Source organism: Genypterus blacodes, unplaced genomic scaffold (assembly GCF_046128005.1).
Source record: "Genypterus blacodes isolate CSIRO-AG114 ecotype Tasmania unplaced genomic scaffold, CSIRO-AGI_Gbla_v1 ptg000076l_1, whole genome shotgun sequence".
In the NCBI taxonomy this organism is placed as follows: domain Eukaryota; kingdom Metazoa; phylum Chordata; class Actinopteri; order Ophidiiformes; family Ophidiidae; genus Genypterus; species Genypterus blacodes.
Genome location: NW_027466885.1, coordinates 618,934 through 900,974, shown reverse-complemented (window position 1 = coordinate 900,974; position 282,041 = coordinate 618,934). Strand labels below are relative to the sequence as shown.

Below are 282,041 nucleotides of genomic sequence, written 5' to 3'. Positions count from 1 at the left end.
CATCATCACCCACCTGGTTAGTAACACACAACGCCCCCCCTCAACTCCCCCAACTCCACCAGCAACTAGTCTATCCAGCACAGTAGGGTTCCAGACCCAGGGGTAGGGCCGCAGGACTGAGAGATGGAGCAGAGGGGAGATGGATGTGGAGCGCGAGGAGGGAGGGGAGTCTGTTTTGTTGGTGTTGATTAGAGAATCAGACCCTCTAATGATGCCAGGTGGCTGTGGGGGGGGCATTTGCTTCACTCTAGTCCGAGGCTGCAAGAGAGAGGGAAAAAAGAGAGAGAGAGAATGAATGAGAGAGGGAGAGAGACTGAGGGAATGAGAGAGAGAGAGAGAGAGAGAGAATGAACGAGAGAGGGAGAGAGAGAGAAGGAGAGAGAGAGAGTGAGAATGAACGAGAGAGGGAGAGAGACTAAGAGACTGAGTGAGTGAGTGAGTGTGTGAGAGAGAGAAGGAATGAGAGAAGGAGAGAGACTGAGGGACTGAGAGTGAGAGAGTGAGTGAGTGAGTGAGTGAGTGAGTGAGTGAGTGAGTGAGTGATCTAGATGTGATCTAAATCTGGCAGCAAAGAGAAAAATGCATTTTGATCATCTTCCTTTGCCATAAATCATCTGAGCTCCGGCTCTTTGATGTGGCTTCTCTCTTGACTTTGAACAGGACACGTGGAACACCAGCATTTTTTCCAAAGAGCGAGGAGAGCAGAGGAGAGGAAGAAACCAAAAATTCATAACTGCATTGTCACGCTGACAGTCGGTGATAATCCTCACTAAACTCCCGACATAAACGGAAACACGGCACAGAGAAGAATGCGCGCTAAGCTTTATTTGGGCTCTCATTGTTCCTCCTTGTCATCCTGTGGCTTCAGGCGAGGGGAGAGGAGAGAGGAGAGGAACGCTGTTTCCACAGGCAGGCGGCCAAATGCAAATATTGTGAAATAAACGATGCTAAAGCTCAACTGTGCCACTTCACACCTAAGCCTGTGTAGAATTAACACCGTTATCATAAACAAAACATTATGTTAGCATGGAAGTGGGCCGAGCGGCGACAGATGGTTAAGAGCATTAGGGAGATACCTGCCAAAGAGTGCCGCTCACCCCCAGTTTGGCTTATTAGGATTTGCAGACAAGCCGTGGCTCCAAATGCGCTTGTGGCATATGGCCCACTAAATATTGACTGATATTTTAATTACCCTTTGCATAATCTGGTAATTAATCACAAACACACTTTCACATATCGCTTGCGTCAGTATCGCTCTCTGTGGACTCTCGATATGAAATAATGTGTGTGATGCCTCTGCTGTATGTGGAGGCATAGACGCTGTGAATACATTTACATTTACCCACAATGAGTGCGTGGTGTTTGCATTCGTATCCTCGGTACACTATAAAGGGATTCCGTGGTAAAGGGAACACGGGTTGGAGATCTGTGGGCTCCGCACCGTAACTGGGATTTACAATCAAACACGAACACACCTGGCATTCTCTGCGAAAGAAGAGAGAGAGAGAGGGGGGGGGTAGAAAGAATCAGAAAGACAGAAGGGGAAGTTTGAGCTTCTTGCACTGAGTAGGAGACGAGTGTGTGGGTGGATTCACATGGTGTTACGCATCACACTCGTCATAGGCCAGAGGAGTTCAGGAGGAATTTGTGAGAGAATAACAAAACTGGGCTCAGCATCCAACAACTTAGCGTGGAACAGAGGGCGAAGGAGAGAGAGAGAGAGCGAGCGAGAAGGAGGACATGATGAAAAGCAGTGAGAACCACACACGCCGCCGTGCCAACAGTTTCTTCTTTCTCTTGTTGCTTTTGCAGGCTGAGCTGTCAGTGAGCCTATTCAACTTTTGAGCAACATTCAAACAACACCCAGCCTGCCGAAGGAACAAAAACCTGCTGTGTATATTGTTCTTCAGTGATTGCATGAAATTCCCCGATAATTGCTCTTGTTCCTCTAAAACGGGCCAAGTAGTGATATTGAGAACATCTGAGAGCATTCAGGGTGTGTGTGTGTGTGTGTGTGTGTGTGTGTGTGCGTGCGTGTTTGGAGGGCAGCCTGGAAAATGAGGCCGGGAAGTTTGACAGGTTGTATGGCTGATTTCACCCGTGTGTGTGTGTGTGTGTGTGTGTGTGTGTGTGTGTGTGTGTGTGTGTGTGTGTGTGTGTGTGTGTGTGTGTGTGTGTGTGTGTGTGTGTGTGTGTGTGTGTGTGTGGCGCTTCACAATGTGGAGTCACATGTAAGGGCTCACAATAAAAAGCTCTCAATTAACTACATGTGAAGTAAAGGTAATTGTGAGCTCTTACATCCTTTAAAGAGAGTCCATAAAGTGGCCACATGGGGGCCGTGCACACCAGACGTTAGGTTGTTATAAACGTCTCAATAAACCCTGTGGTTGCTGTGCTGATAAGAGCCGGTTGATAGCCAGGTCCATAGCTCTGTCATTCAGGAACAGCAGGGAAGTCTGACTGCCAGGATCAATGGTGATCATCATCCACCATCATCATCCTCATCATTAGTAAGCTGGTTAGAAAAGCACAGTCATGTTGTCTTGGTCATTGAGCTGCTGGAGGACTGTGTGTGTGACGGCATTCTGACAGAGTGGAGAGAAACACACTCTGTCTTATTTATGGCTTGTTTCTTGAATTCTATATTTGTCCATGTCCATACACAAAATTATGATTATATGTTCTATTTGAAATAGGACAAAAGAGAAACAGAACTAGGTTTCACTCATACTGACGTTGCAATGGTATAACAGATAACAAAATGAAAACAGGACGTATTACAAATTAGAAAGGTGTGATGACATTGTTACACTGCATACTGTAATCTAACGTGATCACTGTAATGCTGCACCGCCCTCTACTGGCTGTTCAGAGAAGTATTCAATCTGTCAGCACTTTTTTTACTGCATTTCTGTGGGATAGTGGAAAATCACATTACTGCTGTAATTTCCCCAAATTAACTGATTTTTAGGATTAAGAGAATAATAGTACTGCCAAATTAAACAAAAATTGAAAGCAAAATCCCTTAAATCAACTTAAAGTAAAAAAACTGTTGACAATTGTATACAGCTGGTAAACAAATACATGAACAAGAAACCATATTCACTTCAATGAATAAAAAGAAAAGACAACATTTGATAATATTTAACTTTCACTGTTTATTTCTTATAGTTCTTTATATCACAAAAAAGCCTTTAAAATGCAGACTAGGATCTGTATTTAAACTGTACACAGAGGCAAGGCACTATACAGCTTCAGTTTACAAAAAACAAACATATTTTTGTCACTCAGTTCTTCTTTGATGCGATACGAGACTGGAAACATCATTTTTATTCATTTATTATCATTTTAAACTCACTAAAACTTGGAAAACTATTTAAAAATACAGTGTCAACATAAATAATGTGTGATGCACAGATTACAGAAGAGAAGAGGCGACATCCTGTGTTAATGAAAATAAGCCATGATGATAATAATGCAATGTGGGCACATAATGGAAGCAGAAAGTACAGCCCAGTCTAATATGAAGTGTGCTGAACAGGTTGATAGGCCTGCTCACAACATGGCTTACTGTGAGAGCACGCCTGCATATACATATGGACATAGTGTACATTTACTAGAACATTTAAAGTACTCATATTAACAAACACAATTCCACTCAAAGGACCGTACACTTATAAGATGCTCCCAACCTTCTCATTCCTTCTACTGCTTCTTGTCCGTCCTCAGATTGAGCTCAGGAGAGGCTCGTCCCTCACGCCGTAGTGTCTGCTCAATCAATCTAGAAAAATCCCTTTGCTTTCTTCACATTCACCTGTTTCCAGCCAGGCAAACACCTGTACTCCTCTCTGGTCATCTCCAGGGCTTTCTGTAGGAACAACCATGTACACAATTTGGGAGGAAACCTCAGTATTGTACAATAATTAGGCAAGAGCTTTTGATTTAGCATTTAAAGAAACATTGGAATGAAAATCTTATCACCGAAATGTTTGCTCTCACCTCAAAGTCCTCCTCAGACAGGTAGACCTCCAGATGAAGAGGGTCTACACCTTCAGGCAACGGTCTAGCCAGTAAATCCACCAGAGGGTATGTGGTTTGACAAAACCTGGCCAACACGTCCTCCACCAGAATAATCTGATCATACACCTCTGCTTCCTAATAAAACACAGGCACAGAAGGTACGGTCAACACTCCTGTTCCTTGAAAAATACAGGGAAAGCGTAGTGAGATGTTTCCCATCCAGAGGGAGACGGTTGATCCAAAACTTACTACAGGAAGCTGAAAGGGTATACCAATATCTTAAGGTAACAAGAGCGACCTAATCTAAGTTCTGCTCCAGTTTAATATGGGTCCAAACACACCCTTTCAGTGATCTCAGCGATGTCCTCTCTGTGCTCCCAGTAGGGGAACATGTTGGTGAAGGTGAGAGGCTCCAGTCCGGCATGGATCAGATACGACCTGGGAGGTTTTCTCTCATTCTTCTCTGTGAACAAAAAGGCACAAAGGGTTTTTCATCGAGAGAACATTACATTTCATCAATAAACACTTAACGAAACCCACTAATCATCCGAATAAACACTTGACAATCCCACAGCACATACAGGAGAATCTTGTGGAATACCTCTACAGTACTGCAGCACCATCTCCATTGCACATTTCCTGTCAGAGTCCCAACGGATTCGGGCTGAGCCGGTGCTTTCACTGTCTTGAGGCCACCAGCCCTGCCAAAGGTAAACCTCATGGTGGTTATCGACCAGGAACAGAGCTTAAAGTAGGGGAGAGAAACAAGATGGTGGTCACAAGTAAACACGACTTTGTAAATCTTCAGAGACGCTTCCTGAGAGCTCCTTCTGAACGCTTCGGTCTGATTGTGTTACGTTTGCAAAGACTCTCTGCTTTTAATCTCTTAAGTACAAAGGAAAACGTTAAATGGTTACCTTTAAGTTCCTATATATTTACTTTACAGTGTGTGTGTGTGTGTGTGTGTATACCTGGCTGAGAAGCTGTATAGAGGTCCTCTTGAAGGAAGGGCATCGAGTTAACCTGCCCTGCGTCTCTGGCTAGGTAGAGGAACTCCACGGCTGCAAACTCACCTGAGCTGCTGCTCAGCTGGTACAGGTTTGGTGTGAAGTTAAACTTCCCTGGATCTGGAGGGGTTAAAGGTCAAAAACAAGACACATTACAAAATGGTGATGAACATGATGTTCCCTCATGGTGCTCACTTGGTTCACCCACCTTGTAGCATACAGTCGTACGCTTTCCTGTCTCTCCTCCCAAGTGCATCCCAAAATCCCGTCGGCTCTGCTCCCTCGTCACATTCTCGGATGGTCACCTTGCTGCTGCTGTGAAGGCCTATTTCAAGAGGACAACTGCAAAAGACAAAGATGTCTGGGTTGGAAGCTCTTCTTGGAACATCCATGCTGTAGAAAATGGAATGCTACTCAGGGCAAGCTGGACAGACTGCCTCATTGTTGGTCAGGAATGTAACATTTGCTTCAGCTGAATTCTTTAATACTTAGCAAACCTTTTCAACTCAAAACCAATACTTTTTTGGTGTTGAAATTAACGTGTCACTCACTGTTCTTTGATCTTGTTTGCAGTGGCTCGTCCCACCTCCTTTGTGTGGGCCTGAGACCTGCAGCCGTGCCACAGGTAGATAAGTGACTGGCTCGTACTGAGCAGCAGCATCGACACCCTGGATCGCAGGCTGCTGCAATGACAGGCTATCTCCAGCAGGTGGCCCTCCATCTCCATCTCCCCTCGCACACAATAGAGATGCCAGTCATCTGGAAAGAGAAGGATGCGAAGGGACGCATGCGTCAGACAGGAAGCATTTATCTCTATTGACTTTAATGGAAAGACAAATCTGGTCTCACTCACTCTCATTTGCCTCTTCCTCTCCTCTCTTCCCTGAGTGGATGACCATTCCTCCTTTGAAGCACTGCAGGAAACATGGAGGCTCCTTGCCCTGCTGGACCTGAACCTGTAGGAGCCGAGTAAACGGATAATGATCGATCGGCTTTCTGCACAGGAAAAACAAGAAGGCACGCACGCACACACACACACACACACACACTCCTATACCTGGGTACCACCTTCCTCATCCAGCTCCACTGTCATGAGTGCTGCTGTTCCTTTCTCGCTGACGGTGGAATTGCGGCCTTGCCAGAAGAAGTAGCAGCACCTGTCCTTCCCGGGCCCTGCTCTCTTCAGCTGCTCTGGATTCTGTCTTCTCCCAACTGATGGCAACAATTTCAAAGAGAACCATTCAAGGCCTATTAAAAGTAAAAGGCAACAACATAACCTGGCTCCTAGCAACCAATACTAACCTGCAATGCTGACCATGTACTTCCACTTCACTACATAGGTGTCGCCCTCGTGGAACTGTCCGATGCTCTGGTGTGGCAGGCGGCTGTAGTCGAACTCCAGGATGTGCCACACCTCCACCACCAGCGTGTTGATCTCGTAGCTACGCAGCTCGTCTCCTCCCACCCGACCGTATCCCCGTCCCACGTTGACCCCGTCCAGGACAGTGCAGGTGGGTGTCATTTTGTGGGGCAGCATCACGGAAGCGTTGTATGCGAGGGGTTGCTCCTGTGGGTGAAGAAGGTGAAGGGATGGAAAGTTGTAGGGGAGAGTGGGAAAATGGACACTTGTTGTGATACCCGGGCAATTTGACACTGACATTGTTTTTGTAAGTTATAGAAGTTAGCACGCCACAATTAAAGCTAAACATATATTTGACATCCCCCATATAGACCTGTGTTATGGTATAATGAGAGTCAATTCTTGTTTGGGTTTTATTACCTTATGATCATTGCTGTGGCTGTAGCCATTTTTGGTGGAACTGGGGTTTGTTCTTGACTCGCTCCAGTCCAAGAACTTCTCTTTAAACAGGGTGGTTTCATTGTGTTGAGTCAGTCTTCCAAACACTGCCCAATCAGGACGGCCCTGGCCTTTCCTACAGGTGAGGGGGACAAGTCAGGGACCGACAACAGTTTCAGTCCAGCTCTCCAGTTGCTGACATGCCCGTTTGTAATTGTGAACTCTAATGTAAACATTGGCTGCCGTGTGCAACTGTGTGTCTGTGCCCACATGTTCGTACTTAGGAATGAGAGGGTTGCACTCTCCAGGATCGAGCGGGTTGATGTCACAGTTTGTGTAATCAAAAGTGCCGTTCCACAGGTGCTTGGCCAATTGGAAGGCCACCTTCCTCTGTGCCAGAGTCACTTCCTTCCCATGCCATATGTACATCTCACTGCCAAAATCAAAAACCAAAACCTGGAAGGAAACCTCTGCGTTAAATGATAAGAATGCAGATTTTGATTAAAAAATTGCAACACTTTCAGCCAGTAGACGGGTAACTTAGGAGATCTGACCTCTTTGTGGTTGAGAAGGGAGCAACAAGGCATCTTCGCCCAATATTCATCATCTGGGACCAGCTTGTCTTCCATCAGGCGGTAAATACAGTTGGTCTCAACAATGGCACCCTCGTACAGCTCATCTTCATCTGGTGTTCCTGCCACTGAGAGGAAGTCACACGTTCTTAAGTCACACCAAGGGCTCTGCTAAAATCTCTGTCAGGTTGAAGGAATTGTATCGAGGTTTAATGTCAGGAAGACGGTAACCTTATATAAGTTGTTTGATCTTACATTGATAACTTGACTGCCCTCCCAGAATCTTCCAGAACTCGTTGGCTACATGGTTTGGAGTGTTGACGCCCTCCTCAATGACCTGGACAAAGTTAGCACGGCAACCTAAATCTCTCTTACTCTGGATGAAGTGGGCCAATTTTGCCGCCTACAAGAACCAAAGAGGAAAACACTATCAATGATAATTATGATATCGAGCAACAATAACAACACATTGATTGAACAGTTGAAAAGCGAAAAACTTCTAATCTATATAAGGGGAGGGCGCGAAAGAAATAGTTTGGGAACCACTGGTGTAAAGCATTCTCAAAGAAGACTGGCCTTGTTCTTCTCAATGATGTTGGCAAACTCTCCAGTCCAGATAAAGCAGTGGTGTGGAGTGATGAGCAGGAAACAATCACCGCTGTTCAAGGAGGACGCTCTGGGCTCCACCATTCTGGTCTGGACGTGCCGTCGGCCTGATGTAACACAGGCAGAGAAAAACCAAACATAGCTAGTCTTATTCGTGACAGTTCTGATGTCAGCATTCCGTTCATGATTTTAAGCTTAGGCTGTCACTTACAGTCAGATGGGGAAGTGGAAATACACCAAAATAAACCATCTCTCTCTCTCTCTCTCTCTCTCTCTCTCAGATACACCCTTTTGTGCCTGTTCATTTTACTGACCTTTGACCTGCAAGAGCATACGTTTCTTGTAAGGCACAGCGCTGTTGTTGGACATCTGCTTAGATACGTTGACGCTCCGAAGGTTGACGTTGCTGAAGTTCTCTTTGCTGGCGAGACCGGCCAGAGCCACGTCAGAGAATCCAGAGTTCTTACTCACTGCAGCGAAAAAGGACGGAGCCCAGAGAGAATGAGACAAACCTGAGAGAAATAATATGGAGAAGACTTCCAAAACGGCAATGAACCAAACTAATACCAGTTAATTATCCCTGCTTTAGCTGTTCATCCAACCTCACTCACTCTTTTCAGCCTTCATCCTTGTGCTCTCCAACAGGCCAATGTTGAGTCTCTGCTCGGTGTATTCATGCCTGATGTCCGTCCTGGCAGCTAATATCCTCAGAGGGTTCTTGGATGCCTGGACGTTACGCACCGGGCGCACCGCTCGCTTGTGCCGCACCATCTCTGAGGTAAGCCTAGGCAAGCGGGTCAGAGGTGAAGCACGAGAGGAGAACAGTGTAGCCTTAGTTCGAAAAGTAGCTTGAGCTTTGGAGAACTTACTTTGGCACCTGAGCACCGAAGATCGAATCAAAGTCATCATCTATCTCCACCGTCTTGGTGATGGTGGTGTGTTCCTCTACATGTCGGTAAAACTTGGAGAAGGTTTCATCTTCGAGGCTCATTACTTCCTTTACTTTCTCCTCTGTCACTGTGATGGTGGCTTCTGGCAGCCCAGACGCTGGAGGGTTTGTTAAAAATACACATTTAATTAGGTTTAGTATTTTATATAGGAAAATGTTTTTGAAACGAAAACTGAGCCAATTTGAAAGCATGAGTGTGTAGGCTGTGAAACAAAATGCCCCTGACCTTTGTTGAGCTTTCCAAGGAAGCACTCCAGTTTATCCAGCTTTTGGTCAGTCTCTAGGTTCAGGTCTGGTATGGTCCTGATCTCTGCAATCCAATTCATCACAGGCCGAACTTAACTATATGTACAATTTGTTACCAAAATGTGAATCTGGGTCAAGCAGAGGATATAAAAAACATTAGAGGTGTTCTAATGTGGTCAGAGATAAAAGCAGAATCCACAGAGTAAAACATAAATATGAGGAGAGAAGCTAGTGTGACAGAACTGACCTTCCTGAGGTTTGGAGATAGCTGGGCCGCTGTTCTTGGCTTTGAATGGAGCTGGAGCCTTGAGCACAGAGGGGGATGCCAGCCCTGACACACACACGCATACTTTCAAATGACTCAATAAGCACAACACACATTACCTTACATTGCATTAAGTGCAAATGCTCATAAAGGCTTTAAATGAAGACATGCCCTCTGACCTTTCTTCATCATGCGTGCAGCCACAGTGAACTGCATGGAGTCGTTGGAGGCTCCCTTGCCGTTGGTCTTCCAGGTCTCCTCTTTGGCTACTATCAGCTGTTTCCTTTCTTGGATGGACATGTGAGCGTCAGTCTGCTGCCATTCCATCTCGCCCTCAGTGACTTCCTGTGCAAAGACAGGCAGCACAACAGAAGGTTACAATGACAAATGAGGAAGAAAAGGAGGTGAAATTCATCCTCTGGTTCAGTGCATATTTGGTATGGGTCAGGTTCAAAATTTCAGACATTCAGAAGACATGGTCCACACCTTCTTCTTGATGCTCTGCTCCACCTCATACAACGTAGTGTGGCGTTCAACCACCGCCACCGTTGCCACATCCTGCTTATTGATCCTGTTCCTCCAGCTCTCTTCTCCTCTCTTCTTCAGCAAAGCCACTCTAAAGAGAAAGGCAGTGAGGTAAATAAGGCATGTGATGTAAGATAGACAGGCACTTTTTCTGAAATTAGAAGTTTATTTCATTGAGGGCGAGAAAATTATTCAAACTCTCAAAATCGTAATGGTGGGCCACACGTGGGACCACACACACACACCACACAAAGCTCACCTCTCTTTAATGGACATGTGCCTAGCAGTTACGTCCATCAGCTCATCCCCGTCTTTGTCAGGCCGAACCAGACTGGCAGTTTGTTTGCTGCAGTCCATGTGTGTGTCCAGAACTGCAGGCTGACGCTCACTCTTAGGCAAGCCAGACTCTTTGTTGGACAGAGTGGACCCCAACAGTTCTGTTAGACACACACAGAGCAGAGAATGAAAGATAAATATGGTTGATTTGATATAGGGTATTGGCAGTATAGATAGTCACCACACAGGCAAATCTCACATTAAGATCTGAAACATCTGAAAAAAGCTCTATATAATATTGCTTGCCAGAGATCTGCCTGGCTCCATCTCCTCTCCTTCTGGCCAGCAGCTCCTCCTCCCTTCTATCTCTTCCAGTGTAGGGCTGGGGCAGTGCAATCTGCCTGGCTGCTCCGTCTGGAGAGAGCAGCTTTCTCTTTACCCCTCCCAAATCACCTTCTTCTCCCCGAGGCATGTCTTTGTAAGGCTGGCTTTGCCGGTCTGCCTTTCGAACCCCCTGCGGACTCCAGGTTGGACCCAGTGCCGGCTGTGTCAAAGGGCTGGGGTTGCGAGGGGGGATAGACCAATCGGCGTTGGTAGGAGCAGGTTCAACCCGTGCTGCTTCCCTGGTCATGTGAGTGTTTCCTCTATGGCCAGGGTGGACTGAGCCTCCTGTTCTCCGAGTAGGAGAGCATGATGAGGAGGTGACGTACACAGCCTGGTGGCCTGCTCCGTTCTGAAGCTGTTTGAGAGAGAGAAAGAAAGTCCAGTGTGAAATCTTCTCTTCTACTTCAAAGAAATACAAGGCCTTTCATTCATACTGGCCCTGACCTCACACCTTGATGTATACAGAGTGAGAAGGCAACATAACAAAAAGGTGTCATATTTGTGTTGGATCACACGCTAGATGGGAAAACCCCTCTAAACAATATTTGGGAGTGAACGCAGCGTTGGAAATAGACACTGCTTAGACTTCTATAAATATAAGTGGATATTTATCATTCTAAAACTGATATTTTATGTTTTTCAAGAACTGTTTAGAAATAGATCTACTACTAGTGCTACTGCTATTCATCTGCTTATTCTGCATATGATCATGGTTCTTCCTCTACCTGTTCCATGTCCCCCAGTGTGATGGGCTGGGTCTGGTAGCGGCTGTTGCTCCTGCGTTGGTGTGCAGCTCCTCTGGTGCGGGTAGATCTGGTGAGAGGCTGAGCCAACTGATTGAATAGAGCCATCTTTTCTGCCAGGCTGAGGGTGAAACGGTCAGGTTCTTCCTGACATTGGCTCTGGTTTTGTTTTTGGTCATTGCCCTCAATTGGGAAGACCTGCTTCTTGTACTCCTTGGCGTCATGCATCTGCTGGGCTTCATGTGCCTGTTCACGGGCTATAATGCTCTCCTGTGACGATGCCTTCACCGTTTGTGGCACATGAGTAGGAATCCTGCAGAGTAGTCAGGGACAGAGTCAAACATACAGGTGAAAGAAAACACACAGGAAAACAAAAGGTGACTTTCAGATGATTAAGAAAAGGGAAATGAATCATGAGCACTTGTAAACCTACGTGGCAGCGATGACCACCTCTTCGGTTGTGACTGGCTGAGTCCTGGATCTGTCCTGCGTCCGTCTTAATCTCCTGTCTACTGCTGCATTCCGGGAGCGAGGTTTTGGAGCTACGCCATCAATGCTCCTCTCTAATTCCTACAGTGGAATGTCAAAGAAATCCAATAAAATGTTGTATATCATCCAGCTGACATTACAGGAGTAGTTATGAAGTGAGAACTGTTGAAAAATGGGCTTCACAAATTAAAATAAGGGTTTTTTGGATTGAACGTAAGGATGGGTTTTGATGAATTTGAATAGCTTAGCTATATTACATTAGCACTTAGCACTTCTTTACTAGATACTATGTACCACAGTGCTTTAAAGTAGCTGTAGTTAAGCCTCTTATTAAAAAAACCTACACTTGATCCAGGCATTTGGACGAACTCAGAGGCATTTATCTAATCTTCCCTTTCTCAAACCCGGGACTTACCCTGAAGAGAGAGCGCTTGGCTGCTACACTCAGCTTGGCACGTTCATCGAGCTTCTCTTCATCAGCTGCAGAGGGAGAGGGATTAAAAATATGACATTTCCTGGATGATGTCTTCTCTGGAGCAGAAGATTGTGAAAGAAGTTTAAAAGAACTATAAAAGTATAAGCAAGATATTTGAGTCATTCCGCTGCTACCCCGATATTTCCTCTATTTCTTTATGACTTCCTGTTTATGACACCACTTAATATAAGTCTACAACCATGATTGGAAACATATACTGTATGTATATGTACACTTCTTACCTTCAGAGGAAGCAAAGTCTGAACTCACACAGGACCTTCAGAAGTGGAGAAAGATGTGGAGTATCAGTAAAAGCTCAGACTCATGTAGAAATAGAAAAAGGATACGAATCAAGACCACTCACCCCTGCCTGCTTAGAATGTTCTGGGCCTGTTGCATGACAAATAAGTCCCCAGGAGACACTGCATGCGAGGGGAGAGATGACTGCCTGCTCATCTTGGGTGAGTTGGGTGGCCCTCCAGTAACTGAATGTCTTGCAGGTACCTTTGCTGACGGGGGCAATGTTACATCCATGGGTGAGGAAGAGGACGGCCGCTCAGGAGAAAAAGCCTGCTGCTGCTGCCGAGCCCTGCGCTGATTTTCTAGGTTCATCAACTGCTCCCGTTCAGGAAATGATTCCACCCTGAATTGGGCCAGCTCATCCCCAATCTGGGTATGGCTGTGCTGAGGAATGGAGGATCCAGTGCTTGGGCTAGGAGCAGAGGTGTAGGCACTTAGGAAGATGCTTTCTTGCCCCATCAGCTCCCCTCTGTTCCTCCTTGCTGAGCTATCTGTCTCCTTCTGGGGGCAAGTATAGCCCAAGGAATAGTCATTGTCTGGCTCCTGATCCAAGGAGATGCCATATCTTTCAGCCAGCTGACGCCGCCGCTCAGCCTTGTAGCGGGAAATGCGCTCAGCCCTGGATTCCAAGTCTGGGACAGTGGTGGTGGATCCCAAACTGTAGACAGGTTCTGTGTGGATGGAGGACTGCGATTCAGGCTGGCATCGATCAGTAGACTGCGGCTCTGGGGCAACCAGCTGCATTTCATTGCTTTCTAATCTCTCCATGCCATACCACTGGAATGTAACTAAAGGGCAGAGGGAGATCATAAGTCAGTCATTCCTATAGAAACGCAAATTGGACACAAACATGAATACATCATACCAGAAGACCAGTGACAATGGCCATGACTAAATCTGTAGACCATCCATCATGTATATGTATGCATCAACTTAAATTAACTGAATTTAAAATAATGATATTCAGGGCTTTGTAACTAAAAATCCATCAACACCAACAAACATCGGTCCAGTTGCCGTATAACTCTGACCACCACAAAGCTCACAGGGATCAGCGGCTCTTGTATATCTTGGTGTGTCCTCCTCCAGAAGCCGGTTGACCACCAGGTTAGAAAGTTGAGCTGTATGCACATCGCCCTGTATTCCCTCCAGCCGCCGAGAAATACGCTCCTTCCTACAAACCACCGAAGCAGAGTAGGTGACAACTTCAGATGTTATCCTCTTGAACACGATCATTTCACTACCACTAGCCCACAAATTCGATATAACCATCATAAGTCTCTCACCTGTTCATCTCCCAATCGTTTGCACTTGTACCAATTCCTTCAAATCGTTTCCTCAATTCAGAGACTGCAAGAACGACACATAAAAACACAAAACAACTGTTATGGATCAATAAACTGAAAAGACTTTACTGTCACTGTTGTACGTTTTAACCTTATTTTAGAATGCTGATGTGAATCCCCCCTGGTAGAGAAGCTGTTTTGCACAATTACAAAACAGAGGGCGTCCGTCCAAGGCTTCAAAAAATCCTGAGACACATCTGCAAGAAATCAAAAGTAAAACTCTTACTCACCTTTGGGGAGATTGGCAGGGAGACCCACATCTATATCCTTGGAGGCTTTGGCTGGATTGTCATTCTCATCAAATAAGAATTCTTTCTGGAAGCTGAAAGAAGCAGGAAAAATAACTACTTTAAAAAGGGGTAAGCAGGGTTTGATTAATCAGAAGCAATTTTAAGAGGCTCAATGAAAGTCATCTGGAATTTGTACATAATCAGAGGGACATCAAAATCATTGAAAGATATGCTGCTAGTGGCTTTATCGCTTTTTAACTTGTAATCGCAACTGTTTAACCTCACAAATCTTACCTCACAGCTCTCTTCTGTAACAATCTGGCATTGCCAAGTTTGACGGGGGTCTCACTCCCAAGTCCTATGGCCAGAAAAAGACAAACACATTGTATAGAATACTGTGTATATATTACTAGTTACTTCTGCTATTGTGTTCTGTTGAGTTTTCTAAAAGTGAGCTGTCTGAGCCTATCAACTTGCTTATCAGCACAGTCTCTCTTCTGATGGCAAGTTTGCCTTCTGACTCCAGAAGAATTGATAGAGTCAGATGAAGCATATGTCAGCCTTCATCAGCCCCCTCATCTTCAACCCCACGACCAAAACCAACCTACTCAATGACTCAAGTTGTAACCAAGGACTTAATGAGAGTCTTATGGTGTAAAACAGATGGGGAACCACAAATTAGGTGAGGTCACAGCCAACAGACAGACATTAGTAGCGGTAACAAAGCAAGCTGTCAATAAGCCAATTATGTTCTCAGCACAAATAACAATGGGCCTCATTCACCAACTTCAAACTCATCATCAAGTGCTCTGATTGGTCAGGCTAAAACCAAAACACATACAATTTTTTCAGACCACTTGAACCGTGAAGTCAGCCGGATGGTAATAAATTTTCCTCCAATATTTTATCCAATCAGAATCAAGAACACAGCTGTGAGGTGTAATATCTTTGCAGATCTACGCAGCAAAGGGCATTGATGGAAGCAACCTAGAAAACAGGTTGTGCATTGCGCATTGTGATGTCTGTTCGCATCTCAAGCTTATACAATGTCTTGAACAACTCTTAAATCAAGTTCAATTTCTTGGCTCTCATCACCTTCGACAATGAACATTAGGGGCCGATTTGTCTAAGATTCTTCCAAGTCCAATTTCTAAATTCTAACCGCCTAACAGTGGTGGACCTCATCAACAACAATGCTGAGTTGAACTACAGGGAGAAGGTCTAGCACCAGGCAGGGTGGTGCACCAACAACCTGGCTGTGAGAGCAAGTAACTGTGGAGGCCAGAAATAGCACCGTGCAAGACTAAGAGTCCCCTATCTGTGATGCGTTGCATGGCGCTGGAGGCTACAGCTGCAGGGCAAGGATATCTGGTTGGAAAACAGGTTAGATAGGAGGAGGGGGGGGGGGGTCTACAGTTTCCTGACTGCAAACTCCCAGGAGGTCAAGATTCAGTCAGCAACACAAACCAAGTACCTGTCCCAAGTACCTGTCCCCCCCACTCCCAGACGGAGCTTCTAATCTCAGGTCTGGCCCAAACCTCCCAGACCCAGGATGATTCTCTTACCTTGGCTGCAAAACATGGTGCGACTCTGGTAATTTGATATCCATGGACTCCGGTACATTTTGGCAACAAAAGCAAAAAAAAGGAAAATAGAGTCTAAGTATAAACAAAGCAGAGAGAATGGGGGTTGTGGGAGATGATAAAGACAAAAAAGCAGTTTGTCAATGCACTAGGACAAATGGAGGGGAAGAGGGAGAGAAGTGTGACAGAGACAGAGAGAGCGAGAGAGCGAGTGATGATCCACGTCCTCGCCGCAGTGCTGATAGAAGCAGAGGTGGTCTGGAGCCAACGGAGCAGTGCTTGCAGAGCTGCCCTTTCTTAGATCCACTATTCTATCTCTGGTTCCTAATCACGAGGCTAAACTGTGCCCACTTCAACATCCAGGGCTAAAAGCTGCTCAGCACAGGCTAAGCTCATTAGCCAGGGCAATTAGAAACCATCCCGACTACAGTACAAAGTGTCCCACATTCTGCAGGATGAGGCAGCACGAGGAAAGGAAAAAAGTGTTTGTGTGTGAGAGAGAAGAGAGTTACGAGCTCCCAAGAGACTGCTGCCCGCCCTTGGCTCACACTCCTGGGTGCGATGCCAAAGAAACCGGTGCAGAACATCAGAAAGGAGGGGAGGAAATGGAAATAAGATGAGCAGAGGAAGAGTAGGAAGCTACAATGACCCTCTCAGCCAGATGAGAAATTCCATCATCTCTCAGTGAGGACAAAAAAAAGAAAACATAGGCAGGGAGGGAGAGATACGGAAGTACAGAAGGCGGGGGTAGCAAAGGTGAGTTAAAGAAAGAGGAACAATATGAGAGAAGGAATTGAAGCTCAATTGAATTAAAACTGTGAGCTCTGTTGTGGCGGCTGACAAAGAATGCAACCATTATGCTCACTGTGTTATTCCTAGAAGAACTGAAAGAGGAGCGAGAGGAAGAGAAATGGGTTGATTGACAGTCTGCACTTCTTTTAACAAAGTCATAAAACGTCAGTATGTGGTTGTCCCTAGATTGATATTCTGTGTGAGGCATGGGGAAAAGGGCGTGTACAAACTCATTCCATCAATGCGATTATACTGAAATCGACGGGTACACAGACATACCACAGTCTATACATCCATGTGTTGATGACATGCTTATCAATCTACTGATTTTGGACTGCAGAGACTCTGGCACAGAACCCAAGCGCTGCCTTTTAGTATCTGCTCAAAGACCTGACCGCCATCTTATCTCCCAGCAGCACACACAGCAAAACATGTCACCGCCAAACACATTGACTCCAACACAAACCAGGCCCAGAGGATGGAAGCAATCACAAATGACGACGACTCAATGGCTGCAGAATGTAGCAGGAAAGATATTAGAACGACTGACAACACTGGGAATATGCTGTTTTACAAAGAAACAGACACATGGAGAAAAAGAGCAATACACACTCATCCCCCACTGATGCTGTATGAAAAGACAAGAGCATGAAACATGTGGAAGTGACAGCAGCCTTCTCTAAAATCTCTGGCTCCTCTGTCCACACTAACAGATTTATTCTCTCTGGAGGATGTTGGATGGACTGCCTAAATTGATTTCTTTGTCTTCAAATGTAGTGCTGATGAGACATTTATAAATAATTTATTTTTGCATGGTTTCACTCTGATGCCATGGTAACCAAGCCCACCCAAACCACAAAAATCAGACAACAGAAACTAACAAATCAAAACCACAAAGCGCACACAACAACTGCTCTCCATGTTCTCCAACTATGTGAGATGGAATTTCATTTCATCACCAACACTGAACCATGAGCAGCCACTGAGCATCTGCTTCCAATAGCTGTCAGCATCCTCCTCCTCCACCTCTTCCTCCTCCTCCAAGGGTTGCTGGGACAGGCAGTGGCCCCATCAGACCCATTTCAAGCCAGGAGCCCCAGCTCCCCTGATTGAGGCCCTCCCCAAAGATGATGTAACACCCAACAGGCTTATGTAACTAATCTCTGCTGGCAGTTTTCTCTTCTGAAATAATGAAGGTGAACACCCTGACAACAAAACACTGGACTGTAGCTCAGTGTGCACATTCACGCCCATCCCACCCTGACACACAGCAAAACTCAAAACTCGGATCATTCGGATAATAGAAGGTATTTATCAATATGACATGAAATTGATACATCAAAGCCAATTTTGTATTACAAATGCAATCTTCGGGGCTTCTCTTCCATCCTTCAGAGACATTGCACACACACGCTACCCGACCAGGGCCCAGAACATCAGGAAGGACCCCACCCACCCACCCACACCACGTTCTGTTCTCCCTGCTACCCTCTGGGATGAGGTTTTGCAGCATCAGGAGCAGAACACCCAGATACTGCAACAGCTTCTTACCTCAAACCATCAGACTCCTAAACTCAAAATGACTAAAAATACCCACCACACCGCACTGTCACCAGGACAAACACCCCCCTCACCTCCCAGCAACCCCTCCCCCTACTAAGACTTCAGGACCCTTTGAATGAGGTGCTTCAACAGCTGAACAATCGTGCTCGCACCCCTCCTTTACTAGTCTCGACCTACAAAGCAAAGAGGGAAAGACTGACGAAAGATAATAAAAGCTTGAAGGAAAGAAAGTGTCTCGCTCGGAATAAAAACACAGATAAGCCTAGAACATGGCTTTATCTGACGGAGACAACTCAAAGACCAGCAAGCATCCTAGACCGACCAGGAACTTGGTTATTATTTCAGAGTGAAAAATAAAAATCGCCTCTATAACTGAATAAACAGTCAGCAGGGACTGAAAGCAAAACCTTCCTCTGCCTAGCAGCTGTGTGTGTGTGTGTGTGTGTGTGTGTGTGTGTGTGTGTGTGTGTGTTTGTGTGTTTATTGTCACATTATTGTGAAGAAAGTTTCATAAGTAAATTATCAAGAGCATCAATGTAGCCAAAACACAGTCAAGTTACATTATTGTTGTTGTTCGCATTTGAAATGTGTAAATAACAAATCTTCATGTGAACAATCATTCTTTTAACTGTTCTAGATGAGGTGATGTAAAAAAGAGCAGATTGATTATTATTGGGCCTCTTCAACTTCAAAAAATACAATCATGAAAAACAATAATATATCTTCCATGACGCTCAAATCTACATAACATTATCATTAAATAACATGATCCCTTACAATAACCAAATAAGTCTTTAAAGGTTAAACGACAATCTCTCACAAAGTTTCAAGATGTAAGAAGAGCTGAAACAGTAGTGTAAGCATTAGAGGTATTAAATTACCGTTTACAGCTTTCAACCCTAACTTTCCTAAAGATTTTGACGTTTCTAGCTGAAATAAAGCGGAAAAAGGTAGGCCACAGAAATTGTAGAACAATGTTTATGTTGTGTTTTATGTTTATTTATATTAGGTTAATGAAAGTAGTTTTTTAAACTCGCGATTTATCACAAATTAAACTGGCATCCATTTGTTGAAGGTTGAAAGTTAAAGTATTTTCAGAACTCACATGAAAACAACAAAAGAGTCTGAATCAAACATCACAAAACCGTCAGGCTCAATATAACATTATTACCAAAAAGTTATCGTTTTACCGCGATTGCGTTGACAAACTTGAGTCAAGTCGCGTCAACTTTGCTTCTATAGTCCATTATCAGAGATAACGTCGCAGAGAGCTTTATTGGCCCACAGCATCAGGAACATTCCCGAGCCGCTGCTTAAACCGTCTTGTGCTCCAGCTGCACCAAAGAAACAACTCGACAAATGTTTCATTCCTTCTGTACAGTTAGGAAACTCGACCAATCTGTATTTAGATGCATGGACAATAGAAACTCACCGAACTTTCCTGTAAAGACACGTATTGAGAAGACGGGATGAGACAGACTGTCCGCAGAGACACACAGCAGCCACGGGACCGTGAACACGCTCTCACTGTAAAGGCTTTCACCTCTGTCTGACATGTCACACCCAATAACACAACAACATCCGACATTTATTTCAAAATAAAACTCGCGTCTCGTACTGACTACATACATTAATTAAATCATAAATAAAGATTAATATCTACAACTACGTCCGCAAAACGACAATGACATAAATTCTCCTCTGGCAATACTAGCAAGTTTGTTTTGTGATGTGTAGTCTATGATTATGAGTTATACATTATACCGTTGTTGCTGTACTTGAATCGATACATTAAGTGTGTGTTTTAATATAATCACATGAACCTATAGTTGCAGTATTTCAATACATTTATAAATTTTTTCACATTGATCTATTTCATGTTAATCGAAAACATAATAAAATAGAAATACTCAAGTCTAGTCTTCAGATTTGGTGGACATTATTTGTGGAACCAGGCTATTATAGTGAAATTAGCAATGAATACTTACTTTATACAACTGTTGTGTGGGAGTGTAAATGTGAGCACGAGTGAACAACACCCACACAGGGTTCTGTCATGCTTCAATTTTGAAGGTTATACTGAATTGGTGTTGCTCTAAACTCTGTGATCTAGCTTGATTCCTATCTTCTGCCTGAATCTAAAGGAGTAGTATCGCAATTTTTTAATTATTTCTCCTCTATTACGTGTCTCCTCTATTACATTACATCAGATTACCCTGAGCACACGGGGTATCTCTCTATGAAGTATTAGTAAATTGTAAATCATATATGTGATATGTTTAACACAGCAATAAAGCCAGTCGTCTATTGGCACACCACTTCTTCTTCTATACAGTGCATTTACTAATATCAAAGTCGAAATGATTCAGAATTATACCCAAATATTTGCAAGATAGATAGATAGATAGATAGATAGATAGATAGATATAAACTTTATTGATTCCAAACTGAGAAATTGTTCAAAGGGTTGAGTTCATCAGACATCAAAGTTTCTGTCCCTGCTTAATAATTTAAATCTTTTAAAATTAAAACTTATTTGACGAGACTGGTTGATTTAGATTGTACTAGTCTTGACTATTGGCTGCTTCCGTGCACAGTGGCAATACATCCAGTAGGGGGCAGTAATGTGAGATTTAGCACCCAGTCTGCCTGATAAACTGTGAATGAAGAAGACGGTCACCGAGGCAACACCAACATTGTCTGGAATTGCTGTACGTTTCCACTCAGGTAAATCAATCTATTTAACACTCTTATGGTCGGAGATTCAAGTGACTTGTATGGTGTTGAAAATAGCTGAGAAAGAGTTCAGTCATTACACAGGTTTCTGTTTTAGTTAGCTGAATATGGTTTTTCCGAACACTTGCTAATAATAGCGTTTGCTAAATAAACCAGCTAACGGGTGCAACAGGTAAGGATAGCTAAACAACATGTCAAGTGTAATTCACGCTGCAAATGATAACTTGTGTTTATAGTATGCAGCTAACGCGGTGGAGTCGTACAAAACAAAAAAAGTGGCGTCTGGTGTCATAAATACAGTAGACGACACAGGAGCCAACACTTAGGAAACATTACGCTGACTTAAATTGTGCAACCGAACGCTATGTTAAACTTCCGCGACGTTTATGCTAGCTTGTTATGGTCAGCTACCTTTAGTGGCCATTGTCTGATATTGTCAATCGTGTGCGTGCATGCGTGCATGCGTGCTTAAGTAAATTATATATTGCAGACGAAAAAACAGTTACTTCCTTCTGTTATGTAAAAGAAGACGGGCAATTATTTTCCGGTTCTTATCAAAACAAAATAACGAGAAAACCAAATAACGAAACGTTTTCCGTTTTTTGCATTTCCAATTTCCGCTTAACAACATAAAAAAACAAATGTTTGGGTGTTTTACATAATTGTATCGTTTTCGTTTCAAAACAAAAACGAATGGACTAAATGAGGTTATAACGTGGTGAGCAGGGAAATAATATGTATTTTTAAGTAAGTGTTGGTATTAGCTTTAAAAAAAAAACAATGTCATTGAATTTTATAATCATCTCAAGCAAGCTTTCATCGCTCCAGTGTGACCTACTTACTTATTAAATTGCAAAGCTCAGAGTTATAAATCCCCAATGATAATGTTGTTTTTCTTAATTTGTTCACTTTGTGTTCAGGAGATTTGGTCGCCATGGCAAGTCAGCGACCTCCATCCAGTATGGGTCGACCAATGAGCCGTAGTGGATCTCTGATTCCTGGAATTGGAAGACCGCCGACAGCCTTTCGACCTCCTCCTACAGCTATACGACTTGGGACCGGGGTAAAATAGATTCTGATCCAAACAGATGCTTGGGTTTAAAACATGTCATGTGTTGACAGTATAGCACTAGTAGTAATGCCATTTCTGCTTTTACCTTCAAGATGGTTCCTGGGACAAGTGGTCATCCTGGTACGAGGGGGGGTGTGTCCATTACCACGCCTGGAGTCCTGTCAGCACAGATCATAGTGGCTGACAGGCCTGTCACCCAGCAGGGACTAAGTGGGATGAAGACTGGCATGAAAGGTAAAACGGAAGTGACATCACCTTCTGAGGTGGATTTGTAGATTGCCAGTCCTGAATGACATCACTTTCTCTGTCTCTCTCTCTCTCTCTCTCACTAACAGGACCTCAGAGACAGATCCTGGATAAATCCTACTATGTGGGCCTTCTCAGGTAGCACACATCGCTATTAGCACTACTGCCTCTTAACTGTATAACCTTATTTTAAAGTTCATACATAACATAGCCTTGTTTTTTTGTTGTCAGGGGTAAAATCAACGAATTGACCACAGAGACCAGCAAACTACACAAAGAGATAGACAACTTCAACCAGGAGAACTCTGTCTATCTCTCCTATGAGAAGAGGTAAATGTCTTTTACTCATTTGTGCTGAAAACCCTAATCAAATGAATTGTTCTCATCTTTCTGCCAGTATTACATTACATTACATTTCACATCATTTGAAATGCTAACTTCAGCACGTGTGCATGAAGTTATTGATGTAGTTAGAGTACGATACCGGCAAAATCAGATGAAGTGTTATACATCCACAGGATCAATAGGATTCTGCTGTTTTCCAAGAGGCGAGTTTGCCACTAAGGCATGTTCGTTTGTTGTACTGTGTCCTTAGAGCTGAAGGCCTGGCTGGAAACATTAAGGGTCTACAAGGACAGCTTGCTGACTACAACATGGTAACCAGCTGTAAACTTCACATTCTATCTCTATCATATGTAGAAGGTCAGAAACAAAAGCCAAACAGTTAGTAAAATGCACCGGCTAGTGTTTTGACCTACAGGGTGTCTTCAGACAATGAATACACTGCAGAGAAGTATCACTTGCTGCTACAGCCTCATGTTACTGTAATGAACACATCCTGTATGTTGAAACATTCCTGCACTTTAGTAAAAGGCTTGATGAATAGATTGATGTGTACGCAACATCATTTTGATTCATTCTGTGGTAACTTCTTTATTTTTATGTGTAGCTGGTGGACAAACTCAACACCAACATAGAGGTGGAGGACATCAACTACTACAACACCGTGAGTATTACATACATTCACACTCTCTTATATATTTGCAATAGTAGACTTATACTGGTACTCTATCCTAAGACATTTTCTGAAAACACAATGAAAATGTCTTCCTTCTTTCAGTTAAAAGCCCAGAATGACAGGGAAGCAGAGGGCATTGATGGTATCTTCACTGAAAGAAGAGGGTAAGTGCTTCCGGGAAATGTATAGTGATTCATTTCTCATGCTGACAATGATAGTTGTGTTTTTATTAATTTATTTTTGTTTTTATCAGATGAAACTGAAGACTATCAGGCTAAGAAATCTGCAAAAACTGATATATTGACATTATAGATTCTTGACAAACTGGCAAATTGTCCAGGTTATACCAAACCTCTCAAATGTAACTATCTGACATTTTAATATATGAATCCTCAATGTATCCCTCCTCCTCCTCCTCCTCCTCCTCTTCCTCCTCCTCCTCCTCCTCTTCCGCTACTCGCCTGTTGTCTTGCTGGTAGGTGAATGTCTGTTCTACGTCCAAATCGTGGTTCAAGGTTCCCCTTGCGTTTGCATATACAGTTCGGTCCACTTCCTCTTCATCATCTTCTTCGCAAAGTTGTCGGTGGCGGTAGTTGGAGAAGAGCATGTACCAGGACGGCCCTTTGATGGCACACATAATGAGCATGGAGGTGCTCAGTGCAATGGCTGCAACACATGCAGTAAACTTCCATGTGTTGCCAAGCACTGGTGTCAGGTCTGTATGGGGGTGGGAGGAGTGTATCAGTATTTAATATTTCTTAATGATATCCCCATGTGTAAACATTTCATGGGGATATGTAAACATGCAGAAATGTAAGCGGAACATCTCATTCTGACTTGAGTGAGGTCATTGTTGTTGATGACATAAGTGAGGCGCATATACAGTTTGTGTTCCCAGTGCCGTATCTTCACTCAACTTAGAAGAGGAAGAATGTCTATAACTCCATCATATTGACAGCAGTATAATAGAAATAGTAATTAGGAACTCGTAGTAGGAAGTCTATCCATAACACGGCCATAAGCATTTGAGCATAAGAGCCTCCAATCATAACCTCCTTCACCTCGCCTATACTCGAGTTTGAGTTTCATTATTATGACGTTCTATAACCAACCACCCTCAAAATCTTCAGACGCTTCAATTTTAATCACATTATTATTATCGTACCCTGGGAACATTGTGCTGTAAGCCTTCCTCTTACCTTTGTTGATGGTGTTGTTCAGGTTTTGTGTCATGACCTTTGACACACTGCTGGAACCCAAAAGTTGCAGTGTCTTCGAAGGTCCCTGTGGTGGATCTGGTGTGGAGGAGGTTGATGGGGATCGGTAACAGATAGTTGTTGTATCGAGAAGATAATGTCCAACCAGACTTTTTGGGGACCCGCATGTGACATTTGGTCCCACTGTCAAGGCAGAGCAGAATAACACTTAGCTCAACCTAAGCTACTAACCTAACCTACTCTTTCTTAGAACATTTCTATCTGGATAGGCATGTCAGCTATTAAAAGGAAAATTATGTTAGAATGTAAAACTATAAAAGAAGAAGAAGAAAGATTACCAAAAGTTGTTCCTGATGTTTTCATCTTTCCAATGCTGTTCCACAACTGACAGGAACAATTCCAGGGGTTTTCCTGCAGGTCCACTAAGCTCAGATGTTCCAGAATATTAGCGGTTATGCCGTCTAAAACCTCCAGATCGTTTGACCTCAGGTTCAGGACCTTAGTGGACCAGATGGGGATCACGTTTAGGAATGACTCATTTCACACATCTTCAAGGTTTGCATTTAGTTAGTGGAAAATGGAAAATATCTATCTAAACTTAAGATCTTCTCCACTAACATGTAACATCACCTGCAGTTTATTTAGCCCTCTAAATTGTTGTGAATGGAGTGTTGCCAGCAGGTTGTGGGACAAGTCCAACTTCATCAGGACCTCCAGGCCAGAGAACGCCTCCGGGTCCAGCCTGTAAGATAGCAGAGGAGAAACATTGGCAGTAGTAGTGAAACCAGTAAAGAAACATTAAACATGACAATATGGCAATCACTCTTTTAATATTTTGAAATGTAGTTTAGTGGTTGTATAGGTGCTTTGATTGTTACACGTTTTTGTTATTTACCTGGTAATTTTGTTCCTGGAGAGCGATAGCACGGTGAGATGCGGTACAACAGAGAAATATTTAGCTCCGATAGTTGTAACAAGGTTCCGGTCCAGGTGGACTTCTGTCAGATTGTGATAGGTTGCTAGGGCGAGCTGGTCCACCTCATTCAGGGTGATCTGGTTTCCCTTTACTATCAGCTCAGTAGTACAGACATTGCAGTCACTATTGGGAATGACTTGCAAAGACTTGTTGGTCAAGTTCTTAACCTGGTGATGAATAGATGGACAAGACAGAGAAATGTCTATAAATGTCTTTGGAATCAGTTCAGTTGGTATGGCAACAAAATAAATCAGTACAATCTCAAGACACACAAGAAACACAAGATGAAAAGTCTAATTGTGTTTTCTAGAGAGTACAGATTCTTTTCCATGGTTAGTCTCTCTGGCATGGACTAGCACATGAAAGCATTTCAGTCATGCATCCTAGATAAACAAAATATTCAAGAAGTAGTAGTTTTCCTACCAGTTCATTGTCGTCCTCAGCCGTTGCATTGTGTCCCAGCATATCCACTGTTGCTGACACAGTGATCCATAGTATTATGTAACAATAGTGCCACTTTGCCATAATGCTAAACCAAAAGTGAACAAACGGGGGGAAAAATGAGTGTAATGCTTTATCTCCAGAATACAAACAGCTTGACTTTCAAAACGTACGATACAAAACCAAGTACTCTATTTTCACCCCGTTACAAATGAGTACACTTCAACTTCCACTTTGCCCAGAGCTCTGAAAGGAAGACGAGGAAAAAGAGGGAGGCAATTCACAGAGAGATTCCCTCTCCTCAAACGGCCAGGGGTGCAATAGGCAGTTACAGGAGGGAAAGGAAATAATACAGCAACAAATACAGCAAAATATGAAACCAACCTTCTGTTTCACTTCTGTGTTATTGAATTATTATTAACATTCTTACCTGTTCTTCACCTTCAAGCTGCCAGTACAGGAAAAGACCTTTGTTCCTAGTTGTAAAAAGCTTGCCTAGACTCTTACTAGCTAAACATTGATGATATGACAAGCAGTCCTTCTTCCTTCTTTCGCTTACAAATCACATGGGCCTCTAACTTAATACCTACCTCAACTCAGTAAAGGGTGCGGAACAATATATGGCAGAACATCATAATGTGTGTGTTTACTTTGTTTGTGCTCTGTAGGAGAGAGGAGGCCATCAATTTGATCCAGGAGGAGATCAAGAGGGAAAGGCAAGTTGCTGATGAAGCTGTTCAGGCAATGCCAGCCGACAAGCAAGAGAAATACTTCTCCTTGACTGCAGCCAATGAAGACTTGTTACAGGTATTACTGTAGTATTGCAGACTCAAGCATGTTAGCATGAGCACATCTGGTAGTAATTTACGCTGTGTGTTTCTTAACTGGCCCTGTGTTTTTCTGTCTTGGCCTTGTCTTCTTCTTCTGTCATCAGGAACTGTCTGTTCATCAGGAAGAGCTGGACATCCTGCTGACCAGAAAGGATGTCTACAAAGCAGTGAGTTCTGAACAAGTGTGTGTGAGAAGTTCCCTCTGCAACTCCCTCCTTTGTCTGTCTTGATATGTTCTCTTCTGTGCAGGAGATGGCCCACTGTCAGATAAAGCAGGAGGTAGTGAGGCTTCATGTCACCTTGTCATCGCTGGAGATGAAGCGTGATGCCATGGAGGCTGAAGACAAGAGCCTGGGTTCCCCTCAGGAGGAGAGGGAGAAACTATTTAGACAGGTTAGTGTCAGAGCTAAAAGCTGCCTAAATATTGAATTCAATTCAATTCATCTTCATTTATATGGCGCCAAACCACAACAAATGGTATCTCAAGGCACTTTACATACAGAGCATTTAAAGATTGTTGAGATGCCGTTCTGTTTCCCAGGTTAAGGAGGACAACCAAGAGATCGCCAGTATGGAGAGGCAGTAAGTGTTTATATCAGGGCTTTCTTCCACATGTAGCAACAACAACAACTCTGACCTGTCTGACCACCATGACATTCACTATACGAGCTGACACCTTCATGTTATTCGCGCACAGGCTTGTAGAGGCACGGGAGAGGACCAATCAGATCACAGAGGAGATCAGGCAGCTTGAGAACGACACAGAGGAAGCTCATGGTAGGTAACACTGAAGAACTGTGGCCTGTAATGATATACTAAACTTCATGATTCAACTCAAATGTACAGGTTACAAGCTGCTTGCTTACATTCACATTTATTGAACACCTACACTAATCTTTGTATTGGTGATGCCTATAATGTCTAAATTCAATAGGTGACATCATTGCTCTGTTAACAGTTGCTTGTTTTCCTCTGTGTTAAGGAGAGTCTCAGCAAAAATACAAGGAGCTGAAGAGGAAAGAAGAAGAGATTGGGCGTGAGTTACCACAGACACAGTACAATACAACAATATGATGTCATAGCTATGGGTATGTACAGTGTGATGTACCTAACATAGACAAGGGTCCTTAAATGATTGTAATGTAGTCTTTCTTTCTTTCTTTCATTCAGGCTTTCTTGAGTTCTTTGATGATTCCAGGACTCAGGAGGAAGAGAGGATGAAACAGACTGAGGAAACCATCGTCTCTCTCCTGGAACACTGCAGTAGAGTGAGGAGGGGAGGGGGGAAAGAAGGATGATGAGAAGGATGGAGATTTATAGATGGAAGAAGAAAGTAAAAATGTATATATTGTGTGTGTGTGTGTGTGTGTGTCTGTGTGTTGTTTAGAACATGTCACGGCTTCGTCAGGTTGACACAGTGTCGGCCAGTGAGCTGAGGAGCATGCAAGAAGTGCTGGTCACCAAGGAGACGGAGGTGATCCAGTCAGAGAGCACTGCTAGGGGACTGACAACTGGTCAGTAATTAGCACACACACACACACACACACACACACACACACACACACACACATACACACAGCAGATCTGCTAAGCAACCCGTTTTCATCGTTCTGTCTCCTCCCAGAGTCGCAGCGTCTGCAGCAGGACCTGGAGAAGGTGCAGCAGCTGGAGGGGAAGATCACCGGTGAGCTCAGCACCCTGAAGGAGCGCGTCATCGCCATGGAGACCGAGCTGCACAACTACAGAGACCTGGACACCCTGAAGCACGCAGCCGACCAGAGGAAGACGGTAAGAAAACACCTGGCATGTGATTTATATTTCAAACATGTAGAAAGAAGAATAGTTCCTGATCATGACCTTATAAAGGTTTGAAGCAAATATATAGAATTGGTTGAGCTATTTTGTTTAACTTTGTCTTTGTGCTTTCACTGCAGAGACTGCAGGAGGACCGAGTATCACTGACTCAGGGCCAGGATTCATTCAGACAGCTGTTAGAGGAAATGAACCAGAAATATGAAGCTCTGAAGATCAAACTACAAGAGAATGAAACACACACTCAAGTCAGTACATACTACACACACACGTCACAACAGAACACTCATACATGATATATGAGCATGATATATAACCAAGGAGTATTGTGAGTATGATTATTTTGATATGTGTGTGTCTGTGTGTGTTCTGTTTTTTTTTTAGTTGGCTAACTTGGAGAGGAAGTGGCAACACGTGGAGCAGAACAACTTTGTAATGAAAGAGTGTATCCTTCATCCCTCTAATTCACAATCAGTAGCTATGTTTACGAAAGCACTTCTCACATTTGTGTAACAGCAGCACTGATGGTGTCAGAGGTTTAGGGGGCAATATTGTTGTGGTGTGTTGTAACTCGTTTCCTCTAAAGTACAGTTTTAAGGCGAGCATGCAGGAAGTTGTCCCTGTGACAGTAAATCAATTGTTCTGTTGTGAACCTTAACTCCAATGTCCATGTTAGTCATCGCCTCAAAGTCCAAGGAGAGTGACTACGCCACGGTAGCAAAGAATGTCGCTCAGCTAATGGCCCAATACAACAAGACCCTCATCGAAGCTCTGCAGAACAACAGGAGCTGAAGCACACACTCACACACATTTAGATGTGATCAGCAATGTCTGCTGTTGACTTCCGTTATAATAATAATAATAATAAGACCAGAAGACTGAACAATCCTTAATCTCTACTGTAGGAAAGAGACATTTTAATTTAATTGCAAACCATTCATCTTTTTTTCTTTAGATGTATTTTTTATTGTTTTTGCAGGTTGGGACCATACTGAAAATAAACATTTCCCAGAATGCCTTTCACCAAACTTGTGCAGACCTTGTACTATTATTATTATCATTATTAGAGTCAATTTCAAGGTGTACATTTCTCAATATCAAGTTTCATGGTGATACATTTAGAACATATACCTTGCCTTGGACTCTGGCCCCCATCCTTATGCACTACAATCACAATAAATACATTTTTTATATTTGTGAACAAATCATTTGCCCACCAAAGAGTCGATTGTAATTTAAAGGCAGTGATGAAAGCAGTGACAGAACCGGGTCGACCAGAGCAAACCCACCTCCTTATGAAGCACTTCACATTTAGATATGGAGTCAAAATGCATGAAAACAAAACATCCATACAGTTTGATTTTCTTTAGTGTTAAATAAAACGTGTGCATTTAAAAACCTTACAACTAAATTTAGAAGAAAAAAAGAAATCGATATAGTTTACTTGAATTACTTTTTGATTCTTGTTTTAATATTTGAAAACTGCCTTGCACTAAATGTCGGACAAAACCATATGTACAAAACTAAGTAAATAAATCTTCAAAGTTATTAAGTGAATCATTTCCAACCCTCAGTGCAAGAAAAATTAAAATCAAACCGAAAGAAAGGGAGCAGAAGTCAAACTTGCAGTAAGTGTGCGAGACAGTGATCATCTTCATGGAAACATAAGTTTCTCAGGCACAAGTCCACTGAGCCCTTGGCAGTGTCCTGAAGTTTACGCTGTCATGCCACCTGAGGAGAACTAAGGACATCTCTGTGGAATTGGGAACTCCTCTTCGTCCTTTCTTCAGTCGGCATTGTCAAGTGCTTCTGAAACATGAGAGGCTGTGTACTTGAGGCGGAAGCCACCTGCAATACAAATTTCACAAGCATCCAAGCAAATAATCATCCACAGACACACACACATACAGTGTACATCAGTGTAAATCCACCAAAAAAGCCAAAACAGTAAAAGCAAGTCTAAGGCCCTTTGGTTCTTAACCCTCCCCAAGACTTTTTGTTGTTTGAGAAGCGCAACAGTTTAGCCCAGTGGTTCCCAAACTTTTTCTGCAGGGAACCCCCTTTTATAGATCAGAATATCTTTGCTGGTTCTGCTGAGGTAAATGATTTGTGTAATCATGTCAACAACACATGATGTTATGTGATGATGGCACAATGGTAAATGGAGAAGGTCTATGAAGCTTTGTGTAGCACTTTTAGTAGCCTGTTCACACTGCAAAATACTTCCACTGGAGGAGAACACAGACATTTACACACCTCTCAGTGCTGTAATGTTTTGCAAAGAGCACATTTGACAATTTTCTTGTCTGACAGTGGGTATTTGAGTTGGTAATGTTAGGGGCAGGAAATGTGGTCTCTGTGGTTCCTGTGTTGCTGAAGCTGTATTACCTTGCTGTGTGGAGTCTATGGAGGGCTGGTTGCAGTCCTGAGCATAGTGGCCACTGATGCCACAGTTATAACAGGACACAATGCCATTCTTCTTGTTGACTCCCCCGCTCCCTAGTGTGGCAGCAGACAGCAGCCCCAGGGAGTTTGGATACACGTGCTGGTAAACGCGCTGGCAAAACACAGCTGATGGTGCTGATGGTGCCATTTGATGCAAGCTGTAGTTTGCAGCCACAGCCTGAGTGCCCAGCATATGGGATGGCAAGTCTGCATGGCTGTGAGAGTGGGTGTGTAAGGGCCCATATGAGGGGGGGAGGCCAGGAGGGTGGAAGAAGGGAGGAAGGGTGGCAGCACCATTGGCCTGGTGAGGAGGCTGGGCCTGGCTGAAGTAACTGTTACTGCACAGACTGGAGAGCTGGAAGAAAGCTGGGGGAATGCTAAATACCTGTCTTGTTGCAGCTGATGCTGCCATCTGGTGGGCAGGGAAAAATATAGGGGCTTGGTTACCTGATTTACCACCAACACTGTTGTTGTTGTTGCTGCCTCTGTTGCCACAGTTGTTGTGACAGCCACAAGTCCCACAGCCCATTGGTTGCGGCTGCTTCTGCTGTTGTTGCTGTAGTGGTGTCGGCTGCAGGGGAGCCACTTGCTGCTGGTGCATTTGCTGAAGGCTAATGGGATTGCAAGGGGAAACCCCGACACTTCCACAGAAAGTACTGCTGTTACTATAGGACGTACAGTTGTTATGTGCTGTGCTATGAGTCAGCGCTGGGCTGGGGATAGGGGCAGGACCGGGAGTGTGAGTAGGCACAGCTGGAAGCACAGCTGCTTGTACATGGCCAGGACATGGAGGTATTACTCCAGTCGCAGCAGACACTCCAACACTAGGCATGGCAGAAGATGGAATAGGTGGGATGGTGTACAGAGAAGGCAGGCCAGATGATAAGGGCATACCGGGGTGTTTGGCAAGTGAGGTCTCCACCAGTGGCAAAGAGGAGGCCGGGTCTGAGCTGATACTGGCTTGGTCTTGGCAGGGGAGAGCCTGTTGACGAGCAGAGGGAAAGGTTGTGGGTCCTGGAGACATTGCACTGATGACTCTAATGGGGGCTGGGTGTGAAGGCGGGGCTGCAGGAGAAGCACCTGCTGAAGGTCCATCAGCTCCCCCTTGGGTTTGAGACAAAGCTGTTTTAAAACTCTGAATCAGGGGCTGGGAGACAGGACTTCCTGGAAGGGCCAGAGGTGGAAGTCCAAAGGTTGGGAGCAGTTCCCTCTTTTCTGGTTCTGCCACAATTCCAGGACCAGAAATTGTTGGAGGCACAAGGGACATCTGCATCATGAGTGTCCCTGATGAGGGCTTCCCATCAGATATGACACTTTGGCTTGGAGGAGGCACCAATGGAAGTGACGAGTCAACAACCCCATTGCGGAGCATGTATGGTATAGAATGCACGAAAGGGAGATGGTTAAAGTCAGCGTTGATCTCTGAACAGGGGGGTTCAACCTGGAGCTGTGGGCCGTTGGGAGCCAGAGGAAGGGCAGGGGATACATTCCCTGCCACAATTTGAGTCTGACGGCTGAAGAAGACGTCAGGGACTTGTTCTTTACTCGAGTCGTCAGAGTGGCTGTCAGTATCTACAAGAGAGAAAAGATGAGGTTAGATGACATTCAGTCAGTTTTCCATCATCATACATGTCTGTGGAGAGTAAGACAAGCAGCCACACAACATCAATCATATCATAGAATGGAGCTGTTCACATTGATATTTGAATGTGACCTGTGTGCGATACCAGTCTGACCTTTATTGTTGTCATCCTCACTATCCAGGCTCTGTGCTCCATGGTGCTGAGGGCTGGACGTAGAGCTCTCTGAGGACGATTCACCCATGGTGTCTGGACCAGAACAAACATCTACATTAACATGTGCGAGTCAAACACAGCACACGCTTTTTCCAATTAAAGGTGCAGATTTAGAAGATGGTAAACCAAAGCCAGCCGTGTCACTATGTGGAATGGGGATGACTTTACCATTCATCCAACAAATAAGGTTGTGAAAAAACAGCAAACTCCTTCCTCAGATTCTATGATGATGATATGATTTCACATCCTCCATACAACACCCACCTTTTCCCTGGGATGAAAGAGCAGAAACTAAACTGCCACTGGTAATATAAGCAGTTCCTTTCCCCTTCCCCTTTCCTTTGTCCCTGAGGGAAAAGCAGAAAGGGGACAGAAGAAGAGTAAATGTAAAGGTGGTGCATGATAGAAGTGGGTCATCACTTCAAAGACAAAGACAAAGACACTACTTCATCTTCGCCATCTGAAATTCATTTTATGTCATAGTTGATGTTTAGCAAGGCTGTATCAGTTTACAGATGATGATATTCTACAACAATAAACATCTGACACAGTCCAATACTTCTTGGTGACACACAGGGTCAACAAGACTTATTTTGCCTTCCTATGTTGCTCAAGAGTGTAATCCTCAGCCATAATATGTTTATTTTATGTTTCCCACGCCTACCTGTCTGTGGGAAGGACTCGGCTCTTGCCCTTGGCGCCTGGGTGGCCTCTCTTCTCTCTGTCGTGGTGCTGTGAAGACGACAATCGCAATGTTTCACTTTCATCCAAAACATTCAAAACAGCCTTAAATACTGTAACTAAATTTCTCTTCAGTGTAGTATTTTTTTGTATTTCTCATTAAAACAGTGCTTGTGTACCACATGACAAATAAAGGAATACAATCTACTTTTATTTTATTTTGGATCTTATCGGTTTTCAGTGATTGTTCCAGCTACTTTGTTTCTCTCACACACACATATTGATGCAAAGCCTTGGTACCATTTCAAACAAAACCATTTCCTCTGAAATAAGTTGAAACTGGCCAAAGTAATTGGCATCCACCATTCTCTATTTCATATTTACAAGAACTGACTCTTGATGATATTATTATATATATTTTATCTCAAATAATAAAACAAATAGCCTAATATGTTGTGACCCTTTTGAGGCAATCACTGCAATAAGGCGTTCTGTAGTTCTGAATGAGATTATTGACACTATTCTGTTGGAGGAGCTCTCTCTCTCTCTTCACCACATCTCCTCCCACCTGTTCAACTTCAACTTCCTGGTTGCTCCTCAGCGCAGAGCTCTTCTTCCTCCTCTCTGTCAGACCACTGAGCTCAGAGCAGCGCCACCCCCTGCAACAGTTTCCCTGAAAACCTTTGGCACTAGAGAAAGGTTTACTGATGACCGGAATGGAAAAGACATTTGGACAGTAATGAACAGTGATTGTTCTACTACCCTTTCTGCCCAAATACTATAACAATAGTGGCAAAATAAGAACGGATCAAACATCTAGTACTAGGTATGTTTCGGCTTAATTTAAAACAGCTGTACATTTCAACTGAATCAGCATAGACCCCAGAAAATGAAGATGAGAGTGAATATGAGCATAGGCACCAGTCAGACCTTTGGCAGTGAACATACCTTTGAGTTGGACTCCTTGCCCCATGTTTTTTCTTGTGTCCCTGACCATACGGCTCTAAATCTGACAGCAAAGAGACTTAATATAAGACTTAATAAAGAAGTGAAAGAATAGAAAAGATATGAAGATAAAGTTGAGCAAATGTATAAATACAACTACACATCAGATCAGATTTTCACGTCATCTGGACAGATTTTTCTCAACACAGGATTGTTTTCACTAGATGTATTCAGCTAATTAAGTAGTTTTAGCAAGAAATACACACTAGAATAGCAAATAACATACCAATAACTATTATGAGCAGTAGTTATTTGTGTGATTGGACTGTGAGACATACATAGCGGTAAAATATGAGGATTTGAAACAGTCAGTCTTTACAATGGCTTCCAACAATAAACCAGAGTTCTCTTGTGTTTACCATGTAGTTTAGGCTAGCGTCATAGCGCTGGTTAGTTAGCCCTTCCTTACTTTGTCTGCTGGGCCTCATTCACAGTCACATGGAAATGTTTCCATTTTCTTTACTCCTCTCTCACTACTATCATTAACAGCTAAACAGAATTCTTATGGGAAACATACTGTAGAATAATTACACTAGTACCACCTTCCTCCTGACTGGATACATCCGAGCAGTCTCCCTGGTAAATCTTTCCCAGCTGGCAGTTGCCTGTAAGGAGAGACACATTTAGTAATAAAGGTCAGGCTTTTAGACCATTTTAGACTCACAACTGCCCGAGTACAATACCATAGAAATTATTTTTTTGCATATTTGTCACACTTAACTGTTTCAGATATTCAGTATCAATTTAATAAAACTAAGTCAATCTTCGCGAACACAACATCAAGTTTTTAAATGATCATTCAATGTATCCGCTCTCACTGTGGCTCCGGAACCCCAGAGGCTTAGAAAAGGCTTTGTAACGTTTTCAAGGGTGATACATTTCACACACAATCAATCACAACATTATAGCCCTTCAATCTCTCATTAATACTTACATCCGCAGCAATTGTGTTTTGAAGAGTAGCTGGAGTCACAGTTGAAGAAGCTGCAGACCTTTCTGCTCTGTTTAAAAAATGGAGGGGCAGACAGGAACCTTTCCCTACAGGGGTAAAGGAAGATAGAGTAGGAGATGGAGAAGGGAAGAGAAGAGAAGATAAGAGATTAAAGGTTTTTCAGGAGGGGTAGGGCAGGAAAATCATTAATTTGTTCTGATCCATTTTCCATCATCAGAGCATTTTGCAAACCTGCTCCAACAAGTTTGACCATTGACAATGATATTGTATTGACTGTAGCAAAATAACACCAACAGTTAAATAACTCCATAGAATGACGATGACACAATGCATAAGCGCAGACATGAACCCCCATGCATGTACACAGGTGCGCACATTTAACTTTAGGAAGGACCTTAATGTATAAGGAAAAAAGGAAGAAACGTTTGGAAAACTTGGGAAACTTTGGGAAACTTTGACTTCTTTCTCACCCTGCTGACCAACTGATGCAGATATGGGGACAAGATCCTGCAGTGAACCCAGAACCTCGAAGACCTCTGCATCCGTTTGCTTTCATCTTTTTGTATGACCTTGACTCAAATTGTGGATCAAGAAACAACTAATTCTCCTTTTTCCTCAACATCACGAAGACAACTCTTCAACAAACTCAGGCCCAGGACTGAAATATTGGAGCAAAGCTCACCACAACTTTTACAAAAACAAACAATTTGGTCCATGGTTACACTGTCAATTTGGGAATATCAACCAAAAATTAAATAATTAAATAAAATATAATAAATAAAATTTGCCCCAAACCAGAAAATGATCCTTGTGTCCTGTAGATGCTGATTTTTAAATTTTTAGAGCTCTAGCTCTAAAATTGCCTGAGATATGGGCTTTTTTTTTAAAAAAAACGATTTGGTCCGTGGTTACACTGTCTTTCGGGAAAATTGGACCAAAAATAAAATTTGCCCCAAACTACCAGAAAACGATCCTTGTGTCCTGCAGATGCTGATTTTGCAAGTTTAAGAGCTCTAGCTGTAGAATTGCCCGAAACATAGGCTTTTCTGAAAAACTAACAATTTGGTCCATGGTTACACTGTCGTTCGGGAAAATTGGACCAAAAATAAAATTTGCCCCAAACTACCAGAAAATGATCCTTGTGTCCTGCAGATGCTGATTTTGCAATTTTTAGAGCTCTAGCTCTGAAATTGCCCGAGATATGGGTTTTTCAAATAACTAACAATTTAGTCCACGGTTACACTGTCGTTCGGGAAAATTGGACCAAAAATTTAATTTGCCCCAAACTACCAGAAAATGATCCTCGTGTCCTCTAGATGCTGATTTTGCAGTTTTTAGGGCTCTAGCTCTAAAATTGCCCGAGATATGGGTTTTTCAAAAATACTTACAATTTGGTCCATGGTTACACTGTCGTTCGGGGAAAATTGGACCAAAAATAAAATTTGCCCCAAACTGCCAGAAAATGATCCTTGTGTCCTGTAGCTGCTGATTTTGCAATTTTTAGAGCTCTAGCTCTAAAATTGCCCGAAATATGGGCTTTTTAAAAAAACAAACAATTTGGTCCATGGTTACACTGTCGTTCGGGAAAATTGGACCAAAAATAAAATTTGCCCCAAACTACCAGAAAATGATCCTTGTGTCCTGCAGATGCTGATTTTGCAATTTGTAGAGCTCTAGCTCTGAAATTGCCCAAGATATGGGCTTTTCTAAAGAAACGTACAATTTGGTCCATGGTTACACTGTCGCTGGGGAAAATTGGACCAAAAATAAAATTTGCCCCAAACTACCACATAATGATCCTCGTGTCCTACAGATGCTGATTTTGCAACTTTTAGAGCTCTAGCTCTAAAATTGCCTGAGATATGGGCTTTTTAAAAAAACAAAGAATTTGGTCCATGGTTACACTGTCATTCGGGAAAATTGGACCAAAAATTAAATTTGCTCCAAACTACCAGAAAATGATCCTTGTGTCCTCTAGATGCTGATTTTGCAGTTTTTAGGGCTCTAGCTCTAAAATTGCCCGAGATATGGGTTTTTCAAAAATACTTACAATTTGGTCCATGGTTACACTGTCGTTCGGGAAAATTGAACCAAAAAAAATAAATTTGCCCCAAACAACCAGAAAACGATCCTCGTGTCCTGCAGATGCTGATTTTGCAACTTTTTAGAGCTCTAGCTCAAAAATTGCCCGAGATATGGGCTTTTCAAAAAAAAACTAAGAATTTGGTCCATGGTTACACTGTCATTGAGGAAAATTGGACCAAAAATAAAATTTGCCCCAAACTACCAGAAAACGATCCTTGTGTCCTGCAGATGCTGATTTTGCAATTTTTAGAGCTCTAGCTCTGAAATTGCCCAAGATATGGGCTTTTCTAAAAAAACTTACAATTTGCTCCATGGTTACACTGTCGTTCGGGAAAATTGGACCAAAAATAAAATTTGCCCCAAACTACCAGAAAATGATCCTCGTGTCCTACAGATGCTGATTTTGCAATTTTTAGAGCTCTAGCTCTGAAATTACCTGAGATATGGGCTTTTCAAAAATACTTACAATTTGGTCCATGGTTACACTGTCGTTCGGGAAAATTGGACCAAAAATAAAATTTGCCCCAAACTACCAGAAAATTATCCTTGTGTCCTGTAGCTGCTGATTTTGCAATTTTTAGAGCTCTAGCTCTGAAATTGCCCAAGATATGGGCTTTTCTAAAAACCTTACAATTTGGTCCATGGTTACACTGTCGTTCGGGAAAATTGGACCAAAAATAAAATTTGCCCCAAACTACCAGAAAATGATCCTTGTGTCCTGTAGCTGCTGATTTTGCAATTTGTAGAGCTCTAGCTCTGAAATTGCCCAAGATATGGGCTTTTCTAAGAAACGTACAATTTGGTCCATGGTTACACTGTCGTTCGGGAAAATTGGACCAAAAATAAAATTTGCCCCAAACTACCACATAATGATCCTCGTGTCCTACAGATGCTGATTTTGCAACTTTTAGAGCTCTAGCTCTAAAATTGCCTGAGATATGGGCTTCTTAAAAAAACAAACAATTTGGTCCATGGTTACACTGCCATTCGGGAAAATTGGACCAAAAATTAAATTTGCCCCAAACTACCAGAAAATGATCCTTGTGTCCTCTAGATGCTGATTTTGCAGTTTTTAGGGCTCTAGCTCTAAAATTGCCCGAGATATGGGTTTTTCAAAAATACTTACAATTTGGTCCATGGTTACACTGTCGTTCGGGAAAATTGAACCAAAAAAAATAAATTTGCCCCAAACAACCAGAAAACGATCCTCGTGTCCTGCAGATGCTGATTTTGCAACTTTTTAGAGCTCTAGCTCAAAAATTGCCCGAGATATGGGCTTTTCAAAAAAAAACTAAGAATTTGGTCCATGGTTACACTGTCATTGAGGAAAATTGGACCAAAAATAAAATTTGCCCCAAACTACCAGAAAACGATCCTTGTGTCCTGCAGATGCTGATTTTGAAATTTTTAGAGCTCTAGCTCTGAAATTGCCCGAGATATGGGCTTTTCTAAAAAACTTACAATTTGCTCCATGGTTACACTGTCGTTCGGCAAAATTGCACCAAAAATAAAATTTGTTCCAAACTACCAGAAAATGATCCTTGTGTCCTGTAGATGCTGATTTTGCAATTTGTAGGGCTCTAGCTCTGAAATTGCCCGAGATATGGGTTTTTTTTTAAAACGTACATTTTGGTCCTTGGTTACACTGTCGTTCGGGAGAATTGGACCAAAAATAAAATTTGCCCCAAACTACCACATAATGATCCTCATGTCCTACAGATGCTGATTTTGCAACTTTTAGAGCTCTAGCGCTAAAATTGCCTGAGATATGGGCTTATTAAAAAAACAAAGAATTTGGTCCGTGGTTACACTGTCGTTCGGGAAAATTGGACCAAAAATAAAATTTGCCCCAAACTACCAGAAAACGATCCTCGTGTCCTGCAGATGCTGATTTTGCAACTTTTAGAGCTCTAGCTCTATTGCCCGAGATATGGGCTTTTCAAAAAAACTAACAATTTGGTCCATGGTTACACTGTCATTGAGGAAAATTGGGCCAAAAATAAAATTTGCCCCAAACTACCAGAAAATGATCCTCGTGTCCTGTAGCTGCTGATTTAGCAATTTTTAGAGCTCTAGCTCTAAAATTGCCCGAAATATGGGCTTTTTTAAAAAACTTACAATTTGCTCCATGGTTACACTGTCGTTCGGCAAAATTGCACCAAAAATAAAATTTGTTCCAAACTACCAGAAAATGATCCTTGTGTCCTGTAGATGCTGATTTTGCAATTTGTAGGGCTCTAGCTCTGAAATTGCCCGAGATATGGGTTTTTTTTAAAAACGTACAATTTGGTCCATGGTTACACTGTCGTTCGGGAAAATTGGACCAAAAATAAAATTTGCCCCAAACTACCACATAATGATCCTCATGTCCTACAGATGCTGATTTTGCAACTTTTAGAGCTCTAGCGCTAAAATTGCCTGAGATATGGGCTTATTAAAAAAACAAAGAATTTGGTCCGTGGTTACACTGTCGTTCGGGAAAATTGGACCAAAAATAAAATTTGCCCCAAACTACCAGAAAACGATCCTCGTGTCCTGCAGATGCTGATTTTGCAATTTTTAGAGCTCTAGCTCTATTGCCCGAGATATGGGCTTTTCAAAAAAACTAACAATTTGGTCCATGGTTACACTGTCATTGAGGAAAATTGGGCCAAAAATAAAATTTGCCCCAAACTACCAGAAAATGATCCTCGTGTCCTGTAGCTGCTGATTTAGCAATTTTTAGAGCTCTAGCTCTAAAATTGCCCGAAATATGGGCTTTTCTAAAAAAACTTACAATTTGGTCCATGGTTACACTGTCGTTCGGGAAAATTGGACCAAAAATAAAATTTGCCCCAAACTACCAGAAAATGATCCTCGTGTCCTACAGATGCTGATTTTGCAATTTTTAGAGCTCTAGCTCTGAAATTACCTGAGATATGGGCTTTTCAAAAATACTTACAATTTGGTCCATGGTTACACTGTCGTTCGGGAAAATTGGACCAAAAATAAAATTTGCCCCAAACTACCAGAAAATGATCCTCGTGTCCTACAGATGCTGATTTTGCAATTTTTAGAGCTCTAGCTCTGAAATTACCTGAGATATGGGTTTTTCAAAAATACTTACAATTTGGTCCATGGTTACACTGTCGTTCGGGAAAATTGGACCAAAAATAAAATTTGCCCCAAACTACCAGAAAATGATCCTTGTGTCCTGTAGATGCTGATTTTGCAACTTTTAGAGCTCTAGCTCTATTGCCCGAGATATGGGCTTTTCAAAAAAACTAACAATTTGGTCCATGGTTACACTGTCATTGAGGAAAATTGGGCCAAAAATAAAATTTGCCCCAAACTACCAGAAAATGATCCTCGTGTCCTGTAGCTGCTGATTTAGCAATTTTTAGAGCTCTAGCTCTAAAATTGCCCGAAATATGGGCTTTTTTAAAAAATTTACAATTTGCTCCATGGTTACACTGTCGTTCGGCAAAATTGCACCAAAAATAAAATTTGTTCCAAACTACCAGAAAATGATCCTTGTGTCCTGTAGATGCTGATTTTGCAATTTGTAGGGCTCTAGCTCTGAAATTGCCCGAGATATGGGTTTTTTTTAAAAACGTACAATTTGGTCCATGGTTACACTGTCGTTCGGGAAAATTGGACCAAAAATAAAATTTGCCCCAAACTACCACATAATGATCCTCATGTCCTACAGATGCTGATTTTGCAACTTTTAGAGCTCTAGCGCTAAAATTGCCTGAGATATGGGCTTATTAAAAAAACAAAGAATTTGGTCCGTGGTTACACTGTCGTTCGGGAAAATTGGACCAAAAATAAAATTTGCCCCAAACTACCAGAAAACGATCCTCGTGTCCTGCAGATGCTGATTTTGCAATTTTTAGAGCTCTAGCTCTATTGCCCGAGATATGGGCTTTTCAAAAAAACTAACAATTTGGTCCATGGTTACACTGTCATTGAGGAAAATTGGGCCAAAAATTAAATTTGCCCCAAACTACCAGAAAATGATCATTGTGTCCTACAGATGCTGATTTTGCAATTTTTAGAGCTCTAGCTCTGAAATTGCCCGAGATATGGGCTTTTCTAAAAAACTAAGAATTTTGTCCATGGTTACACTGTCGTTTGGGAAAATTGGACCAAAAATAAAATTTGCCCCAAACTACCAGAAAATGATCCTCGTGTCCTGTAGATGCTGATATTGCAATTTTTAGAGCTCTAGCTCTGAAATTACCTGAGATATGGGCTTTTCAAAAATACTTACAATTTGGTCCATGGTTACACTGTCGTTCGGGAAAATTGGACCAAAAATAAAATTTGCCCCAAACTAGCAGAAAATGATCCTCGTGTCCTACAGATGCTGATTTTGCAACTTTTAGAGCTCTAGCGCTAAAATTGCCTGAGATATGGGCTTTTTAAAAAAACAAAGAATTTGGTCCATGGTTACACTGTCGTTCGGGAAAATTGTACCAAAAATTAAATTTGCCCCAAACTACCAGAAAATGATCCTTGTGTCCTCTAGATGCTGATTTTGCAGTTTTTAGGGCTCTAGCTCTGAAATTGCCCGAGATATGGGTTTTTCAAAAAAACGAACAATTTAGTCCATGGTTACACTGTCGCTGGGGAAAATTGGACCAAAAATAAAATTTGCCGCAAACTACCAGAAAACGATCCTCGTGTCCTGCAGATGCTGATTTTGCAACTTTTAGAGCTCTAGCTCTATTGCCCGAGATATGGGCTTTTCAAAAAAACTAACAATTTGGTCCATGGTTACACTGTCATTTAGGAAAATTGGGCCAAAAATTAAATTTGCCCCAAACTACCAAAAAACGATCCTTGTGTCCTACAGATGCTGATTTTGCAATTTTTAGAGCTCTAGCTCTGAAATTGCCCGAGATATGGGCTTTTCTAAAAAACTAAGAATTTTGTCCATGGTTACACTGTCGTTTGGGAAAATTGGGCCAAAAATAAAATTTGCCCCAAACTACCAGAAAATGATCCTCGTGTCCTGTAGATGCTGATATTGCAATTTTTAGAGCTCTAGCTCTGAAATTACCTGAGCTATGGGCTTTTCAAAAATACTTACAATTTGGTCCATGGTTACACTGTCGTTCGGGAAAATTGGACCAAAAATAAAATTTGCCCCAAACTAGCAGAAAATGATCCTCGTGTCCTACAGATGCTGATTTTGCAACTTTTAGAGCTCTAGCGCTAAAATTGCCTGAGATATGGGCTTTTTAAAAAAACAAAGAATTTGGTCCATGGTTACACTGTCGTTCGGGAAAATTGTACCAAAAATTAAATTTGCCCCAAACTACCAGAAAATGATCCTTGTGTCCTCTAGATGCTGATTTTGCAGTTTTTAGGGCTCTAGCTCTAAAATTGCCCCAGATATGGGTTTTTCAAAAATACTTACAATTTGGTCCATGGTTACACTGTCGTTCGGGAAAATTGGACCAAAAATAAAATTTGCCCCAAACTACCAGAAAATGATCCTTGTGTCCTGTAGATGCTGATTTTGCAACTTTTAGAGCTCTAGCTCTATTGCCCGAGATATGGGCTTTTCAAAAAAACTAACAATTTGGTCCATGGTTACACTGTCATTGAGGAAAATTGGGCCAAAAATTAAATTTGCCCCAAACTACCAGAAAATGATCATTGTGTCCTACAGATGCTGATTTTGCAATTTTTAGAGCTCTAGCTCTGAAATTGCCCAAGATATGGGCTTTTCTAAAAAAACTTACAATTTGGTCCATGGTTACACTGTCTTTCGGGAAAATTGGACCAAAAATAAAATTTGCCCCAAACTACCAGAAAATGATCCTCGTGTCCTACAGATGCTGATTTTGCAATTTTTAGAGCTCTAGCTCTGAAATTACCTGAGATATGGGCTTTTCAAAAATACTTACAATTTGGTCCATGGTTACACTGTCGTTCGGGAAAATTGGACCAAAAATAAAATTTGCCCCAAACTACCAGAAAATGATCCTCGTGTCCTACAGATGCTGATTTTGCAATTTTTAGAGCTCTAGCTCTGAAATTGCCCAAGATATGGGCTTTTCTAAAAAACGTACAATTTGGTCCATGGTTACACTGTCGTTCGGGAAAATTGGACCAAAAATAAAATTTGCCCCAAACTACCAGAAAATGATCCTTGTGTCCTGTAGCTGCTGATTTAGCAATTTTTAGAGCTCTAGCTCTAAAATTGCCCGAAATATGGGCTTTTTTAAAAAACAAACAATTTGGTCCATGGTTACACTGTCGTTCGGGAAAATTGGACCAAAAATAAAATTTGCCCCAAACTACCAGAAAATGATCCTCATGTCCTACAGATGCAGATTTTGCAACTTTTAGAGCTCTAGCGCTAAAATTGCCTGAGATATGGGCTTTTTAAAAAAACAAAGAATTTGGTCCATGGTTACACTGTCGTTCGGGAAAATTGTACCAAAAATTAAATTTGCCCCAAACTACCAGAAAATGATCATTGTGTCCTACAGATGCTGATTTTGCAATTTTTAGAGCTCTAGCTCTGAAATTGCCCAAGATATGGGCTTTTCTAAAAAAACTTACAATTTGGTCCATGGTTACACTGTCGTTCGGGAAAATTGGACCAAAAATAAAATTTGCCCCAAACTGCCAGAAAATTATCCTTGTGTCCTGTAGCTGCTGATTTTGCAATTTTTAGAGCTCTAGCTCTGAAATTACCTGAGATATGGGCTTTTCAAAAATACTTACAATTTGGTCCATGGTTACACTGTCGTTCGGGAAAATTGGACCAAAAATAAAATTTGCCCCAAACTAGCAGAAAATGATCCTCGTGTCCTACAGATGCTGATTTTGCAACTTTTAGAACTCTAGCTCAAAAGTTGCCCGAGATATGGGCTTTTCAAAAAAACTAACAATTTGGTCCATGGTTGCACTGTCATTGAGGAAAATTGGGCCAAAAATTAAATTTGCCCCAAACTACCAGAAAGCGATCCTTGTGTCCTACAGATGCTGATTTTGCAACTTTAATTGCCCGAGATATTGGCTTTTTTCTAAAAAAAACAATTTGGTCCATGGTTACACTGTCGTTCGGGAAAATTGGACCAAAAAACTAACACCTCCCGTGTATGGTATATATGTGAATATACCAAGATAATCTACCAGTTTACTTTCTTAGTCCACACAGGGACTCGATCCAACGACCCTCCAGTTCCCAGCTGGGATGTCTACCCACTGAGCCACTGGGACACACATAGTTAACCATCCATTTTTGGAGTATTTTAACAAAGAATTCTAGAGCTCTAGCTCTGAAATCCACCAAGTACAGGGCTTTCAACAAAAATGATGCATTTATTACACTGACATTTTTGGAATTTAAACTGAATATTCAATTTGCCCCAAACTTACAGAAAATGATCCCTGTGTCATGTGAATGCATCAAGATATGCTGCCAGTCCACCTTCTCAGACACCACAGGGACTTGAACCAGTGACCCTCCAGTTCCCAGCTGTGATGTGTACCGCCTGAGCCACTGCGACACACAAAGTGAAACTTCCATTTGTGGAATATTGGAACAAAGAATTATAGAGCTCTAGCTCTGAAATCCACCAAGAACTGGGCTTTCATCAAAAATGATCTATTTATTACCCTGTCATTTTGGGAATTTCAACAAAAAATTCAATTTGCCCCAAACTACCACACAATGATCCTTGTGCCCTGTAGATGCTGCAATTTTTAGAGCTCTAGCTCTGAAATTGCCGGAGATATGGGCTTTTTAAAAAAAAAAAAAAACGATTTGGACCATGGTTACACTGTTGTTCGGGAAAATTGGACCAAAAATAAAATTTGCCCCAAACTAGCAGAAAATGATCCTTGTGTCCTGTAGATGCTGATTTCGCAATTTTTAGAGCTCTAGCTCTGAAATTGCCCGAGATATGGGCTTTTCAAAAATACTTACAATTTGGTCCATGGTTACACTGTCGCTCGGGGAAATTGGACCAAACATAAAGTTTGCCCCAAACTACCACATAATGATCCTGGTGTCCTACAGATGCTGATTTTGCAAGTTTTAGAGCTCTAGCTCTAAAATTGCCTGAGATATGGGCTTTTTAAAAAAACAAAGAATTTGGTCCATGGTTACACTGTCGTTCGGGAAAATTGGACCAAAAATTAAATTTGCCCCAAACTACCAGAAAATGATCCTCGTGTCCTCTAGATGCTGATTTTGCAGTTTTTAGGGCTCTAGCTCTGAAATTGCCCGAGATATGGGTTTTTCAAAAATACTTACAATTTGGTCCATGGTTACACTGTCGTTCGGGAAAATTGAACCAAAAAAAATAAATTTGCCCCAAACAACCAGAAAACGATCCTTGTGTCCTGCAGATGCTGATTTTGCAACTTTAATTGCCCGAGATATGGGCTTTTTTCTAAAAAAAACAATTTGGTCCATGGTTACACTGTCATTGAGGAAAATTGGACCAAAAATAAAATTTGCCCCAAACTACCAGAAAACGATCCTTGTGTCCTGTAGATGCTGATTTTGCAATTTTTAGGGCTCTAGCTCTGAAATTGCCCGAGATATGGGTTTTTCTAAAAAACGTACAATTTGGTCCATGGTTACACTGTCGTTCGGGAAAATTGGACCAAAAATAAAATTTGCCCCAAACTACCACATAATGATCCTCATGTCCTACAGATGCTGATTTTGCAACTTTTAGAGCTCTAGTGCTAAAATTGCCTGAGATATGGGCTTTTTAAAAAAACAAACTGTCGTTCGGGAAAATTGGACCAAAAATTAAATTTGCCCCAGACTACCAGAAAATGATCCTTGTGTCCTCTAGATGCTGATTTTGCAGTTTTTAGGGCTCTAGCTCTAAAATTGCCCGAGATATGGGTTTTTCAAAAATACTTACAATTTGGTCCATGGTTACACTGTCGTTCGGGAAAATTGGACCAAAAATGAAATTTGCCCCAAACTACCAGAAAATGATCCTTGTGTCCTGTAGATGCTGATTTTGCAATTTTTAGGGCTCTAGCTCTGAAATTGCCCGAGATATGGGTTTTTCAAAAAAACGAACAATTTAGTCCATGGTTACACTGTCGCTGGGGAAAATTGGACCAAAAATAAAATTTGCCGCAAACTACCAGAAAACGATCCTCGTGTCCTGCAGATGCTGATTTTGCAACTTTTAGAGCTCTAGCTCTATTGCCCGAGATATGGGCTTTTCAAAAAAACTAACAATTTGGTCCATGGTTACACTGTCATTTAGGAAAATTGGGCCAAAAATTAAATTTGCCCCAAACTACCAGAAAACGATCCTTGTGTCCTACAGATGCTGATTTTGCAATTTTTAGAGCTCTAGCTCTGAAATTGCCCGAGATATGGGCTTTTCTAAAAAACTAAGAATTTTGTCCATGGTTACACTGTCGTTCGGGAAAATTGGACCAAAAATAAAATTTGCCCCAAACTAGCAGAAAATGATCCTCGTGTCCTACAGATGCTGATTTTGCAACTTTTAGAGCTCTAGCTCAAAAGTTGCCCGAGATATGGGCTTTTCAAAAAAACTAACAATTTGGTCCATGGTTACACTGTCGTTCGGGAAAATTGGACCAAAAATTAAATTTGCCCCAAACTACCAGAAAACGATCCTTGTGTCCTGCAGATGCTGATTTTGCAACTTTAATTGCCTGAGATATGGGCTTTTTTCTAAAAAAAACAATTTGGTCCATGGTTACACTGTCGTTCGGGAAAATTGGACCAAAAAACTAACACCTCCCGTGTATGGTATATATGTGAATATACCAAGATAATCTGCCAGTTTACTTTCTTAGTCCACACAGGGACTCGATCCAACGACCCTCCAGTTCCCAGCTGGGATGTCTACCCACTGAGCCACTGGGACACACATAGTTAACCATCCATTTTTGGAGTATTTTAACAAAGAATTCTAGAGCTCTAGCTCTGAAATCCACCAAGTACAGGGCTTTCAACAAAAATGATGCATTTATTACACTGACATTTTTGGAATTTAAACTGAATATTCAATTTTGCCCCAAACTTACAGAAAATGATCCCTGTGTCATGTGAATGCTTTGTGAATACATCAAGATATGCTGCCAGTCCACCTTCTTAGACACCACAGGGACTTGAACCAGTGACCCTCCAGTTCCCAGCTGTGATGTGTACCGCCTGAGCCACTGCGACACACAAAGTGAAACTTCCATTTGTGGAATATTGGAACAAAGAATTATAGAGCTCTAGCTCTGAAATCCACCAAGAACTGGGCTTTCATCAAAAATGATCTATTTATTACCCTGTCATTTTGGGAATTTCAACAAAAAATTCAATTTGCCCCAAACTACCACACAATGATCCTTGTGCCCTGTAGATGCTGCAATTTTTAGAGCTCTAGCTCTAAAATTGCCCGAGATGTGGGCTTTTTATAAAAAAAAAATAATTTGGACCATGGTTACACTGTTGTTCGGGAAAATTGGACCAAAAATAAAATTTGCCCCAAACTAGCAGAAAGTGATCCTCGTGTCCTGTAGATGCTGATTTTGCAATTTTTAGAGCTCTAGCTCTGAAATTGCCCGAGATATGGGCTTTTCAAAAATACTTACAATTTGGTCCATGGTTACACTGTCGCTCGGGGAAATTGGACCAAAAATAATGTTTGCCCCAAACTACCAGAAAATGATCCTTGTGTCCTGCAGATGCTGATTTTGCAATTTTTAGAGCTCTAGCTCTAAAATTGCCCGAGATATGGGCTTTTCAAAAATACTTACAATTTGGTCCATGGTTACACTGTTTTTCGGGAAAATTGGACCAAAAATAAAATTTGCCCCAAACTACCAGAAAATGATCCTTGTGTCCTACAGTTGCTGATTTTGCTACTTTTAGAGCTCTAGCTCTAAAATTGCCCGAGATATGGGCTGCTTAAAAAAACAAAGAATTTGCTCCATGGTTACACTGTCGTTCGGGAAAATTGGACCAAATTGGACCAAAAATAAAATTTGCCCCAGACTACCAGAAAATGATCCTTGTGTCCTGCAGATGCTGATTTTGCAATTTTTAGAGCTCTAGCTCTAAAATTGCCCGAGATATGGGCTTTTCAAAAATACTTACAATTTGGTCCATGGTTACACTGTCGTTCGGGAAAATTGGACCAAAAATAAAATTTGCCCCAAACTAGCACACAATGATCCTCGTGTCCTGCAGATGCTGATTTTGCAACTTTTAGAGCTCTATCTGTAAAATTGCCCGAAAAATAGGCTTTTCAAAATAACTAACAATTTGGTCCATGGTTACACTGTTGTTGGGGAAAATTGGACCAAAAATAAAATTTGCCCCAAACTACCAGAAAAGGATCCTCATGTCCTGTAGATGCTGATTTTGAAATTTTTAGAGCTCTAGCTCTAAAATTTGCCAAGATATGGGCTTTCAACAAAAATGATTGATATGGTCCATGGTTACAGTCATTTTGGGAATTTCGACCAAGAATTCAATTTGCCCCAAACTTACAGAAAATTATCCCCGTGTCATGTAGATGTTGTGTTTGAAATTTTAGGGCTCTAGCTTTTAAATTTGCCAAGATATGGGTTTTCAACAAAAATTATCGATATGGTCCATGGTCACACTGTCATTTTGCGAATTTTGACAAAAAATTTAATTTGCCCTAAATTTACAGAATATGATCCTCTTGTCATGTAGATGCTGTGTTTGAAATCTTAAAGTTCTAAATCTTAAAATCACCAAGACATGCTGCTAGTCCACTTTCTTTATCCACACTTGAACCAGCAACTTTTCCCAGCTGAGACGTCTACAGACTGAGATACTGCCGCACCAATTGTTACACTGTCATTTTTGGAGAATTTGACCTAAAATTAAATTTGCCCTAAACTTAATTGGTGGTATATTTCTTTTAAAAAAAATTGGAACCATTTTCATTTACAAGTTGATCTGTATAGGCAGCTGTGACATTGACCAGCTTTTGCAAGATTACATATTGTATAAAAAATAAAGATAACGTTCAGAATCATATTCACACCATTAGATGAATATTTCTTCAGGCTTCTGTGATTATTACAATATTCCTCAGAGCAACCAATTGATTCTTATAAGTGAATGTAAATATACCTGAGGTTTCTCTCCATCTCCCTGCTCTCATACTGGTCCCCCTGATTCAGAAGCCTCAGGATGCCCTTTTCAAAAGACTCCGCACACTTAGCCTTAGGAAGCTGCAAAAAAGAAACATACACAAAACACCAAAACATTGAATGACAGACTGGTCTGCTAATTCTCACCTTATCCCTCTCTTCTAATATTCAGTATATGATTACCAATTATGGTAAACAAAGCACTGGCAAACTCAGCATGTGAAACCAGGAGTTTGAATTTCCAAATACTGGAAGTTTCAAGTTAAGAAATCTTAATATCAAAATTAGAAGAAAAAGAAAACAAAGCCATTAAAGGCAGGCATGGAAAGCATATGCTGTTGTGTTGGTTTTAGAAGCACACTTAAGGGACAAAAAATGCAAGGTAGGGACAGGTACACTAATCTCTATGTCTCAGTGCCTCAAACCAGGATCTGGACTTGGCTCTGCCAAGCAGACTGCCAGCACCTCAACAACCAAGCGCTCCAAACGCATAACAGCGATTCTCTCCAGTCTTCAGTGGCAGGATGGGAAAACCTGGGATCCAGCTCACAGACCTCCATCACGCTCCACCCAGAGCTCACATGAGACCCAGACGGGGCGTGTCGACAAGGCTGAGACATCATCTGGCTCAGACCAGAAATCAGTGACATGGTGAAATCTGACTGTGTCACATGGGTCTGTGAAAACATTGAGACAGTGTTGCCATCTGTGTCAAATATCTGAATGACAAGAAGAGGAGGAGAAGTGCACAGACCACTGGCAGGCTGCAGAGTGGTAATGGTCGTGGATGTGGAGGTCAAGGAGTTGGAGTTGGAGTTGGAGGAGGAGGAGGGTCAGAGACTTGTTTCAAGTTGCTGAATGTCCCCAAAATGGTTCTTGTTTCACAAATGTGATAATGCCGGTGGTCCCAAAATGATGTGAAAATGTATAGTTTTTGGTTAAATACCTAAAAATGTTGAACATTTTAACTGTATATTCAACTAAGTGATTTGAGCTGTTTCAGCAAGCCAATTCTGTTTCCCTTATTCTGCATTAACCTTTCCTATTCAAGGACCATGTAATGTCAAACAAAAAAACTATTTGATTTGGAGTCACTTCAGTTTATACCACGTTATCTTGAGCGGATGTTGTCTGATATCAATATCATAAGAGTGACTTAATTGGCATTAATTGAAGACATGTCCCTGTCTGTTTGACTGAGCGAAAAAAGTTTGTGGGTACCTTGAGCAGAAAGTTCTCCAGTTCCAGATGGGTTTTGGTCACACTACTGGAAGAGGAGTCTGACCATTTAACCTGAAACATCAAATTCAAATTCTTCATCACATTGACAAAAAACCAACACAGTGACACACAAAATCAGTCTGCTTAAGAGAGGACTTAGATGAACTGGATGGGTCATTTCAGGAGCTAAGAGTTTAAGAATGTGGTATATGCAAGTTTTTGTAATGTCTTAAGCCCCACCATCTACTCACAACCTTACAGAGAGAGCTGTCTCTCAAACAGAAAAATGTAACCAGCTGGGATGAGACCAAACAGTGTGTGTGTGGGATGTTCAGTAGCAAAACTAAAGGAATACCTAATTCATTTAGATTGAGCAGTTACAGTAATTCAATGTGTAGTATAGGTACCTACCTCAAAGTTGTATTCCTTGTCTATTCTGGTTCGAGAGATGCCTCTGAGCACAATCCCCTCTATATGCACGGCTGTAACAGCAGCGACAAACAACAAAGTTAATAAACCATTACCACCATACCATTATTTTCCGTTTTGTATTACGAATGGAGTTAGTATTAATTATTTGTTTCCTCAAGCTCCTCTCAAGTACTTCACATGCCACTTTGATCAACCAAATCTATGGCTCACTGACTCGTGGTTGAGAGTTTATTATAGTCTCCCCTAAGGACCAATCAAACCCTGTTCATGCAAATGTAATGTAAACATGAAAACAACAATTCAGGGTCAGAAACAGGAAACATTTAAATTGAAGTCTGATGAGATTCTGTATTGGGGGAAAAAGCTGATTATGGACATATCAAGTGCAGAATACTGGATGTGCCATACTGTGTCCAGTCACCTTCTCTCTGTGCACGGCGGCTGGAACGTCTGCTCTGACAAGGTGAATGGGGGGCTGAACATTCCCCCAAATCAAGCACTGTGGGTGGCAGATACTCCGCTTTTGGGCCTGTCAGCTGTTACAAACCAAACAGATACAGAGTCAGTTACTTGCGCACACTTTGTTGTGTTATGCCAATAAACTAAAAGTGCAGTGTTTTCTGATTTGCTCACAAAACAAAGGGATAGCAAAGGTTGTTAGACATCACAAGAATAGCATACAACCAAACTAATTTGGGCATATTGTTGTTATGCTGGGTTCTGTGCCGCTTTATTCTGGATTCTGCCCTTGTACGGGAATTGTGCAGGGGTACTGTTACATCTGTCCCAGTGACATCATGTCTGTCAGATCTTATTCATTGATATTCTACTCTGATTTCTGCTCCTGTCAATCCGCATTAAATCCTGTTCTTCACATCCTCGTCCAAGTCTGTATCTGCCTTTGGGTTTAACCAGTTCTCTGCTCCCGTAACAGAATGACCATCCGATTGGTTGTGGAAAGTACAATGGTCATCTAGGGATCGGAAGGTTCCTGGTTTGATTCCGGTATCCACTACAGGAGCATGTTAAAGTGTTGTTGAGCAAGACATTGAACCCCTAACTGCTGCTGATGGTTGTCCTTGCATGGCGTACCCCTGCCATCAGTGTATGAGTGTGTGTATGAATGGGTAATAAAAGCGCTATGTATTTATAGTCGATACAGTCCATACACACACAACACAATTCTTAGAAATAAGTTGAAACTGACAAAAGTAATTGGCATCCACCATTCTTTATTCCATATTTAATATAACTGACAATTGCTTTCGATTTTCAGTGTAACATACTATTTGAAATAAAACATGAAACTGGTCTGGACATAGCTTTTGAGACCCTCATATTTTGTTGCTCACCCTTTTGAGGCAATGACTCAAGCGCTTCCTCAACTGTGAATGGGACTTCTCTCTTCTCAACTGGTAGTTTGATCCACTCTCGGGGTCATAATCCTGCTGGAGGAGCCATGACCGGTAGGTTTTGCTTTAAAGCGCCTTGATAACATTCTGATTTCATTTCATTTTATCCTTCACATTCTGGACATTCTCCCTGAAGCATTGTGGTTTGTCAACATGCACTTCTTAGTGTTTCTCTTTCAATAATGGGCCACCTTTCCATGGGGCACACCTTCATTCAGGAAGCAATGAATGGTGCAGCCAGACACAGCTGAACCTTGATCTTCAAAGTCAGCTTGTATCTTTTCCTTGGTTCTTGTTGGAGGTTGGCTAAAATCACATGGACCTCACATTTCCTGATAGTATTTGCAATTGAGGTCAGATAAGAGTAACATAAAGCCATGATACCAAACAGCACAGCACTGTTCTCCATTCAAATATGTTGAATGTCTAATTATGATCGAAGACACCTTTGATATAAAAGAAATCTCCTTGAAATTTCACAGCAATCCAATTATGTATTATCACTTCTAAGGGCTGTCAATAATTGTGTCCAGACCATTTTCATTTGTTTTATATTATTTAACATGTCATGCTATGTAAATCCGAAGCAAGTTGTCATTTTTATTGAATAAAGAATGGTGGATGCCAATTACTTTTGTCAGTTTTAACTTATTTCAGATAAAATTGTGGCCAAACTATTATTATTTTAGTAACAGTGTTACCAATCGGTGGGCCGAGGACCAGTGGTTAGGGACCGCTGATCTAAAGGGTTTGCTTTGATTACGAAAGGATTGTGAATGCATTAACACGCTATGGCCACTTGCATGTAAAAAAAACAACATAATGTTGAGTCATGCATTGTCATGTGGAGTGGAACATGGCCAAGCGAGGCCTTTACAATTAAAGTTGTGGGTTGAAGGTTCTGCTACCTTCTGCAGGTTTCCGAATCAACAAAAACCAGGAACTATCAGAACCCTGTCAAGTACTGGAGTTTGTTAATCCAGGGTACCGCTGTGGTTCAGAGGCCACAGCCTGAAAAGGAGAATTTTATCAACTATATTCTAAACGTCCACAATAACAATGAATACAGTCGAAGGAACACACGCTGGAGAAATGCAGTACAGGTTCACATGGGTTCTTCCCTAGAGGAATGACAGACTCTGCGACGACCTACTTTTAGAATGCAATGACACAGAGCATAAATCTCTTTAGGAATTAGCTGATGCAGTGTACATTTGGAGAGAAACTTGAGGATACATTGATCGTGGCGCACATGTTTGAGAGCTACAAGTGAAGCTGCACTCCGTCAAACACCAGCTGCTGCACAGAGTAACACAGATCTGGAGTTATGGACTGTTGTGTGCTGTAACAGGCCGAGCTGTAACAGTCACAGTACCAGATTCCAATGTATACAATATATAACGGGACTAAGACGGTGGGGGCGTTATCATACACATCTGGATGTAGCTGGCATTACGTTTTGGAACCAACCACCCAAAGTTAGCCGGGTAGTTTACAAGGCTAATGTTGTTAGCATGAGCTGTCTGCTAGGGACGGAAGGGAAATGACGTTACTAGAGAGTAGCCATTACCTCAACACCTGACGTAACGTTATGCATTAATACTTACCAAAGGTCAAGAACTGACCAATAATATTAATATAGTGAATGGGGATTAAGACTCTAATTACCTCTTCAAACTCGCAGCTTCAATTTGGGAAAGTTTTCAATGAGCATTAAAGGGCATGAATGTGTAACCTAGGGTCAAAGGTCATTACGTTACCGTTGTCTTGGCGTTTATTCTTCGATGAGTTTGACGTCTTTCCTCTGCTATGGCGAGTTCTATTTTATCAAGCTGAAGTCGAACCATCTCTCGTTGGTGGAAATGAAATGCTGGGTGTAAAGAGGCCATGGTGAAGAGGAGCGCTAGCTGTTCTAAGGGTCCCGCCGCTGTTTCACTGGTATACATTCCGCAAGTCAGTTCTCTCCCGTACGCGTTCCCGTCCTGACACGGCGGAACGAACGGCTCCCGGAATGAAGGAAGAGAGAGGTCATAGTTCTGGTAAAACAAGGTGGGATCTACATGCCTCAGTATACGAAAGAGTATCCCGGCACATTCCCTACTGTCAGATCCGAGCAGGGACAGGCAGACTAGCAGTTTGGATCTTACTACGGGGTCGATCACCTCAGTCAGAACCCCCAGATCGCTCGGACTATTTGCCCGAAATTCGACGTCCCGAAAGACATGATAATCTTTTCTGGCCAGGTCCTCCAGATAAGATCCCAAAAAGCGCAGCTCCAGAGGTTGGCACATATGTAGAAGCCCGCACATGAACTCAATCCGTTTAGCGGGGTTTAGATGAAGGCCGAACCATTCAAATACTGTTTCCTTGTCCAGCTGAGGAGGGTCGATATGAGCTCTGGACGAAGCATTGAGTCTCTCCCTCTCCGAAGTGGGAGACACCGCTCTGGGACTCTGTTGCTTCTCTTGCTGTTCTAATGAATCGTCCTCGGCCGTTTCGCCGCCTCCTTCCTCGCCCATTTTCATCGGTAGCTTCATTTTCAGCATTATCGGCGCGACGTGAAATGATTCAAAACGCAAGAAAAGGAGTAATAGACATAGCTGACAAGTTGAGCTTTTTAGTAAAGCTGAACAGGACTCTATTAAATGTTAATCGACAAAGCCGCGGTAGCGCCGTGATATACCCTGGTTTGCCAGTCTTGTTCTTCCTCTTCGTCTACTCTAACTGTTTGACAGTCCAAAAAGGCACGGTCAGCGCACTGCTGCCATCTTTAGATTATAAATGGACTCGCTTAACCGTACAGATTCGGTTACCAATCGACAGAATGAATGGGTCTCACTAGCTTTCTGGTAGCTAAGGCTGCCCTCTAGTGGACGAAGAGGATCGTTGCAAACACAGTTGCATTGGTGTGGTCCAGCGGTCTCCAACCTTTTTGCCTCTGAGAGCGACTTCGACAAAATAAAAGTGTGTGTTTTTCCAGCTTTTCTATTCTGTCATCACAACATGGATTGCCTGCAGACCACTTATAAGACCAGACCAGGTATAAGTACCTCCAAATCAGACATTTTGTTTCTTACAATTTTCAGAATTTCCTCTAAAAAACAGTTAAGACAGTTATGCCTATGATGTTTGCAATGTGATTCATGTGGGTCTTTTATATGAAATTCATGGTACTTAACACACAGGAAAAACCGATGTAAAGATTGTTACCAAAACCAAGAAATAGTCACAGGTGCATTTGTTTGTGTGTTAATTAATGTAATTAATCATACTAATAATCATAATCATACCAAGTGATAAGGTATAACGTAAGAGGAAATAAACTAAATTAAATAAATAGACAAATGGAAAATGTGTGGGTTTTGAAGATGTGTTCCACTATACGGAAAGAATCTCGTAGGACATTGTCTGCTTGCATTTCCAAATGTTATGTATATTTTTAGGATAAGGGTTATCCTGAACTTACAAGTATACTGTTGTATTAATACAAAACTAAGAAAGGACATTTGGGTGTGCAGGTCTTAAAAGTCCTTTTGATACACCCAAATAGATGTGATGTTTGTCAGCGAGGGGCACTCCCGTGCTCCCACCAGCATCAGACCATAGAGGAAAAGAGAGAGAGAGAGAGAGAGAGAGAGAGAGAGAGCGAGAGTCCAGATGTCATGTCACATGCTGTGGTTTAGCCACAATTTATAAAGGCTAGTCAGACACTCCCACCACTCCCACTATAGCCAGAGTAAGGACTGTCACTACCCAGGCAGGAATTCATTCTTTTCTCCTTCTCCCCTCAAATGATATCTGTTATTCCCTACTCGCAGCTGAAACAGAAAGGTAAGGCATTACTCTATGCGCTGATGGATTTTATGTTGTTCATGTTGTTACTGTTAGTGTAGTTGTATGAGGTTGAAGTCATGTTAATTGATGTACCTGCAGTATCAAACTGAACAGTAGTAATGTTTCTCATGTGGAAATAGTTTCAGCACAAATTATAATATATAAGTTGTGCTTTAAGTATAACGTTCTTTCCTTAAAATGTAATTGCTGTTTGTCACTGGTTTGCTGGTTTGTCCGATGTTGTTTGTTGCCACATCACTGGCAGCATGTTCTCTATCTATACATGTATTCAGAACTTACACCAACTGTCTTTTTAGATTTATATGTGAGCATGTCAGGATGGTGGGCCGACCAGTGACCGGCAGTTTGGACAAAGAGAAGACAAGCTAAATATACACTCTAACTGCATACATCAAACTCAAACTGATTATAGGTCAGCAAGGTCCTCTGCCTTAAGAAAACACTCGTCGCTCTCTGTCTCCTACCACTAAACTTTTGCTCCTAGTTAGGTATTTGTCCACGAAACATGATGAGAAAGTGAACGATTGTCAGGATAACCAAAAAACAAGGACAACATTTTTGGGTTAGCACTTATATTTGTCATTTGGTTGTGTGTTTTTTATATGGACCATGAAAAAATGAACCAAACAAACTCAACTAAACTAAGTGAAAGAGGAGTCTTCATAAATCATATGAGATGGACAAAATCATTTGATGCCAGTCTCTATACCAACTAATTTGTTACAATGATCAAATATTCCCATACAACATCAGTTGGAAATGTTGTGTAGTTACATGAAGGCTCCTTATACAAGCTTCGGATTATGTGTGTGTTGACATCTAAGTAGTTGTTTCATCAATCAACCAAAGGCCTGAGCAATCCCGACAACATCTGCCTGTCATAGAATTTCCTTTGATGCTGATGCCAGTGGATGTGGTTAAAATGCTGCAGTGCTGGTTTGCCAAATATAGCAGGAGGTTTGGTGGGATTTAACTTCAGAACTCACCTCTCTACAACACTTCTGTAATAAAGAGGATGGCTTAAATTAAAGACTTGTGCATAGAAGGAAGCATTGACAGACGTGTTCAGAAAGTCTGGCCAGTTTTTGCAGGTTTGGAAACACTAAACTAGAAAATACTAAGTACAATCTTGAAACACTGGGAACTGTGACTGAGAAGTGTCCCTAGATTAGTGATGTCCCGTCTCACTAGTCTCTCAATGCTTGTTGGATAAATTCCACACCCAACCGGGAAAAGAGCTTGTGAAAGAAGTTTATTTTATGTTTGCTCGTGGCTCGTGCAGTGGTTTGCATAGTTTTTGACCTCTATCCAAATTAAAGGATAGACATTCAGTGTTCTGCCCCAGTCTCTGAGATGTATCCAAATGTCTACCAATGGTGTTGGGAGAATACTCCATGTGCCACAGGACTGTCTGTGTTTGTAGGTACTGTATTGTTTGCTTGCTGCGACATCATTGCCTTCAGTGTGCGTGTGTGTGTGTGTGTGTTTGTGAGAAAGGGTTCTGAGGGTATACTTAAATCATCTCTAAAGAGTAATACATGTAACACCAGCAAATTGATGTAGCCATGGGGCAGGACACTGTGCTACTTTTATCTATTATGGTTGTGAATTGCCTTAGCTGTGGGCTACGCCTATGTGCTATTTATTGTGTGTGATCAAATCCCGCTGATGAGATTTCACATCAACTGCAGCTAAATTAACTTTGAATCTATGTGTATGGTGGGTAGTCACGTAGTTAAAACGGCACAGTTTGTTTTGAGGGGGCAAAGTCCACTCGTGCCCATTTGTGGAAGCTGGGTTTGCTGACTGAGGAAGTTTAATTCAATGACAAACACAACTCTGAATAGGTGGAGAATGTTAGAGAGCTAGAAGCGACACAGGTCATCTGTTTAAAATATGTAAATATGGGGTTTTGTTGGGTTGAAATGCACAAATTGTCCAGTACAGAAAATACAGAAGCTGCTAGGATACATGGAACAAGACTGGCTTAAATAGAGGGCGGTTTTGGAGGCTATGTTGTAGTATTTGGGACATGTAGTCACCACAGTTTAGGCTCTATTTAAAGCCGTGTCTTTCAGAACGTATCCTGTGGCCAAGTTTCACTTTGCCCCAAGAACGCTGAACTGGAGTCCTTGCATTGAATCCAGATGGACTTGCCACATAAGACTCATGTTATTGAACCTGTACAGGGCTCACATTGTGCACCTGCCATATGTTTATTTGGTACAAACTGCTAAACTGAAGTTGTTATTGTCACTGGTCAGGCTTTGTGGTAGATGCATGTTTGCTTTGCAAAAAGAACACAGGAACAGTTCCCCGCCAAAAAACATGCTCCTAGTCGCATGGCACAACATGCAAAAGCCTCAATTAATCTGTTTTACAAGTGTAAGGGAGTAGGGGAGAGCAACTGTGGGAACAGCGGCGAATGAAAGACAGATGCGGTGATTTAACAGTCTGTGAAATTTCCCTCAAGCACCCCATCCACCACCACTACTGCACACAGACACACACACGCACACACTAGTCCCTGTCTCTGCAGCCAACTTCAATCGCCAGTTTCCAGGCTTTCCATCCATTGTGTTGGTTCTCAAAGATGAGGGTCTGATATTTCTTTATCTTGCACCTGATGGTTGTGCTAGAGAAAAGGTTAGGAGGAATATCCAGGTACAGTCTGTAAAGGTACACATGAACTAAGTGTTGTGTCAAGGGACAATTTCAACCTGACGGCACCAGGACAGGAGAGATCGGTGGGATCAGTTGTTCATGATGTCAAGGCAATTTGGTCACAAGTTGTCAAGATATCTAACTCTGGACTGAAGCCACCCTAAGAATGAAATGTAATGTTTCTGTAATGCACATATCTAATACCCTTTGTTTTGTTTTGTATCTTCAAATCAGTCTTGTTTTCAGGTAAGGGAAGATAGGAATGGACAGAGTCGACTCACTCTCCTACAGAGCCATGATGCTGTGGTCATTATGGAGTCTTGCAACAATAGTGCTGTTCATCCCGGTGGAGGTTGTAGGGGATGAAGATGGTCGAGCAGGTAGGAATGATACAGTTGTCAAGCGAACACAAGGACACACAAAATCGAAATCCATATTATTCTGTGTGTTCAACATGTTTTACTTTGATGTTTACTTCGGTGTGTGTGTGTGTGTGTGTGTGTGTGTGTGTGTGTGTGTGTGTGTGTGTGTGTGTGTGTGTGTGTGCGTGTGTGCGTGTGTGTGTGTGTGTGTATAGGCTGCAGCACGGCAGTAAATGACCTGGTATATATAGTTGATGGCTCTGGGAGTGTGGGCCTCTCAGACTTCGACAAAGCAAAGCAGTGGCTTATTAACATCACCAGCAGATTTGACATCAGTAGCCACTACACACAGGTACTACAAAATGCATCACACCATCAAACTTCACCTTATCTTATCTGTGCACAGTGGGTTATAAACTCCAGATTGTAATTTAATTATTTATTGGGAAACACTGCGAGCATTCTTCTTTATATAAAAAAATGCTTTAGATCAGTACGTTCATATTCCAAGCTGTAATGATCAATTCAGATCTGTTCATTTTTGTAATGCTGCTTTGCTACCTCAAAGAATTCAAGTCAACCCTTATATAGCATCAACGCTTCTACCCTACACCTTTACTAGTTTTACTCTAACTGCTAAACTAGGTGGCTGTAGTCCAGTACAGTGACACCCCTCGTCTGGAGATTCCTCTGGGGAAACACCAGGGTGGACCTGAACTCATCCAGGCCATCCAGGACATTGTCTACCTTGGAGGCAACACACAGGTTGGACATTTTTTTCTTAAACCCTTGAAATGCTATAACTTAGAGGTGATGAGTGATGAGTTTTAGGTCTCCTTTCTCTGCCTCTGCATGTATAAAAAGAAGGATGCACATGTAACCAGCTGCAAGTAAAGGGCACAGCAATTCAGCAGGAGCCTGGTTGTAGTTAATGTTTAGACAGAGAGAGATGATACAGGCTGCACCGAAGCCCAGGACATAGTTCTTTAGGGAAGGCCACCAGAATTGCCTCTTAATGAAAGACTCTGTTCTGTCCATCCCTGAATGCCAGGTAAATTTGAAGATGTGTGTCTCCTTCTAATTTGTTCATATAATGACCAATGACCAAAGACCAATCCACACACAAGATTCTTCACAGTATTTAGCTGTTTTCCAATTTGACGGAAGCTGTTTTCGTCTTCTAGACAGGCAGGGCCATTAAGTTTGCTGTGAACCATGTCTTCACCTCCTCCCGGCGAAGTAGCCAAGTGAAGAACTGCATCGCTGTCGTTATAACTGATGGCAAATCCCAAGATGATGTGGTATGATACACTGTCATGTTTCAATTCAGTTCTGCTTCGGTTCATTTGATGTTTGTGACAAATTGAATGTTTAATAATGAAGGTGACACACTTATTTTCACATGTAAACAACCAGCACAATATTTGTTGCTTAGGTTGATGCCAGTATGCAAGCGCAAGCCCAGGGCATCACAGTATTCGCAGTTGGAGTTGGCAGTGAGGTCACCCCCTTGGAGTTGGTATCTATCGCTAACAAACCATCATCCAGCTATGTCCTGTACGCTGAAGATTACACCACCATTGACCGTATCCGAGAGTCCATGGAGGAGAAGCTCTGTGAAGGTCAGAATGTCTAAATCTGTTGATTCATCGTTCATGGTTGATATTTTAGTTGTAACTTTCATTTTCAAGTGACTTTCTGTAAAGCACTTTTGTTTAAAGCGTTTCACACGTCCACACTACTGTGCCATGTTCTCACAACCTCCAATGGCCGTGGTTCTCTGCTGTATTTCAATCTACTTGTACCTCATATTGCCTATTTTACCTCAGGGTCTTCGAAAAAACTACAATAATAATAATTCAACCTTCCTTCCTTCTCTCTATCTCTCTCTAACACAGAAACAAATCTTTTATTATTATTTATTCATTTCGGAATGAACACTTTTTACTTCCAGAGTCCGTATGTCCGACTCGAATCCGAGTGGCATTTCATGATGAGAAAGGCTTTGAGCTGATGGTGGGTATGAAAATTGAGATGAAGGGCCTGAAGATTCCGGGTTCTCTGATGTCAACGGCAGCCTACGCTCTTACTGCCTCTACGGATATAACTGAGAACACAAGGTAGACTTTGGTCACAGAGCAAATGTGCATGTTCCTAAAATGCAAACAAAAGACTGTTAAGTTCTCAAATATCTGTCATTAATTCATTGCTTTATCTAATATGGACTTTTTAATTAATTATCTGTAAAATACAAATGTAAAATGTTTATATTGTGCATTTCTGATAATGTGACATGTTATACCAGGGAGATTTTCCCAGAAGGCCTCCCTCCATCCTATGTCTTTGTTGCTACCTTGCGCCTGAAGGGATCTGCCAGCAAACTGACCTTTGACCTTTGGAGAGTGCTATCTAAGGATAATAACATCCAGGTTGCAGTAACACTGAGTGGAAAGGACAAGACTGTCACCTTCACTTCCACCAGTAAAACAAACAAGAAGCAGAGTGTCATCTTCAGGACGGGCTTTCAGGTTGGGCTTCACTATTTAAAACATCAAAACAATTCTAATGTTCGACCAATCATATAATTTAGCGTCCATTATACTTACTGTATAGTTGTATACTCTCTCTCTCTCTCTCTCTCTCTCTCTCTCTCTCTCTCTCTCTCTCTCTCTCTCTCTCTCTCTCTCTCTCTCAGGCCCTCTTTGATGAACGCTGGCATCAGTTCAAACTCCTGGTGAGGCCTCGCCAAGTCTCCAGTTTCCTTGATGATCACCTCATCCAAGAAGTAATGTTGGAACCGGTGGAGCCTATTTATATCAGTGGAAAGACACAGGTGGCTAAGAGGCGAGGAACAGATATCAGCGTGCCTGTGAGTACAAATCACTCCTTTTAAAACACGTGCAACTTAGCAGCAATTAGAACGGGCTTCCATTGTTTTTTTACTCAGGTGGAGATTCAGAAACTGCGTCTGTACTGCGATCCTCATCAGAGCGAGAGGGAAACAGCCTGTGAGATCTTCTCTGTGGTAAGATCTCCACCATCATCGACCACATTGTGTTTATTCTGAATAATGCAACACTCATTTTCTCTTTTGTCCTATCTCTTATCGTTTACAGAATGATGAAAGGGTAAGTGCTGATTCTACCCAGTTTGCTATGATTCAAGAAAATGTAAATATAACTACAATATCAAAAATATCTTGATCGTAGAGTTGAAATAGTATGATTCTTGTTTGCAAAGATTGTCTCAGCACATCTTTAATGTCTATATTTATGTTACTGTGTTGCTGCAAATTTTGCTGCCATCGTCTACATTGTTTACATTTCCTCAGTGTCCTCTGAATCGAAGAGCCACATTGGTGGAAGACCAGACAGGACGACTAGACCTGCATGGCCCGTCAGCAGGCATGGTAACCAACCCACCCATTTGGATACTCTTTTTGGAAACGCGTTCTAATGATTTCTTTATGGATTGTTATGATGGAGTGTTTCTAATACTACAGGGATTTCGAGGGGAGAAGGGGAGAGGAGGACTGCCAGGACCTGAAGGTAAACCTGTAAGTACTGCTGTCTTATCCACACCATGTAGGAAACGCGTCTGGATACATAGCCTAAATTGCATCAAAAAGCTTAAATCAAAATAAACTACATATGCACTCAGAGACGATAATTATCACCAGGAATAGTCATATACAAATGTCTAATCCATAATATATGCCTTCAATACATCACCTTCACCTTTAACAGACAGAGAAACAAACTAGTGCCACTGATTGCAATACACCCTTTCACTACTGCCAGGCTCGGGAGTAATCATTAATTGACTGAATACTTATTCCTTAAAAAAATAATGAACTATTTATTTGATTGAAGCTTTTTGAAACAGTTTCAGCTCCAGTTGCAATTTAAATATCGTGTAAAGGATCCATTTCAGATTCAGAATCACTTCCTAGGGCAATAATGGGAAACCTGGAGACTCTGGTTCTGCAGGATTACCAGGAGAAAAGGTAAAGAGCACATCTACCTTTAATAGCCACGTTACTCACTGTATATTATTATACTATACAGTGGCATTAGGAACCGTTCCTACTTCTACCAAATGTGTTACATTGTTTACATATTCAGAATGAATGTCTTTCCCCATATGGACAGGGTGACTGTGGCCCAGCAGGACAGAGAGGGGAACCTGGTCTGAAAGGGAACAAAGTAACATGCTGTATAAGTGTTGCACTATTGTAGACACTCAAGTTCTTACATTAACCTGATTCTACTGAACTACATCTGTTCTATTCTATTCAGGGAGACGCCGGGGAGCCGTGTCTGCTTGGAGAACCCAAACATCCAGGTCCCAAGGTGAGTACTTTGTGATATATCAATGTTAATGCAGAGAAGATCAGTAAGTGAATTCTCCTCTGCTATAGTGAGTGTCCTTTGCTGATTTGATGTCTGTTACAAGAAGTAGATGAAGAACCATAAAATGTGGCTTGAGGCTCTTAAATATGTAGTAGTTCATTCACTGGCATTCATATTTGTCCTATGCAGGGTATTCCTGGTGAGAAAGGGGAGCCAGGACCTCCAGGAGAAGCTGCAGCAATGGTAAAATCTAGTTCTGTGTAACACTCTTGAGCGTGTGCATTAGCTACCATAACTGACTGGATGACGAAGCTTGAGAATGGAGGTCTGTTGATGAGAACTTATGTTGAGGAAATTAAAGATTATACCAGACTACAACCCAGCCACATCAAGCAAAATACAAATAATGCTAATTCTCTTTGGGTCAATTGTCACAAATTTCCAAATGGCCATGCTCAAATTTTAAAAACGTAGAATGTCCCACAAAATCTTTGTTTTTTTATTTAAAAAAAAATATAAATGACACATGCACCTGAAATAGAACCTCATCTATTTAGGTCTGCATCTGTAACTTGGATTTTGCATCCAGTGGGACATAAGTGGTCAGTTTATGAAATATCACATTGAGGTCTGTCACTGAGCCACTTGCTTTCTTATGCAGTGATCCGTAAGTATCAATATCTTTCACCATTCCAGGGCTCGGGGGACTCAAGCTTTTTAGGGCTGCCAGGTGCCAACGGTCCAAAGGTATGAAATTAAAACAGGGATCAAACCCAATATTTCCCATTTCTTCATTCTCGACAGTTTTATTCACCTAGCCATGATCTTACACATTCAATTTTGTTATTTACAAATGTCACAATGTCAAGGCAAAATCCTAAATTTAATGAGAAAGGAACAGGAAACCAGTGCAGGAAACTTATCATTGTACATGTACAATGTGTGGACATATTCTAATGCGTATGAGTATTTTTAGGGAATGATGGGAAAGACAGGCTCTAAGACGATTTACGCTGATTGCTGCTGCTACTGCTCGACACTGCTCTCCGATTAGCTTCTATAATCACATTGTTCTTTAGGGTTTGTTCTACAATCATATTGTTGCAGCCTTTGATATGTAAGCAGAAGTTTCTGACTGTCTCTATCTTTTTCTCTGGTCTCGCCAATGTTTCCATTTTCTTCCTTTCATCCATCAGGGTGAAGTTGGACCCAGAGGATGGATAGGAGAGGTTTGTTTGCTCCAAATTTGACTAAGAAATAGTGAATTATCATAAGTATGTCCTCTTCATTTCATGTCCTCACTCAATTTTTAGTAGAATGTTAATCCTCAAACTTTGCTTCCACTTTGTCTACATGAAAAAAATCAAAATTTTCCATGTGGTCTCAGATTTTGGGCCCCACTGTGTGTGTACATGAATCATTTTTGTATATAGGTTATTCTCTAACATGAAATGATCTGTCCTGGGTCCTGCTTCTTCAGAAGGGGGACATGGGTCCCAAGGGGAATGGAGGGAAAAATGGGGACGTAGGTCACATGGGTGCTATGGGTCCAAGGGGATTTCCTGGCCTGGACGGGTTGCCTGGCCATCCAGGTCAACCAGGCTATCCTGGGAAACCAGTGAGTATATTCCTAACCATTGCCTGTGAACGCATAAAATGTTATGGTCACTTGTATTTCTTCAATTTTGGGAGTGTCTTTGTGTGGGTGGTTGTGAATATAGAGTGGGGCATTGAGAAAATCCTGTAAATCTGTAGATATGCTTAACTACACAATGCTTAGCTTAGTCATGGTGTAATTGTGTGTTTCAGGCCAAGTCTCCCTCAGATGAACATCTTATGAAGCTCTGTGCTGCTGTACTACAAAGTAAGTCTGTTTTATCACTCAGTATAACCAAGGTCTGAGAATTGTACCTACCATAAAGGTTGTGTCAAAGGAATTGCTTTCATTTAAACTTCTTTTCGTAATGTAATATAAATTACAACTTAAGATTACATATCACTACCTTTTAAACAATGTAACTCAATAAACTTTCTATGAAGAGTGCCACAATTGTGTTATTGATCAATGTGTATCTGAAGAAATTTCCAATTTCTATCTCCTACTCAGTCTGATGGAAGTAATTTCGATATGGCCTTTGATGTACTTTATAAATGGATACCTTCTTGCGGTTTCATGTAGGCCAATTTCCAGCACTGTTCCAGACCCTGTCTCCCCCAGCAAGTTGTGAACCCTGTCAGAGCATTAAGGGACCCCCAGGCCAGCCAGGATTGCCAGGACAGAAGGGTTCCATGGGGCTTGCTGGCTACCCAGGCAGTACTGGCTCTCAGGGTTACCCAGGAACACCAGGACAGCGGGGACATCCAGGCCACAAAGGTGATCTGGCATTCACTTTACATTTTCTAAACACACCGCGTGTGTGTGTGTGAACCAAATTATCATTATAGCTTTATACTGGCAAGGTGGGGGGAATATCCAAGCCTACCCTATAGGATAACAATTTCGGGTAAGAGAGTATGTGGAGCTAGCTGCTCAATCAGGTTGCAATTGTGAGATGGTAAAATCCAAAAAGAAAAGAAAAGAAGACTAGTTTGTTCAAGGACCTTCTATAAATCTATCTCCTTTTTCTGAAATTAAATTTGGAAGTTTTCATGAAAACCTGTAGGCTCTTCAAATCAGGTGGAGGTATGGGTGCAACAGCTTCAGGTGTTTACAGCTTAAGAGATGTTGTAAAACTAAACATACTGTGTCTGCAGGTTACATGGGACCAAGAGGACTTAAGGGCGCCCAAGGAGAAGGTCACCACGGACCTCCAGGACCACCTGGGCAGACAGGTAGGTGGAAAGTTACGAATAATTAAGTTACAAAGTCACTAGGAATTATGGTCTTGTCTTTTAAAAAGTCTAAATTCTTCACTGATTTTGAAGGTGTACAGATATTTGAGCATCTTATCACCTTTAAAACCCTTATCAATGAATTAATAAGCTCAACAACACCGCCAAAGCCGCATCTCAAAATAATAAGTCATTGTCTATGACTTTCCTAATCACTGCAGGACTTCAAGGACCTCGTGGCTCTGATGGAGTCGGCCAGGCAGGAAGCCAAGGAATACCTGGTAACCCTGGACCACCTGGAGATCCTGGTAAACGGGGCAGCCCAGGCACACCAGGATTTTGTGATGTCTCGATGTGTTATCAATTCTACCACATCAGGGATAATTTCAGCAAGGGACCCAACATCTGAGTGAATATGAAGGTGAAGGAGGCCACTATTGGCTAAGTCCAGGAAGTGACATTGATGGCTCTTCTATGAGTGAACTGAGTAGATTTTGATATAATTGGAAGTTGAAATCTCAAAATCAATTAAGCCAGTAGTCGTACAAATGAAACTAATTCATGATTGTAGCATGCATGATTCCATTAGCTCAGCTACTGAGCTTACTGCGTTATTCCACTCTCACTAAATCAGCAGCAACAAATGCAGTTATGCAAAGTTATATGGATATTTATACAACCAACTACCAAACAAACTGGGATTCATAATTTTATTAAGAGCAACTACCTCCTTATCAGTGTTTCTTCACTATTAGTGTTTGCTGGTAGGCTAACATTTAATAACTAGACAGGATTTCTGTAGGACAAGCAGTAGCATGTTTTGTTATTGCATTCACAAATGAAAAATAGGTACACTAAACAATGTGAAACTGTGTACATTGTCAACACATGACAGATGCTGACATTACCCTGAATCTGCCCCATACAAAACAGCTTGATGTCAATGTCTATATATTGGGAATTTCTTGAAGAAGGAAGCAAGAACACAGCAATGTAGGTTTAGATTACAACCACCAAGTTGTTTTGCCCCGAGAGCAGCCCTGTCTCAGAGATATGAACTAGGATTAGGGCCACACTGAAAAAAAGAAGAGTTCGGAAATTTGAGTCAGAATCTTCTGAATAACTATATTGAATCAAAATTGGAAAGCGTTATTTTCCTCATACTAAAAAGGGTTGAATATAGATTGGCATCACTGAATACACTGTTTAAATAAGAGAAAACTATCACGTGTTATGTTGTAATATGATTATGCTTCTGCAAAGATTGCTATTTATACTGATGCTGTCTAGGATAACAACAAAATGTCACTGTGTGTATCATTGTGTGTGCTATAGGCTTAAAATGGATGTTGGTATTGTTGTGCTTACTTTTACTAAATTTGCTGTAAAATAATTTTATAATAAAAAGGCTCAAAATTGAATGGAACTGGGCATATATAGATTGCAGTGAAACCCTGATACACAGTATTGTAGTGACACAAGGACATAATTTGCCAAAAGGTATTGGTCGGGTGGGTTATGGTATGTTACGCTCGCAGTTACATAGATAAACATGAACGGGCTCCCCTATAAGGGAGTGAAGGCTAATTTTTCGTATTAATGCGGGAGTTATGGGAATGTAAGCTTGTTGTGTGTTGGCGAATGTGAATAAACGATCACATAGGTGTGTATCAAACTGAGAAAACTTGCTTGTGTTGGTAACCCCATTCCTCAGCTGGACATTTTCCAGAGGCAAACTGCCTAAGTTAAGGGAAACGCAGGCATCACCTTGAGAGGATGTGAGAAATCCAACAGGTGTGCTGCAGAGAAGAGCATCAGCTGCCTTAAAAGAGCATTGACAAGAGATCTCCAATTCGGTGCTCTTTATTGAGGCTCATTGACAAACAAACATACACACAAACATTCAAGTCAAGACTTTACAAATGAACAAGCAAAATAACCACATTTCCAAAACCAAAAATGATAATACTATGTAGTCGCACACATGGACAAGGAAGAAATGTAAGGAGAATAAAATAAAAAACCTTCGCCAGTTCTAGTGATATAACCGTTTCCCTGCCAGTTTAGATGACATCACTGATGTTTCTTAGACTTCGATATCACTATTGTAAGTTTGCTGTATATTAATGGAAAACGGTGTCAGGTGGCATGAAAAGGCGCATGAAGGAAGGGACACAACGACAGCAACAACATGCGATATGTACACAACAGGCACTGACAAGAACAAAGGTAAAAAGAAAAGGAAAGAAACAAAGTTGCTGAGGTGAGAGAAGAGAAACAAGATAAGAGGTTCTCCCACAGAATCTGGGTTGAGGAGAGAGGGAGGCAAAACTAATACCAATATAATTAAATACCCCTCATTGGGTAAGATACAAAAAAGCAGTAGAAAGTGGTACAAGGATACAGAGGCAGCTCAATAAAATAAAATACGGTGGTCTTCCCCATGAGTGTGTCGCCTAATGAACCAAACTGAGAGACAATTTAGAGGCTCAGGAAACCTTCACAGGTGATTGGAGTTAATAAGTTGATTAGAGTTTAGAGTTAGAGTTAGAGTTTTCACAATTAAAACAAATAAAGGCTAGAAATATTTCACTTTGAGTGTAATAAATCTATAATATATGAGAGTTTCACATTTTGAATTGAATTACTGAAATAAATTAATGTTACAATGTTGTTCCCTTATTAATAAATACTGCTAATAAATACTATATTAGTGGCATCTTTTAGCACTGGCACTGAAAAAGGAGTTACTCTGACATTTCCTGTTTCACGTCTGGCAAATATCCATTAAATACATCGCAAAAACAAAAATGACCTTTTTTCATTCTGACTATATTTATGCAGTATGAAATCCAGGGGAATGTTTGACACTGTATTTGCTTCACATGTCTTATTGATCGATGGAAAGCAAAGAATGAAGGCTTCTTTTGTTCATTTGACGAGTTCATTTTCCCTTTTCTACTTTCTCCTTTAGCATCCTCAGTTCATCATCTGAACTATCAAAGTTCAAAGGCAGGGAAACAGGAGTCTTCAGGTTTTTCCATTTCTGAAAGGTAGTAGATGGTCCCTGCCATACCTGCCACAAACAAATGATCCATGACTACAAGCCAGAGATTGCATCGGTGCCATTCAAAATTTCTGTTTATGATAATGTGTCAAATTAAGCAAGAAAAAGCTAAACCTTTAATTATCTGCTAGAAACGGGTAACACGAGACCAATAAAGGTATTATATGCAATGCTCCAAGTATGTTGTGCAAAAGTTACATTTTTCCTTTTGAATTTAAGTAGTCAACTTATTTTAAAATAACAACTAAATTGCTAATAGTTGTAATACAGCGCAGTGTTTCACACCCTCTCTCAAGGTGTTCATTATTGGTCAATAGAAAATTGATGTAACAAATACAACATCGTTGTAAAGTAATAATTTCCTAAATCACTTAACAGTCAAAAATAAATGTAAATAGTTAAGTAAAGGTCAAGTTTATTTGTTAGCCCAATATCAAATCTAATGTCTGAAAGGGCTTTATAGGCCCCCCAACTACAGACGGTTCCTTACCCAACTAACCTAACCCAAACCCTAACCCTAACCCTAAAGTGTTATAGTAAGACAAGGAAAAACTTGAAAAACCTTAATATATAAGGAAAAAGGGAAGAAATCCCGAGAGGCAATTCAAAGAGCAGAAATAGGAGGAGAAACAGGAGGAATCCTCCTAAAAGTTCTGATCATAATAAACCTACAATTAAGCTGATAAAACATGGAAAATCTGGAAATCCTCTGAAAACTAGAAGTTCAACAACAATGTTAGGTAGTTGCAAGTGTTGTTTTCTTCCATTATAACAGCCACACTACTCTATACTTAGAGTCTGCTTTAAAATGAGTCTTTGAGAAAATAATACATATATACGAAACTATTACACTGATTGAAGAGAGGATTGTAAAATAATGCCAAATCAATATTTTTAATTTGGTGAAAAGTTGAATTAATACAGCACCTTCAAAGAGAGAGTAGGGTCTGTCTGGGACACGGCAGCCATGGGTCCCGTAGTCCAAACACCACTCTGCAAACTAGAAGGAAGGCAATATAAATGGATCTACACATTTGTATTTACAGATCTACCACCATCTTATGCTTGTGCTTGATGAGTAAATTGGCTCACACAAAATACACAAACATAAGTTACAGAAGTTATACAGTTTTGTGCCAAGCTGGTAAAAATGTGGTTCTGTGTCTTCTTTTGTTAAATCAGAGAAAATGCTACTCCTAACCCTTGTTCTTACCTTGCAGGCACGGTACAGGTATTTCTTCTCCTGGGTGAGCTTGTAAAGGGAAAGGAAAGCATAACCATTCCCAGCTGTGCCGTGGCAGATACCATAACCTTTCCTCAGCAGGCCCCGCTGCCAGATCACCTCAGCACACTCTGCAGCTTCCTTTAGGTATTTATCTTCCTTAAACACCTGGAAAGACAAAAAAAGACAAGAAATTGACCAAGCCTGGACATAAGGTGGTTCAAAAAAAGTGTGCATTGATATTAGACTGTATTTACTATAAGAAATTCATTAATCAGAGAAATGGTTGAACGCGGTTAGGAAATGATCAAGAAGTCTGAATTTCCTAAAATCAGAGCTAAGTGACACCAACTCTTAAGATAGGGAAAAGATAGCAAAGATAGCCGGGTCGCAAGTTCAAGTCCCCGTACTGACCAAGAATGTGGACTAGAAGCTTGAGAGTTGCCAGTTTGCCTCCAGGGCACTGCCGAGGTGCCCTTGAGCAAGGCACCATACCCCCAAAACTGCTTCGGGGGCGCCATATCATGGCTGCCCCGCGCTGACCCCTCTGTAAAGCATGTGTGTGTGTGTGTTAGAGGGGCATGCAAGACAAATTTCCAATAGACGTGTTCGCATGTGATTTCTCCCTTATCTCTAAATGGTCACCTGCTAATGGGTATCCGAATAAAGAAAGATAGAAAAGAAACCACTCTGTCACCTTGTGAGCCATAATCAGCATGTGGATGACCCCGGGTGATCCGTGACACCAGTGAACCAGGCGGTCAGTCTCATTGCTGAGGGATGATGGGTAGTTACCCGAACGAAACCTCTTGTGACGTACGTAGTCGATGCTTGGACGAACCAACTCTGACAGTATGTCTGGCTGGACCTTCGATCCTGGCTGGAAATTGAAACACAGAGAGCCTTGGTTATTTTAATTACTACTTGTCAAATTGTAAAACTTTATTTCTGAAAAAAGAGAGTCCATACGCTCCTTCTTCCTACCACTCATAGCTGACCCATGTTTACACCCATCCATCTCTATTACCTGCATGAGCATGTAGTAGATACCAGCCAGACCATGGGCGGCACCAATGTACTGTTTCTTGTGCCATTCATAGAGCAGAGGGCAACGATCGGTCTTCTTCTCTTCCGCTGACAGGTTCTTCCCTGATTCTACAATTGCTGTCACCACCTTAGGACAGGACGGGAAAATAGTTGCAAGAAGAGACTAAGTGTTAAATACCATGCAGTTGCTTACAATCAATCAAGATAAATTCTGCCTTGTAGCTGTGTGCCACACTAATCTGTATCTTGCTGTGGGTAAGTAGTAAAAATATAACCAGTCGTACAGAGAAACCTCACCTTAAAATGCTTCATAAAAACTATACGTCATCTACTACAGTAGTAAAAAATCTGTCCGTTAAATGGCAGTACCGTGGCAATGGTTGTTTCATCCACTGTGTCAGCTCCAATCTCCTTGTTTACATACAGCAGGGCATAAAGATACCCTGTTCGGCCATACAGCAGTTCATCTGGAGTCTGACTGTCTGGACTCAGCACTAACCTGTGGAGCTGGAGAAGCCTGCAACAGACGCACGCACGCACACACTCACTCTAAACCCCTTACAATGTAATAAGCAATGTGCCTTACCCACAACAATGAACCCAACCTCAGTCACCTACTTGGTAAGACACTCCTTGCTGTCGTCCGTGTTGCCAAGTTTGTGGTGGACCACAGCACCCACAGCCAGCGGCCCTGCGTCTCCACACAGGAATGTCACTTTGCGGCCATTCAGGGTCCTCAGTGCCCTCTTCACATAGTCCAGGGCCCTGTTCAGGTGGGAGACCTCATGGGTCACCCGGTGCAATTGCAGACACAGTAAAGCAATGCCTGTAGGAATTGAAGATTGAAGATTGTTTTGGTCTAGTTAGATGAATTCAGACAGTGTGAGCTTTATTAATTATAATTGCAAATCCCCTACAATGGTCAGCACAAACCAAACATCAAACGTTGCACACCTGTCCAACCCGTGTATGTGGAGAAGTCATGGGGGTCCGCAGTCTTGAGACCTTCCTCCGTCTGCTGGAGGAGGTCTTTAATCTTGTTCTGGACTTTCTTCTTAAAGGCTCCACTCACCTGCAGGGGTGACAAGGAATTTTCTAACTACATTCAGATACAGTAATCCCTAAAGGCAACGTTTACCACTAGATTCAGTCAATATCATTAATGTTGTGAATGTGTTATGCTAAGTGCATTTGGTGATTCAATGTTATTTCATTGCGCTTAGTGAGCACTGTCCATCAATCTCCATCGACCTTAAAAGATTTCTCAAAATGGATTTCATAACCTTAACATAACCTTAACATAACCTTAACCTAAACGGCCCTTTAAAGAGAGAAAAAAATGTAAACAAGAAAGAACACCTGCTCCCAAATCGCTAGCTACATTAGCTTAGTTATTGAACATCGCTACGACAGCAAAACATCTCACCTTTCCCTCTAAATCAATTAGCTCATCGTGTTCTTCTTCTGCCCCCGGAGTGGATGTGTGGACGCCTTGGTCCCAATCGGAGTAACGATTAGGAAAAGAGCGCTCCTCCATTTCTGTCTCTGTAACCGAGATCAGATTCAGTCGCTTAGACACGTTATCTCCCATCGCTACGGTGGTCTATGAGGGGAAAAAGTCACAGAAGGCAAAATTGTCCCGGCCACTTGTAAATATTGACGCGAATATGCGGCGTTCGATTGGTCGCAGAAAAACTCAAATATTTGAGCTAATAATGCTAAATAAACGGCATTTTTTCTGGGACCCCTTTTATACCCAAGCAATAATCTCTCCACGACTGATGAAGGTTAATGGCTGATCTTTTTTAACACAATAAAACATGGATTAAACTGATGGAATAAATTCGAAAACGTTCTATTGTTGACGTAACCTGTTCTTTTGTGGCCTACATTCTGAAAATGTATTTTCAAATTGTAGATACTCAATTAATATTTCCATAAATCATTTTCATATTACATTTTTAGATATACATAAACGCAAAATTACTACCGGGTTTGAATAATTGATGAAGTGAATATAAGTGAAATGTGCCAATGTACATTGCGTTACATTGGCACATTTATATATAATCTAATATACATATATACAAAATTTGTATGAGAACTTTACAAATACTAGTAGAATGTTATTCAGATTTAAATTTTAATTATTTAATTTTTAATTCAGATCTTTTTTGCTTTTGTAAGGCAGAAGTACAAAACAAGAGCAAAACTATGCCCGTATAAAAATATTGTTCTTCTTAACATACAAGTCCATGACAGCCACATTTAGTTACTGCTTTATACAGGTCATGTTAGGGCTTACAAGTAGAGAGGAATGACCAACAAATAACTACAGAAACATTTTTTGTAGCCAAACTTTCTTTATTCACAAAAACTTTTAACTATGTTAAAAGTTCACAAAGTTAAGTGTCAATCTCTACTTCCTATGTTGACATCTCATTCATCTGTACACAAAAAGTCAATATTGTATTTAGAAATCCAGGAGGTTGTGAGGTGTGGCTTGGATACTTTGAAGGGTCTTAGAAATCAATCTCCTCACCTTCCACCCGCCTCCACTTTGACTTTTTTTAAACTTAAGAACATACTGAACTCAAAAGGGGCCTTGGACATTTTGTAAAGCACATTTACTGTACAGCTCACGCAGAACATAAACAGGTCATGTACATATCATGATAAAAGAGGAATAGTATACTGACTGGGCACAACACAATACAATGCAATCTGACTTTCTGAGTTTTATTCTCAAAGATTTGTAAGCATTAAATTGAAGCAATCAAAACAAAGCGACTGAGTGAACAAATAAAAAATAAGAATATATATGTAGACTGTGTATATATATATATATATGAGTGAGGTAAAGTATATTGGTATTCAAAGGAGGTATTTTTTCTTTGTTTTTGATTAAATTACCTTTTTAAAAAGTTATTTCTACTTCAAAGATGTTTCAGTCATCTTTAAAGCTTGTGACGCAGATATGGAGCCTTTCCATTTGAGATGGAAAATTATAAAAAATGGAAAGTATAAAAGCAAAATCTTGTCGAACTTAGGCACCAAATAAAACATGATAAAGCTGTCTTCTTCCTTGCCACAAAGTCCTCACTGCAACAGTCAAGCTTGTGTTTAAGGCTAAATCCTTTTGTGACCTAAACCCTTCTTCAGTTCAAGATTAAAATTCAAAATGGCATACTCCAATTAAGTGTCTGTGTCAATTGATTTACAATCACATAAGTAGATGTTACTCAGAATAAGCACATCTATGGATTTCCATTCAACATGTTTGTTTTTATTGCCTTAAGCTGAGTACAGTCAGTTTTATTGTGCATGTAAACACACTGATTTGAGATATTAACTGAGATTGGCTCTCGTGTCTGTCAGACATAAGGGATCATGAGAAGACCCTCAATAGCTTCTCGTATGGTAAGGTAATGTGATGTTTTTAAAGTTGATTTGTTTAGCACCTTTCAAGAGCTAGTGTCACAAAACGCTTCACAGGTTATAACAACTTACCCAATGAGCTACTCATCACAGTGTGTGGATCTTACTAGCATAGGTAGCCTGTGTGTGATCTAGTGGGACTGAGCGGTCGGCAATAATAGGCCCAGAACTTGCATAACAAGACATAGATGGAGATGGAAGTCAACCCATGTATGAAGCTGCTGAGCTCTGCCACAACCTTTGGCCTGAGTTCTGCAAGTTGTGCTCTGGTTTGGCTTTGTGGATTGGTTGAGAGCTCCATGTGAGGTGATACATTCACAGCTGTTGGAACATTTTCAGTGTAACAAGCTGATGTCCTTTACTGGGTTTGAGTCAGAAAATGGCTCTGCCACAGCGACCGCCACAGCCTTGAAATACTATGTTGAGCTATCCATAAATATGTTAAATTCTGTGGTGTCCACATATTTAGTAGTATACAGTGACTTCTGTGTCCATTCAGACAGTGGAGCAGAGAGAAGACAAAAATCTGAAAGAGGAGGCATAGGTTTCCTTTGTTTTCTTCCCAGATGATGGAAAAAAAAAGTAAGTCAAAATTGTCTAACAGACCCAGAAAGCACATTACAAAGTCAAAGTGGATTTACAAAGCAAGGGATGCTTAGCAATGCACCCCCTTTCATGTAAAGTAATATACAAACTTTCCCCTAAATTGTTTCCAACAGAGCATGGCTGAATTGGGCTTTTGTACGTAAGAGATATCCGTAATTAATTTACAGAATAAGGAATGACAAGACAGAAAGACCACAAGAGAGGAAAAGCTGGGTGAAAACATTTCTTTTTACAGTAAAGTCATTTGGGGATTTTAGAATACAAGGCTGCTGGTGATTTTAAGACAGAATGAAGATTGTTGTCCTAATAAGAGGCAAACCACAGGTGTTGAGTTGAGCTTTTGCTGTTGCTAATGTCCCAGAGCACAACATTGCTGCAAATGGAACAATATATATATTACAAACTACAAACTGCCTGGCCCCATTCCCACCTGAAGGCCAAGCAGGATTGACCAATACTTAACATAAAGAGATACTATGATATTTTGAAAATTGACTGCACTACTTCCCTGCACCACCAACCCCAACTGACATGGTTCAAAGAGAATAATCCTTGGCCCTGTTCTTTCTGGGCAAGCCTCACTGCATCCTGCTGGTTTGAGAGCACATAAAATACGTAGCTATCCCTTTTTCAGTTGAACGTGCTCATGTTGACCATAGTCCAAAACACTTTGGTTGTCTTTTTGTCAAAGTTGACCCCCTTTTTCTGCATATTTGGTAAAGTGCAATTTTTTTTAACTTATCAATTTCAAGTTGATGTACACTTTATGGTTTTTGTATAATTTTTTGAAGAAAGCCTCTTATTCTTACTCTACATCTATGACTGGTAGCTTTTGGAATAAAAAGCTCATACTGTAGAATTTCTCAATGTTTTTTTAAAATATATTCTCTGATCCACCTACCAGTGATCCCTAAATCCCTAAAGTACCCTTCAACCTGACTGTGGATGCTTTGAAACAGATTCTGTCTTAAACATCAATACTGAAAGGTAAGGTTGGTGATTTTAGGGGCATTATTGCATTACAACAATCAGTAATTTAAGCCTGACGGGGGGAAGTACTGTATGTCTACATTGCCGTTTGTTTGTGATGTAAATCCTGCAATCAAAACAAATACTGGAAACCTTTTTAACTCTAATAAGACTTTGTAATGAACGTAAAACAAGAAAAAGCAGTGTAAAAATACAAATAAGAACAAAGAGTAACAAACCAGTGCTCTGGCATAGATGTACAAATACTATTTTACAATTACTTTTATAATTGCAGTCAATCCTAATGTCTTAATCAACTCTGGATACCTGTACCTCTGCAATTTCGTCCCACTTTTCTTGCAAAATATTTGACCCTCCATTAAATTGGGATAGAATCTGTGTTAGTCTATGCTAGTTTTCACTGGGCTATGCAATATCTACAGTCCCCTATGCCATCTTTCTACACTTCCTGGAGGAGCGAGCAAAGGATTCCTTCACAAGTTCCTGCCGGTACAGCTGTTTTGAGGTCAAATTAGACATTGCGAGGACTGGCATATCAAGAAAATTAAATAACACCTATGTTAATTTGTTGGACCCTTTTCCACCATCATCTTGATTTCATGATTTACAATCAACAACATTGTATGTATATCCATTTAAATAAACTAAATTAAAACCTTCTAGTTCATCTCAACGTAATTGTGTGTGTGTGTGTGTGTAGGGGGGGGGGGGGTATTTGGCAAAGTATATAAATAAACCAATATGAGTTTATTTGCAGTATTGGTTGCAAAATAGAACACGTTCTATGTCATTTGACAATTTCTACAGTATAGATATTACCAGTCATTTATGGGTGTCAGAGATTTTGCCATTGTTAATTAACACTGTCAAAACATTCACTAGTCAGTAAAATCTTGAGTTGAATTGGCTTTCCCATTCAGTACATGTATGTTGACAGCCTTGGGCTCTACGGTTTCAAATTTAAATATTCAATTATTTTTATTATGTGAATCAAAGTGGACAACAAATTACTTCACTGCCCAGAGATGGGTTGGCACTGTGTTTTCAGCCAGGCTCCATGGAGGCCTAACAGTCAGCAAAACATCATTCAAATCAGACATTACAACAGCTGATTGAACCATTGGAAGAATTCTTCATAAAAACAAATTGCTGTCACTGTAAGCCTGAGGACTTCTTCAGCTCAATGGATGATCTTATGGTCTTATAGCTACTTTATTAACCTCCTTTAGCAAATCGTTTAGAGCACTGCCTAGCAAAGGATGATAAACTTGATTTGCATCAGAGCAACATGGCACAGCATGATCAGATCAAGGCAATCTGGGGATATTTACATCCAGGGTCTCACCTCAGAGAGTAAGGTGGACAACTAAGTAGCAGCACATTGATACATTATCTACAACAAAAACATCACATTGCCACAAACCTTACATTTGTCAAGTTATTTTTTTTAAATCCAGATGTAATCTGTGTGATTTGTAGGAGAAGATCACTCCCTGACTGATTTACCATCATACTGTATGTATCAGTCAACGAGTTTTAACACATAGTTTATATCCAAAAACAGATGAAGCAAGAACAATGCATAGGTTTATGTGAATGGCAACACTGTAAAAGGACAGACACTTGATTGTAACAAAGGGTTAAACCAGGTGCTACATACTTTTTTGTTCTCTGATTTTGTATGTGTGTGCGTCACACACACACGTTGGTCCCTTCAGGCTTGCCTGTTTCATATTTTGTTTTTCAGAATTTTACATTCTAGTAGAAAAAGACCTTTCCACAAAAAAACTGTAAAACCTATGGCTTAGTAAATATCCAGTTGCTATATTAAAATGACTGTATCTTGCTGTGTGTTGTTGTCTATCCTACAGGGAAGGAAAGGCTAGAAAAGTGAATGTGTACAAATGCACTGTTGATGGCTTACACAAGAACAAATTCAGGAATAAAAAGCTATACATTAATGGTCAACATCAGTAATGCATACAAGTCTCTGTGTCTTTTTTCAAAAGCCGCCGTGATGGCGATGTTTTATCAGGCATTCAAAGTAAGTTCATGTCCTGGAGCTCAGTTTTCATAGTGAGACACTTGCAGAAGCTGTATAATAAGTTCTTGTTGAGGTGGTTGGATGATCAGGTGAGATACACTGGAGGGGGAGTTGGGGACTCAGGGCACCAAAAAGTCAGCTGGATGTAGGTGCTGGGGTCCTGGGATATTCATACTTCCTTTTCTTCAGTGTGCATAGGATGACCTGATGTATGCTCAGTGGGGCTCCCGTGGAGCTTTCTCTGCACGCACGCAAATACTCCAAGTTTCGTACATGCAAGAGAGCAAACACTTCACAGCAGGCAATATGAGAGGATTTGGATTTTTAAAAGCGGTGGCACTTTCTGGTAACAGCTGGCTTGGAAGGCATGATGGTAGCTGATTGTTGTTGGTGTGGTTTTTCTTGCTGTTACGGTTAGCAGAGCAAAAAAAAACGAAAATAGATGCACTTATCTACTCTATATTGCATATGTTGCATCATGTTCACCAAAAAAAATGAATGAGGTCATAGTTTTCAGTTTGCAAATAAAAGATACACATCCTCTGGCCATTAAAAAAAACAAAAAAAAACAACCTTTCACTCAATAGGAAGAGAAAATGAAAAACAGGTGCTGAGTTGTCACCTGAGATTGAGATTCTGTTCCCACCTCAACTATAAACATAAAAAAACATGACACTAACATGTTTCTGAACCCCTTAGGGTGGCTTACGAACACTTTCATTTTCCCTTAGCCCCCGTTTTATCCCACAATGATCTGACGATCAGAAGAATAGGGCTGCAAGAAATATCCAATATGCACAAAAATGATCTTAATTATCAAACAGGTTTTACTTTCTTATTGCCACTGGGTTTCTTTAAAGAAAAGTCAAATTACCTCCTGCATTTTACACAATACAATGTAATTAATGTGCATTATATTCCACTCAAATCATTGATTCTCTGCTCACTCCGCCACTCATAATTCTCCCATATTTGTCTTGTTGATGGAATTAACGCTAACCAACTCTGCCTGTATGCCTTCCTTTGTTTTCAAAACAAAATAAGAAACTGGACAATATTGGATGAACATCTAGTATAAAAGACATTCAACAAAAACAGCATCACTAGAACCACTGTCATTGGAAAGGTTCAGCTGTGCCCACTAATATAGATTTAAAGCACAAGTATTTTTTCTTTCAAGTCCTACTACAACATTACATAGTCGTGACAATCGGCTGCTGCATTTTAACAACAACAACAGGGCTCAAGTTAAAAAAAAAATCCCTTAAACATTTGAGCATACTGCATTCCTGTTGAGTCAGTAGGACCATGGGGTTTGTGATATTAATGAATCATGAGCAGTCGTCGCAAACCTTCCATTACCCAATGACCAGAAATGACTGAGTGGTTCACAGATGAGAACTTGAATCGTGTACGGAACTGTGAATACCAGTAACTGGTACCATCATAAGGTACCACAGTCCAATGGTACCATTAAGCCGTGTACCATTTTAAGAAAATATTTGGCAGCTCAAGGAGGATATTTGAACTTTAACATATTCTGAACCAATCTGAATGTATATGTATGTATATATCTACAAGTAGCATTATCAAAAATTAATTCAAAGATTAAGGTTCCAATGGATTCTCAAGATTCCCTCACAGTAATTATAAACTGTATGGCCTTAAAGCACAAAGCCACATGAGGGTCGCAGGAGTGGAAAAGGTCAACGTGATAACAGAAAATGTAAATATTGAATGCCTGTTTTATTATTCAAAAATGAAAATAGTCGCAGGCCTACTGAAGAGAAGCTCATCTCACCTGAAGAATGAAATGCTGTTCCATATCTTTAGGCAATTACAATAGACATCAGGAGATGAGAACCAAGAGCTGCCAGATAAGAAACCTCACAGGTGATCCATCTGCTGACATTTATGACAACCCGACAACACAAATGATCCTCAGTTCTGTCGAAGAACAAAAGGGGTTAAAAATGCATGAGGTGGGGTGTGTGTTCATGTCCCAAACTAAAAAGGGAGGAACATTGAAATAACAATCAAGATAATAATATAGTAATGCTAATGATATGGATGCCAGTCAAGGATGTGTGTATGGTTGTGTTGGGGGTATGCGTCTACATCTTGATTCCCTCCTGTTGGCTGAGCTGAGACAGGGTTTTCTTGATTCGTAGTGCAGTGAGGCGGGCTGCACCGTTGGCATACCAACACTCCCTCATTATCTTTGCCATCACCCGCAAGGCCTGCAGAGAGAGAGGACAGAGTAAACAACACGGGTTACTTACACCATATCTAACTTCTTCAAAATAATGCCAGTATGCTCTCTCACACATGAAGACTTCTTTGGCATCGTTATAAGGCATATCTTCACCAGGATAAATACGTGAGATACCAGAGACTATTCTCTGAAGCGGCTGGTGAGTGTATATTGAGTTAATGATGTCCTACCTCACAGCTCTGCCAACGGTTGGGAATGTTAGGCCGAAGCTTCTGCTCACACACCACCTTCCTCATCTCTTCCACCGATGGATCTGACTGAACCAGGTCATAATAGGGTAGCTGGTAGTCCTCATGAATGCCTGACAGAAAAGAACGCACAGTTGAGACTGCAACCCAATGTGAGGATGCATCTTGGAAGCACAAGGGTCCCGGATAGCATGACACACAAAAAAGGTGTTTGATATTTGGATCCTCATCTAAGGATCATTACATTTGTCAACTTGTACTGCACTTATGTAACTACTAAATGGTATCGGGGTTCTATTTTCAGTCGCTCCTTTATAACAAATACACAGTACAGAAACAAAAGAAGGAATTCACCTACTTCCTTCGTCCAGGAGATGTGCGACGCTAAGCAATACAGTGAACAACAACATTACAGTGACTGAATGTGTCATGTCCTCTGTTTATTCTCCTTGTACCTTCGCCGGCACTTAAAAATATCTCTTCTTCAGCAACTTGGCACAAGAGCATCAACATGAGGGATTCTCCTTCCTAGAATTTATTTTCTTTTGCTCATCATCTCTGTCACCCCTTCATTTAAAGCCAATACATTGCAAACAGCTCTAAAAATGTGTCCGCCCTGCCCATGACATCCTCACCTCCCATGGAGCAGCGGCTGGCAATCTCCCAGAAGACCAAGCCCATGGCGTAGATGTCGGCTCTCTTGAAAGACTCAAAATGTTTCATATTTATAGAGTCATCCAGCACCTCTGGAGCCATATACCTAACCAGAAAAATAAGACATATAATTTAACTTTTCATATGACTTATATTGGCCTCTACAACATTGGGGAAAACAACTCATTTAAAAAAACAAGTAAACACCAAAATAATTAAAGTTAATGTAACAGGGACCGGTCCAAAATGATTACCTTTTGGTTCCCACTCTGTGGTTGGGGGCAATGTCAATGGTGTCAGTGGCTGAGTCATGACGCACAGCTAGTCCCAGGTCAGCAATGCAGCAAGTCCCATTCTTCTTTACCAGGATGTTCTTTGATTTCAGGTCCCTGTGAGCGATGGCTGGCTTACCTGGAAAGCAGCAACGTTGTATATTAAATATAATCTTAAATAAAACAAAATTGAATTATGATATTATGCAAATATGAAACAGTTCTATGACATTGATGAATCTCAAATGAGTCTTAAGCATCAGGAATACAATGAAAATGCTCTTGTGGTTTCTGTTTGACGACACACAGCTATTTCCAACTACACAATTATTAGCCAGAGAATATCACTAACAGTGTGTGGCTCATACCACAGTGTCAGAAATCTGAACCATCCCCAAAAAATTATCATATTGCCATGGTGGCTAATTAAATTGGGTTGCACACACATCAATAAATGTTTTTTTTTAAAGCATTTGTACTGGAAAGGGACCAAGTAGTTCCCCATGGGCACCAGACGATCCGGTGCTTCATGCACACATCCATTCTAGAATGCAATTCTCATAACAAATGATTATTTTTTGCAGGATTCTGCAAGCTCTCTCTTTTATCCCGCGACCCCGTCCATTTGAAGTGCGAGTATGAAAGCTTTTAGCTTACCTTGGGTGCCCACTATTTCCATGTGGAGGTGGGCGAGGCCACTGGCTGTGGACAATGACAGTTTGATCATGCCTTCCACGGTGACGGTGTAACGATTTAGGTAGTCAAACAGAGAGCCATGCTCATGGTAATCTGACACCAACCACAGCTGAGTCCATGTCCCATTATCTAAATGCAAGAAGAGACCCAGCACAGAGATAAATATCTTGAAGGATAACAATCTCTTAAATCTTTAATAGCCCAGTATAGCTTCTCTTGTGTTATATTTGTATCTTCCAGTTGATTTTAGTTTTGATCATATTTTATTTTGCTTCATTACATCCATCCTCACCTTTATTGTCCGCTGCAATGAAGCCCAAGATATTCTCGTGTCTCAGCATCACAGTCTGGTAGATTTCAGCCTCTCGAAACCAGGAGCGCTCCTCCCGCGAAGAGAAGATCTTCACAGCCACCTCCTCCCCACGCCATTTACCGCGCCACACCTCCCCAAAACGCCCCTTCCCAATGCTTTCCTGCAGGATGATGGTCCTTGCAATTGTCCTCTGGACCAAAAGCGGCAGACCTAAACAGAAAAAAAATACATGTTAAATCTGTTGGTCATAAAATCATGACCTGCGAATCACAATGAGACGAGAGAATATCATGAGGAATGGAAAAATCAGAATGAACATCAAGCACTGTTGCTACGTTTGGAAACAGTGGAAAAAGTAAAAAAAAAAAATGGGAAAATATAGTGGGGCCACATATCAGCGGAGCTCCAGATAAACACCACCAAACATTGGAGATTTTAACATATTGCCACATTGACCATCTAAAACTAAGCCCTTGGAAACTAAATCTCGTCCAAAGGGCAAATAACAACTCTACAGCTCAAGGATGATACAGAAAACCGCAAAGCTTTAGGCTACAACGCTACAGTTTACTAGCCAATGTTGGTGGTGTTGGTGGTTTGGCTAAAACGTAATATAAAGTCATATCCCACTTCTGAAAACTTGGCTTGTCAACTAGTTGTGGGCATGAGATATAATGCCGGAACCTCGGTGCAGCCTTACCTGATCCAGAGCCTGAGGTGGTCATGTCATAGATCAGGTCCTTTAGGGTTGTGCCTACTGTGATGAAGGGGTGGTCCAGGGAGGGGTCCTCCTCATTGGGTACACGATGGTGGTGGTGATGATGGGCTGCACCCCCAGGCCCCAGACCCCGGTGGCCATGGCATACATAGAACGCCAACACCAGCAGCAGGCAGAGCACACACACAGGTCCAGCAATCACTGCTGCTAGGGCCACTGGGCCGAGGGGAGAGGCCTTCACTGGTGGGACTACAGGACAGAACAGAGTCGCAAAAATACATTGTAAGTACTACTGGTGTGGAATGCTTTATCTACAGCTAACAAAAGACAACAAATAAGAGAAAACAGGATGTGTACATTCAACTTAAAATAATGTCCCTCGTCTTTTTAATGTGGGTGAACTGTTGTTGTTTGGTTGCCCCCATATACAGGTCTGTGCATTCCTCACTGTATTGGACCGCATACACCAGGTTGTTTGTCTTGTGTTTGCGGCAATGTTGACAAAGACAATGTTCTTGCGTTTGTTATTGTTCCACTTGTCACTGACAGTGCTGGTGTTCTGTTTCTTGTGGACGTTTTTTAAAAGATGTTCTTAGAGAATACACGGACAAGGCTAGGCCCTTACAAGTATGTTTATAAAAAATGAATAGTTTTTTTTTTACCAGGGAAAACTTTGAGGTCGGGATCTTTGTTGCAGTAGTCTGTGTGGCAGCACATCGGGTAAATGCCTGTCTCTTGTTTGACGGATGGAGCACAGATGAAGGGTCGGTCTCGTGGAATCAGCTCATTTTCATGCACACACATGCTGCTCTCCGTGGTCAGCCGGCTACCTGACTTCTTGATAGCTACGTAACATACGCCATCTGTCGTGCAGCTGGAGTTAGCGCTGCAGCGTTCACAGTAGCACTGGAGGAGCCCTGGAGAAGGAGGAGGAGGAGGAGTGGGGGGAAAGAAAGAAGCAAGATGGAGAGGGTGGTGAAAGAAGAGAGGGGTAAATGGATTTTTTACATAACTATAATGACATACATCAAACGATTTAACACTTATTTTACAGTTAAGTCTGCGCTAGCTTGACACATGAATATATATACATACATATACACATACATATAAACAAGCACACACATGAACCCTAAATGGGTCTAGGGAAAAGGGGAGGAAGCACATGCAGAAACATTTCAGGTTGAGCAATGTGTGTTTTAATACACACACACACACACCCAACCATACATAGACATATAGTATGTATATGCACATACATACACAAACTTATTACAACAATGGTATTCATCATTGGAAAAGCGGGAAACCGGTGTGCTGTTCATGGAAACATTAACTAGCCTTCCTCGGGCTGCTTGAATACCTGGGGCATTGGGTTTGATAATGGTGTCCAGAAAGAAAGCTATTTATATATATTCATTTTTAAGTTATTCCATGCAAGAAATTGCCAAGAATAGACATCTTACAATTGTTTTGCACGACTCCCTTTATGGTGCAGCGTAAACTGGTTCTCACCAGGATAGAAAGAGAAGTGGGAGGCCCCAGTGCAACCCTCTGCAAAAGGAGTCTCAAGTTTGAGAAAAGAACGCCTCAGGTCCTGACTGTATTATTAAAAAGAACCCGCAAAACACCATCTCATGTTCAACAGTGAAGAGGCGACTCTGGGATGCTGGCCTTCTAGGCAGAGTTTAAAAGAACAAGCCATGTCAGAATGGCCAATTAAAGAAAAATATTAAATTAGGCAAAAGAACGCAGAAATTGGACAAAGGATTAAAAAAGATGAATTTAAGTTTGAGGTGTTAAGATCCTGGAGAAGAACATTTTTGAGGCGTAGAATTGATGAAAAGATGCTTGAGGAGTGCTTGATCCCATCTGTCAAGATTGGTAACGAGAATGAGATGGTCTCAGGGTGCTTTGGTGCTGGTTGAGTGGGAAATTTGTACAAGGTAAAAGGAATCTTAAACAAGGAAGGCTCCAACGCTACTGCGCCATTGTGCTTGGAACAGCTATGATGGGTACAAACAATGCTGGCATACAGCTTAGGTTAAAGAACAGCTTATCATTTAAATACTGTATATTAAAAAATATGAAGGCTGAGGATTTTGCGCGCTGCTCACCTCTTAACGTAACGGCAGGATATGCAAATATACCTTCACATACATGAATGTACATGGCCATTGGGCTCCCATCCATGTTGCCCATCCTCCATTGTGTGTGTGTGTGTGTGTGTGTGTATTTGTTGAGTACGCATTATTAATGCGACCAGTTGGCTCACAGTCATTTCCATAGGTCATAACCCACCCCCCAAATTCAACCCACCTCCACCAGATCCATTATGGCCAAGCCTTTGTCCATACCAGATTTGCTGTGTATGTGTGCTTGTGGTTGGTGGGTGAGGGGGCCCAGGTCCACAGACCAGATGATAGTCCCCTTCCCACACAAACAAAGAACATAGGGGAAAAAACAGCTTTCTGGCCTGCTGCATTGTTTCTCCATACAAGTCAAAGCCAGAGCCAAGGCTCAGCACTCTGCCATAAACTAAACTGCAGCTTGTAAGTATTCAGTAAAAAATCCCCTCACGACACTGGAGGAGACAGATAGAACTAGGCTTAGGCCAAAATGATTTCCCTGCCAACTGCCCAGTATTAATTATTTTGACACAATAATACAGCAAAAGATAATAATATCAACAACAAGAGTCCATTGCAAATGTCCTAATTCTGTTGCTGGTTGTTTCACAGCATACAAGCCGATTCCATCAGACAATATGGCACTATAGTGTCAAGAGAAGTTGCTGATTTAGCACATACTTAAACACAGAATAGTTGATCAAGAATAAATATAGCTGAAAGAAATGATACAAGGGCCCATAGGTCCCGAAAAGACTCGTCATTGTTTGAGTTTGTAGGTGATTAGTATTGAGTGGTGTTCATACTATCCTAATCCTCGGATTGTACTGAGAACACAATTTTACCCTGATTCGCCCTTATTACAGGAAATGACTCAAACACGCTATGTCTAACACGGGTCCAGCTAAACAAACAGAAAGAAGTGGGTAAGTATCAATACTCGCCCTCTCTGTTTCAAACATGTCAGACTGCAGCACGTTTTACATAGATCAAATTGAGCACATTGAGCCTTAATACGCTGTCATGTCAAGCAGCATTTGACAACTTTGTTTCACAGGAACACCAGGAATGCTATCAACGAAAGCAGTCATAACTGCAGTGGCGGCTCCTCCACGTTCGCTCTTGTTCATTATTTCATGCATAACATCTGACCTATGAATTACAGATGCGCTATTACAGGCCTGTTTTTCCAACACCTACTTCAACATCCAATTTCCTCTGGTCCAGTTAATATCAAAGCCCTAACTCAAAAGACAGAATGTAACAAAACCTCACTGGTGCATCCTCATGGATACAGCTGGTGCAATATCAATGTTAACCTCATCTTCTTGAAGTCATCCATGTGGAAGTACATATAGCCATACATAGGAAACGATACCTTGTTGTAAACATTGTGAATAAAAGATGAGCAGGAGAAACTTAAAAAATGTAATGCTTGAATATAGCATAAACACTTTTGCAAGCACTTGTGAATCTCTGAAAAAGGAGAGATCAGAGGAGAGGCCACAACCTTTCAAATTAGTTGTGGTTCCTTGAGCCAGGACAACAAGTGTCGCGGGTCACCCACATACCTGGCATTCCACCACTGCTAGTAATGACAGCAACAAGCGCCCAGAAAAAACAATATCACACGCAAACATTCAGGAAACTCAAACAGAGGACATTGACATTTAGACTGACATGGGAAAATATTATACTTCCGAGCTTTTTGTGCACACCGAGCACCAGATAATATAAATTATAGATTATTTCTGGTCATTAGGCAGCGAGTTAAATTTAGATCAAACGAAAAGAAAAATATCTAAATTGAAAACAGTTTCATCATCACAAAATGAAATAAATAAGACTTGGATTTAAGTGCCAATCTCTGTTTCTTGCATAGGTTACTTAGTAATTAGGAGGATAAGGGATGGGAAGGACTGCTACAGGAGGAAGATGGAGGGTGTGGCTGTGGGGGACCTGAAGTGGGCGTATGACAAACATATTTTTCGACAAATTTAACCAGCCATCGTCTGCACCTCCAGTAAAGTACCCCACCACCCTTCCTACATCACTCAGCTCAGAGTCACCCCCTGCTTTTCCCACACCAACATTCCAACCCTCCTGCACAGCAATTTTCCTCATCTTCAATCTTACGCCGGAGAAATATGTCAGAAGCTGTTCTTCTGCACGTTTGGAACGAGTCCTTCAAGCTGAAAGTAGTATAATCAGAACTACTGTACATCCGCAGTGTGCGTAGCTGTCCGTGAACCGAGCTGCATTAGTAGTGCAAGGACAGACATTTAGATTGAGCAGTGATGATGGTGACTGCAAGTGAAGATGAGTGTGAGGCACAAGAACAATTGTCCAGATACTTTTGAAAACTATGATTGAAATTCTTTGTCCAGTCATATGTTTTCGCAGAGTAATGGACAAGCAGGCCGATCACATCACATGGCCTCAATCAATTTATAGGCACATCACACAAATGACTTATTGCGATAACGTTACAAATGCAGTGCATTGTTCAGCTCTACATCCCAGTCACTTACAACCAACTTAAAAGACAGGAGGATAGTTACCATGTGTTTATTATGAGCACTGTGGGTTGGTCCCATACCTAGTGAGCTGCCGCAGCATTTAAAGTCATGTGCACGCCCCCAACACGAGGGGTTAACAACAGAGTTATGTAACCAATCTACCACCATGGTCACTGGCACTTATCAGCAGGCAGTTATTCGGTTGTTTTTGTAAACATGAGTGTCCTCTTTTCACTTTAGGGACCAAACATGCGCTGGAAGCATTTATTAAAGGGAAGCCCTGTAATTCGTGAAGGAAGCTCCCCTGGTGAACCCCACACAGCCTGCAACTGTACTGAGGGGAAGAGTTCCCGGTTACGATAGCAATGAGCACCTGGCTCACCTGAGGCCTTAAAGTGGACACGGCAGCCACAACAACATAATGGAAAACTGTGTCATTTTCAAATTACACTATGATCTTCTACCACTAAGTGATATAGAAAAAAGTTTGTATTATAAAGTGTTTAAAAATAATTAGGTTTCAAAGTGTGACAATTTTGTGTGGCTAACTGATTTATGAATCAGTATTTCTCAAATTCTATAAATGACCACAAAATGGGTCTTTCATCGGATGAAGCCGAGTTGAATGCCTAGTAGCGAGTAGTTCAATGACATTTCGGGGGGCAAAGTACAAAGAAAGGAAAAGAGCTGAAAGATAAGGCAATCGCAAAATCCTTTCCAGCCAGAAAAAAAAATTGTGTTAACGTGGTTGAATATTTCAAGTGTGAAAGCTATACAAATTCTGTTGACACCCGGTAATGTCCTAAGTCTGAGTTTGAAGTTTCTAGCTGAAAGTTTGTAAATTTACTAAATGTGAAATACCAATTGCGTTCTTTCAACCTATGTATGATAGGAAAAATGGATTCATCCATCCGAAAGCTGAGAGTTGTGTAACAGGCAATCACCCCCCAATAACACTGAATAGGAAAACAGCTGTGACTGCTTGGAAATCAGCCCTGATAATACTTGTAATGATAAAAAAGTGAAAACAAATAGGTCTGGCGGTTTAAATGAATATTTACCATTTATTTGTGATGATTTTACTAGAGATGTCAAATTAAGCAACATTGTTAACATCATTCTGATTTTAGGCTACTTCTCAGCTGTTCTCAACTCATTGCTCTATTGCTAGTTATCTCTAAGGACATCTGAGGTCTAGCCCCGCTGAGCAAGACTATGTCCTTGCAAGATGGCGATAGCAAGTGAAGAATAGTATGAGAGTAAAGCCACACAAGTCTGTATACTATTGGAAATTGTTTAGATATGAAAATTATCTCTGTCCACAAACACACACGTCCTTGTAGCGCGATACAAAAGCCTGGGATTCACATGACAATGCCTGAAAACACAAATTTCCCCTGCAGTTCATGCTCAGACAACAGTCAGGTACAGATAGACACCGATCCGTCAACACCAGGTCTAAAATTGACGCTCTTTGTGTGACTGATCTCGTCTCAATCCACACCACAGCAGCTGTGATTGCAAAAGCATGTTGTCCTTGTGTGTTACATAAAGCTAAACGTTACTCCAAACAAGCAATCAAAATAGAGAGTAAAGAGAAGACCAGCCAGACACGCTCATCGCCTCTGTTGTTGTGTGACAGCCAGCATGAATTGTGTGGATGTGTGACGTCAGCGTATTTTGAAAAGCTCTGGCTTCACCATCCACATCAAAACAATGAGCCGTCACCTTCAGATTGATCCACAACGGAGAGCAGTTTTTGAAAAGCTCAGTTAATAGTGGTTGAATCACCACTTGAGTGTAGACACGAGGCCTAAACAGAACAACAAAAATACATGCTTTGTGGAAAGGCCATGAAACACCAAGAGATAAGTAAAAACACAAACTCTGTGGCCGCAAACCATGGCATTTCTGTTAGCATAAGCAATCTATTCCCCCTCAAGCAGCATCCATTAGAGTACAGCAAATGCATGAAACCACATGGGTCATCCTCCATTAAGAAATACCATAAAATACTGAAAACTGTCTTTTAAGCATTTGTTCTACAAATGCACTGATCAGTATCCTGTGTGTATCACATTATCAATTGCTCCTTGCACAATAATTACCCATATTTCTTGTTTCTTTTTCCCCACAACACATGCATTTCAAGTAAGTAGAGTATTTCAATGAAGTTGCACATTTTCCAGTGGGACCCACACTGTATATACCCACAGTATAAGAGATGTAACCTTTATAGAATGACATTTCGAACAACATTTTCAAAGCTATATTCAAAGTCAATTCAGTGCTCTAGTCTAGACATCCACCACCAATTTGTAATGTTAATTATGCTCGAAATCATGCTACTGCTGGACTAATCAAAGTGGAAGTGCATTGCCTGCCTACACCAGAAGCAACATGATACCCTAGCCTGTGTCAGAGGTAGAGACGGGTTATCTAAGGAGACATCTGTGCCTATATGGTACAGGGATGTTCTGAGGAGTGTTATGCATGCTGTTTGAAGCATGCTCCTCCACTAAAGATGAGGCTCTCTCTCTCTCTCCCTCTCTACCCAAACAAAGAAATGTCACACAAAGGAAACGCGGGTTTGCCAGTTGACAGAAATAAGACATTACTGGCTATATTAACCAATGGTTAAGGCGTTCAACGTGATCGCTTGCATGTTTGGCAAGTGAAATAAAGAAACAAGCACACTTCAGGTGCAAAATAAAACCGCAACACAACAGCCATGTCAAGCAATGCACACAATAGCTGTGGCAGCTCATGCTATACCAATCGCCACGCTCTGACAAGGAGCTCCAAATATCTACTATCGAACATTTTAACAGGAAATACTGATGGGTAATACAGATGATTGTTTTTCTGCAACAACACGCCATTATCAGATGACTCAAGGATTGTCACTTTTAGCTTCCCTCTCAAGCCAACGTGTGTTCACCACATTGGTTTAATCAAATTCTTCTTAATTTTCCTCAATTTCTACAATTATACCCTCCGAACAATTCGCACAAAAAACATTTATCACCCATGTGTCACATCTTTATAAAGCGTTGGTTAGTTTGGAGTCTTTCTGCTGCTGAGAGTGAATGGAAGAGCAAAAACATTCATTTATAGCTTTTGATAGAAAACTGGAGAAGACTGGAGAGTGGATGTGACTCATAACACAAAGCGCAGGGGTTGTGTACACCTCGGAGGAAACCGGCTAACTCGCCAGACTGCAGCTTCACACAACTAAGAAGTACAGTGGTGCAGACTCTGTTGTTGTCTGCACCATTTGCTTTATGATATTAGTACGTTGACGTTTCATTAACTGATAAAGAGCGACAGTATAAAGTGTATATGTTTACAGTAAACCGTATATAGCGCGATTCAGTACGGCTTCTGTGCGTTCAGACTAGTGCTTTGAAAAGGGGTGAGACAGACGATGAAGCAATGTAGCATCCATAACTAACGGTTTCCTAGAATACGGAACAACGGACCAGTAGTGAATTCTGTCGTTCAATTCAACAGCCATGGGGCATGTTAAAGTGCTAGGTAAAACCACCAAAACAGCAAGCAAACATTGGTGTACTGTGATGCTACCAACTTCGAATTTGCGAGACTGAGGGCAGATGAAATCAGGGGAAGACTCCAACGTTCTTTGTTGGCAAAGCACAGTAAAAATGCCGTGGCCCAAACCTGGCGGCGGACAGTAGACGGCTTTGACCCTGAGCTAAAACACGTCGACCCTTTAACCCTAGCGTGACTCCTAACTGCCAGCCGTTTTCTTCCCAGACAATAAACATTCCTTAGACAGGCAGCAGCAGGCTGGCCACCGACCCTGCGCCATCTTAGACACACTGCTTCTTCAGGCTTCTTGAACAATGCGCTTTTCTTACGAAGCTGGTCGGTATAAACAGTACGAGTAAGACAATTCAGCTGTAAACAATGTATATTTAAGGATACATACCAGTGGTTCTTTGAATATTTGACGCGGACAGTAGAACGAGCAGAAGGAATGACATTGCATCCATCGTGGCAACGTACATACCTAGTAGCAGAGACTGCTAACTTCTCCCTACACGAAGAAAGGAAAACACTAATTGGCTGTCAGAGCCACCACGTCCCGCCTAGCCAGTGAGTCTACTGAGGAATGTCGATTCTGATTGGCTGAGAGAGCTGCCTGACCCCGCCCAGCGCAACTGCCTCACTGCTGTAAACAAAGAGACTGCTATTCAATGTAATGTATTATTTTATATGCATATATTATAATATGCAATGATGTCATGATTAAAAAACTTATAATGTATATAATAACAGTAGCACCACCGTTTAAAAATCTCTTTAAAACTAGCAAAAATATATTTAAAACTCTTCACTGAAAAGGTATTTGACAAAATTTAGAAGTGTAAAAGGTCATTACGGGAATTACGTTAATTTCGTCAGAGTGAGCACGTTACTGTGGCTCTGACTATGGGAGCATGTTATAATATAACATATAATATATAAAATAGTAATGATATGAGAAGACAGATTACGTTCTTAGAACTGCCAGTCTTGCCAAATAAGAAATAAGAAATATGCAATGACATGCTGTGGCTAGTGCTGTGTAGGTATTTCAATGTCCAGGCCTCAGTTATGTGTTCCCCTCTCTACACATATCTACAGTGTTTTTCTGAAATAGGTACATTGGCTCTCAAACTAGGACTGAACAATTAATCATTTCCTAATCAAAATTGCGATTTGAAAGGCTGACCTTGGAAATCGACTTGGAGGGGATCACAGTTTTGAAGGCTGAGCTGAAGTCAATGAACAGCATTCTGGCATTTTGTTCTGCTTTACATTCACTCAGCTCGTGCAACTGTAACTGTAATGTTATTGGCTCATGTTAGTGAATCACTCACCATTCCTGTTGTGCAACTCCTGGCATATGATCATGGGCACAATTGCAACACACTTTCATTTGCATGACTTGTATAGCGATTGGCTGTTTGCGAAGTCTGTCTTTAGTTTAAGTGGCGTATCTCATGTACTGTACGTTTACTGTGGGCGTCATTTTGGCAGTTCTGCAGTTCAGATACGGTAGACTGCTTAACTACAGCATTACCTGGTTCCAGCCCTCATGGAGAGAAAAATTGGTTTTGTTGTTTTCACTAACCGGGCTACAAACCGGGCTGTGTGTAATTTGTGTCTGAAAAACATTGTCTGCTCGACATTTCAAGTCCAAACGCAAAAAGTCGTTGCAAGATGCAGAAGCAGCTCTGCTGTGGTCCTTTGTAGGCTGTGCAGGAGCCGTAGCAGCGTACGTGTAGCTCCACATCCTGCTGACAGCTGGACCATTGCCCCCAGAGGTGGTGGAGGGTCTTAGCATTGCTGCTGTGCCCCGTCCCTGATGTAGGTTAAGTTTAATGATAATCACAATGAACAAGATTTGGGGTTGTTTGTGCGGTTAAAAAGATGATAACAATGTGTTGATTTGAACTTTGTTGCAATGTCTGTATGGATTCTGTTGTCAAGGGGATATTCTTTCTGCAGGAACCGTGATGCTAATTTCCAAGCAAGGTGATTGGTCAAGAGGTGCGCTTTATACATTACCCCAACTAAGCTCCAACAAAGTCTGCTCCGGACCAGGATTGCCCTGGAGCATAAGTTACCGTGGCGCCAGAGTGAGCTCAGAAATGAGTCAGCTTCGTGATACTGAAAGTCAGGTTCCAGGTTCAAGAGAGATGACTGAGCCCTTAAGCACGCTTTTTATTACAGGCCCTAGGTTATGAAGAAACACAGAGCAAAACACTGTTTGGTTATGGCATTTCTTTTTTATATTCATGAAATATGCATTCTCTTTACTTTCTTACATTTTCCTTTTCATATTCGTGGCAGTATTATGGAGTCAAACACTGTGATAATCCAAGAAGGTTTAAAGCAACAAGACAAACTCTTGGCAACAGGAATCAACAGGTAACTTGATTTGACCAAACAATGGAACAGGTTTGAAAAGAAAAAATGTAAATCATGAGATAACATAGATACTAATCATAACTAAGCTCATGTTATATATATACCGTATATAGAACATAAAATTGGAGAACTAAAGCCAATAGAAGTTTGTAGTGTGTGAAGCCCATTATTGCTGGATTTCTTTTCTTTAAGTAATCATAAGAATAAATAAAAATAATATTACACAAATATTAAGTAAATTTTGAGATATTCAGCTGAAACTGACTTAAAAGTTTGAGGTAATTTTTTGTATTAAGTAAAAAATTAGCTTGTTTTGTAATTTTGATTGAAGATGTTACAGAAAAGAATGGGATTCTACACAAAACACATTCATGTTCTGTTTTCTTTATTCCCCGGGATTCAAGGTGACACTGAAGGAACAATAACAAAAATAACAATAATAAGTGAGAGTTCTCCCCTACAAAAGGTGCCTAGCACAGTAATACTGTTACAGACTGGAACACATTGTGCTGTATTGGCAGAAAACAAACACACAAAACATAAACTGTGGTAAAAATTACTTCATAATTGTCATCATGCGATAAAGAACACATTTCTTAATATGGCAATAATATGGCACATAGGTGATCATTGTCCTATTTCATTCATTCATCAGATACATATCAAATATAGAAATATTTCCAAAACAAAGTTATTGCATTACTTCATATAAGACACTTTATGCAAGTCATATGTAAAAAAAAAAAAGTCTTACCACTTAAATGTGCGTTGTAGGTAGTGTGACTACGTGATTGTCATTTTGTCATTAAATGGCTTTTAGATTTCATATACAGACTGGAAACATTCCTTCTAATGCTTTACCGCCGTATAGAGAGCGAGTAAAATCATCCAGGATTTAACCCTTTTTCATGTCTTGGGTAAATCTTGGCAAGGAGTTCATAAGGCATATTCATAAAGTGGTTGCCCAAACACTTAATACTCGTCCAACAACACTGTTTATAGTCAACGTGGCGCCTTTTCGCTTAATGTTGAAAAAGGAGAAATCATCAAAAACTATATTGAATTCAAAGTATATTGTACAGGTCATACTGGCTCTTGCATACTTTACAATACCGCCATTTTCCAAAGCTAAGGCTAACCTCCACCCAGCCATGATGTTCAGTTCATACTCTTTACACGGGGTTGAAACTGGACTATGAACCATATCCTATTTATGAATCTGCTACTTTGCTGCTATATTACAACACACAGACATAACTTCAATAGAAGCATAAAATCATTAATTTGCTACTTGTAATAGATAAGCTCTGGTTTCCTGTCTCTGCAACTTAATTTCCATAGTATACCAAAACATATTGAAGCTAAAGGCTAACTGAATAATTGGAAATACATCTAAATATGCCTGTTATGCCTTTGAAACTGATTAGCAGTAACGTATATGATACAGTACATACATAGCTCTACAAACCGTAAGAACCTTAACTATGCTGGCACTGCATCAGACATTTAACCCTTTGGTTTATTGTATTGTGTGCGCCAACAGATCAAGAATTGGTGCTGGTGAAATGCTTCATATGGTCGGATAAAATTGAGACACAACCGAGATCCAATATTGCGTTGAGATCATACCTCACTGCACAACAATAGTAAAGTTAACGTGACAGCTAATACTGATTTGGAAGCTGGTTTGGAAGTTTTGCCTGAGATGGCTCAGTGACTGAGACTGGCACTAACACTGTTGAGGTTGGAGGTTCTACCACCTGGTCCAGATACAGTTAAGAAAAAGTTTAGGTCCATAAGTATGACCTTGATTCCCGCATTAAGTACTGGAAAATGGTCTGATCTTCATCTGATACAATTATAACCAGCAACAGTCAAACACAATCTGCTTCAAGTGGCTCATTTCTTCTTAACACTGTACCTCACATGCTCTCTATATAAATCAGTATATACATACACTGGAGTTCCACTTGGACCTTCTAATTTATGAAAAGCTTGAAAAGTGTCACTTAAATGCAGCGTGCTGATTAAACTCCTTCTACATGGAACAGACAAGCTTGGATCCATTGACTTGAGCTGATTTGTCTCCACAATTAAATAGTATATCAATTCAAATACACAGAAAAAGAGTGATTGAGTAAGACAGGGATTGTAGTTCCCTCAACACGCACACACGCACACACGCACACACGCACACACGCTCACACTCACAAGCAAACCCAGTGACTAAACACTGAGCTACTTAATAATACTGTTTAGAGACTTTTTGCCTGGATTGTTTGAAGACATTGCTGCTACATCTACCCAGCAGAAGACCACGGTCATTCAAAACCCATTGACCCACTGCTCTGCTCATTCTACCTCCAGCATCCTGGGGGATGAGAAGAGAAAGTTCATAGAAATGGAAGAGTTTGTGAAGCACAGCCGGGGAGAATATAAGCTGTAGAGCTAACCGAGGGCAGGGGCTACGCTGATAACCAGGCTGAGTAGAAAACATAGGTTGAAGGGCAGAAAGAAATGAGGGACACCCCCGGAGGAATGGATGACAGAGGTCCTGATTTCAGAGGTAAGGATGGCAGAGAGGGGAATGTGGGAGACCATTGTAGGGCTACCATAGTTGATGAGGGAGTCAATCTTCTCCGCTTCCTTGCTGCAAGCTTCAATCTACCAAGAAACGGGCATGAAAGGGTTGAGGAAAGACAAAATATTTTTACCAAAAGTCATGTAAACACCTTTATGAGATGAAAATTGGCATGTATGTCAAATGTAAGCATACTGTGAGTTACAGATCTAAAATAAAGCAAATGAAAATGCTAAATATGATTTACTTGTAACGGTGTTGGCTGCTGGTCCACAGGGGCGATTAGGATGACCAGCTCATGGTCGATGCTCAGGTAGCCAAAGAGGTCGCACTGTGGCACCGAGATGTGAAGCCTCAGGATCCGTAAGACATTGTGGACGGTCACCGGCTGGTTTTTGTTCAACTGGAGATGGAAATTGACATTTTAGTAGTCCGGGAATTATGACTAAGAATTGTCTTTAATTGCAAGAAACCTAATTTAAATCTAATTGAAAAAATTCTACAATGGAAAAACTATGACATCATCGTCCACTCTTGCTGTGTATTCAGCTTAGATGAGTTAAGTGATCATATCTTTATCAGCCATTTATCTGAGTTGTCAAGATAAATTGTTTCTGTATAGCAATAAAATAAACCAAAATAAAAAATACAGAAATGGACAATGACTTTTGTGGAAACTTGTAATTCATGCATACCTTCGAAAATATGTTGATCTGGTCTTTATTCCATAGGATCTGTAACATGCTGGCACATATTGGACAGCAGGCTCCTGGAAAGATGGTTCAGAGATGAGGGATCAGAGGAGACAGTCTTTAAAAAGTAATGAGTTCCCATGTTCTCCCCATGTTCTCCCCATCATGGCAGTTATATCATCGATACATCAAATACACAAACGTCTGCAGAATAATGGATGGCAACCCCTTTCTGTTTACAAAGTCGGCTCGAGGAAGAACCTTGTGTGTCATCAATGGATCCTTACAGTTGGGAAACATGATGCTGCGTACATTACATTACATTACATTACATTACGATCATTTGGCAGACGCTTTTATCCAAAGCGACTTACATTACATTACCACCCTTCGCAGAGGGGGGAGCAATTGAGGGTTCGGTGCCATGTTCAGGGGCACCTCGGCAGGGGCTCGAACCGGCAACCCTCCGGTTCCCAAGCAGAAGCACTACCCACTGAGCCACTGCCTCCCAGTAGCGTAGTTGCACAGCCGTATTTGTTGTGTTCTGCAACTTCACGCAACTTCATATACTGGCCAATTAGTTTCCGTCTGATTGCGTGACATTCACCCACCAACACTCTCCACTCCTCTGTCTTTCTACTTCTTAATAAGGCCATGTAAAGATGGATTATAAGTGCAGTAAATATTCTTCCAACACAAAGGGTTTCATATCAGCTTTCCATTGTCACATTGACATTGTTTGTGTAGAATTACAGCACCCGAATAGTTTTGCACAACATAGCTGATTGAAACATGCACAGATTTGCATTTTCTTTAATCAAATTTTGAGAAATAAGCTTAAATTATGGGAACCATCTGGATAGAAACCCAGCTGGTGATTACTGTTGTGATTCGGATTTTCTTTAATTGCAATCTACAGACTTTTGCGCCCCCGCGTTGTGATAATGCAGTTTTCACAGATGGAATTAGACTTGATGTGTGGGAGCAGCAACAACAACATTTTCACAAATAAAGGTTTCATAGTAACAAGGTACCATATCAAGTCATTCAGTGCCCTTGTCACATTCTTAACAAGGTTTGGGTTTACTCACCGGGTGGGGTGACAGGGTCGCAGTCTGCAGTGGACAAATTTGGGCAGGGAATCAAACCGCAAGCCAAGTCTGAGGTGATATCGGACATGGCTCCAACAGCATGACAGGGGCCCTCATAGTCTACCGTCACCCGGTCGGAGAAGGCCTCACACACTGTATTGTAGGTCTCACCATTATGGCCGCACACTGGCTGTGGCTTCATACAGGGTTCCTGAGGAGAGATGCACACACACACACTCACAAACTCAGTACTTTGTGTGGCACTTTGGGTCCAATTAAATTAAGACCACTAATCTCAGAAGTCCTGTTGCCAAACCCCCTCTACCTACAATGGTTAGTAACGTAACCTGGACAACCTTACCTGGCAGTGGCCCATGTAGGCCAGAGTTTTTCCAGACTGCTGTAGCTGGCAAAGATTGGCATGGACCTGGCCATCTGTATCACAGGCGGGCTCTACGCGATCCTTATTACAGGCTGTCTGCCGACCCACACACTCGTACTGCAGACAGTCTGATGAATCGCTCAAACACACCCGCCACTTTGGGATACATCTGAGACCACACAAACACATTTGGATAGGTTTTTACTACAAAATCTCTGCCCCTACACGCTCATTGATGTGAGGATATGCCTGACTCAGCTGAAGAGGTAAACTTCCCTCTCTGGGTAACAGTGTGGTTGGGCTTACCCAGGTAGACTAAGCAGGACTTTAACTCAATGGCATGCTGCTACATGTCCGGTAAGCTGATGTTGTACAACATCCAAAAATTGGCCAGGACAGATCCAACTGAAGCAATTTTGTGTAGTGGTCTCCATGCCCACCACTGTTCGATCAAACCTAATACTTTTATTTTGTAAATAAACTGTAGAAGGCACATTGAATTGCATTAAATAGGAAAGGTGCTATATGAATCAAGTGTAAATTGATTGAAAGGTATCGCATCAAAGACTGTGACAGACACAGCTCAACCAACCTCTGATTTCTCTGGCAGGGTTTGCTCGCACATGGGTCGCTCTTGCGGCACTGGCCAAAAACAAACTGATGGTCCTGGAATCCTACACAGCGAGCCACGCAGGCACTGGGATATGTCCGCCCGTTAGAAGCACACACTGGGACAAATCTGTCTGGACAACCACAGGGAAGACCTGAGGGGAGTGAGGAGAGGAGAGGAGCATGAAATGATGGAGGGAAATGAGGAGAATGTACTCAAGTCAGTGACATCTGTTGCAGTTGTTGGGTGGTTATGTGAGGTGTCAAGTACTGAAACTGAGTACATTTACAGCAGCTCTATTCTTTTCCTGAACTGAATTAGATTTTTTATTTATGTTCATGATAGTATTGCTACTTTAACATAAGGAAATGATTTACTTCCTGTTTCACTTACTCACTACATTTATTTGCAATCAATACTCGACTGTACTATGCTGACTCACACAATGACTTCATCTACACCGAGTTTAAGGAGGCAAAAAAGGTGATTCAGTCACAGACGGAATGAATACGATTCTGTTATTCTATAGATCACATATTGCATAATCATAGTATATGGTGAGGGAGAAAATGAGAGCGAGAGAGAGAGAGAGAAGGTGGGATGATGTGGGGATAGTGAATCAGGCAGTGTAGTAGGCAGTGAGACAAGTGAAAAAGAGGATGAAGAGCAGTAAAGTGGTTGGTTCAGATAATATACCTGTGGGGGCATGGAGATGTTTTGGATAAATTGCACTGGAGTTTTAAACCAGATGTTTAACACGATCTTAAGAAAGGGAGAGGATGCCTGAGGAGTTCTGGTACTGATTTCAAGAATAAGGCTGATGTCCAGAGCTTTAGTGACTACAGAGGTGTAACGTTGATCAGCCACAGCAAGGAGTTATGGGAAAGAGCAGTGGAAGCGTTAAGGTTAACAGGAGAGGGGGTGTTTTAAGTATTAAGTGCAAGCAGAGACATTTTGAGTGCAAGAAGTTGAGTTTTAAGTGCCGCTTGAAATCCCTCAACTGAGACAGAAATTAGCTCGCAACATTAAAGGGGACAGTCCAGTTGTTGACATAATGCTTTCACATTGCGTTGCCTTCGTGCTTCACTACTGTGAATACAAAAACGACCGTGAGACAATTACATAGACCCACCGGTGAAATGGCGACGTTCCTCATCCGAGCTATCAAAGCTCAGGCATTCTCTGGTGGAGCAAAGGGTTTCGCCGGAAAAGCAGGAACAAGTGTGACAGTCAACCCTGAAAGATGTGCCGTGGTCTGGTGGAGAAGCACAACAACACGCAAAACTTACAGCAATATAAAACACACAACAACAATAAAAAGGAAGGTAACAGACATATCTTACTCTTCCTCTCCCCTCCGACGATGCAGACCTTGTTGGTGTCCACACAGGGCATCTCCACACAGTTTTCCAGACGGCCACTAACCCCACAGGTACAGACTTCGTAGCACCCAGCCGGGCCGCTGCGAGTCGGCACCTGGATTCGAGTATCCTGCTGAACTAGAAACTCCGAGGCCTCGCCCAGTTTACAGCCTGAGAACACACACACGTTTATAATGACCACCATACTGCAACATTTTTCAGGCTGTGCAACGAATGCCGCATGTGGTGTTTGTCCTACCTGGCACACAGAGGTACGGCTGATAGTTGAGTTCGTCGAGGCAACCCTTCCTGTTGACCTGGCATAAGTGGTTGCTGGGGCAAGGGTTAGGGTTACAAGGATGGATCACCTCTTCAATGATGTTGCCTAGGGGACTGGGGGCTGGTATTTGTGGTGGAATGAAAAATGGGATGAGATAGAGTGCACAGCTGATATGTTTAAGGCAAGAGACATTTATGTGGAGCTCTGTTTATATACATACTATATGCTGTACTGTATTGTACATTGTAACTCACTAAGGTATCTCTCGAGGGGGATGCAGCGTAGAGGGTCATCAATCGGTGACAGCAAGCCACAGATTCTCTCTGGCGATTGTCCTTCGTGAAAGCGTTTTCTGTCTCCACACTGAGTCAAGATATCCACACAATCGGATCTATTCACATACACACATAAGAGATAAAACAACAAAAAGTCAGTCGGAGAACAATACAAATACATGCAAATCAGGCTCATTGTTTGGTTTCTTTGTGGTATTTGTGACCGCATACTGGTTGACTATCGCTGAATGATGTCATCAGTGTTAAGGGACCATTTTTGGAGAAATCTAAATAAGTATAATTGGTGTAATTACAGTGTAGATAATTATTGAGGAGAGTGCTAGGACTGACCAACACATATGAAGCAATCATGAGTATCTTGATAAAAAGCATCACCCACACAATTTACTACAAATGAGCCTAAATGGCCGTTTGGTGGTAGACATACTTGCAGATGAGGCTCCCTCTGGATTTGCTGTGGCAGGGTTTGATCTGCAGTAAGCAAGCGACAGCCTTCCACATCTCTGGTCTGCATTTCCTGATGTCTAAGACAGGGATGTTCATGAACGGCATCTTGATGGTTCCGTTGGACCACAGCTTAATGTCATTCATGGCCCCCTGGTCTGACTGGACGTTGCAGCTACGGAAAAGCTCTGTTGGCCTAGAGAAGGAGAGACACTTATGTAATTAATATTTCTAACTGTTTTTATATAAAGGGCTAGATAACGGTTTGCCACTCGCTTCTCAACCTTTGGAAAATATCAAACCATTAACTAAAATAAAATACCGAAATAACCAAACCTGTGCATTTCAACTAAGTCTGACCTGTTGTTGAAATTGGTGCAGTAGCTGAGGTCCTTGCAGCCCAGCTGGCAGGGCTCTCTTACATCAGCCAGGCAGTTGATGAGCTCCGTCTCCACTGGGTTGTACTCGCAGAGCTGGTCAAACTCCTGCCAGGTCTGGCTACCCCAGTTAGTGCTGATTTCCTGACACATGTCCCTAATTAGGACACAGCCAGAGTTAGGATAGGATAGATTAGGATAGGAGAAACAACATATTTGACATGAAATTGCTCGACTGGCTTTCACAAAGGTTGATGGGATAAGTTCATTTTAGTATCACTTTACTTGTCTGAAAACTGTTTAAAAAAAGAAAAAGGATTGGAAGTTAGGACCAGCCACTTCAATTCGCTCAAACAAATGTGCAGTGCAGGCTAAATTTTCCATTCTTGCAGGTGTGTGTGGGTCACAGGAAGGGACAACATCAACACTAATTACTTTTTCTCTGATTCATTGCCGAACTAATTTATTTGAAATATCCCTATTATAATTCATCTGCACAGCGCACTATTCTGTACCTGCAGAGTGAGGTGTTGGCCTTGGCGCAGCAATGCAGTTTGGCACAGTCCATCTTGGCAGGAGGGGAGGCCTCCACATCAGTCTGTGCTGGGGGGTGGGCACTGCCCAGAAAGCACTGCCACAGAGGATCCTGAGGGAGAGGCTGGGAGCCACACTCATCGATCAACCCCTCCATGATCTCGTGCTCTGTGCTCATGGTGCGCAGAATCCGCCGACAAGCCATCTGGCAATGAGTATCCTCTGCTCGGTCACAGCAATACAGACCTGACGGTGAGGGAGGGATAGATGATATATTCACATCCTTAAAAATGAGCCTCCTCTGCCTATTGACATGACATAATACTTTAGGTCAGGGGTGGTGAACACCGCCTCCGCCCGCAATAGTTCCCCCAATTTGGGAACCACTGGTATACACACACATTGATAATGTAAGGAATGCAAAATGAACTTACTGTCTAGAGGGCTGCGGACAGGGTAAGACTTGGTGAAGTTGCTGACACAGGTGAGCAACTGAGCGCTGTGGCTCTGACAGTACTCGTTGACGGCACTGATCTGGGAAATGGTGGGTGTGGAGTCAGTCCGGAAGATCGCCTGGCAGTATTCCCTACAGGTGGTGTGACGCCCTGCATAGCTGCAGCATGTAGAGCCCACTGCAAAACAAAATTAAAAAAGGTACGGTGGAAAGAGCGTAGTGAATCGTAGGCATGGATTATTAAACCAGCAACGCAATTTAACAAAATTAAAAAGTTTTGTTATCTATCCATGCAGGGTCTTAACTAAAAAAAAACGACCCAACACACAAGTTGGATTTTTCACATCGAATAAAACACTTGCATGTGTATGTGTAATAGAAATGACCTATGACTTACTTTCATTTTTGGTGATGCAGCTGTACAGGGCTTTCTAGAATGAAAGGAGAAAGCTAAAGTTTTGGAACCACTGATCTACTGTATTTCACTCTCATCACACAGTGCTATTCAATAAAGTGATTATTTTATTCTCAAGCTATTGTATTTCTCTGTCACTGTTGGACTTACCTCTGTATCTTTCTTGCAAATTTTTGTTAAGTCATTTTTCGATGATGCCTGTGAGAATAAAGAAAAAAAAAAGGAATGAGACAACGACTGCTATAATCTTAGCTGCATATAATCTATACTCAAAGAGAAAATGTGCATAAATAGGCGAGACATTTATCGTAAAAGCTGCTTCCACATAACACAGGGTCACACTAATTAGCATAATTGCTGGAAACTAGAGCGTGGGAGAGGAGAGAGTAAGAAAAGACTGGTAAATAATTTCATGCAATATTGCAGTTGTGTCTTCAATCTGATCTATCACAATAAAAACCAAAGGCCTTCCTATATGCTTCGAGGCTCTCTTGCCGAAATCTTTTGTGGAACACCATATTCTTTCAATATATGGAATGAAAGGAAATATAATACAGTACGCTAGGAAAATCTGACACAAGCTAACTAATCAGTTGTGTGTGTCTCACCTGTTTGCATTCACTCCGGCACTCAGCTGAGATTGCCAGCTCACAGCATCCAAGACCCACCCAGCCATCTGACTTCCTGGATACACCTAGAGATATTTAAAATATAACAGTCAATATCCAGATTCCGTAGTGAACCGGTCACTACTGACAGTTTCACTGAGTGCAAGTCTCATGATTTATGTTCTTCTGCTACCTGGAAGTGTAGAGTTGATGCACATCCACAGTTCATTCTAAGAGACAAAGGGGATAACAAGGGTAGCTTAATCCCAGACACCAGATTCCATCACTTCAGATATAACTATAAAATATGTTCTTACAACAGCAACCAGTGTTGTTACTATACAAGTCATGCGCTCACCATAGACTCTGGGCAGTAACTGGGTAACCTTTGGAGAAGATGCTTCAGACGAGACTCACTCTTTATAGTAGCGAGCTGGATAAAGGAGAAACATGAATCAATACCACACCATATTTAAAAGGGACAAACCCAAATTGCAGGATTGTGTAGAACAGATTTAGTTTCATAGACATTGTGCCATTTGAGCGTGTGTGTGTTTCTGTTCATACCTGGTCACAAGCATCTCTACAAGGTGAGAGCTGAGCAGCATGGTGGCAGCAGGATGGATCTGTAGGCACAGAGGCAGTGATTTCATTATAATGACATAAAACCCTTTTGAGACTGATGAACGGGAGCACAATTCAACCAAACTAAGTCACAGTAAAGAACAATCTACTGTACAGCACACGTGGTTTAGGCTGTCCCTACAAAAATGTTGGATTTTGTTGGTAAATTGACAATAGATTTAGAGAAAACCATGGCATTTTGTAAGGTGGGCACTAAGAAGGAAGCACATGCAGGAAGAAAATGGCAGATAGCAATAAGAAATTAGTGTAAATTTCAGTATCAACATGCCTTGGAGAAATGTTTCCTCAACAAAACAATTAAAATAGAATGGTGCAATAAATCACTTGCACTATGATTTGTACAATGGAATATTTGACCTACTATAGATCTAAAACTATTTTGAAAGAATATGTTGTGTAACTTAAGTTAACTTATGTTCAAAGTGATGCATTCGCTTAAATCCACAGTGTTCTTCATCTGACAAAACTTGCCCCAAACTGTCAGAGGCCCAAGTCAGGATGATGAGATAACACTTTGTCTTAATGAGATCCACACTGGAAGGTGGAGCAAATAGTGTGTCATCATAGAAGGGGTGATGCATGTGTGTGGTGTCTTTGGAATCTCAACTCTAAATCATACAATCAGGGGAGACGACACACACGTTCCCTTAAGGAAAGGGGTTGGTAACAGTCATGTGCACTTAGTTTCACCTCTCTCCTCTCTACTGCATAAAGAAGCAGTGTGAGCCAGAGCCACAAATTGTCAGACAAAGTCTCCTGGGTTGAAAGGTGGATAAGGGTGTGTTGGATGAAGCGGCTATCGACTTTGCATTATGTAATAGTGTTGTTGCTATTACTGTACATCAAACAAACAAAAACAGCACATATTCATAACACTCAGGGCCCTGTTGTGGCATTGCCTATATTTTGACTTCACTCTTGCGTGTAATAAATTCTTATTTACCATTATGTAACAGACAGACCTAAAAAAGACACATCTTCAACCAAACAAGAGACTGTCAACTGTGTCTCTTAACTTCACGTAACTGAATTTAGATTCTATTCAACATGTAACTGTACAATCAACAGCACCCAACAACATCAAAAACTACAATTAGCTTAGCAGGACTCTGGACCTGCATGTGCACTGTGGACATGAAAACAAAATGGCTGCCATTCATTTCTCTCCTTCCCTCCTCTTCCCCTTCTGCTTTGAGTAACCAAATTGGTTCCAGATGTATTCGCTCAAGGCATGCTTCATAACCAAATCACAACAAGAAAAGAAAGGGAAGAGAATTTCAGAATCTTTTCAGCTACTCAGATAACTTCATCGCTCTCACAGACTTCTGGCAGAACAATGTGGACCCAAGCTGGAGATCTAAGAGCTGTGTTTGTTTCATGTTTGGGAGAAATATGTCAGAAATGTTTCAAAATTCTAATTGGTGTTCTGTACCCATGTGGTCTAAACATCAAAAACCTTACCACCAGCATGTTAAAGGCATTTATTTCCCCACCCATCCATCTCCTTCAAATAAAACCCCTGCTGAGGAAGCTATTTGGCCAGAGGGATTAAAGAGAAAGACAACAGGCAAAAGGTCCTTGGAGATGGCACTCTTTCAAATGGCTGAAATCTAGCAACAAACGGTTAAAGTGGAACTCCCATGTTGACTCTGGCATTTAACAAGTCAAATCAAACGCCATTTGTCTTAAAACACCTAAACACACCTCTCTATTTGCCTAACTGCAGTAACAAATCAGTGAATTAGTTTCCTGTGAGGTCAGTGGACAACTCTTGCTAGCTTTCTTATTCTGTTTTAGAGCGAACCCAGTTGTTCATAAAGTCATTTTATTTCGCCCTTTTTTGCCTCTTTGGTACATTTATAACGGTCTCCTTATTTCCCTGACCGCTATGCAGCCAGCTCTGACTCAGTGCTCTGCTCTGAACATAGATGTCACCGACTTTAAATTGGGGAAAAAACTTTTACTCCGCAGCTGCGCGACTGAACCTAAGCTGAAATGTTTCTGTCATATAACATTTAATCATTCAAAGTGAACATTGTCGTCGAAAATTATTTGTTATTCGCATAAACAGTACACAGGATGTCGCCGAAAAAGCGTCCGTGAGTGAGGACGAAGTCATGCTAACTTTCATTCTTTCGGCAAAGACACAAACCTAAAGAAAAAACACGACTAGGGATCTTTGTGAATTGCCACGGTAATCGTTTATCTGGTCAGTATGACAGCAATACACCGAATTTACTAATTCTATCTTTTAAAATGTGGTAATGTTTTTATCACTGCCACAATCGCCTCCCACCCAAACACTCGACGGTGGACAGTAGCTAGCATTTGGAGCTACTTAAACATCTAAATTTGACTTAGATACATCCATGGATAGTTGACCATTGTTTGCCCGAATTAACGAGGAGAACGTTACAATTCATATCAAGTATCAATTCATAATCTACAAACAGAGATTGACCGTGAAGAAAGGGAATGATAGATAACGTGAATGCTGTATGTATCGCTGAATATGGAATGACAGCCTCTGTATAAGAGAGCGAAACGAATCTGGACTAACAGAATGTAGGAATAACGTTATTTTAAAGACCGAATGTTTCCCAAAATGTTGATTGTCAATGCATGAATGCAGACATCACTACAGACAGTGTCGCCTATAGTTATGGAGTCGCCGTCAAAGATACAAACTTACCCTGAGCACGTAATGGTTTGGAGTAAAAGTTTGCCGCTAGCAGGAATCTGATTATTAGAAAGACAAGCATCTTATTGATATCCTTAAGTGCATCGTGGACACGACGACATATCAAACACAGGCGTTCGTCTCACACACACACTCTCTCTCTCTCTCTCTCTCTCTCTCTCTCTCTCTCTCTCTCTCTCTCTCTCTCTCTCTCTCTCTCTCTCTCTCTCTCTCTCTCTCTTCTCTCTCTCTCTCTCTCTCTCTCTCTCTCTCTCTCTCTCTCTCTCTCTCTCTCTCTCTCTCTCTCTCTCTCTCTCTCTCTCTCTCTCTCTCTCTCTCTCTCGGTGACATGGTTACTTTAACTCTGATTAGTAGTATTAATACTACTAAATCATAATTTAACTTTCATAATTTAGTAACTTTTATGTAAGATACTTGCTGAGACACAGGACATATAGCAAATAAATGTTCATTCACCTTGAAAAGTGGGCAAATGCTTGGACTTCCACTGGTACAATTTACCTTAATTGAAATTCTCAGAGACCAATAATATCTTGTTATTGGCTATCAATATTTTTTGATAGCTAAAGGAAGTATTTCCAGTGGGCTTTCCACTCTGTCTCCTCTTTGTTCCCATTTCCGTTGTGCCCATGTCAATAGGGCCAAGCAGGCTTTTGTGCCACATACCCATCGCACAACTGGGAAATCCTTGCTACATGACACACTGTTTTGAAAAGGGTTAAAGGTCATGTGAAGTGAAAAGGATGTCAGTGGCTGCAGTTAGGGGGACAGGGCCGACTGAATCATGCATTCAGATAGATATAGTAGGACTTTGTAGTGTAGAACCTTTGAAAAAAAACATGGTCTACACATGTCACACATTTCATGAAGCATTCTGTTCATATATCATAAACAATAGGTATGTACAAGTCTTTGACTGAAAGTAATGGGTTTCAGATAAAATCAAGAAGCACCGACTGCTTGACTTCTCAGTTGCAGGCACTGGACTGGGCACTGAAAAAGGGAGGATCACTGAACTGGACCAGCAAAAAGTGTTAATCTGCTGACTTTTTGATCGAGCTGAAACCTGTTAAAGGCCTCATCCCAAAAGCATTTCAGAAACTCCAAGTGCATTTGTTCTATTTCTTCCCAAATGACCAGACATTTGATCATTTGATTTTTACTCTGACTTACCACAACAACTGGAAGCAGGGAGAAACTGAGGCTACATCCATCTAAGCAGAAAATACAGGAGGAGAAAATCCTTCATGCAAAGGTGAAACGGAGGCGGTTAGGAGTCTCGTTAACATTTCTTTTGAAAACTTTTATTTATTCCTCAAACAGAAGAAACTCTAATTATAGAGCAAAATCCAAATGAAAAGTAAAAAAAACTCACAATAAAATACTATGTCACTACAAGTTGTCAAAAACAACTAATAAAATATAGAAACAAAACTTTCACAAGTAGAAAAGGTGGTCTGAGGTATTTGTGGTGTATTTGAGGTGACTGGAGGTTTATGAGCAGTATTGTTGTGTATTATGTATTGTTATTTTGCTCTCAGCTTAATTATCTGTTCATTTAATGTATGAATGGTGTTGGGTTCTTTTCCATGCAGGTGTTTTCATGTTTGGCTCAATGCACAGCACCCTCACCCGTCTGCTCTCTCCTTTCACATCTTAACATGTATACAAAGACATACGGTTGCAAATGTCCAATGCACCAAAAATAAAAACCTAACAATAAAGAAGGAATATACGGAAATATATTCATCTCAGTCTGTACTTTCATCATCATCGGCAGCATCATAGACAATCACTATACTTATGGCATCACAGAAGGAACATCAAAAGAAACGGCTCCTTGTTTGAAAATTGTAAGGTTTAGTTACTAGTTACCAAGGCGACAGATGGACGCCCAATTTTGGTCCTGGCTGATGAAACAGAAAAGAAAAGAAGAAACGTAAGTGAGGAGGTGACTGATGACCTTTGACATTTTGCCCTCTGTTTAAAGACTAAAGTTCTGAGTTTAAAGTTTAAAGTGTACTGCGCTGTGTAAAAGGAATACTGATGTTAAAAAGCGACTTATTTGTTTAAAGTGTTACAACATAATGTTATTGCACTTGTTCATATTGTAGTACTTAAATAAAGGTGCGCAATATACTATTTTTGAATTCATTATTGAATTTTGCGCATAACACTGCGATTAATCGAGATTAAAAATTTCAATCGTTGCCCAGCCCTAATTTTTAAGTTCTGGGTTCCTTCTCAAATCATGCTAGCACGATGTCGCCCTATAACACATAAGTAGCTGGCAGAATGTGGCAGATCCATGCAGGGTGTTGTAAAATAGAACCCAAAGAAGATCGACCTTGAAATGGAGACTTCGCTAAGTGTTTGGTTAGCTGCCAATGTATTGCTGGTAACTTAACCGTTGTAATGCTATGTTAGCTTCATGCCCTGTTAGCTTACGTTAGAATACTGGTGATTTAGCCATGCTAGTATTATGTTATGTACATGCCTATTAGTAAGCAGCCTCGCCGTGCTAAATAAGTAAATGATCATTGCATCTCAAAGTGTCTTTCTGAATTTCCCGTGAATTACAGTGTAAAAGATACTTTCTTTGAGGTCAAAGGTCCTTCACTAACCTCCGGATAAATCACAATAAAGCAACAAAAATAACAATAAAATAATCAAGACGCACAGTATCAGAAGATGTAAAACCATGTACACACACACACACACACACACACACACACACACACACACACACACACACACACACACACACACACACACACACACACACACACACACACACACACACACACACACACACACACACACTACCTGAGAAGTTTCATTTCTGCGCCAACCCAAAATGCTGTGGTTGGTCAGCCAATCAAAATCTCCGCATGCAAGACATTTTGCTTCCTGAATCCTGAAAAATAACCAATCCCGTCAGCATTCTCTGACCACTTCCACCTCAAGTATCACACACACAGAAACAAAAATGAGGCAACCGTCACATTTAGGACAAACACCGGCCATTTAACGCCTTCTCTTCCAGCCTCACTTCACTTTTCCCATTAATGGATATAACCCGTTGGATCCGTAGCTTGTATAGCTTGTATACAGTAGCTTGTATACAGTAATGAGGTGTTGACTGAAAACAAGACAGAAATTCCTAGAAAAGGTAGAAAACACAATATGTTTTTCAAAGAAACTCTAGAGGACAGTGTGTTGTCAGTGGTTGTGTAACAGTCATTGGGTTTATACAAGGGGTTTGCAGCATCATAGTAAAAAAAAAAACTTCCTAAAAGGTTCCTAAATGTTGCTGACACGATTGCAAAGTTGCCAGGTAGGTAGATACAGTAAGTCCCATTGGAAGAAGATGCATAAGAAAAAAAGGGAGGATGCAACAATAGTGAAACACCTGCAAAACAAAAACAAATGATAATTTCTGAGGTACCTGGAGATAGAAGAGCATTCTCTGAGTCTGGAACCTGAATGTGTTTCCTGTCAGTGTGTGTGTGTGTTTGCTTCAGTTTGTCAAATCAAACACAAAAGGAACATATACATACAGTTAAAAAAGACATAACTACCCGACGGGGGAGGGGGGACAAGGACGTGTGCTGGTCATGTTGGTCCAAACGGACATAGAGGGAATAAAATAAGATGAGTCATTATTATATTTTTAAAAAACAGAAGTCCAGAGATAAAATAGCAGCTGCATTCACGCGAATCAGGTGTAAAATTCCACTGAGAAAACTCTTTGTGTGTTTTTCCGTCATTCTATGTTGTTTCTGAGGAAGTTGAATGGAAATTTGAGGAAATGCCTGGTGATAAAAAAAAACCCATTTAGCTTGAAAAATGTTTTTTTTTTTTCATATACTGGACTCTTTGGGCGGTAGGTCCACATTGGTTACCATGAGAACTGGTGGGAGAGGGGAGACCAGCAGGGTGTGGTTGTGCTCAGAGGTAGGTGGGGTTACGGTAGAGGTGAGGCGGCGGATCTGGCCGATTCTCTCCTCCACGCAGCCGGCCGACAGACGAGCCTCGGCGTCGTGATCCCAGCATTCCTCTATCGACTCGCAGATATGAGCCAGACCCTGATGAGCACAGGAAGGAAGTGACAGTGAGCATGCAGTTATGAGACGTTTTGGAGATCGTTTTTGATACAGAAAGAGGGAGGGAAAAAAGAGGCTCACGCTGTGTTTGAGCCATTGGTCTTTGAATACTGGTCGCATTTTCTTATCAACAACAACTTCCTGCAGGTCCTCTAGTGACGGATGATGACCGACTTCCTCCTCAAACGGCAGCATGTACTCACCCACTGGACCTGAAACCCAGACGTTTGAAGTCTGCATGGTGCATGTGTGTTACAGCAGGAATACTCTGTCAGGTGTGTGTGTGTGTGTTACCATCAGCAGCCTTGCATCGGGACACAAGCTCCCACAGCACCAGGCCCAGGGCGTACATGTCAATTCGAAGGAAAGAGTCTCTCTGAAAGTTGATGGCTCCTTCCAAAACCTCAGGAGCCATGTAACGCCTGGTCCCCACCTACACACGTACACGCACACACGCGCATAAGAACTTCAGCTTGTTCTCTTCCACTAAGCACTGACTGGTATAGCTCACCTGTCCATGTGTCTCTCCTGGAGGTTTCCCTGGCTCGAAGGTTAAGGCGAGGCCAAAGTCACCAATGACCGCCGTGAGGTCCAAACGCAACATTACGTTCTTACTCTTAAAATCCCTAAGGGAAAGAGAGAGAGGGGGGTTCTATAGTCAATAGTTGCGCGTTTGTGTGCTGTTGGCTCTTTGGGCTTGAGACCCTATGGTGGTCAATACAGAGCAAACAGAACAACAAAATATTTGGCATGACGAACATTGCTGCACTTCCTGACCAAGAGGATGGCTTGATGGGTTCAGTATTATTTTTATTCCATGCCAGACCTCTGTGGGATATGTGTGTTCTATGTACAGTGTGTTGTGGGTGCCATTTGAGGTGCGTACCTGTGAGCGATGGCCGGTTTGGCTCCCTCTCCTTTCAGTCGGGGGATGTCTTCATGGAGATAAGACAGACCGCACGCCATTGACCCAGCAATGTGACACAGCTCGGTCCAGCTGATCACGTTTCCCTTCAGGAAGTCTGATAGAGAGCCCTGCGCAGACAGACAGAGACAGGCCCGAGTCAGAATGCTCCTCAAACAAAAGGTTGGTAAATTGTGAGCATGTCCCATATGGAAATTCAGTAAATCAAAACGTTTAAAGCGCTCCAGCTCTCTCCCTCACCCTCTGATGGAACTCCGTAATGAGCCACAGTTCGGCCTCGTGGTGGATCCCTCGGTTCTCAGCAGCGATGAACCTCAAGATGTTTTCATGCCTCATGCCAGCTGTGGTGAACACGTCCCTCTCATTCTGCCAGGACTCTTCGTTCTGCCACAGTGGAGAAGACGACAATTATGACATTCCATCATAACCTTTTTTTAAGTCATGGAATCGGAATTCTGTTTCCTGCTGAATTCCTGAGGTAAATCTGCGTCTGTTCATATCTGCCACGCCCATTTATGCATAACCACATTTTATGACATTTTGAATGTTTCCCAAACTCCCAACTCCAAAAATCTCATCCTGCTTAAGTTCAATAAGTTCAATTCATCTTATGAGGAAGAAATCTACTAACAAAATCTAGTGCAGTCACTCCACCCTGCAAAAGAGTCCCAACAAGTCAACCTGATGGTGGCGCTATAACAGCAGTGATGGCTACATTACACATTACATTACTGAAATTACATAATAAAAATGGGTTTGTTCACCATTATAAACAGAAACTAAATAAATAAATAAAATAAATAATAATAAATGTCAATGCAGTTTTGGCAGAATTTCTTTTTTTGTCAACTCCACCAAATGTTTGGAATTCAATCTAAGACATGTGTACCTGGATAGGGAAGATCTTCACGGCCACATATTCGTTCAGCATCTGTGCCTTCCACACGCACCCAAAGCGCCCCCTGGCTTTCACCTCTAGTAACTGCAGAGGCTTGAGCCGGAGCAGGGGAGATCCAGCATGAGCAAGGCCAGGATCCTACAGAGGAGGGGGTGAGAGAGATGGGCTTCATCCACAAAACTAAGCGTAAAGAGCAAGTAAATGTAAAACTCAATACAGACAAATAAACTGGAGGGAAAAAAACAAAAAATCAAACACCCTGGCAGATGCTACATTTGTTTTTCTTATTGTATGCAGCATCGAAGATAGTGGAACTGAAACATCCAAGCTGCAGTACCAACAGATCAACACTCGATGGAGCTACGTGTACTTCTTTCCTCTTGACTTTGCATTCTTTTAGCTCTTCTTTCACACTCATTCCTCCTTCCTACCCCTCTCCCTCTGTTTGCCAGCCTGCCTTCCTTTGGTCCTATCCAAATTCCTCCTTTCCCTCTCCTTTGTATTTCCTTCTATCTTAGTTCCTTGCCTCTTTCGTCTGTCCTCTTTTGTAGTTTCATCCCCATCCCAGTCTGCTTCCTTTGTTTCTCCTCCCCTTCCTTATTTCCTCAGTTTCTTGTCTCTATTTTGTTTAATCCTCTCTTTTGCTCTTTCCTTCTATCCTTTTAAAATCCATCCCTTCCTCTCTACCCTCTAGCTTTTCTGACTTTCCTTGCTTCCTTCCTCCAATTGCCCCTCTCCTTTTATATTTCCTGGTTTCTTTATTTCTTCTTCTCATTTTCCGGATCAAGGAAAGAGTTTAGGTTAAGATCTGTGTGTGTGTGGTTACCTCGGCGATGTCCACGTGTCCGTAGGGCGGTTTCCGGTGTCTGTACATCCAGACGGCGGTGAGCAGAGCGACAGACAGCATGGTGACGGGCAACAGACAGTAAACCATGACATTCAACACGCTCAAGCTGAGGGGTGGGGCTTTGATCACTGAAACACACACACAAAACTGTTCACAGGTGCAGGCAATCACTTAAATGTACACAAAATGATAAATAAGAAATAGGTGTAAATAAGGAAAAAACACAGACAACACCAGTCAAATACACAATTTGTTCTGTTGAATAAAACATTGATAGATACGAGAGGAATGTAGAACACACACACACACAGATACTCACAGGGTCCTGTGACATCAGGCAGGTGTGTGAAGCGCTCGTTACAGAAGTTTCCTTCGCAGCAGCAAAAGAAAACCTGAGGACTGTCCTCTGTTGCCACACACTCCTGTCTGTAAGCAAGAGAGTGAGAGAGGGACAGACACAGGAAGGCACAGAGTGAAAGAGAGACAGAGACGAGCAAAGGGACAGGGAGACAGAAACAGAGAGGGACAGTCATCATCAAAACAATTGCTTGTCTACAGGTTCTCAGATTCCTTACACCGCAGATTTTAGGTGGCAAATTAAAGACAAATTAAAGTCAGAAATTGGCAGTGCACTGGATCTAAAGGGACTCCTCCTGTCATTACATCATATCGCCAACTGCTGCCCCTGCCAAAACAGCCTCGAGCGTTTACACGGCGTCCAGTCACCCTGACTGTCAATCACACAGGGGGCAGCGGGAAATCTGTGTATGCTGAGGATGATGGGAAATGTGTAACTGTCCCCACAGATCGGAAGAAACACGATTCACACAGCGACGGTCTCAATGTCACGAGAAGTCATTAGCATCTGAACACGGACTGTTGTCGTAGCAGTATTACTAAATATGTGCACCAACAGATCAGACATCTAATACTGGTAGTATTTCAGATTTGTTTTGGACCTAGAAGCATAATGAAGTACTAAATATGTTGCTCATCAATTTCCCCTTTACCTGTCGTAGCAGTTGAAGTCATCAAGCCAGCAGCCCTTCTTCACCAGTTCGATGGAGCCAGAGTCGTTCCTCCAGGAAGCGTAGCAGTGTGAGCGCTTGTCCTTCTCACCGTCGCAACGCTCCACGCCGCTGTGGTTGGTCCTCTCGATCTCATAGTTGACGTTGTAGTACAAACACTCCCGGGTGTCGTCTCCTCCATGGCTGAGACCTGCAGCGCACAATGTGTAAGAGTTTGAAACCAAAGATCAGGTGTACACAACAGGGGGTTAAGCAATATGAAGACAATTTGCAATGTGTTTGAGTTTTAATCCTAAAAATCCTGCAACTCCTCGACCAAGCCCGGAAATGAATACAAACTGAAGGTTAAAGCCGACAGCAGTGCTTCAGCATGGGTACAAAGCAGCTGCAGCGCTTCAATAGAACCTCTGATCACATAACTGACATCATCTAAGTCCTGCAAAGCTGATATGGGCATTGATGCTTCCCGCTTAGTAATCTGTCTCAGCTCAGATCCTCACCTGACCTGAGGTTCCAACCCCACTCTACCATCGAAACCACCATCAGCACTTTCTCAAAGCCGTCATCTTATTACAGCACAGACAGAGAAGAATAGAGACAATATAATGAGGCAGACGACGCACAACTGGAGAGCTCAGGGCTCAGAGGTAGGACTTAAACCAGACTCAGAGGGAGTTTATTTACCAAAGGCAGTGGTAAAGTTTCATCCAGTCATCACACACTGAATTCTCTTTATTAAGTGCAAAAACACAAAAAAACAAAAACATGCTGGATTGACTGATCCTGTCACATAAAATAGTGATATTGTAATAAATTGTAATGTTTGTGGATTTGGTTCACCCCCTCACCTGATTTGACCCCCTCAGATTTTAACCGCTCACAGAGATGTGACCGGCAAAATCCTACGGGAAAAAATCTACTTGTATAAAATGTACTTTTCTGTGAGAACATTTGTTTGGAGATTTACATTGTTCATGCTGCTCTAGTTATACAGTATGAGACACATCTCCCTGATATCTGTCTGCCAAAAGACGCAGAGAGAGACAGAGCATGTGAGAGATCTGATTGTCTGTGTGAGATAGAGAGAGAGACACTTTGGCAGAGTTTGCTGTGACAGATGTTGGAGCCAATCTGTGCATTAACTGTCGCTAGGCAACCACAAATATGGGAGTAGTCAAAGCAAACCCCCACCCCACCCCCCACTGACAGCTGTGGTCAAGAGCATTACGGCAATCAGTATATTAATTTGCACATTAAAACTTTGATTATACTCCAATTAAAGCAGTAAAATGTCTTTTTCAAACGTCAAACGTCAGCAGCATTGCTAACAGTAGCAGCATTGCTAACAGTAGCAGTATTGCTAACAGTAGCAGCATTGCTAACAGTAGCAGTATCTGATGTGAGGCTGCAGTAGGTCGCCTCATTGGTATTCTTGAGGTCGCCCTTGATCGTCATGGAGACCTGTGAGCTAATGGGTCGGGCAGCTGTCACTCTGTGTATGTGTGTGTGTTAACATTTAGTCTGAATAGTTTTCAATTAAAAAGTTGAGCAGCAACTCAAAGGTACACATGTATTGGACAACAAAAGAGAAAATCCAAGTTGTGCTGTCTCCACCGAATTCATCAAAATGCTTAGAGAAATGTGAGAAAACAAAACAGGGTAAAACCAACACTTCCACCGTCCACATCAGAATGCTCCCTGTATGACAGGACATCCATTCAGCAGTGTGCGTTTCCATAACAACGGCCCTATTGTGGGCTTTATGAGGACAGGTGAGGCAAAAAGACACAACATGTCCGATTCACATGTGGAAAGGTCAGCTCTCTCTCTCCCTCACACACACACACATCTAACACATCTAACACAACATACTATATATATATATATGCAAACAGCCTGCACATATGGACCTAATGGACATAATGTGTTCTCATTCTAAATCAGATGTATCGATAAAAATGGCAACAATAGAGTATGTCCATCAATCTTCTCATCCACTGATTTATCATCATAGATTTTTTTAGGACCAGATGTCCACAGCAAGACTGCTCAGGTCCACCTGAACCCAGAGAATGGACTCCACTCAAGTCAGTCTGATGCCAGAATGTTCTACAGACAAAGCAATCTTAAACTGAAACCAAAAATGTAAAATCTAATTGTTTTCTGACAGAGATATGACAAATAGAGAGAAGAGAGAATATCTAACCCACAGTCTGCTCCTACAAGCTGCAACGACTAAAACCTAAAAGCACATCACACACATTTGCATGTCTATAATGTGAGTGTGTGTGTGTGTGTAACCTCCGGGGTTAACTATGAAAAAGGCACTGATGATAAAAACGCAGACATGTGAAATGCAAATCACTAGGTCTGGATGGATGTGTGTGTGAGTGTCTTTATCATGCAAAAATGACCACATGCTAATTATTAAGGGCCTTTGTCTGCTCCAGACACAAGGTCAAGGGTCAAACACAGTCACACACATGGGCAAACCAGATGTCTGCGTGGATGTGCATATCTTACCGAGATCGGAAAGATCAAGATATGAGGTGAAAAGCCACACACACGCACACATGCACAGGTCAAATTCACATGCAAGAGGTCATGGTGATATGAAAGTGTGTTCAATCAGTAGGTTGTATTATCACAACAAACGTACTCCTGTCACATTGTCAACACTACACTAACAAACTATCAAAGTAATGAAAAAGTAAAAAAAAGGGCTGCAACAAAAACAGCAAGCTTTTGATTTTACCTTGTAGGGTTCCACAGTTACTGACAGAATATAACTTGTTACTGTTACAGCACCACCATCGGGCTGATTGATGTTTCATTTTTTGCATTAGTAATGATCAACATGTCCTGCAAATTTGGTTACAACAAACTAATTTGGTGCTATACAGATAAAGTTGAAATGAATTGCTCTGCGCTGAATCAGTCATTACGCTTTTACTTTAATTTCAGTGCAGTAAAAATTGAACACAAGTCATATGAGAACACACCCTGCTCACTGGTCATAAATACCATACATTGGCCATCCTGTTTTTCTCATCCCATAGTATTAAAATTAGAAGTCGACATGGAGTGGGCTTTCCACCATTAAGTCGATCTCAATGAATAAATGATTACTTTTATTATAATACAGATCTGTCCATGTTTCATAAACCTTTGCTTAAGTGCTTTCCATTTGTAATGTAATTCAACTTGACTTAACCACAACCACTTAACTGTGCCTTTAACAATCAATCTGTCAAGTTTTGTGAGCATGCAACGCTCCTCCCCCTCCCTTCCTCCTTTCCTCTCACCCTTCGCCTTCATCCAGCCAAAATGCCCCCCCTCTGTCCCCCCTCACACACCCTCTATTTAGAGCCACTCAGAAGTCAGCCTCAACACTGCTGCTGAACAATTCTCAATGAAAATGGTAAGTATGGAGGAGGGAAGAGAAAGAGTAAGGCAGACTTTACAGGCGCGCACACACACACACACACACACACACACACACACTTTTAAATTCCAATCCAGATGTATGTATCAAATGTCAATCAATAAGACATATTAGTTGTGTCATTAACACCAATACATACAGTACATATTTATTATATATATGGCCCCCCAACTCCCATGCTTCCTCCTCAGCCTTTCTCTGCCTCCTCCTCCGCAGCTAGCTCTCTCAGCTCTCTCATGGCTCTGTGCAGTCCTGCTCCTGTGACTCATCTCGGCACAGCAGACGCACAGTCAAGGATCCGACAAAGCACAAATATACACACACTGTATATACATAGCCCTAAAACCACACATCATAAAAAGCACACTGCATGCAAAAACATCTGAAGGAGCGAGCGCACTCACACCTGCAGCCTTCACAAAACTGAGCCAATAGAGAAATAGAGGAATAAATGCTTGTCTTCCTTCCTTCCATATCCTCTCCTTCATTTTATTAATTTTGTTGTTTGTTAATTAATTTGCTGTGGCAATCTACACTTCAGATTCATTCAGATCACTCAGAAAGCGAGCATCTATCTAGCTTTGTGAATGGGTCCGCAGAGATCGGCACCAGTTTGAGAGCTCACGTAAAATCACACAATAATTGCATGTACATGTCAATGCATGTACCAATTAATGTTCCACGAATGTTCACCAGCTAAATATATATACTATTTTCTAACAGGGCTAGGAACTGCCAGAGACCACACAACATGATATTGTATTCTAAATTGTCTCTCAGTCTGGTTCATTAGGCTACACAACATGGGGAAGACGACCACATTCTAATTTACTGAGCTGCACCTGTAAATACTGCAACTACATTCATGATTTGTAGTTGTAAACTCAAGTATTGTTGCTATATTTTTTATTGAAGCAGTTATAGGACATTTTGGAGATCGTTGTTTATACAGGATGGGGGGGGGGGGGGAGGAGAGAGACATAGAGACAAAGAAAGAAGGTTGAGTTATTATTATTGCAGTTTAACTTTTTTCGAAGACCCTGAGGTAAAATAGGCAATATGAGATACAAGTAGATTGAAATTGAAACAGCAGGTCACGGCCGCTGGAGGTTGTGAGAGCATGGCACAGTAGTTGTAAAGTATTGTTGTATATATTGTTGTATATTGTAAAGTTGGAGCCAGGGATCAGATAAGAAAGAATAAGGCCAGACAGGTCACTGTGCCTCTGTGCAAAAGACAACTTAAACTGGGAAAGAAAGGTAGTAGGGAGGCAGTGGCTCAGTGGGTAGTGCTTCCACTTGGGAACCGGAGGGTCGCCGGTTCGAGCCCCTGCCGAGGTGCCCCTGAGCAAGGCACCAAACCCTCAATTGCTCCCCCCTCTGCGAAGGGTGGTAATGTAATGTAAGTCGCTTTGGATAAAAGCGTCTGCCAAATGATCATAATGTAATGTAGTAAAATAATAAGTTCAGAATTTAAACACAAAACAGAATTTAAACACAAAACTATATAAATAATCAGCAAAGCATTTTTTTCCTCAGCAAGAAGTATCCCCTGAATCTGCTGTGTGTGTGTGTTTGTGTGTGTGTGTGAATGTGTCCTGTCTGGCCTTGCAATGCTGAGGGGGGCAGATGTTGTCTGGACAAAAACACACTCACACAAACACAAACTGGGGCCCCAACCCAAGACAAATGGCAGGACAGAAAAAGGGAGAGAGACATAATGGTGTGTGTGTGTGTGTGCGTGCGTGTGTGTGAGAGAGAGAAAGAGAGATTCCTCTGGAGAAGGGTGAGAGTGAGTTGGAAAAGAAAAGGAGGAGGAGCCTGTCTGGTCCCCAGAGAGCCAGCAGTCTGCCAGAGAAAGAGACTGAGCCACAGACCCCCCATCTGTCAGAAGCCTAGTTTCCTCCCTCTTTTTGCACATTTGTCTATGCGATAAAGTGAAGATGTTTGAAAAAACGTCGACACATTTTGCTGCATCGAGCTCGCTTACATACAATTTATGTTTTTGCGATCAAATTCAGACATCACAGCCAATGAACCCAAAGCATTTTGGGCACCTGAACACTGACACAAGCTTGCCAAGGAGGACCACCAGCATTTGAACTTGTTTTCATACACAAATAAACAACATCTCCATCCAATATCAATAGTTTTGAAACCTTCCCTTTGAGTACTTTTGCACAGAGGGTTCAGAAATTGATTGGGAATTACTTTACACAAAACAATGGCTGGACTATTGCCTAATGGAACTCATGCAGAGTTTATGAGTAGACAGACATTCGTGTGCATTATTTCATGAATACAATAAATGTGCAGTCAATGTGTGGAATTTCCCTTTGTTTTTTTGTGAGTCTGCCTGATGTGTGTGGTGTGCCAGGCTAGGGATATAAAGTAAACTGAGGCTGGCAGTACATATGCCTAGAGGAGGAGGAAGAGGAGGGTGCTCAGAAACCTTCTTGAACGTTTACAGAGAGCGGTATCTGAAGTGAAGGAGCACCCATCTGTGTGGCATATCAAAGTAAGTATGTTAATTATGTGTATAGCCGGTGGTCTAATGTTTGAGTAAGGAAGTTAATCATGCCTAGCAATTGCCAGGGGCCAGTACTACAAAGCAAAATCAAGGGGTAAGGCAGCTCCATTCAGGCCCAGGTTTGATTTTTCGATATCACAAAGCAGCCTCACTTCCGATTGCATTCTGACGCGACAGTACCTTATGCTCCATGCCAAGCCTGGTACCAGAGCAGCACATGTTGGGGCTTAGTCGTGCAGAACTCTACAGCACTCTTGACCAGTCACTTCAATTGGAAAATAGCATCACCGTGCATGCAGGATCTTGTTGGCGTATCTTCAGGGAGTCTCTGTAGGGCGATGTGAGAATTTTTAGATATCTGCAAATTCCTCTTGATTTCCGTGAGGACCAACGCTACAGATTCTCTCGAAAACGATCCCCCCCCGTGACGTTCCATCTTGTCCCTGTAGGCTCGCCTTTGCAGCCACTCCCCCTAATAGACAGCCCTTTATGAGAGCATGCATGTTGCAGCATTAAGAAAGCCGGTGTTCACTAATTGTGTTGATTAGCAGCTTCATTGATAGCTATTAAATCTGATTGCGAGGTTTCGATTTTGTCAAGACAGTTTACGTGAACAAGGCTGAGGTCTGTTGAGCTTTCTTCGTAGTAGAAACTGATACCTTAGTTATGTCTCAATGGGCATTAATTATGCTTTAAATGCATTGTTTGTATGTAGGCATTGTTTGTATGTATGCTCATGCAGTATTCAACGCAAACAAAATTACATTTTGCCTCAATCCCAGTATAAAATAAATAGCATCTTACCCTTAGAATCTGACTTTGACCCCTCCCTAAGCACCTGCTCTGTGTCGATTTCAAAGTCATTGTTAATGTCAATTATTGCAAATCCATCTGTTGTTGGACGGACAAGTCCATCTGTTGTTGTTGTTGTTGCGTCATGCTGTGCCAGTAGGTTTTCAGACATCTCAAACAACTGAATGAGTGTTGGGCCGAAGCAGTAGACACGGATTTCATATGAAGGTCTCTCAGTACGGTATGAATATTTGGGTACAGATTGGCAGTGTCCCTCAGTACTGAAGACTGTAGGATTCTTGTTTAAGTTATTTACCTTGACTGATAAAATAAGCCAATCATAGTGCTTTGCCAAGCATTGGTCTTGCACAGAACTGCCATGGGATCAATAGTACTGAATGTGCCAGTCTGCTCCATGAGGAATGAGTTTCTCTGCCTCCTCACTAAGGATTTTCAAGTCTAGGTCAAAACTCAAGTCATGAATAGAATGTCAAAATCAAGTCTAGCCATTTATCAAGTCCTCAAATTTGCGAGTCAAGACATGGACTCGAGTGGATCCCCACCTCTGACAAAGTTTGTCTTGCTGGACCTGCCAGTTATGAGCAGAATTGCACAAAATGTTGAATACAATGCATCAAAGTATGTTAAATTAGTGTTAATGTCTGTTAGCTCTTATGATTTAAAAATAATTAAAGACCTGCTGAATCTACACTGTACTGTACACTACACCGTGTCAGCTGCACTGGCACAGCATGGTGCATGTTCTCACTGAAAATGCTCTATTGAAGTATTGTGGAAATATCATAGCAATACACAACACACAAAAACCAGTAACATTATGTCTCCAACTAGATAAATATTGTCCAAAATGCATTTTGTGGTCGCAGCACCATGACATGATTTGAGGCGTGTCCTTACACGTGTAGCCTCTCCTGCACTACTATGAAAGCACATGATCGAGCTCGCTGTGTTCATTCATACACATGGAAACGTGCACATATACACACAATTGGGGGGTAATAGGCGAGCGGGCAGGAGCAGAGAACATGTCCGCTTATGGGTTATAGGGGCTCGAGCTCTCTCCTCAGTGATCGATTATCAATACACCTGCATGCCTGAGCAGACAATGGAGCCCCTCCCTCTCTCTCTCTCATACACACACAAAGCACAACTCCAAGTCCATGCACATGCACGCTCAATTGACTTGAATAGCATCCATGATGATTAATTAGACTCCATGACATGTGAAGTCATTCAGATTTCACACCTGCTATAAAGGTTTCTACTTACTAAGGTGATTTGTTTGTGATATTTTGTGATGCTAATATCTGGAATGAGCAACGGATTCTCGTTGGCATTCCCGAAAAATCCATACAAAACAATTGCATCGTCTTTTGGTACAAACAAATCCCAATTCTATTCCTATGATAGCCCTCAAATGGTTTTAAATACTGATCTTAATGTGTGATGTTAGGTTCCTTCCATTGGTTTGTCTTTGATCATCCCTGTGTATTGTATTGTTTGATTAGGGGTAAGTAGACACACAATGAAGCACAACTACAAATCTGCAGTTGCAACAAAATCTTGATCGTTTTCCTATATCAATTAATTATATCATGACATCTTTACGGATTTCTCTACAATATCAATGTTAAACTCGTATAGTATTTTTATAGTATGTGTTCAACTCTAAAATATTCTGTGTTTCTTATGCAGTCATCCTTATAATAATGCTGTGATATTTATAGCTTCACCAAAGACAACACATCCTCACAATCGAACGTCATCCCAAAACCAACTGCTTCAAATCTCTCCAGTATTCCTTTAATATGGCTACAATGGCTCAATGCCTGTCAGCATCACTGACTGGCTCAGATATCCAGAGAGAACTTTGACAGCACCACAACCTGATGCTACATACAATAAACTATAACATTGCTCAATCATTACTTTAACACTGCTATATTGTCTGACCACACTGCAGGTGGTGTTCCTATATTATTCCTAATCTCTGTTTGCTTTTACTCACTTCTGCCATTTGCATGTGTTGGGGAAAATAGAGTAACAAAAGAATAAAAGCACAAATAAAACCTTGTAGTTAAAAATGATCTTGTAACCCCCGTGGGTTTCCATGGTAATCGTTTCCCCCATGGGTTCTCTTCAATTTTCCTATGGTTTCACAATGGGAATTCTCATTTGTATAATACAGTATAACATGATACAATATAATATGATACGATATAATAATAAAAATGTCATCATACCACTAGAGGGTTGGGTAAAGATTTTAAACCGAGGTTCACGTGTCCCCATGTGCACCCCCATAATATTCCCAAAATATTCCTATGAACAGCAGGGATTTTCATGGCACCCCCATGCCGCCTGGCCACCGTGCTTGCAGCCTTGGAGGCCGGCCGCAATGTTGCAACCTGCGGCCCCTAGCAGCCCTTTCACCCACAAACCAGCAGCTTTTCCTTACCTGCACACAAAGTTCCCAGCAGAAGCACGCATAGCAGCCAGGAGATCAGCATATTCCCGTTAGTAGTGGCCGCCCGACGGACTCCAGCTCAGACTCCCCGGCTCCGGCTCCAGCATGTACCAAAAGTGAAGTTCCACAGGGGGAGAGGACTCTGCACAAGCCGGAGAAGGAGGCGAGGAGGGCGGCCAGCAGCGCACAGGCCCACCGCTACCGCTCTGCTTTTTGTCCAGTGGGCTTTGTGTGCGTGTGTGTATGTGTGTGTAAGCGTAAGCGTGCGCGTGTGCAAATCCAGCCAGCAGCCTCCCCCTCCTTCTCCTTCTGCTCCTCTCCTACAGGCACCCGAACCGACCCCTTTACGGCGAAGCCATGGAAGTTCCCGGCGGATCCGGAGCCATGTAGGGCGGACAGCAGCACCTCACTCAGCCCGTCCGCGTGTGTTTCCTTCCGGTAAACCGAAAGAGGAAAGTAGTCCGCCAACAGTCACTAGCGTAACGCCAGCGATCCCAACCCTGCCGAGGCGCTCTCTCTTTCTCGCTCGCTCTCGCTCGCTCTCTCTCTCTCGCTTTCTCGCTTCTCTCGCTCTCTCGCTCTTTTGTTTTCAAAATAAAAGCCAAGGACCGTAGGGAAATTTGTTGAAAGGGAAAATAGTCCTGCCAGAAAGACGATCAATAAAAACAGTACAATAATATCGTATGTTCAGAGGCCTGTGCAAGTTCACAATTTAGTGTTGCATAATAAACTACATGATTTTTCAAAATATGTAAAGGTACTTGAATACAGAAAACATCACCATTGTAAAAATCCCCTCCTAAGGACTAATCCCCCTCCTCACTTTCTGGAAGCCTGTCCTGTTAGAAACCCATGCATATTAAAATCATTGGTCTTGTTTCCATCACTGTTATCATTGTTGTTGCTGTTCCTCTCTGTGTGTCCCTCTCTCTCTGATCTCTCCTTTCTCTCTCTCTCTCTTTCAGAGCCCAGGATCAAATCAGTTGTTGGTCTTTGTTTATAGAGCCACTGCAGGCCAATGTTGCGTTTCTGGGTGCACAGACTTGCCTGAGGACAAACCAAACTGCAGATGTGTATCCAGCTTGCATAACTGCATAACAGAGCATTGCTACATGGAAGAATCCTGGAGTTGGACATGCCTCTGAAAAGCTTCATGCTGCACAGCGGGACAGTTATTTCACTTGTAACTGGGAGAGGAACTCTGCACTTGGTTATGTGCCTGGATGTACAATGTTGAAAGTCTCCATGGCTGCAAAAGCTCAGCCTAAGTTCAAGAGGAAAGGCTTGATTTACACAAACATTGAGAGTTAAAGCCTGAATGAACTTACAGTACAAAACATAGATTTTTATAATGAATGACTGCAGTTTTCATGCCCCTTTTATGTCGTGTTCGATGCTAAGTGACAGTAAACAGTTATTGCTTTTATATTCCTTGAAAATTGTTTAAAATTAAATAAAATACAACAAAAACCTCCTTTCCTTTTTTCTTCTTCCATCACGCTCCCTCTCTAACTCGCTCTCTTTCTCTGTATGTGTCTGTCAGCTCCAGCTTTATGTAATCCGCTGTAAAAATGAGCTGATGGCCTTGAAATCGATGGTGGAATAATAAGTTTCCTGAAAACCAGAAACCTAAACATGAAGCCTGATGGTGTTAGTTGGAAAATGATATATGCAATTTCCAGATAAATGGGCTGATATATAACAGTCATCTTAACAATCTCAGCTCTGAGCTACAACTCTTAGTTCAGACATTAACTAAGTTTATGTGCCACCAATCACAACTTCTCTAATAATGATGACACACGTTATTTAAAGGTTGGTGCCTTTTAATCTGTCTGTTTTGTAACGTTTCTGTCTCTCATACACACAGACACACACACTCACACACACGGCGACATGTTGTGGTTGGTAAAGACAAAGCTGTGCAGATGCTGCAACATACTGTCATACATGCCGCGTCCTTGGAATATTCATTACAGCATCACTTTGGCTTTATATGACTGATTATACATGTCACAGTGACACACACGTACAAAACATACAAATGCACACACTGCGGCAAAAACTACCACAATAAATCTCTGTCATTGCTGACAGATTGCTGACACCACACTACAACCTGTCACACACATGAACACAGATGCACATACAAATGAATGCACAAGACAGAGTGGAAAAGTAGCAGAATACTTTCAACCATTATTGAGACTCAACCAGGTCAACAAAGACCTGATGGAGGTAAGTTACTAAAGATCTTAAGAGATGATGATCTTGTGGGAACAAAAAGAATAACTACATTCTACAAAAGCTGCTTTGAAAAGAACGAGCAGCAGCACAATTGAACTGATCCTCATGCATGAGTTGCATTTCTTTATTTCACATCTTAATCTTCTTCCAGTACTTCTGTAAATGATGCTGCTAAAACAAAACAAACAAACAGTAGGTTTAACATTAATGCTTGCAGGTTTTAGTTGTGAAGAACTAGGTTTGTTCTTCATTACGGTCTTTACTGTCTGCCAGTCCATTTCTGTCAATAAAAGCTTCATGGTTGCAATTTACAATTTAGGGGTACTTTTGCCCTTTGCCCCTGGTTATTTTCTATACTTCTTCAAAGACACAATCTCAGGTAGCAGCCAGAAAGTACATCATCACTGCACTCCACATTGGCCTAAATTGTCCATCTTGTCCAACTGACACAGCCATGGGAGCATCTGGAACCTTAAAGTTAGAATCCTTGAGCTTCAACTCAATGATGTTTCTATATTGGTTTTATTATGTGTGGTGTCAGATTTCCAATATAAAACCATAAGCAGTGAAGAAGCTCTGGTAAGTGATGTCTGTTCAACATGGAATGACAGTGCTACCCGAACAGATTGATTAGGATTGGGTGTGTTTGTAGGCAACAACTGTGTATCATACAAATCTATCTTATCTTTTATTTCCTGCCCCCTACTGATTATAAATAACAGCAATAATAAGGTCAGAGCTGTTTATGGTGGAAAACGATTTCTTGAAATAGGTGAGAACGCTACTGAGCATAAAAAGGGAGTTACAGGGTTTTCACTGGACAACATGTGCTGCATGTGCTGCACACACACTCACACACACACGCCCGCCCACACAGGATCAGCCATGATTTTGTCCCCTTGCAGTGTATTGGTGGGTATGTGGGAGTCATTTCAGGACAATTGATGGCTCCACCCATCGATGTAAACACACACACACACACACACACACACACCGAAAGCAGCTTCTGTGGATCCTGAGTTGGTGTGTGTGCCATTTGAGGACAGATCAAAGCCACCTCCTACTTCTATAAATGCTATAGAGTGAGTCAACAGACACACACACACACACACGTTTTGGTCTCTGCAGTCCTCGTGTGAACTAATTTTCATCTGACGCATGACACACACACACACACACAAGCCCCTCTCAATTGAAGTCAATCTCCGGTGGCTGAAGCATTAGTCACCATGGTGAAAACACAGTCGTACCTACGTGCACACACCGACACGACGACACCGACACCGACACACAGGACTGACCTTTATCAACCTCTGGGCTTTAATCAGATAATGTCACTCAGTAGGAGAGGCTGCAGAAAGACAGACAAAGACAGTCGTTGGTCTCACGAGAGCCTAATCAGCCATGACAGACAGACATGTTTCATACTGTGATCTAGGACCGCTGGATCCGTGACGAAAAAAATCATGTAGATGAGCACAAAACCTCATTTATTACAATAAAAATGTAGTGTTTATTCTGACCATTTTTCAGTAATGACAAGTTTGGGTTACTGTTTATTTTCAAAATCCTATTTATGCCCAATTCAGATGTATTGCTCGTGCGTCACACATATAGGAGACAAAAGAGGACAGCAGTGTTAATACAGCATGGCGTCAATCAATCAAGAGGCCCTGGGCTGCTTTGGCTGAACCGATTGGTGGCTGTGACTCAGGGGGCGGGACTCCTGCAGGACTCTCTCCTCTAATTGGGCATAACGCTTCACCATCGGATCATAAATCTGCAACACAGAAAACACACACATACACTGATTTCTGTAGCTCTGATTTCTGGATTTTGTAACAAACTGAAACACACTGATGAGGCTCTGAACTTCAAGGATAAACAGTTCATTCATACATCTAAACTGGGCTGCTTTTCATGTGTGCTTTAGCAGAACAGTTCATTATGTATTTATATAACCTGTTTAATTATGGAGGAAGGACAGCCAGAGAACATTGCTTCAGTCAACATGCAGCTACATTTAAATTACTTTCCCTGTTTATGTTTAGAACGTGTGGATATTCTTCAAAAGACTTCTGAATGAATAGGTGAACATGTTCTAGAACGCCATGTGCAGAAGACTGTGAACACCTGCGCCTGATCATAATTGTCAAAATTTATCTAGATGTCACATGGCGTGTTTAGCTCTATCTCTCTCTCTCTGTGTGTGTCTCTTCATCTCGCTTTGTCTCTCTCTCTCTCTCGCTCTCTCGTCATCTCTCTGACTCTTCTTCATCTCTCATTGTGTTGCTCTTCAACCTTCAACAAAAGAACCAAGACACTAAAAGAACTGGAGCTCAAAAGACAGACATTTCATCTGTATTTGTTTTTGAAATGGCAAAAAATGAAAAGTTAATGGAATAAAATGGTTCCAATGCCGCATCAATGAATCCACACGTCTCTCATTCACATCCAGGCCAAAAGGCAGACACATCTCTGCCCACCTACGCTCTCCTAACACCAGTGATGAGCCAAGGAAGTGTGTGTGTGTGTGTACCTCCTGTGCACTGGGGTGGGGGGTGGCAACTTGTTGTGGTTTTGTTGCTGGTTTAATGGTGTCAAAGAAGGAAACTTCCGATTCGGCTACAAGGCCTGAAAAGAAAGCAGCAGAGAAACGGACGTGGTTAACAAATGAGACGGCACAACCAGCCAGTCAGACGTTTAGCCGGGTGACCTTTAACCAACCAGCTGTTACCGTTACATGGACACTGAACATTCCTCATCTTATAGTGCCTTCCATTTAAAAACAACGAGTGTAATTGATCTGGAATCTTGGGGCGAGCTCTCCAAGAAGCCTAGTCCAGTGACCACACAATTTAAGACATTCAAAGCTCTTCCCTCACCGTATAAGATAAACGAAACGTGTGAATTTATTCATTACCAGCTCTCCCACATTATGTCTGAGCGTCTCCACCGAGAGCTTTTAATGTCGAAGCAGCACATCTTCATAAAACCAGATGAAAGAGATTCCCCCCGCCGACCCGACCGCCCAACATGAAACAGAATGAAGTAGAGGTAAGATCGTCAACGGTCTCTCTTAGTTTTTACATGTATGGTGGTTACGTGGGTGCCGTACCATCAAATATACATGCAGACGGTTCAGGAGGCTTCCTTGAGTCTTTAACGAGGAGGAGGCATCTGAGGTCGCTCTCACCATATTCCACACAATATCTCAAATAAACTGCGTTGCAATAATAAATAATTAAATGCAGTCCTCTGTTAATAACACATGCTGATTCATTCGGTCTCAGGGGGACGATGCCATAGCTAAGCAATCCTTCATGAAATGACGCTGCGACAGAATGTGCAGATTCAGAAGCAGCAGGGGGAAAAAAGCCTCCTTGTTTAGTTTTGCTGCAGCGATACTTCCTCAGTGTTTCTCAGCAGGGACACTGTAATAAGTAGAAGTGAGTAGAAAAGCTTCACTGCAAGCATAAGCATTAAACTTTTCATCAATAAATACATTTAAAGGACGTTTGTATTGTATATACAGTAGTTAGTTAGTAAGTTAGTTAGGGTTAGGGTTAGGGTTATGGTGTGTGTGTGTGTGTGTGTGTGTGTGTGTGTGTGTGTGTGTGTGCGCGATTTACCCTGCACAGCTATGTACGCTGACCCCAGACAGGCGGAGTTAGACAGGTCGATGGTGTATACCGGGGCGTTAAATACATCGGATAGAACCTGTGTCAGCCACATACACACATACACAGAGAGGGGGGGAGGGGGGGTGTACATTTACATCCTGTGGGCTTCAGTCATTAATTGTGTCTGGAAATAAATGAACCAATTGAAATTGACAACACACACAATAACTTTGTTTTCAAGTTGAGCAGAATAATGATCTTCAGAGATTTACGTTCTGTTTCTCTCTCTCTCTCTGTCTCTACACACAATGACGTTGGTGATGAGTAACAGCCTATCAGACACAGACTAAGTTGTTCCTCATTAAAAGCCAATTGTAGCTAATTGTTATCAACTGATTAATTTATATTATTAATAACAGCATCAACAAAAGCACTAATACGATTGACATTGGCAGGACATGAGAACACAAAAAGAAGAGTAAACCAGCTGACCTGCAGTATTTCTGGGTTCGAAGAAGCTCCGCCTGTAGCAAATACCCTCGTCCCAGGAACTACACACACACACACACACACACAAACACAAACACTTTTTTTAAGCAAGAGTCTGACAGTCCAAGTGAAAAGCGAGGAGGACGAGTCTTACTGATGGAGTATCCCAGTCTTTCAGCGTGGAGCCTCTTGGACAGAAACTGACCCTCCACCAAAGCTCGGACCTCCGCCTGAGGGCTCAGTGAGGGCACCTAGAGCACACACACATGAACAGCAGCACACTTTCTCAAAGAACCTGGATGTTAAAGCATGACTGTTGCTCTCTCTCTCTCTCTCTTGCTCTCTCTCTCTCTACCTTGTTGTTCTGCGGGTCAAAGCGGTACACTCCCATTGCTGTCGGAGTGATCTCCATGGCATCAAAATAAAACCCTGGAAACACAGAGTAGCAATTAGTTCAGTGTGAGAAAGGACAGAAAGAAGGAAAGGAAGAATTGTGTGCAAGAAGGAAGGAAGGAATAACACAAGGAGAGAAACAAAAAGCAGCAAAGGACAGAGGGTAGCTGAGTGGAGAATGTGTGAAGAAAGGAAAAACATCAAATGTAGGTCGGAATGAAGAAGGAAGGAAGTTCAAATCCAAAGGAATAAGGGTTCAAACTTCACCAATGTTGCCATTGTTTCCCAGGGGTGTTTCTCTCAGAGCAGCAGAAAAAACCTCCCACAATCCTCCAGCACACTCATTCCTGATGCGCTCTCTGGTCAGTGAGCCATTCTTAAAACTGTGGAGACACGCACACGCACACACAAGTTTACATACTGATTATTTTGAATGAGAAAAGAACAAAAAGATAGAAATAGCCTGGTACCACAGCAGAGCCATGTATGCCTGCCAGTCAACGGGGTTACAGAAGACGTGACCCTCCAGCGCTGGATGAGGCTGCTGGATCCACAAAAATACAGTATCACTGGTACCCAGACTCACCTGCACACACACACACACAAAACAACATACAAAACAACATTACAACCATAAGAATAAGAATAATTGCTTTTTTAGCTGAATGACAGTGTGGCTTTTTTTGGGACTTACAGCGATGTCACCCTGCTGCAGCCTCATACCTGCAAGAGATGCTGAGAGAGAGAGAGAGAGACATATAAACATACAACATCATCTGACATATAAACATACAACAAAGATGCCTAGAGGACCTGTCAGGATTAGTCATGCAGTACATTCATGTGGCACATAACACAACAAGGGAATTACAAAAAGTGGAGTAACAGCACCATCTGTTAGGCGGTCCAAAGAACTACATGAGTGTTGAAATAAAAAAAATAGGAAATCATCATACTGAATTAATATTTTCAGGAATATAATGCAAGATGAAGGTAGAGAGGATGTTAAACAAACCCGGGTTGTCTCCAGTGAAAGCCACCACTTTGCAGAGCTCAGAGAAACCATATCGATGTACAAAATAAGGCGACAAGGGACCCTGCGTGGGACAAATTCATGGTCAAATGTCCGTCAACTCTGATTGTACATAGTGTAATGCATGGAGCCCTCTAACCAGTAAGAATCAGTCTAACCAGAGTGAACCGGTGTGTCCCAGGCTTACCAGTACAGATGTGGTTGGTAGTGGAGGTCCAAGCAATTTGTCCAGATGTGGTGCAGTGGCTTCCAGGCAGACCTCAGACCAATTTCTACTTCTGATATCCAATAGATTCATCCCTGAACCTGCATAATTAATCAACCAGTCAATCATAGTTGGGTCATTTTAGTCGTATTTCAGCCTTGTAACTTAATGACACATTTAGATGAGTAACACACAACTAAATAAGAGAATAAGCATGTATTGTATTGATGAATGAATGGCTGGATGGATAGACAGAAAGGTTTGTTCTGTACCATCACTGTAGTCGATGGCAGCATAATCCCCGAGGAAGAGTGAGGCGGCAAAGCTACTGACCAAGGAGATTCTCTGAAACCACACAGACACACACACACTCATAAGAAAGTGAAATCAAAGTTGGCACAGTTAATCTGCTTGAGTCAAAGGTCACAGTGTCGTGTTAGGGGCTGACCTCCGTGTTGTCATACTGATCCGGCTGTGTCATTTGCAGTTTGGCGATCTGGTTTCCTGTGAAACGCTGCAACAACACATGTTCATGCAGAGTTAGAGGGAAAAGAGAGTTGGAAAGAGACGGACGGCCCAGAGAGAACCTGTCTGACCTCATAGGCTCTTGATCCAGTGACCTCTGCAAGCCTCAACGCACCCCCTGCTGCTGACTGCAGGTACTGACACTGCTGCCCACTGCTGGAGTCCATCCACACAGGACAGTCTGACACGGAAAAACTGCTCTGAACACACAAACACACATCAGTAACTAACCAACTAAATAACTAACTAACTAACTAACTAACTAACCAACTACTCACCTGTAGAAGATGATGCAAACTGTGCTGAGGGTTGAGCTCTTGGAGAGTCTCAGCTGCTCCTCTTCTCCAATACACACTCCCATGTTGCTGAGAGAGAGAGAGAGAGAGAGAGAGAGAGAGAGAGAGAGAAAATATGTTTAGTTATTCATTTGAGTTTAGTTTTACTTCCACTATTTGACCTCAAGAAAAGCTTTTTAGACCAAGAGGCCCTTCCCTTATTGGATCATGATCGTGTCTTACCTGGCCGCAACCTGACAATGCTTTGACACGGGAGAAGTCGAGCCCTGCACTCTTTAACTTGTCCAACAGCAGGTCAAGAGCCTGGGGAGAGAAAGAAACAAGGAACAATCAAATATGAGCCTTGGGGCCAAACATGCCTGGTGACAGAGCAGTTTGGACACGTCCTATTATTCTTCAGACAGGGACCAGTAAGAGCCACACAGGGAAACTGGCAGCAGACACTTTGAAATGCTGAGCCACATATTGAATTTAGGGTGGTGTGACTCAGGGTGGTAGAGTGGTCGTCTGGGAATCATTGCACTTTGAATAAAGTACAGAGGTATTCCCAACCATTCACAGCGGGTAATGATAGTACATGTTAAGGCCTATTGCATCGTACAGGAGGAATTAATAGTTTAACTCATGCGTTACTGCACAGACAGGGCAAAGCAAACCTTCGTCATCATGACTGTTCTGTGTGTGTGTATGCACCCATGTCCTACCTTCACCCACATCAGAACAGGAGACGTGACTGTCAGCCCGTCAGCATGAATATGAACTCCTCCCTGAGTTCTAAAGAGACAGAGACACTAAGGTTAGAAGAGTTACAAAGTTTTTTAACTAAGTTTTAAGTGTAATTTTCACATTTTTCTAGGAAATTCATTGCAAGGGTTGGGGTTTCTACAAGCAACCATGATGTTTCAGGATAACTTCTAACATTTCACAGTTATCTGCCTTCTTAATGTGTGTTGGCCTTGGTCTTACCTGAACTCTGGAAGCTCAGCGTCAAACTGAACATTATTCTGATGGACCACCTGCAAGTTTCCATCAATGGCGACCACCTTCAGCTTCACACACACAAAGACAGCACAGTCTGTTAAAGCTACAACCAGCCATCAGCTGTTTACTTCGGTAATGTTTGTGAACACAGCACAACGGAATTATAATTTATACAATGATCAGTTCATTATTCTTCATCAAGGAAATCAATGACATATGTGAAATAAGTAGGTAAGAAAACGATTAACTTTACAACGTTTAAAATGATCACAGCCTACTGTCACACTGAGTAACATGTGGCATGTGAATAATATAAAAGATATTGATTCACTCAATGTTGACATCCAGAGTGAGTCCACCGCACCGAAGGTCAAAGTTCACCGGAGGCGTTCATATTCCATACTAAAAAACAGCACGTCAGCAGTTTTTTTATATTTCAACTTCAAAGAACGCCAACTAAACCCAAAGCAAATCATTTAAATTAAACACGGAATACTTTTAATAAAGTAAAAGTTAAGACAGCGCGAGGCTGCAGCCGTTTCCTGTTTACCTTTCGTGTCTGCACGGAAAAACAAATCTCCGCACATCTGCGCAGCTTTTACGCAAAGAGCGTCACATACACGGATAATGATGAGTTCAAGTATGAGTGTGTTTTACCTGTTGTGTGCTAAAGTCGAAGCCTAGGTAGAGAGAGTCTGCAGCGGCCATGAGGACGACACACCGGGCATCAACCAACTCAGACAGGGAAAGAGTTAAACATTTAAAGAAACAGACACAGAGTGGGCAGGACATCAACGAGAAACACTTTAATAAAGAAACTATACACAAACAGATTTAGATGGAAACTCTTTGGCCTGGTGATGTCATATCAGGTGTGGGGGGTCTTTTCAGAGAGCAGAGAAAAGGACTCACACATAATAATTGTGGGAGTATAAACTAAAATCTAATTTAAAAACAGTTTGCAGTGGAAGTTACACAATAGCAAACTGAGACTTTCATCCCTCTGCCACGTAGCTGTTCAGTACATTTTCTCCCTCATTCTCACACAGAGCAGGGGAATAATGACGTATGAATACATTTAGTTATTTTTGTGGTTGCAATATTTGTCCTTCAGCCGTATCAAATGTGGAGACTGTTTGACTGGAAAGTTCAACACCACATATTGTCCTTTACTGTTTGCACATGAATCAAAGTCACAGGCGCTAGACACAGTAGTTTGTGTGTGTGTGTGTGTGTGTGTGTGTGTGTGTGTGTCTTTTCACCACTTCCCCAACACTAATCCACTCGACAAGGTAACATAGAGCCTGCTGGATTTGATCTATTATTTTCCTCTTTTGGATTTGAGGAGCATGCAGAGGAGTCTTTGAATGCACCAGTGAAGAACAGAGGTCTGTACACTGGTGGAGACAGATGCTGCGTTTACAGAATGGGGAGAAAATCAGCTGCAGCAGCATCAGGTGTTTATGGATCCTGCTGCTGTGCAGCTCTGCAGGACCTGTTGGATGGTAATAGCGCCAAAAAAAGACCTGACACGGTTTTTTTCAACACACAACACAAAGTCTATGTGTATATCAAAGATAATGGATTTGTTTAAGAAGAAAACAGTTACTCTGTTTTTATCGATTTCGTTTCCTGTGGGCTGTTATTAAGTCCTGAAAGATAATGTCAACACAAATGCCAAAACAAATCAAACTGTTTCAGGAATTTTCTTCCTAGCATTGAGTAATCTGTATGGTTTCAAGATCCTGACACATTCTTTTTATTCAATTTTGTTGTTTGTTTGTCTCATAAAACTCGTATGGTCTAACTTAGACGGATGGTCAAAGGTCAGGCTTTTCCTGTTTTTCTGCCGCAGCTATCCGGACACGGAGAGGGAGCGGGGCGTGGAGCGGCAGAGGTGCGGCGCGGCTGGTGAGAGAGCCGGAGGAGGATGAGGAAGAAGAGAAAACGACCATTAATAACATGGACATCTCTGTGCTTCGGGAGCAGTACCGGTGCAGCAGAGAGAGTCAGAAGCGGCGCACACAGGTGCTGCTTTTCCGCAGAGGTGAGGATTCAATGTCGCTTTATCTCTGCGCGAGTAAAGCTGTTCCTGCGGATGGAAAAGTTTTATTAGAAGCCAAACTTTGCTTAAGTATAAAACTGTTCTGTAACTTTTAACTGAGAGACATACGCGGTTCTCTCAGATTGTTGTATCCGCTTCAGCACACGTCAAGCCGGATAGACAGAACTTCCGGTTTGTATTTTCAAAATAGAGGTTTTGTCGAGTCAAGTCAAGTTTTATTTGTATACACCGAAATATGGAAATGCTTTTCAACTTAACTAAAAGCTGTTTGTTACAAAATCCTCTCTCTCTCTCTCTCTCTCTCTCTCTCTCTCTCTCTCTCCCTCTCTCCCTCTCTCTCTCCAGTCTCTCAGGAGCTGTCAGATGCTCTCAGCATCATTCCTGTCCCCCAGAGTTTGACATCACCAACAGAACCACAGAATTGCTCACCTGTGGCGAACAATAACCCTAACCTCCTAACCTCTGACCCCTGGCATGTCCACCTGGGCCTCCACCGGCGCTCCTGTTCGCTGGTCACCAACCAGGTTTCCCCTGAAATGCAAAGAACCAACAGTTATTTCAGGTAAGTTACTATTGGCTGATTCCATTACTTTTGATATTAAATTTTCATTTGTTTAATTCAAATCATTAAAGTCAGTCAACTAAATCTCATTAAAATTAAGAAAGAAGTACTCAAATCTGTTATTAGTAAAGTAAATGTAATAATAGTCATTGCCTTATAATGCCACATCTTCAACTAACTGCAGAAACAATGAATTAAGATGAAGTGAGAGCTCCGCTAAGAGTCCACCATCTTGTCTCCTCTCTCCAGGTTTCCATCTCATTTTGCTGAGTCTGACAGCAGGGACCAAGAACTCCTCGGCGATTCAATAAGCAATTTTGTCGGATCCAGAGAAACATTCATCAGCACTAAAAGTCACTTAAAATGTCCCACAGGAGAGCCAGTCCATGATTCATTGAAGTCTCCCATGGGAGATCCAGTCAGTGATTCCTCAAATTGTCCCACAGGAGATGTTGATGGTTCCCTTGAAGTTTCCCAAACAAGTCCTGTTGGCTGTTCTACAGATGATCATTTCGACCACTCCATCTGCACCTCCGAAGTCTGTGTTTTTGGCAGCTCCTTCAGCGATTCTCAGGAGTCTTCAGCTGCTTCTCTCACCAATTCCAATGACGGCTCCACCCCTGTTGCGTCGGTAACCTACTCTCCCCACAGTTCCATCAGTGATGTAGAAGACGAGCTGAAGAAGGAGACCATCGACGTTAATGGAAAAACAAGTCCCGGCATCCTGCAGGCCAGCAGGAGAACCCCTGTGCCTGCCCTCAGATTCACCCGGCAGGTGACTTTGGGAGGCGTGGTCTCCTCCCAGCACCCAAGCTACTACCCCTTCCCGCACAGAAAGAGCCAGAGGATCTCTGAGGCTGCCAGGAAGCTGGGAATGTACTCCTCTTTCTAACAACAAACCTGGAACACTTGAGAAATGGTTCTTAAAAACCAAATGCTACAAAGAAAACGTATCCAAATAGAGTTTTTGTCCACAATATGATTTCTACTGAGGGATGGAAACATTTTCTATCTGTGATCGGTTTACTCTATGGCAAATATACCATCAGATTCAAATTTAATGTTCCTTTATATGTCAACTTCCCCAGCTTTTAATCATATTTCAGCACTGTTTGTGTGCTAGTTAATTAGTGTATTAGTGGTGGAATGTGAAAATTCCTTTTGCTTTCAAACTAAGGCTACTCATAGACATAAAAGTCCAGATTTCAGATTCAGTGATGCTCTTTATATAAGATTTTCTGCTTTTCAGCAATTACAGCACTTTTTTTTTGTTTCTATGGAAGCAAACATTTTTCATGACATTGCCATTGCCTAACCCTAACCCATCCATAGAACCCCGTCCTGACCCGCCAGGGATGCAAAACAAAATGAAAAAATAAAAAGGAAATGTCCGTTGTTCTAGTAATCAATAACAGTACTTTTAAAAGAGGCTCTACCTCTTCTAGCAATAAAACAGATATTTCAGTTTTGAAATTTTTATATCTGATTCTGTAATCTGTATCATAGCATTTGATATTTTCTCTGAGGATCTCTTTCAAATAAAAGTAAACTAAAAGAGCCAAAGATGAACTAATTAGCTAGTTTCACAGTCAAAATGTTGATATTGGATGACATCACTCTGCTATTTTGATGACATCACTATTATTTATGTAGTTTTCGAGTCTGACACTGTTGTGAGCAACATTGGAAGATTGAACGTTTGACTTTGTTTTTTCTAATCAAACATTTAAAAAACAAACATTTAAAGTTACTGCTTGTAATTTGCATGACAAATGTTGTTTGCCAGGCTTACATAAGAAGTGACACATCTTGGCTGAAGTGTAAGCAAGACTGCCAAGGAAGCTCCTCCAAATTAAAGTTGCATGATGCAGTTTGTGTTGGTCTTACTTGATGGATTTCTATCGACGTAAGTTTGTTCAATAACACTGCTGCTAAACCACCAGTATAAATATGACGACGCACAGCTAAAACAAGCAAGAATGTTTTAAAGGGAAATTATTATTGAGACTAGTATAGTGGGAAGGCAAACAGATGTAAAATAAATATTTAATATCTTGTTATTGTCAAAATTAGATTAAGACTTCATTTTGACGTGTTGCTTTGAGTTATTCACTACAAATGCAATAAATACGAGTGACGTCAACAGTAAAGTGTTGGCGTCACTTCAACCTGCGTAACATTTGACACTCGTGAGTCACCGTCCATGTCAAAGCATGACGCCACAGTATTTACCAAAGATCGTTTGTAAATGAGAAGATGCACTTCTCAGTATTACGGATCGGGCACAGCGCCTGTGTCTGATTGGGCTAACGTTCTTTATTATAGCGGAAACCGGAAATGATTCAAGATGACTTTCTCAACCTGCGATGATCTTCATCGAAATAACAAAACCAAAACAAGAACGGCGAACAAAAACATTCACGGAAATTAAACTCAGGATACGTCTCCCCTAACAGGTATGACTCCGAACGTTTATTTGACATTTAACATGTGACAGATTTAGAGAAGACAAACTGTGAAACCCCGCCGTGTTTGAAGCTATCGGTAGGAATCGAGCATTGACAAGTAATGTTAGCTTACTTAGCCCCCAAACTACACACTCACTGCCTAACCAGACCCAAAGCATAGGCGGATATAGATGGACGGAAAATGCAAATGTTACTTTCCCCATCATGTTAACGGTTATATAATTTGGGAAATCTGATTTGTTGAAACAAACGCATGAGATAATTAAAAACGAATAAATGAAATCATTTGAGCCTGTCTGCAATCTGTCCCGTTTCCAGAGCTTGACACTCGTTTCCTCCATTGGAAATCGGTTGAAATAATGATCATTGCGTTGATAATCATGATATAAATGATTATATCTATGGTGGTTGAGGAGGATCCCGAATTTAAACATTTTCCTCAGAACATTTGTTACTTACATCATTAACCTGTTGGAGTTTGAACCCTTGCTTTCGTTTCCACTGTTGATTATTGACTTCAAAAAATAATACAGCAAGGGATATCCAACTTTGGCTGTCCTTTCTCTTGTCTGTTGTTGTCTTCTTGTTGTTTTACCTCAGTTGTCATGGTTGTTTTGTTCTCAGAGACAATGGCAGAGCAGAACACAGAGGCGAAGCTGAAGAACCTGCTAAAACAGGAGAAGATCCAGCTTTGGAACCTGCCATACACAGACGATGACAACCAGCCTGGTCAGCAGCACATGCAGGTCAGTGGGAGGGAGGGAGAAAGAAAAGGAAAATCATGAAAATAAAATTAATTAATTAATACTGTCGACACATATTATCTATGGAATGCTTTAAAGATGTTGCTTGCAGATGTAATATAAAAAAATAGAAATAAAATAGAAATTTTAAAAAGTAAATACAAAACAAACACAAATTAAATTAAATTCTATTTAATTCTTGAAATTCTATTTTTAAATCAAAATAGACCTACAATATTTTTTCAAGAATGAGTTGGGAAAAAAGCAAAATAAAAATGGACCCAAAAGGTTTGGTACATTTCCAATTACAAACATTAAACCCCTCAATCTTTTAAGAAATATAGTGAAACTGACAAAAGTGAAAATCAATTTGCAAAAACAAACTTCTTTTTTTCTTGATCCTTTTAGGAACTAGCAGAGAGATATGCTCCTGTGGTTTGTCTGTCATCGTTAGAAGTGGGGGGCGCTCTTGAGTCCATCAGAGCCCTGGCTGTGAAAAGAGGAAAAGGAAACACCATGTACAGAGAAACCAGAGTGGCCACGCTGGAACTGCTGCTGCCCCGACAAAGCAAGAAGGTCATTATAGATTTAACTCTAGACTATATTCCTCAAAACAGATATCACCACTTATCTGCTTCTGTGTGTATTAGAGCCTGCTGCAGCTGTTGAGTCTCAAATATTCTTGTTTCATGTTTCAGGATCCAAAGATGAAGGATTACTTGGAGACAAAACTGGATGTTTTGATTCAGGAGGTGGTGGACAGGTTAATTCCAACTTCCAGCTTTTGCACCTTAAATAACCTTGAAATACTTCTGTACAGTTTGCATGTAGAGTATAGGTAGTAACAGAATGTGTGTGTGTGTTTAGGATTGGAGAAGAGTATGGCCTTAAACACATCAAGCTGATCCTGAACGGGAAAACTCTGAGTGTTGGTAAGTTCAGACCAGAGAACTCAAACCTCCATCAAGGCCTCACAAAGTCTCCTTAAGTGTTGTGATGATGTCAAAGGCAGAACCTTACACTCCTAGACACCCTGTAACGTATTGTTTAATATGTTTTTTTTCTAAGATCAGCGCCTGGATGAGCAGGGCGTTAAAAACCACAGTAAGGTGATGGTGCTGAGGGTGACTGATGATGAGTTGAAGCAACAGATTAGTGTTGAAGAGGAGGCGAAAAAGAAGGACGACAAACAGAAGGAGAGCATCCAGAGGACCCAGAAAGGCTTCCAGATCCTGTCCGAGAGAGGTTGGAACACAAAACACTTAACACTAAGCTCACAATGACCCTTGTTAAACTGAACATCACTGATAGATTTAGTGTTATTATTATTCTGTGTTGTCAGACGGCAGTGAAGACCCAGAGAACAAGCCCTTTTTGGAGATCGCCGACCAGAAAGGAAACCCACTGAAGATCCCGCCCAAAGAGAAGAAGGTAAAGATGCCGCGTGTGTGTGTCTATTCTAATAATATACAGTTAATGCTCATTAGTTTTAGTTGTGTTAGTAATGAAACTTTAAAACTGAAACCAAAACCAATTACATCAGCGCACAAACAGAAATATAACTGCACACCTCCCTCTCTCTCTCTCCCTCTCCCTCCTGTGTATGTGTGTCAGGCTCTTATGCTGGCTATGGGTTTCCATGAGAAAGGTCGTTCTCTGATGAAGAGGAAGGAGTACGATGACGCTCTCTGTCACCTGCTACAGGCAGACGAACAATTCGGGTGAAGACGTCACTCACAGCCTCACATGTATAATCTCCACTAGGTGGCAGTGTACTACATATTCTTTCCAGTTGCTTTCGAGGCTCTTATCTGAACTCGTGACCTAAATCTCTGTGTCGTCTTATAGTATGTGCCGCTCGGCCCTGCTTGGCTCGGTGGATAACTACGCCGTCCTGCAGCTGGACATTGTGTGGTGTTACCGAGCGCTGGAAGCTCTGTCCTGCCTGGAGGACGGCAGAAGGAGGTTGGATAAGGCAGAGGACTGTTTCCTCCAGTGCTATGGAGAGCAGCAGCAGCGGCTCCTCATGATCAAGGTTTACTACACGACAAAACAAACATTTAGCCCACATGCAACACAAACACATGCATACAATTCAGTCTATGTGCGTGTGTGTGTGTTGTCCAGGGTAATACAGGCAGAGAAGAGGTGTTGTTTCTCAGGTTGTACCTCCTCCAGAGCCTCCTGTCTTACATAGAGGGGAACGACGCCCAGGCCACACTGAAGCTAGAGAAGGTACACATGGTTAAATAAAGTTGTAACCTGTTGTGATTGGGCTGAATCATGGAATAAGCAGTAGTATGTGCTATATGTTTAATTTGTGTTTATGCTCTGTGCTGCAGGTGGAGTCGCTGTACAGCCGCCTTTGTCTGGACTCCGGGAAAATGGCTCAGCTGATGGCTCTTGGTTTCTCTGAAAAAGATGCTCGACTCGGGCTCAGAGCCTGTGAGGGAGACCTGCAGGAGGCGGCCATACACATCAGCAACAGGAGACAGGTCTCTCTTTGTCCTGTCCAAAAAACCTTGGGTACATGCACTTTTTATTGTTTCACACAGTGGAGAAGTTGTCATTAAATGTGTGTGTGGTGCCAGGAGCGAGACGAACTGAAGCAGAGGGAGAAACAGAGGAGGAGGAAGAGGGTGGATGACATCAGCACCCTGACAGAACTTGGATACAGCCGGAGCGACGCTGTCAGCGCCCTGCACCATGCTGATGGAGACGTGGATAGAGCCTATGGAGTAAGTGTCTGTCTAATATAAACATTTCAGATTTAAGATTTAAGAGATTTAAGATTTAAGATAGTTTATTCAAGTCATTTTGCATGCAACTGATAGCAATCACACACAATTGAAATTTGTCTTGCACCCCCTACATATCACACACACAAACACATGCACTACAGAGGGGTGCAGGGCAGCCATTTCTGTAGACTGTCTAGATTAACAATGATACATTTGGATATTCTTGGTGCTCTTTCCTCATAATGGGAACGTGTGGAAGATGACCTTTGGATAAGAAGTATCACTATTATTGCACCTCTTGTTTTCTGCATCTTGATAGATCCTCCTTGATTCCTCCCAAGCAACCCAAGAAAACAATTGCAACACAGAGTGGCCAGTGGCCAGTCAAGAGAAGGTGGACCAGGTACAAAGCTGAACTCCATAATATTAAATTGAATCACATTTCCCTGAAGGCCTTCTTACACTTGGTCTGATTGTTTTTATGACCACCAGAATGAAACCATCTTAAACAAAGTGTTTTTTATTGATTTCTCCCTCTCTCTCTATCTCTCCCACACACCCACACACTCCTTTGTGGCTGTAGTTGTTGTATCTGGGGTTTGAGAGGGAAGCGGCTGAGGCGGCTCTGGGTTTGACAGGCGGAGATGTCCAATCAGCTACTCAGCTGCTGCTGGACAACCAGGGGGTCATCTCTTCTGATCTCCTGTCTTCCTCCCCACCCTCCTGCTCCTCCTCCTCAGCGTCCTCCGAGAGGCCCAGCACCTCCTCAAAGTCTGCAGGTAGGAAACACACAAACACAAACACCGCTTCACAATCATACATACAGCAACAGCCTTTACAATGTCTCATTTAAGTCATTTATACCTCTTTGCATGACAGACAACAGGTCTGACTATCACTCTGATTTCTCTTTCTGTCTGTCTGTCTGTCTGTCTGTCTGTCTGTCTGTCTGTCTGTCTGTCTGCGTGTGCACTCAGAGGACAATGAGCTGGTTAATGAGGTATTGGAGGACATCTCTCATCATGAAGAGGATTACCTGGATGAGACTCTGGAGGAGGAGAGCGAGCTGATCCAAACTATGAAGACCTACCTCAGCAGAGGACATTCACATACTGTCTGATGCACGCACATGTACAACTCTGCTCTTTCATTACAGATTTTTTCCCCTGAGAATATATAAAATCTACAATTTGACAGTTGTCCTAAAACAGCACCTGCAGCGCTGAACAGTGCTCTCTTGCTGTTGAAAACAAGAAGCTTCAGATGTGTGGAGACTGAAATATCAATATCTCACATATTTGTATATGCGGCAGGGAAATTTGTTCAGAGCTGCAAGTTCTCCTGCTTTAATTTTTTTCTTCAGATGTGCTTCATTATCTCATGTAAAATATATTTTTGATTTGATTTGATTGCTGTCCTGTGTGGTCCTCAGATGTTTTATGTTTTGAGCAAAACATTAATAATTGCAGCGGTTTAATTTAGGGTCACCTGCCAAAGGTGGAGATCTTATCTGAGGTGTCACAATGTTTTCATGCTGACTTTTTTTCTTTGTCTGGGGTTATAATGTAATTTTACCCAGACTTTTGTTATGCTGCAGTCAAGATTTGTTCCAAAATGAGAAAGGTGTGTTATAAGAAAGTATGTCTTCATTAAAAAAAACTAAATCAATTACATTTTGAAGACAATCTCCACATTTCTAGTTGACTAAATATGTTTCTCTTTACTTTTAAAGTTTCTGAAGTTTAGGAGCCGCTTATAAACCAAAACTGCCATGTCCCATTTAATCACATGTTCGGGAATAAGCTAAATATTCCCTTGTTCTTTAAAATAAATATTTTCTCAAGCCAATTCAATTAATTTAATTTTGATTGCAAAGTTATGTTTGTTAATGAGCAGAATGTTTTCGAGAATGACTGCCATTTGTAATTTATTTTGAAGTTAAAAAAGTAATTTAATAAATCCAAAAAGAGGCCGAATGAACTGGAAACCAACTTCTGAAAACACAACACGACCACAATCACGTGACAAATACATGAGGAATATTCTCATGGATTTAGATAAGGTTTAACTAGGTCAGGGGTGGGGAACCTCCGACCCGCGAGACAATACATAAACACAATTTAAAATAAATAAATATTTAAGACTTAAAACGAGCAATATGACACCACACACACAGACTAAAATAATTTAGTTAAACAGAGAGCAATTAATTCACCTTGGGACAAAACGGGCGGATGTCCGGGCCAAGGTCAGAGTCATTGAACACAACAGCGCGTAACTGTTAGCGCGTGTCGTACCTGCCGCCATCAGGTAGCCGAACATGGCGACAAAGAAACGAAAAGTTTATACGGAATGTCGTTCTGTCCAAGTCAAATGGAGTAACGACTATTTTTTTGTGGAATTGAAAAGCTAGCTTGTGTGCCTAGTTTGTGCGAATGCGCTGACTGTTGTGAAAAACGTTAACCTCGAGCGTCATTACAGCTCGAAACATGCTAAGTTTGGGTGCCCAACTAGCTTACCAGGACAACGCGATGCATGCCAGTGAGCTAATCGCGTAAAGTTAAGCACTTCATGGAGACGAAGAGGAAACCTGTCGTTGAACTCAGTGACAGCAAGTGACTGTGTGATTTGGCTTTCATGGTGAACATTCCCAAGTACCTCTCAGAGCTGAAGGCCAAGCCCCAAGGTCCCAACCAGCTTCTTAGCTAGCTTTTCTCAAATATTAAATCATTTGAAGCTAAGCTAAAGCTCCGGCAAGTGCAACTGGACAGGGGAATCTACAAACCAATGAGAGAGAAAAAAACAGTATAAAGGTCAGGACTTGTCAATAACACACATACCTCTGCCAGTGGTATCATGGCAACAGTCAAACTTTACCTGGACGCACTCATGGTTTTGGTTCTCTCAATTTCAAAAGGCTTTACCAGCATGATGGTGTAAAGTTACAATATGGCCAAAGCTCCAAATCGTGCAAAGAAGCATTTAAAAAAGTTTTGAATAGAAAATAAAGAGAAAACACTTTTGTTTTACTAAACAATGCAACATATTCCAAACTTAAACTCCAAATTCATGCATTTGACTGTCAAGAGGGAAACAGGAACAGAGGACACACCTGCCTCATTGTTAGTGGTATCATGGCAACAGTCAAACTTTACCTTGACAGACTCATGGTTTTGATTTACCCAGAGGAGAGAAGAGAAACAGAAGCCACAGAGACTTGGTACTGGTAGGATTGGAGGTTTCCCTCTTTTTGGTGAAGGGATTGTTTTTGTTTTGTTTTCATGGAATTTGGCCTAATTCTGCTTTATTGTATCTTTATTTTCTCTCTCTTTCTCTTTCTCTTTCTCTCTCCCTCTCCCTCTCCCTCTCCCTCTCCCGCTCTCTCTCTCTCTCTCTCTCTCTCTCTCTCTCTCTCTCTCTCTCTCTCTCTCTCTCTCTCTCTCTCTCAGATGGATGAGCCAGAGTCTCTTCCACAGATGGGCGATTCACTTGTTCCCCCAACCGACAGCTCTGACCCTGGGTTGGATGTATCTTCTTCTCAGGGGGCAGCGGGGCAGGGTAGCCAACCTGCCCCCAGCACAAATCCTGTGCTGGAGAACCTGAATAGCCCTGGGAAAGAGGTGGCAGAGGAGGAGGAAGGAGGAGCAGGCCATGCTTTTAAACCCAAACCCCCTCTAGGTAGATATCCCAGATGTGCAATATGTAACGCATTCAGTCACTCATTCACTGTTTCTTTATCACTTTCTCTTCTTTCTCCTTTAATCGACAGAGGAAGCTGGCAGAGGACACCGGCAAATCAGAGTCCCAGACCTGAGAGACCCCAATGCTGCTCGTTCATCCACAGCCAGCACCTCTGTGAGTACGAGACAGTAACACTGGCCGGCCACCGGTGGCGCTGCAATGTAACCAGATAGAGACATAGCAATTTTGAAACTTAAATGTAAACACAACATCAGCAACAGAATCATGACATTCCATGAACTCACTTGTGTTCCCGCAGTCAATTAGACGTGAAACATTGTTGGTTACTCTGGCTGATGCATTTCTGTGCAGGTGTCTGGTAAACGGATAATGCTGATGTCTAATGAGGCAAGGAGAGAGCTGGCAAAAAAGACCCGAGCAATGAAGGAGGAGAGGCGAGCAGCGTTGGACTCACGACACAAATACCTGAACAGCAGACTGGCAACCACCGGGATCCTGGGGGAAACCGAGGTGGAGGATGCCCTTATCTCTGATGAAAAGGTACCATCAGAGTTCAGTCCAGTCCATGTCCATTTCAGTCTAGTTAGCCACGCCCTTAAATCCAGCTCAGTTTGCTTCAGTTCAGCTGAATCCAGTCCAGTCCGTTGCATTCAGTCATGTCTAGATAAATCATGTCTTTCAGTTTGGTATGATCCAGGATTTCTTTGCTGCTGATGGATCCAAGAAGCTGATGTTCTTCTATCAGGATGTGGGGGAGGTAACAGTCATATTTTAATAAATATTCAGTTTTTGAGTATGGTGGGCATCATCCAATGTTTCTAAAATGCTATCTAAATCTTATATCATTTAGTCTGCTATGTGTCGCCGACAACGTCTAATTTTGTATTTGTCTCTTTGTGCCTCTGCCAATGTGTCTCCCTTGGTCTCCGTCCCCTGGTCTCTCTCTGTCTTTGTCTCTTTCTGTCTTTCTGTCTCTTTGTCTCTCTGTCTGTCCATTGGTCTACTTGTCTCTCTCTTTCTCTATTCTGTCTGTGTGTCTCTCTCTCTCTCAGATGGTGTCTGCCAATCATTCGTCCTTTGGTGAGGCACCGAGAGCTGCTCAAGCTCAGAAGAAACTCTTTCTCACCACCGGTGGCTCTGAGGTGAACTTCCCATCAGACCCACCCACCAAAATCAGAACAGCAGATTTTTATCTTTAAAATGTGGACATTTCTGACAGACCAACAAATTGAGAATGTTCAAGGTGCAAAAGCAGATTTATTCACTTGTTAAAAGAAAGTCAGACTTTCAGAACTCAATAACAGACAAATCTGCTTGATAAGAATTCCTTATGCTGACTTACTTCAAACCTCTGACTGCATCGCATATTAAATCTCTGTATATACACTAAATGTATAGATAATAATCATGTATTTGCATATAATACATCTGTCTTTTACAGCCTTTACTTGGGATGTGTCTGTTCTTCCTGAGAACCACGGATAAAGCCATAACAACCGCTAACATACACCAGGTCAGTAACCATAGCAGCAGCAGCCAGGCAGTCAGCCAATAACTACTCCTTCCATTTCATGAATCCCAAACTGTGTAACCTTAGACAAGTTCCATCATCTCATGTTTTTCCTGTTTTGGATCAAAGGACAGGGCTAAAAATGTACAAACGACATTTTCAAGTCATCCACTTCAATAATGTTCAATAATGTAAATTTGTTCACAAGTTAATGATTGAGACTTGTAACTACTCACAGAACTTTCCTCTAATAGGAGGTGAGCTTTGGGATGTTAGATGGCAGTGACAGCGGCCTCTTGTACAGCTTGGAGACATTGTTGGCTCACATCATGCTACCGGCAATAACGTCACAGCAGGTACACACAGATCAGAACTCTCATTTTTATGATTGCACCGCAGTGATCTGCCTTCTTCTGTCTGTTTTCTGATCCTGATAAGTTTTTTCCCTGGTTGAGAATAGCTGAAAGTAAGGTTTTGGTTGTGATGTGTTTGTGTAGAGCTGGGGTGTTCTGCAGGACGGCGTGTCCAGTCCACATGTCCAGTCCTTCCTGTCTTCTGTGAATCAGTTTGTCAGTAATGTGAGCTCAGCCAGAGTTAACATGGACGGAAGGTTCCACCTGCAACAGCTCGAACTTCCTGTCGCAATATCCGAGCTGAGCAGCCCAGCAGATTACACAGCTGCAGGTAGGACCCAGCGTACATCACCGTAAAAAAGTGTCCTAAAATATACTAACAACAGATCACATATTTAACCATAAATGTCTTCAATACAAAAAGTCAATTTAAACTAGATTAGAAGGTAGGAAATAAATGGAAAAATGTATCGAGTTATTGCTGGATGGAGAACCTTCTCTCTGCTTTCAGCTAATAACAAGGAGCTGGTGGAGCGTCTGGAGGGCGTGGTCTCAGTGTGGGCCAATCAGATCAAGCAGGTGTTGACAGAGAGTGAGCAGATAAGGAAGGAGGCAGACAATGCTGGGCCGTCAACTGAGCTGGTCTACTGGAAGAGACGGATGATGACGTTTAGCAGGTAGACATGCACTCCATTCATCAGACTGACACACACACACACACACACACACACACACACACACACACACACACACACAGAGTCATAAATTGGTCTTCTTTCATAACAATTATAACTTTTTGTGCATCCAGTTGTTCAACCTGTTTGTGTGTGTTTGTGTGTGTGTCAGTCTGATGGAGGAGTTGAGGCGCCCTCAGTTGAAAAGGACTCTTGGAGTTTTGCAGTTTGCCAAGTCAAGAACACTGCAAACCTGGAGGGAGCTGGTCAGCTGATATCTACTATGTTCATTCATTTGTTTATCATTGGTTAAAACATGGTTCATGTTCAGTTTGGTATGATTTAGTTTAGAATTAATCTAAATTTTTCCCATTTCACTGTGGGACAGTTTAGTTTACTTGATCTTGAAGTATTTTTGTGATATTAATGATTGACTGATTGATCCATTTATGATCTAAGGATGGTTATATCACTTTGGTGTCTAATGAAGCCAAGGATAATGTGAAGTATCTGTACACACTGGAGAAATTCTTTGGACAGCTGCAGAAAAGCTCACCGGTAAGAATCTACCTGTCTGGCTACCTGTCTGTCCATCTGTGGATTCCAAAGTGCCATACAAATCTGTCTATCTGTCTCTGTCTCACAGACAAGTATGGTCGAGCTCATTCCTAGTCTGATGACCAGCATCAGGATGATCTTTACTGTCTCTCAGTATTACAACACTTCTGAGAGAATGACCTGTCTACTGCTGAAAGTCTCCAACCAGATGATCTCCAGCTGTAGGGCGTATCTGTCACAGGGCGTGGCCCGCATCTGGGACCACAGCAGGTAAAGTAGACTAGGGTGAGACCTGAAACCTGATGAGAAAATCAGACTACAACATGGAAAACTCACTTTGTGTGTGTGTGTGTGTGTGTGTGTGTGTGTGTGTGTGTGTGTGTGTGTGTGTGTGTGTGTGTGTGTGTGTGTGTGTGTGTGTGTGTGTGTGTGTGTGAAGGTCTGAGCTCCTGCAGCGTATCTCAGAGTGTTGTAATCTGAATGTGGAATACCAGAAAAGCTTCCAGGCTGTCAAGGACAAACTGAGAGAAACACCAGAAAACAGACAGTTTGACTTCAGGTATGCTGTTGGCAGGAATATGTGTTATGTGTGTATGTTAGAATGCTGTATGTGACGAGGTGGATGCTCTATGAAAACTGCTTAATTTCCCTGCTTCTGTGCCACCAAATCCTCATTTCTAAACCTCCATGTAGCCGTGCACCTGAAATAAAACCTTCCCTCTCAGGCAAAAGAGCTAATTCCTCCTTTATGTTTTTTTTCAGTGAGAATTACATCTTTGGGAAGTTTGATGCTTTCTGCAGGCGTCTGGAGAAAATGGCTGACATGGTCTCCACCCTGGAGAACCTGGCAGCTCTGCAGAGCATAAAGGTGGTCCTAACTGTTTCCTGGTGATGACATTGTAGATGCAGCAGGTTATGATCAATTGTGCTATATATTAAATAAGGGCACCATCCCTTTTTTACAAGGGGGAAGGATAGCAGGTGATTGATTGAGGCCTCAAGGGTTCACCATAAATTTGAAATATCACAATTAGTAATTCAAATAATCAAAATAAAAGAGAACTTGGTTGAAGTTATGGAGTCCAAACTCAACAGTAATATAATTACCGGACTTATCTGTCACAGTTATCCTGGATAACCTTCCTGTGAACCAAAGTTAGAGTAGAGGCACTGTCTCTTTTCTGAAGACCTAAGAAAATGTATGCTGCACATGCATTGGTTATGTGACTTCAAGTTCTACTAGTTCTCCATTAACTACATGAGTACAAAGACAGGTGAGTATAACTGACCTTAGTTGTATTCCAGGTGGAGGGCATTGAGAAGATCTATGCTCGCTACCAGACCATCATCTCCACCACTAAGTCCAAGACCTATGACATTCTGGATCACCGAAAACTGGAGGTAACAATGATTATACTCCTATAATAGTCACACTGTGATAACAATTCCTGTAAAACTCGTACTGTTATGTATGTTTCAGTTTGACAGTGATTACGCAGACTTCCAGCTCCAGGTTCAGGCTTTGTTCCAGTCTATTCAGTCTCTGCTAGACTTCTGGTTCCAACAGAATCTGACGGTGAGTTCAACATGAACAGAGCTGCTGTGGGAAATCTAGGAGGAGTAGTTTGAATTAGACATAGAGAGACATTGAGATGAGATTAAGGTAAACTAGCACATGGAAATGCAGGTAAGTGTGGACTAAATTCTGATCAAATAGATTATTAAGAGTAGATGAGAAAGAGATGAGATTAAACTAAAATTATGTGACATTAAGTGAAATGTGATCATATCCTACTGACCTACTGCTATAGATAAAACGGGGTCAAATAGACTAGTTTACGAGATAAAATCGAAACTAGAGGAGAAATGCTCAAACAAAACTGCAACAGGATTGCCTCTGTTGTTTCTATTTCAGACTGAGCGGATGCTGGAGCTGCTCCTGGTTTTTGAGTCCAGTCTAGAAGCTTGTCTGGACCTGAAGAAGAACTACCTGCTGGTGCTGCAGCACTACAGCAGGGAGTTGGAGCAGCTGAGGAAGACGTACCAGAAAGAGAGAGACAAACCTCCGATTGGCAGGAATTTACCCCCGGTACGGTACGACCAGTCTAAAAGAGACAGGACACTGGCCAAGAACCTTTCCTCTGTATCAGCAGCTGTATGTTTGTCTGACAGTTTGCTTGTTCATTAGCTGGTGGTCCTCTCCTAGTACCTGTGTGTTTCTCTCTTAGGTGGCAGGTAGAATCCTGTGGTGTCGTCAGCTTCTCAGGAAGACTGAGGGTCCCATGTTGATCCTGAAGAAAAAGCTTGATATCCTGAAGGTAGAGACTGATTTTTACTGCAGTACTTTGATGAAAAAGTGTTTAAAAACGACCCCTTTAACCCTGCTGGTCTGCTTGTTTGTGTGTGTGAGGGCCCAGAGCTGTCTAAGGTTATCCAGAGCTACAACAAGATGATGGTGGTGCTGTTGCAGTATGAGGCGTTGCATGTGCATGGGTGGAGCCAGGCAGCAGAAAAAGTTCCGCACTACCTCAACACCACTCTGCTGGTCCGACATAAAAACAATAAGGTGCTGGATGAGAACTTATGTCGAATGGATAATGGAGATCAGATGTGCTTAAAGTGACTCTCTGTTACTCAGGAGATGTTTGTGAACCTGGATCCAATGGTCCTGGAGGTGCTGCAGGAAATAAAGTGGATGACCAAATTGGGCATTGCCATTCCAAAGGTTATCCTCAAGATGACCTCCAGAGAAGAAAAGCTCAACACTTTGCACACCCAGTAAGAAGAACTGTTGCCTTGATATTGTCTGTGGCTGTGTCCTGTCTTGCCTTCCTCTAAACGTGTCACTTCTGGTCCAGGCTTGTGGAGTTGCTTGAGGACTACAGCTCAGTGGTCGCCCGTATCCCATCTCTTCTCTTGCCATTAATGCAGCCGTTCATCGACCAGGTAGCGGTGGCTCTCTCTCCTGGATTCACCACACTGTCCTGGATGGCTCTCAACAATGACAAATGTAGGCAACTATGGGTTATCGATTTGTTATTTGAAAAGAAAACTCTTGAAGTCCAACAACTGCTTTATTAACAACCATTATTCACCACAAACAACACGTGCCACAACCAAGAACAACCCCCTTCTCCTATCCCTTCACACTAGTAGTTCCGACTGCCTTCCAACACATCTGAATTGACTCTCACTCTCCCTTTCTGCCTCTCCCTCCCCTGCAGTCCTAGACGTTGTGTATTTGGCTCTGAAGGAACTGGATCAGATAGACAAAGTTGCCACTGACATCCTGGAGTGTCGCATTGGTGGACTCCTTCAGAACATGTCATCCTGCTGCCTGTTGGTCCTGCCTGAGGACTTACCTATCACACCTCAGGAGTTACTGCGTCTAGCAGACAGCTCCATACAAGCTGCTGCAGACACTCTCTGCTGGTAGGAATTGGAATAACATAATAAGAAAGATACTAGTGCTGCCACTGACAGTACAACTCTGAGTGTGTGCATTTCTAATTGTGTACAGGCAAAGTCAGCAAGTGGAAAAGTATGTGTTTGATCTGATAGAAGAACTGAAGAGGAAGATGAAGCCAACTGAGACTGTTAACCTGGAGGTGTGCTAACACACATGCACACACATACTAGGAATGCATGCTGGCAGGTACACACAGTTTTGAGCCTCTCTCTCTCCTTTCAGGGATCTTTTCAGTGTCTCCATCCAGACTCCAAGACAAAGACTCGCTGTCTGTCTTGTCATCCATGTTGTTTCTACAACCTGATTGGTCAGCTTTGTCAACACAATACAAATGCTATGGTCAAAGGTCAGCATCTCTTCATTCTTCTCTTTTAAAAGTTTTTAACATGTGAAATTTGATCTGCATTAATTTTGTTAATCATTTTTGTGGCTTTTTGTTGTGGGATTTTGCAAAATGTTCACAGTATTTGTTTTGACTGAAAGCATTGGTTTCTCTGCCCCAATTCACGCCTTTTCGCTCAGCCACCAAATCATCCTTGGATGCTCTGAGGAGGAGACTGCATGTCCTTCACCAGCCTTCACCCTCCTCCTCCTCCTCCTGTTTTAGAAGCCAATCAGCTGCTACTCCTCTCCTGAAAACCTCAATTCAACTGGCCATTCCCAACATTGTCCTTAGACCAAACCTTGAGGATATCCAGGTACTCCTATCTCGCACATTATATGATTTGATTTAAAACCAATCTATGAGTAGGATGGCTGACTGCTAAGAATGTATCCTTTGCAAACTTATTTGTTGTGTTTTTGTGGTATTTCACAGAGTATGGTAAATAAGGTGGTGAGCGTTGTGCTGTCAGTAGCTAAAGAAATCCCACTGTGGACCTTCTCTCATCTACAACACCAACAGCAGCTGGTAATAGAACAGCGTGATCATTTATTCAACCTCTATCCTCATTTTCCATCTATGGGAATAAAATCTGCGCCATTTTAGGGTTTATAAAATTCTCTCTGTGTGTCTCAGCTGGAGCAGGCAGCGGCTCGGGACGGAGGAGACGACATCCCGGTCAAACCACCAGTTCTGAGGCCTCTGGACAGACAGCTGGCTGAACACAAAGACATCCATAAGTCAGTCAGTGTAATTACTGAAATGTTGACCCTAACAAAAATGATTGTGAGGAGAGTGATTTTGTTGTTGTTGTTGTTTGGAACAGGTGGGTGATCCAGCTGAGCTCTGTCATTTTATCTCTGACGGATCACACTGCCCAAACGTTGACCGAGCTCGCTTGCTTCTCGTCCCTGTGGAACCAGGTGTGTATGTTTGTTTGAGGGTGTTTTGCTGTTATGCTTCTTCTTGGCCTTGTTCAATATGCTGTTGTGTTTAGGACCCAGAGGAGCAGGTGCAGGCTTTCCTGGAGTCTGACCCCTCACTGACAGAATTCAACTCTCAGATTTCCTCCTACTCTGTAAGTTGCAATTAACATTACAATATATACAGTGTTTAAAATCATACATCATATCAACAAAAGTTCCAATCATCATTCCAAATCATATTATAAACATACAAACAGTATCTGAGGTTTGCACTGTGTTTACCTATGGTGCCCTGATTTCCTGCAGAATCTGGAGGTACAGATCTCAGAGCTTCCTGTGTCCTGCACGGTGGGTTCTGTTCTGTTTGACACTAACGACCTGAAGATGGCGCTCTCTCAGGAGTGTCAACTCTGGAAACGAGCTTTTGGCACTGCGCTACACAGCAGGGCGTCCACTGACATGAATGAAATCTTCTCATTTGTGGACGGGTTGATGAAGCGCCTGCAGCGGCCAATTACAGACCTGGAGGATGTTCGAGTTGCCATGGCAGCTCTCAAGGAGGTAAGCTGACCACTGATTCAGTCATATATTTTAGTACATGAATACTGAAAAGCTGATTGTTTATTCACCCTTTATTTTATTAGTTTTGACACCTTTTTTCTTGCTGCTTTAGATTCGGGAGGCAGAGGTTCGTATCGACGCCACCATTGGGCCAGTGGAAGAATCTTTTTCTCTGCTCAACAAACATGAGCTATTCTTCAATGATGGGAATGCTGAACGTGTTGATGGCCTGATATATGGATGGAACAACCTCAATAGCCTGGTGATGATACAATAAACCGAATAACCAGACAGAACAGAATATGAAAAATATATAATGCACTGTGGTGGTAATTCATTTGTATGTGGAACGACTGACTCTGTCTGTGTTGTGAGTCCAGGTTTTGGAGAGCCAGAACACTCTGGTGAAAATCCAGCCCAGCATGAAGGCAGACCTGCTGTCTGCAGTGAAGAGCTTCCAGAGCGAAGTACAGGGATTCTACACCAAATACGATGACAGGTACACACACACTTCAAGACACTACACAGCCACGTCCTGAAAAGTGAGTGGTTTGGGACTGGGTTTCATTTGTGTACATGCTGGGTACAGGCTAGATTATTTTCAATGTAATTTATCAATAAAATGAATGACATATGTGTAGTCAATATACACTACATGTTCTGAAAGATCAGATGAAATCTTATTCAGGTATCAATTCAATACCTTTGCCTCCACACCGAAAAGCCTTTTATTGTGAAAATTCAACAGCCATTGGCAATCAGTTTGCACTTATATATGTATGCATATTTGGATCTGGTAAATATGTCTGTGTATGTTTGTAGGGGACCAGGGATTGAGGGTTTGGTTCCAACTGAGGCTTGTGAACGTCTGCAGAGTTTCCAGGCTGAGTTTGACCAACTGTGGAGTAAATACATCACTTTTTCTGGAGGGGAGGAGCTGTTTGGACTTCCTGTCAAAGGTGAGCTGACTAACTGTGACAGAGAGAGAGAGAGAGAGAGAGAGAGATCCCCTACTATCCTCCAGCAGATGATGTTGCTGGAGGATAGTAGGGGATGAGAATGTCAATGAGTAGTGATTGGATTATGGCTCAAAGTGACTCTTGTAGCTTCTAAAACACTTGGTCTCGGTTTCCCTCCTGATTTGGTCTGTGCAGATTACCCGGAGCTTCAGAGGATCAAGAGAGAGCTCTCTCTGCTCTCCAAACTCTACATCTTGTACAACTCTGTCATCGACAGCGTTACTGGCTACTATGACATCCTGTGGGCTGACCTTAACATCGAGAAGATCAATGGAGAGCTGCAAGACTTCCAGAACAGGTACAACAGGGATGAGTATGACTGTGACGTTTGAATGGATGCTGCAAGCAGAAAGTCCTGTGTAGTCTCCTCTGTCCACCTCTCACTGGGTCTTTGTGCCGATTTCCAGGATTCGAAAGCTTCCAAAGGCCTTGAAGGAGTGGCAGGCTTTCAGAGATCTTAAGAAAACCATTGACGACTTCACAGAGAGCTGCCCGTTGCTCTACATGATGGCCAACAAGGTGCGACAAACCTCTGCAGTAACATCATTTCATCATATCGTCATTCTGTCTTGGCTTGTTATGATGGTTATTTATTTTTATAAAGTGGCACTACTTTGCTCCTTCAGGCCATGTTGTCCAGACACTGGACTCGTCTCAGTGATCTGACTGGTCACAGCTTTCAAGTGGAATCAGACAATTTCTGTCTCAGAAACATCATGGAGGCCCCGCTGCTGAAGTACAAAGAAGACATTGAGGTATTTACCAGGATATAGCAGCTTTTCCTTTGTCAGAATTAACACCAGTGACCCCTAACATAAAGGTTAAATCCAGTTGCTGTCTATAACCTTTATTGGACATCAACCAATAGGAGGCAAGAATGAGCCGCGCAAGTTTTAAGATTTTAGCCAATCACAAAGTGCTGTATTTGTCTTCTGTGTGTGAAACCTTACATCTCACATGGCCTCTTGCAAATGACTGACAATCATGTATTGATGTGTGTGTGTCAGGACGTGTGTATCAGTGCAGTAAAGGAGCGTGACATCGAAGCCAAACTGAAAGATGTGGCGGCAGAGTGGAGCGGCCACCAACTCAGCTTTGCCCCCTTCAGGTCCAGAGGAGAGCTGCTGCTGAAAGGAGCGGACACCACTGAAAAGATCTCTATGATGGAGGACAGTCTGATGGTGCTGACATCACTGATGAGCAACAGGTGGGGGATGGGGTCCAGACGTGCATGCACAGATGGACACATTGATTAATTAATTGATGAACCAATGGATGATTTGCACGAATAAGTGCCCCAACAATTCAATAACTGAAAGAATGAAGATAAGATTCAAAGATGGAGCTTCCAAGGGGTCAATGAATGAACTAATACATTTATGAATAAATAAAAATGTTCTGCTCCCTGCTCTTGTTCAGGTACAATGCTCCATTCAAAACGTCTATTCAGCAGTGGGTTCAGAAGCTCTCTAACACCTCTGAGATCATTGAGAAGTGGATGTCTGTTCAAAACCTCTGGATCTACCTGGAGGCCGTGTTTGTGGGTGGAGACATTGCAAAGCAGCTGCCTCAGGTCACAACATGCCATCCTCATTTTGTGTTGTAGGCATAGTTTTTCTTTTTTTACATTGCTTTAAAATGTCTGAGTGAAATATTTAAAGTGCGTTTTTGTTCTTGATTTATTCAGGAGGCCAAACGTTTCCAGAACATTGATAAGTCATGGCAGAGGATCATGCAGCGAGCACATGAGGTTACTAATGTGGTTCAGTGCTGTGTGGGAGACGAGACACTCAGCCAGGTACAGATGCCCATAGATGCAACATATGTTCAAAACTACAGCACTGAGGGAATCAGAGCGTAAGTAATGTTGAGTTGTATTTGAAATGTGGCTCTTCTCTTTTCCTCCTTGTCCAGCTACTCCCTCACCTCCTGGAACAGTTGGAGTTCTGTCAGAAGTCTCTTTCTGGTTACCTGGAAAAGAAACGCCTGGTGTTTTCTCGTTTTTTCTTTGTGTCTGACCCCTCCCTGTTGGAGATCCTGGGCCAGGCCTCAGACTCACACACTATACAGGTAACACACTGACACCAGTCACTGAGGAACTTTGATTTGTCAGATTAGTTTTCTGTTTAGATGAACTACTGGATATCTCCATGTGAATCAAGTCTTTTTCTTTTCCATCATTTTTCAGGCTCACCTCCTCAGTCTGTTTGATAACGTTAACAGAGTTGTTTTTAATGAGAAAAATTATGACCAGATCGTTAGTTTTCAGTCCCAGGAAGGAGAAACTGTGGAGCTGAGCGAGCCTTTACTGGCACAGGTACACGCACAAAATACAAACACACACACACACACACACACACACACACACACCAGTTGTGCCAAGATTTTCCTTAAAAGCAAAGACAGCCGATCGTACTACACTATACTCCATAGTGTACTGTACTCCAACCTTTATTGATTCAATTCAATAACAATTCGTATTCATTGCCCTTGATGCGAGAGCCTGGCTTACTTACTGATATCAATAAATGTGAAATCCACAATAAAAAAATCCAAAATGCCTGGAAAACAATATTTCATCAATTCTCAGCTTGTTTCCATTGTGATTGCACCTCAGCTTTTTGCATTGGAGGTTTCTGTTTTTTCAGGGGAACGTGGAAGTCTGGTTAGGCCAGCTGTTGGCTGGTGTGAGGCAGACCATTCACAATATCATCCGGCGGGCCCACCTTGCAATCAGTGAGCCAGAACTGAAGCTTTTAGATTTCCAGTCAGGATACCCAGCTCAGGTCGGCCTGCTGGGCATCCAGATGATCTGGACCAGAGATGCAGAAGAAGCCCTGGTCCTCAGCAAGGCGAACAAGAAGGTACTTGTGTCACTATTCTCTCTATTCTGCTGGCCAGGGGTGATCTTGGGGCTGATAGATCTCTGCACTTCACACAGTGACCTAAAGTCATTCAACCAGTGCAGGATGAATGATGGGCTGTACCGGTACAAGGATCATGAGATATCAGACTTTAACCACTGGTGCTTCTCCTTTTCCTCCCTCCCTGTGCCATCTCTGATCGGCTGGCAGATCATGCAGACAACCAATCAGAAGTTCCTGGACATTCTGAATGAGTTGATCGATATGACAACCAGGGAGTTGAGCAAGAATGAGAGGACCAAGTATGAGACACTCATTACAATCCACGTCCACCAGAGGGACATCTTTGATGAGCTGGTGGGTAGATGAAAGGAGTTCCGCAATCAAAACAAAAATCGAAAAGTAACAATTTAAAAACAAGCAACCACCTAGTAAGATAAGAGGAGAGGAGATGAGAATTTGCAGCCATCCATCTGAATTAAATTGTTCCGCTCTTTAGAAAGCGACTTTTGCTTTGTCAATATTCTGTTTCCTTGTCTATCCATCAGGTGCATCTGAACGTGCGGTCTGTGTCGGACTTTGAGTGGCGGAAACAGTCAAGGTTTTATTTCCTTGAGGAAACGGACAGATGTGTCATTCAGATAACTGATGTGGAATTCACCTACTGCAACGAATATCTGGGCTGTACAGACAGACTGGTCATCACCCCACTGACAGACAGGTACGGACAGACAGGTCATCCATCCTGACAGGCACACATTTTTTTACTTACTTGTTATTACTTATAAACTCACGTCCTTTAACCAAACACCAGTCCTGCAGGCCCAGGCTCACATTTGTAGATGATAAACGTTAAAAAGTACCTTCAGCACCCAATCAGCATTCAGTATGGTAATAGTTTTTCCTAACATTTTCCAGGTGTTACATCACTCTGTCACAGGCTCTGGGGATGAGTATGGGTGGAGCTCCAGCAGGCCCAGCAGGAACAGGTAAAAGTGATGAGTTCTGATATTGACTGTTTTGATTGATTGTCAATATTGTGAAGCCAACAATATTGATTGTTTTGCCAGGGAAGACAGAGACAACTAAAGACATGGGTCGCTGTCTGGGTAAATACGTGGTGGTTTTCAACTGTTCTGACCAGATGGACTACAGAGGACTGGGTCGTATCTATAAAGGTAACTGCTGTTGCAGAGTTGTTCCATCTAAAACAGGCATGCTTGCCATTATATCGGCCATGACTAAAGATTGTAATAAACAGAACTTATAAACAGAACATCCCCACTGCTGGAAGAAAATCATAGTGAACCTTCCAGAAGCTTGATGTAGGGTTATAACAGATGTGACAAGTGTGCATTAAAGGATTTAACAGGTAGTTTCCTCAGAATAAGGCCATGGCAAAACAATGTGATCCCTGTGTTATTGTGTGTCTGCAGGTCTGGCCCAGTCTGGAGCTTGGGGCTGCTTTGATGAATTCAACCGAATTGAGCTGCCAGTGCTGTCAGTAGCTGCCCAACAGATTTACATTGTCCTGCAGTGTAAGAAGAACAAGAAGAGACAGTTCATCTTCACAGATGGAGACTTGGTTGACATGGACCCTGAGTTCGGCATCTTCCTCACTATGGTAACTGACCACTAACCATCAAGTTAGTATCAAGGGATCTAGCTGGTAAAATGAGTGACATTCAACCGAACATGATAATGCTGGTCAACCTGAATAGGGTTCTAGACAATCTACCAAACAACTATCAAATTATGTCTACTACTATAGCATTATCCTATACTCCTATCCTAACTACTACTACAAATACTACTTCTACAAGTGAACAGAAACAAGGAGAGAGCTCAACATCTGAACTTAATCCTGAGCAGAATCTTTTAGCCGTACTTTTGACCATACTTGAATTGATCCTACAGAACCCTGGGTATGCTGGCCGTCAGGAGCTGCCCGAGAACTTGAAAATCCAGTTCCGCACGGTAGCCATGATGGTCCCAGATCGAGCCATCATCATGAGGGTCAAACTTGCCAGTGCAGGTTTCCGGGACAACCAAGTCCTGAGCAGGAAGTTCTATACCCTCTACAAGCTCTGTGAGGAGCAGCTCTCCAAACAGGTACTTCTACTGGTCAAGTAGACTCAAGATACTGCCACAGTTGATCGTCATGTGACCACTTTACATGATCAGGTTATTCATGTCTCTACTCATTTTCTTCATTTAATCAGGTTCACTATGATTTCGGTCTGAGGAACATCTTGTCGGTTCTGAGAACACTGGGTTCGGTGAAGAGATTGAACCCAACAGAACCAGAGAAGACTGTGGTGATGAGAGTCCTGAGAGACATGAACCTTTCCAAACTGGTGTGTGTGCATGTTTGCTAATGCCACAAAGCACTAAGGCCAAAATCACATAGTCAGAAGCAACACTTTATTGATTTTAAACACTAAACACTTTATATAATTTTGAATTATTATTATTTACCCAAAGCACTAACAATAGACGGTGTAAACTTGAGCTCAAGGCAATAAACTAGTAATCTATTATTTAAAAAAAAAATACACGTTACATCAATATATACGTATGTAGTTGTAAGCAAACTGTCATTCTCACACTGTATACTGGATACAACAGAGACCCTAAATACACATTTATCATGGTGGAAGGGTGATGACTGACTGATTGAATTGTCCTCTCTCTGTTTGATCTCTAGGTGGATGAAGATGAACCATTGTTTATGAGTCTGATTAATGATCTGTTTCCTGGTATTGGTAGGTGTCACACACTTTATCAAATACGAAAGTCAACTTGAGTCATTTGAACTATTATTGACTATAAAATCTGCCTGTGCAGTAGTTCTTTTTCATATTATTACCTGTTTCACTATAAATCCACCACTTACAGGAATTTCTCTGAAAAAGTCAGAAATCGTACAGATCTTCTCTCTTCTCCTCCTGGCCCCTGTCCTCCTCTCCCCTAGTTTTGGATAAAGCCGGATATCCAGACTTGGAGTCAGCTATCTTCAGTCAGGCTAAACAGGCCGGTCTGATCCCTCATCCACCTTGGATCCTCAAACTGGTTCAACTTTACGAGACTCAGAGAGTCCGACATGGTAAACAGACATACTGTCCACTTTGTCCACCTTTCATGACGTATTTTGAATTTTGAATTTTTATGCAGAAAATGGAGGAAAATGGGTTAATAGAAAATGGGTGAAAAAGGAAAAGAAGCAACAGAGAGAAAACTTGGGCAGTTCTGATGACATTAGTGTGATGCAGTTAGTTTAAATGACATCACTGTTGTTAGTTTGATGATATCATTGATGTAAAAATGCTAGATGACATCATTAACTATACCAGATGACCAGATAATACAAAAATGTGCATGCAGTTGAACATACCATGAAGGCCCGCCCCCCCTAATGGAGGAGAAAGGGAGCTGACACCTGTTCTTTCTTTTAGGGGTCAAATGTAACAAGGTGTACCTTAAGCATCCTCAGAAGTGCATTTAAAATGAAGTGCGGGTGTGCTGGTGTTTTTGTGTGTAGGCATGATGACGCTGGGTCCCAGTGGTGCTGGGAAGACCACCTGTATCCACACGCTGATGAAGGCCATGACAGAATGTGGCGCTGTCCACAGGGAGATGAGGATGAACCCTAAAGCCATCACAGCCGCACAAATGTTCGGCACGCTGGATGTCACCACCAATGACTGGACGGATGGAGTCTTCTCCACCCTGTGGAGGAAGACGCTCCGAGCCAAGAAGGTGATTAGATAATAATAATAATAAACATTTTATTTGTAGAGCACTTTTCATAGTTAAAAACAGTACAAGTGACGTACAAGTGTTGGTAAAAAACAACTTGGGAAGTACATAGAAGTAAAAATGCACCTTCACTGCAGATTCTGTCTTACCAGAATTTATTCCAATTAAATTAATTTTCAGTTTGTTGTGATGCGCTTCTTTTATTGTTTAGGCTATCAAGATTTAAATGTGTCAAGATGTAATTCTGTAGTGTTTGCATATTAATGTGTCAATAGGATCATAGTTCATTTTATTGAGTTTGTCATGGATTTGTGTGTTTGTGTAACAGGGAGAGAATATTTGGATTGTGTTGGATGGTCCAGTGGATGCCATCTGGATTGAGAACCTGAACTCGGTTTTGGACGACAACAAAACTCTGACACTGGCAAATGGAGACCGAATCCCCATGGCTCCATGCTGCAAGGTGACAATAAAGTACTGCAGATTTCAGAGTCTGTGTCTGTGAGTTAGAATATACTAGTTAGCTAAATATTAGAAACTATTGGAAACTAAATATTAAAACTCATTTTCTGTGTTTGGTCCTCAGGTCGTCTTTGAGCCCCACAACATTGACAATGCCTCCCCTGCCACAGTGTCCAGAAATGGGATGGTATTCATGAGCTCCTCTGTGCTTGGCTGGAGCCCCATCCTACTGGCCTGGTTACAGAATGTTCCAGAGCAGCAAGCTGAGGCGCTGCAGCAGTGCTTCAACTGCTGCTATCAGGTGAGCTGCAGTGGAGACCGTCTGACAGAACACAGACAGGTTGTAAAGTATCATGTCTCAATGTTGCGACTTTATGAAAGGATTATAACAAACTATCAGCAACTGTATAAATAATGAAAAACTCTGAAGACTGCATCCATCGATACATTGAAGGAGCCACTTTTGCAGTGACAAGCACAAGATACCATCCCTAAAACCCAAATTTGATCATTACTTCATATCAGACAGTCCTAAATGTGCAAATGTTGGACTTTTTACTGAATATGTCTGGCTTAAATCCCCATTCCACTCCAAGGATTCCAAAATAAAACACATCATCTCCTACTAATAGAATCTGATTTGTGAATTTCTTTGAACCCCCAGAATCCCATCATTTAACCACAATGTGATGTGTGTACGACATGTGAGAAGAGATGCGGAGGCAGGATTAGGGTGCAGACGGTTGTTCAGATTTCCTCTGTGATACTTTGCAACATCTCAGTTGTTGTTATACTATACTTTTGTTGTCCTGCAGGATTTGTTGGACTTCATCTCCACGACAGCGTGTCCTAAAATGCAGGTGCTGGAGTGTATGTACATCAGACAGACGATAGACCTACTGCAGGTGTGACGCTTTGACCCACATTGTACAATATATATATATTGATGTATGGTGGGGGGGGGGTACACTTGCCGGGACACGATATTAAACCCGGCACCGTTTTTTTTTTGCGCGCGCGCGGGCGCCGGGAACGTCACGGACAACGCGTTTTTTGCACTTCTGATCTACAAAAGGGGGTCGGGAAAGAAAAAAATTGAGAACCACGACTTCAACAGGTCCTACCCACCGAGCAGAAACAGCAACTCTGATTGGTCAGACCTAACAAGCTGAAGAATCCATACGATGAAAGGATAATAATTCCCTGCAATGTTGTTATCTAAGTGTACTGTATGTCTTGTTTTTAGGGTTTGCTCCCAGCAGGGGAAGAGAAGCAGGGTTGCCATGGAAATGTTGGTCGACTGTTTGTTTTTGCAGTGATGTGGTCCCTGGGCGCACTGTTAGAGCTGGAAGACAGAGCTAAGATGGAGGCCTTCCTAAAGAAGGTCTGTGACATGTGTGTCTATTAAACTGTGTTCATTGTGTGTGATGGTTAACTGTAGGCGACACAGTTCTTTTCTTTGTTTGGGCAACCTCGTCCTCTCTTGTACTTATCTGGTTCATGTGAAAGGCTGACACTTAAACGTTGGTCCACCACAGCATCACCAGAGGAAGACAAACACTGAAGAATTAGGACTTGAACATTAGCAATACCATATAGAGTCCCCTTTAGCTTCCAGTCTGTGTCAAGGCTTGTCCATTCTAATCGGTGTGTGTTGTGTATGCAGGGTCACGGCTCGTCTCTGGACCTGCCGCTCACTCAGGACGACCAGACCATGTTTGAGTTCACTGTGAACGAGAAAGGACAGTGGGAGCACTGGTCCAACAAGGTCTGTGGACTCTCAGACACTCACTGTGCACCCAAGAAATCTGTTCAGAATCAATAACCATGGTCAATAAAGTAATGTGATCCTGACAATGACAGAAAATGTAAATGTATCTTCAAAAGAAATACAAATTAAGACCCACATTACAAATGGTGGCCTGTGTTCCATGTGTTGTCCTGGTCCAGGTCCCAGAGTACATCTATCCCAAAGACCACGTACCCGAATACTCATCCATCCTGGTCCCCAATGTGGATAATGTGAGAACGGACTTCCTGATGCAGACCATCATGAAACAAGGAAAAGCAGTCCTCCTGATTGGAGAACAGGGGACAGCCAAGACTGTCATGATTAAGGTGAGGGGTGGGGTTATCTTTTTCGACAACACAGATGTGATCGGTCATTTGATACAATGTGACACCGAAATGTTGTACTTTCTCTGGGGCACAGGGCTCCATGGGAAAGCTGGATCCAGAGGTCCACCTCAGTAAGACGGTGAATTTCTCTTCAGCCACGCTGCCCTGCATGCTCCAGAGAACCATTGAGAGCTACATCGATAAACGCATGGGAGCCACCTATGGGCCCCCAGCTGGCCGCAAGATGTCCGTCTTCTTAGACGACATAAACATGCCTGTCATCAATGAATGGGGAGACCAGGTCAGCTAAAGGATTTCTCATTGGTCCATTCCTGATTTAGGCCACTTCCACACATGGAGTCATACATTGTATATACATTTTTTTCTTTGGTTCAGTTGCTTTCCCATTGCTTGATTATAAACGGACCAGTAAAAACGAGATGTTGAAGGGGGAGTGACCATGGGTAGGCCTGTAATGACAAACCTGATTTTCAATGGTCAGAATTATGTTTGACATAACAACAAAATAGTAAGCAAGCATGACGGTCATGCTGCTGTCATGATTGCTTTCAGTGACAACTTTGCTGCTTTGGGGTTCTCACACACAGACACACAACGTAGAGATGTCAAATGTTACATCATTGCTGCCCAATCCAATAACCAATTGTGTTTTCTCTTTGTCTTACTCTCTGTCATCTGCCTAACATCATCAGCATAACCAATCAGATAATTGCTTGTTGTCCCCTGTCTCTTTCAGATAACTAACGAGATTGTGCGCCAGCTGATGGTGCAGGGAGGTTTTTATAGTTTGGATCGTCCAGGAGAGTTTATCACTGTGGTGGATGTTCAGGTAAACATTATCAACATCACTGAATTTGTTTATTTAGGATTAACTAATATAAATGATATGCAGTACAACCCACTGCTTCACATTGATGTGTTTGGTTAGAATGCTGGGTGTCAATACTGATTTGCTGTCACATGACTGCTGCCCAAACGCCGCTCTGAATAATGGATCTAATAATTCCTTCCTTTCCCAGCTGGTGGCAGCCATGATCCACCCTGGCGGAGGTCGTAACGATATACCTCAGCGTCTTAAGCGTCAGTTCTCCATCTTTAACTGCACACTGCCATCCAACTCCTCCATTGATAAGATTTTCAGCACAGTGGCTGAGGGATTCTTTTGCCCAGAGAGGGAATTCCCTGCCGATGTGTGCGCTCTGGCTGCCGCTCTGGTTCCTTCCGCCCGTCGGGTGTGGCAGGCAATAAAAGCTAAGGTAATAAACTTTAATTGAAGAAGAGCTGAATTGTGGCTGTCTTTATGTTCATCATTTCTACACCCCTAGAGGCTCCGCTATCATGAATTTTCAATTTTGGTTGTTTTTTGTACTTCACTTCATTTGGTCGTCTCTGTTCTCAGATGTTACCCTCTCCAGCCAAGTTTCACTACATCTTTAACCTGAGAGACCTGAGCAGGATCTGGCAGGTAGATACTTAGCATCACACTGAGATGAAATCAAACTGCACATATATCAAAAAACATCTACAATAATGGCTAAGTGGTTTCTAACTGTAAATGTGTTTCAGTGTATTGTGACAGTGAGGTGTTATGTTGATCAGCAGTAGTATGTGTTGCTCATGTATATTTATATTTCAGGGTATTCTGATGGTGAAGTCTGAGGTGTGTCAGAGCTGTGAGATCCTCTCAGCTCTTTTCCATCATGAGTGCAGCAGAGTGATTGCTGATCGATTCATTGACAGCAGAGACACACAAAACTACAACCAAATTATACACAAGGTGTGTGTGTGTGTGTGTGTGTGTGTGTGTGTGTGTGTGTGGCTTGTCAAGAAACTGGAACTCAGAACTAAACCTGAGATCTTAACTTCAAAATGAATCGGCCCTAGATCACGGTGGAGGATCATGGGAGTGCTCTGACTGAACATGCTCAAGGGGACAACTACTTTGTGGACTTCTTGCGTGAAGCTCCAGAGGCAACAGGAGATGAACCTGAAGACACAGAGCAGGAAGCTCCAAAGGTTACTATTTAGGGTCTAAATGTATAAACAAAACCAATGTAGTGTTTTCATAACAAGTTTTACCGTAGTTTATTTTTAGATGTTTATAATTAAAATAAATGTTACATTTTGTTGTTGTTGCTGTTTGTATGGTAAATGATAGTGCTTGCTAATTGACAGGTCTATGAGCCAATCCCTTCGCTGGATTTCCTGGCAGAGCGACTGTCTGTCTTCCAGCAGCAGTACAATGAGGCGGTGAGGGGCGGAGCTATGGACCTGGTCTTCTTTATGGTACGGTAATAATAGATTTCCTGTTTAGAGGTTTTGGGTTTGTTTCTTGCAAGTATGAACTATGCATTTTATCATTAGCATGTTAACAAGTAAAAGATCAGAATTATGCTGACTTTTCCATAGCAATTCATTAACAATTCTGTTTTTCTCTAGTACAATAATGGGACGAGTAATGTCTGGCCTCTTGGTTCTGTCCAATAACAGGATGCGATGATCCACCTGATGCGGATCTCTCGGATCCTGCAGACGCCACAGGGAAATGCCCTGCTGGTCGGGGTGGGAGGCTCTGGAAAGCAGAGTCTGACCAGACTGGCTTCATTCATCGCAGGATACCAAACCTTCCAGATCACCCTAACCAGGTCTGATAAACCTTAACCAAACATTCCAGATCACCTTGATCAGATCTGATCGAACCCTACCACACCTGCCTGATCACCCTGACCAAGTCTGATGTAACCTAACCAAACTTTGACCAGGTCTAAAAACCCAAACCCACCTATTTGAAAACTATGACCAAGATTGATCAAACCCACCAAACCATCCTGGCCTGGTTTCAGCAAACCCAGCCAAACATTGGGTAGAAGATTTTCAGATTTCAAATTGATAACACATAAATCTCTCCCCCCCCCTCTCTTTCTCTTTCTCTCTCCATCTCTCTCCCTCTCTCTCTTCATGCCTCTCTTTCTCTCTCTCTCTCTCTCGCCCCCTCTCTCTCCCTCCCTCTCTCTCTATGTGTGTGTGTGTGTGGGCTGCAGAACATATAGTAGCAGTAATCTGTTGGAGGATCTGAAGTCTCTGTATCGTATTGCTGGTCAGAAAAACAAAGGAGTCACTTTTCTATTTACCGACAATGACATCAAAGACGAATCATTCCTGGGTACCTATCTCTCTGTCTGCATGGTTTTATACAGTAATGCTGAGGCAATCATTTACTAGATCTTAAACTAATTTTACATTTAAAATGCCAAATATTTATTTTATTTCCTCATCTTATGTCACAGAGTACATGAATAATGTCCTGGCAAGTGGTGAAGTGTCCAACCTGTTTGCCCGTGATGAGCTGGAAGAAATCTCTCAAGATCTGATTGCTGCTATGAAGCGTCAGCACCCCCGACGACCTCCCACAGCTGAAAATCTCTATGACTACTTCTTGTCCCGCGTCCGTAGCAACCTCCATGTCGTCCTCTGCTTCTCACCTGTCGGGGAAAAGTTTCGGACAAGGGCCATGAAGGTGAGACGACAGAAATTTAAAAAGTGGTTGAATCATTTAAACAGCGACAACCTAAAACAGAACATGTCAGTAGTTCCCTTTCAGCCTTGTTAGTAACCTTTGACCTGTACAGTTCCCAGGGCTGATTTCTGGATGTACGGTGGACTGGTTCCAGCAGTGGCCACGGGATGCCTTGGTGGCCGTATCACATCACTTCTTGTCTCAGTACCAGGACCTCCGCTGCTCAGAGGAAGTCAAAAAAAGTGTGGTGGTTACCATGGGAACCTTCCAGGTATTTTTTCACACTTGTACACTGACATCAACATCTATGGAGTTAGTCTGAGGGATGAATTCTAAATCTCTTCAGCGTGTTTGAATTCATGTGTTTTCTCTCGGACTGATCCTATGCCCTCTGTCCCTGCAGGATCTGGTGTCAGAGAAATGTGCTGAGTATTTTGAGCGTTTCCGCCGCCAGACATTTGTGACGCCAAAATCCTACCTGTCCTTCATCAACAGCTACAAGATTATCTATACCGAGAAGATTGCACACGTCGGCATGCTGGCTGAGCGCATGAAGACAGGTAAACAGTGAGGGCAGGGTTACTGCTACTACACATGACAACAGGCGCACAAGGAGGGCGGTGCCAAGCTGCTGCGTATGAAGACACACATAGTGCCTTTAATTGTAACTCGAAAGTTGGCTGTTCTGATTCGGAAGTTGCCACCTCAATTTTAAATGGGTTCCATAGCCTCCGGAAAGGCATGCACACCAGCAAGAAGTTTATGTTTGTTTTGAAAGCTAGTGAGTTCTACAAGCAACTCTGAAGGTTAAACACAAACTCAGATTTGACAGGTAGCAAGAGACAGAGCAGGAGTTAGTGTGGATAAAAAAGGTACATATTGAGGATGGAGCTATGAAGATTGTGAACAACCTCAACCATTTTAATGTTTTTGTTTACTGCAGGTCTGAGTAAACTGATGGAGGCAGAGGTGTCTGTCTCTCAGCTCTCTGAGCAGCTGGTAGTAAAAGAGCAGGAGCTCGCTGTTGCCTCTCAGAGGGCAGATGTAGTACTGCTGGAGGTCACAGCTAAAGCTCGGGCTGCTGAACAGGTCTGATAATTAGTTCAACAGCTTTAACTTGTTCTTCATTATTTGATTGTTTTACTATTCTAATTCTTTCATTAATCAATTTAATTTGTTTAATAACACATTTCCTTAGGTGAAGCAACAGGTACAGAAGGTCAAAGATAAAGCTCAGGTCATTGTGGATGAGATTGAAGCTGACAAAGTAGTAGCAGAGTCTAAACTCAAAGCAGCAAAGCCTGCTCTTGAGGCTGCTGAGGCTGCTCTGCAGGTATACACCCACACACACACACACACACACACACACACGCGCACACACACACTCCATCCAATATCCTCTATATTTTATGTCCACAGACCATTAAACCAGCAGACATTGCCACAGTGAGGAAGCTGCAGAAGCCGCCTCATCTCATCATGAGGATCATGGATGCCGTGGTGCTGCTATTCCAGAGAGCGGTACCCAAGTCTTCATTTCATAGAAATACTGACATATTTTGTTACTTCCAGCCATATTCATCCTAACAACGATCCTGTCAGACACATATCATCTACTTAGCACCTAAGTATTCATATCGCTCCTCTTCCGCGCCCCCCACTTTGAGAACCACTGCCTTAATGCATAAAGAAATAAGGAAGAAACCTCGGGATGGTGAGATTCACTCTCCATGAATGGCTGGAGAGAGAAAATCAGCAAATCTATCTAAGCCCTGAACTAAACCTGGACCAATCTCTCCTGCAAATAGGAGACTGTGCTTCCTGCCCATTGGTTAGTTTAGCAGTTATCAAAGTAAAATGAAAAGAGGTGCGCCTTAAGGCGGGATTCAAACATTTCTAGGGAACCTAGGAAGTGCTTTCCAAAGAAAAGAACACACACACACACACACACACAGGCTAGGGAGCAGACGTCATGACATCCTTAGTGTCTACAAGGCAACCATTTTAAATCCACACCTACCACCCACACAGAACACCACTTTGTAGGTGCCAAGTAATGCTGTAGCAACAACTTGCATCTTGTTTGTTTATTTTTGACTCTCAGATTGATTCGGTGACCCCTGACCCAGAGCGACCTTGTCCAAGACCTTCATGGGGCGAGGCACAAAAACTGATGCAGAACTCCTCTTTCCTCAGCATGCTGCTCAACTTCAGCAAGGTCACACACACATACACGCACACGCACACATAAACATACACAATAGATGCTCAAGCATACACTCACACACAAAAGGAAGTGTCCTGTGGAGTGTGTGTCAGATGGAAACTCCCTTCTCACATCACACACAGTCATAACCTGCTTTTATATTGCTATATATGGCCTGCATGCATGCGTTTTTGTCTTAGTTGTTGATACCAAGGAACATAGTAACACACACAGGCCTACATGCCTGCTAAGCACTGGATTAGAGCAACTGAGTGATGGTCTATAAATTTAGAGCAGGGGAAATCCCACACTGCCTGCCTGTCTGTCTGCCTGCAGGTCTGTCTGTCTCTATCTGGAACTTATCGTTTTGTGTAGAACTTCTTCTGTGATATATATATATTTATTTATTTATTACAAAATACCTTTGCAACAATCAACCAACAAGCCCTGTAGCTTTAGAACCCAGCAACACTCTGAGAGAGAAACTAGTTCATTCAAAAGATCCCACACCCAAATACAAGAAGAGTAACCTGGTGTATGCAGTACAATGCACAGACCTGCACTTAGGAGAAACAAAACAACCATTAGACAAATGTATGGCTCAACACAGGAGGAGCAGATCTTCAGGACAAGACTCAGCACTTCACCTACAATTGAACGGACAATAGACACTCCTTCAAGGACAACAACATTCTCATCCTGGACAGGCAAGACAGGGGGACTCCAACAACTCTAACGACAATAGTTTCAACAACTAGGAGGACTAATCAGAGTATCAAATACCCTCATTATGACCAGGAGTAGCAATGACCCTGACAATGACTTCACAAAGGTTAAATCCTGGGAATCCCTACCAGTCAGTTTGAACTGAAGAAACCCCTCAAGTCTTTTCCAGCAAATCCGATTGCCTAAGCTCAACTTTCCTTGAATGGAACATTTACTGTGTGTATTTGTATTGTCCAACATGTACCCTGTGTGTGTATTTATTCTGTAGGACTCAATAACAGGGGAGGTGGTGGAGCTGCTAGCACCATACCTGAACATGGATGACTACAATTTGGAGTCTGCAAAGAGGACTTGTGGGAACGTGGCAGGACTCTGCTCCTGGACACAAGCTATGGTTGACTTCTTTGCCATCAACAAGGAGGTGCTGCCACTGAAGGTAGACAGGACCACACTTGCACACATTGTTCTTACATACTGTAACACTGCACAGTCCTCAAATGCAGTGTCAGGAGAATCAAACCTCTCTCTCTTTCTCTGTGTGTGTGCAGGCTAATCTAGCCCTGCAGGAGGCTCGGCTTATTGTCGCTCAGGCTGAACTTTCTACAGCTCAGGAACAGCTGGATGCTAAACAAGCAGAGTTGGACACCGTGCAGGTTAAACGCACGCACGCACGCACAAACACGCACACACACACACACACACGGGATGTTTTTACGATGAAATTGAAAAAAAGATCATTCTTACCTTCCAGTTATGTAATGATTGATTTGAATATGGAAACGAGCAATGGTATATGAATTTTAGGCGCTTTATGATGCTGCCATGAAGGAGAAGCAGGACCTGGAGGATGACGCCCAGAACTGCAGACGAAAGATGTCCAACGCTACAGCTCTGATTGATGGTCTGGGAGGCGAGAAGGTACACCTTTATTCATCCATTCATCTGTTCACTACTTTGTGTATCTGTCCATTCTTCCAGCATCTGTAACCAATAATGCTTTTATACTTTGATCCATCCTTCCCTCTCACTCAGGTTAGATGGACAGACAGCAGTGTGGTCTTCCAGACTCAAATTAAACACTTGGTTGGTGACATCCTGCTGGCTACAGGCTTCCTGTCCTACTCTGGTCCCTTTAACCAGGAATACCGTACCCTTCTGTTGGATCTGTGGAAGAAAGACATGACGCTGAATCAAATCCCCTTCAGTCCTGTAAGACCTTTAGCTCCCAATGTGTTTGTCATTAGCAAGATATTCTTGGAACAAATGTCTTTCACTCCCTCTTATGTTTGTATTAGATTTAAAACAAAAACTGCCCTCATTGTTGCTCCAAATGTTTGTACAGTTAGGTTCGGTGACATGTATCCTGGACATTAAACTATACATTTGTGCAAAACTGCTGAACACTGCTAAAGATCGTCAAATCTGTCCTCTCTTCCGCCCCCCACAGGACTTGAATGTTGTTGGTCTGCTGGTGGACAACACCACTGTGAGCGAATGGAGTCTGCAAGGTTTACCCAGTGATGACTTGTCCATCCAGAATGGCATCGTGGTCACTAAGGCCTCCAGATACCCGTTGCTCATAGACCCCCAGGGACAAGGCAAGAGCTGGATCCAGAACAGAGAGAGGGACCACCAGCTCCAGGTGAGGAGAGAGGGAGAGAAAGAGGGAAGTGAGGATGAGGGGGTAGATGATGGAGATGTAGAAAGGGAGACGAGAAGAAAGGGTGAATGAAGAGATGGGAAACAAACGAAGGAAGGAAAGGAGATCTGCAGCCTTGCCTGGGCGTAGTCTGCAAAGCTCTTTCTTAACCTGCTCTGCTGTGAAGGTCGATGTGCAGTGTGTGGTGGGGGCAGAGATGTTGTGGAGCACTGGCGTGGAGGTGAAGCAAGTATGTGTGGTGCTGACATTGGTGGGGGTTTTTTCTCTTCCTCTCAGGTAACATCTCTGAACCATAAATATTTCCGTTCCCACCTGGAGGACAGTCTGTCTCTGGGACGCCCGCTGTTGCTGGAGGATGTAGGAGAGGAACTAGACCCGGTCCTGGACAACATATTGGACAAAAACTACATAAAGTCTGGATCCACATATAAAGTAGGACAGTTTAGAGCTGGATTCCTTGTAAAAAGCTTTTTATTTAAATTTGCGTGGGATAAAACGTTTCAAATTGTTTCATATCTCACTCCTCCAGGTGAAGGTTGGGGACAAGGAGGTGGATGTGATGAAGGGCTTCACCCTCTACATCACCACCAAACTAGCCAATCCAGCCTACAGCCCTGAGGTGAGCGCCAGGACTGCTGTGGTGGACTTCACAGTCACCCAAAGGGGCCTGGAGGACCAGCTGCTGGGCCGGGTCATCCTGCTAGAAAAACAGGTCCAACTCTTAATTTGATTGTAAAAAAAATGTCTTGTATATGTGCACCTAGCAAGTTACCTTAGTAGTGATGTCTCCATCTAAATAATTATTATATAAATTCTATCCGTTGCTCCTTCCTCCAGGAGCTGGAGGCAGAGAGAGTGAAGCTTCTAGAGGAGGTGACATCCAACAAGAGGAAGATGCAGGAACTGGAGGATAGCCTGCTGTTCAGACTTACCAGCACCCAGGGCTCTCTGGTGGAAGATGAGTCTCTGATAGAGGTGCTGAGGGTCACCAAGACAACCGCCCTGGAGGTACTGAGGGCTAATTTACATATTATTAATTATTGATTACTGATCACACAGAATTCAGTCTCTTCAATTTCAAAACCCAGTTAACGCTGGGAATTTAATTTAAAGTGGACTGAGGACAAATATAGTTATAAATAAAACAGTTGTAATCATTTCATTTACTCAATCATGTATTCAGTTTATTAGCAACAAAATGTAGTTACTAAAATTGGAAATATGTTGTTTTGGTTGTCTCCTCTTCTAGGTGAGTGAAAAGCTGATGATTGCCGCAGAGACAGAAGTGAAGATCAACCAAGCCAGGGAGGAGTACCGTCCGGTGGCCACCCGAGGGAGCATCCTTTACTTCCTGATTGTAGAGATGTCATTGGTGAACGTGATGTACCAGACGGCACTGCTGCAGTTTCTGGGGCTCTTTGACGCATCCATGCAGAACTCAACCAAGTCGCAGCTCACCTCCAAACGCATCAGCAACATCATCCACTTCCTTACCTACCAGGTGATCACCTGCAGACACTTGGGGAATGCTTCTCATCTATGGGATCAATGATGACTGTGGTGGTTTCATTCTCTTGACTCACTGATGTATTACTTGATTGATCACTTGATCGATTGATTGTTTGGCATACCTAGTGACCTACCTAGTGGGGGTCAGTAGCTCAGTTCATAGGGAGGTTCTTGTTCTTCGACCGATTGTTTAATTGTTCAATGTATTGAATGACTAACTGTCAGATGAGGTTTACTTTTTTACTGTTACTTAACTCATATAGTTTAATTTACTGACCATCTGATTAATGGAATGATGACTGGATGTATGGATCTCCCCTTAGGTGTACTGTTACACAGCCAGAGGTCTGTATGAGGAGCACAAGTTGCTGTTCACTCTGCTGCTAGCTCTGAAGGTTGACCTGCAAGCAGGAAACATCTCGCACCTCGAGGTTCTCACCTTCATCAAAGGTCACACACTCATCATTATCATTTTCTTCCCTGCAGTGTTTATTTCACTCCTGTGGCACTCTAACACTCGCTGCCTTGCTTGAGGGCATGTCAGTCATGCTGCTGTTTGTCTGTATGAGCAGGTGGAGCCTCTCTGGATCTGAATTCAGTGGAGTCCAAACCACGGCGCTGGATCCTGGATCAGACCTGGCTCAACCTTGTGCAGCTGTCCAGCTTACCGCCGTTCTCCCAGATCCTTGCACAGGTAAATCTACAGCAGATAGAACCACCACATGTAGAGACACACGACAAGTAGACCCACAAAACATAGATCTACAGCAGGTAGAACCACAATACATACTGTAGATCTACAGCAGATAGAACCACAGCATTGAGATCAATAGCAGGTAGAAGTGGAACATATACTGTACTAGAGATCTACAGCAGCTCTGTATCTTGTATACAGGTGAGCAACAGTGAGCGAGCCTGGAGGACGTGGTTTGATAATCCCTCGCCAGAAGACGCCCCGCTACCATGTGGCTACGAGGAAAAGCTCCACAGTTTCGGCAAGCTGTTGCTTATCCGTAGCTGGTGTCCTGACCGAACCATCGCTCAGGTCTGTTTGCTTACAACTTCGAAACTAGAAAAAAATTTAACGACCGTCACAAGGTGCAACAGTAGCAGCACATGTAGTAGTTAGCTTACTCATTAAATCTATGTTGCTATGTGTGCATTGTCCAGGCGAGGCGCTACATCTCAGAGTCTCTGGGTCAACAGTACGCAGAGGGCTTGGTCCTGGACCTCGATGCCATGTCTGTAGAGAGCGACAGCAGAACCCCAATGGTCTGCCTGCTGTCGATGGGCTCTGACCCAACGGAGAACATTGAGAAACTGGCTAAGAACAAGGTGAAGAGAAAACTAGGTTAAAGGAGAAAAGAATAGCTCATTTCATTGGGGGGTGGAAGGAGAGATTGAGGGATACTGTAAATGGAATGGATAAAATGGGCGGCAGTAGCTTAGTCCATAGGGGAAGAAGGGAAGTTGAGTAAATGGCTGACTGAAGAGATAGGTGGGAAGATGGATGAACAAGTAATGTGCTACTTCTCTGCTTTCAGGGTGCGCCATGTCGTCCCATCTCCATGGGGCAGGGCCAGGAAGTTCATGCTCGGAGACTGTTGGCCCACAGTATGACGGACGGTGGCTGGCTACTCCTCCAGAACTGTCACCTGGGTCTGAACTTCCTGGATGAACTGCTGGAAACTGTGACCATGGCAACAAAAGAGAACGTGCATGAGGGTTTCCGGGTCTGGGTGACAACTGACGTCCATGTCAGGTGAGACCCCGAGTATGCTGGGATTGTGTACAGTGGGTTCTTATTGACATTGTTCTGTCCTTAGAGAGTTATCGGTGAATGGACAGGTTGTTCCTCTGTGTGTGTGTGTGTGTGTGTGTGTGTGTGTGTGTAGATTCCCCATCACTTTCCTTCAGTCCTCCATCAAGTTCACCAACGAGCCTCCTCTGGGTAAAGACAAAACAACCTCTTCGTCCATTCCTCCCATTGTCTCTGTCAACTGTTCTTTTTGTCCTTCCGATCCTCTATCTCTCTGTCCATCCTTTCTTTCATCCTGTCTTTTGTTTTTAGGTATGAAAGCTGGTTTAAAGAGGACTTTCAGTGGAATTACTCAGGAACAGTTAGAAGTGACCACCCTGCCTCAATGGAAACCTCTTCTATACTCTGTGGCCTTCCTCCACACCACTGTACAGGTATAAGATAAGATCTATCCATCCATCCATCCTTCCATCCGTCTGTCCAGTTAATCAAGTCAGTTTTGGATTAGCTTTTTCAGGCTCAGATGTAATTCTTTAAAGGTCATTTGTTGTCCTCTGTCCTCCCGTCAGGAGCGTCGTAAGTTCGGTCCTCTGGGGTGGAACATCCCATATGAGTTCAACCAGGCCGACTTCACCTCCAGCATGCAGTTTGTCCAGAACCACCTGGATGAGCTGGACTCCAAGAAAGGAGTGAACTGGAGCTGCCTGTGCTACATGCTTGGTCAGACCTCCTTCAGATTCGTAGCTATTTATTCTTAATGTATAAGGCTGAGAATCCTTTCAATCATTAAAAACGTTTATGTGAAATGCAGCATCAGACTACTTAGTGCCTTATTGTGCTCTTCTCCAGGTGAAGTCCAATATGGTGGCCGAGTTACAGATGACCTGGACAAACGTCTCCTGAATACTTTCACTCATGTGTGGTTCAGCGAAAACACTTTCAGTGACAAGTTCTGCTTCTATAAGGGCTACAGCATCCCAGCCATGCCCAAGACTGTACAGGACGTCCTGCAGCATATTGAGGCTCTGCCGCTGGTGGACTCACCAGAGGTCCGAGCCACTTTTAACTCTGAAGAAGGCAACATGGAGTAGACTCATTGTCAGTATGTTTTCGTGGATAGACTGAGGACAATGAGGCATAAACCTTTGATGTTTGTTTTCTCTCTGTCTGTGGCAGGTGTTTGGACTCCACCCCAATGCTGACATTACCTACCAGACCAACCTGGCCAATGAGACGCTCTGCACCATCATCAACATCCAACCAAAGGACACAGGGGGCGGAGCTGGGGAGACGAGGGAGGCCACCGTCCAGAGGCTCGCCAGTGAGATGCTGGAGAAGCTGCCGCCTGACTACGTCCCTCATGAGGTCTTTCATTTTGTACATTAACAAATCCAAATTATCCACATTAACAAAACATCTGTGAATAAATTAGGAGCTGCTTAAAACCCACATATTTTGTTAAGAATGTATTTATATTACAAGTTATATGTTTTATCATTATACACAAACAGTAGTAGTAGTCGTGTGCAGGCATTACTTGTGCGACGAATAAATGTGTGTTTTAAAGGTCAAACGGCAGCTGCAGAGGATGGGTGCTCTCCAGCCAATGAACATCTTCCTGCGACAGGAAGTGGAGCGCATGCAGCGAGTCATTGGCTGTGTACAGAGCACTCTCCGTGACCTCCAGCTGGCCATTGATGGTCAGTTAGTCAGCATTCATTCATGCAATTCAAATAATCATTTTTAAACAAGATATACAGAGAGAGGGGTCAGCTGAAGGAAAGAATGGCATTTATTCTTTCACCCCTGTACTGCTGTCACCGTCTTCAGGCACCATCATCATGTCGGAGGAGCTGCGTGACGCTCTGGACTGCATGTTTGACGCTCGAATCCCTCACCGCTGGCTCCGGCTCAGCTGGCCTTCAGCCACACTGGGCTTTTGGTTCAGCGAGCTGCTGGACAGGAACCAGCAGCTCAGCGGCTGGATTACAGGCGGCAGACCCAACCAGTTCTGGCTGACGGGATTCTTCAACCCACAGGTCACTAAGCAGCACTCACACAGGGTCCTTCACAATAAAGGCGCCTTCTTCCTACGCCTTGTTTATCTTTCATGATCTTATTTTGCACTCCTGCCTCTGTATTCTATCTTTTGTTCTCTTCTTCATATCCTTTTTTTTATTTCACATTTGAAGTGCATTGATTACTGTGTTCACACTCTCCCTCTGTGTGTGCTTGTGTGAATGTGTGTGTTCTGTGTATGAGTGTATTTTCTCTGTATGTTGAAACTGTGTGTGTTTGTTGTTCCCTGCAGGGTTTTCTGACAGCAATGCGTCAGGAGACAACTCGCGCTAATGTTTCCCGCGGTTGGGCCTTGGATACAGTCAGCCTTAGCAACGACGTCACCAAGATGATGAAGGAAGATGTGTCATCTCCGCCCCCAGATGATGTGGGTGGAGTCTACATCTATGGTCTCTACCTGGATGGGGCAGGATGGGACAGACGTGGAGCCAAACTCACAGAGGCTTCACCCAAGGTACGTGCGCGTGTGTGTGTGTGTGTGTGTGTGTGTGTGTGTGTGTGTGTGTGTGTGTGTGTGTGAGAGAGAGAATAAAGCTGGTATCTAGTGTTTAGAGGATTTTATATATGTTATTCTAAACATTAATTAAAAATATAATTTTATATTTATGATTCTTTGATAAACTTTTATCAGTCTGATCAGCTTCCCTTTATATATCACTGACTTGAACCTTTGCCTGGGCCCTTCTGTTCCCCTTCAATGGAAACATTACATTACATTACATTACGATCATTTAGCAGACGCTTTTATCCAAAGCGACTTACAATAAGTGTGTTCAACAAAGGTAGATAAAACAAAACTTCATCTGTATGGAGAGAATGCATTAGGGCTATGGTTGGTTGGCTGGTTTGGTATACAACTCAGGTAGGTATTAGTTACCATTTGTCTTGCTGTCCTGTCAGGTCCTCTTCACTTTACTGCCTGTGGTCCACGTTTTCGCTGTCAGCTCATGCAACGTGGCAGACAATAAGCGGCAACCTGGTGGCAGCGGGTCGGTCAGTCTGTACTCGTGTCCAGTTTATAAGAAACCTCGAAGGACTGACTTGAACTTCGTCGTGTCACTGCAGCTGAGGACCATCCAGCCTGTGGAGCACTGGACTCTGAGAGGAGTGGCTCTGCTGTGTGACTGTAAATGACCTTTGACACTGAGATAGAAGGTATGAGTCTCCCAAAAGCCAAGTGAGGTACAGTGAGCTGCTATCCATTACTGCAGAAATTACTGGAATGTTGACCAGTTTATATTGTAGGATTGAAATTTAATATATAAGTGTGTTCATCGACTGTTTACAAACATATTATGTAAACTAATCTTTAATATAATGAGAACGCATTAATTTTTCTATTAATTGAATGTTTTCCATTTTAGTGACTTTAGTACAAGATTGAAACAGCTTTACAATGTGGAAAGTTTACTTACATTGACGAGTTAAAAACGTATTTGAAACATTGCAACATTTTGGAAAAGTGACAAACAAGAATAATGCATTTTTCATTTCAGAAAATTGATCCGAAAGGTTGATTTTTTTGTTGACTGTGATGAGCAAAGAGCAGAATCACCATACACAGTTTAATGTCAGAAATGTGAATGTTTCACTATTGTTTATTTTCTAGTTTCACCAACAAACACAAACTCCCTTTCATCAAAATAAAGTGGAAAACAGCCATGCAAACACATGTAAAAAAAAATATATGAATGATCTTGCGAAGCCCTTAGCTGTGAATAAATTGAGCTTTAAATGCTGTCAAGTGAAAAATGCAGTATTCATAGTATTTATAAAACATTTTAAATTTCAGATCAGCAAAATGTATCATCTCTGTGCAATAATGCTTCAAAAAATCAAGCTCCGATGTTACACTATGTAACTTTTTGAGCTTTTTCTGAAGCATTAGCTTAAACAATTGTTGGTGTTTTTATTCTGTGATTTGGTGAATTTTTTTAATTTTTTAAATCTGGATTTTCAGGTCATGCATCTGTATCACATTAGTATAGCGTTAAAGATTATTAGTATGCATTGATAAAAGGGAAATCTAAAGAGAACCTTGTGTGCAGCTATGTTACTATCAGAGGGCCAGATGGATCAATGACCACGGCACCTGAAGGAGCTTTCAAAATAACTGTTTGTCAGATTGGTCAATGATAATGAGGGTATGTCAGTGATAAGTATCTGCCTGATCACCGACATACTGCCCAACAAATATGTCAGTAAAAAAATAGTAACAGCATAATTTCATCCCTTTCGCATCAGCAAATACAGTTTATTTAAATGAATTGCCGGTTGCATTACAGGCATGATGCTGCACATTTCACATGATCACCGTCTTTTATTGCTTCATTTTATTGCTTCATTTACAGAACCAAATGTACTCTAACCCCCATCACATCCTTCCTTGAAACCTCTGACCATTCAGTCCAACTAACGTGCAAAAACAACAGCAGCAGTGTGATGACGCAAGATCTTATATTATTACAGTCACTGTTTTTATCTCCCAGAGTGTGTATTGTAAAGAAACAACATTTGGTACATTTCTTTTGTTGTTATTCAGTCAGATTAGTTCCTTCTCTCATCCAAACATTCAATCTTCTTTCTTTTCAACTCAGCAGGGCAACGGTAAACCCCAAAAATATGAATTACTTCTCCTTCCTTCCGCTCTCAATAACTTTGGGTTCTGATCACTGGTTTCATTTTGGATCCAGTTCCAAGTTGTAAAGATGCAGATCATTAAATTCTGATTCTTAGGATCGTAGAAACATTAAGTATCTTATCTAGCTTAATTGCTAATTAGAAAACCTGCCAAGCATACACTTATTATATTTATGTGGTCCAGTAGGAATCAACACAGTAAAAATCTTCATATTTGTTTCCAGATCTAGATTTCCTGAAACCAGTTGAATTGTTTTGGTAACAGTTTTTGTTTTGGACTTAAGAGGAGACAAAATGATGAGATGCAGACTTTTACAGTGTTGTAGTTAATGACCTGTCAATCAGTTTGGGGGTGATAGCAGTTTCAGCTCCTGTGGTGTGACCTTTGGCGGTGGGATTGGTTAAACTTTTGTTTGCATCTGGATCACATATAGGACCTTTTAACAAAATCCCCTCGAATGAAAGAAACTAGCATCACAGAATGGATAAGCAGATTCAGAAGGACCAAGAAGTCAGATTTTGGATAAAATATATCATATAAATCATATTTTCCCACAACCTTTTTTCAGATGTTCAAACAGACACGATATCATCACTATCTATGATAGCTGCTTCATGTCATACATTGGCACCTCTGCCTCTTCAGTCTTGCCTTCGTCGGCAGCCTCCTTGGCCACGTCTGGGCTGCCCTTGCGTCCCTTTGGTGGGGGGACAGGCACAGCACCCTCTGCAGCACCCTCAGCACCTTCTTGGCCCTCTGCCACTGTCCTCTCCTTCTTCAGGTTCAGCTTGGCTGGAACACTCTTAGTGATGGTATCCTTCAGCCTCCCGCCAGATTGCTTCAGCCTTTCCCCAGACTGGCGGATCTTCTCCCTCCGCTCAGCTGTCACAATGCGTTCCCCAAGCTTGTTTACTTTGGTGCCCAGGTTCTCTCGGGTCTTGCTCATGTTCTCCTTGGAGAAGGTAGCCTTAAAGCTCTCAATGCGTGTCAGTCCAGTCTTTTTCATGCGGGAAGCCGCCGAAGAGTCAGCCTCCTCCACGACCATGTACTCCTCGTCAGACTCCGGTGCAAGCTCAAACTTGTCAGGTTCAACCTCGGCTCTGGAGCTAGTTGCTCCACCTGATTCCGGCAGTTCATGACCTGCTGCGATGGCCTTCACCTCCTGGTCTCCCTGAGTGAGGAGAACATGTATCACAGTGAGTAGATGGTGACAACCACACTGATGGCCACACTACCATTATTTCACCAGAGATGGTAAAATTAATTTTATGAACTTCATCTATTTTACAAATTACGCTACAGAACCTCATCAAACCTAATTTATACTAAATCCAACTATCCATTTAGAACTTTAACAGCTTATCCTCTATTATATTATATAATATTATTATAATAACACACACACATATATATACAGTATATATACTGTGTAATTTTATAATACATACATTTATCATATAATGAATATTATATAATAAATCATCTAATGAAAGCTAACATGTACTGTATGTCCTCAGTCAGTAGTTCTATTCTCTTATGTGTCCAGGTTCAGGACTGATTGATTAAAATGAGAGTTGAAGCTTGGAGCATTGGGCTCTAGATCTGGACTAAAAATACCCTGCAGCACCTGTTAGTGGTGCTCAGCTCATCTGCTAACAGATCTGGATCAGTGTCACCAACTCCTGATTGACAGATTATGTTACAGCTGAAATGGAGCAGATAAATGTGGAAGCTGCAGATGAACCCTCTCTGCTAACATTGTTTTATGTGATAATAACTTTACTAAATGTCACGCAAACAAACACCATGTAAAACTAATAGGAAAAATGTTGCGTTTCCAATTGATAAGATTATAATTATGTACTTAGTAAATCAGGAAAATACATATCATGGTAGTTTAATCTTTTAGCAGTATGAGTAAACTGCACCTTGGTGCTTTTAGCATGCTAACATCCAGATAGTACAGCAGGATTGTTGGTGACTACATGATAGCTGATACAGTGATTGACATTTCCAAAGACTTGGCTGTCTGCATTACTTTTATACCTGAGCGGCTCATCACACTAACGTCCTCACACTACTTGCTAATGAGCTGAAAACAGCTGACTCACTGCTACCATTTTATAATCAATTTATTTAATACTACACATTGAATAAAAGCTGCATATGTTAAGTAAGAGAAAACTAAAACTGTACAATTTTCCATTTCTTTTCACAGTCCATATTCACCTCCCTGACAGTGTGATGTGACAGGAAACCTTTACTCCATAGCTGCTATGGGTTTATACTTCTGCTGTCTTTAATGATTTGTATACACTCATGGGGATTATGTTTGCTGTGGGACAACGAAACCTTCACAAAGGGGGTTAGCAGGACATGTTATTGATCCACATGCAGATACTTCAAAGTGTAGCAGTGCTGTTTTGCTTTCGAAAGCATTGAGTTTGGTTCACCTGTATGATTATGACTCACAATAATGAGCTTCACTTGTGTTCTCATCTCATACAGTCAAGAAACTAACACGGTTTCAGTTTTGTCTCACATAATTGTTACTTCTCTGAAATTTTTGCGACTTAGCACTGAACTATTTGCGTGATTTAGACAAGCATTATACAAAGTAAGATAAGCTAGCTGCTAGCCTACCTGTGAAAAAATACATAGAAGAGTTCAGTTTAGACTTTCACAGTTCATACTTAAGAACAGAGACTTAATTAAAAACATTTCACGTAAGTAAATCTGTTCACTAAGTTCTTTTCATTTTAAACATACTACTTGTAAGAGTGTCATCAGAGAGGGAGGGTGAAAGGTCCTTTGACATGGCACCAAAGGAATGTTCTTGACTTGACAACCTGCTGAGTCACCAGAGCTTCTAGCTGGGTCCCAAAGGTGAGCTACTCACTGTTAATACAGCAAGTCTACTCTGTGTTTCTTAACCGTATAGTATAAGTGTGCCAAAATATTAACATGCAAAGCAGAAATCGATTACTGATCAATATTCCAACTTTCAAGCAGATAGCTTACTACTAGCTAGCTAGCTTGCAAGTTATTTAAGATAAGATACATGCAAGTTAGCTACCTAACTACCTAATGATTAACACATTTATGTTTCATTACATGCATACAGATATACATATTACGTAGAGAATGTGGATTTTTATTTATTGATATTTTATCATTTTTACATTTAAATGTAAACATCTGAAAATGGAAAACATTTCATTGATTTTCATTATGAGCAGCTCCACACTTTGTGCTCTGCATTGCATTGTGGGATGATAGTGTTTATCATGAATTGGAGTAAATACTGTTTAGTGCTGATTGGGACAACAGCACCTGCTATGATTTAGATGTTTAATGAGGGAGTACGTACAAAGACAGAGAGAGGTTTGAGTGAGCAGACAGCTATATTAGGAGATGATGAAGGTTCACTCAGAATAACCCGTCTTCCCTCTCAGCTGGTTCAGTCACTTACAGCACAGCTCTGCTTAATGGACTTTGATTGATTTGATTAGATGAAAAAGCAGCTTGGACCAAGGTTAGGTTATAATCTTTATTTTGTTTCCTGTGGACACATTTTGAACAATCTAACACTCCTTACTCTAAACAGACACACTTGATTTTAACTTTTTATTTTCAGGATAATAAGTCTTTTCTACTTAATCACCTTAGTATTTACTATTAAGAGAAAGGAGGAGTGATGGGGGAAAGACATTAGGATTTTGTGAACGAGTATCAGATAGTGATTCAGAATACTGTTCAGTCCACAGAGGCCTCCCTTAGTGATATGCACAGAGGCCACAGAGCTCTGTAACCTTTCAGTTCGCTGACGTTTATCTGGTGCTAAAATAACGCTAACAGCTGCTAGGTGAAGGCCAGAGAGGGGAGGGGAATGTGCTCTAGTTGAGATGATGTAATCTCTTTAGGGTGTATATACAGTTACGATAGTTCTTCTTAACAAGTTAACTTCTAGTATGTTTGTAATGTCCACAAGGTAAACATATTGTGAATCAGTTTTCTTTGCAGATTCCAGCAAAAGAACTAAACTTGAGTTGCACTTACCTGGTAGATGACCACCCTGAACTTGTTCTTGGCCAATAGATCGCCCTGTGTAGCCTCCACCTTCTTCACCCTGATGTTCTGGTTTTCCACACGCACTCGCACATCCTTGATGTGGCGGCTTACTTTGCGTGTTTTCTCCAATAGCTTTTCAACGGTGGCACTGGCGGTTGCGTGGTCATTGGTAAGCTTGTTAACATCAGCCTGGATGGTCTTCACTGTATTTTCCAACTCCAGCTGGCGCTCCTCCATGCGCTGCTGTGTGATCTGTACAGTGTCTACAATTCCCGCCACACGCTCCAACAGTGCCATGATGCTGCCAGCTTCACCCCCACTGCCACCCGCTGGCATGTCTAGTTTGTCTGTCATGTTGGCTGGCTGTTTTTGGCTACTTCAGGCTTCTGTTTAGGATTCTGGGTTAGTCAGTTTTCTGAACTCGGTGATCCAAGGGGAGGAGGGGTAAGGAAGAGTCACAAAAAGATAAAACAGTAGACAAAAAAGAAAGCAGAAAAGGTTGGAGCATCAGGAACCCAAAGGAAAGAGTAGAAAGAGAGAGACAAGGGAGGAGAGGACGCGAAGGATCACTCCTCCAACTGGACCTTCACCCTGAATCTGGTCATGGCAACTGACAGACGGCTGTTTTTTGGAGGGGGGTGTAGGGGTGGGGGTGAGGCTAAAAATATGAGATGCAGCTCAAAGAGAGAGAGAGACGGAGAGAGAGAGAGAGTTCAGATAACTTTGGATATTACATTCTTCTCTTATAGACATTTACATTCTTCATGCTGCTGTAGTGCCAATTACAGGACAAATGACACCACGTGTAGTATGCTATCGGTCAGCCATTCCCAAACTTCAGAACGCTGCGGCCCAATTTGAAGCCTGACAATCACAACTCTGATCAACACATGAAAAATGAAAATTCAAGTATTTGCCTATATAAATAAATCCCATGGCTTTGTGTATAAGTTCCAATTACTTCTTAAAATTTAAATATTTCATTATAAATATTTTATGATAATTTCAAACTTAATTACAATGTCTTATTTAGTTATTGCAAATTAACTCTCATGCTACCTATAGTACCTTCACGCGGCCCACACTTAAGCAAACACTGATATAGGGCAGCGATGACATAGATGACAAATGCTCGATGTGTTCAGACAGTTTACATCCAATAGGCCACACCTTCAAACAATAACAGGAAAACAGTATGAAGATAAAAGAAAACAATTATTTTCAGATTCATCTTAATATGTGTACGAACTAGATTTATTAGACTCAATATGAACGAAAAAATGAAATTCTTCTGCAGCTCAGAAGTTATTTTATGAAACATAACACAGCTACTTAATAACAACATTGTGGCACTGTTGGATTCATATCATCTTCCCTTGATTATGGCTGAACTTTGCACAAAATCTCACTTAAATCTAACAAACAGCTTTAAAGAAATTCTTCTCCAACACACAAATCTGATCGATGGAGATAGAAAATTACATAACACATAAGCCTCAGGGAATTCCAGTCCAGGGAAGCGTGCGGGCGGCCGTGTGTGAGAGTGTGTGAGTATGTACTTGTCCACTCCTGAAAAATGCACTAAGGGTAAAGTTACTGTGCCCCCTCCCCATCCATTCGGTCATCCTCATTATCATGTGTTGAGTGCTGCTTTCCTTTCACATCCTGTGAGAAATGTAGTGTCAGGCTCAGCCACCAGTGAGCACGGTGAAGACAATACCAGACCACCAAACCAGAACCATACCATACAAAACCAGAACCTCAAAGGCAGAAAAAGTCGCAGAATACACACACACATGAATTGTGAGCGTCACCATCCATATTTGAGTATCGCTACGTTTCTATAGAAAGTTTTAAGGGAGGAAAAAAAAGGAGAGGAAAGGGACTCCCCCACTGTCTATATTCATCCACCAGCTGTCTCCTATAATTAAACAGTCATCATTTCCATATTTAACATACCAGCATTCACTCTGGGTGGGCGGAGTCTAACCAACTTTATACACAAAGCCTGTTTCTAGGAGGCTAAGACACCCTAAAAATCTGTATTATGTCTTGGAGCCTTTTAAAAAAATCATTTCTATTTATATAAAGTGTTCATTTTTTCACATTGAAAGAAAAAACATTCTGTTAAAAAAAGAGACCATTTCTAAAAACCCATAAACAGGAGACCCATCACCTTTAGCTGGCATTCTCTGTATGAATTTGGAAACATTTTGTTGTGAAAAGCAGGAGGATGTTTTGTTAACATGATAAAAGTCGTAAAACAAGACACAGAACCAACAGCATCTTTTTAAACATCATAATTTAATTTTGACTACAACAAAGTCTAAACAACTTCACCGATTCATGCAACGTGTACAGTACGACTGGCTCAATCCCCCAGCGCCATGCGCTCATTAGGAAGGTCATGTAAATGCATGAAATAATGCAAGTCCAAAATCAATCATCACACAAACAGCAACATATTCCATCATCAATTTAGAATCAATCTTGTATTACTTGTAAATAAAGCCAATAGTAATAATGATCAAGACACCTTTCAGAATAAAAAATAATAATTAAATTGGAATCTGACAACTGAAGAAGTTATTGACTGGTTTATGGACATTGTGAAGAGGTCGATCTTGGACCAAAGAGTTCATCAGATTTTGAGGTGAATCTGGATCCGAATGAAGGCTTAATTCTTCAGAAGAACTACATTGGCAAATTTATGGTTTATATAATTAAAAAGATGAAAAATACAAGTCTGTTCTCATGGTAACTCTGTAAATCACACAGAAAATCAGGAGTAAAATATGAAATATGACTATGAAATGTTATAATTAATCCAGCTGTGCTGTATCTGATGATTTTTGATGTAAACATCATCATATATATTGGATGTTACCATACTGACACTTTCGGGAACCTCCTCTCAGCATATAGACACGTCCTACCACAATAAAAGCACCAACACTGACACTTTGTACCATTATTACAAAATCATATAAAAAATAAGAAACTACATAAAAAACATTTAAATTATCATCAGCTTGTCAAAACTTAAAAACAATGGAATCCATTTCCGGAATGGAAAAGTAAACAATAAAATATTTAGAATAACCTTTACATGTCTGTTTGTAGCTTGTAGAAAAAAAACAGCATTTTGGTTTTCAGGTGCATTACATTAAAAAAAATCAACAAAAATGAACCATCGGAGTTTATATTTACAACAAAATATCTAAAGGGAATCGATATTGATTATATGTGATATCTGCTTTTAAACCCTTACAATCCTTGTATGGAGCGCCCTCTAGGGTATTCTGGCTTTTATAACACAGCTGCCATCACAGACACTGATTTAAACAGGACCCAAGCAAAAAGGTTTGCAAGCAGCCAGCAGTGCATCATGGGTAACATGGCCTCAAACTCGGACTTAAAATTTCATCTACTCTGTTCTTCAGTCCCATTTACTAACTATTTACGTGAAAAGACAAAAAGCAGAGAAACGCTATGGATGTCTCCACAGGCATCTAGGCGCATCCTTTAAGACACGTAAAGAATATTCAGTGAAGCTTCATAGAATAATTTTAAAGCATTGCAAAATACAAAAAACTCACAACGACGGACAGACATTTGTTTAAACAACAGCCACAGACTCTGCTTAGACATTTATTCAGTGTTGACTGGTCTGTATGTCACTATCATAGAAAAAACATTATCTCATGGTAAATGTCTTCCAGCAACAGGTTCTTTCATATTTGTGAAGTGGTGAGAGTCTGAGGGGCTAAATCAACTGAAACTAGTTCAAAGCCATGATCATGGCTAACAGCCAGCAAGCACACAATCGGATAGTCTACTGGTCCTTAAGGAGATTCTAGGGACCATTGAGCAGGTCCTAGATGTCAATGAGAAGGTCCTGTAAGAGATTCCATAGGCTCCTAGGGATGTTCAGTGATCACTGAAAGCTTTCCACGGGAATGGATCATGCATGTTAGAATCACTGAGTTTAAGGAAGAACACTTCAGGGATTATTTTTCTGATTATGACTTATCAATCAATGCTAGTATTAATGCAGGTTCTAGTACAACAATATTGTACTGAAGATGTTTCTGTTCCAAAAGAAACTTTGGATTGCTTAAAATTAAGGCCGTAATGTTTGCTGGTACATTTTTAGTTTCCGCCCTAAAAAGTATGAACTAATCCATTTTGAAATTGCAATAAATGTCCAAGTCGTAATGATTTCATTGAGGTGCATGACACAGGTTTTTAAGTTAATGTTTCAATTAATACAGTCTACTTCATCATGGAATGTTTATTGGATGATTTGCAATTTTTAACGGATTCTACAGAGGAGATAAAATCCATATATCCTAAATCCTTTCATTAACAATCCTTACTACCTCATTTTCTTTCTTTGACTGCAGTTTACGGGTGGAAGTGGCCTTTTACTGTATTTTCAATAAACCAGATCAGAATGTTCATCATCCTGACAACCACATAAAAACAAACAAACAAAAAACAAAGAGCATCCGTCATGTCTTGTGACGAAAAAATTCCACTTAACCTCCTGGCCTTTCCAGGTGGAAGGCGGACGGTCCAGATTGATGATACAATCACAGATTAGTGGATCTTTCATAATAGAATGTTCACAGCAACTCAACCCAAAAAACAAGACAACAAGACTACTGTAACTCTGTGTCTGTTCCCTGACGGAAAAAATCATCAGAAAGGAAGAGCTCAAACTCTCTGGACAGAAAATAAGGAAGAACAATTCGTAAAAAATAAGGCCTCGTAAGGATTTAAAAAATAATTTAAAAAAAAGAAAAGAGGCACCAAAAAGACATAGATATCAAAATGCGGTCTGTCCATGTGGTATGAAAAATCCCATTTTCTGTACCTAAACAGAAGAAATTAAAATGGAGCACCTACATCATCCTAGAGGACGTCCCGGACGGAAAGTGTCCAAGGTGCTGCTTCTGTCTGCGGCCACGCTTTGTCTTGTTGCACCTCCTACAGGACAAAGCAGGAATCACAACTTGTTACTGACAAATGTCACTAAAACCACAATGTGAAACTCCAGAGGAGCAATGAGAAACAGCTGTGCATACCTTGTGAAGCACATCACCACGGCAACGATGACAGCGATCTGAACAGCTCCAATAATAGCAGCAATCAGGACGTAGTGCAGCTTCTGACCACTAGGAACCACATACAGGATGTTAAAGTCCAGGAGCTGGTCACACTGAGGACCGCCGTAGGCCGAGTCACACCTGACAAAAACACACACAAACACACGAGAGTTAAAAAACACACGCATACACACAGTTCGTTAAAACCACACACACACACCACACAATCTTACCTGCAGGTTGGCAGGTTGTGTCTCATCTCACACTGGCCATGTTCACAGAACTGGGCATAGTCTTCTGGACAGGGGGCAGGACTGATGACATGCCCCTCCCCCTCCCCTGGCTTTGACACAGCTGTCAGGAAAGAGAGGTTTATGACTGACTGTTTGGAGAGAACAGAAAAAAACTACACCAACACAACTCTTACCAAAGATGTCTGGTTTGATCTTCACACCGTCTTCCTTCCTGGTTTTATCTAAGAGTAATAAGAACAAGTATGGATGTTGTAAAATGGAAATTGTAGTACTTAGATTTAAAAACGTTTCAGTTAGCCAGCAAATCTAATATTACCAGGAACACACAATAAACGCAAGAAATAAAACCCTGCTGGTCATCAGACTGTTCTTGCTGTTGATCAGGACAAACCTTTATCATACTTTATCAACAATAACACCACTGCAACCCTCAGGACAAAATGTCACTTACATAGACAATACACAATGTAATAAGAGTGTGTGTGTGTGTGTGCGCATGCTTCCAGGTCACTTCCTGTCTGTCTCGCTAATTCGTACAATCGATGTGATGTGTCCACTAAACACACACACTGAAATTCCATGTACTTTAAAGATGAAGATAGACAGAAAAGAAAAAAACTAAGTAAATGATAAGAGGGAGAATTAAGAAGAGTAGAAAAACAAGAAGAGAAAGAAGGACACAAGGACAGCAGGAGAAAAGATAAAGATACAACATAAAGAGAGAGGTAGAGAGGAGAAGAAAGAGGTGCTGGTCTGGTGTGTGTGTTTATGCTGTGCTGTGTTTCAGCTCATCTATATTAAATGATGACCTGACCTCAATACACACATTTCTCATTTTCTTTCTCCTCCTCTACGTTCTCTCCTTGTTTCATCCATCCTGGTCTCTCTTGTCCTCCTCTATCTCTTCCTCTGTAATCATCGCTTCATTCAGTCCCTCCTCTCATTTTTCTTATTCCTGTTCACACCCCCCCCTCCCCCTGTCCTCTTTTCCAGTTGTCTCTTCATCACTGTCTCTCTTCTATCCACCGCTCTCTCTTTTATCCACCAGCCATTGGGTAATCTTCCTCTACACCTTTTCATCTTTACCTTCCTCGTTTCCTTTTTCCTCCTTCTCTTACCCTTTTACCTTCTATCATTCTTTTCTAGCTGACATTTCTGATTTTTCCTCATGATTTTTACAATTAATTGACGATTCATTTGTATTTTTTTACTTAGCAAAATACTGAGCAATACAAACCCTCCTAACTACACATAATATTCCAGGTTTGCCTAAAGGATGAAGAGTAAACAGTGGGAACAGTATTCCTGATGGTGGTAGTGGTGTGAAGTGACGCTGTGTAGTCTCAGATGTAATTCAGTAATAATGGTAGAAAAAAGATTTGACCATCACCTTGGCATCGCCCAACGTGTTTGATATCGATTTTGAGCTGTTTAAGGCAGGATGCCTCTCGGACATGACAGGGTGTATCGTAGATGACACCATCACTGCCGCACACTGGGTTATCATTGTGTCCGTTACAGACGATGTTGCACATGCACCTGCAAACACACAAACACATCCTCTGTCCAAAAAATGTAGAATGACGTTATAACACCAACATAAAGACACACATTGGTTATAGCACCCCAACCTTGCCAAGCTTCCTTCACATCAAATCGGTGAATTCGGAACGCTTTTTACAGACTTGTATCTGTTGTATCTTGTTTTTGTGTATGTGTGTGTGTTCTCACAGCATATCTTCAGAGTCTTCATCACATTCAGCCCCAAACTTGCAGTTTCCACATTTGGAGACTTTCTTACTGCGACCTGAGCCCTCATCATCTAAAACAACAAAAACAAGACAAACAGCAAAACATCAACAAACAAGAAATGTATCAAAAATACAACAAAACAACAATTATTCATACTCCATAAAATCCTAATATTCTTCATAAAAAGCTGAATAAAAAGCTCTTTACCCCCATCTCCTGATCCTGACCCACCATCTGAGAAAGAGAGAGAGAGAGAGAGGAGACATATGTATCGATGATGACATCATTAACTTCTGTTAACATTAAATGTAGAAAATCTGTTCTTACTGTCCGACTAAATGAATGTTTAAAAGTCATCTCAGTCCTAGATCAGAGGTGACAGTATCATGTAAACATAACCACAGAGCTATAGCTCCACAAATGTGAGTATAGTGTGTGTTACCCTGGTAACAGGCTCCCTCTGACACCATGGTGATGGCTCTCTGTTTCTTGCAGGCTGCTCTCCTGAGGAAACACTCGTTCTGATAAGTGTCTCCATTTGAGCCGCACACTGGGATGTACTTCTTGTGACACTGAAACACACACGCACAAACACACATATTCTGTGGTGAAGCAGCACAAAAAATTCTAGTTGGCATTTTCCTCCATTTAAGTGAAGGTGACTGAGCCACACTGAGGTATTTGTTTGTTGTAAACAACAGTGAATGCGTCCCAGAGCCAAATGACATCCAGGTGTGTTAGGATATACAGATGTGTATAAAAGTGGTGGCACAGTTCCAATACAAACTAACACACAATTTTCTCTGAAATGAGTTGAAACTTACAAAAGCAATTCCGCACCCACCATTCTCCAATTGTACTCACTTTACATTCTTGATGTAACATAAATAATAAACCAAATTAAAATGGACATAATTGTTGGAACATTAACCCAATATTGTGAAGCACAGCCTTTTGAGGCAATCACGCTCATTCTGCAGCTCTGAATGAGACTTCAGCTTCCCAGTTAGAGCTCTCTGACACTAAGACAGAGCTCTCTGACAATGCTCAGTACATTTCACTCCAGAAATAAGACTGAAAACGCCTGCAATGCTAAATAAAGAGAATGATCTGCTTGAAATATTACAACAATCTACTTAACTATCTATTATCGCTGTCCAAACCATTTTCTTTTATTATTCAAAATAACATGTTACATTTGAAATCAAAAGCAAAATGTGAGTTCTACTAAATGCGGAATCAAGAATGGTGGATGACAAACACCTTTATCAATATCTGTATATGATGTTTTGAGGTGTTTATTCTGGATAGATACACTAAAGTACCTTTTCATTATTTGTTTCATAGATTAGTCACAATTCCATACATGGATTGGAGGCTTATATAACAACTTAAAACCTCAGTACTTCAGTTTTACTAAGTATGGAAGATTCTTAGTCAATTTATTTATACTTGAATCAGATAATTTGCAGATATTTATATAATGATCAACATTGGATTGATTCTATTCTGTGCTATATTACAGAGAATTTATAACAGTTCCAAGATCCAATTGTAAAACCAAGTGCTGTGTCTGTGTGACTCACATGAAACTGACACACACACTTGATGTCCCCTCCGTTCTCTCTACACGTTCCTCCGAAACGACATGTTCCAGCATCACACACACGCAGGTCACTTTTCTTCTCTGACAGGTCTGTGACACAAAGATGCACAAAGAAAGACAGAGAGATTATTAGCCATGGTAATAATTCCTGATGGCGACTGATTAGCTGTTGCAACCCCCAAGCTATCCAATTGGAGATTGTAATTACAGGGGTACTGACCCTACCTACCCCTGTAATTAGGAAATGCCTCACTGTGCTGAGTCAGAGAGACATAAACTCTAAAACATACATCGAGAGAGGGGTTACTCCTAACTAGTGCAGCTGAACCTCTTCTCATCTCTGCTGGTTACATCACAGTCAGCTGAGTGTATTGGGACAGACAAGCCATCCATCCAATTCCCACTGCGTATCCAGGTCCAAGTCCTAGAGGCAGCAAGCAAAGCAAAATAGCCTAGGAACATTGTCTAGCTCTTCTCCTGGGGGATACCAAGACATCCCCAGGTGAAATATATCATATAATCTCCCCATTGTACCTGGTGGTCTCTTTCCAACTGGATACCAATAGGAAACCCAGTGATTCCATGTCCCAACTACCTCAGCTGGCTTCTTTCATTGCACAGAAGTTGCAGTTATACTCAGAGCTTTGTCCTCCTGTCCCACCTTTCACCCTATAACTAAGGCTGAGTTCAGACACCTTGTGAAGGGAACTACATTTCAGCCACTCATGTCTGTGATCTCTATGCTAGCTATGTGTAGAACTCTTGAACAAAGGTAAGAGGTGTAATGTTGACTGGTTGAGCAATGGTTAAGAGCCAGAGAAAGGTCCAAAGGGAACTTCATTCTATTTGAACATCTGATCAGTCTGTCATTAGTTATCAAAGTATCAAGTCAGTCAGCGTTGTCTTATTTTGGTAAATTTCCAAACCCCACATTCCCTCGTTTCTCTGCTGCCTTATGTTGATTGATGCTCTAACAGTCATCCAATCAAAGCCAACAGGTTTTCACTCACATTCATTACTGTGGACATGATTAACAATAATGAACAACAGAAAGTCAGTCAAGTTACAATTAATAGAGATGTTGTTTATCCATTTATTCAATTATGCTTCATGTAGGTATCTTATGCATTTAAATGGGTTGATTTGTTTTTTAGTGAGACAGTGAGGCTCAATTACAAACTAAATGTTCGAGTCATCCTCTTAGATAAAAGGTATTCTTCAGTGGCGTACACACACACATAGGGGTACTCCCTGTCTTAAACCGCCCTGTATCTCCACCCTGTCATTATCCCTCAAATAGAGTCAGAGGCAGCATGGAGTTCAAACCAAACTGCTTTATACACACACACACACATTTATTTTTTGCCTTTATTCCTATTGTTGATGCTGTGATGTTTAACTGTTGTTCTTTTTTTGCTTAATTATGAAATGAAGTATTTGGCTTTTAAATAATGATATATACTCTCATTAATAACTACAGAATTAAAAACCCAGCAGCCAATATTCAACAAATAGCTGAAGACTTGAAACTTGACTTGGACTAAAACTGACAGACTCACCACTTGACTCGGACCTTAACCTAAGCATTTGAGGATTTCAACTCAAGATTTGAGAGTGGGACTCTTTTAATATGTGAGATTTGCACAAATAGGAGATGTTGAGCAGCTCACCCGGGCAGTCGGCGGTCTTCCCAGGGACACATTCCGCACTGCTGCTGCGGGGGAACGAGGTCCGGACGGTGGGGAGGACCACCAGAACTAGCAGACAGGAGAACTGGCAGAACTGGGAGAGCGGAGCCATGATGTGAATGAATGAGACGGGTGGAAGTATGGAGAGGAAGATGAAGGAGATGGATGGAGATGTACAGGTAGATACCAAAAGGTTCAAGAGGAACGGAGAGATCAATTCACGTAAAATAAGCTTTAAAGAGTCGGTGGAGTATGAATTTTTAAAAAGCGGAAGCGGAGGGTATTAAAGCTGCATTTAGAGATTAAAGACAGAAATGAAGAGAGGTTATATGTCCTTGCGTTCTCCTTCGGCAAAAAAACAAAAGCACAAAAATAAGAAACGTAAAATCCTTCAATGATAATAAAAAATCCCTCCAAGAAAATCCTTTAATTACTTTCCTCCTTCAAATCCTTTAAATCCCTCTCTGCCGCATGTGCTCTCCTCTTGTCCCAAAAAAGTATTTTTCAGGGGGGGGGGAAAGCTTCGTGGTGAAATTTAGAGAAGTGCAGTGAGAAAAACGACGCGAAAGCCGGTTTGAACAATCCCAGGATAACAAAGCAAAGCAGGGCCCGGAGCTTCCAACGCCGACCCCCCTCCTCCACCCACCAAACCAGTCTGCTCACAGCCGGGACAGAGCCTCCATCCCCCCGCCGCTCGCCTTCAACCTCCAGCCCCGCGGCCTCTCACTCAGAGCGGGTGGGCAGATCCGCAAGCAGACCGGTGGGAAGATCCGGAGCCAAAGGGAGAATCGCCGGGACGTCTAGGAGCATTCAGGCCGCAGAGGAGCGTGTGAGAGCCGCGCAGATGGACCGAAGAGGGTCGGTGGGACCAGAGCTCAGGCCTGATTTTTTTGTCTTTCTATGAATCACATCAACAAAGACCCCTGACCACGTGACCGAGCATAGACCACGCCCACAACAGAGAGAGGAGACGAGAGATTTAGCATTATAACTATATTACCTACTACTTCCTCTGCCCCTCTCATTTCCACCTGTGTTCTGCTCACAGTTACACTAGTTAATGCAATTACTGTTACGACTAACGCCACTTGTTTAATAATTAATTAATAATTATTACTTTTACACTAATGTATCTTCTAGTACTGTTGCTGTAATTAACACTCTTTCAGTTATTTCTGCTATAGTACTACCACTACAACTAATACTGTACAATATTTCTACTGTTACTATTGATACTTATTCTACACCTGCCCTTTCTATTATTACTGCTAGCACGTCTACCGAGAACATTATACTACTCCTACTACTACTACTAATAATAATAATACATATTTAGACACATATAATTACTTTTTTTTGTGGTGGACAAGCCAAACATTACAAACGAAATTGATGGAACTTTTGAAATAATCTGTTTTTCTGTTTTGATTGTATTGACAGGCGTTTTTGTATGTGGTACTGGCAGACTACAGCCAGCAGGGGGCGATCACCGCCTGCAATGCTGCCGGAAGCCCTTCTATTCCCCTGTCATATTCTCCACTCTTCAACCTTCAACCATTATTATTTGATAATAATGCCAATATATTATATTTAATGATCAAATTAAACAATTTACTTCAAAAACTATTGTAAATTATAACTTCATTATGAGCACAAGTAAAGATTATTAATTGAAGATCGATTTGGGATTATTTTCATACAGTACATATCTTGGTTCTTTAAAAATGTGGCGACGTTGTTTTCAAGATTATATGATACATAATTTATTTTTGAAGAATGGAACAAAGTACATTTACCAACTAGTGCTATTATTCTCACTCTTTTCTGCTATTTTCTCTCTCACACGCTCACACTCACACAGGCACACACACATTCACAGAGAGAGAGAAAGAGATAGAGAGGGAGGGATAGTAATTAATCCTTGTCCTCAGTGTAGATTTTTTGTTAACACATTTGGGTTAATTACTTTATTCTTCCTCTCCTCTTCCAACGCCCCTCCTCCTCTTCCTCTAAAGTTGGGAAAGAGTAGGCAGATGAAACGTAATTGTTCATGCAGTTTGTAGCTGCAGGTTTGATGTTGAGTCTCAGGTTTATAACCGTATTCACTGTATCATATATATATATATATATATATATATATATATATATATATTCCTCCACCAAGGCAGTGTAATCTTCAAATTACAACTCTGTGATAAAATTTACATGACTGTTTTTTATTTTATTCCAGTTCCAAAGTTAGTGACCAAATGTAACCATCAGTTCACAGATGATAACATGTTTACATAAGTAGTGAATTCAGTGATGCATTGCACTTTCTGAAGAATGAGCCAACTTGCCAACAGGTACTAAAATGAAGTGTATTCTTCCCTGCATCATGTCCAATCTGTCCACCAGTGTCACAGACTTGCATCGCTGTTATATAGCAGATATATCAGATAACATGGTACTATCAGAGGGATGATGATCTGTGATTGTCCCTTATTTCCTCTTTCTTTCTCCCGCTCTCTATTTTCGGAATTATACTGATTTGGATGAGTAAAGAAGGAAACAGGAAAGGAAGCAAAGAATAGTTGTAAACCTTTAATGAAGCCATTTTTTTGTTCCTTCTGAATAATACTGTAGGCAGGACCCTTTCCCATCGAAGAGCGATTGTTGTGGCTAGGATCTTAACATCTGCATTTAATAGGGATAGAGGTCTATAAGAGCTACAGGCGGTGGGGTCTTTGTCTTTTTTAAGGAGGGGAGCTGTTGAAGCTTGACACTACGTGGGAGGAAGTAAGCCTTTCTATAGGGATTCATTAAACATTGAAAGTAGGGGTGCAAGTTTAGTACTGATTTTCTTGAAGAACTCTATAGGAAATCCATCGGGTCCGTGGGCTTTGTTAGATTGCATGGCTCTAATTGAGGAGTGTAATTCTTCAAGAGAAATTGAAGAATCCAGTGCTGTTGCAGTGTCGGATTTGATGTTTGGGAAATTGAGGTTGGCAAGGAACTGATGCATCTCTGTGGTGTCTGAGGGAATAGAATGATTTAAATGTGATGTTTATTTCCATGGGGTCATTAGTGGCGGTGTTAGTTTCAGTACTGATCTTGGGTATCAGACGGCAGGTGGATTGTCTTTTCAACTGGTGTGTTAATAGACAGCTGGCTGTATCGCCATGTTGGTAGTAAGTAGCACGGGTATATAGTAGTGAACGCTTGGTATACTTGGTGGAGATAAGATGGCGTTTCTTAAAAAGTTCTGGGGAGAGATCAGAAGCCCACTGTTGGTCGAGGGAGGTTTTGGCAGCTGAGAGTTTTTTAACCTTGGTGTGTGTTTTTAACTGGAGTAAGGGGAGTAGGAAATAATTTGACCTCTAAGGAGTGCTTTCAGTGACTCCCAGAGCAATGAGTTTGAAATAGAATTGTTTTTTTTAAACAAAAGAAAATCATCAATGGAGTCAGAGATCCTGTGTGATGTCTCACTGCTGCCTGGGAATTTATTCACATTTAATCTCAATTAATCAGGAGGGTTTATCAACTGCTGCAACTGTTTGTTTGCCAACAAATCTCTCTTGGAATTGTCCCTCCCGAGATTTCTTCCTTTTTTCTTTTACATTGAGGTTTTCTCTGCAGTTTTTCCACATCTTCTTAGAGAGCTTTGTGCGGGGTTGGGAATTTTCTAATATAATATCTAGGAAATCATCATGTTCACCTCTTTGCTTGCCAGGCGATGCCTGCTCCTACATTGGAAATCCCTCACCCCTCCCTCTCTTTCGCAATGGCTTAAGGATACAATGTACTTTCTTAGACTCGAGAAAATCAAATGCACTATGAGGAACCACACTGATAAATTCTATCAGAGATGGCAACCTTTCCTCTCCTATTTCACAGATCTACAGGCTATGCCAGACCAGTGACTGATTACCAGAACACAGATCAGTTCCTTTTTATTTTATTTTATCATTTTATTTTGCATTTCAGGCAGTCCAGAAGGGGGTGTGTGAATCGCGGGGTTGTATGACTGTTTTACCTCAAGGTCTATGTATAAAGTTCAACAACAATAGTAGGGATATCACAACCTTCCTCCCTTCTCTCTATCTCTCTCCTCTTCCCCCCTCTTTCTATATAAAAAATGATCTCCAAAATTCCCTTCACCTGTATGCACAATGTCATGTACAGTATCTGCTTCAATAAAAACAAATTGCAAAAAAGAAAATATAATATCTAATATATCTAATATTAAATTGACTTGACTTGACATATGACACATTTGACACAAAACGAAATGAAATGAAATTGAACCCTGAAACAAATCAAAAATGACGATGGTGATGAAGGTGATGATGATGACATCAACAACAACATCATCATCATCATCATCAACATCATCATCAACAACAACAACAATACTACTACTAATAATAATAACAATAATAATAATAATTATTATTATTATTAATAAAGAGCATCATCATCATCATCATTTACTTAATTCTGGAAAAATTCTAATTAGGAAACAGGGCCATACAGACAGACAGACTCCCCTCTGCCTGTTGGACGGACAGGCAGAGGGGAGTGTTCACTTTCAGCTCAGTCTTGTTCAGACTGATAGGATCAGTTAGTAGTAGTTTCCAAAGAAGCGCAAACCTATCCTCCTCCTCTTCCTGCCCTGTAGTCTCTCCGTCTGTCCTTTCACATTGAGGACTTTGGCCAGGAGCTTTACCGGCAGAGGAGGTTATGGTGTCCGGAGGAGGAGCGGCTCTGCTCCTGCTGCTGCTCGCCCGCTGCTGCTTCACCTCCGCCGGCAGGAGAGGTAAGAGCCACGCCGCTGACGGAGCTCCTCTCCGGGCACAGATCCGCATGGGTCCCACAGATCCGCATGGGTCCCACTTCACTTCACATTGACTCGCTGCAGGATTGAAGCTCTGACTTTTACGCGCTCACAGCCTTTTGTTGGATCATCAAAGTTGTTATGAACACATACTAATAACTTACGGGATAACTTTAGGGGGGAATGCTATTAAAGGCACTCTGTAGGAGATTATGATAACGTTAATGGCAACTTCCTTAAAGAATACTGAGGGCAGCAACTACACTGTTCAACCAAATAGGAGTACCAAAGGGATATTAGACAGATTCATGCGCCCACAGTGACATTATGAATGCACTTTGAACTACTATAGCCAACAGTATACTGTATATTACAGAGCATCATTTGATTTGCTTTATGACAGACATCTAAGGTCAAAAGTCATAACATTCTTTAATGAGGCATATAATTGATAACCTACCAAGAGTACTACCAGAGTACTGCAAGATTAATGAACAAATATGGTTATTATCAGTAAGTGATATGAAAGAGTTATACTATCCATGTCATACTGTCATACTATACTATAGTATACTGTATATACAATTACAAATGCAAAATAGGTTATCACAGGGATATCAATACACTCACAAACACACACACACACACACACACACACACACACACACACACACACACACACACACACACACACACACACACACACACACACTCACTCACTCACTCACTCACACACACACACATACATGATCAAACACTGAATGAGAGAATAAGTGAATAGGCGAAGTGAACAAGTGAGTGACGGAGGAAACATTGAGTTCACCTCCTCTTCACAAAGACACACACCATGAGCATGTGTGTGTATGTTTGTGTGTGTTCAGATATAAGTGAAAACAGCTGACTGAAGTGTTTCTTTGTCTTGACAACAATTTAATTATGGGAGGATGTCTTCATAACACTGTGTGTGTGTGTGTGTGTGTGTGTGTGTGTGTGTGTGTGTCATGCAAGTGTGTTTCCCTGTTGTGAATGGCTGGTTTTGCTGTGTCAGTACACACACACACATACACAAAGACGCACAGTGTCCTGGTTTAAGAAAATAATGGATTAGGCCAGTCCCTAATTTCCCTCATGTTAACATCGAAATGGCCTGTAGGTGGCTGATGTTCTTATGTGTCATGTGATCCTAATTAGAACAACGTCAAACTCACTGGGCAGTCTGATTGGTTGTTTGTTTTTGCTCTACTCTGATTGGTCCGCAGTCAATTGAAACAAACGTATTCTTTTCAGCATGGTGTCGAAAAGATTACAGCCTGCGTCTGCTATCATTTCTGAAAATAAAAACAAAGCCTGGGATAAGAAGAAGTGTCAAACAGAGTAAATGAAGAAAGAGAGAGACTGTCCCTCTCTCTCTGTGTGTGTGTGTGTGATTGTGTGTCTGTGTGTGTGTTTGCTTTGCTATTTTTTTAGTTTCTGACCTTTGCTCTACTAACAGACACTTCTAATGAATTCTGCTGAAAGGAAAAAGCCATTTGGCAACCACGGCAACATGCTGAACAGTTTCATTAACTCCTTAATGGTGACCATAACTTTCCTATACTAACTAATAAATTAAATCAAACTGTGAAGAAATAATGACACTTAAAAAATAAGCATGGCACTATGAGGAAGGTAAGGGATAAATATGTACTTAATTGAATTTAAGGCAGATTGTTCAGTTAAGTTCAGTTTGGACCGTTAACAGCAAGTCTGCATCTTTTTGTACTCCAATTACACAGGTTTTCAATGGGTATAATGGTGCATGCTTCACCTCTATTTCAGACTGTTGGAAAGAAAACAAAGAACTTTGAGAATGGTTTACAGATTTTTTATGTAGCCCAACTCAACACCAAAAATATCATCAAGCCCTCGACCAGCAGCTTAGGTTTTTAAGCCGAAAAGTGATGAATGTTCAGGCTGCATGAGTTGAGTTGAGGCTTGGTTGGAGCTGGTTGAAGCTGTGGGTGTGGTTGGTTTGAGCCAACCAGAGCCTGACAGGAAAGAGGAAGTTCAACAAGAAGGATTCAGGGCAAAAAACAGTGTGACTCTGAAAAAGGTATGAGTGGTTATTTATCTGCTCTGCCTCTGAAGGACGAACGTGACATTCAGGGGACACAGATTGTTCACAGTGAATGTTCCCAGGGAAAATCATTGTGGAGGAAAAAAGAAATAATAAGAGCAAAGTTTCACTGTCAGTGGAATTTTCCTTCATCAGAAACAGAGAGAAAGAGACAGAACTTCAGCCTGACGGACAAGATGAGTCTTGTCTGGTCTATGCACACACACACACATATACACACACAAAAAGACATGCATGTTCATACACACACAGTAACTAATGAAAACATTAAAGCAGTTTAAACTCAACTGAAAAGCTGAGAAGGTGGAACTGAGAGTAACACACACACATAAGCAAACCCAAGTGTTTTCAAACTGAAAAGACAGGGACACACACACACACACACACACACACACATACACACACATACATTTCAGGAATTTAAATTCCTGAAATGTGTGTGTAAGGTCCCTGTGTTGTCTGTTTTGTCTGCAGAACATGGAATGTTTCTGTTCATTATTCTTTAACGAACCAAATTGGAAACTGCACAAAAACTGCAGTAAACACATGTATCAGAACCAAGAAAAATACTCAAATACTTTTGTTTTCGTGAAAATTTTAAGAATGAAAATTTGCCAAAACATTGATCATTTGAAAAATTCAAGAGAAAATGAAAGGAATTAAGGAAAGGAGACAAATGAAAAAAGAAGAAAGAAAGAATGTGTGTTGTGTTTTTAGTCGTTATTGGTGTTAGTGTACCATCAATAAAAACTCCAATACAAACACTTTAAAGTTCCAAAACACTCAATAAAAACACTTAACAGTTAGTAAAGTGCAACAAAATGGAAAATATGAAACAGGATGAAAACATTGATTTGTAGTTCATTCATTCATGTGTTTACTATTGATCTGTGTTGTGACCTGGTTTCAGTAATGATCACTGGAGGGGAATCCTGCCCCCAGATGCATGAGGTGGTCACACACTCCCACTGTGACGTTTACATGACAAGCCCCCCAGGAGTTCAGGTTTTAGTTCATTACGGATTTTGCTGCTGTTCCTGTATTTTGTGGCAATTTTTTACATGTGACATTTTATTCATATTCACAAACAATATACACCAAAGAAAAACCTTTATTTTCTAGTGTCTGTAGTCATTATAACTTCTGACATCATCAACATTCTTAACATTTTACATTACGTTGTTATGTCTTACATCTGTGCCTGCAATGTAATGACTGGCGAAATAATGAAATCCTCTTCCATGTGTACTGATCTGACCTGTCCAGTAGGTAGCAGTAGCATAATCATGACCTTGTTAATTAAAAACAATAAAATAGAATAAGTGATGCGCGCGAGAGGTGTCGGTGACAAGACATACACCGATGGCTAAATATATGACAATAAAAAATTAAGACACCGAACTGGGCCCTGGACAAAATTCTAACCCAGATAATGAGAGTAATATGAGTGGTGGTATAAAGAAAGCAAAAACGGTGAGCTCAAGAAAATACAGTGGAAAAAGAAAGCTTAACAACAGTGTCATGGTCACAAGCTAGCTTAAACGCCATCTCCAAACGGAACACCAGTCACTTCAAAGCAAGAACACAGACTATTTTTGTTCACATGCGAAAAAACACAACAGCAACTTTTCTGAGGATAACTACAACGGTGTCTGCAAGAGCTCTCTAAGCTAGCTACTTAGAAGCTGAACTCGTTGCCAAATCAAAAAAGCCACACACTGGGGCAGAGGCATTTAATACTAGCTGCCTGCAAAGCCATTGGAACTGAGTGAGTATTAATACATTGAGAGACTATTGACTAATTGTTATTGTAAATGTGTCATTTTGTAACACTTATGGCAATGGTTTTAAAAGCCTATCAGATTGAAATATTCCAGAAAACTGGGCTCTCAGCTGGCTTTAGCAGAACCAGGCCATTGGTTTCTCACTCATGCTCTGGTTCAGTCGGAACACGGTTGGTTTCCTTACTTCTTTTGCTTTGTTTGTGCTAGGCTAGCAAAGATAGAGATAAATGAAGGTAGATGACCTCTTGATCGGATAAATAACAGTTTGACCTTGATAGCTGGTCAGTCAGTCAGTCTGTCTGTCCAAACTGTGTGTGTGTGTGTGTGTGTGTGTGTGTGTGTGTGTATGTGTTATGTGGTGGATTTATTTATTTTTCCCCAAAACAAGAGTTATCTCCATTTCTCCTTTAAAGAAGGGTCTAATGAAGAGTTTGAACGGTAATTACAGAAATAAATGATTGATTGATTGAGTGTTTCATCATGATCATGTCTTTTTTTCCCGCTTTCAGTTTTATCCTTTTACAGCCCACACATGCCCCCCCCCTCCCCACACACACACATACACACACACACTGACATAAAACTGTGATATTCACACAGGCATGCTACATTTTGTTAGAGAGAGACTGAGACTAGATTGGAACCCTACAAGGAATGGTTGATAAGTTTTGAGCCTGACAAACAGCAACTGTTCCAGGCCTGTATTATTTGTGGATAGTGGTTTCCTCCCATCAAAACAGTTCCTATGGGGTCGTTCCATAGATTATTGATCAGTGTAGTGTCGAGCTCAGTGGGACTTTGTAGAAATTTGAACCACTGACCTTAGTGGTTCAGGACGGAGCTGAAATCAACTGACAGTGTTGACAGATGAGGAACAATTACACAATTTATGCTAACACACGTGTGCAAGCACACATGCACGCACACACAAATGAAAATTATTTTTTTCATTGGAAGGGGAGAGGAAGGAAGAAGGAGGCCATAGGGAGGAATGAGTGGGATGAGGTCAGAAAAGAAAGAAAGAAAGTTACAGTATTTAGCCTAATTTATTTCTATTTAATTGTATATGTGTCTGTGTGTGTGTGTGTGTACATTCCTTCTGGCTGGATTCCAGCTGTGATGTCACAGAGTCAACACAGCTGCACCCCTCACTGTCGTCTGTTTTTGTACTATTGGCTGAAGTCTCACTGGGTGGCAGCCCATTGGTTCAAGCCCGAGGGGAGAGTTTCACATCTGGACACACACACACATACACACACACACACACACACACAGAAAGAAAATTCTCCAGGAAATAGTCTTTGTATTTGATAGATTTTGCAGGAAGTTACTTACTTCTCTTTAGACCTCTATTTTCTGCAGGCTATAATCTGAGCCAGCAGGGTTTCATTCCATTCACGCACAAGCACACACCTACACACACTCAGATGATGGGGTTATTGCTGTGTCACCTGTGTCCTGGAGCAATGTTAGGTTGTGTGGTTGTTAGTGTGTCACACCTTTGTGCTGATTCCTGTTAAAGGTGGAGATGTTCAGGGAAAGTTTATCTGAATAAATAGACTTATATCCCTCTATGCTGGAAAAGGGACTGAGAGGACGTAGACCGAGTATACCTGTACATGCTGGCCCTCATGGTACTGCAGGTGTGGAAAGGATAATTGGGCTTTTTACGCTTACTTAATAGAAAAATTGCACTAGTAAACCACATTTTTAGTAAAGAAAATATTACTTTGTATTTGTCAAGAGTTGCACATTTCTTTGAGTAGCACCATTATCATAATCAGATTCATAATCAGTTTGATGTACCTGTGTTCCTGTCTGTGTGTCTATTTGTCAGTGTGTCAGGGGATGAGTAATCAGCTGACCTTGCTGGGGAAGCATGATAATCACTATGACAACATTGTGCGGATGTACAGTAACTGCAACGTGATCCTGGAGAACTTGGAGGTCACCTACACTCAGGAGTACCATGACCTGTCCTTCCTCCAGGTCTGTCTGCATTGTCACTGGGTTAATGTGCGTGTATGTGTGTGTGTGTGTGTGTGTGTGTGTGTGTGTGTGTGTGTGTGTGTGTGTGTGAGAGACTGACTTTAAAAAAATAGAACATGAAACATCCACTCTCACTGTCCTCTCTCTCTCTCCAGTCCATCCAGGAAGTGGGCGGCTATGTTCTGCTTGCCATGAACAAGGCAGCAACAATCCCTTTGGTCAATTTGCGGCTGATCCGAGGACACAACCTCTACGATAACCAATATGCTCTAGCTGTGATGTCCAACTACGACAGGAACCTGACATCCACCACACTCAACTACACCGGTGGGCTGAGACAGCTGCAGCTCAGCGCATTGACAGGTATGCACACATGCTGTAATCAACACACACACACATTCACATTGTGTTTTGTGTGACATGAATACAATTATGCAAAATAGTCAAAAAATAACTATTTACAAAGTTGACCACACTATTTGGGAAAAAAGCATTTAAAATTACTAGTAAACATGCAAAGTGACAAAGATGCCGTGCTTTATATGCTTGATGTACTTTATGAGTATCCCAGACTCCAAAGATAACAATAGTGAATTCTTATTAAGCAAATGTATTCCATTGTCTTATTTTCTAAGAGATTCTGAGCGGAGGAGTAAAGGTCACCCTCAATCCGTTGCTGTGTAACATTGAGACCATCCAGTGGTGGGACATCCTGGACAACGCCAGCAATCCCAGCATGGTCTTTAAGATGAACACATTCACTCAGAAATGTATGTCAGGATAAGGAGAACAATTGATACAGGAGAGCAGCACATTCTTAAATTCCAGTCATACAAGTGTGTGTGTGTGTGTGTGTGTGTGTGTGTGTGTGTGTGTGTGTGTGTGTGTGTGTGTGTGTGTGTGTGTGCGTGTGTGTGTGTGTGTGTGTTCCCAGGTGAAAGGTGTGATCCAGGGTGTGTTAGTGGTTCGTGTTGGGCAGCAGGTCCAGATCACTGTCAAACCTGTAAGACCCTTTTTTACTGTTGTTTTTAAAATTGTATACAAATATTTCAAATATCTCTTACTGTATGTATTTTTCAAAACAATTGAAGTTCAATCATTAGCTGTAAAGATTTCAGTTTGAAAATATTACCTCACTTCTTCCCTCTTTCTCTCTCTCTCTCTCTCTCTCTCTCTCCCAGTCACCAAGTTACATTGTGCTGAACAGTGCAGCAGAAGGTGTCATGGTACCAAACCTATTGACTGTTGTAATGAACACTGTGCAGCAGGCTGCACGGGGCCCCGACCCACTGACTGCCTGGTCAGTATGTGCTAAATGGAATGCAGCCTAATGTTTGCAGTTTCTTTGCAGACGGATTTATATTGTCCATTGTAGCAAAGGGCAATTTAAAAATAATCCAGGAAAATAATGTTGTGCCATTCCCTCTATTTTCACCAATCTAAGTTCAGTATTTACCGACAAGTACCTACACGCTTGATTACTAAACACACAAGTCACGGTCAAGACTTCAAATCCACAGACAAGTCAAGACAGTCAAGAAAGCAATTCACAAGTCAAGACTCACATCAAGACATTTTCACCTCTTCTAAAGATTAGACTCAAGACACAAGGTCACAAGATTATGCCCCAAGTCAAAACAGGCTACCCTAGTAGAAACCCTACTAGCAAGTCCTTGTCAGATAAGTCCTATGTCAATAGAGATAAGGTCTAACCAAGACTCAAGTCAAGACAGGAAATTCCCAAGGCTTGTGCCATTTCTCTAAAGCCAAGCACACACCAGACTTACACTTGTCCCCCCGCGCACATTTAAAGATTCAGTTGCTTGCTTTCTGTTATGTTGTTGACATTATGATGCACATATTTGGCAACTGATTCACAGACGCAGTGTGTCAATTTCAAGATTGTTATTCTCCCAGACACTGATCCAGATATCCCATTATTGAATAAACTCATTGACACAGAATCACGCAAAGAATGTATTCTTGTCAACAACCATAAACTAATTGCTTGCTGTTGTCTACACACACACACACACACACACACACACACACACACACACACACACACACACAGCTGAAGGACAGCAGCAACCACTCTCCATTGTTTCTTTTTTCTCCACGCGATTGTGATAGAGAAAGAATACAATATGTGGTGTCAAAATATGCTGTTGCCAGAGCTCAACAAGTCCCTCCTGAGTTCTCCTGCTCCTGGGTGCACCTCCTGCTGGCCATACTTTAGAGCTTGATAACTACAGGCACTTTGACACATGTTATTGTTTGTCACCCCGCTTCCTGGCAGTAGGTGCTGAGGCCAAATTAAGGTCTTGGCATCTTGGTCAATATTGCAGAGATTCAGGATTCAGACATTCAGGAGCAGAAAGTTCTTTGCTATCCAGCGTTTAACGTCTAGAAGACAAAACTCCAGGTTGACAGCCCTGAATGATCTTTTGGTTGTACTTGGTACCAAACCAAGTTGGATGCCGGTACCAGACAAAAACATCAAATTGTCTTGTAGTGTGTGCTTGGCCTAAAATGGAGTCCACGACAACTTTGAGGTCAAGACAAGCAATTCCTAGTCAGAACCAGAAAGAATCAAGCCATCAAAACTAAATCGGAAGACAAGATGGGAAAGTCCCAAGCCAAAACAATCAAGTCCCTCTCTCTCTCTCCCTCTCTGTGTTTCTCTCTCACTCTCCATAGGCTTGTCGGGATTTCAATGATGAAGGAACTTGTAAAGACACTTGTCCTCCTAAGATGATCTACGCTCTAAACACCCATGAGGTCGTTGAAAACCCCAACGCTAAGTTCACCTATGGGCCGACCTGTGTCAAAGCCTGTCCCTGTATGTTTTTACTTCTGGTTCATTTTTGTTTCACAGGGGAAAAGTTTAAAGCAAGGCATAAATATGTATACAAGCATCACCCTGCTCATTGGTCAGTCAGTAGATCAATTGTTCAGCCTGTACTTGGTTCATAACTATTGTGGATTAGGTTCAAATGCCCCAATATCTGTTCTATTGAATATATTTATGTTTGATAATGTTCTTATCATTAATTTTGTGAGTAGATAACTATGTGGTGACAGACGAAGCATGTGTTCGCACCTGCAGCGCTGGAACGTATGAGGTTCGGGAGAACGAAGTCCAAATCTGCAAACCATGTGACGGACCCTGTCCTAAAGGTAGAGACACCAGAGAAAGAGAGAGAGGGTGGTGGTGCTATAGAATCAGTGAATGATTTTTTGTTCATTCTCCAGTATGTGTGGGAGTTGGAGTTGGTGCTCTGACCAAAGCTATTGCTGTCAACGCCTCCAATATCGAATCCTTCAGGAACTGCACCAAGATCATTGGAGCTGTTTCCTTCTTAGAAACCTCTTTCCGTGGGTGAGATGCTCAACAAGTCCAAACTATGCTCACTATGCTCCGTGTAAATGGGTCAGATCACTTTCTATTGCCTCAGGTCTTTTGTCCATATGCCTTATACCCAAGTGGGTTTAGGAAGGTATCCTTAGATATTCCAGGCTTCTCCTTGGGAGCCTTTCAAAGTGTTGTTAAGCAAGATACTGAACCCCTACCTGCACCTTGCATGACATGTCAAATGGCTTTACAGGCTCAAAACATGAATGAATTTGTATATGAATATTGTCTGTCAGGTCATTGTAAAGCGTTTTGGATAAAAATATAGTCCATTTATCAGTTAACCTCCAAAAGACAAGATAAATGTTGCTAATAGTGTTTGAGTTGTCAATACAAGAACATCTGAAAGTGTTTTTACTGGTTGATGCAGGGATCCACACTGTAACGTCTCGTCCATGGACCCAATGAAGCTGGAATACTTCAGGACGGTGAAGGAAATCACCGGTAGGTTAGAAAAGTAGAAATGAAAGAACACAGGTTCAACTGAGTGATTGAGTTACACTGATGACCAGTGAGTCATGGACATGCACATTTACCAACAGTTTGCCTCGTCAGAGACACTTCACATGGTCTAGTTAGTAAATGAGGCATACGTGTACTTACTGAGTCTCATTTATAGTCCTGTTTCTGTGTGTCTCCAGGTTTCCTACTGATCCAGTCCTGGCCGAAGAGCCAGGAATCTCTCTCAGTGTTTGAGAACCTGCAGATCATCAGAGGAAGAACAACACACAGGCAAGTATTCTTATTAGCAGACCTTTGAGTAAAGACACAATCCATGAGCAGAATATCCTGTCTTAGATAGGATCTGTGATTTGGAAGTTGTTGTTAGCGAGTTTGTCATCATTGAGACAGTTTGGTCTAATAGTCTCTCTTAGTACCTCGGCTTTGGCCCTTATCTCCTTAGATCCTTAGATTTGTGTCTGGTTTACTTTTTCTGTCAAAACCAAAACAAAGAAGATGGAAGAAAAAAGAAAAGAATGAAAGCAATAAATGAATATCAGCAGACCTGCAGTTTGTGGTTGATTGCTAGTGGACTTGACATTGATTGATTGACCCAAACTACATATACATATTTGATTCAATATTAATGTATATTTTAATGAGTTTGAATATTTTTTTTTTTTGGCTCCAGAGGCCACAGTCTGGCGGTAGTAAAGGCTCAGCACCTCCGCTGGCTGGGCCTTCGCTCCCTGAAGGAGGTGAGCGCTGGAAAGGTCCTGGTGAAGGACAACCCTGAACTCTGCTACACCCGGACAAACCACTGGGCCGGCCTTTTCAGAGAAAGTGGACAGGTTGGCAGCGTGCGCACCAATGCAGCCCCTGAGTCTTGTGGTGAGTTTCTGAATGATGGTCAATTTCTGCTGAGGTCCAAACCCATACCAGAATCTCTTCTAATTTTACATTAACTGATGCTGTTGGCTTGCTCTTTGTCATCCCTTCCTACTGCTTTCCTCTCTCTCTGACCCAGAACAAAAGAATCAAACATGTGATGCCGAATGTACGGATGAGGGCTGCTGGGGTCCAGGTCCCACCATGTGTTTCTCCTGTAGACACTTCAGCCGTAAGGGGCTCTGCGTGCCATTGTGCAACCTCCTGCAGGGGTGAGAGGGATAAACAGAATGCAAAGATAATTGCTGTTAAATGTGTAGCTTTGTTTTGAGAAGAGAAAAGTAAAGGTTGGATTCTCTCTAAAAGTGCCCTCTGGTCTCATGAACCTGGGTTGTTTTAAGGTTTAAAGCATACATTCAGTACATTTACATGGACTCAATACTCTGACATATACATTTAGGTGTTGTTGGGAGTTGTTCCTTGTCTTTTTGAGAGCTCTAAGATGGGTTGGGATTCGTCCCTTTGAGACAGTGTATGTGATACTGAGCCATATAAATCAATTTGATTTGATTTAATTACAAGCTGCATGTGGACTCTGGATAACTGCCAATACTGGGGGATTTTATTCTTCATAAAAGGAAGGTAGACAATGTATTAATCCCCACAGGCAGGGCAGTTATAGTGTTATTGCAGCTGACAACATTCAGACGGTCATAAAAGCAATCCTTAATAAATAATAGATAAACAATTATCCACAAGTTATGTTCAAGTGTAAAGCAGAAGAGTCCCAGTATGAAAAGGAAGAAGAAAAAATGTCTCTGTGTCTGGAGGCGTCAAGGTTTTAAGGGTGAATGGTAATGTGAATGGAATATCACAGCACCACCAACATGACAATAAAACAGAACAGACATTTGACTTTTGTTGTCATGGAATATCAGAAACAACACATCTCTGCCTCTGTCCACAATGCTGATGTGTTTGTCTTTGTGTTTTGCCGCAGTGAGCCCAGAGAAGTCTCTATGGAAAGCAGCTGTGTGGAGTGTAATGCTGAGTGTCTGGTGAAGAATGGGAATCAAGCATGTTTTGGCCCGGTCAGTCCATATAACGCTGCTTAGTCCTGGGCTTTATGCTGCACTGACGAGGGCAGAATGGGAAAAACAGGAAACTCCCACTGTCAGAGCCTGATGAATCTGTCCAACCAGCCAAGCTCACAATTATTCAAATTCTGTTGAGTCTGTCTGGAGCCACCACGAGAGCTTTAGACTTTTGAGTTTATCTCCACTTTCTCTCTTGGTTTACCAACCACCCCCAGGGTCCTGACCAGTGTTCCCAGTGCTCCCATGTTCAGGACGGCCCCCATTGTGTCCCCCGTTGTCCCCACGGCGTTCAAGGAGAAGGAGATACTCTGATCTGGAAATACCCCAACAGAAATGGACAGTGCCAGCCCTGCCACAAGAATTGTACACAAGGGTGAGACACACACACATTTATTCATTCCATGACGAATGACTGACAAAGACAGTACAGTGCTCCTGTAGCAATCAGATGATGTACTGTACATGTTTGATCTTTACAAATTGCATTGAAAATGGACAAACACCACCGGGGTTCCTCCCTGCCACTGTGGCACTGCTGATTTGGAATAAAGGCTTGTGTTTTTGTGTGTGCAGGTGTTTTGGTCCTGGACTGTCCGGATGTACAGGGTAAAAAGATTGTATTTACCACCATTAATGGCAAACAACACACCATCTTATAGGTGTAGTGATACATTCAATGTCCTGTTTTCTCTATGTCCTTACAGTGGTACTGGGCAGTCCATGCTGCCAGTGTATGTGGTCAGTGGCCTCTTAGTTGCGGTCGTTGTGTCATTGTTTATCTTTGTGTTGCTACGGCGACAACGGATCAGGAGGAAGAGGACTATGAGGCGACTTCTGCAAGAGCGGGAGGTGGGAGAGAAAAACTCGACCATATATACACACAAACACACAGTTTCTTTTTAATATGTTATGGAAATACTTTGTAGCTCTATTTCATACTTTTTAAATGTTACTAAAAATTGCGAATGTGTGTGTGTGTTTTTTTTCTCTCTGTGTATATGTGTGTTGTAGCTAGTGGAGCCATTGACTCCAAGCGGTGAAGCTCCTAACAAGGCTCTGTTGAGGATCCTGAAGGAGACAGAGTTTAAGAAGATCCGGGTTCTGGGCTCTGGGGCATTTGGGACTGTTTTCAAGGTCAGACATTTTCATGTTAGATCATAAATGCCCGTCAGGGGCTGAGGTCTGTTAATTAATTGTGCGTGTATGTGTGTGTGTGCGTTCAGGGTCTATGGATCCCTGAAGGAGAGAATGTGAAGATCCCAGTGGCCATCAAAGTTCTGCGAGAGGCCACATCTCCAAAGGCCAATAAAGAAATCTTGGATGTAAGGTTCCTCCTTTTCTTCTCCTCCTCTTTTTCTACCGTTCCAACTTTCTGCTCCTTGTTCTTGTATTCTCTTCATATCTTTTCTGTTCTTCCCTTCATCTTCTTCTCCTTCTCTTTTCATATTTAAAAAAATTGGGTAAAACATCGAACTATCATTGTTAAGAGGATAAATAAAACAAAATGAAAACTTAATGATTCTCTTCCTGACTTCCTAAGATGTGGAATTACATCCTCAAAGTTTTGTTTTCTGTCCATTGCTTTGGTTTGCTTGATGCCACCTGCAAACATTGTCCTGGATACATTTCGGACACTAATGTATATCTGTGTGCAGGAAGCCTATGTGATGGCGAGTGTGGACCACCCTCATGTATGTCGTCTGCTGGGAATCTGTCTGACGTCGTCAGTCCAGCTGGTGACCCAACTGATGCCATACGGCTGCTTGCTGGACTACGCCCGTCACCACAGAGGTCATATTGGCTCACAGGGGCTGCTCAACTGGTGTGTCCAGATCGCCAAGGTGAGACATCTGCTGTCTCCCTTCTTTTTAATTTCATGACCCCACTAATGTGACTCACCTGTAGTACGCAGTTTCACTCACTTTAGTGTTGTTGGACTCACCTCAGGTTTCTCAGATGCATTCCATGATCCTGATTGTGATGCCCTGGTTTCAGCTTTTTCAGGAGCAAAGCATCAATCAGTACATTTTACATGCACATTTAAACTGTTAATGTGCTCTGATTAAGGCAGTACATTGGTTTGATTCAAACATCCTGACTTTATTTATCCTCGTAGGGCAATTCATTGCAGAGCAGCTTGACACACAACAAACACAGACCAAACATGTAAATAAATAACAAGGGCTAAAAAAGGTTAAAGAAGGTCCACCGTGGATACCATATTGAAAGGATTTATAAAATCCGTAAGTAATTTAGTTAGCCTTTATCACCATAGAGGGCAACAACACAACAAGGAATATGAATATTTAAACATTCAATCGTTCAAGAGAAAAAGAAAAGCTCTCTGTGGCCTCAGCCCAGTCATAGCCTGCTGAGGCCCATTAGAGTGTGTGTGTGTGTGTGTGTGTGTGTGTGTGTGTGTGTGTGTGTGTGTGTGAAACAGAGCGATTCAACCTTGCATCTCTGGTTAACTGATGATTAACTACAAGGAGGATGCTGGGAACGGCAGACAGACAGACAGAAAGGAACGAGAATATGTTCTGTGTTTATTTGTATGTGTGTGTTCAAATGCCTCAGGCTGTGTTAATCTGTTCAGTCTCAGTTGGATCTTAAATTCCTGGGAAAAAGGTCATGGTCATGGTTAAATCCACATGTTAAATCTGTGTGTGTGTGTGTGTGTCTGTGTGCAGGGGATGAACTACCTTGAAGATCATCACCTGGTGCACAGAGACCTGGCAGCTAGAAATGTCCTGGTGAAAACTCCTCACCATGTTAAAATCACAGATTTTGGCCTCGCCAAACTACTGACTGCAGATGAAAAGGAATACCATGCTGATGGAGGGAAGGTGTGTGTGTGTGTGTGTGTGTGTGTGTGTGTGCGCGCGCGTGTGTGTCTGTGTGTGTGTCTGTGTATAAGTGCGTGTTCGTTGGAGCACTAGTGACCTGGACTGGATTTATCTTTTCCTCGGTGTAGGTTCCCATTAAGTGGATGGCTTTGGAGTCCATCCTGCAGTGGACGTACACACACCAGAGTGATGTCTGGAGCTATGGTGAGTCAAAACCTGCCTCTCAAATTTTCAATTGGTGATGGAGTTACTATTGCAAGATGTCCACTTACAGGTACAGAACATCTGCAGACACATTTTACAACAATTTGTTCAAGAAATATTTAATCTTTGTCCATTTGCCCACCCCTGATCTAGGGACTGCCTGAATATAGAATGAAACCTAACGTCAGTAGTGTGCTGCCGCCATCTGGTGTTTTCAGTAGGTAATGTTACCAGTGCCTCCTTGTGGTGTGCAGGTGTGACAGTTTGGGAGTTGATGACATTTGGTTCCAAGCCCTACGATGGCATCCTAGCCAGCGATATCACTTCGGTGCTGGAGAGAGGAGAACGACTCCCCCAACCGCCCATCTGCACCATTGATGTCTATATGATCATGGTCAAATGTAAGAACTGGGAGGGTCACAGTTATTGTGTGTGCTTCAGTTCAATGTATTGGTACTTGGTGGTGTGTCCACTGACAGCCTGAGTCTCTCTCCCTCTCTCTCTGCCTTCAGGTTGGATGATCGATCCGTCCAGTCGTCCGAGATTCAGGGAGCTTATTGTGGAGTTTTCCAAGATGGCCAGAGACCCATCCAGATACCTGGTCATACAGGTATACTGTGTGTGTATGTGTCTTGATGTCTTCAAGGCTAATTGGTTTCAGGTCCCTGAAGCTGGATGGTGCCTTTGTGTGAGCAAGTATGAATAAGGCCTCCCATAGAAAAGGCTGCAAGGAAATAAATGTGTGACCAAATTAGACAAAACCAAGACCAAGTTGTAGCTGTCATATTGGTTTTGTGTGTGTGTGTGTCAGGGGGACCCTCCCAGTCCTTCAGACAGCATCTTCTACTCTCGTCTGCTGAGTTCTTACGACACAGAGGATGTGGTCGATGCAGATGAGTACCTGGTGCCATACAAAGGACTGGATAACCATGATGACCAGCTCTGCAGCACTACAGTATGGACACACACACACATACACACGTATACCCATACGCACACACACCACACAAGCAATTTTTACTGTTTTTGTTTTAACCTATAGAGCAATGTCTGATTGAAACTCCAAAACGGAGGCTCTTTATTTTCCAACAGGAATATGGGTAACACTATTAACCTTCTGTAGGATAAAGTTGAAGCTTTACAAAACACTGATTCCCCCGCCCCCCTCTCTTTTCTCTCTCTCTCTCTCTCTCTCTCTCCCAGATTGGTCCTCGCAGAGAGAACAGTTTGGTGCTTCGTTACATCACAGATCCAACACAGAGCGGTCTTGATAAAGAAGACTTTGCCAGACCTGGTACAGTGTGTGATTGTGTCGGTGTATGAGAGACAGAGAGTGGGAGAGAGGGGAAGTGCTATAAAAGACAAAATGTTTGTGTCCTGCAGAGTACATGAACCAGACCGAGAGTGAAACCATTCCAAACAGAAGGCTCTCTGAGGTTTTGAACCCAAACTACGAGGACCTGGGCCTGGGCTGGGGGGCTACTCCCCTCCCGTCCCCTCTGGAGGAACCTAAATCCTTTGCCCAGATTCCAGAAGGACCTGTTTACCTGAACACCGCCAGTAGCTCGCTCCCGACTGATGCTATGGACAGCCTAGACAACCCAGACAAAGAGGCTTACTTCCTGCCACAGGTCATGGCCACCACAGGTTTGTCAAGTAATGACCTGTTCCTCCCTGCAGCGGAGAACCTGGAGTACCTTGGTCTGGGAGCTGCACTATATGCCCCTGTCCGCTAGGGGCAGCAGTTCACCTTCATTTGCAAACTCACTCTGAGGAGGTTTTACACAGGTGAACTTTAAAATTGTTGCCTAATTTTAATCAGGCAGTTAACAGTATTCAATGTAGTTTTGTTTTAAAATCACATTCAAACCTACAAAGTGCTGCTCAGCGCTACTTGGTAAGCATTTACTGATGATGAGCCAATTTTCCCTCAGCACTTAAACCTACAAACTTTTCATTCACAATCATCACCATTCATCTGTACAGATAAATGTCACACAAGATTCTGAATTTCCTGATAAATCTCACTTTCTTTTTTAGGGACGAGCCTTTATTTTCTCATTTTCATATTGTGGTGTTGGTTTGCTAACAAACACACAAACTTCTCAAACGTTTTCTTTTTATAGATCAGAGGTTTTCGCGAACCAATGCACTATGTCAACATTTCATTCATCTGTTACACATTGAAAGCATCTAAGTGGTTCAGGGATCCTTTCAATGCCAGAAAAATCTCTGAGAAACAAAACAAAAATTGAAAAATTCAAGTTTTATTGAAAGTTCTTTGAAATCCAACTACAACACAACAGGATTTGAGCTGAGAACTTGTCAGTTGTGTAGAATTAAATCGGAAAAGTTGTCTACTGGTTTAGCAGAAATAATTTTCACAGACGAGGAAAATGTTACATATTCTGCCGCCTAGTGGAAATGATCACCACTAGGGAATTGTCGAGGTATTTCAAATATGCAGATTGTTGTATTTGAGTTCCTTTGGGTTGTTGCGGACATACAGTAGATTTTGTTTTGGGTGGTTGCACAGTTTTTGGATATGCTCACTGTTAAGGTGTTTTTGCACTGGAATTTTTCGAACTTGTGTTTCGTTCACACATCCAAACTATCCCACACAAAAAATGCTTCAAATGACCCTAATTTCTCAGGTAAATGGAAAAAAAGAAATTTAATGACTCAAGTGACAATTTGTTGAAACTTTGTTACAAAACAAAAAACATGTGATTTTAAGTGTTTTTCTTTATCATTATGTGCAGTGGTTATTTTACTGACGTGTAATTATTTGTGATGTTTTACCTTTTACTTGATTTAAAAATGAGCCAACTCCAGATTCACTTTTATGACACTCTGTTGCTAATGCTAATGCTAACTGTCAGTTTTGTTTTCACTGCTTGCTAAAGCCACACAGAGTATCCACAGTTGTTATGTTTTTAGGCGAATGAGCACAACTTAATTAACTGATATTATGTCATTAGTAAATCCTAACCAATTCGCTGCATCAGTTGAAATCTTAAACCTTCTTTGTTTTCGTTATTGCGACCAAACATGGAATCAGCAATGTGTCCTGCTTTATGCTCATGCAGTACATATAGTTTACAAGTAAGGTTATACAGATTAGATTTTATATGAGCGTAGTATGGAAAATAACTGTTTGTGACCACATACAATTTTATCTGCTGCAAATTCTTAGAATTGAGAACAGTTTGTTCCTCTTAACTGCTCTTTCCTCTGTTATTTTGTTTCTTTTATTTATTCATAAATCAGTCAAACAAAATCATTATCAATAAATAAAATAATAAGACTAAGAAGTTGATAACTTAATTGAGGATTTATAAGATTATTAAAAGTTTACATCAGAGGTACAAATTATTATTAATTATCCCCAAAATATGAGCTTATTCATTTGTGATTTTCAGAGAGATCTCAATGGTTTTCGCCTTTGAGGGCCTCCTTAGTGATTTAGTTTGTGTCAATCTAGTTTGACTGTACAGTGTTATGAGTGTTTTTATGTAAATATTGCCTGTGAAGCTACAATGAAAAAAATCACATGAGAAACACTCTGTGTTCCAGTCTGACAGCTAACCTACTTAAGATGTTTTTGTTCCAGGGACATTCTGAAGGTGACAGGAGAATAAGAAAGGAAAGATTTATATAGAATAGGAAAGAATCCCTAGAATACACTGTTTTTGTTGTTGATTTTCAAAATGTTTGGTTTTGCTGACGATGGTATGAGACAGCACCTCTTGTCTGAAGAGGGGAGATCCCTGCATGGAGATTTGTATTTGTGAATGTTGACAACAAAATAAAATGGAATCCAGAGGAGCTTTCATCTTTGGTGTATGGTATTTGTAGTGTTTATAACATTTGTATTTCCTAATACATTAGTTCGATCCAAATCAAACGTTAGAGAGAGAGAGAGAGAGAATTTAACTAGAGTATTGTAAGACATTAAAACCCAGTAGGAGCACTGTATGAGTACGGTATTGGACTACTGGATTAGATCATCTGTTTAATGAGCTCAGGTCAGGAAGGGATTGTGGACATGGGAAGCACCTCCCCTTACTCCTGCCAGAGGAGATATGAGGAGGAGAAGAGAAGTAGCTGCTGGAGGAAAATAAGGCTGCTGAGATTCAACATGCTTGTGAGTCTGCTTACATGTTTGCCTGTCTGTGTGTCTGTGTCTGTCTGTCAAATCACCTGTCTGCTTGTCTGTCAGGTTCCTGTTTGCCGGTTCACATACTTGGAGTAAAACATTTTCCCCTTCACTCAGCACGACAGCGATCACCCTTCACTCAGTGTCAAAAGCTCACTACTGAAACAAACATAACAAATGAACAAACATAAACAGTCAAATGTTACCAAAAGGTACATGTGGCCGCAATATGAACATAGAATTTGTTGTAAAATTCTTTAGTATCTTTGCATATGTGGAAAGGTCATCTGATTCCCACTAGCGTCAGGATTGTGATGATTTGGCAAAAGTGGAGCGTGAGGGTAAACATAGACGTTCACATACACACACACACACACACACACACAGTGTCATGGGAAATGCCAATCTGTGTGTTTTCTGTTGAGAAATGTAAAGAGAATGAATCCGGCACTATTCGATGTGTTTTTGTAACAGCCTCTATAGATTACTAATGCTGTAGATCGGATGCCATGTGTTGTTAATTCTATAAATAGTTACTTCTGTAAACCCACTGTTTTAAAGAAATTAAGCAAACACACAATAGAACATCCCACAAACATTAAAACATTACATTACATTACAAATCCTAAAGCCATCACACATTTCATCGTGTCCAGTGAACACCACACGTCTCCATCTAAGTAACTTATTCACAACTGGTAAACTAAATTTTGAGGCACCAATTTCTTCTACTCTGTTGTGTCCTGTTCCAATGTACTTGAGTTTGTTGGACGACACACAGATTAAATCAGATTAAAGCTAGGAACCCAAATATGACCGTCATGAGTATTATCCTCCACACACTATGATGACTAGTGCTAATAGTAGTCCGACTTTTTTGTACAACAAATGCGTATAAGTATAGTGATCATTATTCAGAACTAAAATGTGTGTGTGTGTGTACAGAAAGTGGGTCATGGTAAATTGATCTTAGGCCCCCTTTGGGTGACCCTTGATGACAGGGGTGTCTCCTGATGACCTCAATGGGGGTCAGGGGTCTTGCTGAAGATTCATCAGTCAAGTATGTTTCTATTTATGACTGGTGATATGTTCTGAGCCTGACCCCTAATGAGCAGGCACAAGTTCTCGTCTATGAACCGACAGTGTTGCTACTAAGAAACCTCAGCTCAGTTGCTGATATCAACAATGTCCCTAACAAGAAATCCTATCCATAGACAAGTTTTGAGACTCTGGAATACCTTAGTGAAGCAATACAATTCCTGAGGTCTTTCATTTGATTATTCAATCATCACTTCTTTCAGTGAACCCTGTCTAAAAATCACATCATGCAATATCCTCGATGTACAACATGGAATGCATTCAGTCCTCTGACTCGCTCATTGATCCTGAAAACCTCTGGACTTGATATAGCTGTCCTTTGATAGACGTTCCACTCAACAACACAGTGCTCTATATTGTCTCGCACTGTCCACTCACACTAACTGACTCATCATGTCAATTTCGAACGTCCCGGCTGTGGACAGAAGAATCTGATCTTGTCAGTTATAGATCACCTTAGTTGAAGCTTCCTGTTGTCAGAATCTCTCTCTGTCTATGTCAGCAGGCTTCTCTGTGTCATAGCTTACCCATTACATTACATTACACAATTCTTATTGACAAGCACAGTTAAATGGAAATGAATATGATCACACTCATCAGTGCACAGCAACACTAAAGGACTGAACATAGTCACAGCGGATTTAGCTGAGAACACATGATGTCGCTGATAAGTGTGTTGTCATTGTCCTTTAACAGTGTCGCAAAATCACACACACAGTGGAAAAGGAGGGAACTAAGACGAGATACATACAGAGAGAGAGAGAGAAGGGAGGAGCCACGAGAGGGAAAGCAGTGACAGAAGTGTCTGAGTGTCACAGAGAGAGAGACATACTGAGGTGTGTGACTGAGGACTGTTTCGGATTAATTATCGGTTTGAAGTAAGGGAGGCGCACAAAGGTACTCTGTGTGTGTGAGTGTTCTACTTTTATTCACAGCAGTTGTATGAATATAATGTTATACTTCGATATATTACTTCATTAATTAATGCAACGGTCACGTGTTTACTAACCCCAGTTTATCAATTAAACCCAGGTGTTATTTGTCTGTAAAATTCCCAGAAACATTAAATTACTGACATATTTACAAATTTAGTCCTACTAAGGTCGGGGTGAATATTAACATTGAAATAAATACTTCTGAACATTTCTGACAGAGGAGTTTTCTAAATATAGATATTTTGAGAATCCTCATTACAGGCACTTGAGTATACTTCCATCCTTCTTCTGTTTGATTGCGATGCCATAAATGTGGTGAGGTGGAGGCAAGATGTCAATGAGACTGTAAAGGGAATTAGCTTTAGTTTGAATCTATGAAAGGTCATGAAAGATCAAACTAAAGGCATCCTAAACTGTGCAGCAAGTACTTATGTTCGGGTTATCATGAGACGTGGTCTACCTTTAATTTTAACATGAAAACATCCAGACCTTAGTGAGAGAGATAAAAACAAAGGAAGAGTGAGTGTGTTTGTCCGTTCTTCCCACAGTGTTTGGTTTCACTGAAGATCTCTCTATCTCAGCAAATGTTTTGAGATATGTGAGACTCTCATCCTCTTCACTCTGTTTACACCCCAAACTATCCCATAATGCAAGCGGAGGATAAGACGCATGTCAGGATTTATTTACCTCAAAATATAAAATCTGTCGGTTCACATCAGGGACACAAAGAAGCTGTAGAAATCTGATTTTACCACAAACAACATACGCAATCAGGATCTGACTGTTACGGTATCTGTCTGTCTGTAGGATCTCAACTTTTTTGGGATGCACTTCCCTGATGGAGATCAAGGCCAGACAAAGAAAGACAAAGGCTGCACCAGCAAGGTACATGGACACATCTTTATTTTTAATCAAGAAGTAGTATGAGTGTGTCACATGATTATTTCTCTCTGGTGACGTGAATGGAATTAAATCAAATTGTATGTATGTATGTATGTGCTTGGGCTTGGGGGTGTGCTTTGCCTTTCAGAACACCATAGCAACATGCCAAATATTCAGGCAACCACTAAGTAACACCGTGGAAACAATAAACACTAGCAACACGTAAATAAATCATTAGGCCACCACATCATCATCAGCATCAACAGTCCTGCAACCATCTAGCAACACCTTAGTAGCCACAATAGCAATGTCTAAATAAGTCATGGAAAACCAGAAAGATTTGTTTAGGGAGACTAGTAAACCAGTGTGTCTGTGCTCTGCAGGGAGAGGCGTGTCACTCTTCTAACCCAACCAGGAGCTTCCTCCATTGGACTCCGTTCAGTAGCAGCCAGCCCTCCAGCCCCAGGCCTGCTCAAGCCAGGACTTCTGCGTCCAAGATGAGTCCGAGCTCTTCCAAAACCATTTCCCCCTCCACAGCTGGGATCAGCCAGCAGGGCTCCGTGCCCAAATCCCCACGCAGGTACGAAAGTGCTGACCTATGACTTCACTGTTGGAAAGGAATATACAGTATAACTCATAATCCAAGTACAACCTCAAGAGTCGTATGACTTAGCAAAAGGATTGTTACCGTGTAACTGATGTAACTATGTAGATGACATTGTTTTGTCCTGTAGGTGGCACTACAGAAGTTGAATGAATTTACATAACTCAAGGGTCATTGACAAATTGCTGATATTCCCAGGCTTCTCAGGATGTCCACATGTTCATTTTGATGGTTTTGTCTCATCAGGCTCAGCTTCAGTGGGATCCTCAGGTCAATTCCGAGGGATTCAAATCTTCAACCTTCATCATCCCCTGTCGGCATCAAATTCTTCTCCCGCAACAGGAAGAACAGAACCAGAGGTGCGTTTGTCTGTATGTGCGGTACACCACTAACAACTACTATTGTTTGGACAAGAAAAAACATGATCGATCATAAAAAGAAAAATCTTTACACTTATTGCAAGCATTGAGAAGTTTTTCTTACCTACACACCCTCTCTCTCTCTCTCTCTCTACCTACCTCTCTCACTCTCTCTCTCTCCCTTCCTTGCTTGCCGGCTCTCCTCACTGCCCCTCCCGCTGAAATTTCCATAAGCTGAACTTGGCATCTCCTCTGTTCGAAATTTTGGAATCTCGTTCACACGCAGATACACAGGCAGACACACTGTCTTTGCTTCACAGTTTCTGCTTCGATTTTTAGAGGATATGATGGAATGTGTGGTGAATGCATGTTGTTGTGGTCTTCTGTTGTTTTGAATGGGTTGCATGAAGTTGTTACAATGGTGATTTCCTGGAATTCTTGCAACTGTATCCGTCATACTCGGCAAACCTTCAAGAAAAAGGCAGTGCACTGAACCTGATTCCAGATCTGCTTTGATAAGCTCCAATAACAATAAATGTTATTATAATAAAACTGTTTTCCCGGCTTGAAGTAACAGAGGGTTTTTTGTAGTGTAGACACACACACACACACACACACACACACAGGGCAGTGATACTGTGCGGAGCTGACATACACACTGAGGATTTAGGTCTTAGATCTTATGGAGTATCTACCCGTCTGTCTGGATTTATATTTCTCAAGGATTTTCTCACTTTTCAAGATTTGTGAAGCTGCTGCCTGAGCTCAAGGTTCATTTGGACGTGTCGGATAACAAAGTTTGACCCTCGGCTTTGTTGTTTGTTGTTGGTTGGTTGGTTCTTTGTAGCTGCGATTTGTTTTTCTTTAGTTTGTTTTTGCTCTTTTCATCAGGAGATTATTTTGGATTGTTCATGTTGATAAAAAGAAAAGAAAGAAGAAGCAAAGAAGAGCAGATAGACTGAAAGAAAGAATTCCCTCCCCCCACACCCAATCTGGCAATAGCTCACTTATGAAACAGGTCTTAATGGTAATTTTTTAATTGCGGTAATTGGATTCTTGTTAGTTCTGAGAAACACTTGCATCAGAGCTTCTGTGACTTTGGTTTAGCTTAACTGTTCTAACCGGTTCTTTTGTTGATGTTAATGCCTTTACTTGTTCAATTGATTTGATTTAGCAGTTTAGTTTTAATGTATTTTTTAATTTGGTAAGTGTCATTAGGTTTTCCTTTTTTGTTTCCAATTTCTGTTTGGTTTGGTAAATGCTTTGATCTGTGGTGATGAAGCGCCTTAGTAACCTGATGGTGAGGAGATGGAAGGAGAAGGAGAGGTGGAGGGAGAGGAGGAGGAGTGAACCATACAGAGTAGGAGAATATGAAGAGGAGGAAAAGGAGGTGAAGGAGAGACATCCAGGCAGGAGAGAGAGACCGGCTGGTAGATGGATGCTGAGGAGAAAGTCGGAGCCCTGCGCTCAGGTGAAGGAAGAAGAAAAGGTGGAGGAAAGAAAGAGTGAGACAGGCAGGAAGAAAGAGAGGAGGAGGAAATCTGAGTCAAACATGGAGGAGGACAGAAAAGAGATGAAGAGGGTAGCAGAGATGGAAAGAGGGAAAGAAAGGAGGATGTCTGCCTCATGCCTGGATGGGACTGGAAGGCAGATGGACAGGAAGCAGCAGGAGACAGACAGGCGGACATTGCGGCGACGTTCTGAACCATGCGGGACTCTGTCTGTCCAGCTACTTTCAATGGTCAACAGGAAGAGGAAAGACCTGCAACACAGACAGACAGGAATTTTACGGACATCCTGCAGTGAGGAGGGAGACAGGGAACAGAAAGACGGGTACAGAGAGACGGCCAGGGGGACATCTGAACCCACTGGCTCTCCAGGAAATAGTAAGCATAAGGAGGATAAGGAAAGTTTACTGAGACATTATAGATTGTTGTTTGTAATTTGTGTGCTCAATAATGCTAAATCTGATCTGTAAGTTTATGGTTCTTCATTCATTAGGTTGAACAGATTTAAAATATAGATACAATTAATTTATACACTTAAAAAATACAATGACTGCTCAGGTTACCATAGCAATGGTGTGGGACAACTAAGGACCATCTTGGAAACCACCTATTACTTTCCAGCAACCATCAAGCATCCCTTGACTGGTCTCATTGTGCCAGAAAGCATGCGGCTCCTTCAGATTATTTTACCTTTTCTTGTCTGCATGTTTTTCTTTTTCCAAAACAAAAAGAGTGCTTACTGGGAATGTTGAACGTGTGAATGTGGAACAGTGTGAAAGGTACAAAAACAAACCTGATCCTGGGATTGCCTCACAGCCTATTGGGGGTGTGTCACTGTTTTTGTCTGAATGTCTTATTAGCTTTCTGCCACTATGGGATGTGATCTAATGGTACTCACAGCTCTACCTAGAACAGAAAATAATAAGAAAACACACTGACCCGCTCTCTGCTACCAGAGCACAGAAGTACAAACAACAGACAAACAACAAGCATGAAAAGACACAAGGCAGAATGGAATGAAGGCATAAGAAGGAGAATAAAAGCAGGAGAGACAGGTGGAACAGAAAGATATCAGTACAAAAGGGAAAACTGACTTATTTCCTCAGTGAGAACATGAAAGGAAAGTGCTCCTGTTCACCTGAAATGCCATTCTGTTGTAACTGGCCCCATGCCCACATGCCATGATTTACAATTCACGTCAGGAGGGTTGGACCCCTTTCAAACGTGCTTGCAAGTCAGGTTTCTAATAAAAATGCTTTTTTCCCCTCCCTTTCCCTTTTCCTGCTCTTGCTGTTTGTTTCTCTCCTATCACTTTTCTTCTCATCCTATCTTTCACTCCCGCAGCTTACAGCCTCTCCTCTCCTCCTCCTCCTGCTCCTCCTCCCCCACATCAGGATGAGGTTAATTCTTTCCACCTGGAGACGTATCTGACAGAGCCGAAGAGGCGGGAGACAAGGAGGCTGCGTTCCTTCTCCTCACCCCCTGACACAGGACAAGCCTATGCCTCCTCCTGCCGGCAGACACCTCCTCCTGTGTCTCCTGTAAAAGAGAGGCTGGTGAGTGCTGTACAGGAAATGAGAGACAGACTTTTTATGATGGGTATGGTAATAAGGAAAAAATTAACTTAACATAACTGTACTCATATAACATGTACTATTAGCTGATGTAGTATTTAAAACATTAGTATCTAATCCAACAAACCATCTAGAAATTTAGAGATTTAACAAGTAGCTAACATAATGTAAATAATTAAAAAAAAAAATTAAATTGTATGACTTGTTTTTATTTAATCAATTATTTCACATTTAATGACACATTTAATTAATTGTTGACACTTTATTAATTATTTAATGGCATATTTATTTATTTAATTTTGGCACTTTTAGTCCTCCATAATTATGAACCCTGGCAAAGCCTTAATAAAATTTGAATGCTTTAAACCAAATCCTTAAATTCAACCAAAATTCATACATTCAAACATGTTTTGCCATTAAAAATTGAAACACTTAGTAATATACATACCCCCTTTCTCCCTTTATTGTTTTCCATATTACAGAGATAACTTCTTCTCTTTCTCCTGTCTCTCTTGAACAACACTGCCCATTAACAGAAAAGGAGTCCAGAAAAAAATAAAATTCTCTTCTGTGCAACTATTTCTCCAAATAGTTAAGAAAGAATTAAAAGCTCATTCGCAGGTATTTTTCAACTTTTATTCTTGAAAATAAAACCGGAAGCACACTTAGTTAGCGTCGTTAACTTGTCAGCTGCTGCAATCCCGGTGCTGGCTTCACCTGCGATGTAACGGCAGCTAGCGGCGCTCTGTACCGACGCTTTACCACGCGTTTACCCGCACATCAGCAACCGGAGTGATGGAGGTTTAAGTGAAACCCAACAGGTTCGGAGGAGACAAGATTTCAGACGGCCAGGTATTGCGCGAGCTAATGGTAATACGCGTCGCTCATTTCTAATAAAACGACGTGTTGTATAATCCAAACTGAAACTGCGCACCTCCCCTTTTATTGTTATTATATGAAAATATGTAAATACAGTCAGCAAATTCACGAGAATTTGTGGACCAGATTATCTGTTCACCAAATGATTCGTTACACTAGGACACCCGACTGTCCTTGACACCATACATTCTTTCCTGGTCTACAAACACACACACACACACACACACACACACACACACACACTCTTGAACATTTGACAGTTTTAAAATAAACTCCTACCCATAGACTGAATCATCATTGTATTGTTGTTGGTACGTTTGAAATTTTGATTTGTTTTGATTTGTCTAGCAGGTAATGCTTTCAGATGCGATGTCGGAGCAGCCAGAGCCTGATGATGCAGGTGAAAAATAACGAATTTCTTTTGATTATTTACACTCAATACACACAATGTTTTTGTTGCTGTGAGTGTGTGCATCATGTTTTATGAGCTAATATGATAAGGTTGTCCCCCGACGTCGCTGGCCTCTTTGTTTATAGTTTGAACATTCTTTATTAGTTAATATTTAAGCACTTTACCGATGTGGGATACCATCATTTTATTTTGTTTCTGGTTCTGGACCCATCAGTTGTTTGTTGTCTTTCTGTTTTTTTTCTGTGAGTGAAAACCCCCCCAACCTCTTTATTACATTTATCTATATTTTTCCCTTACATATCTGTAAATTAATGTGGCTGAGTGTTGTCATGGTAACATATGGTTTAGCGACTGGATTGGCTGATTGGCAGAAACCAATAATGTGACAATAGGGTAACACTCTGAATCTAAATCAACATTTGTTTGGGTTGTTTTTGGCTGTGACACGTTTTTATTATTGATGACTAAAATTTGATGTGTGTTTGTTTGTTTGTTGTCTCAGCTTCAGAGGAGTCGGAGGAAGACATCTACATCCGCTTCATGAAGTGTCACAAATGTTACGACATCATTCCTACAAGTTCCAAATTGGTGGTGTTTGATACCACGCTACAGGTGAGAGAGAGAGAGAGAGAGACGGAAACGGAGACAGAGCAATCTATGCAAGGAAGTGAGAGATTTGGTGTCAAATAATAAGTTGTGTTTTTAGGTGAAGAAAGCTTTCTTTGCTCTGGTGGCAAACGGAGTGAGAGCTGCTCCACTGTGGGAGAGCAAGAAACAGAGCTTTGTAGGTAAGATGTTTGTGTGTGTGTGTGTGTGTGTGTGTATGTGTGTGCGTGTCATTTCTCATGTTTATATTTAGCAGAGCAAGCACACATCAGCCACAGTCCTCTGCACACAGTCCTCTCTTCAATTCACCATTGTTGTTTGCTCTTAATACTATGTGGAGCTCATGAATCTCTCTCTCTCTCTCTCTCTCTCTCTCTCTCTCTCTCTCAGGAATGTTGACCATCACAGATTTCATCAACATCCTGACTAGATACTATAAATCCCCCATGGTAGGACCCACACACACACTCTCACATACACCCAACTTTACATTCTGATTGAATAAAAGGAGACAGATCTGATATTCTTAGAGGAACAATGATGAATCAGGAACAATTTCAGCAGAATCATGGTGCATGCTTGTATGACTGTTGATGTGACTCCTTGTTTCTTCTTCTCTTTTGCGCTTGTGTGTATGTGTGTGTGTGTGTGTTAGGTTCAGATCTATGAGTTGGAGGAACATAAAATCGAGACTTGGAGAGGTAAACATATGGAGTCATGTACAAATATTGTATTGATGATCATTATTATTAAAGGTGTGTTCTGTAACCTTATAAGCAGCTAGATGATGGAATTAAAATTCTTGGTATGATTCAGAAATAAACATCATCTACATTATGGAACATTACTTTATAAACCTCAGATAATGGTGACCTTTTCCTCCTTTGACACAGGTGTTTCTTTGTGTTCTTTTGTGTTTTCTGTATGATGGTATTATATGTAATAATGTACCGTATGTGTTAACAGAGCTGTACCTGCAGGAAACCTTCAAACCTCTGGTCCACATTTCTCCTGACGCCAGGTGTGTGTGTGTGTGTGTGTAGTTAGCAATATGATTCACTAGCTGTTGTTTTTACTGATTTGTATGGAGAAAAGTCTGAGTAGTGATGAGAAAAGGTCTGAAACATTTGAAAGCCATTTTAAAGTTCAAACTCTCTCTCTCTCTCTCTCTCTCTCTCTCTCTCTCTCTCTCTCTCTCTCTCTCTCTCTCAGTATATTTGAAGCGGTGTATTCTTTGATTAAAAATAAAATCCATCGCCTCCCCGTCATCGACCCGGTCAGTGGAAATGCTCTCTACATCCTCACACACAAGAGGATCCTCAAGTTCCTGCAGCTCTTTGTAAGTCTTCCTCTCAGAAGCCCTAACATGGTTCGGTCGTTGCATGACTTGGACTACAGTCGCACATTCGACTCGACTTTTCAAGGTGTCACATCAAATTTGGACACCTTTTGTTATTTAGTTGTCAAAATCCAAAGACTTCAAGAATCAGTCCTACATCCTCTGTGTGTGTGTGTGTGTGTGTGTGTGTGTGTGTGTGCGCGTGTGCGTGTGCGTGTGTGTGTGTGTGTGTGTGTGTGTGTGTGTGTGTGTGTCAGCTGTGTGAGATGCCCATGCCAGCCTTCATGAAGCAGACCCTGGAGGAGCTCGGTGTGGGGACATACGCCAGCATCGCCTATATCCACCCAGACACACCGCTCATCACCGCGCTGTCCGTCTTCACACACCGGCGGGTTTCTGCTCTGCCTGTTGTCGACCACAACGGTAACTACGGCAACCAGAAAAAGCAGGCACCTGAACACCACCATATATAAAATGGTCTTCTTTTTGTTTGTAGGTAAAGTGGTGGACATCTACTCCAAGTTTGACGTCATTGTAAGTAAAGAATCGAGAAGTCTTACAGTTCTGACAACTGGATGACCGGAGAATTTCTTACATGCGACATTGCATTTCCCAACAGAAATGGGTGAATTATTGATTGTCTCTCTTGTCTCTTTCTGGTAGAATCTGGCAGCAGAGAAGACTTACAATAATCTGGATGTGACAGTCACTCAGGCTCTGCTTCATCGCTCCCAGTACTTTGAAGGAGTCATGAAATGTAACAAACGCGAAACCCTGGAGACGATTGTGGACCGAATAGTGAAGGCTGAGGTACAGAACACACACACACACACACACACACAATATACAACACGGATCGAAATGTTTGTTTATCGTTGTTCTATCTTATCAAGTCCGGCAGAAGATTCTAGCAAGAGTCTAAAAGAATTTCAGATTTCAGAACAAATGTAATCTGTGCCCCATTGGTGAAAATTGTTATTGATGTCCAGGTCCACAGGTTGGTTGTGGTCGATGAAGAGTCGCGTATCGTCGGCATCGTCTCCCTGTCTGACATTCTGCAAGCTCTGGTCTTAACTCCTGCAGGTACACACACACACACACACACACACATACACAAATAGAGATTTAGAGAAGTTAGATATTAAACGTATGTCAATGAAACTTGGGATTTTTTATTCCTACTCATTACTGTGGTTGAAGAATGGGTACGTGTCTCTCCTGCTGTCTCACTCTCTGTAGGTGTGGGTAGGAAGCAGAGTCTCCCCTGTCAACCCCCGGCTCTGGACTCAGGACCAGAGACGGAACGTAAAGCCGGACCAGACCAGGAGCCCAGCACGGACACAGAGACGAGGCCTGAGAGAGATGTTGACCTGGAGTTGGACGATGCCGGAGAGAGAGAGGGACAGATTGCAGAGGGAGACAATGATGTCACTAAACCAGAGACTGACATCAAGATAGAAGGAGAGCGAGAGGGAGAGAGTGAGACAGATACAGAGATGGAGAGTAAGACACAATGTCAGAGTGGGGGAGAAGGGGAGGAAGAGGACACAATAGAAACAGGAACACTGGAGAGAGATGAAGAGAGACAGGTAATTGATGAAGATGGGCAGATAGAGGCAGAGACCAGGACAATGGGACAGACAGAGGAAGAGAGGGATGTGGACACAAATAGAACAGAGGTGGAAATTGGGGTAGAAGGAGGAAACGATGAGAAAGAGGACACAAAAGAAGGAAGTGAGGGAGGCAGAGGAGTGGAGGAAGAAGAAAAAAGGGATGTGTTGGAAAAAGAAGAGAAGGAGGAAGATCCAGCGGTAGAGGAGGAGGGAGAGCCAGAGTTAGAGAAGCAGGAGACTAACGAGGAAGTAGCAAAAGAGGATGAGAAGGAGGCAGAGTTAGAGAAGCAGGAGACTGACAAGGAATTGGAAAAAGAAGAGAAGGAGGGAGACCCAGCAGTAGAGGAGGAGGAGGAGGAGCCAGAGGTAGAGAAGCAGGAGACTGACGAAGAACTAGCAAAAGAGGATGAGAAGGAGGCAGAGTTAGAGAAGCAGGAGGAGGATGAGGGGCTAGAGGAGGGTGAAAGGGGAGCAGAGTTAAAGAATGAAGAGGAGGAGACAAAGCTGGAGTTAGAGGAGGTGGAGGGGAAGAATAAGGCAGAGTCAGATGAGGAGGAAGAAGTGGCTGCATCGTAGCATCATTAGACGTTTTCTTTTTGAGGTACCTTGCTGCACTCAAGGTGTTTGACTGATGGACGGAAGGAGATCCAGAACTCTGTAGGCGGACCGTTGCAGGATTGGTGGGACTGCTTTGAGAGAGATTTGCCAGCTGTTCAGGTTTTGCTGCTTGCTGAAAGCGATGGACCATCGGAGGATGACTGACACGGTGGTCGTCTCTCAAAGGATCATTAATATTCAAATCATTTTTGGTGTAATTATGAATTCAAACTTGAAATATAAGCCAGGGATCAATCAGTCTGTTGATAATCAGAGATAATTCATCGACACTAAACAGAAATGAAAGCCAAAGCAAGTGAACTATCAAATAAGAATTCTGACATTTAACTTTTTCATTCAACTTTAACAGTTTTATGTCTTATATTTCAAGGTAGCTGTATTTACTGTTGTCGCCTAAACTAAGCAACCAAGCGCTCTAAAGTTTATATCTCAGGACCCGTTATTATGGAGGAGTTGGCAGCTAGATGTGATGTCAGTAGCAAAAGGAAGTGTCGGTTGCTTGAGTAGTTGCGCAAGAGAGTTTTGACATCCCTGTAGAATCCTAAATAGAGGGGATTACAAACGATGTGGGAAGAAATGTAGCAGTAAATCCATAAATGTCTTAGGCCACTAACAAAAAACTGCAAATGTTAAACAGGAAGCTCCTCAAGGTTTCCAAGGAACAAAATGCTTAATTGTTCTATGAAATAATATTTTGTGTGTGTATATAAAATTATTTATCAAAGTTCATATATTAAGCAGACAAATTGTTGAATTGGAAGTCATATGATGGAACAATTAATCAGTTACTGGTTACTGTACAGATTGCTAATACGGAAATGATGTGGTTGTTTCTGAAAACCTTTTTTTAATTGCAACATTAATTTGGCATAGGAAGAACAATGTGACTATTTAGTATATTATGTAGAAACTGAGCCACTTTGTGCCCGGTATTTACTCTGGAGGTTTCGACAAAAGCTTTTAAAAAACATTTGTGTTGACTTGTGTTACAACAAAGCTTATTTTACCTTTGAAGAACCTCAACGTCATAAGGAAACACAGGCACAGTAATCAAACCCCATTCTTTGTCTACTCTGTCATCGAGAGTTTAGTGACATTTGATGGGACGCACTTGTAAAAAATGTTCTTCTGTCTTTCTGTTTTGAATCTTTCCAAATATTGTTCTAGAAGTTTTACAATCACCACATATTCCTGGTAAAATAGTGAACATTTTATATGGTTATTCTACAGTTTTTATTGGTGCCTGTCATTTCAAAAAGAAAAACTTGTTCAATATGTTTGTAAAATGTTTATCCGAAATTAGAAACTATCCCAGTTTATCTGAGATGATGGTGATTCTGTTTATCAGATATCAGTCGGTGTACTATAGTATGTCTGTAAATTGTTTAATATATATAAAAAAAATCTATTATTTGGATGTAAAAAATTAAAAAATAATCAGTAAACTATTTATTGTGAAATTGATTTATATAGAGTTGAGGAAAGATTGGCGGGGTATTATTCTGAAGAACTTGGGTTTTATACTTTATCTTACTGCTGGAGGAAAATAAACCACCCTGATGATTTCTTTCTTGTTTTCTTTGTTGTCTGTTTAGGTTTTAACAGTGGCTCCCTGGTCCCCATTATGGTAACGAGAATACAAATCAGTGAGGAATATATTGATGAATAATTTCCAGAAATTCTCCTTTTATTCAGAAGAGGGTTTCAATTGAAGTTGTGCAGCTACAGGAACAATCAGACGACTTGGTGTCTTTATGTAGATGTTTCTTTCGACGGGTAAACAACAGATGGGTGACACATTCAATTCAACTTCAATGCACCTTTATTTATATAGCGCCAAATCACAACCAATGTTATCTTGAGGCACTTATACATAAAGAATATTTAAAGAAGCCCAACATTCCACCATGAGCAAGCACTTGGCAACAGCGGCAAGGAAAAACTCCCCTTTAACGGGAAGAGACCTTAAGCAGAACCGGGCTCTAGGTGGGCGGCCATCTGCCTTCACCGGTTGTCTTTAGAGAAAAAGAGAGAGAGAGACAGACACAGAGAGGCACCGCAACAACAACAACGATGGTAGCAGTGTAAATATGAGTAATGATATTCATACAAATAGCAAGACAGGGTGTTCATCTCTACAGGACAGGCTTTCACAAGAACCTGTGAGATGAAAGAACACAGAAAACTCCGGGGAAGAAGTAAAGTTAGTGAAATGCATCATAAGAGTGTTTTCCCTGCCAGAATCTCATATGTAAATAGTTTTCCACAGACATTAAATACTGTATTCTACTGTTCAACATCTGACCTTCCTGTGTTGTATGTCAGGAGACCCTCAACCTGGTGTGAAAAATAGGGATTTTGTGTTTCAAAATGTCTACAATATTATTTAGGGCATGTTTACATTATGTACAAGTTTAGATAGTCTGAGCTACTGGCGCCCCGGCAATGCATATGGACCAAGCATGGACAGGCAGCTGGAGAGTTGCCAGTTTTCCTCTGGGGCACAGCCAAGGGGTTAGGGTTACCTAAACCTAAACCCTAGGTAACCCTAACCCAAAGTATACTGAGAAGAGGTGCGTCTTCAGACTGGATTTAAACATTTCCTCTTTGACAAATGCATGAAGTGTATTCAGAGAAAAGGAACACAGTACGAAAATGCTCTTCCCTACTACTGTTTTTACTATTACTCTATTCATTTTCTTCAAGGAATTATGAACTAACTGTTTGGTTTACTCTTTCAACAAGACTCCATAAAAGTAATCCCAGAACAAAAAGCCCTTTGTTGGTGTGATTTCTATTTTGTGAGAGATAAAAAAAAGGTTTTTCTTGTAATTATTATATCACAGGCACATTTTTATTGTGTGTTTAGACCACCTTACAAATCGAACCTTACTAGCAAATTCAGAGAAGGAACTTGGATGTAGACTTCATTTGGATTGCTTTGATATTCATGACATGGTTATTTATTTATTTTTTACACAGGAAAAAAACATAGGTAACCATAGATAAAAGCCTCAGGTGCATTCCAATCACTCCGAAATGATGCTTCTTGTTCCTCTACCTACTACCTGTTAAATTAGTTACATTCCATATGGATTAGAGATCTAAATTCCGGTCTGATCACCTCCAGTATGTCGTCTCCTGTCATCTTGTGTCAGCATCCTGGTTCCTTCAGAGCTTTTATGAGGGCAATGCTGAAGCACAAAGGCGTAGTTGTGGTGCGTACAACTGTTTTTGTGCTTTTGCTAGGTTTCTAAATGCGATCGCTGCTAATGATACCATGCAAATGTGCAAATATCAGTGAGACCGCCCGCTGACACTGAAATGTCATCCCCCCTCTCTTTCAAGTTAGAGTGAAACATGATTATCTGCTGCTGTGTTTATTCATTATTCTGCTTTCTTAATATGGCAGAACAAATTCACGCTATATACTATAGTTAGTATATATATTACACCATATATTTAGTGTGCTTTTAATTGATCACATTGTTTCATCCTTTTTGATAATAGACAGAGTCTTTAAATGTTTGTAGTCTTTGGGTTGTATTGGGGTACCTACTGGCCACATAATTGGTAGGGGATCATTTTACTGTAATGTTAATCAAATAAAACTGTAAGTCTGTGGCGATACTAAAAGTCTTAATGATCTGAGGTATAAAGTGCATGATGCCTCAAAATCTAGTCCATTACTGTCCACCAAAATGTCTTCTTTGTTTGCAGATGATGGCCTCAGGTCCTTTTTCTTTGGCCAGTCAAAGTCAAAATCAAAAATCTAGATGAATGTTTTGATTGAGACAGGACTGTGGTTAAGCACAATTTTAGATTTTTTTTTCTCTCACTGAATTAGCACTGAAATCAATGTACACAGCTGTGTCCAAAATCAAAGTTCATAATATATTTTGAGTCATACAAGTTTTTAATTTGGAAGACAAATCTTGATGTAATGGTGTTTTCTCATAATATCTTGATAGATGTGAAGATAGAAGCTCTGTTATCTTTCTTTTTTAATATGTTGATTCTATACTTGCTTGTGTTGCTACTTTGATACTTTCTGTACATTGCTCTTTTAGCTTTATGGAGCATTTTGTATAATTATTAGCATTTTCATAGGATGTAAGATGCATGTCCATATATGCTTGATTCCCTTTTCATACCCCTTGTTTGAGTATACCGTATAAAATGCTTTAAAAAGTTGATGTAAAGGAACATTGCAAAAATAACAGTTGCCGTGTTGTGCAAGTGGTTGGTGCTGCCGTAAATATCCTCAAAATGAGTAATACAGCATATAGGACCATAACAGTGATGCATATACTTCCACAAGAGCAAAACCAATTGCTGAGTATGTCAGAAAGGAGAAATCCTTGTAGTGTCGTTCACTCCAAGCCAAAAGTACTGGTTTCCTCCACAGCGATGAGCAGTTTCTCATATAACATTGTGTATGAAGGGTATGGAGGCAGATCCAGACGGTTAAAACAAGTGTGAGCCCTGAGAGAGAGAGAGAGAGAGAGATTCAGTCAGTTTTACAAAATGGTCTGCTTTGCCTGAGAGGTAGAGCATAGCGTCCAAACAGTACAAGTAAAAACGTGATTTTATAAAAAGCAAATCAGTGTGAACTAGTTTTACAATGTAGAACACAGTCTCAGACCGGATTGAATACCTGGGCAGTGAGGTAACTTTCCCCCACTTCTCAATACAGAAGCGGCGGAGTCCGTTCGATCCCCGCAGGGCAACAAAGCCTTCGTAGGGAACGCTAGATGTCCCAGTGACAAACTGCAGTAGACGGAGGCGTTGCTCATTGTTGAATCGCTCCACTACAGCCCAGAACCAACGCATCACTATGTGACCATCATGGTAACCTGGTGTGTGGAAGTCACAACAAGATGAATTCAGTACAAGGGTTTTACACAGGTACCCTCCTCTAGTCCCTGTCCATGTTTCTGTGCATGCTACCCAAATTGAATGACCGGTAAAAATACCATTCATTCAAAATGGCCTTGTGTGTTGTGTGAGCAAAACACACTTATTTGTCATTACACAATACCATCCAGTTGGCAAATATGGTGCACCTGAAATGGACATCATCCACTCACCTCCTCTGTACTCTGTGTTGGTCCTCCAGTCATTCAGGTCAATCTCCACTGTACCAGCAATGACCAGCTCCAGCTCTCTGGCATCAAATACTGACACCAGCCTAGAATCCACCACCTGACACACACACACACGCTAATAAGCTTCATCAGACACAACGCCTTCGTCTCTCTACCTTTTCCCAAGTGTCCATACTGGAAAACTATAGAACTTGTATTTTTTTACCTCATAGAAGCCTCTGACTAGTGCCTCTGTCTGTTGAACCACTCCTCTCTCCACCCTCCACTTGGCCATTCGTTCTATATAATCCTTCTTGTTCCTCTCAGTCACCTGGAGGGTAGAACCACCTGACTTCAGCTCTCGCTCTGTCACCTGGCAATACAGCAAGCACTGTGTTAAGTAAGTCATCAGAGCATTAAGAGTGGCAAGAATTGAAAATGTGTGGGTATGATGAAGTTTTGTCATGACAGAGAGGCAGAGAGTAAGAAAAGACACAAACATGGTGAGAATGCAGACCTGTCCAAAGACCTCTTCATTGACAGTGAACGTGAGGTCTAGAATGTCAGTGATGTCATTGTCTTTCATCCACTGCAGAGATTGATGGAACTCCTCATCCAGATATTCCAAATCAGAAAGATCTGTGGGCCTGAAGGAAAACACAGAGATGGCATTGACAGACAGCTTACAGAGGTCATATACCACTGAACCAACCAACTGTTTGTACTGACTGCCTGAGTAGAGCCTTGTAGAACGGTCTGGTGAAGAAAGCGTCTAGCAGATATTGGTGAATCAGAGCCAGGCCCAGGATACGACCACTGAAACGGAACCTTGAGACACACACACACACACACACACACACACACACACACACACACACACACACACACACACACAGAAAGAACATTTACAGCACATTGCTAACACTGTCAGGCCCTTGAACAGCAGCAGCAGAATTGCATAATTTTAGAGACAGGTGATTCTGTGTGTGTATATGCAAAATTATTCTTACCATTCAAGATGGTTTTCAATAAATGCTGACATGGGGCTGATCTGAACGGTGTACGTGTCGTTGGCTGAGTATTCGAACAGACCGTAATATGGATTAAACAACTCTTGAGACAGCAGGAAGAAAAACTCCCTGGATGGACCACTATAGTCTAACCTATAGGAAGAGAGACTGTTAGAATATGTTCAAAAGGTTTTCAATTAGGTACACATTCTGTTTACATTGTACAGAAATATGTGAGAATGGCACACAACACATGCACTGATGAAATGCTGGATGTATGTCTCACCCCTCCTCCCCCAGAAAGGTGATATAGAGTTTGTTCCTCTGGAGCTCTTTGCGAGAGCATACCATCACCTGGTTAAAGGTTCCTTCCAGCAGATGCTCTCTCCTGATCAGTAACCTATAACAACCAGGATAGGTCTAACAATGAAGGTTGAAGGAATCACTGCCACTGTTAGCATATATTAATGTAGAGAAATAACAGAACAGAGATAAATTTAGAGGACAATACCTCACATGTGGTAGGCAGTACATGTTTTGACCTGTTCACACATATTCTACTGTAACGAATAATAACCATAAATGCTATCACATTTTGTTTTACAAAACCCTCATCATGTTATACATTTTGCAATTGTATGATGATTTACAGACAGGCTTACTTGAGCTTGCCCGGCCCCTGACCATATCCTTTGGCTTCTAGTTTCCTGTAGAAGTTCCGTAGTTTGGTCTCAAAATCTCTTCGGTAAGGAGCTGGAGCCCTGGCTCTCTGCAACCCTACACACACACGTACGCACACAGACACACACACACACACAGAGAGCTCTGAGGTAAACTTTGCATGTATGTATATGCAATGTTGTCTTAATGTAACCATTCCAATTGAGAACTTTGAGAGCCTCCCATCCCAAAACCTTCTACTAGTCCATGGCTCTGCAGGTGCTGTGATGTAATCCTTGTCTTTTTAACGGCCAACTGCTGGCAAACGTTATTAAACACCTCGGCTTCAAAGTTCCGAATTTTTTTGGAAGAATGAATTACGATTTGCAATTGGAATCTACAAATACCTACCAGGAGAATTATGTGGCGATGAGGTAGGAGAACATCGAGGAGAGAAGCTGAAGCCCGGGTGCATAGGGTGAGACGGAACATGAGATGTGATGTCCTCTTCAAATAAACTGTACAAAAAGGAAAGAGAAGAGAGATAGGGAGAGAGAAAGAGAAGTAAAAAACGTTTTCATATGACATAGTCAACATTAAATCAGGATAGAGCAATAATTCATAGCCCATCGTTAAGGGAAAGCCACCTCAGTGCATGGTTTCTGCCCAGGCTTGGCTGTCGGTCTTGCAACATGTCAAAGATGTTTGGCTGTCGAAGGAATGCCACAATCTTGTCATTATAAGCTGCAGGAGACAGAGAAAAACAACAGCACACCATGAGTCTGAGATGACATTGGGCGTTGCTAAATGAAGCTTTCAGAGAAGGTGCAGTCAGATTTGATCTCTGCCTGGTAGACAGCACGCATTGGCTTGTTTCACAGGCTCCAGCCTCTCGCTCCAGGTTTGTCTGAATTGTTACTAATATACAGGATTGAGCCATAATGGGGTGTTGCTTACATGGAGCATGCATTTGTTGAGAGTCAGGCTGGCCTCGTATGGCTGCTACCAGGCTGTTTCCAGGCCTGGCCATCAGAGGTGTCCCACGATTCCTTGACACATCAGAGGACTGGGAAGAAACAAAAGAAGAAGAAACTTTATCGGGTCAGATCACATGCAAACGTTATCTTGCAAATGACGTCAGCTGAAATTTGTCTTGCGTGCCCTTCTTTACATACCACAACACACACACATGCATTACAGAGGGGTCATGATACAGCGCCGGAGGAGCAGTTTTGGTGCTTTGTTGCAAACTGGAGGCAAACTGGCAACTCTACAGTCTCTACTGTCAACCCATGCAGTTGAATGTCTCCTCGGAAAGATGATGCAAGCATTGTCTTGTAGATTGGAACACTACATATGCATTCAAATGTCTCCAGTATTCAAAGTAAAGGTGTGTGTGTGTACCTCCCCCGCACTGTAGCTTCTTAGCCTCTGCAGGTGCTGCTTGTGGGTCAGGTGGCTAGGCAGCTGGCCGTTCTGCAGTGGGATTCGAGGGTCAATGAAGGTTGTTGCTCGACTGTTGTGATCCACAAAGAACGACTGGAAGACAAGAATCAATGACAAGACTTTTCTACTCAATCATATTCACAGAGGGGTTTTCTAACAACAGCAATAACTGTACCCTAAAATAGTATCAATCCAAACCTTGCTCTGTGTGTCAGTCTTGATCTCCCATCCCCTTGGCAGTTCCATCTGGGTGTCGGCAAACTTGTTGAGGAAGACTACTAAATCACGGTTGTGTTGGTAACGCTCAAAGTTCCTGGCATCGCGGCGCACCTTCAAGATCATGTGCTTCACACAGTTGCTGCTAGTGAACATCCGGTAGGCTGCCTGCAGAATGAAAACATTTACAAGTTCCTTTAAAGCTTGGAGAACAGCAAACTGATGCTTGCACCTCAGATGTTCATGATAAACCACATGGTCATTTTTGGCCATTGCTGTGCCCTGAGGAATCTTTGATGCTCATCAAGTCAGGTCAAGTAAATTATATTTGTATAGCCCAATATCACATACAATGTCTCAAAGTGTCAGAGGGAGTCCTGAAGGTGGAACACCCCGGCATCCCTCTGTGAAAGAAGCGCTGGGGCCAATGGGCCAGAGAAGTGGCACAGTACAGTCAAGTGATCTAAAATGAGCAGATTAAGGAAGGATGGAGAGACAAAATCAGCTATCTAAGCCAGGGGTGGGGAACCTCCGGGTTTACTCCGGGTATACGGCCCTATACGGTGTGTGTGTGTGTGTGTGTGTGTGTGTGCTTGTGTGTGTGCTTGTGTGTTACTTACATAGTTGCTGTGTAACACAGTGAAGAACTCTGGGTGTGTTACAAACTTGACTGGGGGTGACTGGAGGAGAAGGCTGATCTTCTGGTGATTGATAGGGGAAACTGGCCCTGGAGATGAAGCAATGGGGGGAATCCATAGAAAATGACTCCATTGCTCATTAAATAAGCACTGCACTATTTAAAGCTCATTTGTGTAGCTTTTCACAGCATGTGGATGAAAGTTTCAAACAATTTTTCATAGCAGAATTAATCAAAGATTCTTTCAGAACTTTCCATGAATAATTATGAAAAACAATCATTGCCCCTTTCACAGAATATCAACACTGTACCTGTCTGTACAGAATCAGAGTCTGCCTCTGTGCTGCTACTTCTGTCTAGCCTCTGACTCCTACAATCCTCCTCTGTGGCCATTGTTCTCTGGATGTTCTGGTACCTATAAAGGAGGAATGAAATGTTGTCCGCTAGTGTTACTCGTTTCGTTACACATTCTCACAACTTCTTCAAACTAATTGGAGGTGACTACTTAACTCACACTGGACTTAGATCAGTAGAAAGGATGTGTCACCATCCATTCAAAAGGCTTCCACAGTTCAGATCAATATAGAAAATGGAGCCAGTATTTTCAACATGGCAAAATTCTCTCACTCTCCCTGTCTCGCTCACCTCCTATTTAGTTGCTCCATCTGCTGGTTGGATCCTGAGCATGGGAAGCCATGGTTACACTTGCTACTATGGTTCGGGCTCTGCCAGGTTGTCGTCCGTTTGATGTGGTCAACATAGAAAACTCTCCCATGGCTGTCGATACGAGCTTCCCAGTCTGTGAGGGTGGTGTGGGGAGGAATTAAGAAAGACAAACACAGGAATGTCTTCATGCCATCGCTGAATTAATTTCACAATCATGGGATTATTTGCTCATAATTGCTGACAATTAATGGACTTGTTAGGCTGATACCAATATTGATATTTGATGAAGAAAAGTCCTGATTCCTGTACACTAGACTGTATTTGGCATGATCCTATTAGACCATGAACTGTATATAGGTTTAAATTATTTATGTTTCTATTTATATCACACTGTTACTAGTGCAGGAGAATCAGGTGGAATGTAATCTCCTGTGGAGTGTTGCAAACCACTTTATGTCCTTGGACAGAGATAGACACACTCTTCCTTTTAGACTTTAGGCTCCTGCACTGCCAAACACAAATGATTACCTCCAGAACTTTCTCTTAAATGGAAATCACGTCTCTACACATGGGAAACGCACTATCTTGCCTTTCACAACAGTTTAAGAGTCATTTGGACATTTTGCAGGCCCTCATCACTTTTTACAGCTCTGGATTTACACACAAACTCCACACAGGAACACAAACCGCAACTGAAAATAGCAACACTGGTCAACAAACAAACCATTTGGTTTACTTTGGTCAACTTCTGGGCCTGCAAGTTGTCCTTTTGCTGTTGATGGCCTTGACAGGAAACCAATTTACCAATAAAGTGTCAAGGGAAGGAGTCATGCAGGATTAAAGATGAAACTTTAATTTTTAAATTCTCTAAAACTATACTGGTATTGTAAAAGTATTTAATTTTGAGTTTGTGTGTAGTCAGAGATGCGGCAGACACAAACAATGGAAAAATAATATTTCATACCACTTCAGAAATCACACAAGCCATTTCAATGTAAAAATGTGTTACCAGTTTACTTTGAAAAACAGATGAAGTCACTTGTGTATTCTCATGTTAAAGCTGAAGTTAACTTTGAAAAACAGATTCAGTCACTTGTGTAGCCTCGTGTTAAAGCTAAAAGTTTATTTTGATTAGAAGATGCAGTCACTTGTGTATCCTTGCGCTAAAGTTATAGTTTATTTAAAAAAACAGACTTAGTCTGATTTGACTTCGGAGTTTCAAGTGACAGCTGGCTTGACCACAGTTTTGAATTTCAAATTTGCACCATAAGAGCTGCAGATAAGAGCAATTCTGTTGAAATAAAAATGAGAGAGAGAGAGAGAGAGAGAGAGAGAGAGAGAGAGAGAGATTTGATGTCAAATTTGATTACTTGTTAAAAAATAAACTATTGACTATTAATTCTGCTCTTCTTAAAATGGTTAAAATTAGTTTTTACTTTGGACTTGGACCCCTTTCAAAGTTTCAAAGTACAAACTTACATTCAGCACGTAAAGATAAACGAGTAAGATAAATAATTACTTAAAACTACAGAATTCAGTTGAGACATTCCGGATGAGACTCCATTTATGTTACGACATTAGTCTCAAGTAGGGAGGTAAGCAACATAAAGGCTGTTTTGGAGTATAAAAGTAATTGTTACAAAAAATGTAAATAAATAAATTAGACCTTAACGGCTTTAAACAATGACACTGATCAGAAACTATACAGCACAAATCCAAAAACCAACAACAACTGTCTCTTCAATCACAATTGGAATATAACTAACAATGCAAAAACAAACTCATTCTTAATTTTGGATCATGTTTGAACATGTTATTTCACCACAACAAGCTAGTTAGCAACTTCACCGAGCAGACCAAGTAGCATTCAGTCTAGCACAATACACGCAGACATAAGTGCAACTGGACAACACAAACACTGGGTTAGGCCTAAACTTTGACATGGAGTCCAAACATTCTCTCAGTCATAACACTAAAATATGGAGTAAACTTGCAATCTTACTGTCATTTGTCAGATGCAATCCAAACAACATTAAGATCGGAACTATTGTGGCTATGTGGTCCCTCACCGAACACATGATGGTCTGACCAAGAGAAAAACTGATCAATCACTTCTTGTGGATATAACTCTCTCCCGACTACACTGACCGAAGTCAGTTTCATCCATTAGTCGAGTTTCTACTCTTTCAATTGCTGTCTTTCACGTCCCCCATGATGCTAAAAAAAAAGAGCTCTTTGAAAATACATCAGATCTCAATTGGGAAAAAAATGATGCTGGATGTCTATACTGATATGGGCTGGGAAATGTGTTAGGAACGAAAGGATGCCACATTGTGAAAAAATAATGCGGTAGGCTAGTCCATTTTGCTGAAATTCCATTGCAACTCAAGATGGTACTCAGTACTTTACATGTCCCCATGTTCCCATGTGCTCACAATGTCAGGCATGCACACAAGAGGCCGGGCGTTGTCGTGCACCAAGAGAACCCAGGATGCTGCTACTTCACTAACCAGATCAATATCCCAGAAGTGAAATTGACGTGATGCTATACTCTGATTAAAAAGTGTGTACCTAATTCTTTTGAGCAGTATATATATATACTGAATAAATATACACATTCCATACATTACATTACATTATATACATTCACACATCCACACCTGATTCTGCTTTTTTTTTTTAAAGAAAGAAATTATTCTTGTTTTCTTGGTTAAATTAAATGACAGCTTCTTGATGTTTTGATTAGACTCATGTTATTAATGATTCAATTGTGTTAGTTTTAGTGTTAGTTTTCAAATTTTCAAGGTTCTTTAGAGAGGAGACGATTTGAGGCGGACCCCAGGCGGTCCTTTGCACTCACAGATCAAACTTTAAGATTCACAGAATTCAGAAAAGGTTTCTGCTTACCTGTCTGAATTTAGATGACCTTGTTTTCACTGCAGTGCAAGCAAGCACCCACGGGTTGGTGGCCTTGCCTTCTCCTGGCCGGCTCGCCAATTAAATGTCAAAAAGCCCCCAAACGGGGCCAGGAAAATTCTGGAGCACTACCCAACACTCTGCAACACCCAGAAATCTGAAGAAGCAGTCCAACAGGGAGAATCAGGTGCAGTTCAGGTTTATTGCCCACAAATTGTACAGCAATCAACCATTTAGTTTCAAGTTCGGACTTGACAACTGATTTTCTGGTCCCCTGATATCTAATTTTACAACTCAAATGGTCCATCCTGTGATACAATAGCTTTTTCTAAATGGTCAAGAGTGGTTAGAATGTGGGTCTCAGGGAAGTCAAATTCATGTCTGGAGAGATGGCCAAGATTAGGCACAGCTAGCCAGCTAGTGCGCCTCAGAGTGGGTTCCTAACCCTGGAACAAGTGTTGGACTTCTGTCACAGAACTCAAGAGTAGAGTTCTGTGACAGATATTAAAGATATTTAAAGAAGCCCAACATTCCCCCATGAGCAAGTACTTGGCAACAGCGGCAAGGAAAAGCTCCACTTTAACAGAAAGAAACCTCAGGCAGAACCAGGCTCTAAGTTGGCGGCCATCTGCCAATCTTGACCGTTTGGGTTGAGAAAGGGAGAGAGTGAGAGAGAGAGAGACAGAGAAGCACAGCAACAATACAAAATAAATAAAATAATATAGCAGCCTGTGAGATGAGAGAACACAGAAAACTCCGGGGAAGAAGTAGAGTTAGTAGAATGCATTGGTAATGCAATGATATGGATATGCACAGATAGAGAGGAGGTCAGTGCATCATGGGAAATCCCCCAGCAGTCTAGGCCTATAGCAGCATAACTAGGGGCTGGTCTAAGGCAAGCCTGGCCTTAACTATAAGCTTTATCAAAGAGGAACATTTTGAGCCTACTCTTAAATGTAGAGAGGGTCTCTGGCCCGGGACTGAATCTGGGAGATGGTTCCACAAGAAGGGAGCCTGATAACTGAAGGCTCTTCCTCCCGTTCTACTTTTGGAGATACTAGGAATCACAAGTAACCTAGGGGACCAATCTAATTCTAAAACATGGGCCACCTAGGAGGGTGAGCTTGAACTCCAACTAGACTGGTGGGACGAAGTCATACGCAAACTGCACACTGTCTCGTCCTATGCTTGTCTCTCGCTCTAATCTTGTTTAAGGTCGCACACAGGGTCCACTTCACCAAATACACATATGTACACAGAAGTAGAGGACAAATGTGATCAGAATCAGAATAGTTTTTATTGCCAGGAAGGTAAGTAGGAAGTAATTTGCTTTGGTGTTTGGTGCAATCAAAATAAAAGAGAAAAATAAATTTTAATATTAAGAGAAAAATATATCACAGTTATCTTACAGTACTGTATAAAATAAAAATAAATAAATTATAAATTTACAATTACAGATTGCACCCGATCACCTTCTCTGTTGAGGAGGTGAGGATGGACTCAATGATGGCAGAGTAAAAAGACAGGTTGAACTTCTTCAGCTGCCGCAGGAAGAACTCTGCTGTGCTTTCTTGGTCAGGGAGCTGATGTTGAGCTCCGACTTGAGGTCCTGGGAGATGATGGATCCCAGGAAGGACTCCACAGTGTCTACTGGAGAGTCACACAGGATGATGGGGTGGGTGGGGCAGCGTTTATTCGAAAATCCACAACCATCTCCTTTGTCTTCAGAGCAATAAGCTTGTTCTGCCCGCACCAGTTCACCAGACGGTCAATCTCCCACCTGTAGACGGACTCATCTGGAGGTGCAGTCGGTGGTGTCCAAGGAGTAGAGAGCAGAGGGTAAAGAACGCAGCCTTGAGGGGAACCGGTGCTGATGGTCCGTGAGTTAGAGACGTGTTTGTGAGTCGACGAGGACAATAACTAAGAAAGTCAGGCTGGTTCCATCCACGCACAGTATTTGGTGGGCGAGTACGCGCTGTGCCTCCTGCATGTTGGCTTGCGATTGAATGTAAATACCGACCAAAATGAATGAAGCAAACTCACATAAAGTGTGAATTAAACATATATTGAAAAGGGCTATTGATTGCTTTGTTGAGCCACTGAGATCTAAGCTAGTGACAAATGTAATTTCACATTACTATAGACCAGTGTCATTACTTTCACAATTTAAGGCGCTTAGACCCCCACCCCTCTGCCCAGTGACAAGGTCATATAATGACAACATTCCAGCAATACAGGTATTTGAGATCAACTGCGTAAAATATCTCCGGAGATGATCTAGAGCAGTGGAATCTATCACATTTTTCTAATTAATTTTGGACTACAACTCTCCACTGGGCCAAAGGTATCACTCTGAGCTTCCTGCCTCAGTTGAAAAAAAAACACACATCCATTGCCTCACTTAATGTTTGGTTTTACTGTTTGTACTACTCCTGTGCGTTAAATATAAGTGAATGGAAGGAATGAGTCATATTGCGGTGTGTGGGCTGTGTGTGTGTGTGTAAGTGAAAGGCTGATGCTTAAGGCTAATGCTTGCTACCAGAATGAGTGTGAGATAACATCAAATATTAAAAAACTTCGTATTGGTATCTATAACAGATGCAAAACAATACCGTTCTATGTAGGTCTATAGTACATTATCCAGTTTCATACTAGACAATTTTTGTGTGACTGTGTTAATCAAAGCTGATCCAACATGCAAATGAGGAATTTAAAAAAGTATCGCTTCCTTCAGGTAAAATACTTAGCACAGGTACTTGGCAAAAGAATGAATTTACGGAGGCAATTGAGCGTGTTTGGGAAGCAAAAATACAAAGGAACATACACGTGAATGAAACACGTAAACACGGCACTTACAGAAACCAGTGTGATGGCATATGACTCCAGAGTAAGACTGGGAAGGGTTGGTTCTTACTTGAAGGCAGGGCTTGATCAGTGGCAGTAGGAAAATGGTTTAGGCCAGGGCTGGGTCGCAGGACTGAAAGATGGCCAACAGGAGGGGACAAGCCTAAGCCAAAGGGACATCAGAGAAACAGAGTTGGGTATACTACCATAAGGTTAGAGATTACACAATACAACTAACCAGAATAGGGAACCTATGATGCCAGCGGCGTAACTGAAAATAACAATCATTAGGTCTGGTTTTTGGTTGGAGGATCAACAATACAAATCTACAAACAAATATTTGTATTGATTGATTGTGAAGCTTATGTATAAGACATGTGGAGGCACTACATACTGTAAACTTGTAACAGGCTACTTTTCTTTCAAATAATAAGCCCATTGACATCATGGCCGTTAAGCTCTAATGACTCGCAAGGTATTTCAAATGATTTATAGATTTTGTATCGCAATACTGAACATGGTTTCAACGTAAAAGTTCAAATGTTAGTATCGTGACAACCATAATCTGGAAAGTTAACACAGTGCTGACAGACAGACAAACTCTTCACACATTTACCAATTCGATGTTCTTACTTCACCTAAACTGTTGTTACCTTACCGTTGCTGATCCGGTCACTGGGTCCTGGCACGATTGGCTCCCCATGCAACCTCCCAGTCCTTCCCTCTCCTCCAGCACTGCCTGCTTCCCGGCTTTCTGGACTGTGTGCTGCATTCGACACAGACTCAAAGGCACTGTTCTCCTCATCTTCATCTTCATCCTGGGATGAGAACACAGTACTCCCAGAGAGCCGGTTGCTGTCAACTGAGGAGAGGCGAGTGTGGCTACAGAAGCGACTCCTTCCCTCATAACCTGAATTGCTGTAACAAGATGTACTGTAACAGGAGGTGCTATAGCAAGAGGTGCTATAGCAGGACGTGTCACATAATTCGCACTCCAAGCAGGATTGAGGGATCCCACTGTCAACTGCATGTCCACCACCTTTTCTTTCACTGTCTTTCAACTCACTGAGCTCAGACAGACGCTCAATGGAGAGGCCACAGGGTAGAGAGCGACAGCAGCAAGGCCCTGGACACTCTGGGACCTGGAGGAATACATAGGCAAAAAGTTTATCTCATTTCAAACTTGTGTTAAACTCGCAAATTATATACTAAGGAGAGGGGTCTACCACCAGGAGTCTGTCTTTATTTCAGTGTCTTATTAGAACTAATAAGATCACTCAACATACCTGAGTTAGGGAATGGGTTGTGTCCCCCTCCTCTTCCTCATCCTCCTGCCTTTCCTCCTCCCTGTCCTTGGAGGTTTCAAGTGTTGGTGATGTGGAAGTGGAATCTTGCGATGCATTTATATTCTCCTGCTCGTCTGTGTCCTCCTCTTCCTCCTGACTGGAAGTTCTTTGTTGGGCTGAAGGAAGACTGTGGAGGAGGTGGTGAATTCGAATGTAATGGGATCGTGGTGTCTCCGGATCACCACAAGCTGATGCAATCACCGTTTCCAGTTCTGACACTGGAAGGGAGCACGGGCGGTTTTTACGCCTCATTGTTTTGTTGTAATTTGAGACACGGGACTGGCAGGTGCAGGGGAGACCGCCTCTTTCATCACCATCTCCTACTTCTTGTAAGTTGCCAACTACAGCACCTACAGCTTCCTGGGATATGCTGTTTTCCTCTGTGGGGCCCTCAACAGTAGCAGCTGAAACATTATCTGAGACTACCATAAAATCATCAGGGTTTAACTTTGACAGTGTTTTCTCTCCAACTCCCCTTTCTTCCACAATTTCTGTCCCTTCCTCCTCAGCTAGTAGGGTAAAGTCTTCAGGCTGCTCCCCTTCCTCTTCCACCAGTTCTTTCTCCTCCCTTCTCTCCTCTTCTCTATCTACTCTTGAGTTCAATTCCTCTTGTTCAGTAGAAATTACATTCTCACGGTTCAACTGGGGCTCAGCAGATGAGTGGCCCTCACTCATTGTGCTCTCTTTTGCGGTTCCTTGTTCCTTCTCTTGTTTTGCTTCAGTCTCCATTTCTGCAGGTTGGATTGTCTCATTTATGGAGTCCTCAGGTGTTGGTGGCTCAGCTGGCTCCTGGTCAGGTGTGGCATCCATGGGGAGCTCAGGCATGTCAGATCCCCCACTTTGTGTGTTGTCATCATCATGCATACCAGCACCATCATTGTCCCATGTAATAACCTCTCCAGGACAAGCTTGCTCGCTGGCCAACGAGACCTCCTCATCATCTTAAAACAATAGCAACAACTGTCTTAATGGATAGGCATCTATTCTATCAATAACAGATAAAATACATGTGCAACAACAAGAATAGGCCATTTTGAGGAACTCAACAATAAATTATCCAAAAACCATTATATATTTTTGTTCAAGATCTACGATCACTTGGATAGATGAAAGTGTTCAAATGATGATGTTCTCTTTACAATGGCAAGCAGTCAATGATAGTCCTGGTGCTACTGTGGGCAGGAGAATAGCAGTAATAAAGGAAGCAAAACAGTGGTTGTAGTAGGTTACTAAGCTTCAAGTGGTTGTGGGTAGCATTATGGGCATTAGTGGCCAAATAGCAAAAGAAGATGGTAGGAGCTTTGCAGCAATAGGACAGTAGGAGGTTCAGAGGTTGGCAGTGGAGTAGTTGGTCAGTGTTCAAGGTAGGGGGAAAACAAGCATGACAGTACTCAAGAAGGCTAGTACTAAAGGGGAAATCAGAGTATCAGTCATAGATCAGAAATTAAACCATGTGATGTGGTTCAGCCTGTGGAATATATCTTGTACCTTGTGGGTGCGCGCGTGTATGTGATTCTGCTCCTGCTTCTCTAATACCGCCATGCAAAGATTAGCTACCTGGCTGAGTAGAGGATGTCAGTTCGAAGCGAAACTGCAGCTGGCCACAAACATGATCTGTTGGAAACCTGCGACCTAGACAGTAACTCACCACCCAATCTCTGCAGAGAGAGAGAAAAACACAGGAAGTGAGAAGGTAGCGAGCAGGGAGAGACAGGATGAAAAGTGGCGCCTATACTGAAACACACGTCACAACTAGCCATGTAACTGTTCCTATTGCAAAGGGGGGGATTTCTGTCTGCTTTTATAAAAGCAACACAGCACACAGAGACACTGAAACAGCTATACAGTATACCACTTTGTCAGGTAAATCCAAATACTTGTAGCCTACTATTTCATTTATTTAATCTTTAATTAGCATGGGTGAGTAAATGTGGCTCAACACCTTTTGACTATATGATTAGTGGATACTGGAACAATATTTAGACCGATGAGTGCAAAATCACTGGAGTCAGTTCACCAAAAACAACGTAAATCTATTATTATGTTTATGTTTATCATGCTTTGTTTTATCATGCTTTGTTTTACCCAATGGCATGTTTTTCCAGCAGCCTCTGAACAGGAACAGAGAGTTTCCCCAGGAAACGCTTGATAATTGGCCGACTCTTTGAAAATTTATCCTTCACCTCAATCTCCAGGACATCAGTGGGCAGAGACACAAAGTTAAATCTCTGGGAAAAAAATAGACAAACACAGAGAAGAGAGGATTGTACCAGTCAGTGCTGAAATGTTATGGTTGCCATGTTTGCTGACCACTAAGGCAGGTAAGGTAAAACTTGTGCGATTTTACAAAATTTCAAGACTGTCAGGAAATATACTCTACATCTGAACCAGGTCACTGACATTGACTTTGTATGTTGTGGCATTGTGAAGATTTTTTGGGCCGGATTACAGTAAATTGCATAAATAACAGTATACTTCAATTTCAACGACTGGGATTTACTGTATAATTAAGATTACAATGCTGTCTTTACCATACTATTTTCTGCTAAACTTACATTGTATTTGTTAAATATTTTTATTGAAGAAAGCATCTGGCATAACAACGGGCATCCAGTTATGAGAGATTTTTTTCTAGATTGTATACATACAGAAGGGAAGAAAAGAAAAAGAAGAGATTGAAAACAATGAAGGGAGCAATAATGTGTGATGTACATGTGTATCCCTCGTTGTCACATCATCATGGATTTTAACATTGAGACAAAAGCAAAGACCTCTTAGGGGAGAGACAGCATGAGTTATTTGTTACTCACTAATGAAGAGAAGTTTGTGTGTGGGTGTGTGTGTGTGTACCTCTGTTAACCATTGTGGGTTGACAGTATTGCAGACCACGGCAGATCGTTTCTCCTGGCCATGGTGTGGCAGTGAGGGGAAGATGCTATGCTTTCCTGGCTCAATTGAGAGCTTCAAGTAGGGGTCTGGATGGAAAAACATCCCTTTTTTCAAACCCACTGCCCGGAGGTCTAAACAATGGCGATAAGAAAAGGAGGATGGTTTTATTCACTGTAAAATGGAAATAACAAAATGGGAACAACATGGCATTCCAAATAAAGATATTTTAGCACAAATGATAATGCATTTTCAAAAAAGAAATACATATATAGTATAGTAGTGTATATATGTACGGTATATAGCAATAAACGGATGGAAAGAAAACAAGCAGCCTACCTGAGAGGGAAAAGTTAATGAGTCTCCTGCCCCGTCCAGGGTTTTCCTCAGAAATAACCCCTGTCTTTAACACCTGTAGACGGACAAAGTAGCTGAGTTCGGAACTGCCCATAAATAAGATGAACATTAAAACATACTTCCTTCATCCTTACCTTGAAGATGCTAATACTAACAAATAATGTTATACTTAATCTAAACAACATCAGCAACTATGGAGCAAATAGTTAACATGTTGACCAGCATGTCCCTGCAAAAAAATTGACTTTCAGGCAGTGACAAATGTTTTGCAGCACATATCAGATCATTACAAGTGTTAATACAGCTCCCAACTGGACCACACAAGTAAAAGAAAAACTAAAGATCCAAGTCCAGTTATAGTTATAGTTCTGGATAGCTAAGACATGCCTTCCGTACGATGCCAGGGTTACAGACTTACACCATCTCTGAGTCAAGCTGCTGCAAAACAAAGAGAGAATTAAACTTATAAATTGTAGTTTGTTATTACTCACAGGGGCAGGAACAGTCTTGACTTTTACACATTGTGTGGTTGCCCTCAATGCTCCAGTAACACCGTGGTAGTACCTGAAGCAGACCTGGGTCTCAGCTGAAAAGTAAAGAGCAAGGAAAATGGGGAGAGGAGTGGAAACAGAGATTGATGTTTCAGAGTCTGTTCTTCCACGTACACACAATTCTGGTGAGGTTTCCTGGGTCAACAGGAAACAATACCATTAAGATAATTTTGGTGAAAGTATAGAAATGTGTGACTCTACCGATGGTGTCAAAGGGAAAAGCTTATTCAGAACTGATTCTGATGAGATATTTTACAGAGTTAGATAGTCGGACACGGCAGAGTTTATTGTTACTTACAGTTTGTGAAGTAGGGACTTGAGTCAATCTTCCATACTATCTGCCCCTTGTGAGAGCCATTGATGCCTCTGTTCTTATAGTCCAGAAAGTTTTCTGACAAAGCCTCATCTAGAAAGAGAGATGAAACAGATGATATGACAGTGCTTCAACTACTCTACTCTTAGTGATGATAATTTAAGAGGTTCTTCATATAATATTTAGTTACGCTGAGTAATATTAAATAGTAGCTGTGGAGTTGTTTTTTTAAGTCTGTAATTATTAGGAAAACTTCTATCAGTCGTTTTTGTTTTATTTTATATCAACTTGACATGCTGACTAACCAACAAGATACATTCCAATCCAGTCTCCAGAATCCACTTCCTCTTTGATGTCCCATATGACCACCAGGTCTTCAGACAGGCCAATGGTGTAGTTGGAGGAGCTAATGGTCAGAGTGGAGCGGGAATCTGGGGAGACCAGATCCGTATCGCTAGTGGACCGCAGCAGTCCGAGCATGAAGGCCTCCTGGTTCAACCCATTGGCAGCATATGTCTCTGTACTGTAGTTGAGACGATTCACGTCCTTACAGCGCTGACGGGTCTGACTGCTCCGGGTCGGTGAGGCCATAGCCACCAGGCCAAAGAACCGATTCTGGTTCAAATTCTGCAAAGCAATATACAGATAACAGATAATACAAATGTTATCTTTCTCTTGGATTTGAGATCCAATTAGCTAGATATGCTCCTCTCTGGCGTGAACTGGCATTTTTGTTTTGTTTATCATAGGCAACTGCAGCTTAAGGAGACAGGGTAGATGAGAAATCAGAGAAGGTAGGCTTGTATCAGACATGACTGTGCATAAAATGTACCATGCCTAATTTTTGGTATTGATTGTCTTTACTTATTAATAATTGTGAATATGCATATAAAGTGATTTCCTCAAAATTTAGTATGTGTTTTAAATATTATGATGCTAAATACAGTTAAAGAATCTAGGAGAAAGTTACAACTGCTACTACAGAGATGAATCAACACCTTGCTGATCTGAAAATCTCAATCGCATCATTGTAATCCCATCGCTTTACTTTCTCTTGCTGAATTATAGTCCTCAATTAGAGCTACACTATCTAATAAAGCTTCAGGTCCCGAAATGGATGTTTTAAAAAAGTTATTGATAAACCGCAACCTTTACTTTTCTCGATGTTCAATGAATCTCTAGAGAAGGCTTCGCTTACCCCCACTCTGACTCAATAGCCCTTATTTTAAACAAAGACAGAGACCTCCTCTACTGTGGTGCATATTCAATGCAATTCAACTTTATTTATAAAGTGCCAAATCACAACAAACCTTATCTCAAGGCACATTACATACAGAGCATTTAAAGAAGCCCATCATTCCCCCATGAAGCAAGCACTTGGCAGCAGCGGCAAAAAAAACTCCCCTTTTATGGGAAGTTATCCCTTGCCATTGTTGCCATAGACCTCTGTCTTTAATAAGTGTTGATATCAAAGTTTTGCCGAAAACGCTTGCTCCTTGTTTTGCCAAGTATAGTTTTTGAGGATCAAAACAGCTTCACTAAGGGATGCCACTATTCTGTAACACTCACAAAAACGATCTCCAAAATGTTGCATAACTGTATGCAAATTGTTATTTCAGATGCTTTCTTCAATAAAAAATATTGAGCAAAGGTGTTTTGCTATGACATGTCCGTATATGAACGACATGTGTACTTTATTTCATGATGGAAACATACAGTATTTACAATAAGTACAGTGTCATTTCAAGAGAGAGACAGAGACAGAGAGCACATTTAAATGTCTCTTCAAAGTCATCATCTTTGTCTCCCTCCTCACTCTGTCTCGCCTTTGTCCAGTTCTGACAAAATTTGAAGAACTAGTCTTGCGTTTGCGTCCTTTCAATATTAACCAGAACAGAGAGAAGGGGAGTATTTACTCCACAGTTATGGTCACTATGACATCAAAGCCTGCATGTAGCAAACATTTTTTCAAGCTTCTGGTATTTTCACAAGACTATAAAAAAACTGAAACGGAGCTGGGTGGTGTAACAAATACAATCAGGAGGTGTATCAAATACAAATAAATATGTCAAACACAATGAAGCAGGATGTGTGTGTGTGTATACTATGTTGTCCAAAACGCTGTAGTTAGCTATGATGCTAATGTTATGTTGCTACGGGAGCATGCCTATGTTCCCTCAGCCCTATGTTCCCTCAGCCCTATGTTCCCTCATTTCTAAGATTTTTTTCAAAATTAGGCCGTATGTTCCCTCATTTCTAAGATTAGATAACCCTAACCCTAACCCTAATTAGAAATTGGGGAACATAGGGCTGAGGGAACATAGGGCCTAATTTTGGAAAAAATCTTAGAAATGAGGGAACATAGGGCTGAGGGAACATAGGGCCTTATTAGAAATGAGGGAACATAGGGCTGAGGGAACATAGGGCCTAATTTTGAAAAAAAATCTTAGAAATGAGAGAACATAGGGCTGTGGGACCATTGGGCTGAGGGAACATAGGGCTGACCCCGTTGCTACTTTCATCCTTCATCCTCCCATGTCTCGCCGTCAACAATGTAAGAATATCTTGCTCAGTATAAAACACATCAAACTCAACATTTGAGTGATATTACTGTACTGACACAATGTTATTCACATGTATGAAAGTTTTGTATGAAAGTGCCCCTCTCATGCAATATTTAAAAAAAATCACCATCGAATTAAGTGTAAAGGAGGAGAGCAGTCGTAGACATAATTAAATTAAATATATATCAAAAATATGATGCAAACACAAAAGATATTACTAAAAAAAATACTATTATTGGAATCATTTCATTCAACCACAATCAATATCACAAGATTTAACAATTTCAACACTCCACTGAAAAATGTGCATTGTAATGCTGTCACTAACTTGGGATTTTCCGTAAATTGAAATTTACTTTTGATCTATTTACATTGTGGCTAGAGGGAGGAACAGCAAAGCCCTGACTTCAGTACCGCCTGATCGTCTGTTTGATCACAAATCACACACGCAGTCTCTCTCAGGCTTATGATATGATGTCATTTCCACATGTAATGATTGGCAATCGAAAAATGTTTGGATGGGAGATGATTAACGTTAAAGGTATGAAATTATTATCAAAAAGCCAGATCGGTGATGTGTGTTCTATACGGAATATTAGTCCAGATACACATTTGTAAATTCGCAGCCGTTTTAGCATGTTGTCAGTAACCAAACCAAACTGCCGAATTTGAATGGCGTTTCATTTGTTCCATACACGACGGATTTACTTATAGAACGTATGACATATAGTAAATGCAGAGTCATGGGCCGATGCTGGACTCTGCTATAGGCATATCATCTTTTAAACAACAATGGAAATGATTTACCTGGGATAAACTGACTTTCCGGTGGATCATTCTCCAAGATTTAGGATTCGAAGTCAAAGAGGTATTTACAGGGCGGCTAATTCAGATCAAGCGTCATTTCGACGGTAAAGGATGGGAAGAGCACAAACAAACAACGAAAAGGACCGACAGGACATGCAGAAGAGAGGAGCCTGTGATCTCATCCTTTCCTCTTTCCCTGGACCAAAGTAAAGCTATTCAAAATACGCCAAACAACTTCCGGCCATAAATAACCTTGCCATGATAAGGCCTGAGTGTATGTGTATGTGTATGTAATGTAAGTGTCTAAATGTTTGAGTCAGTCCAACTTCATTGTGAATTCAGGCAATTCATTATTTGTACACTCAATGATATCGTGAAGTTGACCAAAAATGAGGCGTCCCTTCTACGACATTTTAAATACATTATTTTATTTTGAAGCCTGACTTCTTGCCTTATTTATGATGACTATCGAACTTGACACATGTGGTTTGGCAAATCACAGCCAATCGGCAGGCGTGTTTTCTCCTCCCTTGCCTTGCCTTGTCTTCGGCTTCCACCTACCTATCCTGTAGCCGCGCGTGCAATTACGTCACAGTATAATATCGATTGCGAGAGAGAGAGAGAGAGTGAGAGAGGGGAGGGGAGAGTGCGTGTGTGAGAGAATCCCAGATTTACTGTACAACTAATATAGACAGCATGTACATCCAGTGATGAAGAGGGAATACAAATTGCAATGTCCCCTTGACGCCTCCGGATGTCGCCATTCTCTGCTCAATGACGTGAGAGTGTCAGTGTGTGTGTAAGAGCGCGAGAGTCACACAAACACACACACACACACACACAAACACACACACACAGAGACACACACACACACACACACATACAAAACTGTTGGGGGTCAAGATTTGTTTTTCTTCCATATTCTCAGATTTGCCCCAGATTCGCACCAATTGATTCCTCCGTCACCTCTTCTCTCTAGCACTTTAGTTAAGTTGAACCATTTCATGCCATTGGTGGTCTGCTAACAGCATGACTTCGAATGGTGTTGGGTTTTGTTGTGTCTCTTTGAGCTGGATTGGTTAGCCACCCCTGATCTCAAGACATCTTGGGATTTAATACGGGATGCTTTTCTGCCCTCTTGTGGCTACATGGGCGAAATAACCTCGCCGACGCGGACGGAACAGCGCATGCGCGAAACGGAACAAAAACATACGCACCGTCAACAAACTGACAGCGCCGCGAGCTCGCACAACGGCGTCGATTGTAGGAAGCTAATGGCGCCTTCGTGACAAACGCATCGCATCTGCTGATAGACTGAAAGACGTAGAGAAGAGGAAAAGGACCGAATATAAACTGCTGAGTCGGACCGGAGACTTTTGGAAGTCGCTCCAAACGCTGCCAGACTCGGCGCTCTTCCTTCCTGTTTTGTTGTTGTTGCTCCTCTATCGTTGAAATGCAGTGTAATCGATATTTAGTAGCATTTTCACACTACGGTTAAGTAGCCTATAGCATTGGAAGACGGGGGGTAAACAACCGGGACGCGGTATGCGTGTGTGTGTTCACGTTCAAGCTGTATGAGACGAACGGCAGAATGTCGCTGAGTTCTGGCGGCTGGACCCACGCCTCCGGTTACACACCGGAGCCGTCCGCCGCGCCCCCTTGTCAATTCGGGGCTTCGCAATCGCAACTTGGCTGCAACACCGTACTTATGTCGGTTCGGGTGTCAGTCTGCCATTCTGGTATTCGGCCCCTGTGTCTTCCGGGAGCAGGCGATGAGTCACTCCGCCTGCAGCTCGGCATGGACCCGGGGAAGTCCGGGGAATTCCGGCTGTCGCTCCAGGACAGCAGCGGGCCCGGCCGGAGCGCGGTAAGTCAACGGCGGTGGCACAAGCAGGCGTGTAGCGAGGTGAACCCGGCTACAGGAGGCGGGGTGGGAGGACATGGCTACATTATGGCGAAGTAAAAGTGTTAAACTTCAACCCTACAAGGGCAAGGTGCGAGCCTTCACCCTGCCAAAGTGCCGTTGAGCATAATAAGAATCTCTGTCAGACTTTTGCCAATCTACATGCCAATCTTACATTCCTGCACAGATTGAACATAGAATAACTAAACTATCAGGGACAAGTACTGGTAAGAGGGAGGGACAGTTTGTTTAATACTGTGTGTGCTTTGAAAGGGGAAGGTGTTCAAGAGTGACCTATAGAAGAACAACGATTGTAAAAACAAACAAACAAGGAAGCTTAATCAGACAAAAATGGGAATTAAGTACCGTTTATATCATTCAGTCAAGCAAGAATGATGTGTCGAAGTCGTTTAACTCTCTCTCTCTCTCCTTTCCCTCACTCCCACAGGCCATTGCTGAGTTTGACTTGAGGACAGTGAACTATGAGGTCAAGTCGCCCAAGTGTCATGAGCTGAGCTTGGCCGTGCCTCCTCACGACCGCATCAGCTTCAACTTCCGAAGCGAGCAGGAGGCACAGGAGTGGGCCACCGTGGTGATGTCGTCACTGAGAGAAGCACAAAGGGGTCAGTGACCTCCTAGACTCAGCAAATAGGAGTTTGTGGTGTCTGTGTGTGTTATTTCAGAGGGAAATAGGGGAAAGGGAAAGATACTGTTGATCCACCGATACTGTAGTGAGAAGTGGGTCGGCTCAAACTGGAACGCCAAATTATTGATTTAGACAAAGGATCCTTTCAGTGCCGTTATCTGTGTGTTCACACTGAAACCCCAATACGGCCTCGCTCATGTCGCATGTTTCAGCCTCAGAGATTTCTAACTTAAGTCTCCAGCTAAAGACAGAGTAACAAGTCTTGTCAGATAATGTGTAAGAGTCAAGATGTTGCTTATCTTTCCTATATGTTGTAATCAATAATTGTAAATACTTCTGACTGGCTTTCAACAGTGGCAGTCTCTCCTATGGACGTTGACACACAGCGCCCTCTGGAGGCTCTGCAGCTTCACAACTCCTCGGCCTTGCAACAAACAGGTGTGTGTATCAGGAGCCAAATGTTCTGTACCATAACCCTCAGCACATGCTCGTGTGTGTGTGTGTTTGCCTGTATTGTATATTCATGTCTGTATGCGTTCCTAGAGGAAGCATGCACAGAGCTGACCCAAGCCATAGAAGCAGGAGACATGGAGGCTGCTTCGGTCTTTGCCACCACGCTGGCTCGTCAACACGTCTCCCTCCAGATCCAGCCCTCTGTCAGGGACTATGACGACACAGAAATCCAGTAAGAGGATGAAACATTTAATAACACGTCTTAAAATTCATTATAAAAGGTTGTGTTTGCTTGATATTGATGGTTTGTGTTTCGTTTTCTCTCTCAGCTTGGCTGTTGTAGTCGAGGATTCTTCGTCTTCCTGCTGTGTCACTGTAAAAGTGTTCCCTCATATGACGACCGCAGCACTGAAACATCAGGTCAGTCTGAAGAACAGCTCACGCCTTCAGACATCCCCTGTCTTCTCTTCTCTCCCTTCATCACTCTTTTCTTTCCTCCGACCTCCTCCAGGTGTTCCTGGAGTACGGCTTTCACCCGCGGGTGCAGCGCTGGGTGATCGGTCAGTGTTTGTGCACCGACCAGCGTTCCCTGGCTTCCTACGGCGTTCGTCAGGACGGAGACACGGCCTTCCTGTACCTCCTGTCGGCCCGGCACGCTCGCCTGACGCGGCAGCTCCTGCAGCAGGATCAGGAGAGCGTCCTCCTCCTTCCCGGTCCTCCGCCTCCCTCGTTACCTGCCGCTCCTTTCCCATCTACCTCTGCAAACGGCCCCTCGTCTGAGGAGTGGAGGCCGTACAACACGCTGCCCCCCAGACTCAGTAACAGCACCAACACTGGTGACCACACACACGTGAGAATTGAGAACTTTGTGTTAGGTTATATAACACAGGCACTCATTGAGGAATCTTTTGTCCACAGGCCCAAACGCTTCAGAGGGGAAAGAGAGGGGAAACATCAGGGACCTCATCAACCTGGAGATGCCTCAACTCAGTCAAGCACTCAGTCCCAAGAAGACATCCAGCCAGGTAAACATGTAGACCAACACCATCTAAACACCGCTTACACACAACGCTGTCACTAAGAGGATGACCTTCATAAGTGACATCATTGCTGTAACTCTTGTTGGTTAAGATGACATCATTGTTGCCAGGTTTGGATAGCGTCACTGTGTTGCTGTGATGCGTTTGAGCCGCTGCCACAATGTAACATTTGCTCATCTGTGTCTCAGGGTTGGCCGTGCCCTTCCTGCACGTACATCAACAAGCCGACGCGGCCGGGGTGTGAGATCTGCAGCACCAACCGACCGGAGAGCTACAGCGTCCCGGGGGGATACAGGCCCGACGCGCTGGAGCTCAGACGGATCCAGCAAGAGAAGGAAGCAATCAGACAGTACCAGCAGGTAGGAGAGAACACACACACACACACACAGATACACACAGATACACAACTGTTATGTACCCGCACGCATGGAACAACAGTTTGTCTCACTCATACAGACACAGGAAGCAAAACTTACAGGCACAAGTGAAGTAAAAGAGAAGTAAACACACACACAGAAACGCTCTTAGGTTTCAGTTGCATTATTGAAGAAAACGCAGCAGGACATAAAGTGGATGGGAGGGGGTGAGACGGGGGTGAGACAGGGTGAGGCTCTCTCAGGTTGACTCTCTTCTCTTCTGTCTCTGTTTTTTTGAAGGAGAAAGGGAGAAGAGAGGTGCTGAGGAGTGCCGAGGCTCAAAACGACTCAATCCTGTATAACCTGGACCAGGACTACTGATCACACACACACACACACACACACACACACACAACACACGCCGTAGCAGGCAGGACACACGTGGTTAGATTACACCCAGGCAAATAAGCAACACAGCATCGTGCACAAGTCCCTAAGAGATTAGAACACAAATGACGCACTTTTACATTTGACCTACTTTTCTATCCTGTAATGGAAGTGTGACTGTATGTACATTATGACATAAAGGCTGGGATGCACCGACACCACCCAGGCCATTTTTAAAGGCTTATTTGCCTACGGTTTTGGATGAAAATGTGACTGTGTGTGTGTTGATTCATCTGGCCAGTCTTGGTACAGTAACTGTTGATCTGAGTGTGAAGAGCCCTGTTTCACAAACGCCTCGAATGTATCTGCCATCTTATTCGTTTTGCACTGTCTTATTGTATATATTCTATCAAAGCAGGACAAATTAAATATTTACACCCCGTGTTTGTGGATGAGTGTGTGTAGATATGTGTGTTTATTGGCTGACGTGTGTGTTTTCAAAATGTATATCAGGACATCCAACTCAATCAGGGCACAAGGTTTATTAAACTACAGGTAACCATAGCAACAGTACTTGCCAGCTCAGTCATTTTCTTTATTATGACAAGGGAGGTGTTTCTGACATATACCTGATTTACCCGACCGCCTTTGTCCCAGGCGAAGGAGGAAGAGCGCAAGGAGAACTTTGCCCGGCTGGTGATGATGGACGGCCACGACCTGGTGCCCAACCCGGAGGCGATAGAATGCAGGATCTGCTACGCCGAGCTGCGGCCCGGAGACGGCATCCTGCTGAGGGAGTGTCTCCACTGCTTCTGCAGGTGAGAGACGGGAGGGGGAGGAGGAGGAGGAAGAGGAGGAGGAGGGACTTGACCTATTCTGTTCACAGCAGCAACAAAATTATGTGGCAAAAGTGGCAAAGTTGTTCTGCTCAACTTTGTATCTCTGTGTGTGTGTGTGCAGAGAGTGCTTGCGCTCGGTCATCATGCTGAGTGAGGTGCCGGAGATCGCCTGTCCCTTCAGAGACGAGACGTATGCCTGCACATGCACCCTGCAAGAGAGGGAGATCAAAGCTGTGAGTCTCACACTTCTAGACTGTTTGAGCCGTCTGAGCCCCCTGCTGGTCGACCTGAGCGAGGGTATATAATGTGTATATCACTTTAAGAGCTGACAAGAAGCGATTCCGTCAGAACCCAAAGCTCCTTTCAGCCCTGTCGGTTGCGTTTGTTTTGCTCCCCCGTCTTTGGTTTCCGTCCCTTCTGTGAAAAGCAATGGGTATTTCAGTGTTCTTCTCCTTTTCTAACTCCTCCCTCCTCCCTTTCCTCCCCTCTCTCCCCGTCAGCTGGTGTCAGTGGAGGAGTACGGTCGCTGGCTGCAGAGGGGTCTGTCTGTGGCCGAGTCCCGGTGTGAGGGCAGCTACCACTGTGCCACGCCCGACTGCCTGGGCTGGTGTATGTACGAGGACACCGTCAACGTCTTCCACTGTCCCGTCTGCAGGAAACGCAACTGCCTGATTTGCAAAGTACGCAAACACACACACACACACACACGCAGTAACACACAGGATGAACACAAAGGAATGATGGTTTTCAATGAATCGGCCCTTATAAACAAATACATTACAGAAAGAGGAGGACAGTGTGTGCTAATCAATCAGACAGAGTTAATTGATTATGAAGAAATGCTCGAGAAAGACAAAATCACACAGCTGAGTGCATTCATGTGTGTCTACATGGTTTTAACCCTTCAGGGGAACAGCAGCTGAAAGACAATATTTTTATGTGATGCATCTTTTCCTTGCGCTGAGATTTAGGGGTTAAAAATACACACACACACACACACACGCGCGTGCGTAGAGATGTCTTCTGTCCATATGTCCCTTATTATCTTGTTGTATCTGCTCAGGCTATCCATGAGGGAATGAACTGTAAGCAGTACCAGGATGACCTCACAGCCCGAGCAATAAATGACTCTGCTGCCAGGAGGACCACAGATTTATTAAAGGTAAACTGTGCTCTGTGTGTGTGTGTGTGTGTGTGTGTGTGTGTGTGTGTGTGTGAAAATTTACTGTAAACCAGAAGCGTTTTGACTTCACCACATCCTTCGTCTTCCTCTCTCCACCATATTCTCACTTTCATTCTGTCTCACACCCCTGAACAGACACTTGTGCAGTCGGGGGAAGCGATGCACTGCCCCCAGTGTGGCATCATCGTGCAGAAGAGGGATGGATGCGATTGGTTACGCTGCACTGTCTGTCACACTGAGATCTGCTGGGTAACCAGAGGACCCAGATGGGGGCCAAGGGTAAGAGTTTACTTTTGGATGTGCACAATCAAAATATGTTGAAATTTGATTTACTAGTACGGAAGCTTGAAGAATTCTTACTGGGGTCCTCTCTCAGGGTCCTGGAGACACGAGTGGAGGCTGCCGTTGCAACGTTAATAATCAAAAGTGCCATCCCAAATGCCAGAACTGCCACTGAGAATCTCAGGAGCGGATAGAGAGAGCGGAGAAGGTGATTCCCTTAAAAACAGAGACAAGCAGAGTGAAGCCTACTTAACTGCATATTGAAACCAAAGCTAACCATGCAATGAGCGTTGCATCCAGTGAATGTGCCTGCTTCTTTGTCCTAACTGGAATCTGTTGGGATTCAGCAACAGTCAGTTACACTTCCCGTCCCTTTGTTTTGTTTGTGGAATGTCCGTCCCTTAAATGAGACTAAGATGCCCTCAGAATGTGTTTTGAGACTATGCAGGTAAAGTATGAACTTCTATTGCATGCGGTGCCTTTTAGAAATAATTGCACTGCGATGTTAGTAGTACAGGTATTAGTAGCGTTTCCGTGGTTACGTACACGTCAGGAAGCATTCAACTGAAGTGGCCTTAAAGTGCACAAAAGCTGTAGCAGGGTTTGAAGCGAAATATGATGAAATGTGTCATTGATATGCAATTTAATGCATAGAGATACAGTAGCGTTTGTGTGTGTGTGTGTGTGTGAGAGAGAGAGAGAGCGTGTGTGTGTGATTTGTTTAGTTTACATTAGTCATCCATGCTCTGTTAATCATACACATCCTGTAGTTAACCAGCAGTGCTGCTCCGTCCAGAGGTGCAGAGGTCGTCGCACCCCTGGCTTTACTGTAACGGTAACCAGTTAGCTTCAGTGTATAGCAGTGTATTGATTCATATTCTAATATCGCTTGCAATACTTGAAATTGTCTTAAACACATTTAGTGAATCGGCTCATAATCCAGTTCAGGAACTAAATTATAATGTGTTGATGTTTATATTTACATGGATACTAGTATTCTGTATATTAGAGCCCTGACTCATGTTCATATTCATAATCCATGTGAATCCATCTGATTCAACCTTAGTCAATACACTACTGCACTGCCCTGAGAAGCCATGATTAAATGTCAGCCGTGTCCTGCTGATGTATTATTGTGCCTTGATTACAAATAAAAACCCTTTCAACTCTGAAATGTTGGATCTCTGTCTCTCTTAATATCTTGACTCCAAATTCAAACTCCCAATACCATCAAATGTGGGATTAACAGTGTGGGGACCATTGCAAAGTATACAATACAACTGAAAATAACAACACCTACTCTGACCTGGTTCCTTGAAATGAGAAACTACCATAATAATAAAGTGACGTTATCCTTTATCAAACTCTCCTATCTAGTTTTCTAGTACGCACTGACTTTTTGGGCAGTTTTGTCTTAATATTTCCTTAGTTCCAAACACTCAAAGTGCTTTGTAGAGGTTAGACATGCGATAGTTACCCGTTCCAAACGCCACAAGCTCGTTCCTTTTAACGCCACTAGATGGCAGAATTTCAAAACAAGATGCCAGCTGACTTCATCTCACGAAGAAATTGCATCAAATCTACATATTAACATACACAAAGCTAAACGAGTTATTAACCGTCATATAAGTGTAGTACTCAATGTAATTACGAATTAATCAACAAATCTCCTGTAGAAATATGTGTGTATCTTTGTAATTACTAAGCATTCGTGACTAATGACTTTGTTAGTGTAGTTCGGCTCTGACTGGGTTAGAATGGAAATTGCTGCCTTGTACAATGAATTAAAAACGTCGTAAAACTCCATTTAGCTGTTAATTTATCGTCACCTTTTGTCTTTCTTCGTGCAAGTATTGTGAAATATTAGTATTGAAACATTGAATAAGGCAGGTTTAAGAAACAAAACACGAGATGAGGTCATCGCGGTTCATTTCACTTCCCGGCGCCGTCCAAGGGGGGCGGGGCTTACAAGACACATTGAAGGCGCTCCAATTTTGGCGACACATCTCTGTCTCTCTCTCCCCAGCTCTCTCTCTCTCTCTTCGTGACTGGACAGGCTAGGAGTGTTTGGACAACCTCGGGACTGACAGCAACCAACCGACCAACAGCCCGTCCATCTGCTGACATGTGAGCCAAACATTATCTTGATCCGTTAAAGCTTCAAATGACGAATGCACGCAAGCTGAATGAGCCGTAAAGCGACGACAAGAGAACACCGAGTCGGGCTGCAGAGTAAGGACATATTGTCATTGATTTAATAAATAAAATTACCAAGTGCCTCGGCGGTCTCGGTTCTCAAAACACTGAGGCGTGCTTGTCCAGCATGCGTGGGTTTTATTCTACTTAAGTGTGGCGGTGTTTTTGTGTAATCTGCTCTTAAACTGACCACATGGTTCCTCGCTTATGCACTGATCTGTATTAGAATCTATAATACGATCACCTTGCTGCAGTTCTATTTCTGCAAATCCAACCTTTGTCTCAGAGTCACGCTCCTTTTTATGTAAGTTAAAGTTACATTTAGACGTCTGACTCTATATCCGTCTGATCGCTCCATTATCAGCTTGTGTTTGCTGTGTCAAGGCTCAGAAGTGTTCTACATTGTTATCAGTCTCATACACACACACACACTCAGCAGCTGCAGCTTGTGTTTGTCCTCAGCATGGCAGAGACTAAAGGGAAGTTTGACTTTGCCATTGACCGGGGTGGCACCTTCACCGACGTGTTTGCCCGGCTGCCAGGTGGTCGTGAGCGGGTCCTGAAGCTCCTTTCCCGGGACCCCCAGAACTATAATGATGCTCCCACTGAGGGGATCCGCAGAATCCTGGAGGAGGTGAGTTTTGCATAACTGCTGCAAAGATTATGACAGAATCGGGTCAACTGAAATGTATTTTGAATCAGTTTAGTGTCTGTTTTTTTCATTTAAGAGCCACAAAATCCATAAAAACAGAAGGAGAGAGTGAATGAGACCGATGTTATGGTGTAGATTGAATGGAAGCATGTGGAACTGGAATTATCGCATTCCTATTGGGAACATTTGCTTTCGATTGCTGCTGTTGAGCTGCTGTGAGTTCTCAACAAGACAGGGCAACTTTAGAGCATATGGTATGTGACTTGTCATGAAATAACCTATAAATCAGATTATAACAAGACCATGAACGTCCTCTTGTTATATCATATCGTCACGTGATAGAACGGCGACCCATGCTTCACTTCCTCTCACACCTATATGGAAACAAAATCAGTATCCACAATGTATCCATATTTGTTGACAGGAAACCGGGCGCGTCTTTCCTCGCGACCAGCCGGTGGACACCTCCCTGATTGGCTGGATCCGAATGGGCACGACGGTGGCCACCAACGCCCTGCTGGAGAGAGAGGGCGAGAAGACGGCCCTGCTCGTCACCAAGGGCTTCAAGGACCTGCTGCACATCGGCACGCAGGCCAGACCCAAGCTGTTTGATTTGGTTGGTGGCGCTCCTGATCGATGAATTATTTATCATCTTATGGAGGAAAGGGAGAGAACAATGTGCTTCTATAGGCTCCTGTGTGTGTTCACTGAATCGGGTTACACACATGTCGTACTCTGGTGGAATGTGGTGGAAGCTTGTGGGGCGTGGCGTGGAGTTTGCCCCTGTATACTATTAGTAGTTCAAGCGGTCACTTATAAATCCCACTCAGCTGCTTTGGTGTTTACACAGTAACAGAAAAGGCTAAGATGAAGAAAGAACATACTGTTACCCCAATATTACCCCGATGATGTCCCTGCTCCATGTTTTTGCTCCTAACCTTAATGTCTCTGTGTATGCAGGAGGTTTCAATGCCGGATGTGCTGTACGACGAGGTCATCGAGGTGGACGAGCGGGTCGTCCTCAGGCAAGACGACTGCCAGCTGCCCAGGAAGGACAAGAAACGTATCGTCACAGGTGTGTATCCAGGCGAGATCACACTGAGAGCACACTCTTGTAGGTGTCAAGCTGTAAACATGAATGTAAACAAATCCTCCTATATGTTGGTGTTGCCCAGGCAGCACGGGCGATTCTCTGGAGGTCTGGAGGGAGCTGGACCTGGAGCGCGTGGAGAAAGACCTAAGAGGCGTCTGTTCCCGTGGCATCACTAGTCTGGCCGTCCTCCTGCTCCACTCGTACACGTAAGAGCTTGCATCTGTACATCCTCTCACATTCCAGCCCTCATGTCATTTCTCTTAATCTCCTTCTCATAATCTCTCCGTCCTTTCCATGCCATAATTTCTCAAGACCTTTTCCAAGTCGATCACGTTCGTATACGGTCCCCTCACCTGTTTCATCATGACTTTATTCTATATTCTGTAATCTCCCTCTCCTGTGTGCTCTGTGGGAGTGCTCCGTATGTCAGATACACAGTGTGTGTGTGTGTGTGGTGTCATATTGCTCGGCTCTCTTGTGTGTGGTTCACTGAGTTGGAAAGTCACGTTTCCCCTGTCCATTTGTTCACTTCTAGTCCATTTACCATTACACATCTGTTTCTTAAATGTATAATTTAGACTTTTTAGGGAAGCCACAGTTAAGAGTCAACCTGGGAAACCAAACCGCTGTGTGATTCCAGAGTGTGAGAGTCTTTTTTTTAGGTGAAAAACCAATACAATACTCTGCAACGGCCAAGTTGCATAAGCGTGTTTTGTTTGACTTGCATTCCAGTTTCCTCTCCTCCCCACCCCCACACACTTACTGTACACTCCCCCACTCCCTCTCTTTCTCTCTCCGTCCCCCTCCTAGATGGTCTGACCACGAGAAAGCGGTGGGCTCCCTGGCGCGGCGCCTGGGCTTCACGCAGGTGTCTCTGTCCAGTGAGGTCATGCCCATGGTGCGTGCGGTGCCGCGCGGCTACACCGTCTGTGCCGACGCCTACCTCACGCCCAAGATCCGCCAGTATTTAAAAGGCTTCACCTCAGGCTTCAAGGGCGGCCTGAAGGTTTGTTCTGTGTGTCGTGTCCAGCAGGGGGCGTGGTTCTATTGTCATCAAATACGACCTCTGACCTTCCTTTTCTCCCCTCTGCACCCAGGACGTGGACGTTCTCTTCATGCAGTCTGACGGCGGTCTGACCCCCATGGATCGCTTCTGCGGCTCGCGGGCCGTTCTGTCCGGCCCAGCAGGGGGCGTGGTCGGGTACGCCATCACCTCCTACAGCCAGACGGAGAAAAAGCCTGTGATTGGCTTCGACATGGGCGGTGAGGGAGAAATGAGGGGCTGGCTTCCTGATATTGTAGAGCAGACCTTTGTTTAAAGTCTGCTGTACGTAGGAATCGCCTCAAGTCATGATTTGTTGTTTGTTTGTTTACCCAAGAAACACAGAGTATGTTGGAGCTTTGCCTTTGCTTCAAACATCCAATTCCACTTGTGTTCTTTCAGATTTTCATCCTCTCTCTCTCTCTCTTGGTCTCTTCTTCCAGGAACATCCACAGACGTGAGTCGTTACGCGGGCCGTTACGAGCACGTGTTCGAGGCGACCACAGCCGGCGTCACACTGCAGGCGCCTCAGCTGGACATCAACACCGTGGCGGCCGGCGGAGGGTCGCGTTTGTTCTTCAGGTCAGTCAGCCACCATCATCACATCATCATCATACTCATCAATGTCACCTGTACCTTCAGCTGACGTGATCATTTACTCGATTTCCTATCAGATCGGGGATGTTTGTGGTGGGACCGGAGTCTGCAGGAGCTCATCCAGGACCTGCCTGCTACAGGAAAGGTGAGACGGCGTGCGATTCCCCGATGCTTCGCCACCCCTCCCCCCCTACCCTCTCTCCTCTCTCCTTTTTATGTCCAATCTGTTCTTTCCTTTGCCTCTCACCGGGAACGGGCACGAGTCCAAGTTGCGGATGATTTAACTTCAGATTTTCCCAGGCCGGAGCTGTAATGTATACTTTGAACCTGAAGACACTGACTCCATTGTTGAACGACCCAGTGGGAGATGGTGTACTCGCTCACTCCTCAGGCTTTGACAGTGCGACGTTAAACACACACAAGAAGCGTCGAAACGTGTGTGTGTATAGCGTTGACAACAGCTTAAGTAAGGGACACAGTTTAATCCGTGCGTCCCTTCCTGTCTCTCTCTCCTCAGGTGGTCCTCTGACCGTGACGGACGCTAACTTAGCCCTGGGTCGCCTCCTCCCTTCCTTCTTCCCTAAGATCTTCGGTCCCGGGGAAGACGAGGCGTTATCCTCGGAGGAGACCACGAAGCTTTTCCGTGAGCTGACGCAGGAGATCAACCTCTTCCTGTCCTCCAACCAATCGCAGGCGAACCACTCTCAAAACGGAGCCGTGCCGAGCGGCCAGTCGGAGATGAGTGTGGAGGAGGTCGCCATGGGATTCATACGCGTCGCTAACGAGGCCATGTGCCGACCAATCAGAGCTCTGACGCAGGTACAGAAATCAGACACACTGCACCTTTTGATTGAGGGGCTTGAGGGGCTTGGTTTGTATCTCCCTTCTTCATCTCCTCTGCCCCTCCCCCTCAGGCTAAGGGCCACGACACCTCTCAACACGTGCTGGCGTGTTTTGGCGGCGCAGGTGGACAACATGCCTGTGCTATTGCTCGAGCCCTGGGGATGAAGAGCGTCTTCATACATAAGTAAGGCACATTCTTACTGTGGGTGATAGCTCATGGTTCAGAGGTAACATCAACCGTATTCATGTACATATGGCTGAAGTGTGTGTGTGTGTGTGTGTGTCTCAGGTACAGCGGCGTGCTCTCAGCCTACGGCCTGGCCCTGGCCGACGTGGTGGAGGAGGTGCAGGAGCCGTGTTCGCTGCAGTACGAGCAGCAGTCCTTCGGGGAGCTGGACCGCAGGGTGGACCAGCTGTCCAAGCGCTGCCGCGACACGCTGGAGGCCCGCAGGTTCACAAGGTCGCTACACTGTTCTTGGCTTTGGTTGACCCTTGACCTCTGCTTGTGTGTGTGTGTGTGTCTCTGTGTTAAATCCTCCTGTTGTGTTGTTCTCGTCCTCTCAGCTGTCAGGTCACCACTGAGGTTTTCCTCCACCTGCGTTACGAAGGCACCGACTGCGCTCTCATGGTCTCCTCTGCCGGTTACCCCAGCAACACGGAATCCTGCCGAGCTGGCGACTTCCGCAGCGCTTTCACCAAACGGTAGGCCGCATTTGCTCAATATCACCGGTTGTGCCTTAGAGAGGATTCCCCTTTGGCCCTTTATACTTTGTTCCTTATGTTTAAACTGTGTAAGCAAACATGCTGCTAAGTTAATGTATCATTTTCTATAGGAGGTGATGTTACACAAGCTTGGGAAACTGGATTTGGCATTTATTTACATTGTTCATGTTCTGGTTCGTGCCCTTTGCCTGTCTCCCTCTGTATGTTCCTCTCTCCCTCCCTCCCTCGCTCGCTCCCCTCCTGCGCTCTCCTCCCCTCGTCTTCCTCCTTCTCTCTCTCCCGTGCCTCAGATACCTGAAGGAGTTTGGCTTCACCATCCCACACAGACCCATCATGGTTGACGACATCAGAGTGAGGGGCTGCGGGAAATCTGGGATCAAATCCGTGTACGAAGCCAAACAAGGACGTAAACAAGGCAAACCAGTCACGGTATACTGGACTCACTTACACACACACACACAGGCATACACACATACACACACCTGAGACAAAACGTAACAACTTAACTCTCTGTAGACGACCAAGTGTTACTTTGAGGGTGGTTCCCTGGACACCAGAGTGTTTCTGTGGGAGGAGCTGCCATGTGGTCAGAGCATCCAGGGCCCGGCCATTATCATCGACAAGAACAGGTAGACATTGATTGATTTCCTCTATTCCACAGCTTAAATACACTTTAAAAGTCATAATTCAAGGCTTTCATTGTCATTATAGTCGACTTAAATGTGTGTTCATCCATCAGCACCATCCTTGTGGAGCCCTGCTGTGAGGCATGTCTGACAGAAGGGGGCGACGTGTGCATGACGGTGGGCTCCGACCCCCACTGCGCTCTGGGGACCGAGCTCAACGCCGTGCAGCTCTCCATCTTCTCCCACCGCTTCATGAGCATCGCAGGTCAGCGAGCGCCACAGCCACCGATGAATGAATGAGGAGTGAAATGTAGTCGAGTTGCATCATCGTTCCATCTTCCTTCCCCTTTACAGAGCAGATGGGCCGAGTTCTCCAAAGAACCTCCATCTCCACCAACATCAAGGAACGCCTCGACTTCTCCTGCGCCGTCTTCGGACCGGATGGCGGCCTGGTGTCCAACGCGCCCCACATCCCTGTCCACCTGGGGGCTATGCAGGAGACTGTCCAATACCAGGTGAGGTGTGGTGTGTGTGTGTATGAGTGTGTGTGTGTGTGTGTGTGTGTAGAGAACAAAGCAACACTCACAAGATGTTCATTTTCAGATCCGCTCACTTGGGAGCGACCTGAAGGAAGGTGATGTCATTCTGAGCAACCACCCGTGTGCAGGGGGCAGCCACCTTCCGGACCTCACCGTCATCACGCCGGTCTGTCTCTCACGCCCTTCATGCGTCCTACGTCCTTCACCTCCCCTCTACCCTCTACCTCACCGCCTCAACCTTCTCCCCTCACTCGTCCTCCGCAGGTATTTCGTAAAGGCGTGAGCAGGCCGGTGTTCTTCGTAGCCAGCAGGGGGCATCACGCCGACATCGGGGGCATCACGCCAGGCTCCATGCCCCCCCACTCCACCTCCCTGCAGCAGGAGGGGGCCGTCTTCACTTCCTTCAAGCTGGTCACCCGCGGGGTCTTCCAGGAAGAGGGTAAGAGCAGAGGGGAGGAATCAAGGATTGACAGAAAGGAAAGTGTGGCTGTAAAAGTGTGACAGTAAAGAGAGAATTACAATAATGAGAGAGTGATGAGAAGGAAGAGATAAGATAACAGATTCCTTTCATTTTATTGTTCTGCTTTTGTGCTTAACATTATTGTGATTGTGGACTGGTTGTGAAAATGAAGATGTTGGTGCATTCAAGGACACTCCAGCGTGGTACATTTGAGTTTGTCACTCAAAAGCAGATTTGTGTAAGAAGTCGGTAATAAATGAAGCGGTAAAGTTGCCGCACGTTTGAAATCTCATTCAACGCATCCCATCATGCTTTGCTCCTAATACATTCCCTCTCTCTCCCCTTCATCTCCATATCAGCTGTAACCGAAGCTCTGATGGCTCCGGCTCAGCACCCAGACTGCTCTGGGACTCGTAATCTCCACGACAACCTGTCAGACCTGCGGGCTCAGGTGGCAGCCAATCAGAGGGGCAGCCAGCTGGTGCAGGAGTTGATTGACAGTTATGGGCTGGCTGTGGTCCAGGCCTACATGGGATACATTCAGGTAAAACAGAGATGTGTCATCAGTGTGTCATCACTAAGTACTCTGAGTAGTGTATTTAAAGTTACTGTGTGTGTGTGTGTGTGTGTGTGTGTGTGTGTGTGTGTGTGTGTGTGTGTGTGTGTGTGTGTGTGTGTGTGTGTGTGTGTGTGTGTGTGTGTGTGTGTGTGTGTGTGTGTGTGTGTGTTTACTCTCTCAGAGTAATGCTGAGCTTGCAGTCAGGGACATGCTGAAAGACTTTGCACTTCGTCGACGGCAACAACAGTCCGGCTCCCTGGAGGTGGAGTCTGAGGATTTCATGGACGACGGAACGCCGATCAGACTACGGGTCCAGATCAATGAAGAAGAGGTGCGCAAGAGCAAAATGGATCTATTAACTCTCCATTGTCTTCTGTCTTACGTGTCGAGTCACGAGGTTCTTCTTTCTTCTCAGGGCAGCGCTGTGTTTGACTTCACGGGGACGGGGACGGAGGTGTGGGGGAACTGTAACGCCCCCCGAGCCATCACACTCTCTGCCCTCATCTACTGCCTGCGCTGCATGGTGGGACAGGACATCCCCCTCAATCAGGTAACAGAAGATTGCCTATATATGACCTTTAAAGGTTCTATACATTGTCCCATCTGAGACGTTCCTCCTCTCTCGTCCAGGGCTGTCTCGCACCGATCAAAGTCATCATCCCACCCGGCTCCATCCTGCAGCCGTCCCTGAACGCAGCGGTGGTTGGCGGGAATGTCCTCACGTCCCAGCGGGTGGTCGACGTCATCTTTCGGGCGTTCGAGGTGTGCGCCGCGTCACAGGTGAGAAACTCCATCCTGTTCATGGATTTCCGTGTTTTCTGCGATTGGTTTGGTCTGTCGTCATTCCGTTTCCTCCTCAGGGCTGCATGAACAACATTTCCTTCGGCAGTGAAAAACGGGGTTACTACGAGACTGTTGCCGGGGGTGCGGGGGCGGGGCCAGGCTGGCATGGACGGAGCGGCGTTCACAGTCACATGACCAACACACGCATTACTGACCCGGAGATTCTGGAGAAGAGGTGAGACGTGTGAAGGGGGAAATTTAACTATGATTTGCCTTAAATCAGATTGATGCATGACTTCCTGTTGCCTGCTCTCAGGTATCCGGTGATCTTAGAGCAGTTCTCTCTTCGGCCCGGATCGGGAGGTGCAGGGAAATACCACGGGGGAGATGGCGTGACCCGGAAACTTCTATTCAGGAACAGAGTGGTTCTGTCCGTGCTGACAGAGAGGCGCTCCACACAACCCTACGGCCTCAACGGTAACTGATCACCGCTCAACCTGCCTACAGAAGTCCATGTAGGTAGATTCCTCATTGGCTCTAGAGGAGATAGAAGTGTCCTTTAACCCTGTGGTCTGTCTGGTGGGTCAGGTGGTGAGAGCGCCGCAGCAGGACTCAACCTTCTCCACAGAGCAGACGGAAGAGTCCTCAACCTGGGAGCCAAGACCACCGTCACCCTGCAGCCTGGGGTGAGACTTTAAACTGGATGGCACAATCCTAATCCTAATACTGTTAAGTTATCAGGGTTACGCTTTAGAGGCAATTCAGCAGTAACTTTCAAGGTACTTTCCTCACCCTGGTTGCCATACTTGATGCTGTAAAACCAAATTATCCTTTTCTATCTGCTTTGTCTGGTGTGTCTCCCTCTACAGGACATGTTTTGCCTGAACACTCCTGGAGGAGGAGGGTACGGAGAGGAAGAGGAAACAAACGGACGACCCCAGAGCAAGCGCAGACGTTTGAACGAGACTTTCCCCGAGAGAGGCAGCGTCTACGAGTATCGAATGGCACAAGAGGGCGTGTGAACAGAAATGAGACGGGGGGGAAAGAGGAAGAGGCACCTGACGAGCCCATCCAGGACAACGAGGCAGGATGGAGAACAGGAACCAGAGGGGACTGTGAGTAAAGAGGCAGACGGGATGGTCAGCCGAGAAATAAAGCAGTGATTAGTTTTATCATCACACTGTGAGAAGCACAAACTACCTTAATAATACACAACACTGCCTGTAAATGAATACTAATAGAAATGTAAAGACACCAATCATGTTTCAATGTCTTACTATGAGCTAAAACACTAAGATAGACAGAATAATTACTAATTCTGATAACACAGACAGGCTCACACTGCCAAACTAGATATGGATCTCATTGCTATTGATTAGTTGGACTAACTTTTGAGAGGCTAATTTTAAAAGTAACCCTTAATAAATGACACCATGAATCCTATGTAAACAAACTGGGTATTTGTAAACCAGGCACAGTGATTTCAGAGTGATTTCCTCATTAAAGGGCTCAGGGTAGCTGTGCTGAAGCTTGGTGGCCTGTTTCTCACGACGCTACCCTGCCACCATGTGTTGAGATAAATACATGACACTACAGGGCACATCATGATGAGTTACAGTCACTCAACCACTTCTACTAAAGGAGTGTTGGACAGGTTACATTTGAAATTTACACTAAAACACTTAAGATCTGCCTTATGCTAACATCACAGCTTGATTTAAGAGGTTTTCACTGCAGAGTGGTGACATGTTGGATTTTGAAATGAACTACTTTTAGGTAAAAACTTATCTTGAATGAAGATATGTACTTGAATAGGAGTTATAAAAAGTGTAAAATGCAAATGAACTTTTTGGTGTTCAATTTTTTCTGAAACGTGTTCCTTTCACAGGGGCTTGATTTCAGATGTCAGTAATTCAAAGTGTGTGTGTGTGTGTGTGTGTTGGGGGGAGGGAGACATCACTTATAAAAGGGGCGTCCCCTCCTCCCGTCTTTGGAACAGGAATGACCAGGGGGGGGACGAGCAGGAAGGCGGGCGAGGGAGTGCAGACATGCGGATGCTGCTGATAAAGAGATAGTGACCACTGCAGTGGAAGCAGCAGGAGGTCGACGGCTGCGGGACTGTTGATGCAAATCAGCTGTGTGTGTGTGTGTGTTGGTAACTCCAGTGCATAAGATTGTGTCCTTGTTTATGAATCACAATTCCTGTGTTAAAACCCAGTACCCACTCACCTACAGATGATATTATGTTGATCACCCAGGTGAAAGTGAGGGTAAACTTTAAATGTGGAACTTTACAGAAGCCACTGATAGAAAGGCGAGAACCTACAAAACTTCTGGCAAATTTCACCCCTTTAACTCACTGAGTAAATCTGTTGTTTGCTCGAATCGCTTTACAGTTTCATTTCAAGCACTTCATCACAATCAAAGCACTTTTCAAACCTTGAAAACACATTGAAATTAAAGTGTTTTCAAGGATTTCTGGCACCTATACGAACCCTGCAGGGCAACTTAGACAAGAGGAGCAAACAAGCCGGTCAGGCTGAACAACAATCTACACAAACACGCTAAAACTGACACTCCAATCTAGGCAAATGAGCAAACACACGACAAAAGGCAAGAAGCTGTTAAACTGTGCAGCTTCAGTTACCATAGTTACAACTCTTGAGCAGAACATTTAAAATAAACAATTTTATTACATACCCTGTTAACATATTTTCATACTGTGGCTTCTGTGCAGTTTGGAATTCAGCTCACTAGTTGACAAACAAGACAAAAAAACATTCAACTGTCTATCAAGATAGAGGAGGAGACACCATGATGACATCACAATAGTGCAAATTCCCAACAGTGCAAAGCCCTTGTGAAAAATCTGAGGTAGATAGGAGTGGATGTACACTTTAAGGCAGCTTTCTCCAACATGTTGAACCTGTAGAAGTTTTGCAAATTGAATAGAACCCAAACATTTTACATTTTGGAATCTTGGCACTGCATCACATAGAGGTAAAGGGTTAACCGACAGCGTTTAGTAGCAACAGTGTGAAATGGCTTTACTGTTTCCTGCACTTGGGTCCTAAAATGATTTTATTCACAAAATATCTAAAAAGTTCTCAAATTCCTTGTTTTTATGTTTAAAAACAAATCCAATCCTCAAAACTGCTTTAAGCCCCTTTACAGTAACAGAGGGATGATATTGGGTATTGTAACTTGTACTGTATAGGATCAATACACTAGGTGCTGAAACACACACACACACACACGTTGCAACTTTCATGAACACACAGATCTATGCACAAACATTGACAAAAAGAAAAAGACGTTGCCTTCTGTTCCTGTATTGCTACATTCTATGCAGTATCATCCATTAAAACGAGAACGTATTCCACAGTTGATTGTCTCTAAAACCCTGTTTATTACAATATACACTTTCATAACACTGATGGAGGCAAATCCTTAAAAACATTCAACAGTCAAAATACACAAAACAACATTCAAAAGGCAATTTCTGTTAGAAAATAACACCAATAGTGCAAATCAGACTGGCAGTGCAAAGACTCTGTTCATACATGGACCGTTTCATTGAAAAACTGAGGTAGATATTGGTTTAGCTGTATAGTTTCCATGAGGTAGAACGTCTCCAATTTTTAAGCCCTGTATTACTGCACAAACTGACAAAATGTGGATAAAAGAGATGCCATTGTATTTGACTTAAAGTAGATCGGTGTCTCTGCAAAACAGCTAGCTTCCCTCTTGTCTCGCTGTGGTGTGGCATCCTTGCATTATTAAGCTGTCGTCGTGGCTCAGTTTGACAGTCAGTGTTTCAGAGAGGGTCAGTACTGAGGGTATCTGTTGAGGGGGGGCACATTCTGTATGGAGTACTGACTGGGCGGCTGATGATGCGGGTGAGAGTTCTGATTGGTGGGTACCAACACATCAAACACACTCTTGTTTGGAGGCACAGACTGCAGCATGTTGTCCAGGTCCATGATGAGGGGAGGGGCTTGGACCCGGCCGCTGGGGAAGATGGGCCAATAGCTGTGGCCTAAGAAGTGGCCAGGGCCCACAGGAGAGCTCCCATAGCTGTAAAGGGGGAGACCGCCGTGCAGTGGCACCAGAGGATTCCCGTTGAATCTCATGCTAGGCGGAGCGACGGCATTGGGGGGTGCGTATTTGGCGTAGGACGTAGGCAGCTCCCATGGAGGTGCAAGAGTCTCCCGCCGGGCCGATTTGTGCAATGGCGGCTTGTAGTCCACATAACCATCTGAACCCGACTCGCCATCGGGAGGTAGACGCTTACCGGAATGCCACACCCCCTTCCATTCTTCATCCGAGGAGGAGGTGGAGGCGGGGCTGGCGGAGCTGGCAGAAGCACTACGAGCAGAGCCGGTATAGCGAGATTGTGGAGGAGGGGAGGCCCGGTGGCCCCCTGCCTCCCCCCAGCAGTCCCTGGTGGGAATATCTATGTCACCAGTGGCACTGCTTGGTCTCAGGCTGTGCAGCAGCGAGTCGATGGCGAAGGACGAGTCCAGCTTGGGTCGGTACAAGTCCTCCTGCGGCGGGGTTGGGTTTCTGGGGCGGACGCAAGGGAGGGAAGGCGCGGGAGGTGCAGGGGGTGGCTCAGAGTCTGGCTTGTGGGTCTCTCCGTGCAGGATGTAGGGCGCCAGGTCCTGTGCGAAGATCGTCTCGTCCTGTCGTGACACGGCCGTGTTCTGCCTCTTGAGAAGCTCCAGGGGCACGCGGCTCAACTCCACAGCCCAGTAGTTGCCTTTGCCCTGAGGTTTCCCTGGGTCCTTCAGCACCTACAGGAGCATGGTGAGACAGGGAGATGAGTCAGGCTCTACAACCTCAACAGATTATCAACTTGTACCATCAGAGAACAGTTGTGGAATATATGCATTTCTCCTTTTAGAGGTTTGACCCATGCTGATCTACAGGAACAACCTTCACCCTCTAAAAAGCCAGAGACATGAAACCCAAAATGTTTTACAATATTGCCATACAAACCTTAACAAAGCAGTCGTAGGAGGAGAGATTGTGTCGCACTGAATCCCGCCAACCCTTGTAGTTTCCTTTGAAGAAGGGGAACAGGGTGCTGATCTCCTTCAGAATCTAAAAATAAAGAAAAGTGTCAAACATATGCAAAGAATATGATACTTGCCTTCAAAATGGATGTGGTGATCAAGCTTACACACATATGAAATTTTAGAATAACTTGTATTGTCAGTTTTTTTGAAGTAGAAGACAAGGAGATACCGACCGAAATGTGACTTAAGCCAGCGTAGATACTGTATGTTATCACTCCACTGCCCCTGATACAGATCAGTGTCTGGTTTCACTGGGGTCTCCTCTTATCAAAACAAACTAAGAATGGCATGGCTGATGGTCAGTGAAGTGTCACCGAGGGGTTTCTGTTTTGAGTCACTTTAACAGTGAAGATCAGATATCAGTGTGTGCTATCAAAAAATGCAGAATCATGAAATCAAGTTTTTTTTTTATCTGTAATAGGTTTGATAATATCACAGATCCCTTAGGATTCACTAGATTTGTACTTAAATGTAAATCCGTGGAAAGGCACCGTGCGTAAAAACACCATGCGTCCTCTCCAAACATTCCACTGCACTCAAATATTAGAGATATTAAATAATGTTTACCTCAGATAACGTCAATTTCTTCTCTGGAGATCTTTGGATGACCATCGCGATCATGGCCAGGTAAGAGTAGGGCGGTTTCGGGTACCGCTGGTAGTTCTTCTTCTTACCGGCACCGGCTCTGCCCTTCTCTCCATTCCAGCTTTCTTCATTTGCGCTCTCCTTTTTCACATCTTTGTCACTCTGAGCGTCCTGGTATGGGATCTCCGGCGGCGCTGCTGTATCCATGAACGCCGCGGCGCCGGTGAGGTGTTCGGGGCGCGCAGCGGGCTTCTCCATGCGGGGCGGCTGCTGGGGAACCATCTGCGCCGGGTAGTGAGGCCAGTGTTGGGCTGATGGTGATGATGATGAGGAGCTCAGCGCTACGCGACCGGGCGAGAAACTCTGCGGATCATGTCTGCTGAAGTCAAGGTGAGGGTCGCAGTGCGCTCTAAGGTGGGAGAGAGCGGGTGGTACCAACAGGCTCTGCTCCAGCCACAGCTTTGTCATGCTGATCAGCCGAGGAGGGGGAAGATCGGCCCGCTTGATCGGCCAGGAGGACGCAGGGGGGGAGGGACGTCAAAGAGCCGGTCCTTAACTTCTGGCAGACTGGTGGCTCCAGGCTGACTCTATTTGAAGAGCAAACAATTAACAGTTTCATGTAAATCCCGCTGCGTAATCGAGGGCAGAATGACGCGTTATCTGAGAGCAGAATAACTGATCGCCGCGGGGGGTTGGGGAGGGTCCGTGTACAAGCAGAGAGAAAGGCAGTAAACGTGTAAATAAACCCTATGGTAACATCAACACGCCACTTATAACGCTGCGAGGCAGTTTGCTTTGGAAACTGGGCTTGGAACATTATAATGTTCAGAGGGCCTGAGGGGCGTGTTGGAAAGAACATTAAACACCAAATACCCATAAATTACAACTTTAAAGCTTTCGGACAAGAGACAAACATCATCATATTTAAACATGTCCTATATTAAGTCTATAGTGAACATATTTTCTCTATTTTGAGTGCGTGTGCGTGTGTTTGTGAGCGAGAGAGAGTGTGTGTGTGTGAGAGTGAGTGAGAGAGATGGGGGGGAGCAGAATAGGGGGATTTCGATTGAAGCTTGCATGCAATCAACAATTTTTGGTGAGCAATAAACATAGGAATCGCTAATATACAAACAGAGTAAAAGATAAACAACGAGTTGGTGACACGAATATGTGAAGCTTTGTATTTAACAGGCTACATTAGTCACATATTCTTTATTTTAAATGGATTTGAGTCCATTAAAATGACTTTAAATTAAGATTATATTTCAGAATGATTGCACTTACTTCATCTGATTCATTCCAGGTAAACTGTGAGGACTCCGATTTATAATTTAAAACAATTGGGAACGAATTTAAACAGAAAATTGGCCACCAGATTGGAACTGTGACGAAATGATTTAAGATGCATTATTGTAATACTGTGATGGCGCACAGGAGTCATGGAGGGGAGGGGGGTTTGGGCACAGTGGGGTCTCTGGGGGAAGAGCATGCAGGGGTGTCATTCAGAGTGAAAGAATAAGTTTCGGGAATGCGCGTCTTTTGTTCAACTTAACGCAGTGCTAATGTGCAAACTCTTGTTTCCCAGCAAGACAGCGAAAACAAGTTGGATTAGCAGCTCCCCCATCGGCCGAGTGGAGACGGTTCCTTCCCATGGAGGCTGCTTTGCATGTGAGGAAATTCGGGGGGGCATTCAACGCCTTCTGCGGCCATTCCAACGCTTACAAGCTGCTAAGTGGCCCAGTTGGACAGAAACATTCACACCTCAAACTATCGCTCTTATTTTCATCTACTTTACTTGATTTATTCTATTTAAAGTAAATGAACTATTTATGGTTACTTACCGATTGCAGCAGTGGAAAAGTGAGCAAAAGGCAGGTCAGCCAATCCCATTAGGAAGCACTGGATCCTTAATCCTTATCATTTATAGTTATATCATTTATTTAAACCGTTTCTTATAAACCAAATTA

General features: G+C 42.3%; 21 protein-coding genes across 33 annotated transcripts; 9 read left to right on the top strand and 12 right to left on the bottom strand.

Moving 5' to 3' along the window:
• Positions 1–3,162: 3,162 nt before the first annotated feature.
• On the bottom strand, positions 3,163–16,055 carry svila (supervillin a). Its single transcript, XM_076158353.1, is given in 33 exon segments — positions 3,163–3,868; positions 4,000–4,155; positions 4,362–4,483; positions 4,622–4,765; positions 4,992–5,147; positions 5,236–5,369; positions 5,579–5,786; positions 5,881–5,983; positions 6,085–6,239; positions 6,330–6,594; positions 6,808–6,961; positions 7,106–7,281; positions 7,380–7,525; positions 7,653–7,800; positions 7,974–8,110; positions 8,318–8,473; positions 8,615–8,787; positions 8,873–9,050; positions 9,179–9,262; positions 9,446–9,529; positions 9,643–10,079; positions 10,248–10,434; positions 10,571–11,003; positions 11,374–11,704; positions 11,825–11,961; positions 12,296–12,360; positions 12,598–12,632; positions 12,720–13,443; positions 13,702–13,829; positions 13,942–14,005; positions 14,232–14,323; positions 14,526–14,589; positions 15,797–16,055. Coding segments are annotated over 33 exon segments (5,721 nt in total). The 5' UTR covers positions 15,855–16,055; the 3' UTR covers positions 3,163–3,781.
• A 4,765-nt stretch (positions 16,056–20,820) lies between these two features.
• Positions 20,821–29,396, top strand: ift74 (intraflagellar transport 74). Its single transcript, XM_076158024.1, has 20 exons — positions 20,821–20,896; positions 21,826–21,968; positions 22,070–22,211; positions 22,313–22,361; positions 22,455–22,553; positions 22,819–22,879; positions 23,173–23,229; positions 23,344–23,405; positions 26,544–26,682; positions 26,810–26,872; positions 26,955–27,098; positions 27,247–27,287; positions 27,403–27,482; positions 27,688–27,741; positions 27,876–27,973; positions 28,093–28,219; positions 28,330–28,493; positions 28,640–28,765; positions 28,902–28,962; positions 29,194–29,396. Exons 1-20 carry the CDS (start codon positions 20,833–20,835, stop codon positions 29,307–29,309), a joined length of 1,890 nt encoding a protein of 629 aa, XP_076014139.1. The 5' UTR covers positions 20,821–20,832; the 3' UTR covers positions 29,310–29,396.
• On the bottom strand, positions 23,491–26,006 carry LOC143006967 (leucine-rich repeat-containing protein 19-like). The gene is made up of 7 exons (XM_076158347.1): positions 25,858–26,006; positions 25,354–25,601; positions 25,084–25,200; positions 24,712–24,885; positions 24,478–24,536; positions 23,703–23,958; positions 23,491–23,524 (listed from the first exon to the last, which is right to left on the bottom strand). The coding sequence occupies exons 1-7, from the start codon at positions 25,957–25,959 to the stop codon at positions 23,491–23,493; spliced, it is 990 nt and encodes a 329-aa protein (XP_076014462.1). The 5' UTR covers positions 25,960–26,006.
• A 107-nt stretch (positions 29,397–29,503) lies between the features above and the next one.
• On the bottom strand, positions 29,504–55,615 carry zcchc2 (zinc finger, CCHC domain containing 2). 2 transcript variants are annotated; one of them, XM_076158023.1, is made up of 14 exons: positions 54,439–55,614; positions 51,688–51,802; positions 51,246–51,316; positions 50,835–50,906; positions 49,594–49,694; positions 35,379–35,482; positions 34,987–35,049; positions 34,388–34,448; positions 34,008–34,128; positions 33,423–33,490; positions 33,023–33,105; positions 32,699–32,791; positions 30,906–32,534; positions 29,504–30,365 (listed from the first exon to the last, which is right to left on the bottom strand). In XM_076158023.1, the coding sequence occupies exons 1-14, from the start codon at positions 55,222–55,224 to the stop codon at positions 30,304–30,306; spliced, it is 3,429 nt and encodes a 1,142-aa protein (XP_076014138.1). In that variant the 5' UTR covers positions 55,225–55,614; the 3' UTR covers positions 29,504–30,303. The 2 variants fall into 2 exon arrangements, with proteins under 2 accessions (XP_076014138.1, XP_076014137.1); XM_076158022.1 differs by having other exon boundaries at positions 29,504–32,534; positions 54,439–55,615.
• A 3,828-nt stretch (positions 55,616–59,443) lies between these two features.
• On the top strand, positions 59,444–67,317 carry LOC143006974 (collagen alpha-1(XXI) chain). Its single transcript, XM_076158352.1, has 23 exons — positions 59,444–59,577; positions 59,775–59,911; positions 60,205–60,324; positions 60,744–60,860; positions 60,995–61,181; positions 61,514–61,679; positions 61,865–62,087; positions 62,255–62,428; positions 62,507–62,584; positions 62,676–62,687; positions 62,891–62,968; positions 63,062–63,115; positions 63,512–63,565; positions 63,711–63,764; positions 63,858–63,911; positions 64,101–64,154; positions 64,608–64,658; positions 65,108–65,140; positions 65,392–65,529; positions 65,721–65,775; positions 66,091–66,285; positions 66,666–66,743; positions 66,965–67,317. The coding sequence occupies exons 1-23, from the start codon at positions 59,460–59,462 to the stop codon at positions 67,150–67,152; spliced, it is 2,418 nt and encodes an 805-aa protein (XP_076014467.1). The 5' UTR covers positions 59,444–59,459; the 3' UTR covers positions 67,153–67,317.
• A 1,273-nt stretch (positions 67,318–68,590) lies between these two features.
• lancl2 (LanC lantibiotic synthetase component C-like 2 (bacterial)) lies at positions 68,591–73,670 on the bottom strand. Its single transcript, XM_076158319.1, has 9 exons — positions 73,506–73,670; positions 73,034–73,151; positions 72,698–72,905; positions 72,449–72,596; positions 72,060–72,206; positions 71,730–71,912; positions 71,024–71,200; positions 70,738–70,810; positions 68,591–69,819 (listed from the first exon to the last, which is right to left on the bottom strand). The coding sequence occupies exons 1-9, from the start codon at positions 73,668–73,670 to the stop codon at positions 69,743–69,745; spliced, it is 1,296 nt and encodes a 431-aa protein (XP_076014434.1). The 3' UTR covers positions 68,591–69,742.
• Positions 73,671–80,559: 6,889 nt separating this feature from the next.
• Positions 80,560–93,009, bottom strand: tgfbr1b (transforming growth factor, beta receptor 1 b). The gene is made up of 9 exons (XM_076157944.1): positions 92,874–93,009; positions 84,936–85,190; positions 84,256–84,522; positions 83,535–83,765; positions 83,204–83,371; positions 82,529–82,685; positions 82,256–82,380; positions 81,603–81,733; positions 80,560–81,397 (listed from the first exon to the last, which is right to left on the bottom strand). The coding sequence occupies exons 1-9, from the start codon at positions 92,950–92,952 to the stop codon at positions 81,272–81,274; spliced, it is 1,539 nt and encodes a 512-aa protein (XP_076014059.1). The 5' UTR covers positions 92,953–93,009; the 3' UTR covers positions 80,560–81,271.
• A 2,220-nt stretch (positions 93,010–95,229) lies between these two features.
• reck (reversion-inducing-cysteine-rich protein with kazal motifs) lies at positions 95,230–108,546 on the bottom strand. Its single transcript, XM_076158180.1, has 21 exons — positions 108,324–108,546; positions 105,554–105,612; positions 105,345–105,419; positions 105,180–105,216; positions 104,987–105,072; positions 104,529–104,576; positions 104,361–104,394; positions 103,944–104,141; positions 103,491–103,755; positions 102,959–103,132; positions 102,582–102,794; positions 102,113–102,249; positions 101,838–101,978; positions 101,561–101,749; positions 101,350–101,472; positions 100,200–100,371; positions 99,587–99,776; positions 99,226–99,436; positions 98,138–98,211; positions 97,690–97,845; positions 95,230–97,525 (listed from the first exon to the last, which is right to left on the bottom strand). The coding sequence occupies exons 1-21, from the start codon at positions 108,391–108,393 to the stop codon at positions 97,310–97,312; spliced, it is 2,868 nt and encodes a 955-aa protein (XP_076014295.1). The 5' UTR covers positions 108,394–108,546; the 3' UTR covers positions 95,230–97,309.
• A 1,074-nt stretch (positions 108,547–109,620) lies between these two features.
• On the bottom strand, positions 109,621–125,895 carry acvr2ba (activin A receptor type 2Ba). The gene is made up of 11 exons (XM_076157901.1): positions 125,382–125,895; positions 116,119–116,326; positions 115,428–115,534; positions 115,088–115,236; positions 114,253–114,399; positions 113,604–113,747; positions 113,325–113,473; positions 112,950–113,064; positions 112,733–112,871; positions 112,520–112,650; positions 109,621–112,420 (listed from the first exon to the last, which is right to left on the bottom strand). The coding sequence occupies exons 1-11, from the start codon at positions 125,431–125,433 to the stop codon at positions 112,196–112,198; spliced, it is 1,566 nt and encodes a 521-aa protein (XP_076014016.1). The 5' UTR covers positions 125,434–125,895; the 3' UTR covers positions 109,621–112,195.
• A 3,215-nt stretch (positions 125,896–129,110) lies between these two features.
• Positions 129,111–135,989, bottom strand: xylb (xylulokinase homolog (H. influenzae)). 2 transcript variants are annotated; one of them, XM_076158085.1, is made up of 19 exons: positions 135,840–135,989; positions 135,168–135,250; positions 134,906–134,975; positions 134,424–134,504; positions 134,184–134,270; positions 133,977–134,105; positions 133,829–133,894; positions 133,653–133,725; positions 133,363–133,481; positions 133,158–133,239; positions 132,837–132,877; positions 132,613–132,728; positions 132,410–132,525; positions 132,105–132,178; positions 131,904–132,000; positions 131,753–131,811; positions 131,270–131,357; positions 130,177–130,271; positions 129,111–129,417 (listed from the first exon to the last, which is right to left on the bottom strand). In XM_076158085.1, exons 1-19 carry the CDS (start codon positions 135,972–135,974, stop codon positions 129,301–129,303), a joined length of 1,728 nt encoding a protein of 575 aa, XP_076014200.1. In that variant the 5' UTR covers positions 135,975–135,989; the 3' UTR covers positions 129,111–129,300. The 2 variants fall into 2 exon arrangements, with proteins under 2 accessions (XP_076014200.1, XP_076014201.1); XM_076158086.1 differs by lacking the exons at positions 135,168–135,250; positions 135,840–135,989 and having other exon boundaries at positions 133,977–134,100; positions 134,906–134,928.
• Positions 135,990–136,416: 427 nt separating this feature from the next.
• On the top strand, positions 136,417–139,023 carry LOC143006798 (uncharacterized). Of its 2 annotated transcripts, none has more exons than XM_076158088.1 (4): positions 136,417–136,687; positions 137,038–137,229; positions 137,593–137,809; positions 138,059–139,023. In XM_076158088.1, exons 1-4 carry the CDS (start codon positions 136,609–136,611, stop codon positions 138,699–138,701), a joined length of 1,131 nt encoding a protein of 376 aa, XP_076014203.1. In that variant the 5' UTR covers positions 136,417–136,608; the 3' UTR covers positions 138,702–139,023. The 2 variants fall into 2 exon arrangements, with proteins under 2 accessions (XP_076014203.1, XP_076014202.1); XM_076158087.1 differs by having other exon boundaries at positions 137,014–137,229.
• A 1,098-nt stretch (positions 139,024–140,121) lies between these two features.
• On the top strand, positions 140,122–145,365 carry nub1 (negative regulator of ubiquitin-like proteins 1). Its single transcript, XM_076158292.1, has 15 exons — positions 140,122–140,265; positions 140,902–141,023; positions 141,429–141,596; positions 141,719–141,783; positions 141,888–141,952; positions 142,089–142,265; positions 142,363–142,451; positions 142,635–142,741; positions 142,869–143,055; positions 143,148–143,255; positions 143,363–143,515; positions 143,612–143,758; positions 144,081–144,164; positions 144,345–144,540; positions 144,739–145,365. The coding sequence occupies exons 2-15, from the start codon at positions 140,907–140,909 to the stop codon at positions 144,879–144,881; spliced, it is 1,806 nt and encodes a 601-aa protein (XP_076014407.1). The 5' UTR covers positions 140,122–140,265; positions 140,902–140,906; the 3' UTR covers positions 144,882–145,365.
• A 1,872-nt stretch (positions 145,366–147,237) lies between these two features.
• On the top strand, positions 147,238–182,252 carry dnah5l (dynein, axonemal, heavy chain 5 like). The gene is made up of 97 exons (XM_076158351.1): positions 147,238–147,439; positions 147,531–147,616; positions 147,815–148,003; positions 148,146–148,211; positions 148,516–148,605; positions 148,905–148,976; positions 149,228–149,329; positions 149,471–149,657; positions 149,838–150,003; positions 150,173–150,266; positions 150,460–150,558; positions 150,647–150,828; positions 150,998–151,117; positions 151,321–151,426; positions 151,864–151,959; positions 152,039–152,134; positions 152,474–152,647; positions 152,787–152,876; positions 152,969–153,124; positions 153,197–153,336; positions 153,417–153,568; positions 153,783–153,990; positions 154,079–154,166; positions 154,250–154,373; positions 154,550–154,725; positions 154,845–154,937; positions 155,046–155,149; positions 155,236–155,332; positions 155,407–155,487; positions 155,642–155,896; positions 156,009–156,158; positions 156,277–156,395; positions 156,719–156,855; positions 157,051–157,213; positions 157,323–157,434; positions 157,542–157,670; positions 157,923–158,122; positions 158,335–158,488; positions 158,603–158,713; positions 158,830–158,985; positions 159,104–159,232; positions 159,564–159,779; positions 159,990–160,136; positions 160,328–160,500; positions 160,698–160,768; positions 160,850–160,957; positions 161,216–161,403; positions 161,697–161,891; positions 162,002–162,136; positions 162,487–162,544; positions 162,754–162,885; positions 163,321–163,538; positions 163,867–164,001; positions 164,125–164,301; positions 164,816–164,905; positions 165,247–165,384; positions 165,667–165,768; positions 165,951–166,118; positions 166,213–166,419; positions 166,876–166,968; positions 167,159–167,395; positions 167,539–167,604; positions 167,776–167,916; positions 168,024–168,155; positions 168,315–168,425; positions 168,630–168,784; positions 169,181–169,302; positions 169,427–169,656; positions 169,769–169,927; positions 170,060–170,216; positions 170,600–170,745; positions 170,855–170,989; positions 171,076–171,177; positions 171,761–171,874; positions 172,857–173,024; positions 173,137–173,241; positions 173,393–173,506; positions 173,621–173,797; positions 174,036–174,230; positions 174,525–174,680; positions 174,778–174,960; positions 175,086–175,256; positions 175,498–175,749; positions 176,081–176,207; positions 176,330–176,451; positions 176,653–176,802; positions 176,928–177,092; positions 177,302–177,519; positions 177,653–177,708; positions 177,829–177,950; positions 178,086–178,236; positions 178,366–178,565; positions 178,693–178,881; positions 179,084–179,216; positions 179,347–179,555; positions 179,828–180,049; positions 180,496–182,252. Exons 1-97 carry the CDS (start codon positions 147,238–147,240, stop codon positions 180,727–180,729), a joined length of 14,028 nt encoding a protein of 4,675 aa, XP_076014466.1. The 3' UTR covers positions 180,730–182,252.
• A 582-nt stretch (positions 182,253–182,834) lies between these two features.
• Positions 182,835–186,661, bottom strand: cavin4b (caveolae associated protein 4b). The gene is made up of 2 exons (XM_076158320.1): positions 186,296–186,661; positions 182,835–183,407 (listed from the first exon to the last, which is right to left on the bottom strand). Exons 1-2 carry the CDS (start codon positions 186,659–186,661, stop codon positions 182,835–182,837), a joined length of 939 nt encoding a protein of 312 aa, XP_076014435.1.
• Positions 186,662–188,594: 1,933 nt separating this feature from the next.
• On the bottom strand, positions 188,595–197,604 carry LOC143006772 (tomoregulin-1-like). Its single transcript, XM_076158052.1, has 10 exons — positions 196,701–197,604; positions 195,011–195,120; positions 193,867–193,996; positions 193,632–193,658; positions 193,404–193,494; positions 193,063–193,211; positions 191,846–191,893; positions 191,652–191,772; positions 191,398–191,559; positions 188,595–191,299 (listed from the first exon to the last, which is right to left on the bottom strand). The coding sequence occupies exons 1-10, from the start codon at positions 196,828–196,830 to the stop codon at positions 191,215–191,217; spliced, it is 1,053 nt and encodes a 350-aa protein (XP_076014167.1). The 5' UTR covers positions 196,831–197,604; the 3' UTR covers positions 188,595–191,214.
• Positions 197,605–201,317: 3,713 nt separating this feature from the next.
• Positions 201,318–220,142, top strand: LOC143006725 (melanoma receptor tyrosine-protein kinase-like). Of its 3 annotated transcripts, XM_076157970.1 has the most exons (27): positions 201,319–201,516; positions 207,272–207,423; positions 207,579–207,786; positions 208,059–208,193; positions 208,358–208,426; positions 208,605–208,723; positions 210,124–210,265; positions 210,490–210,603; positions 210,679–210,805; positions 211,209–211,282; positions 211,480–211,570; positions 211,971–212,170; positions 212,307–212,439; positions 213,168–213,258; positions 213,480–213,637; positions 213,838–213,870; positions 213,969–214,113; positions 214,276–214,398; positions 214,488–214,586; positions 214,920–215,105; positions 215,955–216,110; positions 216,239–216,314; positions 216,569–216,715; positions 216,827–216,924; positions 217,126–217,269; positions 217,518–217,608; positions 217,698–220,142. In XM_076157970.1, exons 1-27 carry the CDS (start codon positions 201,441–201,443, stop codon positions 218,048–218,050), a joined length of 3,540 nt encoding a protein of 1,179 aa, XP_076014085.1. In that variant the 5' UTR covers positions 201,319–201,440; the 3' UTR covers positions 218,051–220,142. The 3 variants fall into 3 exon arrangements, 2 of the variants coding, with proteins under 2 accessions (XP_076014085.1, XP_076014086.1); XR_012964333.1 differs by lacking the exon at positions 217,698–220,142 and having other exon boundaries at positions 201,318–201,516; positions 216,827–216,937; XM_076157971.1 differs by lacking the exon at positions 213,838–213,870 and having other exon boundaries at positions 214,074–214,113.
• Positions 220,143–220,337: 195 nt separating this feature from the next.
• On the top strand, positions 220,338–234,465 carry LOC143006841 (5'-AMP-activated protein kinase subunit gamma-1-like). 8 transcript variants are annotated; one of them, XM_076158161.1, is made up of 17 exons: positions 220,338–220,461; positions 223,314–223,391; positions 223,772–223,968; positions 224,239–224,351; positions 227,204–227,415; positions 228,664–228,712; positions 229,227–229,336; positions 229,431–229,512; positions 229,721–229,779; positions 229,986–230,031; positions 230,297–230,351; positions 230,543–230,669; positions 230,927–231,092; positions 231,166–231,203; positions 231,333–231,479; positions 231,659–231,752; positions 231,909–234,465. In XM_076158161.1, the coding sequence occupies exons 1-17, from the start codon at positions 220,363–220,365 to the stop codon at positions 232,856–232,858; spliced, it is 2,622 nt and encodes an 873-aa protein (XP_076014276.1). In that variant the 5' UTR covers positions 220,338–220,362; the 3' UTR covers positions 232,859–234,465. The 8 variants fall into 8 exon arrangements, with proteins under 8 accessions (XP_076014276.1, XP_076014277.1, XP_076014278.1 ...); XM_076158162.1 differs by lacking the exon at positions 220,338–220,461 and adding an exon at positions 222,300–222,449; XM_076158163.1 differs by lacking the exon at positions 220,338–220,461 and adding an exon at positions 222,300–222,468.
• A 2,808-nt stretch (positions 234,466–237,273) lies between these two features.
• On the bottom strand, positions 237,274–254,471 carry LOC143006885 (E3 ubiquitin-protein ligase HECW1-like). The gene is given in 27 exon segments (XM_076158223.1): positions 237,274–237,385; positions 237,558–237,756; positions 237,991–238,105; positions 238,214–238,360; positions 238,505–238,634; positions 238,717–238,815; positions 238,998–239,150; positions 239,284–239,397; positions 239,660–239,774; positions 240,069–240,202; positions 240,260–240,401; positions 240,615–240,723; positions 241,062–241,196; positions 241,302–241,487; positions 241,940–242,046; positions 242,268–242,371; positions 242,602–242,755; positions 248,453–248,545; positions 249,041–249,524; positions 249,669–250,669; positions 251,286–251,386; positions 251,814–251,956; positions 252,579–252,748; positions 252,954–253,026; positions 253,463–253,557; positions 253,821–253,928; positions 254,141–254,471. Coding segments are annotated over 27 exon segments (4,809 nt in total). The 5' UTR covers positions 254,427–254,471.
• Positions 254,472–258,392: 3,921 nt separating this feature from the next.
• shrprbck1r (sharpin and rbck1 related) lies at positions 258,393–265,469 on the top strand. Its single transcript, XM_076158138.1, has 14 exons — positions 258,393–259,073; positions 259,558–259,732; positions 260,110–260,193; positions 260,299–260,440; positions 260,538–260,628; positions 260,720–261,044; positions 261,127–261,233; positions 261,437–261,607; positions 262,649–262,809; positions 262,952–263,063; positions 263,331–263,510; positions 263,894–263,992; positions 264,149–264,292; positions 264,390–265,469. The coding sequence occupies exons 1-14, from the start codon at positions 258,798–258,800 to the stop codon at positions 264,468–264,470; spliced, it is 2,148 nt and encodes a 715-aa protein (XP_076014253.1). The 5' UTR covers positions 258,393–258,797; the 3' UTR covers positions 264,471–265,469.
• An 850-nt stretch (positions 265,470–266,319) lies between these two features.
• On the top strand, positions 266,320–276,321 carry oplah (5-oxoprolinase, ATP-hydrolysing). The gene is made up of 27 exons (XM_076157945.1): positions 266,320–266,422; positions 266,954–267,125; positions 267,568–267,759; positions 268,104–268,218; positions 268,319–268,442; positions 269,047–269,242; positions 269,334–269,499; positions 269,722–269,860; positions 269,953–270,020; positions 270,393–270,694; positions 270,790–270,902; positions 271,008–271,178; positions 271,283–271,420; positions 271,732–271,870; positions 271,958–272,070; positions 272,181–272,332; positions 272,422–272,582; positions 272,671–272,772; positions 272,871–273,045; positions 273,426–273,610; positions 273,807–273,956; positions 274,041–274,175; positions 274,256–274,405; positions 274,486–274,643; positions 274,725–274,885; positions 274,997–275,094; positions 275,278–276,321. Exons 2-27 carry the CDS (start codon positions 266,955–266,957, stop codon positions 275,428–275,430), a joined length of 3,927 nt encoding a protein of 1,308 aa, XP_076014060.1. The 5' UTR covers positions 266,320–266,422; position 266,954; the 3' UTR covers positions 275,431–276,321.
• A 1,914-nt stretch (positions 276,322–278,235) lies between these two features.
• foxh1 (forkhead box H1) lies at positions 278,236–280,542 on the bottom strand. Its single transcript, XM_076157914.1, has 3 exons — positions 280,057–280,542; positions 279,410–279,514; positions 278,236–279,204 (listed from the first exon to the last, which is right to left on the bottom strand). The coding sequence occupies exons 1-3, from the start codon at positions 280,540–280,542 to the stop codon at positions 278,236–278,238; spliced, it is 1,560 nt and encodes a 519-aa protein (XP_076014029.1).
• Positions 280,543–282,041: the final 1,499 nt, after the last annotated feature.

Bases quoted from the DNA above. Each gene is read 5' to 3' on its own strand.
- ift74 (XM_076158024.1), top strand. From the start codon at position 20,833: ATGAAGAAGACGGTCACCGAGGCAACACCAACATTGTCTGGAATTGCT. The intron at 27,288-27,402 runs GTAAGTGTTTAT...ATTCGCGCACAG, and splicing joins ATCGCCAGTATGGAGAGGCA to GCTTGTAGAGGCACGGGAGA. The intron at 28,494-28,639 runs GTAAGAAAACAC...CTTTCACTGCAG, and splicing joins CAGCCGACCAGAGGAAGACG to AGACTGCAGGAGGACCGAGT.
- LOC143006967 (XM_076158347.1), bottom strand. From the start codon at position 25,959: ATGGCAAAGTGGCACTATTGTTACATAATACTATGGATCACTGTGTCA. The intron at 24,886-25,083 runs GTTACATGTTAG...GGAACATCTGAG, and splicing joins CTAAATAAACTGCAGGTGAT to CTTAGTGGACCTGCAGGAAA. The intron at 23,959-24,477 runs GTCATGACACAA...ACCCCCATACAG, and splicing joins GTTCCAGCAGTGTGTCAAAG to ACCTGACACCAGTGCTTGGC.
- zcchc2 (XM_076158022.1), bottom strand. From the start codon at position 55,224: ATGCTGAAAATGAAGCTACCGATGAAAATGGGCGAGGAAGGAGGCGGC. The intron at 50,907-51,245 runs GTAGGTACCTAT...TTGATGTTTCAG, and splicing joins ACAAGGAATACAACTTTGAG to GTTAAATGGTCAGACTCCTC. The intron at 34,129-34,387 runs GTATGTTCACTG...ACCTTTCTCTAG, and splicing joins GCAAGGAGTCCAACTCAAAG to TGCCAAAGGTTTTCAGGGAA.
- LOC143006974 (XM_076158352.1), top strand. From the start codon at position 59,460: ATGGACAGAGTCGACTCACTCTCCTACAGAGCCATGATGCTGTGGTCA. The intron at 63,566-63,710 runs GTAAAGAGCACA...CCATATGGACAG, and splicing joins CAGGATTACCAGGAGAAAAG to GGTGACTGTGGCCCAGCAGG. The intron at 64,155-64,607 runs GTAAAATCTAGT...TCACCATTCCAG, and splicing joins CAGGAGAAGCTGCAGCAATG to GGCTCGGGGGACTCAAGCTT.
- lancl2 (XM_076158319.1), bottom strand. From the start codon at position 73,670: ATGGGAGATAACGTGTCTAAGCGACTGAATCTGATCTCGGTTACAGAG. The intron at 72,906-73,033 runs GTGTGCAACGTT...CAATTCCTACAG, and splicing joins CACATACACGGGTTGGACAG to GCATTGCTTTACTGTGTCTG. The intron at 69,820-70,737 runs GTGCTGTATTAA...TGTTTGTGGCAG, and splicing joins ACCCTACTCTCTCTTTGAAG to GTATGGCAGGGACCATCTAC.
- tgfbr1b (XM_076157944.1), bottom strand. From the start codon at position 92,952: ATGTACGTTGCCACGATGGATGCAATGTCATTCCTTCTGCTCGTTCTA. The intron at 82,686-83,203 runs GTAAGCTAAAAG...GCTGCTTTCCAG, and splicing joins GGAAATAGTGGGCACCCAAG to GTAAGCCAGCCATCGCTCAC. The intron at 81,398-81,602 runs GTAGGACATCAT...CTCTCTCTGCAG, and splicing joins ACCGTTGGCAGAGCTGTGAG to GCCTTGCGGGTGATGGCAAA.
- reck (XM_076158180.1), bottom strand. From the start codon at position 108,393: ATGCTTGTCTTTCTAATAATCAGATTCCTGCTAGCGGCAAACTTTTAC. The intron at 102,250-102,581 runs GTATGTCTACCA...GTATGTGAATAG, and splicing joins AGAGGGAGCCTCATCTGCAA to ATCCGATTGTGTGGATATCT. The intron at 98,212-99,225 runs GTGAGTAAACCC...CCATCTTTCCAG, and splicing joins CGACCCTGTCACCCCACCCG to GAGCCTGCTGTCCAATATGT.
- acvr2ba (XM_076157901.1), bottom strand. From the start codon at position 125,433: ATGCTGATCTCCTGGCTGCTATGCGTGCTTCTGCTGGGAACTTTGTGT. The intron at 115,535-116,118 runs GTAAAGGGGAAA...TCTTGCTTACAG, and splicing joins GACTTCAACTGCTACGACAG to ACAGGAGTGTGTGGCAACAG. The intron at 113,474-113,603 runs GTGAGGGAGAGA...CTGTCTGCGCAG, and splicing joins TTACGGAGTTCCATCAGAGG to GGCTCTCTATCAGACTTCCT.
- xylb (XM_076158085.1), bottom strand. From the start codon at position 135,974: ATGTCCTGCCCACTCTGTGTCTGTTTCTTTAAATGTTTAACTCTTTCC. The intron at 134,271-134,423 runs GTAAGACACGAT...TCTCTCTCTCAG, and splicing joins CATTGTCAGGTTGCGGCCAG to CAACATGGGAGTGTGTATTG. The intron at 132,001-132,104 runs GTAGAGAGAGAG...TGTGTGCTCTAG, and splicing joins TTGACCCGCAGAACAACAAG to GTGCCCTCACTGAGCCCTCA.
- LOC143006798 (XM_076158087.1), top strand. From the start codon at position 136,609: ATGGGGAGAAAATCAGCTGCAGCAGCATCAGGTGTTTATGGATCCTGC. The intron at 137,230-137,592 runs GTGAGGATTCAA...CTCTCTCTCCAG, and splicing joins GGTGCTGCTTTTCCGCAGAG to TCTCTCAGGAGCTGTCAGAT. The intron at 137,810-138,058 runs GTAAGTTACTAT...TCCTCTCTCCAG, and splicing joins AGAACCAACAGTTATTTCAG to GTTTCCATCTCATTTTGCTG.
- nub1 (XM_076158292.1), top strand. From the start codon at position 140,907: ATGGCAGAGCAGAACACAGAGGCGAAGCTGAAGAACCTGCTAAAACAG. The intron at 141,953-142,088 runs GTAAGTTCAGAC...TTTTTTTCTAAG, and splicing joins CGGGAAAACTCTGAGTGTTG to ATCAGCGCCTGGATGAGCAG. The intron at 142,452-142,634 runs GTAAAGATGCCG...TATGTGTGTCAG, and splicing joins TCCCGCCCAAAGAGAAGAAG to GCTCTTATGCTGGCTATGGG.
- dnah5l (XM_076158351.1), top strand. From the start codon at position 147,238: ATGGGCGATTCACTTGTTCCCCCAACCGACAGCTCTGACCCTGGGTTG. The intron at 148,606-148,904 runs GTGAACTTCCCA...TGTCTTTTACAG, and splicing joins TCACCACCGGTGGCTCTGAG to CCTTTACTTGGGATGTGTCT. The intron at 169,928-170,059 runs GTATTTTTTCAC...CTGTCCCTGCAG, and splicing joins TTACCATGGGAACCTTCCAG to GATCTGGTGTCAGAGAAATG.
- cavin4b (XM_076158320.1), bottom strand. From the start codon at position 186,661: ATGACAGACAAACTAGACATGCCAGCGGGTGGCAGTGGGGGTGAAGCT. The intron at 183,408-186,295 runs GTAAGTGCAACT...CTCCTCACTCAG, and splicing joins TCAGGGTGGTCATCTACCAG to GGAGACCAGGAGGTGAAGGC.
- LOC143006772 (XM_076158052.1), bottom strand. From the start codon at position 196,830: ATGGCTCCGCTCTCCCAGTTCTGCCAGTTCTCCTGTCTGCTAGTTCTG. The intron at 193,997-195,010 runs GTGAGTCACACA...TGTGTGTTTCAG, and splicing joins AGTGTGTGTGTCAGTTTCAT to TGTCACAAGAAGTACATCCC. The intron at 193,212-193,403 runs GTGAGAACACAC...GTGTGTTTGCAG, and splicing joins GAAGACTCTGAAGATATGCT to GTGCATGTGCAACATCGTCT.
- LOC143006725 (XM_076157970.1), top strand. From the start codon at position 201,441: ATGGTGTCCGGAGGAGGAGCGGCTCTGCTCCTGCTGCTGCTCGCCCGC. The intron at 207,787-208,058 runs GTATGCACACAT...TTATTTTCTAAG, and splicing joins GCAGCTCAGCGCATTGACAG to AGATTCTGAGCGGAGGAGTA. The intron at 214,587-214,919 runs GTAAGGTTCCTC...ATCTGTGTGCAG, and splicing joins CCAATAAAGAAATCTTGGAT to GAAGCCTATGTGATGGCGAG.
- LOC143006841 (XM_076158159.1), top strand. From the start codon at position 225,628: ATGAAGCGCCTTAGTAACCTGATGGTGAGGAGATGGAAGGAGAAGGAG. The intron at 228,713-229,226 runs GTGAAAAATAAC...TTGTTGTCTCAG, and splicing joins GCCAGAGCCTGATGATGCAG to CTTCAGAGGAGTCGGAGGAA. The intron at 230,032-230,296 runs GTAAACATATGG...ATGTGTTAACAG, and splicing joins TAAAATCGAGACTTGGAGAG to AGCTGTACCTGCAGGAAACC.
- shrprbck1r (XM_076158138.1), top strand. From the start codon at position 258,798: ATGTCGCTGAGTTCTGGCGGCTGGACCCACGCCTCCGGTTACACACCG. The intron at 260,194-260,298 runs GTGTGTGTATCA...ATGCGTTCCTAG, and splicing joins CTCGGCCTTGCAACAAACAG to AGGAAGCATGCACAGAGCTG. The intron at 263,064-263,330 runs GTGAGTCTCACA...TCTCCCCGTCAG, and splicing joins AAGAGAGGGAGATCAAAGCT to CTGGTGTCAGTGGAGGAGTA.
- oplah (XM_076157945.1), top strand. From the start codon at position 266,955: ATGGCAGAGACTAAAGGGAAGTTTGACTTTGCCATTGACCGGGGTGGC. The intron at 271,871-271,957 runs GTATACTGGACT...AACTCTCTGTAG, and splicing joins AACAAGGCAAACCAGTCACG to ACGACCAAGTGTTACTTTGA. The intron at 274,406-274,485 runs GTGAGAAACTCC...TTTCCTCCTCAG, and splicing joins AGGTGTGCGCCGCGTCACAG to GGCTGCATGAACAACATTTC.
- foxh1 (XM_076157914.1), bottom strand. From the start codon at position 280,542: ATGACAAAGCTGTGGCTGGAGCAGAGCCTGTTGGTACCACCCGCTCTC. The intron at 279,515-280,056 runs GTAAACATTATT...CTTTATTTTTAG, and splicing joins AGAAATTGACGTTATCTGAG to ATTCTGAAGGAGATCAGCAC. The intron at 279,205-279,409 runs GTTTGTATGGCA...ATGCTCCTGTAG, and splicing joins CCTACGACTGCTTTGTTAAG to GTGCTGAAGGACCCAGGGAA.